The 236246-nt window shown below is 41.1% G+C and overlaps 2 protein-coding genes across 3 annotated transcripts; both read right to left on the reverse strand.

The window, feature by feature from the left end:
• Nucleotides 1-40514: 40514 nt before the first annotated feature.
• Nucleotides 40515-215216, reverse strand: MIPEP (mitochondrial intermediate peptidase). The gene is made up of 19 exons (XM_033105122.1): nucleotides 214902-215216; nucleotides 212103-212276; nucleotides 208017-208105; nucleotides 205200-205286; nucleotides 196065-196128; nucleotides 191844-192026; nucleotides 191155-191311; nucleotides 176726-176774; nucleotides 175187-175247; nucleotides 171323-171375; nucleotides 144779-144932; nucleotides 143043-143120; nucleotides 140791-140995; nucleotides 139484-139593; nucleotides 116095-116169; nucleotides 113030-113149; nucleotides 71064-71185; nucleotides 67883-67956; nucleotides 40515-40777 (listed from the first exon to the last, which is right to left on the reverse strand). Exons 1-19 carry the CDS (start codon nucleotides 215088-215090, stop codon nucleotides 40680-40682), a joined length of 2142 nt encoding a protein of 713 aa, XP_032961013.1. The 5' UTR covers nucleotides 215091-215216; the 3' UTR covers nucleotides 40515-40679.
• Nucleotides 215217-221182: 5966 nt separating this feature from the next.
• C1QTNF9 (C1q and TNF related 9) lies at nucleotides 221183-236029 on the reverse strand. 2 transcript variants are annotated; one of them, XM_033104622.1, is made up of 5 exons: nucleotides 235709-236029; nucleotides 233481-233575; nucleotides 228374-228561; nucleotides 223481-223543; nucleotides 221183-222107 (listed from the first exon to the last, which is right to left on the reverse strand). In XM_033104622.1, the coding sequence occupies exons 3-5, from the start codon at nucleotides 228537-228539 to the stop codon at nucleotides 221338-221340; spliced, it is 999 nt and encodes a 332-aa protein (XP_032960513.1). In that variant the 5' UTR covers nucleotides 228540-228561; nucleotides 233481-233575; nucleotides 235709-236029; the 3' UTR covers nucleotides 221183-221337. The 2 variants fall into 2 exon arrangements, with proteins under 2 accessions (XP_032960513.1, XP_032960514.1); XM_033104623.1 differs by lacking the exon at nucleotides 233481-233575.
• Between the last annotated feature and the right edge of the window lie 217 nt (nucleotides 236030-236246).

The following is a 236246-nucleotide window of genomic DNA, read 5'->3' on the forward strand; positions in this document are numbered from 1 at the left end:
TAGGCAAGGTGAACCTCTCTCCAGAAGCACAATCACCCCAGCAATTGAGAGGACATGGCCGCCTGTCCAGGGGGAGAGGCGGACACTCAGCCCCTGGCTTGGAAATAGCCTGACATTGTTCCCTACCATTAAGGTCATCTTGGTCCCGTCCTGATTTCAAGGGGAACAGTGTCAAACACGAGATATATGTTTAGGACTTGGCTGAACCACCTGCTCACATCAACTCAATATTCCGCCTGAGTCCTTGAGAAGACTGAAGGCAGGGGTGGCAATCCACCCACCGTCAGGGAGCCAGCCCACCACAGGCATCACACATCAATCATGATCTTTCTCATCGGAGCTGGGAGCTCAGACTGAGGGTCCTGCTGGACCGCGAGCTCCAAGCACCTCTGCCCCCATATCTGAGTTAGACTTTGGGGTAAAATGTATTTGTCCTCTTATTTCTAAATCTTAGCCAGTCACCTCCAACTGAGAGCTGAAATCTTGCCTGATCATTTTTTTCTCAGCCCCTTATCTTTATCTTTGAAACGCTGCTGCTTTGGCTGTGTGTTCCCCGCCTGACTGAGCAGCCTCCCCACAGGAAGTCTGTGGGGCAGGAAGACTGGCGTCTGGGTTGAGGCGAGCAGCCTGTGCCCCATGTATTTTCTGCTTCCTCTCCATGTGTCGCTTCTGCTCACAAGGAGTCCTCGTCTCCATGGCTGCACGCCACACCCCTGCAGTGACTGAAAGCTCCTGGCCACATCCAAGATCTTTGCAGATATTTTAACCACAAATAAGTGCACTGAGAGGTAAATGAACGGGCCAGCGAGAGGTGGAGCCCAAGCATAAAGCTGAGGGAGGAGTCACCCAGAGAACCCCAGAATCAGAATCCTGCTCTCACACTTGAGGGTGCCCACCACCCCATGTGCTCTCTAGAGGCCAAGAACTAACAAGGAGCAGCTGCTGCCATGGCGTGACGAGGGGGTTGCATCTCTTAGTAGAATGAACGTGTTAAAACTCATGTTGCTAAAACCTTCCTTTGGATCATGAGCGAGAAAGCGGGATTTACAGTGTTTTTTCAAATGCAAGATTTAGGACGTACGGGGTTAATGTAGGGAGGAAAGACGAGAATCAGGACTGTAGAAAGGAACGATTTCCTCCTTCAATTATTGCCTTCTCTTTCCCTTCCTGTCCCTCACCAAGTGACTGAAAATCCTGGTCTCCAGCTTTCCAGCAACACAAGTTCCAGCAAATGTGGAGGCTGCCACGTCGGTTGTCTGACAGCCACTGGATGCATTCACACAGCAGCACATGAAATGAAACCAGAATAGGGGCCCAAGGTTGCATTCAAGTCACGGCTGACTGTAGACTTTGTGTTTCCTTGAGGACTTGCAGATTTCATAAATTGGCCTGGGACTACCTGAGATTGTCTGTCCAACCTGAAGACAGAGGCAGCTTTGAAAAGGTCCTTCCCTGAAATGTAAGTTTGATGAGGAGGTTTTGGAAGGCCAGGTCCCAGTCGAGGCCTCCTCAGAGACTGTCTTCTCTCAGTTTATAAATCAGCCAGCGACCCACACTCTGTGGACTCTAGGTTACTCTCTGCGTGGATCCCTTGTGTAGGGAGCGTGGTGGTTAATTCTATGTGTCAACTGGCTGGTCATGGTACCCAGATATTTGGTCAAACGCCAGTCTGGATGTTACTGTGAAGGCATTTTTTAAAAAATGAGATTAACATTGAAATCAGTAGACTCTGAGTAAAGCAGGTGACCCTCCAGAACGTGGGCAGGCCTCATCTGATCAATTGGAGGCCTTAAGAGAAAAGACAGGTCCCCTGAGAAAGAGGGAACTCTGCCCTCGAATGGGCTACAGATTCAAGTTGCTGCGCCAGCTCTTCCCTGAGTCTCCAGCCTGCTAGTCAGCCCCTACAATCTCCTCAGCTAATTCCTTAAAATAAATGTACTTCTCCCCATTCCTCTCCCCCACATACACAGGTGTGCACACACGTGCATGCACACGCACACGCTATTGGTTCTGTTTCTCTGGGAAACACTAATGATACAAGGACTTATTGATCCGTCAATTCCCCAAGCTAAATAGACCCCGGTGATCAAAACCTGTGGAGTGGCAACAATAAGTGGCCCGTAGAATCTAAAGGGGCTCTTCAGAGCCCAAGCTGCATGACCCAGAAGTCATTGGCCTGTCGGTCTGAAATTACTGGACCGTCTCAGCTTCCTCGGGCACAGTTTCTTTGTGCTTCTTCCCCTTTCCTCCCTTCTAATAATTCAGAGGTCCCAACCCTCCACTTTTCTTTACTGTGTAGACTTTCCTTACCATCAAAGATGGAATCCTCGGGTAAGGGAAAGGCCTGGCTCTAGTTGGTTTTGATATGATGACTAGATATTAGTTCAGAGAGAAAAACAGAAAGAAAGCTATGGTTCCCTTCTGGAAGAAAGAATTGTTTGTCATTTGTTATTAGACCTGGAAAGCAGCCTGTAAGCATGATTTCGGTTGGCTGAGATCTAGAGAGCTTTAAATTAGTCTATCTTTTCAGCAGTCCAGGAAGTGGACTTTACTGTAAAGAGAGTGATGCATAGAAAGAGCCTGAGTGACTCAGAGACAGAATCAGAGAAAGAAGCTCTGTCGTCTAGAATTCCCAAGCATCATTTTCATGAGTCCAGTGGAAACTTGTGCCCCAAGACCCAAAGCAAAGTCCGTACAGGCATAACTTCTCCCTTCCCCAAAAGCGAACCTCACCTACATGATCTTAGAAATCAGTTCAGGGGGAGCAGTTTGTTTTCATTCTAAACACAAGTTCTGTCCTGCTCTCTAACATTGTGATTCGGGGATCCTACAAATGGGACCCCCGGGACATTTCTTTCATTGGCCTAAAGGCCCAGCATGCCATTTCACAAGCAAACCAAGTCAGTTGTCGATTTCCACACTTCTTCAAACAACTGGTAGAATTTGTTAGTGTAGACCAGGAGCCCAAATTTCAGAAAAATCATTCATTAGAAAGTACAGTAGAACTGCCACACAAGAAAACAAGCTCACGGCATTTCTCATTTTAAAACATATTTGAGTCATCTAGGTTGATCCACCCCTATACTCACAATCTATAGCTCGATGGGTATAAACATTGGTTTTTACCAAAATTTATTCCACTGAAGAAAGAATTGCCCCACCAAATATATACCAGCTTGGAGACAGCTCCAAGAGACACATTTCAAAGAAGTCTTAAGTAGCAGCAACATTGTCAGAGTAACAAATTGCCCAACAAAGGGACATCTTGGAAGGCAATATTTATCTGGATATTCAACGGTTGTTTGTTTAAAATAAATCTCGATACTTAACAATTAGATCTTGTACGCCAGACATTTCTGTCAGAAGTGATGCATATGGGGGGAGGGGGTGGTAGATGCGGGTAAAGGGGATCAAATATATGGTGATGGAAGGAGAACTGACTCTGGGTGGTGAACACACAATGTGATACATAGATGATGTAATACAGAATTGTACACCTGAAATCTATGTAATTTTACTAACAGTGGTCACCCCAATAAACTTTAATTTAAAAAAAAAAGAAGTGATGAATATTCTTAAAACCAGATTCTTCATTCGGGGATCTGCTGATAATATGGAAACTCAAAGAGATTAAATAACTAGACCTAAAGATAATAAATGGTAGAAAGTTGCAGAAAAATACCTAAAGCTCTGTCACAGAGCAGGTGCTCAGAAATTGAAAGATGTTATTTTTACTTTTACTGCCAGTATAAGGTGTGGAAAGAGTATGCAAGCAAATGGAGTCAAATCTGCCTGCTCATTGGGGGTGTGACTTTTGGGAGTGACTTCAGAGCTGCCCACAGTAATGTGGAAGGGGGAGAGGGGTGGCCGGCTGTGGTTTGGGGGCCTGGCTTCATTCTCCCCAGGAGGTATGTGTAGGGGTAGAGTAGAGTGGAAGGCAGACAGGGAATGCTTCCTTCCCTAGTCTGTGATGGTTTTCCACCACTGCTGAAGAAACCCCTCTCGGCCAACATGGGGATGACAGGCCCCCCAGGTGCTGAATTCAGCCGCACAGGCTGTGGGAGGACGTGGGTGAGGCTTCCCGGGGGATCTCCCAGTACTTGGCATCCAGTTGCCTTTGGGAAAACTGCAGGCACCAGATCAGCAGGTGTGAAGGAAGGAAGCAGCAAGAGTCATGGGAAGAGGCAGCAGAGGTGACAGCAGCCAGGAAATCGGGTGTTGGCCATGATCCACGTGCTCTGTGGGGAGCTGGGACTCCAGCAGTCACTCTGGAAAGCTCTCTGTACTCCCTCGGGGAGTGAAGACTGGCGTGGGAAAACCAGTTACCGGGAAAGCAGGCAGCTCCTGCCTCACCCTACGCTGAGCTCCGTCCATGCTGATATGCCACAGAAGTGTGTTTGCAAGGTCAGAACAGCCCCTGAAGAAAGGACCAAGGGGCAAAAGGACCAGACAGGACAATCTAAGAAAGAAAAACACAAACCCTCCTGCCCTGTCTGCCACCAAACTATCTCAGAAGAGGAAACTGGTCACCATGAGCAGGAACCAGCAGGCATGACAGAGGCAAAATCGCATCTCCAAGAACTTGCTGTCACAGAGCCATAGTCTGGAATAAATCTTGTCCTGTGATTAAAGAAATGAAGAAATATAAACTATGGGAAAGGAAACAAGCAGATTTGGACAATAAACTAACAGAACTTCTAAAAATGAAAAAGATCATTGAAATTTAAAACTCAAAAGAACTAAAAAGCGAAAGATACACAATTGAAAAGAAATATAGTGGATTAGGAACTGGATCTAAGGAAATGAGAGGGATGTACGATAGGAGCATAAAAACAAAATGAGAAAGTCTAACATATATCTAATAGGAGTTCCAAAAAGAAAGAATATAGAATATGAGGGAAAGAAAATACTCAGAAACCATTTTCCAGGACCCAGTGTATATATATATCTATAGTACCACACTTAGACCCAGGTGAGGAGGTGCCCTGCTTTGGATCCTGCACCTCAGGGACCCCCAGTGCTTTAGAGTGGCTTTCTTGACGTTTTCTGTGCCCTAATCCAAAGGTGAGGACAGGACAGGCTGCCAATGTGTAGACAAGGTACCCAGAGCCAGGGATGGTGTGGACCACGGTTCTATTTCTCCCCATCATGGCACTCTCTGACTCTCTAAGTGGCTTGTGGGGACAAATGCTCCAAAGGTCATTGAGTTTTGCCCCCTGGGTTATCCCAGGGTCCTGTGGCCAGCACTTGGCCTCAGGGAGTGGCCTGGTAAGTGGATCACTCCCATTGGACAAAGCAGTTTTTTCTTGGGATCATGTGTGAGTGAGCTGCCAAAATGATTCTGACTTGGGTGACTCATTTGATTTCTACAGACAGGACCCCACAAAAAGTATTTGCTCGGGGCCCATCCATTCTCTCATGTTTCAGTAGGAACAAATGTCGGTGAGTCAAACCATTAAATGACAGAGAGCATCTTTAAAGCCATCAGAGAGGAACAAGCTGCCCACGAAGGAATGACAGACAGCAGCCCTGGCCCAGAGCCCTCAACAACAATAGAGGTCAGAGGGCTTTGGGACAATATTTGCAAAACGCTGAAGGAAACTGTCAACCTCAAATTCTATATCCAGGTACTATTTCATTTAAAATCTGTATCCAGGTAAAATAAAGACATCTTCAGGCAAAAACAGAATTTACCATTCACAGAGCCTCCCTGAGTAACCAAAGGTTTTTATTCAAGAAAAAAAAAACACAAATTAAGCTGGATGGAAAGAAGAAGGTGAAAGAAGCAATGGTGAGCAAATAAAAAAATAGTAAAAATAGACATCTGGGCAAATCAATATGAATTTGCTGTATAAAATAACAGTGATTATTACGGCCGATAGAGGGTTTGAAAACAATGTGGAGGCTTGTTCTCCTGATTTTGGTGAGGTGTGTACACATGTTAAAATATATCAAATTTTACACTTTAAATATGTCAATATTATTCTTTTCAATTATACCTCAATAGAGCTGTTTAAATAAAGAAGGGAAAGTAGAACTAAAATTCGCAACAGTAATAACATGAATGACGAGAGAAGGAGATCAGAGTTAAATTTCTAAGGCCTTTATATTGTTCAGAAGAAGGTTAACGATATAGACACTAGACCTTGTTAAATCAAGCATGATTTAAAAAATTTAAGTGTAACCCCCTAAAAGAAATAGATTGCATAACTTCCAAACCACTAGAGGGGAATAAATGGAATATAGAAAACTGAAAAATCTTTTTCTTTTGAAAAACCCAGCAGGAAGGAGAGAAAAAGAAGAAGGATGGTAAATAAGAAGTATAAAAATAGCATTATTAGTATGTCAGTAATCACTAGAGTAAACGGTCTAAATGCAGCCTTCAAATGCAAAGACTGTCATATTAAATAAAAAATAAACTCCAGCTATGGATTTTGTATGTTTACAAGAGACTTATCTAAAACAAAAGAAGGAAAGAATGATTAAAGTGAACTGAAAGGAAAAAATATTCAGGCAGATACTGATCTAAAGAAAGCTGGGATAGGTACAGTAATGTAAGACCAAATGAACTTTAAGGCAAAATATATATATATATATTTCTTAGCGTTTTTAAAGAGGATCATTGTATAATCATAAAATACAACAGGAAATATGACAATGAATGAACCTAGTGGCAAAGGCTCAAATGTGTAAGTGGACAAATAAAACATTGACAAAATACATCATATGGACATAATTACTCTGTGAAATCAATTGATTGGCCCTCGCAGTGGGAGATTTTAACACATTTCTAACAATAAATCCAATGAAGCTCCAACAAAACAAAAACTGATAGTTTTTAGTTGAACTTGATAGTGCTGATTCTAAACTTTTTCTGGAAGGGCAAAGGTCAAGAGCATAGCCAAGACAAATAAAGTAGAGCACTTACCAGATGTCAAAATGCTGTAAAGAGAAAATAATTATGACAGTGCAGTCTGAGCACAATAGAAGCCAGTCACCAGTGCAGGAAAACTTGAGAGGTGACAGGTAGCACTGCAGGTCACAGGATCCTGGGCCAGTCGAGTATCTGCATGAAAATTTTAAATAAAGTTGGAGATCTACCTCATGCCCTGGACAAAAATAAATTCCATGTGCATTAAAAATTTAGATGTTCAGAACAAAACTTGAGACTTTTAGTAAAATCTTTTCAGCCTTGGGTGAGGAAAGATTTCTTTATGAGACACAAGAAACAAACTGCAAAGGAGAAGATGGGCAAATTTGACTACATTCAAATTTAAAACTTCTCTACCACAAATACAAATTAACAAGAAAAAAACACAGACAAGAAGATACTTGCAAAGTATATAACCAGTAAGGGGTTGGTATCCTGATTAATGAGAAAAAGAAAAAGTAGGTCCACAAGATGGTCGTCATATTTACTTCGCAAAAGAAAAAGGAATGGAGGTTGAGGTGGGACTAAGTAGAAAAAGAAATTTCTTTTTTAAAGACCTCTCAAGCAACTACAGGCCAAGCCTTCTTGGGAAGAGATGTTCTAATGTTTGTAGGGAAGAAAAGTTGTTTGGTTGGCTGGCTGGCTGGCTGGCTGGCTGGCTGGTTGGTTGGTTGGGTGGTTGGTTGGTTGGTTCTGGTTTTCATTTGCCTTTTATCGTGGCAGGAAAACCTGGGGAACGGTCAGAGAAATCCAGCTACTGACGCTTGTAAGCTTGGTTCCTGACCTGGTTCTCGTAGGGCCTGGGCAAGAATTCCCCTTTCGCCATCACGTGTGGGGTTCCCCTCCCACGGGGAACTGTTACCAGAGAGTAAGTCCTTCTAGGCACGATGTCCAGGTTCTTGGCATCTCGAACAAAGAATTGAACGAGACACAGAAATAAAGTGGTGAAAGAGTAATTTATTAGAAGAGATAGTACACTTCAAGGAAATAGGAACGGACCTGAGCAGTAATGGCTCAGGCGCCCACGGTGACATTAGTAGGAGCAAAAGAAGGGGCTCAAAGGCAAAAAGGTCCAGGGGCTCAAGGTGGAACAAAGGAAGAGGTTCAAAAGGCAAAAAGGCCCTTCCAAAGGGCCAAGGGCCCTGGGCTCAAAAAAGGGCCAGATGGGCGAGGACTTGGGGTTTTTATTCCTTTTTCTCTAGAATGGGCTGTTCCTTTCCGGGCGTGGGACCACTTGATTGACACCTGTGATTGACAAGAGGCTTGTTACCTCATCTTTTTAGACTGTGCATGTTCCTTCCCAGAATTCAGTCTGTTATAATATTAATGAATTTTCAGGCATATGTATGATATTATGATATATGTATGGTATAATGAGGCCCAGGGGAAATGAAGGCCGTTGTGGCCTTTACTGCGCAGGTGTGAGTGACTGGTTTAATCTAGTTGGGTATTTTGTACCCATTTGTTCCTCATAGGGGTAGATAATTACAGTGAATAGGGGAAGTTTTGGGCGGAGAGGGGTGGTCTTTTGGGTGGTCGCATTCTGTGGGTTATGCAAGAATGCAGAGACCCGATGCCTATCTCTAACTACCTGCCTTGTTTTCCCCTTGAGATACGTGATCCCCATAAAATTTTTATAGGAAGTTGAGGGACAGAAGGTCTGTTCTTCTGTATCTGCTTCCCGCTGGGCAGGGGTGTAGAGCTGTAGCTCCCTATTGGGGGGTTCACGGAACTCTCACCCTGTCTGATCTCAGATGAGAGGAAGGCGTCCTGAGATCTGCCTGGAAGACCCTGCTGGCTTCTCTGGTTGGGACCGGCAATCTTGCTGGGGTATCCTCTGTATCCCCAAGGCCCCTAGATGAGGACAAATAGATTTCAATTAATAAACCCATTAGCTCTCTAGAGCCTGTGGCCATTCAACCAGTCATTCAGGTGGCGTCAATTGTCCAGGAGCTGGGCCCAGAATGGGTTGGAGAAAACATTAGGCTTCAATGTTACAATCAACAACTATACTGGTCTGGGGGTCTGGGATGGCTTGGGGATACTGGGAAGTCACAGGCTTTTAGGTAGGTATCTGAGAGACATTCCGTGATTCAGACTAGGAGCAATCTTTAGTCTAGGATTCAGAAACTGATTAGAAGAGTAATCAAAGCCCGGGGCTAAGGAGCTAAGAAACTAGGGAAAACGAGACTTAAAATTTCTATAGTGAGGGAGCTCTCCCGTATCAGAACCAGACCCCTCTCCTGAAGATGTCAGAATGTGGAACAGCTGCTCAGAGATAGTGACCAGATGTGCCTTGGAAGGCCACTGCGTTGCCTGCAGGTGGCTTTTCTGAGTGACTTGTCACTCCAGACACCCTGTGTCAGGGCTGCTTGGCTTCAGGAAGGCCCCGAGCCTGGGGAAGCCCAGGGGATGCTATTACACTCAGCGCTGTGCTGCTGCTTTTCAGCAGGTAAACTGGGGTAATTAATCTGATAGCAGTCATCTTGGCGGGAGGTGGGGCGGGGAAGAATTTCTTCTTTGTTGTGGCTTCTTTGAGGGCCTTTGGCTCACATTCCTGTGAAGTCCCTCCAAGCAACAGGCTGTGTGTTCCACTCACCCTGCAATTCCGGATGCTGCTGGCTAAGGTTGAGATTTCTACCTGCAGCACATTCCATCTCAGACACTGCTGCATTTTGTCACCTGAACAAAGGGCCCTCAGAGCAGGCGCTGTGAGTGCTGGAAGCTGGACGGGGTGGAGGAGGCAGGAAGCAGGCCTGGGTACCCCGTAACCAAGCCTCACCATGGCACTCAGTGCGGGCAGAGGGCAATGGCTTCCAGATCGAGTCCAGGCCTGAGTGTTGACAAATGGCCTTGGCCTTTCCTAGGCCACACAGCTGTTTGATGGGCCTGGGCTCAGGCCTGGCTTCAAGGCTGTGTGACCCAGGAATCGCCCGTGGCCCTGTGCTCAGAAAAGGCCCGGGTCTGGTTTCCTGCTCTGCTCGCCACACCCTCTTGAAACACTTAGTCATTTTTTAAACAAGAGACCCCACATTTTCATCTTGACTTGGGCCCCCCCCCAGTGGGGTAGAAACTTTGGGGCTGAACTGTAGCATTTTCATTTGCTTGGCAAGATGAGGGGGCTGACCAGACAAGGGGAGACCGAAGGGAAGAGTATGGCGGAGGTGAAATGAGGGGGTGCTCTGCTGTGATGAGTTAAAAATGGCTTCCCCTTTGCCCCCCTCCTGCTGTGTATCTCACTTCACCGTGCCTGTTGTGTCTACTGGGACCCGGTGTCTGGAAAGGTGCAGACAGTTCTGTCCCTGGGACCTGAGCACCTTCCTGCCCAGGGGACAAAGAACAGACACCACTGCCTCTGGTGTCACTGTGTTCAAAGCATCTCAGATCACTGTAATCTGAAAATGAGAATGAACCCTCCTTTGGAATTCCTAATATAAGCTACTCAGAGAAAACCAGATGCCTTCCTAAGTACCTATAGCAAAAGCGTCCGGCTTTCAAAACGCCGCGTGATCCTCCAGAGATTAAGAACTGGATGGTGTTTGTAATGCTGAGGTCTGAGGGCCGGGTTATCTTGAGAAAGCCTAACTGGTGAGTCCATGTCCTCTGGTTGTGGGCTTATGATAACCTCTGTTTGGGGAGATTGGGCTCAGTCTCGACTTCCTGTGCTTCACAAAGGGCTCCTGATGGCCAGTGCAGGGGGGTGGGGGGAGCGGCGGTAGAAGGAAGGTGAGGAAATTGGGAGAACCTCCAAAGAGTGGTCAAGGCAACACTAGAATCCCACCTCTTTATCAGACCTTTCAATGCCTCAGCTGATTGTTCCTCAAACATAAAAATGTTGAAAAAGTAGCACGTTAGGGAAAGTATAGGACTTTGAAAGCTCTACGCCATTCTGTGAAAATCCCCTCAATTCTATCAGCCTCGGTCCATGTGGGGGTGGGGTGAGGCACTCTGCCTTGCCAACTTAGACCTACAGAGTACATCGAGAGCTGGAAAAGACCTTAGCTGTGATGAAGTCTGGAATAGAAACCTATCAATATGGGAAAAGTGAGCCCCCGAGAGGGAGAACAACTGATTGAGGATCACTTTTGTCATCACGTGACCATCGCCATAAACCACCAATGTAACCATCGATTCCTTAGTCTGTTTGAAGCACCTCATTTGCCACTTATCATGCCACAACCACGGCAGGTAGCAGGTGGGGGGCGGGGAGGGAAGGAGTAAGGAAGGGTCAGCGGTGCAGGGATTCAGCTCACATCGTCCCACAGAGGAGATCCCTTCCTGGAGTTACTCCCCATACGGTTGACTCTGCCTGTTTAAGGAGCGAGATGAGCTTCTGAGTGTGTGTGTGTGGGGGGGGGGGGGGAGTAGGGGGATAGGGGGGGTAGGGCGCGTGTCAACCACGTCCATGTAAAGCATTTTCAAAGTCTGAGATGTGATGTGTGGAGATCAAATGAGTTTCCAGGATCAAGAATACCTGTTGGAAACCTGCTCGTTTGCAATTTATACTATGCTCCTCACCCCAGATAATTCGAAAGATACCGAGATAAATGGTTAACGTAGAACAGAAGGAAAGAAGGTTATTGAGAACAATGTCCAAAGGGCTAGAATCAAAGCCATACGATGTTGACAGAGTCTAAATGTATTAAGAATATCATTTCACAAGGGTTGTACTTGAGCCCTTCTGTACCTAGAACAATCCCTGTTTTATTTTTAAAGATCAGGAAGGCAGTCTCCTTCCCCGCCCTCATACCCCCATGGGGTGCGAAAATCTTTGTCCCCACCCCATGCCTCAGGATTAACTATGGAGAAGCTTTATTTCCAATCTAAATGAACCCCTTTTTCTAGTACTAACCCATTTACATTGTGTAAAAGAAATGGCCAATAGAGCTCGTGTCTTTCCTTGGTATAATAATGCCTCAGCCACAAGAAGAACACAGCTCGGTCACTGCTTCGATTTCCCGGATAAGCAGTCCCAATTATTTTATGTTTGCATCCGAGATCATCTCTCTGAGTCCTTCCATCAACTTCTACAATGAGCCCTGGTTGGCAGGAGCAACTCAATCAGCACCACTCTGTGAGACAAAGGAGGAGGTGCTGTCGGCTCCACAGCGAAGAGAATTCTAGAAGACACTGCCTCCCTGTCGCGAAGTTTGGAGTGGGCGGCTGTCCGTTAACTGAAACTCAATACGAGTAAGCCTCCCACTCGGGGATGAGAATAGGATACAAATCAAAAGAGGCGATAATTAAGGGCAGTAAATAAAAGGAGGTCCAGTATGGAAAAAAATGCAAGGAAGACAAGAATCCCAAACACGGTTATTAATGGCAAGGAGATAAAGTCTTTGGAAAATACAAACACTGAACGAGACCTCAGGGGAATGAAAGAAGGCCAACAAATTATATGTGCGCTTGTAACCTGATACAGCCGAAGTGACCACACGAAACACAAGTAATTCTGAACTGCATAGTTGAGGGATCAAGTCATGGACCGAGGACCAGAGAGATTTCTCCCTGAGCTCCCAGAGACCACATCCAGGGCCTTCAGACGGTAGAGATATTTAGATGAGATGGAGGAAACTGGGAAGAAAGCAACCACAAAGGGCAAGGAGTGGGAGGCATTGGTTTTAGAGAAGAATACCCAGCAAAGCTAGTGCAAGTGGTGACTTAGGACAGTGAGGGCCAAGCGCCAGGGTTAACGTAGAACAGAAGGAAAGAAGATTATTGAGAATAATGTCCAAAGGGCTAGAATGAAGGAGGCCACCAGCTGGACATGCTGTCAGCTAACTGATGTGGTCACAGGGCACTAGGAGACAGCGTGGAACACCAGCAGGCCACGGTTCCATTGGCCAAAGTGGCTCTTCTAAGCATGGTGGAGGCCAGGTAGCCTTGCAAAGGTGATGGGGTCTGCACAGCAGCCATGGCAGTGGACCCCCTAAGTCTTGAGTGTGTTCAGTGGGAAAAGGACTGGGGTTTTTCTTCCAACCTTTGCAGACAGCCACTGCGGTGACACCATCAATGACCAAAGTTCTCAAAGACTGGGTTGCCCGTTCCCACCTTCACTCACCAAGACCCTGGCTTTTGTGAAAGGCGGCACGATGAAGGTTACTTCTCCCCGGTTGCCCTCCCACTACGCCTGATCTTTTCTATAATTTCCTGTGAGCTGTGTTTCTGCCCGTTTTCACAAAAAGCAAGAGAAGAGCTGAAAGCAGCGAAGACAGAGGAGACAACAGAAAGAGTGGAGGAGAGGGTGGGGAAGACCCTGGGGCGGGGGAATGGGGCGGCAGGAGGCCACAGTGGAGAGGCTCACGGGGCAGCCTGCGGTCCACACCCGCGGTCAGCAGCCTGGGGGCCTGAAAGGCTCGCACAGAAGAGCCAGTGGCCCTCCGCAGCTCCAAGGACACCAGACAGCAGGCTGCAGGCAGGTAACACCCCCCACGGGCCTGTGTTTGATTTCAGCTCCAGGCCAGCCGCATCAGCGGCATGACACCCATCAGTCTTTCAACTTTCTGCAAAGGCATATTGAGCCCCATAGGCTCAGCTCTGCACCGGACTCTCACAACATAGGAAGTAATGGTGTGAACCTCAGCAGGAATGCAAACTGGGGCGACGGAAATGGAAGTAGATGGGCACTGAGAACAGAGATTGGAAATGAGACCCCTGAGCCAGGGGCACAAAGGGGCTGCTGGGGCCGACGGGGAAGACGTTATGGAGGGAGTGATATGTGGACTCCTGAAACAGGGTCTGGCCAGACATGGGGAGAGGAAGGGCGAAGCGGAGAGGCAGCTCTGCAAAGGTGTGGAGTTTCATGTGGTGATGAAATGCACGGACATAGGATCCACTCACTCTGGATTTGAAGCTGTGGGACCTCGGGCAAACTATTTAACTTCTCTGTGCCTCAGTTTCCTCTGCTATAAAATAAGGATGAAAACAGTATTCGCCTCCCAGGGTGGTTCTGGAGATTATACGTGTTAATGTGCCCTTAGAACCCTGTCTGGCACAAAGAAAGTACTCATTAAATATGAGCAATAATCTTCTTCTGTCGTGTGTTCAGAGACCTTGGAGGACATCAGTGATATGACAGGGAGACAGCTAGCTCGGCACACAATGGCTGGGAGGACTGACCGGGAGGGCGAGGCAGGGACGGGCACGGCCGGGCAGGGACACAACCGTGGGGCTTTTGGAGAGTCCGATGAGAAATAGCTACCTCCTTCTTATTTTCTAGATTTTAAAAATATGTGCCTTTTTTTTTTATTATGCTTGAAATCATTTTCCAATTACATGACCTAAAAAACTAAAATTAAAATACTCTGGTATTTTTATATTGCATAATTCAAGAGCTGTAGGAAGCTATTGCTTAAACATGTATTTACTTGTGGCCAAAAGAACAAACACAAATCAAATGTCAGAGTTTAATTATTTGGCTCAAAAAATACATAATGCTAGGGCAGCGTATGGAGGGAAAACATGAGTTCTACAAAGATAGGTTACCAAAAATGGTAAAATTAGTAATCGAAGCAAAAATAGTTGACATTTTAATGCTTATGAAATCCTTCACCTGAATGAAAGGCTCCAGGGTCCAAGCATTGGTCAGGCTCGTGGCCGGGCAGGTAACGGGGAGACGGCACTGGGGGGCCTGGGACAGGAAGCTTGGGTCAGCAGAACCTGGTTCCTGCGTTGGGGTGGGGTCTCAGACAGACAATGAAGAAGATGCTGATTTAAAAATTGATTTATACTACATTCACCCGTGCGCCTTAAAAACACACATCCCTTCCCCCAAAGCTACATTTCTATAAGTGAAGGACGGAAAGGTGAAGCAGCTGTGTCCTCTGGGCCTCAGTGCAGGGGACACGGCTCTCTCCTCCGACTGACTCTTGCAGGAAGGGGCAGGAGAGCAGTTGGAATGGGGCCTGGGTCCGTCCACATGTCCCGGGAAGCAGGGCGGTCCATTCAGAGTCCCTCACTTTCCTCCCGTGCCCTGCCCGGGCCGTGAGCCCTGGGTGGGCCTGGCTGGCTCGCTGTCCCTCAGTCTCCAAGTGGCGAGACCCTCATCTCTTCATTCCGCTGACTAAGATTTGGGGGAAGGCCTGGAAGGGGTGGCCCCATCGGCTCAGGCATCAGTCATGGGCTGCAGCCTGGTTTCCTAAGCACTGCGAAGCTCAGCTCACAACCACGTATTGCTTGGCACTTAGCCGTTGTATTTTGGGCAGAGGCCTCCTTCCTGGGTAGCTGCCCAGACATGGCTGGGTCAAGCTGGACCCGGTAATACTGTGGCCGTGGCCATAAGAGCCTCTTAATACCCCCAGAGCCACTGAAGCACATGTAGGTCCCCGATCACAGCGGGTCCCTGCAGCACGGCAGTGTCTCTCCTCATCACCGAAGTGCTAAGGCTGGGGATGAGAGAGGGACACGGCGAATCCCGGAGAGCCAGCCTCCGCCGCCACACCCCGGGAGTCTGTCTCAGCAAGCAAATGCTTCCTGCACCAACCCAGGTAACAGTCCTGCTCGCGGATGACCTCGCCATCCGCTAGGCCTTCCTCAGCTTAGAAGCCACACCACAAGCACTCTATTGGGCAGGGACTACGATTAAGATGAATAAAGTGTTTTGAACAGGAGGTGAGGGATAGAATGGTCCGGGGTAAGGCGCGCTCTCACCACAGGCCCAGGACGACCTTTGCCCAAATCCTACAATGTCTCAGGTGGTTAATAAATAAGAAGCCGGACCCAGTCGGATGAATGCCCACTTGACCTCTTGCACGATTAACGTGACCTCCCTCGGGCCTCTGCCGTACCATGTGCCACACAGACTTCATAAAATTATACGCTCCTTTATCAGGGGACGCTTGGAAATTCTTGAGGCCTCTTAAAACGCTGAGGTTTGGAGAAGAGACTCCAGAAGGGCAGAGAGGTCGGAATGACTAATTATCAGGTCGGCCATTTCCAGGCAAAATGCTGGATGTCCTCACACCTTCAAGGTAGGATGACAGCTGAGAAGGATCCCCCTTTGATGGCAGCAGCTGAAATGCAAAGAGTTAAAAAAGAAAAAAAAGGCTCAAAGGTCAGGAAATTGGACACTTGATTTCAACAGCAGCGTTCCCTCTGCCCACACATTCCCACTAACCAGCCAGTGACAGGCTGAAAGCCTTGCCAGATGCCACTTGAAAGAGAGTGGTTTGCTCTGTGCTCACTAGAACTGCAAGTCTGCAAATCGAAAGCCTTTGATAAATATTTGACGATGCAACTCCGGCTTAGCTCTCCCTCCCTCCCAGCCTGCGTAAATGGACTTCCTGGGGTAGAAGGGGCACTCATCCCCACCCTGGCCTCCACGTGGGGTGGCTGGATCCCTGGCCAGAACCCCCTCCGCCCTCCATTCCATGAGACTGTAGAGGGCTGGGAGGCATTTGTCAGCACACACACACACACACACACACACCTGGTATGTTGAGCGCTTACCATGTGCCTCGCTCTGTGCTGGGAACTTATTGTAAGTTGGCCACCCGTCAACAGCGTTTTGCTGAAGGCCTGTTATGCCTGGTGCTATTCTAAGTGTGGCGGATACAGTGATAAATAAAACAGTGCTCTGCCATCAAGGGGCTTAGGTTGGAAGTGAGGGAGAGGTCACCAGTCATAAAATAAACAGACTAGACGATATTTAGTACAGACGAGGGCAATGAAGGAAACAATCCAGGGACCTATGAAAGAAATGACAATGTGTGGAGAATAATAGTGGTGACAGGTGGCAGGAGGCGCTGGGCTTGGAGCTGACACCGAATGTGAGGAGACAGTCACTTGAAGATCTGGGGACGCGTCTTTCAAGCAGGAGGTCAGGCAAGTAGAGGTGCTAAGACGGGTGTGGTTGGCGCCTCAGAACCGACCATGCGGGGGACAGAGATGGTGTCTGAAAGGCAGGTGCCCCCGTGGGGTCACGTGTTTGGGTTGGATTCTTCCCTCACTTTGGGTCCCCACGATGACGAGGCTTCACAGCGAATGTGAATGTTTACGTCCCATTTTATGGATGAAGGAGGTGGGTGGACAGACATGGGAAGGGAATCACTAAAGGCCACTGAGCTCACAGAGCAGAGCCAGACTGCAAACCCAGGTCTACCTGTCACAAAATCTGTGTTCTTGCCACTGTGTTGTACTCAAAAGCCCTAAGATGACGTTTACTCCTGATCAGACAAACATAGCACATGTTAGCCCCGTCGTGAGGTGATAGTGGCAGGAGCCTGGGTGAAACTGGAGTCACTGGTGTCTGCTGGGATTAAGTCAGCGAGTCGGCCAGGAGGACGGAAGTCCTTTGTTCAGTGCAAATATGGGAGGCGCAGTCATGTGCTGGTGGGTGTTTAACAACCAGTTCCTGGAGACGGAGCCCTGATTTTAGCGTTTGCCAATTTCTATGGTGTAAACAATCCCGTGGTGACCAGTCTCAGGTTACCAAGGTGATGCCAGTGAATACAGCACAGGGAAGAGGTGTGCATAACTGCCAGGAGCTGGTCGGTGCAGGCTGCAGCTTACCACTGGGACAGCAGGTGCCCCTGTCGGAGGCTGCATAGTGTAGCGGCCAAGAGCATAGATTCTAAAGCCAGACAGACTGGGTTCAAATCACAGCGTTGGTGTTTAACAGCTGTGTGATCTTCGACAAGTAACACAACCCCTCTGTGCTTCAGCTTATCCCCCCGTAAAATAAGAACAACAGGACCTACCTCAGGATTGTTAGGAGGATTAAGTAAGTTTCTATTTATAAAGTGTTTAGAAAACACTTACAATGTAGTAAGTGATACTTAAATGTTTTCCAAATAAAATATAGAAGAATGAGTTGCACAATGGTCTGAGTTCAGATTATGATATCCAAGGACCACTTCACAAAGTGCCTTATGTTATAAAGGCAACAGTATGTCAGACAATAGTAATTGTGAAAGGAAACCCTTTGTGGTTTTTGGTTTTTTGCTTTTAAAATACATTGTTGGCATTTAGAAACATTTAATGCTTTAAGATCGTCACCTATAGCCTTCAAAGGGTCAGGCTCATTTACACCTCAGGGCCTTTGCACATGCTGTTCCCCCTCTGCTCTTCCCGCACACATCTCATGGCTCTTCCACTGTGCTCTTTCATGTCACTTTCCCAGGGAGGCTGCCTCGGACAACCCAATTTTAAATTGCATACTTCCTCAGATTCCATATTCCCTTCCCTATTTTTCCCATAGTAGTTGTTACCTTTTAATCTATTACTTGTTAATTTTATTTTCTGTCATTCCCTACTAGGACGTGAATGCCAGGAGAACAGAGAGTTTTGACTGTTTTGTTCACTGCTGTATCTCTAGTGCCTAAAATGCACCAAAACGCACAGCAGGTGCTTAATAAGCATTTGTGACAAGAATAGAGGAATATGTCTCTTTGGGATCAGCTGAATCTCTCAGAGTTATTAACTTCATAACAACTATGCCAAATTGCCCTGAAGCTTCAGCTGTAACTTTTAGCAGTCTGGCTTTTAACTCAACTATCAGGTGGTTCAATAAGACTCATCAATAAGATTGCCATCATCTGATGTACCCGTTGCTTCAACCCAGATACTTCTCCCTCTGTGCGTAGTTCCTTCTTTGGTGTTTATTTTACAGACTTTTTTCATGTTTATCCCTCCAACTGGACCAGGATGTGAATTACTGAACACCAGGCACTGAGCAAATGGATTTTCTTTAATCCGTCAAGGTAGATATTAACAGCCTGGTTTTCCATGCAAAGACTCTAAATCCACGCAGGGTGGCACAGCTAGAAATGGCTGATCCCGGAATTTGCCTCGATCTGCCCACCTCTGAACCTGTTTCCTTTGCTGCGGCCTCTGAGTACGAATTCTAGCTTCTCATTTGCTTATTGGTTTTACTTTCTTTTCTTCCACAATAAAGTTGAGTTGATAAAGTCAATGTGGATTTCCTCCCAGAAATAACGCGTTTTAAGCATGTATATCAATAAGTTAGATAAATGTTACATTCTACGTTTCTCCCACTTTTCATAGACCTCCAGGTCTTTTTAAGTTTATCTATTTCTCTTGATGATTAGTTTACCTCTCTCTACCTGCCATTCGTCTAGTATTAATATGCAGAAAGCATTGTTCTAGGAACTAGGTGAACAGCAAAGTTCTCCGCATTTTTGTCTAAAGGTAGATGAAATTGCCCCGAACATTCAGTCGTTCAACAAACTTTTATCGAATGCTAGCCGTGAGCCAGACGTAGTAAATACGAGACACAAAAACATGATCCGTCATCCTCAGGAGAGCGTCCTATATAGCAGACGTGTGTGTACAGAATTTAATAGCATATTGTAAGAAATTCTTCAGATTCTCCAACTCAGCAAATTAGTAACAAATGGTAATTACTTACCACTTAGGTAACAGCTTTTCTGCAGCAGAGTCCGCAGGCAATCAGAGCCCCTGCTTCTGAGAAACCAGGAACACAACACACACACACACACACACACACACACACACACACACACAGACACACACACATTTGAGCAGCAATAGATCAGGTCAGGATTCCATTTAATCTATCAAATGAATGATGTGCACATTTCATTTCTTTGTACATACTCTTCCTAAGACATTCTTGAGACACTTACAGTGTCTGTAAACACTATGGTTATTATTATACCATCAGACATATGTAAGCTATGATGAACTCTCTCTTTCAGTAACAAGCATGATTAATGTATAATCCTATTAACTCATTCATGACTTCTAGGAAAGTCAGGCTCACTGTCTCTATGGTATGTTTCAGAATGCTTTTGTGAGATTATCGTAACATCACGCAATAGCTAAATTTAAAACCCATGACCTGACTGGAAAGTGTACCTGACTGCTCAGAGTTTTAGAGAAGTCTCCTCCTGAGGTCACTGTTCTGAGCGCATTGGGGTACCAACTGGATGCCATTAGCTAGTGAGCTATATAGATTGCCAGCTCTGCGTTGTGTGGGAAGTTGACCACGTGACCTCAAATACTCCAAACAATTCAAGAGTTCCTAAAATAAGGCTGGGTGGTCATTTTCTCCCTTATCCTCTCCCCAGAATGTCCAGGGGCCACTGTCATCACCACCACCATGCTTGGCGGCAAACGGCCCCGAGCCACTCCCTCTACAGACCTTTAATCACAAAAACCATCTCCTTTGTCCCTGACAAGCCAACAGGGCTTTGTTTAGTTTTGTTTTTTGTTTCTGTTTTGTTTTGTTTTGTTTGGAAGAGTTACCTAGAAACTAAAGTAAATTAAAAAGTGATCAAAATTGCCACGGGTGACAAATTACATACGAAGGAGGAAACACTATACCATAACGGGGTTAGCGTGGGGCTGAAATGATGCTTCCTGAGGATTTCGTGGCCTGAAATAGTCCTACCACGTTCAGCGCTGGTAGAACCTTCAATACTTTTCAGAAAATTTCAAGTCCAAGTTTTAGGTACGGAGGATTTTATAATCCCATTGGTTCCCTGGGAAATGACCTTGCCCTGTGCCCTTCACCCCCTGGCCCCCCACCCCCCGCGCCGCGGCCTGGGGCCTCCTCTCTCTGTCTCAAGTTTTTATAACCTGCTCTTCCCCATCATCCCGTCCCCTCCAATCTGACTGGTGTGTTCAACTCCCCGGTGGCTCATCACACAGGAAGAAGGTTCATCTTTCCTTCAGTGCTGTAATTATAGCCTTACAGTTCGTGATAGTTCAAGACACTTTACAATAACATCCACACATGTATTTGTCCCATCGTGAGAAAGGGATGAGCGTTTCCTCAAAGGAAGATTTCTGAAAGTGCTGGTTCAACACTGGTTTTATTTAAAATAAACATATGAAAGAATTGAATAATGATCTAGTCACAAGATCTAAAGTTTTTAATTAAGAGGTGAATAACATGAAAGCGAGATAATAGAAAGAGTAAATTCAATTTTTTAATAATGAATAATTTAGTCATCTTTTCATGACATCAGAAATAAATGGGAAATGGAGGGGAAAGGTATGTACTGTCCTAAAAAAATCAACCATTTGTTAACCTTTCTTCCCTTCTCCTTAAATGCAGAATCTAAGGAGCTGGCAAAGCAAGTTAAAGATACAAAAGAACAAACACTGTACGATTCCACTTATATGAGGGACCTAAAATACACAAATTCATAGGGACAGGAAGTAAAAGTGTGGGTGCCAGGGACTGGGGGAGGGGGAATGGGGAGTTAGTGTGTTATGGGGAAGGAGTTTTAGTTTGGGATGATGAAAAGTTCTGGAGATGGATGGTGGTGATGACCACACAACAATACACTTAAAAATGGTTAAAATGGTAAATTTTGTGTTAGGTATATTTGAACACAATTTTTAAACCATGAGTGAGGGCGGCCAGATGGCTCAGTTGGTTAGAGCGTGAGCTCTCAACAACAAGGTTGCTGGTTCGATTCCCACATGGGATGTGGGCTGCGTCCCCTGCAACTGAAGATTGAAAATGGCAACTGGACTTGGAGCTGAGCTGTGCCCTCCACAACGAGAGTGTAGGACAATGACTTGGAGCCGATGGGCCCTGGAGAAACACACTGTTCCCTAATATTCCCCAATAAAAATTAAAAAAACAAAAAACAAAAAACGCGAGTGAGAACATCGAATGCTCAGAACTCACAAGTGTCCTCTTCAAATGAACCATGTATTTTCGTCCTTTATGTCACGTCAATGTAGCAGACAAGTAAGACGTGCCAGATGCACCAGCTGCCGTGCTGGGCGAGGGAGGGGTAACGCAGGTTGCCAGGCCTGTGATGCTGAACCAAGTGTGTGAGCGTGTGACATTCGACCTCACAATTTGCCTTTAAAATGTTCTGTCTAGGAAACAACTTGAGAAAATCCTGACCATGTGCGTGTGTGGCTATTCTCGAATCGCATGGAGTGTGAGGTGCCCGGGGATCCCTGGCCACACTCAAGACCAGACCCCCACCAGAGCGCCTGGCCTGTGAGTGGGCCTCTGGCTGTGCCCTGACTTTGCGGGCAGCAGAGGGAGGCCTGCACCCCACACCACACAGACAGCGCTGCCCCGATGCCAAATGGTGTCTGTTTACAAATGTGTGGTTCACAAAAGGTCCTTTTTCCTTAGCTTTCATTTTTCTCCTATCCCACAACATTCATCTTAAAGTAAGGAGTATTTGGCAACTTGATTCCTTAAAAAAGTCTGACTCCCTAAAGAGGAGAATATTGTATTTAATTTCACTTCAAATCGCTTTGAGGGGACAAAAAAAGAAGGTTGGTGTATTTTCATTACGGGGTTACATTTGAATTGTCTAAAGACCTGTTACATAATAAATGGTTATGGTTAATACATTTGCTTGTGGAGTGCTGATTGTGTCTGTGGGAACCAACCAGTATCAGGAAAATCCACTCAGATTTGAAAACTCACCATTTTGTACACAGAGTGCTTTGAATTTTACTGATCATACAAAACCTCTCCCTTTTTTAAATGAAGTAGTAATTGAAATCAGAATGTTATCACTTTGGAAAAAAGAGTTCTTTCCAAATTCTCTGAGGCAGACACAATGGTAATATTCTTGGAAAGAGCACCTTATAAGTGAACATGTGGGGTGTGTGTGTGTGTGCAGGCGTGTGTGTGTACGTGTGTATGAGAGCGTGCATGCATGTGTGTGTATGTGTGTGTGTGTGTGTGTGTGTGAGTGTGTGTGTGTGTGGTGGGCAGTAACTGACTGAGCGTTTCCTGAACACTCAGGAAATGCAGGGCCGGACAGGTGACCGGCAGTACCTTCTGTGCCCTCTACGCAGGCTGTGCCGTTGTCCAAAGATAAAACGTAATTTTACCTGGAGGCCTTAAGATCCCATAAATTACAATATCCTGACAGTCTGCGCATCCCAGTTCTCCTGGGATTTCTGTTTCTCAGGCAAGAATCCTCTCCCTGCCTCTTCTGTTCATGGCATTGGGCGGTTATTCGCTCCCTCAGGAAGGTGCTAGTTGGTCTTTTGGGGAGGATGTGACCTGCCAGTAATAGGATTAGAAGCCACGGTGAACCACAGCCAAGGCACACAGCATTTCCTGAGGGGCCTACTTCCCCGTGGTAGCCAAGGCCTAGATGTCTTTGCTCCTCCCTTCCCCTGGCCATTCAGCGCGTGGGGGTGGCATAGGGCAGGCCACCTGGGAGGTCAGGCACTTCAGGGTCACCACAGGCTTCCTATGAGGACTCCTTCCTGGAGGCGCTGGGGTGCCGCTTGGCAAAGCCCAGAGCACAGCTCAGAGGGCTCTGCCTCCAACCCCTGCAGGGCAGACAGAAGCTTCTGCACCAGGACGATGACCTCAGGCTCCGTTTCTCCAGACTTTGGAATAGCTGAGTTGGAATAAATACTTGGGAAAACAGATTCTTCTTTAAACGGTTTCCAAGTAAGCTGAACTGACATTTAAGTACTTGTAAAAGAGCTTTCATCCACCCCCTTCCTTTTTCCAAAGCAGTGGAAAACATTCCTTAAATGAAATCTCAGGTGGAAGCCCAATTGTGTAAAGTCTGTCTCCTGTGGCTGTTATGCCCCCACAATGACTCCTAAGGGCCTCCTGGGAATCACAAGGCTCTGTCGGAGAAACACGGACGCTGGGAAATAAATTCCCAGGAACGGTCCCACACCAGCCGCTGTCCTTGTCCCCAAGCCATCTAGATGTGGACTCAGAGTCCACCAGAGGTTTTGGCCCTGTCGGGGGGAGGCAGGCAGGTGTCACGATCCCGCTGGGAATTTGAAGCTAATTCTGGACCCTCGAGCCAGGAAAACACACACACACACACACACACACACAATTCTCCATGTAAATGTAGGTGCTCCACGGACCCTTTGAAGCCCATCCCTACTGTTCTCTGGTCCCTGCAAACAGTTCTCTTTTAATGGAACAATTTTCATCTTAGATTGTAGGTGAGACACATCCGAAATCATTCCTTTGCTTTTGAGTAACCATGATGAGTCAGTCAGGTTCTTTTCTAAATGCTGGGGAATCAACAGTGGCCCAGACCGATACGCGCATTGCCACTGCTGAGCTTACGTTTCAGAGGGGGAAAGATGAAGGACAAATCGTCAAAGAAATCCGATGGTAATTTCGGAGGCTGATACATGAGTGGGAAGGCTAAGCCGGTGGTGCTGACGAAAATGTGTCTCAGGCAGAGGCAGGCAAGAGCTCTCCCAGGAGATGGCATTGGAGCTGAGACCTCAAGGGTGAGAACACCCCATGGAGAGCTGGGGGACAGGCCTGCCAGGCAGTGGAGACAGCAAGTGTGGATACAGGTGAGAAAGAGCTTGTGAAGGACAAGAAGCCGTGAGCGAGGAGAGAGCGAGAAGACACAGCTGGAGGGGGCTGTGTCTGGGACGCAGGGGGCAGGACCCGAGCACCCGCTCCCATGTACCCCACATGTTCCCACCCACCCTGCAGAGCTTGCCCCTGCAGCCTTACTATGCTTCGCTCCTCTCAGAAGACACCTCCCTTCTGCCTGGACAGGGGCTCATTCTGATCTTTCTCTCCGTGGGGTCGGGGCAGCAGCATCTTACTTCTCTGTGCATTTCCCACGGTGCCGCACACAGGGATTGGCAATTATTAGCTCCCAGAGGATTTGTTGAAAGAACGCAGCTGGTGTTCAGGTGGCCCAGGCCTTCGGCTGTGTTAGTGTTGGGATGATTTCTGACCAGCCTAAGGTCAGCCCCAGATGAATACAAAGCAAAGAGCTGTGTTTTCTGTGGGGGCCACCTGAAGGGCTCGCAGTTTAGTAGGTGATTTATTTACAGTTGTAGTGTACAAATGTTTTAAACATGTACTTGTGCCAGGTGGTGAATTTTATAAACCAAATTTATTAACTATGTAAACAATTAAATGTGTAAGTAAATAAATGTCTAGTGCTGTTTGTGGCAGAGACTCCCCACAGTGAGACATGAAATGTGGCCAGCACATTACACACACACACACACACACACACACACACACACACCGTGTTGCTATTGGAATGAGAACCCTGGTCAGATGGCACCAAGTGACATCAAACAGCTCAGTGAGTCCTTGTTCCAGAGACCACACCTGGTTAACTCTGGCTTTGCACCTTCTCCTTTCAGAGGGTGGGCGTCTGCTTAGCTGCTTTGATCTCCCATCGCTCTTCAGGCTGCTACTGTTCTTCCAAAGGGACAGATGTGTATTGGTTTCCTACCTTCTTTTCCTCAAGAACTTCCAGAAAGAAACAAAAGGGATTCTGAAACTCTGAGCCAAGCAGCTCCCGGAAAGAGGTGCGCCCAGAATCACAGACAAGGTGCCCCGGCTGGGTCTGGGCCTGCCTGCTGCTGCCAGGACGCCCATGGGCCACTGGAGCTGGATCCAAGACCTTTCCTAAGGTGTCTGTCTGAGGACAAAGGTGAGTCACAGGTGGGGAACCCGAATCAGACAAAGAGGGCAGGGAGGATGGCTGGGCACTCCCGTGCCCTTTTACTGGCCAGGGCGGGGTCTGGGAAGAGCTCACTGGACAAGACTCCACACAGGTCTGGGGGCACACCCTGAAGATCCTGAGAACTTCACCGTCACCCCCAGGGGTGCGGGACACAGGGTACGGAGAAGCATGTGACGGGCTGATGGGCCGACTACCAGGTGCTAGAAAGCCTGGTGGCTTGGGAGCCCTACGAGGTGGTCTTCTGGTCGGAAGTCCCAGGAATGCCAAAGCACTCTGTCAATCACCCCTCTTTTCTGCACCTCCAAAGGAGGCAGACACACACACAAAGATGGGAGGGAGAAGGGAGGCCCATTTCAGATTTATCTAACACCCACCCTCACCCCAGAGGCTAGAAGATGATTCTAGAAGGGTTACAATGTATTCGTTATCCACTACAGGCCAAGCAAGGTCCACATGGCTCTTGTTCAAAAGGTAGGGGCTATTGACTTCCATTTAATGATGAAGACAGATGATGAAGATATTTAGGCTCTTCTTGCCTCAGGCCCGGAACTATGAAGGAATTGTACTTGCCCAGAATTATCCTCTCTCAGCGTCACTATGATACCTCCAGGGTGGGAAAAGAAGATCGGTCTACAAAAGGGGAGAGACTAGGGACCATTTCAGGATTCTAAAGCCTAGGGAAACAGCTCAGTCCCTTGAAGCACAGTTTCTCTCCCACTTCTACCCCCTTATCCTCCAGGAAAACTCCATTAGGACTGCTCACAATTGAAATCACACTGAAGTAAAGGTCTTTTGTCCATGAAATTCACAAGGACCAGCATCCTTAGTCCAGAGTGGGTGTGTGTTAATGAAACATGTTCCCATATACTGCTAGTGGTAATGTACATTGATATAAACTTTCTAGAGGGAAATGTAGCCAAATGCATCAGATGCTTTAAACATGTTATATTATTCGGCCCCAAAATTCCACTTCTAGGACCTTATCTTAACGAAATTACCATATGTGTACACAAGGATTAATTACAAAGATACTTAAGTTCAATGTTGTTTGGAAACAACATAAATAAACGTACACTAGATGATTAGTTGAATAAATATAAGACCTTCATATGTTAGAGGGGAATGTCTCTTGCTTAGCCTCCAGTATTGTGAGCTTTTCCTCAATTTACCTGGCTTCTTTCCCACCCTTCCTCGTCCAGGCGTTGGGAGGTGATCAAAGGCCACGTGCTTGGAGAAGTTGACCTTCCTTCATTGCTCTCCATCAGGGCCCGTGGGAGGCCAGGACCTGGTGAGCTGTCGGCTTTAAGTTTTCCCTGAAGTGGGTTCTTGCAAGGTCTGAACTACCTGTGTGAGTCAGCAAGCCCAATTTGCCTCATCGTGAGCCACGCCTTCCAATTTGGCCTTAATTAGGAATAAGGGTGATATTTTGGTTCTCAACCTGCTGTCTTCTCTCTCCACTGATTTGGGCGAAAAAGGTCGGTGCTACTTATTGGTCTTTTCAAAGCCCCTCAAAAACATGCAACAGAATACTACGGTGCCTAAAAAACGGGTATAGAAAAAATACTTAACAATTAAAATGGTCACATTTTCAAGCAAAAACAGCAGGTTACAAACCAATTTGTAAAACGTAGGTGGGAAAACTGAGGGAACACCAATCAATATATTGTGGTATTTTTTTTCCTTACGTCTTCTGCATTCTCTAAGTAGTTTTACACGAATCTGTTTCGTTTTAAAAAATAAGAAAATCTCTAACAAATTACTCTGCTCAAGCATAGCCTGCCTGAAGCTTGAGGCAGGGTGTGACCTGGGGGACGTCGGGGTGGCCCTCCCCATCCGATGATCCCAAGGTTACACAAGTGAGCCTTTACTGCTCGTGACATCTCATGGAACCACCTGCACCCCCTTACATAACCGGAGGTGTGCCACCTCTTACACAACCGGAAGCAAGTGTGCTCGGTGAGTAAAGCTCTTGTGCGTAGTAGTGCGTAGGTTCCACAGATCTCTGCATCCTCGGAATCCTGCAACCTTATGACTCCAGCGCTCTCAGGCTGTCTGGTGCTGAATGTCTGTGTCTCACCCTCCCAGAGAGCAGCTGCAGCTGGTGCACCACGGCTTCTGGCCACACTGACACCTTGCACTTGGCCTCGCTCTGTCCTAAGAGCCACCACGTCATAACCCCTCTCCTGTCGTAGCGAGCATCTGCTTTCATCTGTCCAGGATCCCTTCTGCTACTAGACTCCAATGGAGACCTTTTCTTTCTGTGTAACTGCGCTCCTGCCAGCTCAGACCATGCACTTCCTTCCAGGTGGGGGGCCTGCTCCTGCCTCCAGGGTGGACACGTGACCCAGACCTCACCTGATCCTCACGCCCGTGACCGTGACCCGCACGGGAGAGCAGAGCGCAGAACCCCTCCAGATGCAGACGGTGACCCCTCCAGCATGAGACAGTGGCTCAGCGGTGAGCATGTGACCACGGCTGGTCCAATGAGAATCAATCCAGGGACTTGCCCGCGCCGTGCTCTAGAATTGGGTTTTCTCTCTCCATTGGGGTGGAAACTGTAGGAGTGAAGCCTGCTGCTGCTAATGACCATCTTTGGGGGCGGGGGGGGGGGGGTCGGGAGGAGAAGGGGTACAGGGGGGGTGGGTGCTGCCAGGGAGTGAAAACTACAGAACGGAGATAGCTCTTTCCGGAAAGAATAGCATTTGGAAGTTGATAATTACTTTTTATTAGCTTTTCGATCTTGGACAAATTTAAATTCTGTAAGCTTATCCTTGGTTAATAATGGTAATTATCATGAAATACTCAAGAGAGGATCAGATAAAGTAATGTACACGAAACACGATGTAAACTGTAAAAAGCCAGTTTCATTTAAGTTAACTGTTACTATAATGTCAGTAGAAGGAAAAACTGAAAAGAAAAAATTGAAAGCTGAGACCAGGAGACCAGTTTTTCCCCTCCAGCCGCCAGCATAGGGCCTGGTTCAGAGCAGGATACACAGTAGTAATTACTCTTTATGAAATACATGAATGTGAGGCAAAGATGATTCATTATAACTAATTCTCTGAAAATCATTTCGTGCAAGTCTGTTGTGATGTTGGTGGTTTCTGTGCGGACCATGGAAATGTGCTCCACTGATTAAAGCAAATCCACAGGGGGCTTATAGTGGACTGACAGCCCCAGGCGCTAACGCTGGGGGTTCACCGGTGCTTTTAAGCCGTTTTCCCTGGGTTCCTCTAGTCAGTGCCCCAACATGGTGAGTGCTGGACCATTTCTTTTTTTATATTTTTAACAGCTTAATTGAGGTATACGCCACAGAATTGAGGTATATACCACAGAATTCACTCATTTAAAGTACATAATTCAATGTTTTTTTAGTATATTCATGAGTTGTGCAAACATCACCATTATCTGACTCTACAACATTTTCATCATCCCGAATAGAACCCCATCCCATTAGCACTCACTCCGTTTCCTTCACACCCAGCCCTAGGCAACCACTAACCTATAATACTTTTAGTTTCTATAGATTTGCCTGTTCTGGACATTTCATATAATTGCAATCACACAATTTGTGGCTTTTTTCTTTCACTTAGCATAATGTTTTCAAGGTTCACCACATTATAGCATGTAACAATACTTTGTTTCTTTTTACTGCTGAATAATATTCCACTGTATATATAGATCACTTTTGTGGATCCACTTATTGATGAACTGTAGGCTGTTTTCACTTTTGGGTTATTATGAATAAAGTTTCTATGGACATTCATGCACAAATTTTGGGGTGGACATATATTCACATGTATTCATATAAATAATAAATTCAGTATATTCATCTTTCATTTCTCTTGGGCATATACCTAGGAGTGGAATTCCTGAGTCATGTGATAACTCTAAATCTAACTTTTTGAGTCACTACCATACTGTTTTCCAGAGCAGCTGCACCATGTTTCCATTCCTGTTAGCAATATGTGAACATTCCAGTGTCTCCACACCCTTGTCAATACTTGTTACTGTCTGTCTTTTGTATTCTAGTACCATTTGTTGAAAAGACTATTCTTTCCCTCATTGACTTGTCTTAGTACTCTTGTCAAAAATCAATTGACCACAAATGCAAAGCTTCATTTCTGGACTTTTAATTCTTTTCCATTGGTCTGTGTGTCTATCCGTATGCTGCTCTCTTAATAACTATAGCTCTGTAGTGAGTTTTGAAATTGGGAATTGTGAGTTCTCCAACACTGTCTGTTTGTTTGTTTGTTTGTTTCAAGATGGTTTTGGTTATTCAGAATCCCTTACATTTCCATATGAATGATGGATAATTTCTGTGAGATGCAGGATCCTTCTTAAAATGGGCAGTTTTGACACGGGGACTTCCCACTAGCCCGCCTGAAATTTTCCCAGAGCTGTAATGAGTTGAGACTTTTCTTGACAAATAATCCTTCCCCACCCCTCTCCTCTCACAGGTGTCACACCTGCATTAGTGTACCTGCCTACTTCCATTTATCCTTCACAGCCATTTCCCCCAATAAATCTCCTGCACTTCTAATCCTCTCTTGAAATCTGCTTCTCAAAGGACCTGAACTGACTCAGTTTCCTAAGCCAAGTCTGTTTAATATACTTGGAAATATGTGAGTCAACTAAGGAAGGGAAATTTCAACTTCTAGAAATACCCCTTCTTTTAAGAGATGGGGCCCAGAATCCTCTTGATAAAGAGAGTAAGCTGTCACAGCTCTGAATGTCCCAACCTGTAGCCCTTCTACAGTCAGAGTTGAAATGGCCTTGATCACCTATAACCATACGACATGATAATTTTTCCTTGTGGTTTAACCCAGTTTCAGTCTAGATTTTTTATTTTTCAACTACAGTTGAAATTATATTAGTTTCAGGTGTACAACATAGTGATTAAACATTTATATAACTTATGAAGTGATCACCCTAAGTCTAGTACCCAAGTTTGAGTCCAGATTTATCTTATTTGCAGCCACAAGCTGCAAACCCCTGGTGACAGTCTTTGTGTGACCATGAGACCTAGCAGTGTCCTTATAAGAAATCTACCATTTGCCTCAAGTTAATTCAAGTTTGCATTCTATCATTTGTGGACATGAGAGTAAACAAATAAAATGTTTGTGTTTCTAAAAATCTTGTAGGAAGAAGATAAATTGACACAGTCATTTGCATAGGAAGAGAAAAATGAATCTTCATTCTACCTTTCTCTACCTGACAATATTTCATCTATTTTTCATGTATTTCATTTACATTATTCAGATGTAAAAACTGAATAAAAAGTGGTTATATAGACATTCAAAGGAAAAGGGAGGGAAGTGAGAATTATAACAATTATTATGAACCAGATACTTTTTGGAAGTTCCAATTTCATAACAAAATGGAAATGTTTCATCAGTCAAGAAAGCATACAAAAACAGTTGCACTTCCAAGCAAACATCTTTTGAAGCCTGTCACCCACATAAGGAAAGAAAGTAAACATATCTACTAGAGTCAGCAAGAAAACTGTTATGGCAAAAGATCACTTAGCAAGAACTTGCTAACCATCAGTGAAGCTTTGAAGAAGATACAGGCAAAGACGTACCAGACACTTTCTTATTCATTGAATAAATAAAGATGAAAGGATACCCATCCTGGGTTCAGGTTGTTCATAGCATATTGGGAAGATAGATTTATTTTTTTAAATAGCTTTCTTGAGATTCACATGCCATCAAATTCACATACCATAAAATGTACTTATTTACAGTGCATAATTCAATGGTTTTAAATATGTTGCATTATTAATTTTTTAAAATTGTAGTAAAATATTTATAATTTTTTATATTGAGTCAAAACTAGACTGCCTCTACACCTTTAGGTCATTGAAGTTTTGCCCTCTGGGAACCTCTGATCCTTCTTCCCACATGGCAACTTAAAATGTCTGCAGGAAGCCATCATGTCTTCTTTTCTCCCAGCTCTGTCCAGTTCCTTTCATTATGCTTCACTTACTGTGGCTAATACATCTCCCATTTTTGACTCTCATCCTTGGATAGGATCGACTTTGTTAAAGTCTGTTTTAGTCAAGGTTCTCTAGAGGAACAGGACCAATAGGGAGTGTGTGTGTGGAGAGAGAGAGAGAGAGAGAGAGAGAGAGAGAGAGAGAGAGAGAGAGCTTGAGAGAGAGAGCTTGAGAGAGATCTTGATTGATTTTAAGGAATTGGCTCATTTGATTATGGAGGCTGGCAAGTCCAAAATTTGTAGGGTGGGCCAGCAGGCTGGGGAGGTAGGAGAATTCTGCTGGCAGAATTCTGTCTTGCTTGGGGGAGGTCAGTCTTTTGTTCTATTCAGGTCTTCCACTGACTGGACAAGGGTCGCCCACATTATGGAGGGCAATTTGCTTCACTCAAACTGACCGATTTCAGTGCTGATTTCATCGAAAAACACCCTCACAGAAACACCCAATATAGTGTTTGACTACATATCTGGGTACCATGGCCCATCCAAGTTGACACGTAAAATGAATGCTCATAATGTCTATCTTGAGAATGGGGTGCCTAGACGACAGCAAAGTAGGCACGTGACGATAAAGCTCTGGGCTTGGTGGGGGGTGTGGGTGCATCATTTGCACTTTTCACACCCATCTGCACCAGCCCCCTCTGCTGCTTTCACACGTGGACTGGCGGGGCTCTGTGCTCCTCAGAGCAGACGACCACAAGATCACCTGTACGTCACAGGCCATCCCATTGCCCATCCTCCCATTGGGCAGGTTTCTTGAAAGAATAATCTCTACTCATTGCTTCCATTTCCTCATCTGTTATGCCTTAACTATTTTTGTCTGGCTTCTCTCTCCACTCACCATTGCCTTAGTTCCCAAATTCCGTGGGCACCCCTGGACCTCTGCGGCACTAGACACTGTCTCTACCCCCCAACGGAAACCTTCCCTCCTTTGACCAACATGATCCACTTCCTGTTCCGTTCATTTCAATCATTGGTAATGGCTGTGTGTCAGGCACTGCTGGGTGCCGGGGACGCAGGAACGCCCAGACCTCATTCTCCTGGCTCTCTGTCTTCAGGCTCGTCCCTTTCGTGGATAGAAAAGCACAGTAATATGTACATTGCATAGGAACTCCATAAAATGTGCATTATCCATTCATTAAATTCTGAGCTGCCATAAAGTGCAAGACATAATGAAAGGGATCCATTGCAAAACAAGTGAGATATGGCCTTTCACCTGAGGGCATACGGGGTGATAAACATGTTCACAAATAAATACATTATAAAGTAGAAAGTGCCAGAGCTTTTAAAAAGATCTAATTATATGCTATGAGTCAAGATCAAAGGAAGGAAACCTACTTTTGGTCTCAGGCAAACGACATGTGAGCGGAACGCTGAAGTGAGCGCAGGATCTGGACATGAAGAGCAGAAGGCAGGCCATGCCAGGCAGAAGCAGCCACGGGGGAAAGGCACACCTGTGGGAGGTGAGGTGCAAGGTACACAGGACCCGCTGTGGGCAGCCGTTAGTGTCCTACTAACCAGTCTGGCAGTTTGTGTCAAATGTGCAAAAGGGACCCAGTGCAGGTTTTTTGGCAGTGACGTGACATGGTGAGCAACGTGCTTTAGAAGAGTCTAAAACAGTGATGGTACCAGTTCAGGTGGCAGGAAATGGGGCTGAGTCAGAGGGCTGCCTGGAGAGAGGAGAGGAGAGAACTGGACAGCCGGGCAGAGGGAGAATCATAGGGGACACGATGGATGTGGGAGAGGAAGTCAGGAGACTTACTTCCTGGTTCAGATTTTCGGTGACTGAGATGTGCGGCCTTTAACAGAAATAGGCCATTTAAAGCTACATGTGTTTGGGTGGTGATGGATTCAGGGAAGAGGGAAGAGTTTTTCATGTAAAAAGGCTGGATATCTAAACACCACCTCCTGTGTTCGTGTTCTGTTGGTGAATAAGGTACCACTGATGAGACACACTTCTGTGAGATTAGAAGATCAAGTGTGTTGAAAGCCATCTTCCCACCCCCTTGTGCCTGGTTTCTGCAGGCAAGCAACTGTGTGTGTGGGGGGGTGGGGGGGGTGGGGGGGGCGGAGTCGGTTAGCGTCAGCTTTCCCACATCCATGTTCTGTTCTAGGCACTGTGTCGGTGGCAGCAGCCTGTTTTGGCTTCCAGATCTCTAGATCTCATTCGTGGTTGTATCCTCACGAGGCAGAAGGGGCAAGGGATTGCTCTAGAACTTCTTGTATTAGGATTAGGACACCAATCCGATTCATGCAGGTTCCAATCTCACGACTGAATCCCCTGCCCACAGGACCTACCTCCTCATACCAGCACCTTGGGGGTTAGGATTTAACATCTGAATTTGGGGAGGACACAAACATTCCGACCGCAGCCCATGTTCTGGCTTTTTATTATTTTTTTTTTGTAATTTCCAAACAAAAAAGTAAAGGGACTTTGAGAACACACAGTGAGCCATAAGTCAGCCAATAAAGAGCCATCTGTGATACGGACCTGGCTTCTTTAATAAACAGTCTGCAGACAATGAGAGCACTATTAGAAACATGCCGTGCCGCACAGAGTTATTTACACTGCTTATCTCGCATCTTCCTAGCAGTCCTTTGTGCACATTTATGATCTTTGCTCTCAGTCCACGTGCTTTTTCTCCAGCGGTAACAAACGGTTAGCCCACGTCTTGCCTCTTCTAATGTGTGTGTGTGTCTCTCCATCTTTTCCGTCCAAGCGCCTATCGTCTTGTGAAGTAGGGAGCTGAGCTGAGTGCTTCAAAACTCATCGAATAACCAGCGGTGCCCTGCACGAGGTGGCTGTCCTTTAGATGGAGACTGAGCTCCTATTTATGTGCTTCATTTTCATCAAACTCTCTGAGGGTGCCTGTGTCGGAAAACTGCTCTGGTTCAACTCCCCCACCGCAGCTTCTGTGTGGTTGTGGCAGCCGTAGTACCCTGGCAGGCCGTCCTCCCGAGGGCCATCCCTTTCCTGAGCTAGGAATTCTAGAACGACTAGGCCTTCTTCTCCCCCGCGCCCCCCACTTTTGTTTTTGTAAAAATAAGAAATCTTTCTACTAGCTAGGCATAAGCAATTACAAGACGATATTTGAAAAGCAGCGTCGGAAGAAATCTAAACACAATTGGGTAGTAACTTCAATAATTTTTAATAAATTTAATAATTTTAATGAATCCACCTTAAACCCCTCCCCCCCACCCCGAGTTAAAAAGCTCACAGTGGAGCTCTTCAGAGCAGTTTGGCCTCGGCCCACGGGGAGGGACGTGATAGGCTTCGATCCTTTCTCAGGGAGGGTGCTTCCTGCCTCCCCACCACACTCGAGACCTCACTCCTGCTCCAAGCTCTTAGCCAACAGTCCCTTGTCCCCCGCGATTGGTAAGAAAGAGCCAAAATGACTTTGTTCTTGAGGACTCAACATAAAAAGCCACAAAAACAGTTTTCCCCAATGGCCATGACGTTGCTTCTGCGATGCTTCCTGCTGAATTCCGACCTGCACATCAGCATACGGCTTGTATTTCAGGATTAAAGATCCCGACTGCGCTCCCTCCCCGTGGGCAATGCCTTCTCTCCAACTGGCCATGTAAAATATACCGGACAAGAAACGAAGGACGACAGGTCAGAAGAGGTTTCCACACCAATTCTAATGCAGACGTACAGCTGGGCTTGGGACTACTTTCCTAGGGCTGGTTTGGTCCAGGTTTCCTGGGTGTTTCTTCGGTTCACCCTTCTTACAAATTCCAAAAAAAAAAACACCACTCCATATTCTGTCACAGGCCCTTTTGTGGGTTCTTCTTAAAGCAACGATGGGAACAAACAGATTTCCATAAATCCTCAGCATTGTGAATGATAACTATATCTGACAGAGTTTTAAGAAGTTCCAGGAGACTCGGGTTCCAACCCTCCGTCCCTTCCACGGTTCACAGCCGCCCGCGGGGTGTTTCCCGTAGCGGCTCCTCCTTTGAACATCCTGGACAACTTATTCCTTTCTGCCCAGATGACACTGGAGGCTTTTACTAATGTTCTGATACATCTCCGGCAACTGTCATTTGCAAAGGGAAGCAGCGATGACAGAGACATGCTCCCTTCCTTCCTGAGACAGATGTGTGACGAGGAAGTGGCGCGCGTGCAGCAGGGACGCTGAGTGCTAACTCCGCGGGTGGCGGTGCCAGGAGGACCACCGGGGTGTCTGCTTCAGAAGCTGGGGAACTTGGGGTGTGTAGTGGGCGGGTGCCTGTAAGGCACCATCACATGACTGAGAAGCATGAGATAGAGGAAGTTACTTGGGTCTTTAGGTAACACCCACATTCTGTAGGGTATGTCCAGATGGCTTAAGACCATCAGCCTGAGGCAACCCTGCTTACGTTAATGCCCCTCCACCCAGCACAAAAATGTATATAACCCATGATTGAGCTGCAATAAAGAGAGACTTGATCAGAACTCCTGTCTTGTCTCCGATCTTTGTGTCTCCCATTTTCCTCCCTTCTAGGTACTTCAGGGTCCCTCGTGTAGTGTCCCGCGGGTCGGGACAGGGGTGCACCCGTTACAGACTCAGGAGGATTGGGGACAGAAGGAGTTTGATTTTGGAGGATGAGTTTGCTGTGTCGCTAAGACTTACGAGCCACGTAGACAAACCCCTGGAAGTCTGGCTCCAGATGACGAGATGCCACTTGACATCCCATACGGCGTCTCGCTGTTTGGTGTTTGTACCACGCAAATGTGTAAAACATTCCGTTACTTTGGGGCCTCCCTGGGTCAAATGCATTTTACATGCATGCAGTAATATTTCTCTGTTTCCTGGGACTTTTATGTATCTAGCTACTTTTATATTCCTGAATCCTTTCCTATTTCATATTACAAAATGCCGAATTCTTGATTCAAATATGGGCAGGTTAGAGCCTCATGCTTTGCCAAGGTGATTACCACGGGCATTCTTTTGAGTTAATTTTCCAATTCACACCTGCCGACCGACCTACCATGGATTTCACGATTTTGCTTCAGGACTCATTTCTCCTGGACGCGTTCCCCAACTGGCAGGCATGAAGACGCACCATCCATATTTGATACCACACTACTGCATGTGCTCAAATCGGCTCTTATATCGGTCCCAAGTGTCACTCTAATGGGGACCATCTCACTCACCCCCAAATATTGCTGTGAGAAGAAACTGCTGGAAAGCACAAGCACAGTGTCTGTGGAGTGCAGTTAACCTCAGACCTAGGGAGTACCTTGGCCTAATGCACCTGGATTTAAGAAAGGCACCCGACGCGTTCCTTCATGATCTTTTTGTAGATGAGATAGAGAAATGTCCCTGGAGAACGGCTCACCCTTTGATCTCACTCCAAAGATGCAGACTGAGCGATATATCCACCTGTAGGACGGTCACTGATGGCCCACCACAGCCTGTGCCAAAGTCTTGCTTCCCCAGGCATTCCTTCCTAAAACCAAGTTTAGGCCATGATTTACATGAACACACAGGTGCCATCTTTACGTAAGCCCACCCCGCCACCACTCAGTTTGTTACCAAGTTCTGTCAGTGAGTGTTCCAGAATTTCTCTCTCTCCTCTCCATCCTCCTGTCCCAACCCTGCCCTCATGCGAGCCTGGGTCTTTCCTGGTCTGATATTGTAGCATCACACCGTATTTCACTTAATCTTCTATCTGTCCACGGGCACTGGCTTCCTCAAGTACACAGATGGTGTAGGACGTAAGTAAGGCCTGTGGCCTGTGTGGGTCATGGGACCCCTCAACTCTGTCAGTGTCTAATGTGTCCCTGAGAGCCTGCAGAAAATAAGGCTGGTCGTCTGAGACGTGCATGAAATGGAGGGCAGTGGGCAAGGAGCCAAAGGAGCCCGTTCTGGGCCTGCATCCACCAGGGACCAGCTCTGTGACCCTGGACGAGTCCCCAAGCCTGTCTGCCTCACGAGGGACACAGTTAGGATACTCCCTGCCTTGTTATCTCGTAGGTGGTAAACATCCCATGAGATAACTGTATGGCCACATTCTTTGTAAACGGGAATACACTAAATAAATGTCAGGCACTATTGTTACTAATATTTTATGTCAATAAAATATGTTGCCAAATCAGGCTAAACCTTGGGTATTAATGCTAAAAACAACCATGGTAACATTTATTTACTCATTATCCTCCAGTTCTATTTCTATTTGTGTTTTTTAGTGTTTACATATTCATAAGTACTTTAAATTGGATTTTTGGAAGCTGGTGGTGAATCCTAACTACAGCAGAGAATTTTTCCCAGAGGAATTTCTGTGTACTTATGGGTTTATTCCCATCATAAGGAAAAGCATTCATAATAAAATTATTTGCTATTATGATTTATCCAGCTGTTATTGTAAAAAGAGGCAGTGACCCCTCTGCATTCTTAGAAGTTCCTTAGAGATTTTCTTTGCTTTGATGCTTGGTCTAAATTACTAATTCTTTTAGCAATTTTTAAAGAAGAGTACAAAGAGGAGATGTTTCCAGAGCACTTGTATATCTGAGAATGCTATTTTGCATCTCAGCCTTTCCCTCCCAAAAGTTGTTTTTCATTGTCCTTTGGCTTTTAATGGTGTTGTGCAATCGCATTTTACAATTGCAGCGATTCTGGGATCATCGTAATTTTTGTTCCTTTACATGTGCGCCTGTTGTTTCTAGCTGAATGCTTTTAGCAGTGATTTTTCAGGATTGTGAAAAATGTCTTCCATAGATACTCCAAAAGAGGGCAGGTTCTATTGTCAAATATGTTTAGAAACACTGGGACATACAGGCAACGCCACGTGTGTTTTGCGATCAGAGGCCTGCTGATGTGCACAGTGAACCTTCAACGCTCATGTGGCATTTCCCCAGTGTATTTAATAAGGGACTCTTTGGAGCCCACAGAACACTGAGTAACATTTCCTGGGAACTGTTCTGCAAAGCCCAATTTGGGGTATGCTGGTTTATAATTTTTCTTATATTTACATTTAAACTCTCAAAAGAAAAGGCAGACTGTGTCTAGGTGAGGGTCTCTTTCCACTGTTTTGCTCTTTTGTTTTGATGTGGAATGCAGGATTTTCTTTTTTTTTTTCCTTTTTTAGAAAGTGTGGTAAAATATACATGACAAAACTTATCGTTTTCTCTATTTTTAAGTGTTCAGTGGCATCAAGTACAGTCACACTGTTGGGCAACCAACAAGGATTCCCTTTTAAATAGCACACTCCTTTTTTTCTTCTCATGTCAAGCAAGTTTTATTAAATTCGTTGCGTAGTATGCATTCACCCGAGCACCTCCAAGTGGTACCCGCTGTCCTGAGTGCTGGGAACACACGAGGACACAAGAATTGGGATTTTGTTACTACTTTTGTTTCCTGGTGCCTGCTTCCCCCTCAGGATGTTGAAGGTCTGCAGGGGGTGGTCCCCTCCTCCACTTCCGTGCTACCAGCCCCACCCACATGTCTCCTCTCAGTATCCTGACATGATTCCCAAGGCTGCCCTCGGTGGTTTTGCACTTTTCTGCTTTGATGATGTTTTAAATCATGGCACCGTATTTCAGTGTCTCTGCATTTCTTTCTTTCTTATGCTACCCATCTTCTTTGTTAGCTTGTCCTATTATTTTATTTCTGCTTGCTCTTTTTCTGTGGCTTTCTTAGATACTGTGTGTTCTCGGACCTCCCTAAGAATACCAGAGAGGGTTTCTACATGGGCTTTACTTCCTCTGCAAAATAATTTTCCAAGTTACGCTCTTCCACGTGGTCTTTCCCTTCCCTTTTCCGGAAGAATGCTTGTGCCTGGGCTCCGCATAGATTCTTCTCCTTACTCACCCTCAACTGCAAACGGACTGACAAAGACCCAGGGGCTTGTCACCGCCAGTACACCAGGGAGCTGGTTAAAGTACCGTTTGCGATTTACTTGTCATGGGCCTGCAGATTTGTATCAATTTCTCCCAGTCCATGGCTCAGCATAGAGCTAGCATTTGTGTAGTTCAAGTTTGCCAGGGAAGGTCTTTCCTTACCTTAGCTCAGATTCTGTGCATAAATGGGGTGGAGGACACAAACAGCTAAATGCCTCCGGGGCACTGGTCTCGGGGCCCTTCCTGTTGCCAGCATCACCCCAAGCCTTGCCCTCCCTGCCCCAGCTTTGCTTTGAGTACAGAGGAGGCACCACTGCCACACCTGCCCTACTTCCTGCCCCAGGATTCTCTGTGTTCACAAGTTACCTGTGTTCACACTGAGAAATTCAGTGAGAGGAGCTGGGAGAGGAATAGGGGCAGCACGGGGCAGCGTGGGTACCGCGGGGGTGGCATGCCAGCAGCTCTGCCTTCCGGTGGGTGCCCGCTCAGTGCGAGTGTGGGAGGCAATGACGGGTCAGCCCCTCGTGCACCCGGGGGACCCGACATGGGTGGGTCACTGACATTTCTCCATCTGGCCGCATCTGTTTCTGAGCTTGTAGAAGTTCCTCTAGGTTCTGTGAATAGGTTTCACATGTGCCCTAGCTTTGGGGATTCTTCATCTGGCCTTGTTGCATCATCACTAGTGGGAAGTAGCAAGAGGCTGCTAGCAGATGCAACTTTCAAGTCTATCATTAAATTCTTGACTTTGACGGTGGGAGAAACTCATTAAATCTTTTCTTCCCTATTATGAACGCACAGGGATACAGTCTGCCAATAATGGAAGGCAGATGGGTTCAGGACAGGACAGATATGGTTTAAATGCCAGTTTTTTTATTCGTCAGTTGCTGGCTCTTGGCACATCACTTATTAATTGTACTGCCCTTGTTTTTGGACATTCACAGTCAAGCCAGAGGAGTGTGAGTTCAAGTCTTGTCTGTTCTGAGTCCACCCAAATGCTGCCTAAACGCTGCAGTCAATGGCAGGTACTTCGGAAACCATACTTGGTTCCTTGGTCGCTGTAGCGGACTACCCCAAGTGCATTTTCAAAGCCTCGTATAGTGGTCGTAAGAAATGGTAATCATTCAAAAGAACTCTTTGTGTAATCTTTCTGAAGACAGCTTCAAACAAAAATTCAGCTTTTAATGAAGTGTCTAATTTAACTAATTAACGGTCAGCGGAAAGGGGGGGAAAGTTCAACAGGAGAGTGGCTGCACTGAGGAAATGCCCGGACCTTAAATTTAACAACTCTATGCTCTAGTTTTTACTAGCTCACTGAGTAGATTTCCATATGTTCAAAAATCTGCCAAACAGGCTAAAAGCCAGCTTCATTAAAACAAATTATTTATTCCAAGTTCCATCCGTTTGAGGTTTTTCAGAAGTTATTACAGAAGTGAACACTGAACTCAGAAATGAGTGTTCACAGCTGTGGCGTTTACAACAAAAGCTAATATCTACATGACCTCAGTTTGAAATATTCAAGGTGCTTCCATCACTCAGAATCCATGAGGAACGTTTCGAAGTCCAAATCCAAGTCGGAGACGAGGGCACTCACAAAGTCATCGATAGAAGGTCGCTTCTGAAGCATGCCTGCAAACAAGGCAAACGTTAGCCCACACATCCATCCCAGATATGAGAAGGGACAGAGACACACATTCCAGTCTCTGGAATAGGAGAACATCTGGCTTTCTGAAATAAGCTTGGCTCCATCACCTGACTCTGAGAACATGACAAAAAATATCCTGGGCAGTGTGTGGACATTTAGGATGTCAATATCTTTTTACTATCTAATCAAAACTTAGCATAGAGATTTAGGCCCAAATATATTTTCCAAGGGTTTTTGTTTTGCAGATACACTCTATACTAGGAGTAACGTTAGAAGAATTTTTTAATTATCTTTGAGTTGATTCAGAATTTAATATGTTTGATTACCAAGTCTTATATACTTTAAAAAGCAATCAAGTGTTGATTCTTTTGTAGCAATCTCCTATCAGAATCAAGTTATTGGCTTTCCCCCAATTTTCCTACCCTGGAGAACTCCTAGCTTTGCAACTTACTTATTGTACAATGCGGGAGTCACTTAAAATCTCCAGTACTCAAAACTTCTCATCTAACATACAAGGTTGCTATAAAGATGAAACAAGAAGATGTAGTGGAAAGCAATGAGGCACCGTGTCTAGCATATATTACTCATTTAATAAAAAGCTGAATTGATCTCCATTCTTCACTCCAAAGAAGCCAAAGATTCAAGCAGTAACCTTGCTGTCTCAAGCTATAGTCTTGGCAGATAATGTAACTCAAGGTTTAAATGGGGCTCTATAAACAGCATGAAATTGGGGGGATGGATCCCATAAAACTAATTCCAACACTGAGACATTAAAAGATTGCCGGAGCCCTCTATCATCCTCTAAATCTTTAATGTAATTCAATTAACATGTCTTGAGTATTTGCTGTGTGAAAAAGATCAGGCCAGGTCATGATCCGTGAAGGTCAAACAGGCAAAGTCACAACACGAGGCAAGAAGGATACAACCACAAAAGTGAACCATGTGTAACTGGATATCCAGATGGGGGAGCAAACTGACCTTGACCCTACCAAATACATAAAAAATAATTTGAGATGGGCACAGACCTAACTGTAAAAGCTAAAACTATGAAGTGTCAAAAGGAAGTATAGAATATCCTTGTGACTTTTAGGGATGACACTGAAAGTAAAAACCATAAAAAGTTGATATATTTTATCAGAATTAAAAACTTCTACTCTTTAAAAGAAACCATTACACAAATGAATGAAGAATGACAGAATGGAAGAAAATACTCAGCACTACCAGGACTGGTCTCCGGAATATATAAAGGACTCTTTCCACTCATCATCCAAGTATTTTAAAATTAAAAATGGACAGAAGATTTGAGCAGACCTTTCATATAAGAAGACAAAACATCATCATTATCCAGGAAAAGAAAACTAAAACCACAGTAAGACAGCATGACACACCCACCAGAACAGGTCAATGAGAAAGCCTGACACCACCACCTGTAGGCAGAGCTGTGGGCACCCTGAATTGTCATACATCAGTGCGAAAAGGATGAAATGACCCAGCTACTTTGGAAAAATGTCTAGCAGTTTCTTACAAAACTAATAAGCACAATGCTTACCCTGTAAACCAGCAATTTTCTCCTAGATATTTACCAAAGGAAATGAAAGCATGTCAACAAAGAAAAGGACTTTACATCCCCAAACTGGGAACAACACAAGTTTCCATCAACAGTATATGGATAAACACCTGTGGTATATTCACAAAACGAATGCCACTCAACAACAAAAGGAACCACCCACCTCCAATATAGGCAACAACATGGACGGACGGACCTCAAACACACTGCATTGAATGCCAGAAGCCTCACACAAGGGAGTACATACTGTTTGATTTCATTTATATGAAGTTCAGAAATGGACCAAATTAATCTATGGTGAAAAAAATCACAACAGTGGTTGCCTTTTGAGCGTGGAGACAGCAATCAACTGAGAAGGGACACACAAAAACTTCCTGGTTTGATGTAGTGTTCTGTATCTGGAAAGTGATTTGTTATAAAGGTGCAAACGTGTGTCAAAACTCATTAAATGGTACATTAAAGATGTGCGTATTTCACTGTATATAAATTTTCACTAAAAAAGAAAATAATGATTGAACTCTAGTTCATGCTATGCATGCAAAAGTGCCTAGGGGTAAAATGTACTGATGACTGTAACTTGATTTGAAAACATATGCATATTACATACAATATCTATGAGAGATTGAAGGGTGTGTGAAAGAATGGACAGCTGGATGCGTGATAAAGCAGATATAGCAAAATGTGAACTGTAGAATCTAAATGGCAAGTATATGAGTGTTTATTGTACGATTCATTCAACTTTTTTGAATGTTTGAAAATTTTCAACATATGCTGTCTGGACAAAAGAAAACTGTGGATGTTAAGAGCACATACAGTGCTGTTGGTGGGAGAACAGGATGAGAAGGTGAATTCCGATGGAGAGATTCAGCAGGCTTTGTGGGAGGTGGGGATTTGAGTAGAAACTTTAAAGATGGGAAAGATGTAAGTCCATATTAGGGCCCTTCACGTGGCGAGGAGGACCTGAGAAAGGCAGAAAGGTGGGAAATACAGAATGTATGTTGACCGTAAGTGGCCTCGTGGGGCTGGGGTAAGGGTGGGGGAGGCCCTGGGGGAGACATGATGTGACAGGACTGTGAGCCTTGGAACTAGTGACCAGGAATGGGAAGGGAAACAGCCGGAGAACAGGAGCAAAGCCAACAGCTCGTCACCTTTCACTGCTGGGCGGGGGGTTGGGGAGTGGGGCACCCCTGTGCAGGCATCCAGACTTCAGTCAGCAGTGAGAACACAGAGTTCAGGGGGGTGGGCCCAGGACCTGACACACGGACGTGGTCATTCCCACCAGGGAGAGTGACCGTGTGGGAAACAGCCCACGGACTGCTTTGTATGGTGGACATAAGACCAGTAGCTCCCAACACATACTTGTCAGCCACTAACTAGACCTGGAGTAGTTAAGGACAATATTGTAATATTTTCATCCCCGTTCAAGTTCAAATTCTAATAGCTCCATGCTCCATCTGAGCAACTATCTGAGAAATAAGGAGCAGCTACAGCAAGAGAACTTTGTCGCGATGTCTTTATTTGCAAAACTAAGGTTCAAAACACAGCTTTCGTTTTATAGTAAAATGATCTCCATGGATGAAAGAAGGCATCTCCTCTGGTCCAACTGTGTTAACTACAGAAATGCCATCTCTGCTGATGGCTAAACTCACACATTTCACATCGTATTTTCTAGATGGAGGTTATTACTTAGGTAGATGCAATGTGATGAATAAATCAGGTTTCAGGCATTTCCTATGTGTGAGGTTTCTTAATACAGAGAACAATTGTAGGGAAAACATTGAAACGTGGCTTTCAATCACGTGCTAATCTATTATTACAACATTTTATCCCTTTTAGTATGTGAAACCTTCTATAACTAAATGACTGGCTGTTTATAATTAAATGACTAGAACTGTCAGGAGGTAAAACCCACTTAATTCCGAGCAAACCTATTTAGCTAAGCATGGCCCTCCTGTCCCTTTGAAGTGGTTCATTTCAACTCAACAAACTGCCAAGGTAACTGTGACCTTGCTCTGTCCTTCTAGGCACACCAACGAGCACACCTCTTTCTCCAGTTCCCCATCTCAGAGAATGGCAACTGTGGCAACAACAAGAGAAAAACATACACTCATGGTATTTTGAGGTAAAATCTGGTCAGAGCTAAACGGTTTGGTAATTTTGTATGAGATGTGATTGCTAAAGATGAAGGTTCAAAAAGGAGGATGACAGGACCCGAAAGGATAATGAAAGTTACTGGGGCAAGAATTCACTTGGTATATTGTTATGGCATCCTTGCTTTAATTAGATTTAAATGTTTGGCAAGTGTCAACATGAACTAACTTCTGTACAGAATTAAAAGAAAAACACAATGTGTTAAGGTAGTTCCACAAATAAGAAAAATTGAAGTTAGCTTTTATATTATATATGTACAGTCAAAAAAATTCCAAGAACTCTTTGATTTTTTTTTTTTAAAAAGCTGACAAAAATGTCTCCTTTGTCTTCAAGTCTTAATCTTAAAAGGGTGATGACTAGACTTGCAATTTCTTAGGAGCCCCTGGGAAAAAGGTTGGAGCTGTTAAGTCCGTAAGTAGGTGGAGTTTACAAACATATTTCACTGTGGAAATCACCTAAATTAGGGAGGGGTATTTGGGTTGATTTTGCCAAAAGGACTGAAACAGACTGCAGTTTTACAACTCAAAAAAGAAAAGTGCTGACAGTAATGCAAGAAAGACAAAACTGCATTAGGAGTTCCTTACAAAGGAAAGGGGGCAGGTGAGTTTCATCTATCTGTCCTGCTCAGAAGGATAGAGAATATATAATGAGTAGTTGAAGAATGATGGTTTAATTTATTTCTCTCCTCATTCTACCTGAGAGGCAAATGGGCTAATAAAAGTTGGTACAAGCCAGGACATTTTCAACAACCGCTCTGCACAAACTAGCATGTTTCATAAACTTGAAGTACCAGGGCAATGATGAAAATAGGCCTGATGAAAATAAATGATGATATCAAAAGGATTCCAAGGCTGATTTTTGAGGCAGCACGGATTTCCAAATTGTACTGCATGCCATTCTCTCTAGTCACTGCTAACGTAGAGCTGGAAGTACCGTGAGCATAAAGACACCGGCACGGGGACCTGACGCGCAGACAGCCGGTCTAGAAAGTTCACACAAAGACTGCCATCGTCACAAACAACAAAGGGATAATGGCAGCCCTCTGTTGAGCATTTACTGAGCGCCAGGCACCGTGCTAAGAGCATTGACTCATCTGATCCTTCAAATGCACCTATGAGGAACCTATCTTAGAAAGAAGAAAATGGAGCAAGGAGAGGTCACGCAACCACAAAGTTTCTTTGTTGAACCCTGGCAGTCTGGTTCCAGAGCCCATGCTCTTAAGACATATTGCTTCATGCCCTGGAATGTTGTAAAATAATAACGTTCTTAGAAGGTCCATATTTAAACACCAGCATCCTGGATGTGACAAAAACCAAATGTGTGGAGAAATAGCAAAAAAAAAGAAAAAAAGGCTAACAACTTCCTGAAGCCACCCATGGCTACAAGGACCCAACTCATTAACTGTCCCTTACTGCCTTGAAGACAGAACCACCATGCCCACTGCTCCGGGGCAACGGGGTTTCTGTCCTGCGGAGCACACTTCGCAAGCAGTCGCAACTATGTAACTGCCTAACTGGACGTAAGTAAAGAGCAGAGAAGGTGGGAGCGGCCTCTGCTGAGAAGGCAGTAGGCTGGTTCTGGCAAATGGCTTTGCCCCGCGTGGCTGGGACAGGCACCGCTGTCATGACAAAAGCCCTTCCTCTCAGGGCACAATACTGGCCACGCTTGGTTGCTGCGGGAGTTCTTTATTAGGCATAACACTGGGAGAAAAAAGTGCCTAAGAGTTTTGCACTTAAGGATGTATCCTGGGCGGGTTCCAAGTATCTGTGGTAACCCTTTGCAAACAGAAGCCCTTATACGTTTAAGGGACTCCTAACTATGCATATTTCTATGCTTTCACCAAGAAAAAATTCTGTCAGCCCCAGGATGACTTCAGTACGTGTATAAAGCTGCAAGTTCACACCCTGCTATTTTGTAATATGTAATACAGAATCTAACTGGAGCATCGTTTAAATATCAACATGCTCCTGGCATGAGCTCTTTAACCCCTTGTGTGCCCATTTACATGTACAACTAATACAATTATTTGAAAACATGATCGGGAACTGGTTGGCAGTTTGATTATGCCTCTAAGCCAACCTGGCAAAGATGGAATCTCGTTCTGGCCCCCATTTCAGAGGTGAAATGGCCTCTGTATCATTTAATTTTTTTTTTTTTTAAGATTTTATTGGGGAAGGGGAACAGGACTTTATTGGGGAACAGTGTGTACTTCCAGGACTTTTTTCCAAGTCAAGTTGTTGTCCTTTCAATCTTAGTTGTGGAGGGCGCAGCTCAGCTCCAGGGCCAGTGGCTGTTGCTAGTTGCAGGGGACGCAGCCCACCATCCCCTAGGGAAGTCGAACCGCAACCTTGTGGTTTGAGAGGGCGCGCTCCAACCAACTGAGCCATCCGGGAGCTCAGCAGCAGCTCAGTTCAAGGTGCCGTGTTCAATCTTAGTTGCAGGGGGCAGAGCCCACCATCCCTTGTGGGAGTCGAGGAATCGAACTGGCAACCTTGTGGTTGAGAGCCCACTGGCCCATGTGGGGATCGAACCAGCAGCCTTCGGAGTCAGGAGCACGGAGCTCTAACCGCCTGAGCCACCGGGCCGGCCCTGTATCATTTAATTTTGAGAAGACACGGGATTATCGGGGTAATTAAAAACATTAGAATTATTCTAAGCCTTGGAAGAGTGGAATAGTTACATCTCCTATTGCTCAACACCAACCAAGGGCGCCCAGTCAAATAAAACTGTGGATGCGTTTGATTAAAGTTTAGTGAAAGCAGCGAGAAGTGAACTGAAGTAACTATTCATAGAGCTTTGTAAGTTTTTACATTCAGTCATTCATTCACTCACTCATTCATTCCATTTGTACCTGAGTACCTAATATAAGTATGGCAGGCAAAAAAATCACCTATGATTTATTAGGAAGATACTATGTATAAAAATCACTAAGAATCTGTCTTATAGAAATGTATGCTCTCGTGGTTCTAAAACCCTAGTTTTAAAACCCAACAACCTGGGATCACCTGAACCTGCCAGAAGTACACATTCTTGGTCCCCACCCCAGACCTAACGTGTCAGTAAATGGGGGTAGAGCCGGAGCCCTCCCAGTGCGTCTGATCCTCCCTGAGGTGTGGGAACCACTGCTCTGATGGACCCGGGAAAGTGTTTCACTTGGAAAGCGAGACCAAGTTACTCTCAACTGGCAACTATAACTTTAAAAATACTGAGCAAGAAAGATGTATTGATCTTCTGTTTAACTAAACTAAAAACATACTTCTTTTCTGAAACAAAAGTAGGATTTGTTTGGGACACTGTTCAAAGTTGTGACTCCCAAGCCCCAGAGGGATGACACCACTGGCTGGAAAAGCACCTAAAAGGATCGACTGTATCTGGCATAAAAACAGCCTTGAAGTCTTGGGGAGGAGGCGGCCAGAGAGGGAGCTGACAGAGCTGTGAGAGGACAGGGTGGGCCCGTGACTGCCGACTTGTGCGAGGAGTCTCCCAGGCGGGAGGCAAGCTTTGGCAGTTAGCAGCAGTATTTTTATTTTAAAAATGGAGCAGAGTCTAGTTTGGTTACTAGCACCCTCTGGGAAACAGTACTTTGTGTTTATCGATTATTGACTCTTCCGTGAGGAAAGCTCAGAAACACATCTCAGAAGCTTCTTTCACGCAGCCATTCCAGCTGTTCTGAGCTGGAGGCCTATAATCAAACCTCAGTGGAGAGGAGCCCAGCCCAGGAGAGCGCCTTCTCCAAGCAGGAGACCAGGAAGTCCGCATAGGCGCTGGCGCTCTGCGGGAATGTCCTCAGTTCCGCAAAAATGGGTCATTCTCGGGTGATTCCTAGCAGACGACGGGGCGGGAGGATGGATGGATGTGCTGAAGTACAGACTCCCCACAGAACTGGTGCATCCCCCCTGTAGGGGTTCTGATGTGGACGCCTGCCTGCTGCCAAGCTTCCCCAACACTATAGTAAGCAGGGCCATACCCACGCCTAACTCCATCTGAGACCGAGACTGCTCGTGCACTGATGTATAAGAACAGGTACGAGTACCCACGTGCCCAGCACCCTGTGCCAGACACACCGGGCACACAGCTCTGCGTGAGACATGATTTCTGTTCTCGAGAAGTTCATTATTTTGGGGGGGGGGGATGGAAAACCATGCAAATACTTGATTGTTTCTGTAGAATCCTGTAAGGCACAGAGATGGTACCCATAAGGTACAAAGGGAGCAAAGACTAAATGCTAGGGGAAGGGACCTCAGGGGACCTTGCTGTCATGTCAGGAGGCAGAGTCTGTGAGTGAGAAGTGCATGGAGCTGGTGAGCCCACAGACTGGGCGCTGCTTTCTGACCAGGGCCGGAGCCGTGAAAACAGACCTAAAGGAGAGACCAAGTGGCTACCACTTGTTTGCCACCCAGCGCCCATCCCCCTTCTGGTCAGAGGGTTGATTTTGCTTTAGGGTGGCAGTTCTCAACTAAGGGCAATTTTGCCCACCCTCCCTACTCCCCAGGGGACACGTGGCAATGTCTAAAGACATTTTTGGCTGTCACACGGGGGTGGGGGTGCTCCAGAGGCCAAGGAAGCTGCGGAACCCTCTCCCTTGTGCAGGTGCAAACCTCCCGAGGTGGGTGTGCACCCCTGCGGGTGTGCCAGTGAGTAGCCTGCTGGGGCAGCTCGCCAACGCGTCCAGGCCCTCGCCTTGCCTCGCCCAGCTGGGCCAGCCAGATGTGTTCTTCCAGCAGTTTGCATCTGGAGCAGAATGACAAACAGGTCTGAAGGTGACAGGGACTCATCCATCCTGCCACCAGCACCCTCAGGAATGCATCTGTCCCTCCTACGGAGAAAGGGCGCCGTTTTGATTTCTCCCTTTGTCTCTGTGGCCTCCTCCATCCTATTCCCCAGAGTTTCTTTTCTGGTTTGTAAGCCAGAGTTGGTTCTGCTCCTTGCAAGGAGATTCCCAGTTGAAAACAAGAGCAGTTCACATGTCACTTAAAAGGAGTTCCTGATGCCTGGGGATCACTGATCATTTTGTTTAAGGACCAGTGTTCTAGACTCAGGGTTTGGACAGAAGCAGGTATTTTTTTTCATTTAAATGACTATGTCTTCCCTCAGATTCATCATGTCCGGGTGATACACCAGCAAGCTTTCACGTCAGATTTCCCCATCCACGTTTCCTGGGGAAAGGGCAGTGTTTCGGTGCCTGGCAGCCCTGGCCAGGTGTGGCAGCAGGTGTGCGGTGAGGCCTGGTTAGGGGCTAGGTGGGATCGCCTCAGTCGTTTGTGGGTCCTGAAATGCGTTCTTTCCTGTGGAACCAGGGAAGCAAACACCCTTCTCTTTGTAGGTTTCAAAGGTGCAATGGAGGCACATGGATTGGGTGTGTGTCCAAGGCTCTCCAGGGGAGCTGAGGCCTGGGTGCTCCTGTTGGGGTCCAGGCAGATACAGTCCCGGCACCAGGACTGGCCGGGCGTTCAGAGCCCAGGAAGGCCAGGGACAAATAACTCATCGGCTCTCTTAAAATCAAAGCTCATGGCCAATCATACTCTTAACATTTCAGACACAGCCTGGGACTTGGTTTAAATTATGTCAGTCAGGTTTATATTTAAGGCCTACAGGTATCATGGATTTAGGGGACATCTCGTGGACCAAGAAGAACTTGGTCTCCAAAAAGGAAATGCCCTGGGGACCGGTGACCGGGACCACAGCCCGAGCTGTGACAACCTGCAAAGCGACCACCACGTGGTTGGATAAACAGCCTCGGGGCACCGTGCAAGCTGGATGGAGCATGATCTGGCTCAGCATCGCAGTTTATGACTTAAAATTTCAGTCTAATTTTCCTCGTCTGACCACACAAAAGTTTTCCTTTGAAAGGCTGTCAAGGAGGAATAGAGAGGAAAGATAAACCCCACCTCTTCTAAACACAACTTTAGATGCCGCTAAAGGCATGACACCCTGATGCTTAGACCAAGGTGTGGCGAGTGATGACCCTGAGTTACCCAACTGGGGAAGGGACCGCATCCCCGCCACTTAACTTCCTAACCCGCATTCCTCACAGAAGCAACCTGAGTAAAGTGTGAGTGCAGTGTAATGTTTGGACTCATAAAATCGGCATAATGTCATCTACTTTGCTAGATCATTATAACAATGAAATGGTGCATCTAACACGGAGAAACGGCTCCATAACTGGTAACAGTAACAATCAGATCCAAAGGTTTATGAAAAGCTACTTCCCAATTCAAGAGCTGAAGGATGAGGTTGACTTTTCTTTTTTTCACAAGTTGAATTCCAAAACATTGGTCTGTGATTCAGTGTGTAGGATATTAGCATCAAGCTCACACTCGCAATTATCCAGCTAATGAATCATTGCTTGCCTTACGTTTTCCCTACTTTTTGCCATCTGCTTTTTATGGGATAACCGTTTATCTACTAAAAGAAGGAAACAAAAGCTTAAAGCCAATCCATTTTCCTACCCGTTAGCAGCTGTGATAAAAGGTTTACCTAGAAGAGATCACTGGGATGGTGGGAAAGTTCTGGAACTGGGTGGTCGTGATGGTTACAGAAGATTGCGAATACACAAAATTGTGAATGTCACTGAACTGTACACTTTAAAAATGGTTAAAATGCTAAATTTTAGTTATATATAAAGTACGAGGTCTGATAATCAAGCAGCACTTTTTCTAGGATGAGTTCCCGAACTTAATTGTCCAACCTCGTACTTTGCCACAATTTTTAAAAAAGACCAGAAGTACTAAGACAGAGCGTCTGATTCTGATAGAGCCCAGATGTTCATCTGTCTATGCTACCCCCACCCTCTGCTACCAAACAACTGTAACTGGGACCCACCGAACAGCAGACTGTCTATACAGATTTGGGAATGCACGAAAAGGGGAGTCTGTATTCCCAACACCACTACCAATTCTGAAAATCCATCAGAATAGTTAATGGCTATTTTTTAAAGCTGAAATAATTACATGTGCCAAACTCAGCCCAGACTGACTAAGAATTAGAGTACAAAGGCTGGCCTGGCAGTTTGAAAAGTCTAAAGTGCATTTTATGAGATCAGAACTCTCATTCCAGATCCGTCTCTCCCAAGCCTAGGGCAACTGGATGGCTCACCTCCCCTGCTTTGAAGTTTTTCTCTCTACAAGGCTGTGGTTACCCACCCCTTTGGCTAAAGGTGGAGTCCCACTATCTGCAATCAGTTCCTGGGAAAAGGAGGATAGCAGCCAGAAAGTGAAATTCCTTTCCTCACTGAACTGAAAAAACTCTACTGTCCCTTAGGTGGGTTAGTATCTGCTGTTGTTCAAATTGGAGGTTCTATTTCTGGGGTTCCTGACTAGACTGAAGCAGAGCGTCCGAACTTCCTGCTGGATGAAGCTGGTCCAAGTGGAGCCCCACGTCTGAGCTCAGTTTACAAATTAGTTTATTTTAATTTCATAGCAGATTGGATAATTCCACTTACCATTACATTTCTGGGTTACAAAACATTTTGCCTTTTGAAGTTCACTGTCTTCCTTAAACAAACACACCCACACATTAAACACATCCACACCCTCTTAAAAATTCAGTGCATTTACAAAAGGGAGGTCTTAGCCTTGGGAACGCAGGTGCTCTCTTCCATTTATTTCTTCCAGAAAGCTCTCAGCTCTTTCAGAAGCTACGCTGAGTAAATATCCAAACAAGCCAAAGATTAGGGATTGTATTTGCTTGGCTATTATTCTGGGTTGCCATTTACCTCTATTATTGAAACTATGTCGTAATCCTAGAGCCACTAAATTCTAAGCCTGATTTCATGGCATGCTTTCCATGTTACACTGTGCAAGAAAAGGTTTTTGCCAATGAGTGTGTTGTAAAGTAAAAAATCTTGTTCTGCATCCAAGAGCTCTCATTCAACAAGTTGTATTTTGCTCTAAAACCGCTTTCATATACGTACAGCAACTGAGACCTGATCAATTCCAGTTCGCATGTGCCACGTTTCAGATCTGTCCCCATGATATATCGCTCTGTGAACTTAACAATACTTTCTTTGAGCATCAATGTATTCATGGCAAGGCAACTCAGTCACCAAAAATTATCAAAGAGTAAGGGGGGAAATGTAGGGGAAGATGCGTGCAACTATTTCCAAAGCAGAAGCTGCATGGAAAACCTCAAAAAGAAGTTTAAGAGATTACCCACAAGGCTACACAAGACGAGTTGGGGTGCCTGAATCTGAACCTAGTTCTACCACTTGCTACCGTGTGATCTTGTGTGTAAGTTACTTAAGCACCCCGTGGATTGTTGAGAGAATTCAATGAGGTGATACATGCAACTTGCTTCGTACAGGTCTCACACATCACAGGCTTCTAGCAGGAGTTATACAGCTACCGTTCTCATGGTTATTATTGCTACGACTGTCGCTCGCGCCTGCTCATTGAACTCTAGAAATAGGAAAGCAGTGGAGGTTAGTCTTACTGGCTAATATCCAACAAAATATTACTCATCTTAGGAAAATCGGTACACAAGGCTACTACAGCATTTTAATAGAATTCCTATCCTAACGTGGAAAAAGCGTGTGCATGAAAAAGGTAAAAATGAGGGTGGTGCTGAAATTTCAATTATTTTGAGTATGTGATTTAAGATTTTAAGAATTTTTTAAAGCTCTGCTTTGTTTAAACTGCTTTTAGGGAAAATGTTAAGTGGAATTTAGCTGTCCTCCTGACCCGGCAGCTTAATCAAACTAAACATACATTTAGTACTGTAAGAGAAGAGATTTAAAAACTAAACATGTGTTATTTGACATACCATAATTTATGTGATGGGGTAGAAAAAGAACTTGATAATGTTATTCAAATATTTGAGATATGCAAACGCTGAGATTAAGGAGGAATTACTCTATTGAAAAAAGCTTTAATGTAAAGATGAATTATTAGGTAAAAAAGAAAATTAGATTTAGGTATGATCATTCCTTAATCTAGTTTCATTATTGGCAAAGTTACATAATAGTCCAAAGGGAGAAGTTTCTTTTAGAGATAGCTGAAAAGATGCAAATAAACATGAGAAGATATCTTGTAAACGATCTTTCAGGAAATGATTCAGTTAAACCAAGAGAAATTTTCCTGTCTCTAAGCTCTGGCAACATTTCAAACATGAGTTAGAGTAAGCAAATGTCTTTAACTAAATTCAATTCTTCAACTAAAATCTGCTCCAGAGCTCTACTACTACCATTAGTATTTTACCTTTTATCAGTACAGTTTCTAAAGGTAACTTCATGAGCGTAACCCCAGCACTGGTCCTGCCAGAGACACCATTCCCGACTTCTCATTTCCTGGGCCCCTGAAGCGTGATGCCTCAGGGCGGCAAGCGAAGAATGTAGATCACAGACGAGCGGAAATGACATCTGCTTTTCTAACCTGTTTTTACCCCATTGCCAACAGCACACATTTGTAACCACATGTTAAGGACACCATCTGTAATAAGCATTTTTAAACATTTTCTGATTATTTTCATTAAGGAATCAAAAGAGCTGAAAGAATATTATCTACCTTCCTCTTAGAAAGCAGCAGATGTTGACATCATCTAAAAACGGAATCGTTGGTCTATTTCTCGGAAGGCGTCTACTACAAGACATTCATCTGGGGAAAGAGCTCTCACCTCAGATAAAGTCCAGCTCCAGAGGCGTTATCTCAGATGGCTAACCAGTGGAAGAGGGCTCTTCACATTTACACAGCAGGCGGAAAAGGACAGTTCACTACTGTTCAGAGCAAACATCAAAATGAGCACTACCCACCAAGAATCAACAGCAACAACAGGAGTCGGGCTGGGGCTGGGGTGCTGTGAGCCCGCAGGTGCAGTGGGCCCCAAAGGCCTTGGCGATGAGCGAGCGGCGTGGTCAGACCCCGACCACACCACGCAATAGCTGTGAAACCCTGCGGGATTATTCCCCTGCTCTGGGCCTCACTTTCCCTCTGTGTGAAATGGGACAACAACATCTAACAATGAGTGTATTGAGGCAGTGTCTGTGTCCTCATCTGGCACTCTTTCATTATGTCATTGTGCCTTGACCCTCCCTGCATAGCAAATCTCCTTCCAGATCATTTAGGCAGGAATAGGGTTTCCAGGCGGGAGTTCCCGCCTGTTCTCAGGAATTTTTTTCGCTTTCCCGTTCCCGAATCCCGAGATACAAACTGTTTTCTGTTCTCCACGATGAATTGTTTTCACAATGTGACGGCCGATACTACCAAACACCTGGGTTCAAGAAGCTGATTTTCCTGGATTTCCCGACCAACTTTTCTAGGGATTCAGGAACTGGAAAGCGAAAAAAATTCCCAAGAACGGGCAGGAATTCCTGCCTGGAAACCCTAGGCAGGAACTTCTGATTCCCAGGGTTTAACAAGAGGTGGGGTCCTTTACCTATGTCCTCCATCCAGCTGTTTCTCAGTCAGTACTCACTTGCCTGTGGACAGAAGCCACAACATTGCACCGAGATGAAAAGTGCCACACACACACACACACACACACACACACACACACCGTAGTACATGGTTGACAGGTTAAAAGTTAAAATTCTGTTTAAAAGTTACTTACCAGAAATTTTTAGCAAAAATTATGTTGGTTAAATTTAGTCATTGAAACACTGACAGTAAAAATCGGAAAAAAATTTCAAGGATAATAGAGCCTTCTGGGTTAAATTAGCAGACGAAAAGATCTATGGATTACTGGTAAAGACCTATGACTTCCTTTTATTGGTAAAAAGAGCTCAATAGGCTAGGTGGTTTCTACCACCCTACACTGTAAAAATTATACAAAATGCTCATCCGTTTCTAGTATGGGATAGTCAGTTATCTGCCTGATGTGTTGAGAAAATACCATAACCCACAGGAATTACTTATTCCTGGTGTTCCAAATCAATTTATTTAGAAAGTCAAAACACTGTCTCTCATTTCCTAAGGGCATTTCACTTGTAATACCCTCACATTTTTCTCTTCTATCTGTATTTTGAAATGCTGACTTTATATTTAGTTTTAGTTCTTTGCACCTCAAATTCTATTCCTCTATCTGTTTGGTTCAAAGTTTGACCTTTTCGTTTGTACCCATAAGCAAAGAACACGGGGTGGGTGCATCTGATGTTTATAGAACATCACCTGTCTCTAGGAACAGACTGGAAATATCCTGGTGATGGCATCTGGTGAAAGGGAAGATTCCAAGACCTGACGTCCATTAATATAATAGGTACGTACAGAGCCTACCTGACGGTCAGCATCCTGTCTTCTTTACTTAGGTTGGTACCCTTAGCACATCCCCTCCCTCAGTACTCACCCCCAGGCTGCCTCATCTGGCATCCAATTGCTGCAGAATACTAAGACGCTGGCTGGGGGAGGGGCAGCTGAAAGCCGGGAGCCAGCCTTCCCCGAGCCTGAGTCCTGGGGCAGACCACATTCCGCAGGTGGGCACCTTCCTGCAGCTCCCTCCCCGAGGATGCTGTATCTCACAGGATGCTACACCCCTCACATAAATGTAAGGTCTACACATTATTCTTATTTATTTACTTTCGTGTTCCCAAAGTGCCTGGTTAGCAGTAAGTAGTCAATTAATATTTGCTCAGCTTAAATGAATTGATGTTATCAACAACTAACATATATTTTTTAAATTCTGTCAGATTATTTACTAGTCACCAACATAAGGATATTAAAATAATGCATTTTAATGAAAGCTAACATTCTGGACAGCTATTTCAATCTTAGAAACTATGACGGTGACGCAGCTGAGAGCAAATGGACCCAGAAGCACACAGGGTGCCAGGGAGAGTGACGTGTCAGAGCAGGGTGGAAGCCGAGGCCGGCAGGGAAACTTGGCCACAGGCAGTTTTGCCTACAATGGTCCTGCTTTAACTAAGCCCCACGAGCTGACTTACCCTCTGTAATACTACTAATTGTCATACATCAAGTGGCAGAATTTATTTCTGACCTCCTACAGTAGCGAGAACATTTTCCACTTTCATGTTCGTTTCTTCAATAACTTTAGTAATTTACCAGATGGATTTGTTCTCGCATTCCATGGATTATAAAGCACACGAATGATCTATTTTTGTATGCCTTGTAGAACACTGGTTACGTCGAGTGTAATAAACGCATGTAGTTTTGAGAGGAAGCGCTCTACAGAGAACACAACACATCTGGACAGCCAAGTGGCTGGCGCTCGTTTAAGAGCCATGGCTTCCTTCTGCCTGCTGACGAAAGCTCTGATGCAAACGGGACAAGGCCATGAAGTGGGGGTCCTGACGTGGGTGTGGGGAGGAAGCGGACGTGGCAGGAGGATCAAGGCAAATCTGATGACCAGACAAGTGAGCAGAAGCGACGACAAGAAATCTGAGAAGAGCCAAGGTGCTGAACGAGCGGGTGACAGGACGCCTTTACAAAGTCTATCGTCTTTTACCTTATAAAAAAGCTTCACCAAAATATTTCGGCCCACAAAATACTGGAAATATTTATGTGATAGAAAAATTTGCAAAACAAGGTGAAAGAAAACCTGCCCCTTTTCTAATAAGCACCACTTTTTTATGGAACAAGAAATATTTGATCTTTTAAGTATATTTTGATATTTATGTGATCACTCATTTAACGAGTATTTATTGACTGCCTATGTACCGAGCCCTATTGGGGTCCTGGGGATACAGCAGTGAACTAACAGTTTCTGGCCTCTCATACAGCTTATACTTTCCTGGGGAACATAAACCATAAACCAGTAAATAAAATATTACATTATGTCAGGAAGTAAACATGTGCTATGAAGAAAAAAACAGTAAGGGGGGAGAGAGTGACAGAGAAGGCATCTCTGACAACAAGAGGGAAGAGATAGAGGATCTATATTTATAAACTTTGGAGCAACCCACCAGAATTCATCTGAATGATTTATTTCTAACAGCATAGTTTTGCTTACTAGTTTTAAATCATCTGATTTTTTAATATTTAATATGTTTGTGTGAGGGGGGTTCCTCATAAGCCACTTAGAAACGTAAACTGCACCCTGGGCTGTGCAGTCAGCAGTTGCGGTCACCACTTGTGTCTTGGAGCACGTCTGGCGTTCACTCACACAGACCCCACACACCTGGGGAGCAAGGTGCTGGCTGACTCAGGCAGAACCTGTCCTGTGTTGACACTTATCTCACTTAGTTAAGAAATAAAAAGCAGTGGGTGGCCAGTTAGCTCAGTTGGTTAGAGCGCGGTGCTAATAACACCAAGGTTGCCGGTTCGATCCCTGCATGGGCCACTGTGAGCTGCGCCCTCCTTAAAAAAAAAAAAAAGAAAGAAAGAAAAAGCAAAGAGACACATTTTAAAGAATAAGCTTAGGAATGACCGTAAAGCCCGTGTACACATCCTGTCCTCATTCAGGACTGGGCCTGCCAGCTTCGCCACTCAACGGCAATACTAAGGAGGGATTAACCAGTTTGCGGGATTAAATGTTAACTGCGTGTTTGAAAACTGAAAGTGGTAAGGACAGCTACTTTTTTGTGTGCTGTAAAACAGCGTACAATGTCTTTTCTGTTTAAGTTACTGTGTCTCCATTTCGACAATAGGGAAAATCAATCAAGTGAAGGGAACCAAAGTTTTGCCACCCTGAAGCTGCCTTGTTGGGATATTAATTTTAAGCTGTTTATTAAGAAACAAGATTCAGAAAGAACCTTGACACTCCTGCCCATGTCCTGCCCAAGAGATTCAGACAGAAAGGCCTGCTTGGGAAGGGAATCTTAGGGTGTTGGCCTTAGCAGCCCGATTTGAATTAAGCATAGTAAATAGGAAGGCTTCAGGCAGGGCCTGTTAGCTAGGTAACCCGTGTCCCATTGTTTCTGGGTTGCCCAGCAAGAATTTGCCTGCTGTGTGTTCTGCTTTTGTTCAACTACTGGTAAATCGTCATTTTCACTTCTGAAACCTCAGACCCAATTTCCGCCTTTTTCTCCTTTGTCAAAAATGTCATATATACCCAAGTTGCCTCACTGTCTTTGGAATATTCATGCTGAGGTGAATTCCCCAGGTGCACGTATTAAAAATTTGATTTTTTTTCCTTTTAATCTGTCTGTTAATTTGATTATTAGCTCAGCTAGAAGAACTTAGCAGGTGGGAGGAAAAGTAGTTTTCAGCTCCCACACCAGCTATTGCTGCACGTTAAATGTCAGCTGTTCTTTTGCTGATAGTTCTAGAGCTCCTAGACTGCCATGACGTTTGAATGGTACAAGTAACACCAACAGTATCGCAGCGCTAAGCACATGTGGTCTATTACATTAGTAATCAGGTTATTAAATAAATAAAAGCACCAAATGCTCATTACCTTAAGATGCTGTGTCAACAAGACATCAATCTTTAAAAGGAGACAGAATCGTTTGTGTCAACTTGCATAACTATGTCATCCCGCCGGGCAGAGTCGTCTAAAACCGGAATAAGTGTGCCAGGTGACAGAGTGGGTTTCCGGCATCAGAACTCCAGGAAGAAGGGTTTCCTAGAGCAGATTCTGCACAAGGCCCCCGCGTAATTCGGGAATTGAATTCCCTTGACCTGGGATCTCGGGGTGAATTCTGCACGGTGGCTGAACTGTTTTAGGATGATCGTCCTTGCTCCCACGTTTCTACCGTGTCCTTTCTAACATTAATACCTCAACTTCAGCTGGCCACTGCTCCCGCTGCTCTGACCGATGGGTCCCCATGGCTCTTGGTGGCTGGACCAGCATGACCACCTCGCCATCCGTGAAAGCAGGGAACTTGGGATTGTCCTCGACACCGCTCTCACTCACTCCCACCTGAATCAATTCCAGGACTGCTGCTCTTGCTTCGTCAATATTTCTTAAATCATAAAACCTCGTTGCGTCCCAACTGCCTACCCTCCCAGGCCCAGGCACCCTCTCACCAGGATTACTGCCAACAGCAAGGGGCCTATTCAAATGAGAACCTACCAGGGCCCTTCCTCAGCAGTCAGTGGGTGGCGTAAACCATAAACCGGACCTTGTCACTACCTGCCTTACAGACACTGTCAGTGCTTTCTCATGTCCTCAGAATAAATGCCACAAACCGTTGCCAGCGCCTACAAGGCTGTGCGGGGTCGGCTGCCCTTTCACCTCTCCAGCCTCGTTTCGTGCCACAGGAACCCTCCTCCTCCAATTTTACCCAGGTGCCTCTGTGTTCTCCCCACAGAAGTGACAGTGGCACCAGGAATGGCTGCCTGGAAGCAGGGAAATGTGGCAAATGGAGTTATGGTGCGGTGTGAACCATGAGTGGTGGTGTCATTACTGAAAACCTTACCAAAGAGGCTTTTTTGTCTTTATACCTTCAATTCTAAGGAAGGTTTATATTTGCTGGAAAACTGTGAGGATAGTACAGAGCTCCCATATGCTCCACACACAGTCAGCCCGTTTCCTCTATTATCTTACATCAGTAGGGCACATGTGTCACAACCAATTAACCAATATAGACACAGCATTACTAACTACAGTCACACTGTATTTAGATTTCCTTAGTTTTTAGCTAATGTCCCTTTTCTGTTCCAGGGTCCCAGGAACCCTTTTCTGTTCCAGGGCCACGATATCACACGGCATGTACTTGTCACGTCTCCTCAGGCTCCTCTAGGCTGTGTCAGGGTCCCAGGTTCCCTTGTCTTTGATGACCTTGACAGTTCTGACACGTACTGGTCAGGTTTCTGTACGATGCCGCTCACTTTGGGTTTGTCTGATGGTTTTCTCATGACTGGCCTGAGGTTATGGGTTTGGGAAGGAAGAACACAGAGGTGAAGTGCCCTTCTCATCACACTATTTCGGGGGCACCTATTATCAACGTGACCTGTCACTATCGATGTGGACCTTGAACACCTGGCTGAGGTTGTGTTTGTCAGCTTCTCCACTCTCAAATTACACTGCTTTTTCCCCCCTTTCCACACTGTCCTCTTTGGAAGGAAGTCACTCAGCGTGGCCCACACGTTAGGGGTGGGACTTACGCTCCATCTCCTTAAGGGACGAGTATCTACATAAATTATCTGAAAATCTTCTGCATGGGACATTTGTCTATTCTCCCCACTTATTTATTTATTCAATCATTTGTATCAGGATGGACTCGCAGATATGTATTTTCTACTTTGTGTTGCATTTCAATCCTGCTTTATTTATTTGGTTCCTCACACTGTTGCAGCTTTGGCTATGGCTATTGGGAACTCTTTTGTCAGTGGACGCCTGACTCCCTCTGCCACCCCTTCTCTCCCACCCCACCCCATTACTTTGTACGTTTCTGAGGACTATTTTCTTTTCTGGCACCTACAAGATGCTCCAGGCTCAGATGGCACACCCAGCCCTAGAATCAGCCATTTCTCCAAGGAGCTCTGGTTCCTTCTAATGGAGAACGGTGTGAAACCAAGACTTGGGTGCTAGGTATGCTGAATGCTATCAGGACCAAGGAGGTTTTTAAAGAGAAGGGTAGTTATCATCATAGATTGCAGTTATCTCCTCGGGGTCTGTCTGGGGAGGACCTTTTGGAATATAAACCACAATTATCTGGTTTGTTTCTTGAATAAAAATAATATGTAATAAGTTAGAAGAGATGATACAGAATGTAAGATAGGATAATTATGGCAAAACTGAATGTGTTTTGAAAACCAGAAAGTGCTGCAGAAATGTAGGTATTATGATTATAATCAGCGTAAGGTAAGGCCCTGAGGACTTCTAGGCTTTGATTCCAAGAGTCAGTCATTGTGGCAGCACAAACAAACTGAGGGAGTTTCACTGAGAATCTACTCATTTATCCACTCTTTTTTTATTTTTATTATTCTTATCTGATGTTGGATCTTTTTAAAAGCTGTCAACTTATTATTACCTTACATCTCTACTTGCATACTACTTTTGGCCACATAGACATAAAAATAAAGCTAAGAGTTTCTTTTCTGGAAAGGAGCACAGAAATAAAATTGTTTAATATTTGAAAATACCCTCTGGCATGCAAAAATCTTGAATGTTAACCTTTCCTTTCCCTCACAAAATTCTTTGTGCGAAGGTTGAAGGGTGAGAGCACAAGGAATGTTATAACCAGAGGCAGAAACATGAAACTTAACTGGGCACCATGCTCGTTCGGTTGTGGTGAGAATCTTTCTATCAGAACACCATGACTAAAAATGAACGACCATGACTAAAAATGACCATAAACTAAGTGGATAGCTTTGCCACAAAAGTCTAAAGGAGCTCATATGAAAACAGATTCAGGAAAATTTTACTGCGGATCAGTGTATGACAGACTGGCCTCTCCAGTGTCAAAGGGAATAGTTAGGATGTCACTTCAGACTCTGGGGTCATTAACGCCTCAAGGCTAATGTCACTTACATCTTCCACGTTCTAAAGACCTGCTCAATATCAAGTCAGAGTTTAAAGATCAATTCAGGAAGACATGGAAGGCGGGAGGACAGGCAGCAAAAAAAGAGAATAAACTCTGACATAGTTACATAATCTATAAGAATGGGTACTATAAGACCGATATGTTATAGGGGATTAAATGAGATAACATAGCAGAAAGCACCTGGCACATGGCAATCTTTCACTATGTTAGCTTTCTTTCTGGTTATTTAACAATAACTAAAATCTGAACCTAAAAACGCAGTAAGGATCATTTACTTAAGAATTTTAGATGATATACAAGTAAGATACCAAAAGTAGTCTACAGAGGAAGATACATAAGCTTGCATGAGTAATTTATGTTATTCACAAAGTGCTTAAATAATACAGCTTCAATCCCTAATAGCCATAGAATTCCACTCTTTTATTTGTTGTAGTAAGAAACATTTCTGCTTCCTTGCGGGTAGAAAATATTACTTCCTTGCTACTCACACACCTTACTGCATGTTCATCTTTCATAAAAAGCATACGTTTTATAAAATGGTTGTATTAGAAACTGAACTTTGGATCATGTTCACCATAGCACACTTGAAAAATATTCTAGTACATATTTTTTTAAATGGCAAAATGATGAAAATACCATATCACGGTTTCTTTTTTTTTTTTTTAACATTTAAAAAATTTATTTAAGAATTACTGCAATATTAAAATCTTTAAAATACACACTAATAACATTTTGGTTCATCTTGTTTTAGAATTCTCCACTTACTTTTATAATAATTTCATTTTAAAAAAGCACATTTTGTATCAAAATATGCATACTGTTCTATATTCTACAATTTGAACTTTACTTATGTTAAAGTATCTGTGGTGCATATATTTCTAGGGTAGAGTTTTTAATAATTGTGTACATCTCATTTTTATTTTAAATGTTTCTGTACATTAAAATTATGATACATTGTTTTATTTTTAATTTTATGCCGTTCCTTCCACTCTACTATTAGCTAGCAAGTATCTGGAATAGTAGTCTTTCAACAAATGTTTGCTGAAAAAAATTTATAATATATATGGAGTCATAGACTTTCAGGTTTGAAAATAATCTTAAGGGTGAGATGATATTGTAAATAACATGAATAATACAGTATTTATTCAAAAGTGGGTTTAGTCAATGACCAGAGCTTTGGCTCTTAAACTTGTACACTTAACCGGTAGACTATATTCTTTGAATTAACCATTTGGAAACTTTTATTTTTTTTTATTTTATTTTATTTTTTTTTTTATGTTTTAGAAGTGAATTCTATTTTTTTTAAATTTATTTTTAATTTATTGGGGTGACAATTGTTAGTAGAATTACATAGATTTCAGTTGTGCAATTCTGTATCACATCATCCATAAATCACACCGTGCGTTCACCACCCAGAGTCAGCTTCACGGTTTCTTTTCAGCCAAAACTTGAAGTTCTCTTGCTACTTAGAAATGTGATACTTAACACCAACCAAAAACACTGTGGGGGTGTGGAATGAACAGCAGAAAACTGAATACAGAGAACTCAACCTCACCCCAGGATTCTTGGTAATTAAGTAAGTTGGTTTCAGTCAGGTATTGCCATATTTTGTTTAGTGGGGGATTAAGTAACTGAATATTGTGCCTATAACATATATCTTTATACATGCAACGAATGTGTTTAAAACTAGATAAGGACATAATTTGAACCTGTAATTTTCTGACTTCCAACTGCATCTATTATGTCAATTATAACATGCACCCTGCAGAGATGGACTGAAAAAGGAGCTAAGGAGAAGCAGATTAGAAAGAAGTGTTTTGAAGTCAAATCACATTTTACCTTCTCCAGGGAGATTAAGTGACTTTCTAAAGTAAATTACAGATAGTAAGTAGCAGAGCTGGTAACTACAAATTAATTCTATTGTACCACGTGACCACTATTCTTCTCTGAGGAAGGATATACTTTTCTAACCACTATTTTTTTGTTTTCAAATGGTGTTATTTAGAGTGTTGAGAGGAAACAAATATACTCTTTAAGAAAAGTTTCTGTTGCTGCAACCAGGATTTTCCTGTGAAGCTCCCTTAGTATTCCAGAATTAAGGGTCAGCACAGAAACATGGTTGCCTGATAGAAGCCTCTCTTGGGTGGATGTGGAACAAACAACAGGGAGGAAGTGGTGGAATGCCGTTTTCTGGGACTTCCTTAGACTGGGTTCTGGCCACAAGCTGTCTATGGGGACTAGGGAAGACCAAGGGACTCAGAGCTAATGAAGACTCAGTCTGAAAACATTAAGTAACCTGAAAGTCCACCTGTGTAATATTTATTATTCAAAGATAAAAAGCATTACATATTTGATGCTTTGAATACATATCATTCAAAAGGGTAAATCAGTGCATAGGTATTCTGACTCTAAGAAATGGCTTGGAGTTAATTTGGAACTTAAGTCATACATAAGGAGGTTAATAGAGTTGTCATTTGGTCAGGGAGGTACAAAATTTGAAGGTAGGTACAGTCATCCCTCTGTACCCAAGGCAGGAGGTTGGTTCAGGAGCCCCCACAGATACCAAATGCTGAGGATGCTCAAGTCTTTAACCAGCCTTCTGTATCCATGGATACGGAACCAGCAGATACTCAAGGTCACCTATATATTCTATTTCTTTACCTTTTGCTACGTACCAGGTTTCCCCCAAAATAAGACTTAGCTGGACAATCAGCTCTAATGCGTCTTTTGGAGCAAAAATTAAAATAAGACCCAGTATTATATTATATATTATATCATATTATAAGAGCTGGTATTATAGTATTATATTATATTATATTATATTATACGTGGTCTTATATTATAGCAAAATAAGATCAGGTCTTATATTAATTTTTGCTCCAAAAGACGCATTAGAGCTGATTGTCCGGTTACATCTTATTTTCGGGGAAACATGGTAATGTAATTCTTTACATTTACCTAGTAAGCAGGTAAATAAAATATATACAGCATCTATTAAAAAAAATCACATTTTGGGGGTGGCCAGATGGCTCAGCTGGTTAGAGCGCGAGCTCTCAACAACAAGGTTGCCAGTTCAGTTCCCATATGGGATGGTGGGCTGCGCCCCCTGCAACTAAAGATTGGAAACAGCGACTGGACTTGGAGCTGAGCTACGCCCTCCACAATTAGATTGAAGCCCAACGACTTGGAGCTGATGGGCCCTGGAGAAACACACTGTTCCCCAATATTCCCCATAAAATTTTTTTAAAGAATCACATTTTCATAAAAGAATAGTATCAACTCGATTGTTTATGGGTTTCTAGTACAACTCTCAGTAATGTCACCAATCATTCCTCCTAGGGATACCCCGGTGATAAGGCTATGAGCCATCATCTATGACATTCCTGTATGGGGGACAGGCTGGCTGCATACGAAAAAATGAGAAGCACATCACAAAGCCAACCCCATAAAGGGACAACAGGCATGGCCTCTTCGCACGTCCCTCCTTCATCTCTGACATGTAACAAACCATGTGAACTAATGAGACACAACAGAACAACAGTCAGGAACATGTTCAAGCTTCAAAGCAGAACCGTTCTATTGTTGGTGTTAACTGAAATCTGAACACTTTATCATCTCTGGTTTGAACTGTGGTCTTGTTTCTCTCTCATGAGTGTGTGAATTTTAGTGTGGAAGATATTAAGTTTCTTAACACAGAAATGTTTCACACGAAGAACAGAATTTTTAGAGAGGTTTTTACGACATTCTTGGAAGTAGAATAGAAAAATATACCAGCCAAACACTGAAAAGGAATTGATTTTTTTTCTTTTGATGGAACCTCATGTAAGCTAATATTTATGTGCAGAGAGCATTTAGATCCTGGTCTCAAAAAGGATAAACAGGGCATAGCTACCATGGAAATGTACCTAACAAAAAGTCCTCATCTGTGAGAAATTCTCATGTGTGAGAAAGCAATCCGTGAAGCGTGTCTTCTGGTCACAACTCACAATGGGCTGTCTACACAGCACCCAAAACTACCAGCTAAAAAGTATACAATTTAAATTACGTGCTGCTTACTAGTATGAGCCAATTAATTTCACTTTTACATGAGTGCAAAACAGGCCCTTATCTCGGTGACCTGTTCCACAACCGTGTGAAGCAGCACAGACTGATAAAGAGGTCTCTGCTGTCAGAAGTCACAGGTTCAAATCCTGGGTCCTCTACCCACTGCCTCATGACTTGGGCCGGGAGCTGGCCTGTTTCATCATCTGTAAAATTGGGGTAATGATAACTCCTACCTCATAGGGTTGCTAGGAGATTAATCAATACACAAAAACCATGTAAAACAGTTACTGGATATAGCAGAGTTCAATAAGGGCCAATCAGGGTCAGCTGGAAAACTCAGGCGACATTAGCATGCTTTCTTTATCTCGAAAGGTCCACTCAGGGGCATAACCAGTGAGGGGAGACCAAAGTGTCACTGGCAGAGGACAGCTGGGCTGTGCTACGTAAAACTGTGGGCTCCCTGGACTGGCTGATTTGTTTTATGAACTTGCTCTGGCATGAGGCAGATGGAGCCTGGGTGAACGCACTTTCCTGGATAAGCCAATTGTAGGCAAGTCCCACAAGACCTGGGCTTTTGTCTAGGTTATAGCGGTACCTTGATTTTCGAATGTAACCCGTTCCAGAAGACCGTTCGAGTTCTAAAACGTTTGAAAACAGCCGACAGATAGGCCTTAGGATCTTGCACTCAGCAGAAGCCGCGTGACATGTTCGACTTCCGAGGCGTGTTCGAAAACCAAAGCATTTGCTTCCAGGTTTACGGCATTTGTAAACTGAAATGTTTGTCAATGGAGACATTCGAAAACCGAGGTACTGTATTTTTCACTGCTTCACCTTCAGCACTCCCACTATAGCCTGGCACATAATTAGCACTCAACAGACACCTGCTCTTCTAAATGAGTAACTGGAGGGCTGCTAAAAAGGGCAACAGGCATTGGGTTGAACAGATCTAGGCAAGAGAACATTTATGTCAGACCCTTATTATTAGGCCTCACTCAATTACTACATGGAAAACAATATTCCCCTAATACTGGAAGTTATTTCCTAAGTGCCATTTTAATCTGGCAGTCAGAGGGATCAACTGCAAATATAATTGTCATTTACTGAAAGTACCCAATAATATTCACATCTTTTGTGAAAGATTTATATTTGTGAAATATTTGTGAGAACATTTTATGAAAAATCAAAACTGTAAAAAGTCACTCACATTTACAACTAAATTTTCAGTGAAAATACTTAAATTTAAAAATTACCCCCCACAAATTATATAGGAAAACAAGCATGGCGATGCCTCATAGAGAAGAGTTAAGTTCTAATTTTTCAACACGTAAAAAATCCAACCCGATGCCTTGGGATCTCTAGCAAATGTGTCGTTAAGTATTCAGCGAAAGAAAGAAAGGAATAAGAAATAGATGAGTTTTTTTTCCCAGTAAAGAAATACATTGTAATCTATTAAAATCAAAAGGCAAATTTTCTGACAATTTGTGACAAATTTAAGACAAAGTTAACAACTTCCCGTATTAGTAACATTTTGAAAGCTAAAGCCTGAGATTTTATCCTGGCATCTAATAAATCACAGTAACTAAAACTTGTTATTTGGGATACAATGAAATAGAGGCTCAGAAAAAAGTACACCGCTGAAGCATCATCTCTTTAAAAGAAAAAAATGTACAGAGAAACTATGAAACAGCATTCATCATAGATGGGGCAAAAACGTAACTCAAAGTTCTGATACTCAAACGTATAAGTCATAGAATGACTTTAAAAAGCCACAGGACATTACCAGAGGGTACGGGGGAGACGGGCTCTAGAAGAAGGTAAAGGGGGTTTAACATATAGTGATGGAAGGAGAACTGACTCTGGGTGGTGAACACACAATGTGAGATATAGATAATGTATTACAGAATTGTACACCTGAAACCTATGTAACTTTACTAACAATTGTCGCCCCAGTGAATTTTAACTTAAAGAAATAAAGCAGCCACAGGACAGTTCCCCGCCCTCGCTTTGGCTTACCTTGCACCATGAGCATGGGCTCCCTGCCCCCACCGTGAGCCAGCATCTCTTGGCGGTAGCGCTCTCCGGTGGCCCTGGGGACACAGGACACTGTTACAGGCACCTGCACACACGGCCCACTTGGCCCCCACTCACACTTCTCTTGAGTTTCTCAAAAGAAGCCAGACTGATGTCATATTCAGAAAAACTGCCACTATGAGACAATGCGGCTCTTTATTTTTTGGCTTCTAAAAATCGAATTCTGATTTGGATTGAGTAAAACCAGGTGTGACATGTTTACTGTAAAAGGCTAACCATATTTTTAGCTGTTTTGTAGCAAGCAATCTGTTTTCGTGGAAAGGATTATTTAGTTCACTTATTAGACAATAAATAAAAGATTATATCCTATTCTCCATCATCTTTAGGATTCTTTTAAAGTGGGATTTGAAATTATTTATACCATCTTGACTTTCATAAAAGAACTTGAGGTGGCACCCAACAAAGAGAGAAAAATAACACTTCGAAATAATAAGGAAGAAAAAGAAAAGCTGGCAAGAGAGGGTTAATTCCAGCAGGAGACCTTGGCTGAGGATAACAGCTAAGGAACAGAAAACTGATGGAGTGTGCGGGTGGCGAGGGAGGGGACAGCTCGCTCCCATCTGCTGATGCCCTCTGTCAGCTGGATTCTATAAGGAACACTGTCTGCAACATGATGGAGGCAGATTTCGAAGAGTTTTTATAGGCAGAAATTCCCCAAGTTCATGGCACCTGGAGACAAGTTATACAGTGCTTCTCTTTCGTATTTTATGGAAAATGCAATTCCTTCAATGCAAATGACGACACACTAGGATGACATAAGTAAATGTTGATATTTTCATTCCATTATTTCTGTAACATCTTTATGTAGGTGATTGTGCAAACATGCTCACTAATCAGAATTTTTGATAGCGTTACTGTATCCAAAATACGCTCACATTGAACACTAATTGGGGTTACATCCTGAAGTAAGCTCTAAGGCAAAGTGCACCACGAAGCAGGAAACCTGGACAGAAGTCAGGGTCCTCTCAGGGGACAGGGGCGGCTGAGCGCACCACCAGACCCTGGCCTGAGGGGCATGGTATCCTCTCCCAACCACTGGCCTATGTGAAACCCCTGCCACAGGCCTCCGGCTCTATGCCAGCCTCACCTATCCTGCCTGGCGTACTGAGGTCGGCGTCCAGCCTGGTGGGTTTTCAAAAGTATCTTTTGACAAAGGTTAGAAATTTTCTAGTCTGATGAGTAGTTTTACTAGCTTACTTTTACAAAGTAATGTCTACAAAAGTGTGGCAATTACATGTCTAGGCAAGAATGCATAGATAAATAAGATGTAAATACTTGGAAATATACGTATTTAGTAGTATGTGGTTTTCTAGTGAAGTGTAGTTCCTTTAAACAAGATCATATTTTGTCTATTTTATAGAAATCTCCAGTAAAGAATTGTAATCCCCAAAATTGATTTATTGTAGTCAATTTGGGCTTTAGATTCTTTGAAAATAATAAAATCTGAAGAGCAGACCAAATGTCTGCAGTGTGCAAAAGGCTGAAGACAAAGTAACATGTGGGTACCAAGCTGTAAAACATTTAAAAATTCTATTACATCAGATTCACGTTTAAAAGATTTGGGAACCGAATGTGATTATTAACTTCTGAGAAAATCCCAACCTATGGCGAATTGTATAAAAGCTGAGGGGGTGGGGGAAGGAGAGAGGGAGACGGGATTAGCAGACCTTACGCCACCTTGTTAACTACGAAGCCTTGAACAAATCATTTATCCTCTCCGAACCTCAGTTTCCTCTTATAAAACACCCGCTCTGCCAAGGCTGCTGCGAATGTAAAATAACATGCCACAGGAACACTCTAGGGCCCGCTAGAAATTTAAGATGCCATTAATCTTAAACCACGTGAAAGCAGGCAAGATAACAGTCATCAGCCATGGCTGCCAGAGAGATATTTGGAGATGTATTTATTGGTGTGGTGAGGAGATAAAATGCTTTCAACGACTATCAGACCAGTCATAATTAGTGGTTTGCTTTCAAAGGAAGCTCCTTCTGAGGACAGGAGAAACCAGGACTGAACTCCTCCCCGCCCTTCCTGCTGTCAGAGGGAGGCCCAGTCAGGGAGGAGGGCGCTCCCCTGTGCTACCCCACCCAGCGGGAGCCTGGTGACTCCCGCCTGCCCCAGCCCCCACGTCCTGCCTGTTGTGGGGAAGGGGCGGGCATCCTGTCTCTCACTGAAATTACCTCGTGGGAGAATTCGAGGCTCGCCACATTCACTGACTAATCTGGTGAACTAGCTCCGGGAGAGGCCGTGGGCTCCGCACAGACACACAAGTCCCTGCAGCCTTCCACGAGGAGAGCTGCACAAGGTCCTATTACCTGATGACGGAGCCGTGGAGCTGGGCTGCTCAGGGGGACACCTGCCAGGCAGGGCAGCAGAGTGCCCTGTGGGGCAGGGACCACACTGTCCAAGTGCTGGTGGGGAAGCAGTTCCCCTCCCCAGACCCCCACTGTCTCCCACAGCCAAGGGAAGTGTGCCAGAGCCAGGCAGAGGGGGAACTTTCCAGAACAGACTGGATGCTAACGTGGACTACCACAGTTTTCAGTGGTGCTGCTCCCAGAAGAAGAAAGCAGTAAGTCCTGTGTTAGGCAGTAAGGAGGAAGTGAGGTGTTCCTTACGAGGGAAGCTTCAGGTGCTTGTACCAAACAGAAGGACACCTGTCAAAGTGACAGGAAGAACCGAGAGCTATAGGGTACTGCCACGGGAGAGGCTGGAAAACTAAGAAAACCCAAGGAGACGATGGACACAAAGCAGTCTGGGCCTATTTTGTACAAAAGCACAGAGCCCTCAGACAAAGGGTCCCTGTGGGTACAAGGGCAGGGCACCAGTCACCATCGGCCATCACTGCGGGTGGCAGCCACGCAGGGCTGCAGCGGGAGGTGGGAGTCAGGGCCCCGCTGTCCCTGGAGCAGGAGGACGGTTCCCGCAGGAAGGGCCTGACAGGGGTTTGGGTTGTGTGACGACTGCCTCATAGAACTCTGGTTTCCTACCAGGTTCAGGCTGTGCGCTGAGCGGCTGAGGTTCTCAGAGTCTGACTCGGGAGGCAGTGGCGTGGGAGGTTACTGAAGGTGAAGAAGGGAACATTTTGTGACAACACCCCCATTACCTGTTAAAAGGATCCTGTAGAAAACATTCCTTCCAAACCATAGAAGCTACTGCCCTGGACATCAGGTAAGAGTAGTATTTGGCACCATAGCCCACAAGGTGGCTGAATCGCAGCTGCCAGGCCTGTCAGAACAGAAGCACAGCACAGGAAAGAATTAAGTCTCTGTGTTTTCGATATTATGTATGAGAACACAAGAAATCTGCAACTGTTTTCCTTTAGATTTCACTCGAGAAGGCCATATCACTCATGATATTAATATTTTTTCACATCTTACATCCCGGACTGTGTCCCCTCAAAATCCCCATGTTGCAGCCCTCACCCCCAGCACCTCAGAATGTGACTGTTTGGAGAGGGGCCTTTAAAAGGGTGACCAAGTTGAAATGCAGTTGAGCCCTGATTCCCCTAATCCTTAGGAGGAAGCGGGGAGACCCCAGGGAGGGGCACACACAGGAAAGACCACGTGAGGACACAGCAAGGTGGCGGCTGTCTGCCAGCCAAGGAGAGAAGCCCTGAGGAAAGCAAACCTGACACCTGACTGTTTTGTACAAGTTTGGCACTGCTGGGATTCATTTCTGTGGCAGAAAGGTAGAGGACAGCCCAGACGCAGCGGCAGGAGTGACGACAGTGCAGCAGGACTGTCCCATCTATGCCAGACTGGTGGAAACACCTGGTCATTGGCACCAGAGGCAATTTCGGGCCTGGCGTCCATTCTCATTGAGGACGATGTAGTTATTCTAAGAAAGGCCACGTGAGTTTTCATGGAAGAATACTCTTCACTGGAAAATTCTTTTCGCATGAATACTGTTCTCTCTCTGTACCTAAAAGCTGAAAATGCTCAGATTCTGCTGGGTTAGGAGGAGGAGGGCATCCAAGTGCAAATGCACAAGCTCACCTAGCACGTGCATTTGCTACCACAAAAGATGGACTTGCAAAAAATGCCCTTAAAAGACATATTTCTGACTTCACAATTTTTACTTTTCTGAAACAAATCTGACATGCACTAATCCACCGTCTTCTAACGTATTCTTTATCCGACATTCACATTTTTAAAAAAATAAATTGAAGGCTCAAGTTTTTTAAATGAAGGTGACCATTATCTAATAAATCTTTTAACTCCTTGGAAAACAAAGTAGAATCCTGACCATAAATCTATAAACTAGATAAGCAAATTCTACCTAACTTATTAAGGAACATATGTTTAAAAAACCAACAAAACAAAAGAAACATAGATGGTTCCTGGGGCCTAGCGGTGCGGCCTAGTTCAGAACACACTCTAAGTCCTACCTCAGCACACAGCGAAGTCCCATGCTAGTTACTCTGTGAGTGTGTTCCACACTTTTCGACAAACATTTTGCCTGGACGAGGAAAAGGAGCTGTTCTAAGGGCAGGCATGCCAGAGCACTCAACTAACGCAGATCGCGAGGATACCAGGGCACGGATGAACGTTATGCTCCCCTTTCTTCCAAGGTGATATGATTGGAAGTCAGCTGGGCACCCTGAGAACGGTGACCTTGAGGGAAAGAGGTGTGCCCTTCCTCCTTGCAGTGCCCATGTGGGCCCATCTGTGAAGGTGTGACCCAGCGATAGGGAAGCGGCAGGCCGAGAGTGCGGTTGCTAACTCCACGGGTCCCCACAGTGCTGCGGGGTGCGCTCACATGGCTGCTACTTTGGGTCCCTTATGGTAACCAGACCTGGATCCTTCCTAAGTCGCCCAGGCACAGGTGCAACCACCATGTAGCACCACGAAAACAGGCAGACTGGTGGGGCTGAAGTGTTTGAAGCTCCACGGTGGCCCTGCCGTGGCTGAGACAATGTGACCACACATTCTCCCACCAACAAGTACCCTCGGGGGGGCAGTGGAGGGCATGGGAAGGTAGAGACAGGCCTAATACCCTGTTTGTATGCAAATGGGATTTAAATTGCAGGCGAATAGCCAAGGACCATCTATGGATCCAATTTTCTTATAACAAATTTTGAATAACTCGTTTTTTAGTCAAAGACTTGGGTCTTTTAGAATTCATTTCTAACCTATATATGGTCTGTATATTCTGTCTTATTCATAAAAGGGGGCTCTATGTCAGCTTTTGTGTTATGCTGGAATCTTAATGGACCACTGGTGATCTTTCTCATATAAAGCCGCTGGGATATGATGGTATCTTTTGTAATGGAATACGGCGGGAGCTTTAACGTGATACTCCACCGATACTGGGTCTCCGGCTATCAATGATGTAAGTCTCTCTCAGGGAGAAAGCCCCAAGATTGGTAGCACACAGTTAAGGGGCTCTGTCTTTGAAAGTTTTTCTTCTTGGGGATCTGCCAGAACAAGTTTGGCAGCCTTTGCAGTACAGAGCTGAGTTTAATTTTGTTTAGATTCGAGCTGAATACAGCTTTGTTTTGTCTTGAAAGCAGGCCTACTTCAATAGTGGCATTTGATTTGAGCTAAGAAATTTCTAGGTTCCTTAGTTTCATCAACGTGTAACTGAGTTCCCACATAAACACAGTCATAAAAATAAGACCTTTCAGAAGCGCAGAAAGAGACATCAGGATTTGTGTAATGCACAATTTCCTGAACCACCACGGCGTCTGCCTTACACCAAAATCCTGACCTGGATACAGATATCTTGGCACAACGCACACCTCGTTGGGTCTTGCTCTTTAATTACAGGTTTGAGTTCAGTACTACACCCCTTCCATACCTCAAGACATGCTAAATAAATTATAGCTACCTGACACCTTTCATCAGCCGTTTATAAATTTATGACACACTAAGACCTACAATTTCATTGCTATTTGACCACAAATGGCTGAATTCCTGCTAATTCAACTTGATATTAAGTCCTGGTTGTCATTTCACTCATCCATCAGGAAAAATGAAAGACAGAATTTCATTTTAAATTCTGGAGTTATTATAGTCTCTTCCTTTTAAATTGAAGTTTTCTTTTTCTTAATGGACATTTGTCAGATGGACAAACGTTTTCGCTCCTCCTTCATTGTGTAATGTGCGGATCTGATCTCAAAACCAAAGGATGCACTTTGGCAGTTTCTGTTCCATCCTGACTAGGAGGGGGGTTTCCCAATCCTAACATGATGCCAAGGCAGGCTATTAAAAACTCCCCTTGAGTTAGATCACCTCAGTGATCCCATACGAAAGACAAAAACACGGAGAAGACGAAGCAACATGGTAGGAACTCAACGGACACTACCTTGCTTTAGAAGTCAGAGGCGGGGCCCCTGACGGTTCTGATTTGCTACAGCCCTTTTCCAACCACACAATTTTCCTCCATCCAAATCGGAGACAGAGCCAGGAATGGAAAGGCAGCAAAGTAGCTGGTTACGTGCTACAATGTCCTCCCTTATCCACCAGGGATGTGTTCCAAGATGCTGAGATTTCTAAAACCAGGATAGTACTACCCCTATACAGTATATATTTCTTCCTATACATACACGCCTATGATAAAGCTTACTTTATAAATTAGGAACAGTACTAGATTAACAATAATGATAATCAAACAGAACAATTAAAACAATATACTGTAATAAAAGCTATACGAATGACTGTGGGGCTAGTATGAGGTAAATAGGATCACCTGAACACCAGTATAAGCACAGCAACACCTCACCAGTCGATCTGATAAGCAAGACGGCTACATAACTAATGGGCCGGGAGTGGGTACAAGAGTGGGTACACAGGACAAAGGGACAATTCACGTGCCAGAGGGGGCAGAGAGGACGGCACGAGATGTCATCATGCTCCCCAGAAGGGCACGCAATTTAAAACTTATGAATTGTTTATTTCTGGAATTTTCCATTTATTATTTTCAGAATGTAGTTGACCATGGGTAAACTGAAACTGCAGAAAGTGAAACCACGAATAAGCGGGACTACTGTGTCTATTTTAGTTTGGAACCTAGAAGAGGGACCAGTGCAGAATAAGCTACACGTTAAATGCTCAATGACTGGATGACCCTTTCTCTTAATCACACTCTCAAGTGTAGCACATCATTTCTTCATTTCTAGCTATATGTACATAAATGCATTTAGCTAAAATTTATTGTAAAACAATCTTATCAATGAAACATTGTAAACTGGGAGAACAGAAACGACACCACTGCTTCCTTGGTGTGCGTCATGCTGAACTGAAATTTCCTTTAAGAGCGTGGACCACGATGCTGTACGTGTGCCTCCACTCTGCACAAGAGGCATTCAACAGCTGTCTGCTGAGGGGACAGATGGACAGATGGGTGGGCCGGTGGACAGACACTAGAAGGTTCGTTCACAGCGATGTGCAATATTACCAACAGACTTTTGACTGAGATGGGGAAGCCAGGTATAACATCCATTTCACAGACAAGGGGCTACAACAGTGCCCAAAACAGCTTTTGGATATCGGGGTGATTACGAATACAAATTTTAATAAGAATTCTTTGATTACATTATTTGATAGGTGATATAAGAATTTGAGGCTACTTTTGGCAGCAGCTCTCCAGGTCTGGGATATGTACAGGGTCTGTGCAGTGCTTCCGAGGGTGTGACTTCAATCCCCTTCATGCTTCATAGAGTCTAAACAAAGATGGGCCAGCAATACCTACAAGTCCATAAAGGCTTATTGTTCAACGTGTGCCCGCTGTAGTTAGGACACCTACATGACAGCAAGAGAGGAGAGGAAGAAGCCAATGCCTGAGCCGGTCTGGGTGGACAGACCATGGTGACTCTTCACATTCTGCACACACGATGCTGTTGGCCTGTGGAGTGTCACCTCATGATACCAAGTCTTTATCCAAGTGTTGAACGAAGAACCACAGTGGAGACCAGAGGAGGGAGCCTCCTGTCTGCCCTCACTCTCTCTGAATGTGTGTTTACGATGTATGTATATATTTTCCATGAATTAATATAGACTAGTATTTCTAATTTGATAAAAGTCCCTATTGACATTTTACCAAAACCCATGCAACACCAGTGACAAATAAACGGAACACTCAATTTTGAATATGAAGTGATTTAACATGTAACACAACTATTGTGTTGCATACACGCTCAGGTGGTTCCCATGATCCTGTCTTCCCGTTCACGCCTGTGTGAAATCTCCTCCCCTTGAATGTGGACAGGGCCCGTGCCTTGCTTCTAACCAACAGAGTATGGCAAAGGTGATGGGACGCCACTCCCAGGGTTAGTTGAGGTATACAGAATGACTCCTTCTGGCTAGCGGACTCACTCTAGAAAACCTCCTTGTAGCCTAGGGAAGCCAGAAGCCATGTCGGGAAAGCCCAGCTGGCAGGGAACTGGGGGCACCCTGTAGAATCTGGGTGGAGGGATTTAAGACCTGGGCGTGGCCTCTGAGAGACGGGTGCCCTGTAGCTGACAGCCAGCAAAAAGTCAGGGCCCTCGGTCCCAGCTGCAAAGATATGAACTCTGCCAACCACTTGGGAGAAGCAGTCAAGCCCTCAGATGACTTGCTGCCCAGCTAACACCTCAACTGCAGCCTTGTGGGAACCCCAAGCATAAGATGCAGCTAGGTATCTCTGCCTTCTGACCCACTGAAACCACAAGGTGTGACTGCTTTAAGTCACTAAGTTTGTTACATAGCAACAGAAAACTGATACGAATATCTATTTCAAAAAATAAGAGTTGTGTTCAGAAATACTATTAAGAGAAATAAATCCCTGAAAATATGGGAGGGATAACTACAGTCATTACATGTATATCCTGTGTCTTCATGAAAATCTTTTGAGGAAGGTACTTTTATAAATATTTTATAAATACTGTAACACTGTATAGTTTACAAAGAGACTCAAAAGAGGGTCATTTGGTCAAGTCTACTGGCAGAGATTGTTAAGTGGCCCCTCCTCATTTCCTCTTCTTCCTCTTAGAAACAGAATCACATCTCCCCCTACTAAACCTGAGCAAGGCTTGTTTGTGGTCGTTCTGGAAGAGACTACATTTCCCAGGTTTTCTTCTTGAGGCTCAGCGTTGCTATGAAACTACATTTCCAAGCAGATGTGAGTGGAGGTAATGTGTACAACTGGGTCCCTCAAAAGAAAGCTGCTCGTCTTCCACATTCTCTTTCTGCTTTCCTGCTAGCCTTGAAAAACTGAAAACTGGAACCACCACCTTGGACTCAAAGATAAAAGCCGTATGTTCAGGAGCCACCAGCTCAACAGCCCCACCTGCTCACCTGTGCCTTGTTAGGCAAAAGGAAATGAACTTTATTTTAATAATTGTATTTTGGGAGTCTTTCTCACAGCAACTTAGCCTGCACTCCAACTGGCAATCACACAGGTCAGACACGTGGGGGACAGGATTCAGAGTCAGGTGTCTTTCTAAATTCAAAGCCCATGCTTTCTTGCTCCTTCATATTGCACATCTGAAAGTAGCTAATTATGTGACTTACTGCTTCCTACAAGTGTGAAAATTATAACCACTTTGATTTCAAATTCCTAACTCCCAAAACATACTCCTATGCCAGATTTGTATGTTTATATTTGATACCTGCCCTCTCTCTCTCTCTGAACGTGTGTTTATGATGTATGTATATATTTTCCATGAATTAATATAGACTAGTATTTCTAATTTGATAAAAGTCAAAAATTAAGTTGTAACTTAATTTTTATAGCTAAAAAAGAAAGTCCTTACACAAGTGATAATAACAGTAAGAATTATAATAAGATGTAAACAGTACTGGACCTGGGGGAGGCTTCTGGGACGAGGGGGTAGCCTATAGCTGACAGCTAGCAAGAAGATGGCTTTAGTATAATGATACTAATCCTAATTATAGTAATAAGAGTAAGTTAAAATGTTAATACTGCTCTCCAATATGTAAAAATATGTATCAGGCACAAATCCTTCTCTACATTACCATACAAATCTGAATAATCTCCAAAAGTGCCACTATGAGAATTTTATAGCATCCTAATGACAATTACAAAATATTTTCCGTGCTACCAGAATTATGGCCTATTTTAAGGACAGTGGACCAAGTTTTATAAGAAAAAAATCACTGCTAACAAACTGACTAAACCTCGTGAGGCAATTTATAGTACTATTAGCCATATTGTCAATGATGAACAAAATATTAAGTAGGAGTACATCTGTTTAGTATGACAACCTCAACTATCAATTTTATTTTGCACATGGATATTGAAAAATAAAGCTTTGAAACACGAAACAAAAAAATCCCTGGAAATATTGGATTGTGCCTATCAAATCTAGTCCATTAGCAGAGCAAAGATGTAACTGATTCAAATGGGAATGTGCTTATTAATAAAACATGGATAGGTAATATGAATCTAATTAAATGAGATAATAAATGAACAGCAGCAAGCATGGAACTGGAACCAAGACGTGCTGGCTATTATCTTCCTAATCAAAGTTCCTTAACACTGCTTTTCCCCTTGCCTGGAACATCGCAAGAGAAAAACGCAGATTCCTCTTCATTCTAAAAATAACCCATGGTCAAGTAATGAGGACTTTTAGAGAATATGATGACTTCTGTGGTCAGGAAAGCACCTCGGAGAGCGAGGAGAGCCCTTGCAGAAACAAGACACAATCAAGCAAGTCATGTTAATACATTCACCAAAAGAAGGAGGATATTAAAACAAGAGAAAACAATTAACAAAATGGCAGCAGTAACTCCATACCTATTAATAATCACTCTAAATGTAAATGGACTACACTTTCCAATCAAAAGACCCAATTATATGCTGCTGACAAAAGACTCACTTCAGCTTTAAGGACACGCAAAGGCTCAAAGTGAAGGGATAGAAAAAGATATTACCTGCAAATGGAAAACAAAAGGCAGCAGGGGAAGCTATACTTATATTAGACAAAATAAAATTTAAGCCAAAAATGATAAGACACAAAGAAGGTCGTTATATAATGATAAAGGAATCAATTCATCAAGAAGATATAATAGTCATAAATACAACCAACATAATATAAGCAACCAACATAGGAGCACCTAAATATATTAAGCAAATAACAACAGATCTGACGGATAAAATAGACAACCATAGAGTATTAGTAGGGAAATTGAATACCCCACATTCAACAATGGATAGATCATCCAGACAGAAAATCAACAGGGAAATGCTGGATTTGAACCATATTTTATACCAAATGGACCTAACAGGCATATACAGAACATTCCATCCTACAGAAGCAAAATATACATTCTTCTGAAGCATGCACAGAACATTCCCTGGCATAGATTATGTGATAGGTAACAAAAAGAACCTTAGCAAATTTTAAAAGGTTTAATACCAAGTATCTTTGCCGACCATGTGGCATAATACTAGATATAATAACAAATGGAAAGCTTGAAAATTCACAAATATTGGAAATTAAACATCATGTTCCTGAAAAACCAATGGGTCAAACAAGGTATCAGAAGGAAAATTGAAAATTATCTTAAACAAACAAAAATGGAAGCACAACATATCAAAACCTATGGGATGCTGCAAAAGCAGTTCTAAGAGAGAAGTTTATAGCCATAAACGCCTATATTTAAGAAAAATGAAAGATCACAAATAACTTTACACCCCAAAAAACTAGACAAAGAAGAATAAAGTAAACCTAAAGTTAGTATAAGGAAGGAAATGACAAAGGTCAGAGTGGAAATAATTGAAATAAAGCCTAAAAAGACAAGAAAAAAGATCAATGACTAAAGCAGCTGGTTTAGTCTTTTTTTAAAGACAAAAACAAAACAAAACACAATACACAAAATCGTACACAATACAGAAAAATTAACTCAAAAAGGATTATCGATTTGAAGAAAACATAGGAGGTGAGTTCCTTGACATCAGTCTTGTCATTACTTTTTTGGATTTGACACCAAAAGCAAAGGCAAAAAAAAAGCAAAAATAAATCAGTGGGACCACATCAAACTAAAAAGCTTCTGCATAGCAAAGGAAGACATCAAAAGAAAAGGCAACCCATGGAATGGGAAATATATTTGCAAACCACATATACAATAAGATGTAATTATTCAAAATATATAAGAATTCATACAACTCAATAACAAAAACACAATCCCATTTAAAAGTGGGCAACAGACCTGAAGAGACATTTTTCCAAAGACGATGTACAAATGGCCAACAGGTACATGAAAAGATGCTCAACATCACTAATCAGCAGGGAAATGCAAATCAAAACCACAATGAGATGTCACCTCACACCTTTTAGAATGACTATCACCAAAAAGACAAGAGATAACAAGTGTTGCTAAGGATTTGGAGAAAAGGAAACGCTTGTGCACTGTTGGTGAGAATGTAAATTGGTACAGCCACGATGGAAAAACAGTGTGGAGGTTCCCCAAGAACTTTAAAATAGAACCACTTTATGATCCAGCAATTCCACTTCTGGCATATACCCAAAGGAAATAAAAACATGATTTCAACATGATATCTACACCCCCATGTTCATCGCAGCATTCTTCACAACAGCCAAGGTATGGAAACACCTTAAGCGTCCATTAATGGATGAATGAATTAAAAAAAATTTTGTGCATATATATGTATATAGGTACATATATATATGATGCATATACATATTTATCTATTACCTACATCTCTATCTATAGATAGATACACCTATATCTATAGATATCTATATATACATATATAGAGATATATGGATTATTCAGCCTTAAAAATAAGGGAATCCTATCATTTGCAACAATGTGGATGAAACTGGAGGGCATTATGTTAAGTGAAAAAAGCCAAACAGAGGAAGACAAATACTGCATAGTATCACTTACACATGAAATCTAAAAAAAAAGTCAAACTCATAGAAGCCGAGAGAAAAGCGGGTGCCAGGGCCTGGGGGTGAGGGAAATGGGAGCCTGGTAAACGGGCACACACTTTCGTTGTAAGATGAGTAAGTCCTGAGGACCTGATGCACCGCCTGGTGACTGGCTGCTAACCCTGTACACTATACATTGTGCAACTGAAATTTTCTAAGATAGAAGAACTGAAATGGCCTCTCACACATACACAAAGGAGGTAAATGAGGTGACAGACGTGTTAATTAATGGAATGGGGAATCCTTTCACAACGTATATCAAATTATCACATTGTCCACTTTAAAAGATCTTACAGTTTTATTTGTTGATTACACCTCAACAAAGAGAAGAAAAAGAACACACACACATTAAGAAGCAAAAGAAAAGGGACACTGCTTCTGTGCTCATTATGACTGAGAGCAGTTCAACACAGGAGGGAGGTGTACGCGTACAGTAAGACAGACACGCAAGTAAACACGGACAGGATGTGACCGCGCTTTCTAGACGATGGGGTTTTCTGCTCATGCATAAAAGTGATGCAGAAGGGGCAGTGACCTCTCAAGGTGGCTACAAGTCCAAAAGTAGGTGCGTAACCCATGGGCTCCACACAGGTGTACAAGGAATGCAGGTGGCAGGGTGGAGAACAGACAAAATCCGTCAGTGCAGGTGGCCTCTTGAACTCGTACTTCATTCCTCCAGGGGCCTGGCTCAGAGTTCTCACCAGCCTCTCCAAGCCCCCTTGGAGCGGGCAGCCAGGGGCCCTGTCCTGTAAGGGAAAGTTGCCATACAAAAGGGGAAGGACAAACGGAACAATTGGATGTCCAGCAGGGCTTATCGACTTCCTGTATTAAACAGGCAGGGAAAAGCTGGGATTTTTCCCTTGGGCCCTTTGCCTGCTGGACATCATCTCCTGTCACTCTACTCCTCACTCTGCTTTTGTGCTGGTCAGAGAACACAACAGGCGAGCGACTGCTCCTGCTAGTCTTCTCTCTGCCTCAGACACTCTTCCCCCAGAGACACCTGTGTGGCCCGCTCCCTCACTTTCTTCACTTTCTTTTCAAATGGTATTACTGTCAAGGCCTTCTCTGAAGATAAGGAAGGGACACTGCCCTTCACTCAGTGTTAGCTGTGGGCACGCACAGAGGTCTTCCCACCTTCAGTTTTCCTACTGCTCCCTACTCCCCAGCAGCTGGCCCTGACATTCCACCTCTGTCCTCATGGCAGTAGGGACCCACTTGTCCCTTGGGTCCCTGCTCAACCTCGCCCACCGACAGAGGCCTGTGCTGGTGAGTTCCCACAACATGCCCTCTTGCTTGGTCAGGGCCTGCTTGCCCTGCCCGCTGGGTTGAGGAGCTCCCAAGGTTGGACTGGGTGCCCAGCGGCCCCCCCTGGCCTCCGCCCCCAACGTTCTCCCCTTTAACCTAATTGGTCAGCACCTGAAAAGAGCATGGTGGAATGGCTGGGGGAGGGTGCAATGATTTATGGAAGTGAGGGATGAAAACACACTTGTTTAATATTTTCCAAATATTATCCCCATCCCAAATGAGTTTTTACTGTGCCCTGAAGTCCTCAGAGAGAAAACTGGAGAGCCCCTTCTTCCTTCTCTGAACTCCCAGAGCCGTGCTACCTGCACAGGCAGCAAGGGGGCTACTTACAGACGTACACATTCCCTTCCTCTTCTCTTAGGGGCTGACACACAGGGGTTAAGCCTGTGGACTCAAAAAATGTCTATCTTTCCAAAATTCACTGAATGCATGCCGGGCACTGCTACAGAAGGGGAATTCACGGCCACACAGCCTTTTGGGGAGACAGGCACTCACAAAAGGGTCACCTGGCTGACGTGGCCAGTGCCCTGTGAGTCCGGCTCACCACTGACCACTGTGTGACCGGCACCAGACGGGAATGGCCTCCCTAAATCCTCATCCTGAGCGTGTGGCCGTGACCACACTCACCGCACAGAACTGCACTGGGGGATAAAAGAGAGGAAGGAAGGAAAAGTGTGCAGTGTGCTGGCGCTGGAGGATGGCTCTGTCAGCTACTCACAGCGCCTAGCTGGGATAGGCGATGGTAGCCGGGAAACTACCACAAACCGCTCTGTTATTCTGTGCCTAGCACAGTGTCCCCAGCTAATATTCACAAAGAGATACAAAGGGCAGAAAAGTGAGAATCCAACGACTGTACGTTAGACACAACTGATATCTGTGAGTCCAGATTCTCTTTCTGTCATTAACTGGTTCAATAATAGCTAACATTATAAAGATTTCAACAAATAGGTAAAAAATAACTGATCAATTTACTGACTACACGCACATACATACATGAATTTCTGAAGTGACAAAACAAAATTAAAATAGTTACTCTTATTAACGTCTCTCACAGAATTAGGCCAAGGTATGTTGGTGATACTGAAAACTGCATGACTCTGAGGCAGATTATTCTCTAATAGTCACATTATTTCATCTCTGAAATCTGGTATCTGCAGATAACACCTTCATTGAATGGGATCTTCCCTATTAACCCTTCCCTGATAACTTTAAATGATTTACACAACTTCATTGGTTTGAATAACTGCTACTTTCAAACTTATTTTCTAACTCTACGGCTAAAGATTCCTTCAGATCATATTAAAAAGAATATTTTATTAACTTTCATTTACGTTGCCTAAGATGTACAGAGAAGTTAGATGTGTGCAGTTAGGAGATATGTCTCACTAAGGGTTACGCTCCCAGTAAGACCAAACCAAGTTAATAAAGATGGTACAAAACACCTTCACCTCCAGGAATACATAATAACCACCCCCCTGCCCTCTATGTAATAGTGTGAAGGTGTTCCAGAAGTTTATTAAGTAATGGCATATTCTGAAGTGCAGCCCAGGGCTTGCGATAGTATGTCATCTGCAGGTCGTGTTACTACCTGTATTTTGGACAGGGTAACTGACAAAACTAAACTACGTGACTGATCTACTGAAATTACTAGGGCTGTCTGCTTTCTATCAACATGTCGTCAATCCTCCCTGATTATCTTGTCTGAAGAATTTCCAAAATTCCTGATGCAACAGCTTTTAGCAATTTCTCACAAAAAGAAACTGCGATAGTTACAGTTTGAAACATATGGAAAACCTGCATGATGCCAAACAGTACATATTCCTGCAATTCAAACAAAGTGTCAGATAAACGCAATCAACACCTTAGGTTAAAATCTGTAGTCACTATAAATATGAGGCACCTGAGTATTAATGTAACTTCCTATAAAAGTGGTGTCGACTTGCATCATTTTATACTGTCATAATAGTAAGACTTATATGTTGGTTTTCTTATTCTCACATCTCCTAAATTTGAAAGTTCAAGGTGTCATCTTCAAAAGGGTCATTCAGCCAGGAGTGATGGTTTGTTCAGGCTGAAATGAACGGATGGTCTTATACTTCCTTCTAACTCTGTAGGTTTCTAAGTTAGATACCAACAGCCAGAACACCCTTTGGAGGTAAGCTGATTTCTAACCTGTACAGCAACTCAGTTCCCTCCTTCAAGGGAAGCAGGAGAGCCCAGCAAGTGGGACCCCTCACAGCCCTTGCCTGCGCCAGGCATTTATGTCAGCATTCACGCTTTTTTAAAAAATCAGGTAAAATTCACACACCATGAAATGCACCCATTTAAAGTGTACAATTCAGTGACTTTTACATGCCTCACAGAGTCGTGCTGCTATCACCACTAATTCCAGACATTGTCATCATCTCCAAGAGAAATCTCTTCGTCATTAGCAGTCACTCGGCCTGCCCTCCTCTCCCCCAACCCCTGACAGTCACCAATCTACTTTCTGTCCCCAGGGATTTGTCTACTCTGGACACTCATTTAATGGAATAATACAATAGGTGGCCTCTTGTGTTTGCTTTCTTCTTAACAATGTCTTCAAGCATCATTCATGCTGTAGCATGTCAGTTTGATTTCTTCTTATGGCTAAATAACGTTCCATTGTATGCATCTATGACATTGTTTATCCATTCATCCAAATGCTGACTGAAGGACATTTGGGTTGTCTCTGTTTTTCGGCTATTATGAATAACGCTACTAACATTCACGTCCACCTTTCGGGATGGACAGTTCTATCGAGTATATATATATACCTAGGAGGGGAACTTCTGGCTCATTCAGGGACACTGTTGAACTTCTTGAGGAACTGCCCAACTCTTTTCCAAAGCTCTCACACCATTTTATGTTCCCACCAGAAGTGTATGAAGGTTACTTCTCCACCTCCTTGCCAATACTTGTTACTGTCCGTCTTTTTTGTTATAGTCATGCCAGTGGGAGTAAAGTGGTATCTCACGGTTTTGATTTGAATTTCCCTAAAGACTAATGATGTTGAGCATCTATCTTTTCCTGTGCTTACTGGCCATTTGGGTATCTTCTCTGGTGAAATGTCTACTCAAACCCTTTGCCCATTTCTAATTTGGGTTGTTTGTCTTTGTATTGTGGCATTGCAGGAATTCCTTATATATTCTGGAGAATAAGCCCTCATCAAATATCTATTCTCCATTCTGTGAGTTATTTCACGTTCCTGATCTTTGTGTTCTTTGTGGGGGGGGGTTACAATAAACGTTGGTGGCCTCCTACATCCTGATCCTGCACGATTTCTCTAACGCTGCACAGGAGTCTGGGCACTTGAAGAAGCAGTTACCCCCTCCGGACTTTATGGGAGACGTTCACTTGTGGGTGGGGGCACGCCTGTGCTCACTGCAGTCCCAGGTCTTGCCGGGCGCCAAGTGTGGGGGCCTGTGGTGGCACCAGGTCTGGGGGCACGTGATGTCTCTTGGGCTTAGACTGCTGGGGTCCACAGCACTTGACAACTGTGTGGTCCCTGGCAAGCACTGTGGGGGGTGTGCAGTGGCTGCCACGGCTGTTGGGGTCCTCAGTGGTGCCTCCAGGTCCAGCATGAGGGACCAGAGCAGGTGGAGCCGGTGGTGTACACACTTGGCTGTGGGACCAGCGTGCCTGTGTCTGGGCAGGAACCAGATGCAGACACACATGCAGTGGCGGCAGGCAGGGCAAACAGAAAGGGCCATGGCCACCTACGGGCTTCTTGGCAGCAGCTGTGGGGCCCTGGCTATGGGCATGCTGTCCCACTTGCTACAGGTGTCAGGCCGGCGGTGTGCCCGTGTCTGCATGGCGGTAGAGGTCAATCACGAGAATCTAGGCTGTCATCTTGAGCTCTGGCAGCCACAGAGCCCTGAGCTGGTGCAGTTCCCAGGCTCCAGTGGCAGAGGGAATGGGGAAGGGGACCCCACAGGGGCTTGGGTGGCTGCTGTCAGCAAACATGAATAGCTGTGGGGGAGGCAAACACGGGTGCAATCGGCAGCGGTCCGTGGCTGTGCTGGCCATTCATTTCTTCGGTGACAAAATGTGCTGGGTTTGTCTGCAGAGCAGGTCACTTTGACCCATGATCGCGCCCACTGCATGGCTGCTCTCAGTAGCCCCTACTTTTCTTCCTTGTTCCTAGCCGTGTCTGTACATCTCAGCTTTGCAAGTCTAGGTGGGATGACACCAAACTGGGCCTTCGTGTGGTGCCCTGAAAGGTTGAGGAAGCTAACCTTGCTCTTCCTTTCCAGGTGAGGTGAATTCTATTTAGTTGGGAAGTTCCCTCTTGGCACTGAGCAATGCCAGCTGGAGGGATGGCATGAGAAAGGCCAAATGAACCTGTCTTCCTTTTCTTCTTATACGGTTATTCTGCGGTGTTGTTGTCGTAGTTCCACTGTGGTGCTGAAGTTTCTTAAATGAACTCCAGGGCTCTCCCAGATCTGTTTTTGTTTGTGGACAGCTGTCTAATCATTGGTCTTTGGTGGAGGATGGAGACTGGGGTCTACTCTGTTGCCATTTTGGTGACTTCACTCTTGGAATTCCAGTCTTGATTACTGTAGCTTTGTAGTAAGTTTTGAAATTGGGAAGTGCGATCCCTTCAACTTTCTTCTTTTTTCAAGATTGTTTTGGCTATTCTGGATCCCTGGAATTTCCATATGAATTTTACAATCAGCTTGTCAATTTCTACAAAAAAGGCAGCTGAGATTTCGACAATGATTGTATTGAATCTGTAAGTCATTTTGGGGAGTACGGCCACCATAACAATAATAAGTCTTTTAATCCATAAACATGAGACAGCTTTCTATTTATTTAGGTCTCCTTTAATTTCTTTCAATGACATTTTTATAATTTTACTTCCCCCTTTCCAATCTGAATGACTTCTATTCTTTTTTCTTGCCTAACTGCTCTAGTTAAAACTTAATAGAAGAGAATAATATTTAATAGAAGTGGTGAAAGTGGTGTCTTATTCCTATCTTAGGGGAAAGCTTTCAGTCTTTCACCACTGAGTACGATGTCAGCCGTGGGTTTTTCCTAAATGCTGTTTATCAGGCTGAGGGTGAGCATGGACGCTGACTCCTTATCCTGTTACTTTCAATCAATCCTCAGGTCCTGACAGTTTATCTCAGTGTATGACTTGTGCCTTTTCCCCTTATGTACCTGCCAGCTCTCAGTTCCCAGGTTTTGGGGCTCATCATCTCCTGCCTAGACTGTAAGATCTTTAGGGCGTGATCTATGTGAGTATATATATTTTTGTGACCAGAAATGTTGCGTTTATTAAATAAGATCAAAATGCCACGGAAAAGAAAGAGCAGTTACTGGCAACAGAAATATAATTGTGAGAAGCAAAAACCAAAACTAAAACGAACCGAACCAAAAAACGGTGGGAAGAATAGGAAGAAGAAAAAAATCCAAGGCAGTGAACCCATAATGTGATCTATAGAGGATGTATTACAGAATGGTACACCTGAAACCTATGTAACTTTACTAACCACTGTTACCCCAATAAACTTTAATTAAAAAAAAAAGGAAATGTGATAAAAATTCAAGGCAATCTCCCAGCCTCTGTGCAGATGTGAAGGACGCTTTGCCATTGAATCCTCATCTCATGGAGGAAAGCCGCCAACAACAGCCCCTGCTGCCATACCAAGCTCCCTTCCATCCAGCAACCACAGAGTCAGCAATTCCCTGACCACCTTCTCTACTTCCCTCGTCCCTCTTTCCTTCCTCCCTACACTGGCTTAAGCTGGGGTAAAGTCTGAATTAGAAGCAAGCACAGATTAAATGCCATTTCTGATTCCAGGAGGCAAAATTAAACACTTCCCTGTCTACAGTGGGGTTCTCACATCACTGCACTGTCATGTTCACACCACCTTATCTGCGCACACACCTGTCTTTCCGAAAAGACGACGCCCATTCCGTGAATGAACACACATGAGGAGGGCAGGTGGTGCTGGGCTTTAATAGGAGCTATAGTTTTATTTCTACCTGATTTAGTTGTAAAACATGTCTATCTGAAAAAGGTTTTAGGGCTGATCTGGGAAAGAAGGGTAGAATAAGCAAAATCATGCGGCAAGAAAAGTTAACAAGATAAGTTCAGACTGTGGGGCCATTATCTACTAATGGTTTGTGAAGTCAATATAGTAGGTTGTGAGCAGCATTTAAAAAATAAAAACGGAGTGGAAAACAGGAACTATTAGTGTACACTGTATTTATATAGTTAGGGTAACTTTTAGGCAGAGGTACTTTTGTTTCAGTCTTACACAAACACACACATACACACACACACACACACACCCCAAATGTAAATACACATATTTGTGTAATACATCATAATGTAACACATTTCTTACTGTGGATTTGGTTGAAAATGCTTGAAAGTCACCGCATTAACAGTTCAAGGACACAGATAAGAAAATCAGTGCTACTATAAGAAAGAGGCAGCCAAGGATGTAACAGCAGATGAAAAAGCTTGAGATGGGTGATCTCATGGCATATTCTAGATTTCACCCGTCAGGCAAGTAGATTACGAAGAGATAAACAGCCTCTGTGGCTCTCTACATTTAGCACTTTAAAATATCTGTGTTTTTCTAACACTGCAATCAACAGAATGCTAGCTCTTGAATGACATTCGAGTCCGTACTGACTCTGCGTCTACCTGTCTTCATGATGCTCAAAAGGAGCTGTAAGTTGTAGATTTAACTTATGAACCAGTTTCAGGCTACCATTCTGAGATGGACCATCCTGGAAAATAAGAGACGGTACATTTCAGAAGTAATCAGAATGAGCAGGTACAGGCTGTACAAGTACTTCAGATTACTGAGTTAATAGTACTGCACCAATGTTCGCTTCCTGAATTCGACAAAGTTCTACGGTTATGAAGGATACTATAATAACATTGGGAAAGCTGGGTGAAGAGTGCATGAGAACTATTTTTGCACCTTATGAATAAACTATTTTAAAATAAGAGGTCATTAAAAATAATTAGGAACAAAGTGTTTTGTGGATTTCTAGGATCAGTGCCAATCGGCTAATGTGAGATCACTCCTCCACAGCGACTGTGCTTGTAACACACTCGCTCACTACTGAGACCAACCAACTTACAGCTAAATTCTTATTTCAAATAAGCCAGCTCAGCAGCATCTAGTGTTACCCTACTTTGTTTCAATACTGTGCTTCAATATAGCAAGCTGTGACCAGATATTATGCTACAAACTCTTTTTGTCGATTTCTTTATTCACTTTAAATTCAGTATAGGATTCGTTAAACATATTTTAGAGGATATACTAAGCTTTAAGAGGGAAAACGAGTTAGAAAAAGTGGTTATGAAGTAAATGTAAACTATCATTTGATTTATAGACCTCTATTGCTTTCATTTAGAGGACTTAGCACCATGAAAGGTTGTTTAGACTGTACTTGGGCTTAAGTGGAAAAAAGTTATTGGTGAAATTGTATAAATCATTTCAAATATTGTTTGATTTTAGCTTTTAAGTGTCTGCGTTTTTCTAAATGTTCTGAGAAAGCCGGGTTCACTTTTCACTCTCCATAAATCAGTAAGTATTTCAAAGCTTCCCTGAGACAGAGAAAAATATACACGTGTGAAAGAATGATTGCATCATCACAAAGTGAAGGCTCAGAAGAGAAAGTATTTTAAAGAAAGCAACTAACTGGGTGCTCCCTGTTATAATTATTAAATATATACAGTACAAAACAAAATGTGTAAAAGACACCAAGATAAACTATTCTAATATATTAATAACCACATATGGTCACAGAAAGAAGTTAGAAGGGCACAAATCCATCACAATGGTATTCAAGCAACTGGCTGTGCATTATTACGGGGACCCCTGGTGGCCTGGCAAATGGCTGTGCTTCAGAAGCACAGATCGCTCTCAAAAGTTACGGACAAATCAATGCTGAACACACAGAGAGATGCCCATCTATTTTAATGTAGTCATTTGTTTTTCCTGCTTTTACCCATCTTACATGCAACTGATGAAATTATATTCCCACACAGTTTTCATCATTTCAATTCCCCCTTTCAACAATCATTTATTACGCTGACAATAATAGTACTTACCATTTGTTTTATGTTTACTACGTGCCAGGCATTGGACTGAGTGCTTCTGACATACATATATTTCATTTACTCCTCACAATAACCCTATGGGTTGGATATCACCATCCTACAGACGAAGAACTGGTGCTTAAGGCCAATCTAGGTGATCTGAGTCTAGAGCTCTGCACTCTGCATCACTCCTGGATTTTCCCTCACGTATAGTTGGCCTCGTCCTCCTCAGGGGATCCATCTTCGTCCATGTTGTCCCTCCCCTGCACAGAACTTCAGCTTCCTACAACCTGTTTCCACACATAACTTTCTCACTCCTGTTTTTGTAATTTGAATACACAACTCTTTATCCTGGAATGTTCTCTTCTCTCAAAACACACATACTAGCCCTCTTTCAAATCATCGGTCAAACCAGAAACATTCTATTACAGCCATAAACAAAACAAGGATGATTAAAGTTCAAGCCACCAAACCAGTCAAAGATATATGGAAACACATAAATATTGGAAAGGGGCAGAAAAATATTATCTATATATGTTGTGAGATACACACACACACACACACACACACATATATATGTATATATGTATATATACACATACATATATATACATGCATGTGTATATATATGAAAAATATGTGTGTGTGTGTGTGTATATATATATACACACACATATATATATATATTTATATATGTACAATCCCTAAAATCTGGTGAATAAGTATCAAATATAGTAAGTGTTCACTAAGAATGCTAGCCAAGAGTTCAACAAACTAAATTACTTTCTATGTACCAATGACAATCAGCTAGAAAAAGGGGGAGGGATATATATCCCATTCACAACAGTAATAGTAATAATAACAATAATTTAATAATAACAATAGGAATCCATTTAAAAATATGTGTGAGGAACTTCTAAAAAATTCTAAACATTGATGGTATGATAGGAATAGATAGATAAATGGAACAGAGGAGCAAAACCATCTATATTAAAAAACAACCAACAAGCAACAAAAAAATTCCACAAATGATTATCCAGTCTGGGCAAAAACCCTTGTAATGGAAAACTTAGAAACAAATCTTATTCTATGTGAAAACTTACTATCGCACAAAGGAAAACTTTTCAAATCAGTGTGTGTGTGGGGGGGGATTAGGTTATTCAAAAACCAACCAGAAAATGAAAAATGGTTCTATATCTCACTCCAGATACCACCATGAACTTAAATAATGAAAGACTGAAAAGTAAAAAATGAAACCGTAAGAGTACTAGAAGAAAGTATGGGCAAACATTTAAATACTCTTAGGCTAAGAAGTTCTTTTGAACCATGACAGGAAACTGAAAGAGTCTGACAGATTTAACTAAAAACCACCACCACTACCACCAAGGAAACTAACAAAAATGAAACGTTTTGAATGTTAAAAAAATCATAAAAGATTAACATCCCTATAAAAATAAATAACAAAAAACATGGGAACATAACAACATAAACATGGGAAAAATAACAGAAGTAGGCAATTTGCCCCCTAGGCCCCCAAACAGATGGTAAAATACTACAGGGGAAGAATTGCAAGCAAAAGTAAGTTACCATTTTTGTGGACTATCAAATTGGCAAAAATTACAATCAAATAAAAAAATCAGGGTTGTCGAGGCAAAACTACTGGATTTTAACTTTGGCTTGTGTGTTGGAACGGTGCGTGGCTTTTGGCCCAAGCAGTCCCACTCTTTGTGGAGTGTTTTAAGAATAAAGTAGTCACATGCACAAAGACATAGGCATCCACAGGTGATCTGCAGTCCTCTTATAATATTGAAAAAAAGGTTCAGAACCTTGAACAAGAGTTGGAGCTTAGAGAACAGGGTTCTGGGAGGCTGGAAAAACACACCAGGGGTGAAGGGGAGGCCACAGCTGGGCGTGCAGATAAGTGTCCAGCACAGCGTCTGCTCTTCACACAGTACAGCACATCATGACTGATGGACAGCACTAAAGGCCCTCGGAAAATGTTTATGAACAAAAATAAAGAGCATACACTACATTTCATGGAGGACTAAATTTAATTCGAGTAAAACACATCTGAGACTTCACAATGATTTGGGAGAGTAAGGGACTCACATTACATACTCAGTTTCAAGTAAGTCCGTTCATTTCCAGTTATTAGTAAATGTGTAAATTTTATCCAGGCAAAGAACACACATTGTCTTTCTTTTCTGTTCTTCATCACAGCACTTTTGCAGTGCTCTGCAATGAAATACTGCTCAGTGTGGTGAAGAAACCTGGTTATCACTTTAAAAGCCATAGTTTTTAGGATGTTATCTTTTCCCAGGCCAGAGAGTTTGCATCCTCAACCTCCGAGATCACTTCAAGAACAGAGGGAAAGTATTGAGGCTCGAGAGGGGTGCATTTTATATCCAGAACTAAAGGCATGAAGAAAGGAATTTTTACTCTGAATCTAATTTACGCCTAGCCTGATCCTTCATCCCAGTTGGAGCTGCCCCGGTACAGAAAGGGCCTGTGTAACCCTTCAATGTCTCTTCAATGTTACATAGAGAATTGAATGCTCATGTCACTGAAAGCCAGCCGAAGGTGTGTGTGTGTGTGTGTGCACATGCTTACCTTTCTGATTTTACAAGGAATACATGCTCTTTATAGAAAAAGTGCAATATAATGAAAATATTGAAAGGAAAATGAAACTCAACCCTAATGCAGGATTATGTGATAAACATTAGTTAATATGTCAAAAGTTCTCTGCAGTCTGTTTTCAAAAGACAAAATCATAATATCTACAATTTTATTCCCGTGTTTCACTAACCTGATTTTAAGAATTCTTTGTAAACATTAACAGCTGTATATTATTTCATCGTATGAACTATTTTAGTCAGGATATGCTAAGTTACGATGCAATAACGCAAATCCTAAAATGTCAGCTTCAAACAGCACAGATCTGTTCCTTGAGCAGACGACGTGTCCCTCTCCTGTTGGCGGGCTTTCGTCAGTACTTAGGCAGGCATGCTTTTAGGGCCTCTGCCATGTGGGATATCGCTGGTTGCTGGGCCACGGGGAAATGTGGTCCATGGCACAGTGGCTCTGAAAGGCTGCAGCCTGGCAATGAGACACGTCACTTCTCCTCCACTGCTTTGGTCTAATCAAATCACATGGCTACAGCGATCTGCAAGGAGCAAGCAGGGCAGTGCCTGCATACCATGTGCCATGGACAGAAGTGGGATGTCGGTGAGCAGGCCTTAAGGACAACCATGCAGGGTGGGCATGCTACAGTTTGTTTAGCCGTTCCTTGAATGTTGGACTCTTTCCAATTTTTTTGTAAATGTGATTATCAAGTATAAAGCTTTATTTGGCTTTCTAGTTATTTCTTCAGAATAAATTCCTAAATGTTACATTACTGGCTTAAGAGGTGGATAAGCTCTTTGTGTTCCTGATCCCTTCTGCCAAACGAACTTATCCTCCTATGAACAAATATGAAAATATCTATCTCGGAGTATCAATATTGGCACTAGTCTGTTGTCTTTTTATAAAATATTTACTAACTTTATAAGTGAATCTGTCATTTTACTGTTATTCCATTTGCATGTTTTTATATTCTAGGAAAGTCATTGTGTGTGTATAAAATTTATATTTTCCTCTTTTGTGACTTGCCTTTTTATGTTCTTTGTCCACTTTCCTATGGGGAGTGTTGGAATTTTGTTGTTGTGATTGTTGTTTTGTTGTTTTTGTATAAGCTCTTTATGTAGCAACACTGTAATCTATTTGTTATAAAAGTTACAGCTTTTGAAAGTCAGTTTGCTTGTCTGTGAATTTTATTCATGTTTTCTGAGAAAAATTCACATCTACCACTGTTCTCATGGAATTTCTTCCATTTATTTTTAATTTACTATCTTTCTCTAAATGAAAAACAGATATTTGCAAATATACACCATTTTTAGTGGCACATTTCTTTCCATTTAAGTGTTTGCTCCATCTGGAGTTTATTTAATGACAGTAAATTAGTATAACAGAGAAAACTCCAGGCCAAAACTCTGGCAATGTGTATACTAATTCTGCCTGTGACATCCTAGGTAAATCACTTAATCTTCACTCTACTGGGTCCCTATAACACAACTCCAAAATTTGGAAAGCTTCTTAGCTTCACTGAATGGTACCAAAATTGAATGGGCAACCTAGCCTCTGCCATTAGCCAGAATATCAGGAACAAACAAGCAAACAGAAATATGGTACTTCTATTTTGCAAACTAACGTGAAAATATGTCTCATTTTCCATGTCCTTCTCTTCAACTCCCAGTTTCTCCAGTATGATCGGTTTTGAGCTTTCCTTATCCAACTGCCCGACGCTCTGAGTAAGAGCAACCCCCCACTGGCCTCTGTCTGCCCATGTCGCGTGGGAGGCCCACCCTCCCTGTGCCCACGGCTCAGTTTCACCACTGTTTATCCTGAGACCATCTGCCTTGTTTATATCAGGTACCACAGGAAGCTTTGGTTTCCCAGTCGCTCTGTGTATACCATTTTCTGCCCTCTTCTTTCTCCTTCCTATCTCTGAGTTTTCTGAAATTCAGTCATCAGCAAAGTCAGCTGTATTTTCATCTGCCTTCTTTAAATGTTCCCTACACTTCCTTGTCCTAACAGAAACCTGGGTCTCCAGTGAGAATCCTATTTCCCTTACAATCTTTTCAAACCCCTCATATAACTGGGCCTGTATGTGTGGGTATCTTCTCTGTTTTTCACTGCCTTTTTCCTTCTTGGGATACTCCAACTTCCATTTTCCTGACAGTGGCCCATGGTAAATTGTTACCCGCCACTGCTGAGGTCTGCAACTGGACCGTCAGTCATCCCACCCAGTCCCTTGACATTTTTTACTTCTGCTTCACTTTCACTCACCAAGGCTACTCCTCTTATAATTCTGAGGAAATCAGTGACCCCATAGCTAATCTTTCCAATACCCTGTGCGGTAGAAAGAATAATGCCCCCTCCCCCAAAGATGTCCCACCCTCATCCCAGAACCTGTGAATGTCACTTTACATGGCCAAAGGGACTTTGCAGATGAGATTAATTTAAAGTTCCTGAGATGAGGAGATGATTGGAGTATCTGGGTGGGCCTTATATGTAATCACAAGAGTCCTTTGAAGAGAGACACAAGGTCAAAGAGGCAAGACGGCAGTGTGCGAGGGAAGCAGAGACGGGAGTGATTCCCGGGAGCCACGGAACAGTCAGCCTCCAGAAGCTGGACGATGTGAGGAACGGGTTCTCCCCTACGGCCCCCAGGAGGAACAAGCCTTGCGAACACAGATTTTTAGCCCCTTAAGAATCAGCTTGGACTTCTGAGCTCCAGAACTGTAAAAGAACAAGTTTTTGTGCAGTTTTAAGTCACTACGTTGTAATAACTTATTCCAGCAACAACAGAAATACCCTTGGGGCCTCTCGATTCCTTGACCTTCTCTTCTTCAGTGACATTGTCCTTGGCCCTGACCCTCATGGTCACAGCCCAGACCTGCCGTCACTCTAACTGAAACCCCTCCCTAGCACTACTGTTAAGTACTCCTTTCCGCAGCCATCACTTCTTATCTTTTCTGCTCACTCTCTCTAGTTCCTTATCTCAAACTCCACTAGGCCCTGGAAATCCAGTGAACCTACAACTGGTCACCATGCTTCAGTTCCCTCGTGTGCTCACCGTTCTCTTTACCCAGTTCAATCCCAGATCAGTCATTATAATAGCTCTGCATACACCCTTAGGTCCACTGTCTCTTCGTGTCACTATACTCGGCAAAACCACAGCTGTGCTTAGAGCTCAGCACCTACCTGCACAGCTGCATGTGGCTGGGAAAGGCACACAACCACCCTGAGGGACGTCTCGCTGCGACCTCGCGGCGCTCACTGCAGTGCGCCCTCAATGCCGGCAGGCAGCACATCACGGGCCTGCCCCCCTGACTCGCCCACTCTCCAGGAGGACCACTTTGTGCAGGGTCCTCTTTCCTCCAATGCCAGCACCACTGCCCACTGTCACTTGCAGCTGGTGGCTGTGCCTCCTATGGCACTGACTAGCAACCCAAAGGAATCTGCACTGTCACATCTACCCAGCGCCTGTACCTTTGCTCATGGGCTCTGCAGATGATTGCCTGTGCTTCCGACAAAGGCGACACCCTCTGCAAGTATGAAAGCAGCCGTCCCCTCTCACCCACTCCAGCGAGTTTCTCACTGTTTGCCTATACTGATTTTTCAGTCTTAGTAGGTATTTCCCACTAGCTTATACCTGTTATTTCTCTCATTAAAAACCAAATGAAATCAATCAAACCAACCGACAAACAAAAAACGCCTCTCTTTACCCTGCACTTGTTCCAAGTTCAATTTTTCTCTTTCTTTCACAGGAAAACACCAGAGCTGCTAATACTCACTGTCTCCAATACCTTTCCCTCCATTTTCTCTTGAAACCCACTCCACTTAGCCCCTGGCCCACCTCGCCACTGAAACTGTTCTCATCCAGGGCACAGTGGCCTTTGTTGCTAAGCCCAACGGTTAACTTTCAGTCCTCAACTCCCGTGACCTAAAGGTACCATTTGGTACACGAATCACTCACGCCCCCTTAAAATACTCTTCAGTTGGTTTCCGGGATGTCGTACTCTCTTACTTTTTTTCCTCCCTCACTGGATTCTCTCTGTTATTCTCTTTTCTTGGTTCCTCCTTTTTCCTCATCCCTCCAAGTGATAGCCCACGGCTCATCTTGTAGACGTACCTTTTTCCATTTATACTCACCCTTAAGGGTGATCTCACCCACAGCCTCAGCTTTAGATACAATCTCTGTGTGGATAACTCCAAATTGGTATCTCCAGCACAGACAGCTCCTCTGAGCGTTGGATTTACATATCCCCCTGCCTATGTGATATTGTCTCTTATTCGTCTAATAGACATCTCAAAGCTTAGTATTTCTAAAACTGATCACCTAAGCACTGTCCAGGACCTACTCTTGCCATTGTCTTCTCCATCTTAATGGCAGCAGCATCCTTCTGGCTGCTCAAGCCAAAACCCTTGCCATCACTTTTGATTCTTCTCCCTCTCTTACGCTCCACACTCAATCTGTCAGTCCTCTGCTTGAAACTGTCAATCAAAAAAAAAAGTTTACGCTGTAATAAAGAATAAAACTCATTTATTTAAGCCAAGGATTGCAATCTGAGAGACACATATTCAAGGAGCAACCCAAACCACGCTCTGGAGAAAACGAAAAAGGCAGGGTTTATATAAGGTAAAAACCACAGGCTGGAACAAAAGAACCTTTTCCTATTGGCTACTTAATACGGTGTAATAGCTAGACCAAAAAGGATTAGTCAGATCAGGATGACGAAACTCCGAGGTAAGTGCTGGCATGGAAACAGGGCAAGTTCCAGGATGTACTTCTACAAGCACGAAAAGTCCAGACTTCATCCGGTGTGGACATGTCAGTGTGGCCTCCCTAGTCACCTTAGGGTCCCCTGACATTAGGACTCTGGTTTAGATATTTCAGTTCACAAAACCCTCTTATGGCTTTCTACTTCATCCATATTAGAGCCAAAATCCTTACACAAAGAGGACATTCAAGTGGCCTAGACACATAGGAAGAAATGCTCAGTATCATTAGTCATGAGGGAAGTGCAAATTAAAACCACGATGAGATAAGGCTCCCACCCCCAGAATGGCTGGACTTAAAAGGACTGACAATACTAAGTACTGGATGGGATGTGGAGCAAATGGTACTCCAAACCTTGCTGGCTGGTATGTACCTTAGGAGAACTACTTTGAAAAACTGTGCGGCAACAGCTACATTAAAACTAAACAGAAGCAGACTCTGTATCATTCCTGGGTAGACACTCAACAGAAATGAATGCTTACATCCACAAAAGACATATACAGAAACATTCATAGGTATTTCATTCATAATAACCTCAAACTGGAAATAACTCAAATGTCCAAGAATAATGGAATAGATAAAAAAAAAGTCATGGGACATTAAAAATGAAATACTTGTAAGTAATGAAAAAGAACAGATGAATGAAACATGCAACAGATGGATCGCACAGACATCATTTTGCATAAAGAAGCCAGACACAAAGAACACATGCCATTCCAGGGCACTTACATGAGGTGCAAAACAAGCAGAACTATTGGTGACCTTGTGAGGGAGGTGTACTGACCAAGAGAGGGTCTGCAGGGGCCTTCTCAGGTACTGGAAATGTTGTATGTCTTGATCTGGGTAGTGGTTACACAGGTGTATACATATATAAAACTTCATGGAGCTGTGTATTAGAATTTGTGTACTTTACGTAAGTTATGCCTCAATAAAAAGGTTAAAAAAGATCTTCTATAAATATTTTTGGGCACCTACAATGCATAAGTAACTGTGCGGGGCCCTGAAGAAATAACAAAGGAGTCAGAAATGGGCCTTGCTCTTAAGTGCATTTCACTCCCCTGGGGAAGACAGAAATTAATCAAACGCATCAAGAAATTATAAACTGGGATGACCGATACGACGGCAAAGATCCCAGTGCTGTGAGATGTATAAGAGAGGCACTGACCAGGTCTGAAGAAGCGACATTTCTAGAAAGTGAGGAGAAAAGTGTTCCAGGAAGAGGGAAACAAGTGGCAGAAAGGCGGTGCCAAAGGAGACAGGGTGTGTTCGGCTGGACGAAGCCAGAGTGACCTGACCACTCAGGAACTCGTGCGTGGTGAAGGCCTTGGCCTTTAGTCAGAGAGCAATGGAAGCCACCGAAGGGCTTTCAGGGGAGGCGTGCCGTTATCAAGGCTGTATTTAGAAAAGATCTCACTGACAGCTGTGTGGATCTGAGAGAGGGGATACCCATCACGGGAGAACTGTACTTGTCCAGTCTACAGTTAGCCCATCTGGGAGAAAAGGCAGGAAGAACAGCAAGGGAAGGGAGTTAGTGACAACTGCAGAGTTGATGGATCTTTACATTTAACAGAAGTAATTCTATCTTCTACTCAGTGTGTGAGAACCAAGTTACATAGGGCGCGTCTAAGGAAAGGGGCCAAAGGCCAGGAGGACAGGAGGAGGAGGGAGACTTTCTCCTGGAAACCGTCGTACACCTTCTGATTTTCAGTCACACACATATATTACTTAGAATACAATTAAAACATAAAATTAATATCACTCAACTGGCGGCTTCCTTATGTATCACTAAGGTTGTCCTTGGAGTCCCAAAGGCATAGAGGTAAACAGACGTTGGAACAAGCCCCTCTGGGCTCACAGTCACCGTGGGTGAGAACATGATGTACCTGAGAATCACCAGAGAAAAAGCTTCCTAAAATGTAAATGGCTTAAAATCTGAAAGATACATGTGTGTAATTTAAAATACAAAGTTTACCTGGTAAAGAAAGAACTTCTAATATCCCGGATTTTTATTTCATGATATCTAGCCTATGCGAATTTGCAGACAAAAAAGAAATAACACTATTCATGAAAACCAAGACAAAATTGAAAGTTGGTGACTTGGCTCAAAGGACAACATTATAAAAACAACCCGGGTAGTCTTATAATATCCTCATGTTTTAAATCAGTGAAATCTAGAGTTGCAGCTGTCCCACAAACTGAAACCATATAAATTTTTAGAAAATGAGTCAATCCTGAGATTAAAGTTTCAATTTATAACACTTCTGTGTTTTAGTTACAAAGTCATAAATAAATCTAGCATGACAGAGAAGGTAAATATTTTCTCAGTTGTTTATGCAGCCAAAGAGGAAAGGAATTTAACATGCAATTAACCACTTAGGTTTTTCTAGATGTGCACCATATGGTCGTTGTATTTAAGAAAAATAAAAAAAATATATTGTTTTGTTTAATCTAGCGTTTGCTTAGCAACATCAAACACTCCAAACGAGTGCAACCTGGACAGCACCGTCACCTCACAGGAGAGTTCTTTCCATTCCGACAAGAACTGGGGCTTAAGCATAAGAGGAAATGGAAGTTCTTCCCCAGGAAGAAAACAAAACAAAACAAAACATCACACTAAATAGAAGGAATGAAGACTGTTACCAAATAATTTAAGTTGATTCCCTGGAGAGAAAATGATGAATATTTTACTACCCTGAGGCTCTAGTTTTATTGCTTAATAGACAGATTTTTTTTTTTACAAGTTAAAAAATAGAAACCCTTATGCTATTCTTTAAACTGACATCTGAACAAGTGTGAGGTAAGAATAGCAAAGGTCCAAAGCAGACCTCAGATTTCTCTATAAAGACTCCCACGTGATCATGGTTTCTCTGACCAGCCTTACTTTAAAAATAACTAACTGAAAAAAATCTGATTGCCATTTTAATCTAGATGGTAGAAATCATTTAATAGATAAGTATTTCTTACCTTAGTGTTTTATATAATTATTCTAAAATTAAAGCTTTTTAAATAAAATCATCATCATTTGATGCTACATGAGGTCAATAAGCTTTGATACAATTTCTAGTAACAAGTGAACTACAATTGTGAAATCTATGAAAAGTTTTGAAATATACATATAAAATTAAAAATATGGAAACATAATATTTAATCTGCTTGACTGCACCAATGCCAGGTATCTACATGGATTTTCATATATATATATGATTTTCATAAATGTGTATATATGTATACATATATATGCATATACATATATGAAGTACACACACATACACACACACACACTCACACATATATATTCACATATATATTTTGAAGAAAGAAGTTCTCCAAAATTGACTATCAAGTAAACAGGAAAGAAAATAAACTATAGTAATAAATCAAGGTCATAATACCCAAACCGTGTGCAGCAATGCATTTTCTCATGGTGGGTGTTCTTGGTTATTTTTCTGCTTTTCGAGACCATTAAAACACAAAACAAAACTATATAGTAAAGTAAATATGGTAAGATCTCTCAAAACCCCTCTGCACTCTCCCATTATATTGATCTCATCCCCCCAGTCCCACCTTCTACACGGTTAAGAGGTCTGTTTGGAAGTTAATCTGGGATGAGCACAGTGTAAAAACAACTGGGTGTACCACTGGTTGCACTCCATCCCCCAACTGGGAAATTAGTGGTTACTTTCTTTTGCATATATAATCATGACAACAGCAATGTCAGCTTATAATCTGCTCTAAAAATTGAGCAATTTCAACATGAGAAGCCCTCAAATTACACGTAAATTGTATGCTAAAAGTTTATTTATTAGTCTGTTATTTTGGAACTCAGAACACGCATCCAAAAAAAAAAAAAAGTTCTATAAATGACGTTCCAAGCTACCATAGACTCAATGTAACCCTAAAATAACAGAGAAGAACAGAGCATTATACTATTGTAATTGGAGTAGTAGAAACAGAAAAGAAACATGTTTAAAATTCTATTTTCTGCTGGTACTTGAAAGAAAAGCTGTTCCAATTAGAAGACCTTCTCCGGCCTCAGTGTCTGATCCAGTGTGTGCCCGTTGCTTAAATATTCCTCCGGGTCGTCTCCTAGATTTCAGGCAATTCTCCCTGCTTACTGCTGTCCATGGCCATCGGAGTCTCTCTCCTGGGCTAATAACTCCCAAACCTGCACAGCACCAGCCTTGATCTGGTTCTGGGCTCCTGGCCATGGGTCCAACGGCTGCTCACAGACATCTCCACTTGGCTGTTCTCCTGTCACTTCAAACTAAACTTATCCATCTTTGCAGCCTTCACTCCATAAAGCAGCCACCCCTCCTGTCCCTCACTGAATGCCATCCCCACCCCACAGACAGCCCCCATCAAACCGTGGGGGTCGCTCCCCACTCCTTCTCCTTTGGCACCACCTCCCAATCGATCACACATCAAAACCGAGGTCCGGCTGACAGCCTGCCTGAGCCTCTGAACCACCCTTCTACTCTGTCTCGCCGTCTTTTTTTCTCTTGCCTAACCTCCAGTGTCTAGCCAGTGCTATGTCTCCACGAATGCCTGTTGATGCAGCGACCACATCAGCGAGGATGAGGAAGGACGTAGGAGCCTGACGAAAACATAAAGGGCACCTCGTCTCATGAATATTTCAGGAAAAACACTCCCTCTGGAAATTAAAATTTAGGGTCCCCACACATGTCCTTGTTTTAGCTGCAGTATGCACCCGAATGTCTCAATCTGATCGACTTTTATGTTCTGTCCATCTGCTCACAACTCAAAGCAATTCGAGGGGTTCAAGAATATTTTACTTAATAATGAAATGTTTCACAGCCAGCTGGAAATGATGATAATTATGTACACACGCCCCCAAACAAGCCATTTCTAATATAGGCTCCATAAGGGCAAGGATTTGGGTTTGTTTCATTCATTGCTACACATATCATCTAGGCAGTGTACAGTACACAGTAGGTACTTCATAAAATATGTATTATAAACATACTATATAACCTATCTAAAATAACTTACAAATGTTATCCAGAATATAAATAATACAATTGAACTAATATATACAAATATACGAATTGGGATTTGGAAATGGTTTTCTTTATACTAAATAACAGACTGCTCTTTGATATGTCTGAATAAATTTAGCACAATTTTCAGCTGTTTGTTCTAATAAGAGGGTGTGCTACAGACAGAAAATTACACTTAATGTGAAGTACATGTATCACTTGTGTATAATTAGAGATCATAGGAATAAGTCTGAATAGAAGTCTGTCTCCAGTAGCAGCAGCGTTTTTGAAATGATGCACCTTGAGCAGGTCGCAGCCAATCAGCGATGTGCCTCAATAAGCCTGCAGCACATACTCACCCCAAAGATGTACAGGTAAGCAGTGTGCGCAGGTTACCTAAATCCCCATCTCCCGACCTCAGGTAAACTGGAATAATCGGTGCACCACTTTTAATCGGCGTAACACTATGCTACTATACTATGAGCTTTACGCTGGATACAAAAAGGCAGCATAAATGTGGAGTGAATGCTGTTCACAAGAAACACGTCTTCCTTTCACATTCTTTGCTGGTGTTTGTTCTAACAAGAATAATGACCAGATATGAACACATCACTCAATCTCAGAAACTGCTTTCCTAAAATAATTCTTTCTAGTTTTAACAACTTTTATTCTATTAAGACAGTAAATTCTAAATTATGAAAGGACAAGAAAGACAATCTTCTCAGACATTACTGTGATATCTGTATGAAATAAAGACTTCCTTATTCTGTGCACATTCTTGTTCTCAGTTTGTCATGAGTAAAGGACAAAGAAGGTCTCACAGGCACCAAGATGTCGTCCCAGGACACCGCTACTCTGAGAACAGCTGTGAGAGAGCCATGGCGCTACCACCAAAAGTCATAAGGCTACAAAATTAGTGCAAAACACGGCACTCTATCAGTAGAGTCTGTCGTTCATGTTTTGAACTTGAGAAATACTCACTAGGACAGAAATGCAGGATCGTAAGGTTCTAACTGCAAGGTTTCATCCCAGACCTTCCCAGATACGACTATCTCTCAACCGCTTCAGAGGGGGGTGAGTAACAATGTAAAAATATAAACCCGGAATACTGTAAAAATAAAAATACAGCAGTTTCAAATCTCTGAATTCAAAATGAGGGGGAGATGCAATCACATGGGAATAAAATATTCTCAGGAGAAGAGATGGTCATTAATGTAAGAACATGTCACTCACTCTACTCTAAATAGAAGAGAAGTGGTAACAATAGAAGACTAGCCTGTTGGTGTAGGCTGTAAAATTGCCCTCTATTTACAATTGAGTAGAAGCTTTTGGTTTTCTACCATCAAACTACTGTTAGATGCTAGAAAAGTACATATTAAATGTGTCTATATATTATACAGAGTGATCTACCATTCACATAAATGTTAATAAATTGCTGGCATAATGAAGCTATTGATTCACTTGAAAAATAAGCATCCATCATTTCTTGTGGAATATTGATAGAGAGAGCCCTGTCCGATAGAAATATAATTGCAGAATAAGCACAGAGTTTTCCAAAATCTGCCCTACATATAGAGCTAGTGTCTGGATGAATACCTCCACGGTTAGTTAAGTTTGGAAACAGAACAGTAGAGACTCATAATTCATTAACACACTGCAAGTTCTGAGAAGACCTGTAGGAAAGAAGCCATTTAACATTTAAACTAGTATTTCTCAAACATAAATGATGGGACACTTTATCCCCAAGGTGAGTTATTAATGCTCTTAGAGAAATGCTAATACCTTTATAATCATCGTCTAAAAGTTTAGACCACATTATGTACATATAATTTGTACAGACCCTATAAACCTTATGAATACTCTGTGAGTTGTTTAAATTATATTTTCCTTTTCTCATTGTTTAGTTTGAGGGAATAAAATGACACATTTGAGAGAAAGAATTTCTGGAGGTAAGTTTACAGGAGGAAAACTGTCAGTCACTCTTTTGGCCCGCATGGGAAGACATGCTCAAGTCACCCTGTATTCCCAACACTCTTGCTGAAAGCCTTGCAGTCATCCTTGAGCCATACTTCTCACTCACTACCCCAGTCCACTACATGGTGTTACTGAGTGTCCCTTCTACATTCTCCTCAAGCCCATTTCAGTTTTTCCTTCTCCATGGCCACTAACCTAGTTCGAGCCACCATCAGCTTTTGCTCAGGAGCTGGAATAACTTTTCAACTGGTCTCCCTAAATCCATACTTTATCCCATACATCACAGTCAGAATATTAACCTTTTAACAGTGAGAAATATTTTCTACATATCAAAAATATATTTCTCTCAGCCATAAAAAAATTAAATCTTACCATTTGTGACAACATGGATGAACCTAGAATGTATTGTGCTAAGTGAAATAGTCAGAGAAAGACAAAACCATATAATCTCACTTATGTGTGGAATCCAAAGAACAAAATTAAAAAAAAAAACAAAAAACAGAGACAGACTCATAGATGCAGAGAACAAACTGATGGTTGACAGATGGGAGAGGAGTTGGGTGACAAAGGGAAAACGATTATAGGTACAAACTGGTAGTTACAAAATAGTCATGGGGATGTAAAGTACAGCATAGGGAATATAATCAATAATATGATAATAACTGTATAGTGCCAGGTGGGTACCAGACTAACTCGGGGGATCGCTTCATAAATGATATAAATGTCTAACCACTACACTGTACAACTGAAACTAATATAAAATAATATCAAATGCATATTAATATATGGATTTGATATTAAAAATAATATCAAATGCAGCAACTGGAAAAAAAGTAATGCATATGCATTTCGGAAAATGGAGAAAACATCTAGAAAAATGTAAAAAAAATGTTATCCATGTTTTAACCTTAGAGGTAACTGCAGTTGTTTTTCTATGTTTATGTGTTTTTTCTTTTTGTTATTACATAGTTGGTATCACATTGTTTATAAAATTTTATATATTGCCTTTCATTTATCATTGTATTAAAGACATTGTTACATATTAAAAAAAACAATATTTCTACTAAGATAGAAAGAATGACAAAATTATCAATCATATACCTACATTCTTACTTTAAGAAGTAAAATATTTCTAATACTTCTGTGATCCCATTCCTTATTCCAGTGGTAAGCACCATCTGAATTTTGTGCTTATTATTTCTTCATTTTTCTTTGTAGCTTTACTACATTATGTATATATCTATGATAATGTACTGCTTAGTTTTACATAATTTGGAATTTTATTATAAATGTAGATTTAATTCTTCTGAAACTTATATTTGCTACTTTACATTATGCCTGTTAAGTTTATCATCTGTGTTCTTAAATTTCTATTGCAGAACAGTATTCTAGATGATGAAAATGCCATAAGTTATGTACCCATTTTCCTGTTGACCATCACTTTGGTTCTTTCTAGAATCCCATCCTCTCCCTTTGTTGCCATTTACAAATAGTGCTGTTATAAACCTGCCTATTCTTAACATCTGGTACATAAGTGTAGGTTATGTCTAGGAACTGAATTGCTGGGTCACAAGTTATGTTCACCTACAGCATAATTGTTTTCCAAAGTGATCACACTAAACAGGCACTCCTACCCACATGTGAAGAGGACCTGTGACTCCACACCATGTCAACCCTGGGCACTGTCAATTGTTCTATTTTTGCCCAAATGGCGAGAGTAAACTCGTATCCTCAAGTGGCTTTTCTTAGCACTCCCTAATTAATACTGAGGCCATTTTGTAGGGCTTACTGCATGTCCTCTGCCCATTCAAAGCACTTGAAAAACATTCCAAGATGGTACATTTTATGGACTGTGTTTTTTTAATCACAATAATAAAGTAAACAAAAAATACATATCCTTTTTTTCAGTTACACGTATTGAAAATATCTACTTCCAGCCTGTAACTTTTCACTATTTTTTAAGATTTTTTTGTTTTGTTTGGATGAACACAAGATTTAGATTTTAATATAGTTGAATTTATTAGTCTTTTGTTTTATGGTTTATGTCTTTTGTATTGTATATATAAGACGGTTTGAGCAAGTCTAAAAAGGAACTATCAGAAAGACATGCTTTCACATTATCTCTAAAAATTTAGATCGTTACTTCTCACGTTATCAAACTATTTTTGCATGCAGTTTGAGACAGAGATCCACGTTTCATCTTTACCTTATGGATGATCAATGGCTCCAGCACCATTTTAAAAAAAAACAAAACAGTCCATTCTCCGTCCACAGATTTACAGCACTATTCAGCTTAGGTTCACGAGTCCGTAAGTGTGTGGAGACTGCTTTTGGGTTCTGGGTTCTGTTCCATCGTTCTATTTGTCCATTCCCACACCACTGTTACACTGTCATAATTTTTACAGGCTTGTTTGAACACTAATCCTGACTGGGCAAGTCCACCAAATTGCTGCTGTTCTTCAAAACTTCCATGGCTAGTCTTGGGCCATTGCTCTCCCATAAAAATCATACAATCAGCTTGTTAGGTTCAAGCAAACAAACGAAATTACATTACATTAAATGTATGGGTTAACTGGAGAAAAATTGATATATTAAATTTTCCTATCTATACATATGGTTCAGTTCTTCATTTATTTAAGATTTTGAAAATAATGATAATTCACTTTTTTTCAGATTCTTTTTTAGTAGATACCTCGTGTTTTCGTTGCCATAATGGTATCTTTAAAATTTTTTTCAGTTTGTCTCCGGTAAACACGAAAGCAATTTTTAAGTAATGATTATTTATCTAGAAAAGGTGCCAACCTCTCATGAATTTTAATAATTTACCTGTAGAAACTTTTGACTTTCTCAGGGAGCAACAAATCACCTGCAAATAATGACAGTTTTGTTTCTTCCTTTCCAATGCTTATATCTTGTTTTCCTTATCTCACTACCCTGATGAATGTTGCATTGAAGAAACCCAGTGAGTATCCTGGTCTTATTCTTAATTTTTATGGGAATAAAATTTCCATAGACTTAATGATGCATTGATGAATGAAGAAATGCAGAAGTGTCTAAGTAGGAAAAATAGAGTATTTGTGCAAATCTAAATAAACTCTCAGACATAAAAAAGAATGGCAAGCCATAAAAGAATGTCTTTCTTCTCTAAATGTAACCATGAGTCTTCTAAAGAACCCTTAAAACAGTTTACACAAAGAGCTAAATGGCTACTGACCATAAAGGGGGGATAATAGCAGTAAAGTGATAAATGCTTATATTATCTCAAAAGGAACTAGGACAAGGATCTGGACTTATTTAATGAAACCATCCTTTTTAATTGATTACTGATAGTTAATTCAGAACTTGGTTGCCACTGTTAACTCATCTTTGTATATTTAATTATTAACACAGACGAAACGTAGATGGTAAGGAAGTCTGACTTCTCTTCTAAAACAAGGCATGACTAAATCATTATGAGGCTAAAGAAAGGTAGGGGCAAGCAACTCAGCCAAGCTGAAGTTTTGCAGCATTAGGAAGCATCCCAGTTCCTCCTAATTTTGATTTTCCTGTGACTTCACTACTTACTGGTAGTGTTGTAACTACATGGAGTTTAAATCATAGTCACTTTATTTATTATTTGTTTATTTATATTCCCCATCCCCCACCCCCTCATCTTTGGCAACCATCAGCTTCTTCTTTACAGCTATGGGTCTGTTTCTGTTTTGTTTATTCATTTGCTTTGTTTTCTTAGATTGCACATATAAGTGAACTCATAAGTTTTTCTCTGTGTAATACCCTCACTTAGTGTAATACCCTCTAGAACCATCTATGCTGTCAAAAATGTCAAGATTTCAGTCTTTTTTATTGCTGAATATTCCATTGTATATATATATGACACCTCTGCTTTACCCATTCATCTATTGTTGGACACCTAGGTTGCTTCCCTATCTTGGCTATGACTAGCAATGCTGCAATGAACATAGGGGTGCATATATCTTTTTTAATTAGTGTCTTTATATTCTTTGGATAAATACCCAGAAGTGAAATTGCTGGATCATATGGCAGCTCTATTTTTAATTTTTTTGAATATTAAAAAATCATATTGTTTTCCATAGTGGCTGCACCAATTTACCATGCCACCAACAGTGTATGAAGGTTCTCTTTTCTCCACATCCACACCAGAACTTGTTATTTGTTGATTTATTGAAGATAGCCATTCTGACAGGAGTGAGGTGGAATCTCATTGTGGTTTTAATTTGCATTTCCCTGATGACGAGTGATGTTGAGTATTTTTTATATGTCTGTTGGCCATCTGTATGTCCTCTTCAGAGAAATGTCTATTCAGGTCCTCTGCCCATTTCTTAATTGGATTGCTTATTTTTTTGGTGTTAAGTTGTATGAGTTCCTTATATATTTTGGATATTAACTCCTTATTGGATGTATCATTTGCGAATATCTTCTCCCATTCAGTAGGTTGCCTTTTCGTTTTCTCAACAATTTCCTTTGCTGTGCAAAAACTTCTTAGTTTGATGTAGTCCCATTTGTTTATTTTTCCTTTTGTTACCTTTACCCAAGAAGTCACATCCAAAAAGATATTTCTAAGAGCAAGGTCAAAGAGTACTGCCTAAGTTTTCTTCTAAGAGTTTTATGGTTTCAGGTCTTACATTTAGGTCTTTAATGCATTTTGAGTTTATTTTGGCATATGGTGCAAGAAAGTGGTCCAACTTCATTTTTTTTTTTTTTTTTTTTATGTATCTGTCTAGTTTTCCCAACACCACTTATTGAAAATACTGTCTTTGGTCCATTGTATAGCTTTGCCTCCTTTCTAGTGAATTAATTGACCACATAAGTGAGGATTTATTTCTTAGCTCTCTATACTATAGCACTGATCTATTTTTATGTTTTTATGCCACTATTACACTAGTTGATTACTGTAGCTTTGTAGTGTAGTTTGAAATCAGAGAGCATGATACCTCCCACTCTGTTCTTTCTCAACATTTCTTTGGCTATTTCTTTGGTGGTTCCATATGAATTTTAGGATTAGCTGATCTAATTCTGAGACTGTCATTGATATTTTAATAGGGATTGCATTGAATGTGTATATTGCTTTAGGTAGTAAGGACATTTTAACAATATTAATCCTTCCAATCCATGAGCAAGGCATATCCTTCCATTTATTTGTATCATCTTCAGTTTCTTTTCTTCAACGTCTTATAGTTTTCACAGTACAGATCTTTCACCATTTTAGTTCAATTTATTCCTAGGTATTTTATGCTTTTTGAAGCAACTGTAAATGGGAGTCTTAATTTCTTAATTTCTCTTTCTAATTGTTCATTATTGGTGTCTAGAAACACAACAGATTTCTGTACATTGATTCTGTAACCTGCAACTTCAATGAAGTCTTTTATTAGTTCTAACAGATTTTTGGTGGAATCTTTAGGGTTATCTATATATAGTATCATGCCATCTTCAAATAATATGAGTTCTACTTCTTCCTCACTGATTTAGATGCCTTTTCGTTCTTGTCTAATTGCGTGGCTAGGATTTCCAATACTATGTTGATTAATAGTGGTGAGAGGGGGTATCCTTGTCTTGTTCCTGACCTTAGAGGAAAATCTTTCAGTTTTTCACCACTGAATATGACATTAGCTGTGGGTTTGTCACCCACAGCCTTAATTTGTTGACATTCATTCCTTCTACACCCACTCTGTTGAGAGTTTTTATCATAAAAGAATGTTGGATTTTGTAAAATGCTTTTTCTGCATCTACTGAGATGATCATATGGTTTTACCCTTATTTTCTTTATGTGCTGCATCTCATTCCTTGATTTACATATTTTGAACCATCCTTTCATCCCTGGGATGAATTCCACTTAGTCATGGTGTATAATCCTTTAAATATATCGTTAAATCAGATTTGCTAACATTTTGTTGAGAATTTTTGCATCTATGTTCATCAAGGATATTGGCCTGTAATTTGTTTGTTTTTTTTTTTTTGGTAATTTCTTTGTCTGGTTTTGGTACCAAGGTAATGCTGGTTTCATAGAATGAATTGAGAAGCATTTTTTTTCTCTTCACTTTTTTGAAATAGCTTAAGAAGGACAGGTATTAATTTTTCTTTGAATGTTTGGTAGGATTCACCTGTGAAGCCATCTGGTCCTGGACTTTTATTTGTTGAAGTCTAGTTCCTTTAGGTGTAGAGTTAGACTGTTTATTCAGGACGTTTCCTGTTTTTTGAGGGAGGCCTGGGAACTTCCCTCTTAGAATTACTTTTGCTGCATCACATAAATTTTGAAAAGTTGTGTTTTCATTTTTCATTTGTTTCAAGATAATTTTTTTTATTTCTTCTTTGATCCATTGTTATCTTTAGTAGCATGTTGTTTAGTTTCCATACTTGTATTTATCTTTTTTTCTGGTTTTATTCTTGTAGTTGATTTCTAGTTTCACGCCACCGTGGTTAGAAAAGATGTCAATAGGATTTCAATCTTCTTGAGTTTACTGAGACTTGTTTTGTGGCCTAATATGTGCCCTGTGCCAGAGAATGTTCTATGTGCATTTGAAATGTTCTGTAAACTAGAAAAGCTATTAAAATCTAGGCAATTGTTATTATGATTTATTCCACTGATGAATAGATTATTCTGATTACTACAAATTTTCACTAATACAGATAATCCAGAGCTGAATAGCATAAAGCATTAGAACAGTAAATTACATATAAGATCATAAATAGGTATGGAGTATGATTAGCACTATACATCTGGAGCATGTGCTTAAGCTCCTAAGACAATCATAAACTGCTGGTTAAGAGTATAGTGAAGATAACATACCCTGTTACTTCATGTGCCTGGTAAATATGAACTATTCCCATGCATGTCTGAGTCTTAGGAACTGAACATCTAGTGGACACATACTTGACTGATTAACTTAACCTCTTAGCACAAAATGTGCTGGTATCCAATATCGTAACAAAGGAAAGCACATTTGCTTGGCATTTTACAGTTTACAGAGCACTTTCAAACTAGCTCTCCTTTGGTTAGACTGGCTAAGTTAAAAGGATAAAAGCCTGGACCTACTGGTAACCACCACACCATCTAGTCAGGGCAGCGTGCTCGAGAACAAAACAAATTCAGAGAAAAGAGCTGAAAAATGGAAAGAGAAACATTTCTAACAATACTGTGTAAGAGCCAGCTAGATTCAACTTACCTGAAACCAGATATACGCCTGTACCTTTCAGTTATGAGACTCAATAAACTCCCTTTTTTGCTTAAGCCAATATAAGTTGGGTTTCTATCACTTGCAACTGAGAGAGTCCTGAGGAATATGAAGGAGTCAGTCACATTGCTAACTGCACCAGCCAGTATTCTTTTGACCACACTCAGCTTGCTTACAGGAACCTTGGAGCACCGAAAAAAGCTTGGCTTTAGAGGTTGGTTTTGAATCCCAACACAATCAGTTACTATCTACATGATCTTGGACAAGACATATAATGTGTATGAGCCGCAATATGAGCCCCAAATATGGGGGGATATTGTAGAATTTATAGGCTGTTTTGAGAGTTAAAGCTGAGATTTGTTTGCAAAGCAGTTAGAGTCTGGCACCTAGTATTCAATAAATGAGAACGATACTCCTGCCCTCTATCCTGACAGGACACTAAATAAGATAAGATATGCAAAACATCTATTATAAGTCCTGATACAAATAAGGTACTCAATAAGTATTCATTCTCTTTGCAATGAAAATGATTATGATTGATAATCACATTCATTTTATATTGCTAACCACTTTTCTCATCACAGAAAAAGGGGTGGCCGGATGGCTCAGTTGGTTAGAGCATGAGCGCTGAACAGCAGGGTTGCTGGTTCGATTCCCACATGGGCCAGTGAGCTGCGCCCTCCACAACTAGATTGAAGACAACGAGCTGCCATTGAGCTTCCGAAGGGGCGGTCGGATGGCTCAGATGGTTAGAGCGAGAGCTCTCAACAACAGGGTTGCCAGTTCAATTCCTGCATGGGATGGTGGGCTGCGCCCCCTGCAACCAAAGATTGAGAACAGCAACTGGACTTGGAGCTGAGCTGCGCCGTCCACAACTAGACTGAAGGACAACGACTTGGAGATGATGGGCCCTGGAGAAACACTCTGTTCCCCAATAAAAGTTAAAAAAAAAATAAAAGAAGAAGAATACTGACTAATGCCAATGATTTTTACCCCCACTTTCCGAGGAATCCAGAAAAACACTGCTGGTAGGAGGAAAATAAGCACATGTAAATGGACAGTTGGAGACATTATGTGAGCCAGGCAATTTCTAGCATTTGCCCCAGGTGAAACCACCATGTAAAGGTAAGGATTCCAAGTTCTGCAAGGGGGAAGGTGATCACAGCCTACTCACTGACGGGTACACTAGCAGAACCGTTCAATGGCACATAACAGGATCAAAATGCTAGACTCACAGTGTTTGGAACATATGGTAAGCCGTAAAATTTTTCCTGTGTTTCCTTGAGAATGTCTGTGGTTGACCTCCTGAGGGGATGCTTCCCATGGTAGATTTGATCCAAAGTGGCATAAAAGACCTAGACAGACGAAAACATCTATTTAGTTTGGGTAGTCCATCCTTGCATCTAAGATGTGGCTGACCAAAGATGTTATAAGTGTACCAGAATCATAGTTTTAAATCACAGTTAAAAACATTCACAAATATAGATGTATATGGCTTGAGATGTGCTTTGTTTAACATTTAAGACCATGTCAATGATGAAAAGGAAAGTTCTCAAACTTTCCCAATTAAAGATATTAAAAAATCTTGAGTCGTTGGGCTTATCATGGTGAACGTATCTTTAAATGTTGAATAATTATGGTATACTCCTGAAACTAACACTATATTTTATGATAGCTATGTTTTTAATAAAAATCTTAAGAAAAAAAGAATCGAACCTTATCTGTAATGTACTCTTTACACACAATGTAAAAAGTTAAATTTGTGGCTACAAAACTGGAATTTTGCCTCTCTCTCTATAGGCAGTAAATATAGTTGGAAATATGAAAAATAAAGTTATAACTTGTGACTCCCTCCCCCCATGACCTAACAAATCCTGCTTGATTTCTTCCTGGAATCCTGTATATCTTAAATGAGAGAAATGAAGGGGTCAGAATCCTAGTTTTGTAATGAGAGGTGAAAGAACATAGATAGGTGGGGTGAGGTGGAGAAAGGAATAGCAGTCTAGTATCTGGTGAGGACAGATGTTACAAAGAATTCTGGTGCAGCTGTTGGAGAGTCTGGAGCTAGGGCGAAGTCAGTCCCCACACCTGGTGTCAGGAGGTACAAAGGAAACAGCTGCCGCACAGAGGCCATTCCGGCTGAAGAAGGTGACCAGGAGAGAAGGATCATTCACCTCTGGATAGAAGGGACTGGCCATTGAAACATAAAAGCAGCAGAATAAAGCATTAGAAAAAGTTTGAACATGAAATCTGCTGCTTATAGAGTTCTAAACATGAATTTTGCATAAAATCTAAAGTAAAGATAAAGTGTTTTTTGACTTGAATATTAGCATTGTTTAGAGTTCACCTGGAGCCAGAAAGTAGAAAATGCTTTATTTTAAAGGAAAAATTCTGATGTGCAATTATGTTTCTGATATGCATCTTTCTGATTCAAAAATGGAATTTGTAGAGAATGTGCAGCTGTTGACTTGAAAGAAGTGAGGATTAGTTTGGATAAAAGAAAAAATTTAAATGACCTCTAGCTTCTGGCTTCATCTAGATATAGAATTATGGTTCTAAATTATAAAGTCAAGTTTAAACCTTCCCTAGAAAAATATAGACATTTCCTAAGTATAAATGTTGCTTTACTCTAACTGGTAATCTAAACATATAGCTAAATACAGCTCTCTCAATTCTATATTCTATAATGAGTAACAATACATAAAGATAATCAGAGGACTCAAAATTACTCATCCATGTTTTGTCTATATTCTAACAGAAAAAATTATTAGGAATTGAAACTCAGATTCTAACCTCAACTGAGGCTGTTTTCTTTGTCCCAATCTATAGACAAACAATAATTCAAGAGTTTCATTCTTTCAATTGTGCCTTTCACAAAAGAAAGGCATAAGCATGGAATGACTTCTTTAATTATAAAAACAGAGCAAAATAAATTAAACGTGCATGCATTTCACACTCATTTGCTGATAAACCAAACAATTCTAAAACGATGAGCCTATTTGCCCACCCAGGAAGTCATGCATGCCTGGCACCAAGATCCTTAGAGCCACAGAAAACGAAAAGCCTATTTTTAAAACAATGCACGACAAACAAAAATTCACAATTTTAAAAATACTGTTTATAACCGCTTAGAAATCTGAAATAGTTCCTTTCCACCCGTTTGTCTCCTCCGTACAAGGGGACTTTTGTATAATATGAAAGCTGGCAAAAGTGGCTCCTCTGGCCAGAGTTCCCCTTTCTCCCTCTCCCTCTGGACTCTTCTCTCCTCCCCTCTTCTCTGTCTTTCTCTTCCCCCCTTTCTTCCTCTTCCCTTCACTCCCTCTCTCTCAGGGAGTTTATTATTTTTAGAGGATGGGAGGAGTGGAAGCTTAGTTTTCCATTTTAAAAGAAAATCATTGGAACAATTGATCAAAAAGAAAGCCCTTTTAAGCTACACTTCCGCTAGAGTTATCAACAAATCAAAAGACTCTTGCCACATAATACTAATTTTTTCAAATAATTCTGAAATCCTTTTTTAATTACATTGATATGAAGAGACACTAAATAATGTAAATCAAATGTAAGTTCATGGTTTTGTCTATAGTAGGCATTTCTTCACTGAAATATGTATTTTAAGGTACAACAAAAACAAAGCTCATTCATTACTTTCTAGGGACTAAATTTTACAAAACTACAAAGCAATTAAAGACTGGCTAACTTTTAAATAGGTAACTGGATCATTATACAGTGACTATTTTGAGATGCCCGAGATGAAAGATGGATGTTTAGACTACGTTTATGTAACTCTCAAGATCTGATGAAGATTAAGAATTCCATAAACAATCTCAGTAATTACAAATAACATAAACATCTAGTATCATGTAGACCTGACATCCAGATGGATCACAAAATCTTTCTAGTCTCCATATGTACACCGGGAAAGTTGGTTTTGAATATTATAAGAAACTAACAGTCATTACTCTTTAAATTTCAATCTGAAAACCCAAATTTAAAAAAAGAAACAAAGTGAATAACAATATAAAGTTGGTTGCTGAAATGTATGATTTAGAAGTCATGTAACTTTTCCAAGCTTTGATTTTTCCAGACTGAAATTAGAAAATGTCCTTAACATCTGCTTCATAAGGACAGTGTGAGGATTGAATGAGTCAATTTTGGTCAAGTTCTTTGAACTCAGATGAAAGATGTTTTAGAAGCATAATTATTATAATAAATGTGTAGCATTGGCAAGAATTTAAAGTTATGTATTTATTTTGAAGAATTACTCTGGAAAACTTCAGAACAAAGGTACGTATGTACATACCTGAAGTTGCATATCAGCTGCGGCACAAATCTTTTTAGATTCACAAAGACGAGACACCATATTTTTGGGCATTGACTTGAAAAACAAAAATAATATATATGTGAGTAAATTGCTTAATAAGTCATTGTATGTTACTTATGAGGCAGAAAAGTTAAAAATAACATCAAATAAAAAATAATAGAATTTCATTGTGGTTTAAAATAACAACTTTGAAATATTTTAGTAGAAAAGGTAACAAAGGATGAAGACATTCCATTTAATTTCAAAAAGTAGAAATTGTCAAATAGGGGTTTGCACATGAAAATACAGGATTGTAGGGAACTAAGATGTTGGCATTATTCTTTAAAAATCTACTTAAAACTTTAGTAAAAGTTCATACTTTTTCTGTTCCTTGGTTACCAGTGAAAGCCCATTGGAGTGCTCTGTTGACCCTTACTTGTACATCATAAATGGCGGTAAGAATAAAAGATTAAAATGTCAAGAACTAAATAATTCATGGTGCCAGCCAGTGTTAGAGCTGAATTGGTACCTAACACATTACCTATGATAATGAATTGCATCCTTTTATTTTCCCATCTGAAAGAACTACAGAGCTTGGAGAGTCAGTGTAAGGTCCCTGCATGACATACGGCTTCCTTTCTGAGAACAAGCAGGCCTCATCCCATACCGTCACATCTTCTCTGAGAAACAAACTAATAATGGAGTTGAAGAAGTACTTCAGACCATCTTGGTCTGCTTTAAAATCATTAACACTGATATTTATTGAAGAAAACAACCACTTTATAGAACTCCAGTTATAATCTAATCTAACCTAAAAGTCCCTCTAAAGAGAAATACATTATATAAAGACCTATGGCAGGGTACTCAGCAGTAGTTACATAAATTAGCCACCAATGAATGATAGTGTGAGCTGTCCGCTGGAAGGGGAACTAAGCACTAATTATCCATCCATCCGTCCGTCCATCCATCCATCCATCATCTCCCTACAGCCTAGAACAATGCCTGGCACACAGCAGACAGTCAATAAATATCTGCAGAAGGAAGGAATACAAGAATGATCATTAAAAAATGACTCCTTAAGTGAAAGATTACAGTAGTACATGAGGAAGGCTCAGACAACAAAACTTTCTCAGACAACAAAGTCTTTTCTTTTTCCATTTGGCTAGAAGAAAAACAAAACTGGCAGAAAAGGCAATTTTAAGGAGTTTAAGACATGAACAGAAGGAAGTTGTATCATGTAAGTTCTGGTACGGTAAAGGGCCTGGGGTTCTGACCCCGGGGGCATCCATCTGTATAAAACAAAATTTCCTAAAACAGCATTTTAAAAAGGAAAGATTTAGTTAAGTCATACATGCCAACAGCTTGTATCAAAATCCCTGATGAAGAAACAGCATATGCAAAGGGCCGATGGCAAGACATGAAAGAAAGCAGGGTTCCAGCCAGGCTGGAAAGGCAGGCAGGAGGCGGGCCGTGAGAAGCCGAGAGGCCTAGCCAAGCAAGGAGGCTGGTCTGCAGCCTTGGACTCGACCTCTGTGGTCGGTGACTGGGGAGTTTTAAGCAAAGAAGTCACATGGTCAGATTTGTGTTTTAAAAAGACATTGAATAGGAAGAAGGAAGCAGTGGATTAGGAGGAAGCAGTTAGGAGGTTACAGTTAGTGGACCAGTGACACGTGTCATCAGTAACTTAAGTAACTGCCAGAGTGGTGGGGGCAGGGGCGGCATTCGAGAAGGCTGGAGCTGAGCAGGAGGTGAGACAGAGGCAGTGGACATACAGCAGTTAACTGTTTCCAGAAGGGTGAGTGATGAGTGCAGCGAGGGCAAAGGCAGTAGCTGCAGTGGGAAGGAGGACCGAGAAGTTTTTGTTTAAGGTTGGTAAATGCTTAAGCAGGCTTAAGAAATGCAGACGGTACTGATCCATAGAAGGGCCAAAAAGCGGAGGTGCAGAAAAGAAGAGAGACAATGAGGGCACAGGGTTCCTGAGAAGGCAGAAAGAGAAGCTGAGCAGATACAGGAGAGGAAGTTGTTGGGAGGGGGTTGGATTCAGAAGCTTAAGGTGCCAGAGCAAGTTGCGGGGAAGGCCCACGGAGAGTGACCCACTGAGAAGCGGAGCCCGTGATTCCCATGTGGCCTGGGGTCCGACAGAACTGAGCTGCCTCCCTGTGCAGACATGGGGGGAACGGAAGGTGGGTGAGGAGGAGCGTCAAGTCAGCAGTGGGAGAGGGAGGCAGCAGGAAGGCTAACTGCACGGTGGGTGCCCCTGAGACGTGGGGTTGGACAAACAAGCAGACAAGGCCCCAGGGGTGGTCGGGCATCTTTGAAAGGTTCACTAATTGTGCTCTGAAGACAATGATGTAGAAATGCCAAGTACTGGATCTAAGAGCCAAACCCAATACATCCTTTCATTCGGAAGTAGCTTGTTTATCTAGAGGTCAATACCTCAGAGATCCAAACCCACACAGGAAAGGCAAAAAACATTAAAGGGACAAACTTAATGAGGCTTAATCATTCCTTATCATGTTTACAATAAAACAAAAGTTGTAAAGAAAAACATGTAAAGTGTAAGAACAAGAAAAAATTGAGAACAGTACATCAAAAAATATGTATTGAAAAATAAACCCTAGTTACATAAAAAGTGAACATGGAGGAAATGAGCACTCCCGCTGGTGAAGGTTACATGGCACCTCTATTATTTTTTGCAACTTTCTGTGAATCTATACTTATTTTTCTTTTTTTTTTTATTAGTTTCGGGTGTACAAAGCAATGTAATAGACACTTACACCCCTCACAAAGTGATATACTTATTTCAAAATACAAAAATAAATTCCAAAAATACCTACCAAAATTATGTATTCAAGCCTACTCACTATACACACTGTACTGAATACAAAGGTTTACCAAAACTATGAGGAAACACAAATAGAGGGTAAATACAATCCTAATAGACTAGTTTAAAGGAAAGAATCATTAGTCCATCAAATCACAAATGAAATAATATTTGTATATTATGTGTAGTCTAAATAGAAAAACAGATATTCTTTTCCTTTTTTAATCTAGTTTGGTTGTTAGTCAACTGGCATTAATAAATGCAGTTCAGCTCTTGGAATGGAGTTAGATATTCATTCCCTTAGAAAGCACTTCCTCCTTTTTTTAAATTAAAAGACCAACAACAAAAAATAAAACAAAAACTTCCATACCATATAAACTGATTTTCTTTTTAAGTTATACATAATTAAATAAACAATATTTGAAAGGTTAAATCTTAAACATCAAATTAGAAAAATATTTCCTGGTGAAGATTTCCTTCTGTAAATATTATTTTACCAACCAGAGCCATGATAAGCAATATTGAAATAATTCAGTTTTTGCTGTCATTCCAAAATTAGTTATATCAACAGAGTAACATAGATGTTTCACAGTATTGTCTTTTAAAGTCAAGACTCTCACATCTGATATACTGAAGAAATAGAATGAATACATTCAAGCTGACAGGTGATGAGCAACTATACATAAAGGAAAGTGCATTTAAAACACCTGAACCCTCAAACAATATTATAACTATTTTCCATTATATTAAAATGAAACTTTACCAAAGTCCATGACATTAGAAATAATAACAACTCTTTCACCATATAATCAACTGCATGTTTTACCAGTTTCTACTTCAGTGTCCATAACTTCCAAGGTAGAAAATAACGCCCTTCCACTGATCCCCAATCTAGCACAATGACATGGAATTCTCACAGCTCTCCTTAGGATCTGGACACTGCCATATCTATTAAAGATTAAAAGGAATCCCACTAGCATACTTAGAATGCTGTAAGTCAAGAATGAATGTTAGACTCGCTGATTATGATAAAGAAGGACTACATAAGAAATGGAGCGACTGGAAACCTCTTTGGGCCTTCCAGCCGTTTCCAGCATCCGTAACTTCTGCCTGCTGAAGTGCCAGGTTCACATCATCCCATAAATCCAGAAATAACTATTCCTTCCAGGAACGCTTCTTAGACCCATTCGAGGAGAACTGAGAGCATGATCTGCCTTAAACCAACACCTGCTTGAATCTGAAACTCCCACTGTTATGTTACAATGGAGTGTAAGGGGAAAAGTTTAGGTTTTGGAACCAGACAAAACTAACATTGAGTCCTATGCCACTTACAGCAGAGTGGCATAATGTGGCAATTTACTGAACTTCTCTTAGCCACATTTTCCTCATTCGCAAAATGTCAAGATTATCTTTTCACAAAATCAGGTGAGAAGTGAACAAGATAACGTATTTAAAAAACATATTATGGCAGGTTTAACACAACAGTAGATGCTGAATGAATGGCAGAGAGTATTACAATTATCTGATACAGTAATCATTGACTGAGACAAGCTTTATTTACATTTTACTGTTTTCTCTACATATTCTGTGAATATGGTCTGTTTTAGATTTATAAATTCTTAGGAGACAAGAATTATAACTCAACAGTTCTCTTTCTGTAGAACCTAACAGGTTCTTAATAAGGAAATGTACTTTCATGGTTTCCTGTTTATATTTCTTTTCATTTATAAAATAGCCAAATATGCTTAATGAAACACATGTGCTTCTTCAAATTACCCAGACTGTTCGAGGGATACCTTTCCCAACATGGTGATTATTTTAAGGATTTTAGAAGACAATGAAATCAACTAAAGTGCTAGCAATCTATCTTCCATATTTCAGTATCTGCCACAAAATTTGGTCAGCAACTCACGTTTTGAAAATATTTTCCTCTCACTTGAAGTAGAATTGGTTATCAAACAATGAGTCAGTACTTCATCTGCGGGGTCCAATTCATAGTTAGAAAAGATTGGTACCAATTAGAAAATGTTACCCTTCTGATGATACTTTAATCAAACATATGGCATCCTATAGATGTTGATAGGTCAACTTTGATAGTTTCTGAACAGAAGTCTGCTGTGATTTCTCTCTATTCCTGTGTCTTTTTTTCTCTGACTGCTTTCTCTTTATTTTGGTTTCCAGTAGCTTGACTACAATGTATCTAGTTGTGTCCTTTTTGTTATTTATCCTGCTTGGGGTTCTCTAAACTTCTTGCATCTCTGGCTTGATTTTCATTATTTTGGCAAATTCTCAGCCATTATCCATTCTCAGCCATTAAAATATTTTTCCTGCTTTGTGATGTCTCTCTTCTCCTTTGTGGAACTCCATTTGCCTGTATGTTACACTATTTGATATTGTCTCAAAGTTCCTGGATGCTCTATTTTGTCCCACCCCACCCACTCTTTTGCCCCCCTTTGTATTTCAGTTTGGATAGTATCTACTAACCTATCTTAAGTTTACTGAGCTGTGAACTTAAGTTTCCTCAGCTGTGTCAAGTGTGCTGACAAGCCCCTCAAAGGAATTCTTCATATATTATAACATAACAATTGAGTGTTTCTCACAGGTTCCATCTCTCCTCCACATCTGTTCATACATGTTGCCCACATTTTCCATGACATCCTTTAACAGTTATTTAAACCCCTGCTTGATAGTTACTTTAAAGTTATTTTAGTTACTAGTTATTTTTAAGACTCTGGGTCTGAGTCTGTTGATTTATTTATCTTTGAGCAGGGTGGCAGGATTTTGTGCTGTTCCTGCAGCAGCAGCCAATCACCTGCCATAGCCCTACAACACTGAGAAGGGCTCTGTGCTGTCTCCCAGTCTGCTCCCATTATTTCTTCTGAGCACCCGGTGAAGGCCGATGGGACAGAGTCTACAGGTGAATGCAAACTCCCCCTTTGTCAGGGCCCTCAGCTATTCCAGACTGATAAGCCAGCCCACCCTTGGCCTCCAACAATTTGTTAAAATGTTATCTGATTTATCTTTACCCGTTTGTACGGCAGGCAGCCCTTTCACCCATGCTTTGCCACAAGTGAGTCAGTCTGTACCTCCTTGGATTCAAGTGACTTGATAGCCCTGAGACCTCAACTCTCTTATGAGCTCAAGAAAAGTTAGGATTTTTCTCTTTTTCCTGTAGTTAACTTGGGAGCAGCACTCCTTCCAGTGTTCCACATGCCCAACAGTTCAGACTTTTCATCAGTAATACCATTCAGGCTTTTAGCTTCCAAAGGGGAAAAAAAAAGGTGGGAAAGCTTTGTAAAGGGTGAAGAACTCCATTGTCAGAAATCAGACATCATTAAAGATTATTATGAAGAAACTTGCAATGCATCAGCATGTATGATAGACGGTTTACTTTAATGCTGTGAAACAGGCATCTATGAGTGTCAGTTAGTGGGTTGTAGGCAAATGACAGTTCACTCAACAAATATTTATTGACTGCCAATTATGTGACAGGCACAGTTGATATATCAGTGACCAAAATAGATAAAAATCTCAATTCTCAAGGAATTTATATTCTAGGAGACCTTTTTCCCTTTCTAAAAATACCATTGGAAAAGAAAGCATTTTTCATTATTTCAGTTCCTGTAGGCTTAAGGAATAAACAAACAGAGATTTAAAGCATCATCTCCTGTAGGCTGATCAAAAGGATCAAACTGTACTACTTACAATGCTGGTTATATATGCAATCTTTACTCATTTTAAATTCATCTGTGAGATTTTCTACATCTTATGTTTAAATAATAGCAGGTAGTCCACAAATAGTTAATAAGCATAATTCACATTCATATACTTCCAAAAGAAATGAAATGGTAAAATACATTATCTCAATGTATGCTAAAAGCACCAACCAATTACTCATCCATTCATTCAATAAATCATTAGTATAAGGTACCATTCTAGGTACCAGGGGAAGAAGAAAGACAAAACACCATCTCCTGCCCTCAAAAGAACTACAATTCTGACACCTGCTTCCCATGGGGAAGTTTGTGAGGCACGTTGTAGTTGTGTAGCTTCAGGTTTGCAGATGTGGTTTTAATTTATTTATGTTCCCCTCAAAATTCAATACTGCAGTTGAGTCATACTGCCACTTGATGGTAAAAGTAACCTTTTGCCAATTTTATTTTATTAATAGTCCAGTTTCTCCTAAAAAAGGATTAGTAGTGGCAATATAAATTGCAGTCAATATTAACATTCAATACCTGTATTTAGTATGTCATTAGTCTATAATTAATAGATGAGGATGTTGGGGATGGGGACATGAAAGTGGGGAAATGAAATGAGGTCAGACTTGAGGTTAGGCACATAAACATATGTGTCTGACGGTTTCATTCAATTGGCACAGTTGGGCCCTAATGTAACTCTAGCCAGAGAGGGAAACTCTATGATGAGCCTCATTCAAATTGCTGTGTGTACCTTAGATCCTTCGCACTCTTGCCTGAATTTCTTTGATAAAAATGCCTGCAATCTGTCTCTATAGAAGCCTGCTAGGCTTTGGAGTATGAAGTAGCCCTGGTTTGATGCTGGCTGACTCCTGCCTACTGAGTGGAGACCCTGAGTGAGACACAGCAACAAAAGCAGGTCGGGCCTGTCAGGGAGGCCCACTTGGCTTAGCTTTGTGAAGCATCCCACTGTGTGCATGGCACCCTACTAAGCAAAAACAAATCCTTCTTGATCTTGCTACCAGGAATGAGAAAGGAATGCATGTTGAAATTAATAATCCAAGGGAAAGTATCCCAAATACCACAAAAGAGGTACAGATAGAGCAATGGAGGAATTTAGAAGACAGCAACTATTTAAAGTGTCTGAAAGGCCATTACCCTAACAATAAGTTGTGCCTCTTGTATTATTGCAGTGGTGGCATTTCTATTTCAAAGATTCACTCTCGCTATAAAATGCAGAAACACATTTTGGGATCCCCCCCAATAAATAGGAAAATGGTGGAATTGTTATTTCTACAACTGGGACATAATATGCCAATAATTAACTATGGTGGCTTAATTTGACCTAATTTATTTTAATAATTCAATATAATATTTTCCACAATTATCTTTGCTTTTTATTTAAAAACAAATATGCTTGTGCTCATTTCTGGAGAATTACCATCTGGCTTTGTATGACGACAACATGACAATTCAGCCTGTCTAACAGTAAGTGCCAAGTTCCCTATAAATGTCCACGCCCTGACCTAAGTCTCAGAGTACAGCAGTAGGCTACACCCCCGAGGTTCTGCTCTGTATCGATTTATAGTTTTTAGTGATTCGTTCATCCTATAGCCAGTGATGCACCTGATGGTTTAAATTTAAATTTCTGGACTTTAAATTTACTGTGAGGTTCAGTCACCCCAAATAGACTGTGAGGTTCAGTCAGCCATCGTGGAACCAAAGGTCTCCATAAAGCACATTAGGGAGTGGACGCCCCCATCCTTCTCTGTGCACCCAAAGCACAGAGCTATGCTTGAGTACAATCCCAGCACTCATTCATTTTTTTAAAAACGTTAGAACATAATTATGGCCAAAGAGGGAAAACAAAAGACTATAAAATTGACCCTTTCTTCTGCTAAGAAGGTAAAGTCTGGTTTCCTGCTTAGAAAAACTATGAATAATAAGAACAATAATTACCCAACTATATGAAGCCCAAAGCAAGTAGAGGCCCCAGCATCAGCAGGATCTGGGCGCTTCTGGCAAATACGAGATCTTGGGCTGAATCCACATGCACCGAATCTGAATCTCCGTGTTAGCCAGACCCCAGGTGATTTTATGCACATTAAAGTTTGAGACGCTCTGACTTAGAAAAACACAACCATCACGACGACTTAAAAACAAAGGTGGGCAAAATGAAAGCACTCTAATTTTACAGGCAGGAGAACTATCCACAGGAAGGCAGTGACTTGTGAAAAAGGGAGGGCTGTGTCTGAGGACAGGCCGCTTGCATTGTCTATTCCCACTCATTTGCTTTCGGACAGCAGGCAAGCCTCTCGGCATCGTGTTTTCGCAATTGTAAAATGAGGATTGAAAACTGCCGCAAAAAAGTAACTCGTATGAAGCTTCAATACCGTGACAGTTATTCAATCAACTTGTGAAAAGTATTAACTAACTGGAAGAAACTCCAGTCCCTGCCTCTAAGACGTGTGCCTGTAAATGCTGTCACAGCGGGGGTGACCACACATGCAGGGGGGCCTGACAGTCTCAGGTTAGGACGGCTGTCTTGATGTGATTAATAACAGCACCCCCTTCCTTCTGAAAAGGGTTGTGGCTTGGACAATAGCTTATGTCATCGCCCTCCTCACAACTAACCTTCTAAAGGGCTTCCTATGAGGCTCAGCAAGGGAAGGAAGTTGTTGACTGTATTCTTGGGATAAACACAAGCTGCACTGTTTGCTGACCACACAAAGGAACAAAAATACTAAAATAATACTAGCTTTTCAATTATATTGAGAAAGCACAACATTTTTGGAAGATTTCAGAAATATCATCAAAAAATGCAAATGCTTTAGCAAACTTGGCATGACTTAGATTCTCTGAATGTTTCCCTATGAGCTTAATGTGTAGGAATGTAACCTCATAAATTTGCCAGATACTTTCTATCACTTTGCAATCTCACCAGTCTAATTTCAATAAAGTTTTGTTAAAACTTTTGGCATCAAATTCTTACACAGCCAAGTCATTCTGATAAAATCTCGTTTTATTTATGACCATTTAGAAAACGAATTATGGTAGAAGCTGCATAAATATTAAAAGTTAAGACAGTTTCTGGTACAAATCCTTGTTCTGGTAATAATTCAACTCTTCCTGAGTAAAGAACTCCTACCATCGCAATCCCTTGGGAACATGTTGGATCTAACGTTATAAACTGGCTGAGACATGGCCATCTAAACAGAAAAGGCTCAGAGGCAGAAAGCCAGGCCTAGAGCTGTCCAGGCTACAAGTCAGCTGTGCAGCTTGGTCCCATCCTACCCCACGCACTCATTCTCGGCACGTGTCTATCACAGGAAAACAACAGGGTCAGCATGTCTCTTCTACTCTGTTTTGCCAGTAAATAGTAATCCAGATGGCACATAATCAATAGTGATAAAAACGCTGTTTGGGGCCAAAGAGACAAAATCTCAGATCTAAATCCATAGGAAATAACATTATGTTTCACTTACTTGACTTCGAGTGTTGTTTTCTCACAAACGAAGATGATTTGAGATGAAAGAACCCTTAGAATTCTACAAACTCATCAACGGCTCAAAGAAACAGACAGAAGTTATTCTGAGTTTTACAGGGTTTAACACTGATCATTTTAATGTGTGAAAGAGGTCTAACTTGCATTTTTTTCTTTAAAAAATTCCAATAATCTCATGTTACAGTTTGCAAACATTATTAAACATGACCAACAAGAATTTTTGAGTAAGTATGGAAGTATTAATTTTTAATTTCTAAAATTGTAATTTTATATGAGAGCAGAGATGTCTCAGACAAGTTCAGTAACTGATCTGAGGTCACCTGAATGTGGAGCCGAAGCCAGACACGTCTCTGCCTCCTCGCTCAACGCTCTTGTCTAGACATAATTGAGAAGTATTAAAGCTGAAAGTAAGAAAAGTTTCAAAACAACTTAAACCTGCCACAACTAATCTAGTTCTAGTTGCACTATAATTTTTATCTCCAATCCTTATTCGTATCTCCTGAAGGAGAATGACAGGAGAAGATTTATTACACGTCTGTGTGCCTCCTTGGAAATAGATCTTAAGCAATGTTAGCCGCAGGCTGACTTTCACAAACTAAAGCTACAAACTAAATCTGATAATGACGCAGCACAGAACAGTTCTAAAATGAAAGCACTAGAATTTTACTGTTCTAAAAATAACACTTACAATGGAAATGGGTCTGTTATTTTGTGAGACATACAGTATAACAAGTATAAACCATTTCCTACCATGGCAAAGAATTTTTAACTAGCAAAAACCGAAAAAATAAAACACCTGGAATGTTGTAATATTGGTTTTAGCAACTCTGATAGAACTTTAAGGAAATTCTGATGTGAAATCAATAGATCTACTAATACATCACTCATAGAAACTAGTAGATCACCTCTCATGCTACTGTTATGTGATCTCTGGCAAATTACTTAACCTGTCTATTAATAACTTAGTTTCTATAAAGTGTGGATAACTATGCACTTACTTCATACATTCCTAGATAAAACTAAATCAGATAAAACATAAAATGATAAATGTTAATTTATAGTTTTATTATTTGAGAAATATTTTGTGAGAATGGTAACTAGAGCAACAAACATTTTAGTGTGGTGGCTAGTGGACAAAATTACACAAAAAGGTAGGTTTGCTCAAAAATATAATAACTATAATTGGTGATTAGTAATGTGGCTCGGGTTGCAAAATTATCAAAAAAACAGACTTTGAGACAAAGCATGGTGAAAATTAAGAGGATAACACGTTCATCAGGAAGATATAACTACTATATATGTTTATGCGTCTAATAAAATACTTTCAAAATATATAGAGCAAAAATGGATAGAATGATTTATAAGGCAGTGAACATACAGTCGACCCTTGAACATGGGGTTAGGGGCACCGACCCCTGCACAGTTGAAAATCCATGTATAACTTTTGACTCCGCAAAAACTTAACTAATAGCTTACTGTTGACTGAAAGTCCTACCAATAACATAAACATATTTTGTATGTTATATGTATTATATACTATATTCTTACAACAAACTAAGCTAGAGAAAAGAAAATATTATTAAGAAAATCATAAGGATGAGAAAATACATTTACAGTATTACACGTATTTATTGAAAACAATCTGGGTATAAATAAACCCACGTAGTTCAAACCCGTGTTGTTCAAGGGTCATCTGTACTTGACCATTATGATATCATCATAATGGATACACATCATTGTACATTTGTCCAGACTCATAGGACGTACACCACCAACAGTGAACTGTAGTGTAAACCAGGGACTGTGGGTGATTCTGATGTGCCACTGTAGATTCACCAGTCGTAACAAATGCACCACTCTGGGGGTGGGGGGTGTTGGCAATGGGGGAAGTTATGCATGTGTAGGGGCTAGGGCTATTATGGGAAATCTCTGTATCTTTTCAGTTGTTCTGTGAACCTAAAACTGCTCTAAAGAAGTTCTAATAATTTTACAAAATAGATAGGACTAAGGACCCAACATCCTGGAGGGAGAGCCCCACTTCTCAATTATTGCTAGGTCAAAAAATTTGGTTATATTTCAAAAATCTAAACTACACAATTAAAAGGTTGACTTAACAGGCTTATATGAACACTCAGAACCAACAATCACAAAATGGACAATGTACTCAAGCACAAACAGAACATTTCCAAAAAACTGATGACACACTAAACCATTAAATAAATATCACCAACATGCAGAAAATCAATACTGCTTAGACTAATTAGATATAATTATAAAAAGATAATTCCCCTACAAAGGTTTAAAAATTTTAAACTACACTTCTAACAACTCTTTGGTCAAAGAGGAAATTATAAGGGATATTAGCAACATTAGAAATATTTTGTATTAAAAACCATGGTATGCAGCCAAAGCACTGCATCACACAATTTAAAATTATAGCATGAAAATTTAAATGCGTATGTTAGACAGGACTGAAACTTAATTAGCTTAGAAACTGAGAAGAAAAAAATAAACAAACAAGGAGGAAGGAGAGAATAATAATAAAAACAGAAACTAATAAACTGAAACAAAATAGAGAGAATAAACAAAGTTAGCATTAGTTCTTTGAAAATACTATAAAGATAGACAAACTTCTGCCAAGATTAATAGAGAAAAAAAACGAGAGAATGGTATTAGGAACGAAAAGGACATAACTACACATTTAGCAGGATTTGAGGGATAAAAGAATGCCATAAATAACTTTATGCCAATAAACTTGAAAACTTGGATTAAGAGGGTAAATTTCTAGAAAATTATAACTTAGCAAAGCTTACTTAAGAAGAAAAGACAGTCCGAAAACTCCTATGACTATTAAAGAATCAGTCATTTAAAAAATCTTCCCACAGAGAAAATAATAGACCCTGAATGGTTTTATAGATGAATTCTGACATAGTTTCAAGCAACAGATTATTACAATTTTATAAAAATGCTTGTATGGAACAAAAAAAGGAGCATTCAACAACTCATTTTTTGAAAGGGTATATACTTAACACCAACACCAGCAAAGAACAAGAAGACAAAGAAAAATCACAAGCCAAACTCATAAACACAGATGCAAAATCCTCTATACACAAAATAGTAGCAAACTGAAGCCAGCACTGTATTTAAAAATGAGAAGTTAGAACCAAAGTTAATTTATTCTAGAATGCAAAGGTGGCTTAACATTTAACATTAACATTCACTACATTAAGAGATTAAAGGAAAAGAACAACCCAATCACCCGAAAAGATGCAGGAAAAAAACTGATAAAATACAATACCCATTGATTAAACAAAAACTTAGCAAACGAAAAATAGGAAGGAATTTCCTTTTCCTGATATCTCTACCATAACTACAACAAACATCTTTCTTTATGATAAAACATTAGAAACATTTCCTTTAAAAAACAGGATAAAGACAAATAATGCCCATGTTACAGCTCCTATTCAAAAACTGTACTGGAGATTCTAGTAGGTCGAGTAGGGCAAGAAAAAGAAATAAAAAGAATATATAAATTGAAAAGGAAAAATGAAACTGTCATTTACAGTAAAAATAACTGTCTGGTTATTTAAAAATAACTGTCATGTTAAAAATTCTATAGCCAAAGTTATTAGAACTAATAAGAACATTTATCAAGGTTGCTGAAAATAAGATCTATATATGAAGTAGGACAATTAAGTTCGCGAACTTATCCTAGAAAAAGCGCTGCATATTTGATTGCTGAATATTACTATGGTCACCTTCGACGTACTCCCCTTGGGAAGCTATGCATCAACACCAACGCCTATTCCACCCTTCAAAGCGATTTTGGAACTCTTTTTCTGGAATGGCCATCAGAGCTGTCATATTACCCTTGATGTCCTGAATGTCATCAAAATGTCTTCCTTTCAATATTTCCTTTATCGTCGGGTAAAGAAAGAAGTCATTGGGGGCCAGATCAGGTGAGTAGAGAGGATGTTCCAATACAGTTATTTGTTTACTAGCTAAAACCTCCCTTACAGACAGTAAGACAGCAGCTGTGTGAGCTGCTGCATTGTTGTGATGCAAGAGCCACGAATTGCTGGCGAAAAGTTCAGGTTGTCTAACTTTTTCACACAGCCTTTTCAGCACTTGCAAATAGTAAACTTGGTTAACTGTCCCGTTGGTACAAATCCATAATGAATAATCCCTCTGATATCAAAAAAGGTTAGCAACATCGGTGCAACAAGTTCGTGAACTTAATTGTCAGTCCTCGTACAAAAAAGGATAAATTGCACTTTGAAACATAAGCAACAAATAATTAGAAAATATAATTTTTAAAAATATACTATTTACAATATTATCCAAAAGGTAGGGCATTTAGAGCTAAGTCTAAGAAAAGTTGAGCAAGATCCTTAGGAGGAAAATTTTAAAACTTTATTAAAAGACTTTTTAAAAGACGTTACAAAATGAAGAGATACTGAAAATAAGACCTAGCGGGACAATCAGCTCTTATGCGTCTTTTGGACCAAAAATTAATACAAGACCCAGTCTTATTTTACTATAATATATTTTACTATAATATAAGGCCATGTCTTATATAATACCATATTACATTAATTTTTGCTCCAAAAGACGCATGAGAGCTGATGGTCCAGCTAGGTGTTATTTTTGGGGAAACAGGGTTTGTTATATTCATGGATTGAGAGAATCAATATTCAGAGATATCAATTCTCCCCATATTGATCTACAGATTTAATGTAATCCCAACCAAACTCTAATCAGAGCTTCTCAAACAAAACAAAACAAGCAAAAACAACCAGATATGTTGGTTCTAAAATGTATATGGAAGAACACAAAAGCTGAAGAATTGACAGGAAATTTTTGAAGAACAAATAAAGGAAAGCTTGGTAAAGCTACAGTAATAAAGACAGACGGTATTAGTATAATATCAGGACAGACAACTTAAACAACAAAATAAGAGAAATCCCATGTGAACAGATTATTGCATATCATGGGTACTTGGTATATGACAGATCACTGGAAAAAGAATAAATGGTGCTGGGACAATTAGTTACCCATTGGGAGGAAGGAAATTGGATTTCCACCTTAGACCAAACACGAAGAGAATTTCCAACCAGATTAAAGACCTAAACATAAAGAAAAAACATTAAAACTTTTAGAAGAAAACAGAAGAATATCTTTATGATATTCTTTATGATATGAATATCATTAGGGAAACAAAAGTAAATAAGATATAAAAAGCATTCACTATAAAGAAAAGACTGTTAAATTCAACAAAATGAAAATGAAGGACTTAAATCCATCAACAGAAAAACATAAAGAAAGCAAAAAGACAAGCCATAAACTGAAAGAAGACAAATGCCTAACAAAGGGTTATTATTCCAACATATCAAGAATGCTGAGAAATCAGTAAAAAAAAGATAAACCACCAAATAGGAAAATGAACATAAGACAAACAGGCATTTGACAGAAGAGAAAACAAAAACCAAACAATAAAAACGTAGGATATTCAACTTTAAAAGGAATCAGGGAATGCTGATGCCAATTAAGGCCACAGTAATGTTCCATGTCATAACCACAAAACTGGCAAAATTAAAACTTCTGACAATATCAAATGCTGATGGGAACCATTTCTGAAGAGAGTGCAAGAAAGTACAAATATTTTGGAAAACAACTTGGCATTTCCTCATAAATTTCGAGACGTGCATACCTTACAAACCCAGCAATTCCAGTCTTGTACATAAATGTAAGGTGAAAAGTATAACTATGTTCACAGCAGAATTGTGGGAATTAGCAAAACCCTGAAGCACCCACATGCACAGCGACAGGGGAATGAGGACATCAATGATGGACTATTACACTGAACTGAAAGTGAATGTACTGCGGCACAACGCACATCTGGGAATCTTAGGTACAGAATAATTGCAAAAAACAAATCACAGATTACTAAGAGTTCATACCATTTTGTAATACTCAAAAACGAAACTAAATACCACTTGGCCTAGGAATAAGTGATTTATGTGATAAAAATGATTTTAAAAAATTAATAAGAACTCAGGATTGTCCTTACCTCTGGAAAGAATATGGTAATGTTTTACTTTTTAAGTTGGATGGTGGTTCCACAGCTGTTCATTTACAAATACCCTTTTGCAACATTAAATGTTAAATTAAAAGTTTATTACTTTCAGAGGCATCTCCTTTTTAATCATCGATGAGAAGAATCTACTGAACTGAAATTAGCTTCATTAAAATTATAATTCCGCTCCACTGTCCTTAGTAATATTTTTTCTGGAATGACATAGAATACACTTTCTTCCTTTACATGGTATCCTTCAAACATTATACGACAGACTGAAGTTTCTTTTTTTCTTACACCATTCCTAATAAGAAGTGGTTTCCAATATGATACTAATTCAGCAGCCGCTCCTCAGAATGTTTTCTAGTTCAATGTCACTGCAAATGTGGCATCCCTCATTGAACAAAATACTTCCTATACATTGAAAAACATTGGGGTTGCCCTGTTCCATGCCATATGGGCATTGTGGGGAAAGGTGGGGGCAATGCAAGGTGTGTGTGGTAGGAGGAAGGAACAGTTGGAAATTATTAGTTGAAAAGGGCTTACATAGGCTGATACTGCTGGAGAAGTAGGAGGGTGTAATACTATGGGAGAATAAGAAACACACATTTGGTCTTCACCGCTGGTTCCGAGCTTCTAAACCCTTGGCATTTCCTGAGTGACAGGCATGTCTTTCTAGGAACTTCTTTTGTTCTTCATAGTAAGTCCCTTTCAACTACGCCCGAGTGTACGCTACAGAGGGGGCTCGTGGCAGATGGGGACTGGATGCCATGTGACTAGAAGGCTGACACTTTCAGCCCGATCTGTGACCTGACCTCCAGGGCGGGAAGAGTTTCTGGAGATCGATCGACTCAGTCATCACTGGACAATGATTTGACCAATTGCGCCCAGGTACGTAATGAAGCGTTCATAAACACTCTAAACAAGGAGGCAGGGAGAGCCTGTGGGGTGGTGGACACACGGACATGCTGGGAGGGTGGCACGTCCAGAGAGGGCTGGAAGCTCTCGCCTCTTCCTGAGTTGTAACCTTTATCATACACTGGTAACCCAGTAAGTAAACTGTTTTCCTGGGTTCTAAGAGCCATTATTTCAAACTATCAAACCTGAGTTGGGGGCGGGTCATGGGAGCCTTCAATTTATATCGGATGGCTGACAACCGGGACTTGCAAGTGGCCTCTGCAGTGGAGGACAGGAGGCGGTCTGGAGGAAGCGAGCCCTGACCCTGCGGGGTCTGCGCTGACTCGAGCACTTACTGTCAGAATTAAGACTGCAGGCCGCCTAGCTGGTGTCTGCCGAGAACTGGAGAATTGGTTGGTGTGGGAAAACCCCCACATGTTTGGTGTCAGAAGTGCTGAATGTCGAGGAAACAGCAGTTTTTCTTGTAGGTGGGTAATCAAGCCCCAGGTCTACAGGAGCTTGGCTAGTTCCATTCAGATACATGGAGTGACAGAGTCCTGAGAAAAATTCGGTGTGAAAGAGATGGGACAACTTTAGAAATGGAAAGTAGAAGTTATGAGATGTGCTCACATTTAGAAATCCACCTAAAACTTGTGAATAGATCAAAACTCTTGGGCAGAGACAAAGAGATCCTGCTTCCTCGGGGGATCAGTATTTGGGAGCAGTGAGAGAAGGAAGAGAAAAACTCTGGGCACTGCACATAATCTGAGTGAGGGAGAGCCTGGCTTCCACATGGAGCTGTGCAGGGGAGGGGGTCAAGGGTCAGGCATCTAGACTACGGAATGGAAGCACTTGACATTCCCATTTTTGGTGTAGGGGCTAAGACTATGTTATTTCCTTGAATCCAAGAACCCATTTTTCTTTAAATACCTGTGATTTTATAATACATGGGGAGAGGGGCACACTACGCCATTAAATATAAATAAGTATCTAACAAGAGTTATCAGTTTCAGAATTAGTAAAATATATATTTTTTAATTTGCATTATCTACTAAAATTAACTCAAAATGAATCAAAGATCTAAACATAAGACTCAAAACTATAATAAAACCTAGAAAAAAAACATATAGGAAAAGTTTTGTGACTTTGGCATTGATTTTGACTTTGGATTTGGCATTGATTTCTTGAATATGACAGCAAAAGCGCAGGCAACAATAGAAAAAAATAAGTAAATTTAACTACATCAAACTTAAGAACTTCTGTGTATCAAAGGACACCATCAACAGAGTAAAAAGGCAATTCACGGATGGGAGAAAATATTTTCAAATCATATATCTGATAAGGAATTAATATCAAGAATATGTAAAGAACTATAACTCAACAACCAAAAAAGAGACAACTCAATTAAAAACTGGTCAAAGGATTTCAACTGACATCTCTAAAGAAGAGGTATGGATAGTCAATAAGTTATAAAAAGATGCTTAATATCACTACTCATTAGGCAAACGAAAATCAAAACCACCATACGGTACCATCTCACACTCATTAGGATGACTACAATTTAAAAATCAGAAAATAACAAGTGTTGGCGAGGATGGAGAGAAATTGGAACCCATGTGCACAGGTGGGAATGTAAAATGATGTAGCCACTGTGGAGAACAGTACGGTGGTTCCTCAAAAAAATTAGGAGTAAAAAATTTAGGTATGATCCAGCTATCCTACTTCTGGGTATACGCAAAAGAATTGAAAGCAGGGACTCCATGTTTGTAGCAGCATTATTCACAATAGTCAAAATGTGGAAACAACCCAAGCATCTATCAATGGATGAGGGGAAAAACAAAATGTGGTGTGTACATACAATGGGATATTATTCAGCATTAAAAAGGAAATTCCGACACACGTTGTAACATGGATCAAACTTAAAAATCGGATGCTAAGTGAAATGGGCCAGTGACGAGGGCTAACACTGTATGACTGCACTTACACGAGGTACCCAGTACAGTCTAATTCACACAGACAGGAAGCAGAATGGTGGTTGCCAGGGGCTGGGGACAGGGGGGTGGGGGTTAGTGTTTAGTGGGTACATAACTTCAGTTTTGCAAGACGAAGAGTTCTTGGATAAATGGTGGTGATGTCAGCACTGTAAGGATGTACTTAATACTACTGAATTATATACTTAATAGGGGTTGAGATGGCCAATTTTATGCCTTGTGTATTTTACCACAACTACAAAGAAGTGGCACCATAGAATGTTTAAGGGAGGACAGGATCATGCTTCCAGAAGTGTGGGGGCGCCTCCAGATAACTGTGTGTGGAAAGGGGTGATAACAGGAAAAACTAAAATGGAATAAGCATTGCTATGAGAGTCCCTTAAAATAAAGGCAGGAGGCTATCAGGGAAGAGGGGCTTCAGTGTGTCTTGTGCCTCAGTGCTCAGAGCTGCTATGAAGTAGCTAACCTGCTGCTAACTCAGCTCAAGGCCGAGTCATAAACATCCCGGGACAAACACGGCTGTGTGGACACAAACGGACTTGACCTCCTTCCTCGTTTGCATATTAGAACGAGCCATTCCCTGTTAACCTAGCAATCTTTCGTTTGCACAAAAGAATTACACTTGCTTGTTTTTGCCTTTCTTTGTTCATTTTGGAGCACTTTGGGTTGCTAGCTGAATATGTGTCTCCCAGATTGCAACAGTTTTGCTCAAATAAATGTCTTTTGTTCTTTATTACAGCCCAAACCTCTTCATTGGTTAACAGGGTTAGGCTGAAGGCCGCAACCAATAGGCACAAAGAGACACAATAACCTTTGGTTTCTTAGACGCCACAGGTCCCCTCGTGCAGCCTAAGACTGGCTGAGATTTGTGGGGAAACTCCATCAGACTGTTGATTCACATTAAGTTTATTATGTCTAAAAACCTGGGAATTTTTTCACATGAACTGCTACCCAGTCTGTACTCCTACACGTGTGGTATTGATTTGAAGATTAATTTATAATAAATTCTGCTACAGCTTTGATGCTGTAGCTTGTCAAGGCAGTTCTGAATCTCAAATGAGCACCTCTGGTATTTGTTATCTCTGACAGCTGGATGATGCCTGCAAATCTGATAAGCATACTTCTAATTCCTCCACCACAGGAATTCATTGGCTACGCTATGCTCCAGCTCAGATAAAATACTTGTAGGTGTTAATAAGTCACCAATATATTATCCTTACTCTGAGAGCTCTCTGGAATATACCACACGATGGTTAAAAAAAAAAAAAATTGTTTCCTGATATGCAGCAGGATAGGAAATAAAACATAAAAATGCAACCGTTATTCTTCTTACGGACTTTAATGTAATTTATTTACAGACTTGGATTTTAGGGAATTAACTCCTAGTCCTTAGGCTAGGACTGCCCTTAAAATCAAAACATCAAGCCTTTTGGTATCTTAATTAGTGACAAGAAGAGGCAAGCCCCTTGTGAAACTCAAGGCATTTACACATCTCTTGCCTTCTGGCACTATTTCCATTCTCCAAGGAATCACAAAATTATTTTAAATTCTTTAGAGACTGTGTCTGCAAGTCCCATCAGCCCACTGGATGTGTCTTCTGAGTCTGGGACCTGAATTAATTCAAAGCAGATTACTGCTTTCTTCCTATCTTACCTGGTTGAAGGATATTTTCGGACTTACTGTTTTCTTGAAACTATCTTGTCCAAAACTGGTTCTTCTTACTGAAGAATTAAGTAACGGTATTAAATAGGCATTGTCCTTTTTAGGACACCACACCACCCTCCAAGCTCTAACCCTTCTTTGCTCTTCTGATTGCTCTGTAAATAGATTTCAAAAACTGGCCTTAGCGTTTGTGGTGACTTTCTGCACAAGTGTTAACTTTTTAAGTATTACTCTGAAAGGCTCACGGTACTCTCTTGCAGTCACCCTCACCTACGTGTGTCCTCCTCATAGCTTGTGGTGAGACCTCTTAAAAACCTGAGCTCTCAGACAGCTCCTTTCCTGATGACGCTGGTTTCTTTAGATGCCTCCTGCTTTTCTGTCATGGGCAATTTCTAATCTCCCTATGCTTCAACTGTCATCTCCTCACCTGTTACTCCCACACACCTGCAGTGTCCACCTGACTCTGAATTTCAGACTTATACTACTCACAACCTCATGGACAGCAATGATGATCATCAATATATCCAAAGACAGAACTGTCTCCCTCCCTTCCTCAGAGCGGGCCCTCCCCGAATTCTCTGTTCATGAAACCTCCATCTTGGACTTCCCCCACCTCTGTTGCCCCTGCTCTCCTTCCAATTAAGTTCCAGCTAGCTCTTGAATTCTGCTGCTTCCAGCCAACACTGCCAGTGCCTTAGTTCTGGCCCTCATTACTGCTTGACTACATGCTTGCAGGCCTTCATTTCAACCCCACTGAGGGCTGAGCAAGGCCACGATTTTATGGAATAGTATTCAAAGGTAGAATCCATGGAAGCTGTCAGCCGAAGGCTAAAGAGAAAATGGTCTGGGGAAAAGTTGTATGACAGCCAGTGGCCAGAGGGAGTAAATACAATTCCCAAGAGGAAGTGTGACAGCAAAGCCCAGTACAAACAGTGCAGAGAAAAATCTCTCCAGTCACAGAAGGTGGTCTAGCAAACGAGCTGCGATGAAAAGGTGTGTGAAGAATGCAGAGACTCGGAGCCAATTCTAGGAACAGGAACATTCCAGTGTCTTTTCTCTGTCTCTCCCTCCCTTCCTCCTTCTACTCTTGCCACACCCAGCATCTCACCAATGCCTCTCCCTTCTGGCTGGAATTACCTTGTCCTTGGCTCTGCCCTAGTTCCCTAAAGATTTAAGCCCACACTGAGCGCTGGGGTGTGGTCTCACTGATTTTTTGTCTGTTTCTCGGATGCTAAGAACAGTGCCTGGTACATAATAAAAACTCAACAAGTACTTCCTGACTGAAGGACCTATATACATGTATGTCCTTAGTGTTTCCTCAATAAATAATTTTTATGAGATGGATGAGGCCTGATAAAAGCTGACTGACACACTGCCGCCTTGACATATTTTTTCAAGTGCTAGTCCCCCAGCACTTCTGAGATGAAGCTTCTTCCGATGTCCTCAGCAGTTAGCTGGTCTCTCTCACAGTCCCATGTACTGTGCGTGTGGCTCTGCCCCAACACACCTCATGCTCTGCTCCCCCCGAGGACAGGCAGGGGAGCAAGTACAAAAGGAGGAATTTAATTAGGTCTTCCTAATCACCCCCAAATCCCCAAATGTGCCGCCATGGATGGAACATGCTATTATTTCAGAGTTATATGTTATTGGCTGAGTCGACAAAATTTCCAGAGCAATTCTTTGCAAGTTAACAGACAGGTAGCTGGATCATAAATATTTCAATTTTGTCATCCAATACCTGATAGATGAAGACTGACTCAGATTAGTTATCCAGAAACTCATCCGTTATTCTACAGTTGACAACAACGGTTAGAAAAAAACCAATTCAAAAAAAAAGAAAGGACCAAAACACGTTATGCAGCTGGGGACATAATCAGAAGAGTCACAAATAAAGGGGTTGGGCCATTCTTTTTCTGATTCCATTCATTCCTTTAATCACGGTAGGCATGATTCTAAAGGCTGAAGATGCAAAGATGAATATAATTTTACACCTGCCCTCAGGAAGGAAGCCTGGGGGGGAAACACCAGCTAATGTAACATTGTATAATCCAAGTTCTGAGAAAAGGGAAAGAAGATATTTTCTGAAGTATACGTGGACAGTAAATTGTATAAAGTTGATAGTTACGCTTAACTTACTATAATGCATCTCATTTTAATCCTAGTTTACAGAATTTTAAAACCTTTAAAATTACAAAGCACTATTTAAATCTAAACTTTGATATTAAGGAATTTTCAGACTGAGCATCATATAGACCCTAAGCATATTGAGGAAATATGGCAATGTGGTTCAGTTTTACGAAGCACCATAAAAATTCAGACCAAGAGAAAAAATATTCAGAATCATGAAGGAAGAGGAAAGAGAAATGGCTTTTTTGAAGCAAGACAGCCCTGAAGCCCTCTTCTACTAAAGAGCTAGTTTTCATCTCTGGAAAACAGGAATAAAGTACCTTCCTCAGGGGATGTCCATGAGGGCTAAACAGGATATTATTTGGCATATAATTAAGGGCAGTATTTGTCAACACGTGACTATATGCTATGACTATGATTCTGTAGACTAGCCCCTTACTCCCCGACCCCCAAAAAGAGAGGGAATCAGAAAAAAACCGGTAGGAGGCTTCTAGTACTGAGAGAGGGTGACAGGTCTGAAAAAAGTACCAAGTTCAACATGACCCAGCAGGTCATAAATGCCGACAACCACAACTCAAAGGATTGTATTACAATATTAGTTTTGCCTACCTGCCCCGTTTGATAATGTCTGGCAAACTGATTAACCACACGATAATCATTTGCAAAGTACTCCATCAGAATAGAAGGAACCTCAGCAAAATCAGTGGGGCACCTGGTCCCTAAAATTGGGGAAAAAGAAAAAAGGTTGGCACAAATCAAAGCAACATATTTATCTTACTTTTTTATGCATTCTTTTAAAATTTTTACTTGTACTTCTGATGAACTATGATAAGCTTTAATTCATTAAATCAGTATTTTATTTCTACAAAATTATTGCACATATTTGCAGAAAAGTTTATTATAATCCTATATATTTTCCCTATATATCAAAAGTAAAACAAAATATTTGCACAGCTGAATAAAACACCTTGTAAAGCAGTGGTTCACACCTTCTACAAACAAGCCTGTCTTTAGCTATACTGGACTATACATGAAACACAAATTAAAACATTCTGACATTTAATACAGCATTTGTGCTTAATTCACTGCACTCCACCACCAAATGCTTTTATCCTTCATTTGTTTTAAAAGTACTTTCTTTTATCCATTGATTGCATCTTATAACAAATTTAGTCCTCAAGTGCAGAAAAGCAGTATTTCAAACTCAAAATTACTTAAGGCAACAAATCATATAAGAAATTTTTACTGACATTTTATGATTCTGTTTAGCCCATCTTTTCAAATATCTTCTCCTCCACCCAAATACTGCATGTATAAAGTTAATTAATAATTAATAAATACTGAATGCAGACAATTTACCAGGTGGTCTAAAGCTGACCACACCTGACAGTGAGCTTAGGACTTAGACATGAGACAACTGAGAGCAAAGTCTATAGTATCACCAAATATGGCCAGAGAACAGAATGAAAACTATAATTTTTATAGAGAGGAAAGAATGAGAAAAATAAAAAGTACCTCATCACATTTTTCCAACATGCTTTAATATGTTTTCTAACTGCTTTCGGATAGGCAACATTCACTTACTAACTCTGTGGGAGATATTCATTCACATGCACATGTAGCCACACACTTACATTCCATATAAAACATATAAAATGCAAACTGGTACAAACCCCAAAGACAGACAACTGAGACTTACTCCTCGGTGAGAACTGTAGGCAAGGAAGGAAACAAAATAAGAGGACTGCGCTGCACTACAATCGGGAGGACGAGATGAGGCCAGCTGCGACAAATGACCACAGGGCAATATCAAATGATCCCAGACTTTCTAAATGAAAAGCTTTTTTTCCAATTGAAAATAAAATACAAGTCTTTAAAGAATTGCGTTAAATAAACGTCCCCTGTTCAGGACTCACCAGTGACGTGTTGGTAACGAGTACGTCCCAGCATAGAATGCATTGCATGTCCCATTTCATGGAAAAGATTTTCCATCATTCCAGGAGTTAATAAAGTTGGTGAATTCCTTGAGGAATGGGGAAGATTCAGCATAAGAACTACGACTGGGAGTTGATAGTTTCCATCTTCTTTTAACCTGCCTCCACGGATTGTAAAATGGCAATCCTTTGAGAATCAGAAAACATAACAGAAGAAAGTCTTAGGTAACCGAAAGGACAAAGTAGTCTTAATCAACATAAACTTATACCAAAATGTATGAGTTCAAATTTTAACTTAACTGTATTCTTATTCTACTTATTTTGTTATAGACATAAATTTTTCCCAACTTTTTATTTTGCTAATATTTTATTTTTTAAAAATACCAGTCATCCATTGAGCTTATGTTGATTAATTCATTCATTCACTTCAAAAATACATATTGACCTGATGTGGTAGAAACAGCATCATTACAGAGCTTAGATCCATGCCCTCGTGATGTTCACCAGCAAATGGAAGGGACAGACATAGAGCTGCTAAGGGAAGGGACCCTAATATTGACTGAACCCCTTCAATGCACTAGAAAACACTTTCCACACCAATTGTCTTTATCACTTGAAAGTGCTGAGATCTAAACTCTCATAAAGCAAGGGATCTGAAGTAACTCTTCTGTACCAGGCTGCGATTCACTTACATTTTATCACTTATTCTTCACAATAACACTGTGAGGCAGAAATCTCACCTTTCAGATAAGAAAACTGAAACTGTGTCTTGGAAATGTGAAGTCATACACCCAATGACCACAGGTAGGATTGCTGCATCTCGGATCAGAACCCTGGTGGACCCCTAGGAGCCAAAGCTCCGAATCACTGGCCTGGACTCGTCATCAGCCATTCAAGCAAAGAGGAAAGGGAACCCAGGACTCAGTGATCGATAACTAGACTCTGGTCCCACCTTCATCAGCTACTAGCCAGCCCATCTTGGAAACTGGTTTGCATCTACGAGCTTCCTCTCTACCTTGTCCAATCCCAGAGCAGTTGCCCAGATTTCACAAGCTCATGTCTGTTAAAATGCTTTGAAGTTGTGAATCACTATTCACATATAGGGTACCATTATTTCTGTTATAACTTATAACCTGAGCTCTTCACATTTTCCATCAAATTGCCTGAAGCTGTTGAAGATGGCTGACCTGCCAGTACACAGCTAACGTAAAGGAATTCACAGAAGAAGTAAAGTGGTGGTTGAGAACGTTTCCATACAGACATATAGTAGTCCCCCCTTATTCCCGGTTTCACTTTCCCTGGTTTCAGTTATCTGTGGTTAACCATAGTCTGAAAATGTTACGTGGAAAATTCCAAAAATACCCAATTCATAAGCTTTAAACTGCACGCTGTTCTGAGTAACACGATGAAATTGCACACTGTCCCGCTCTGTCCCTCCCAGAACGTGAATCATCCCTTTGTTCAGCGTCTCCATGCTGTATATGCCACCTGCCCATCAGTCACTTAGTAGCCACCTCAGTTATCAGATCCGTTATCAGACAGAGAGAGACAGACCACATGCACGTAAGTTTTATGACAGTATACTGTTATAATTGCTTCTATTTTCATTAGTTGTTGTTGTTATTAATCTCTTACAATGAATTAACCTTTATCATAGATATGTATGTATACGACAAAACATAGCATATATAGGGTTTGATACTATCTCTAGTTTCAGGCATCCACTGGGTTCTTGGAACGTATCTCCTGCAGATAAGGGGGGAACTGCTGTACCTTCTGTAATTTTAAATTAGGTTCATTATCAAGTATGGAAACTAGTTAAGAGGTGAGGCTCTAGTCAGAATGTCTGGGTTCAAATCCTAGCATTTCTAGCTGTGTGACTTTGGACAAGGAACTTAACCTTTCTGGCCTCAGTTTCCTCATAATGTTGGTGTCTAGTTCAAAACATTAACGTGAACATTCAAAGATGTGATGTGACATTGAAGGGATCATAAAATGTCAGCTATCATTATAACCATGACCCAGATAAAAGTGACATATACAGACTTATGTAATTATTTTCATAATATTTATTATTTTTAAATTCTACCCTAATTTCAAATTTATATATTTATTAACTATCATTAATGCCTTTTAACTATTGGGGAACTACAAACTTGAGATATAAAGTTCACACTAATATAAATTAACTGAGGATCATTTCTGGAGAGACCAGATTATAAATAAAGCATCACCTGATATGGTTTGTCTGCTCGCTGAAAAAAGTCACAATAAATGTACCCCAACAATCCTTCAGATTCATGAACCACAGCCTGGAAAAAAAAAAAAATTTTTTAATTTAGTGGTGACTGAGGCCATCAGAAACTCTACAAGTGCAAAAACATCCCTAACACAAGAATCTACATATAAATCATGCACAGCCACCATTATAGACATTTTGTTGCTTTCTACATCCCACATTATCTGGAAATACCTTCTATTTCCCCCTCATCTCTCAATGCTTTGATTTGGGAAATCTGTCCAGAGGAAACCCTCTTCATTAGGACCCTCCCCTCCCAACCCCCGTTCCCTACAACACCTCTACCAAACACAGCTCTTCAGACTTCACAAACCACCAAAAGGAGCTGGCAATAAGTGCTGGCTGGACAACGTAGCAGCAAAATTATTTCTCCTTCAAATCTTATAATGTAACGTTATATGTCCATACAAACTACAACCCTCAAACAGAGGACAAACAAAACGTAGCTTCTGGCTTCTGTTGAAGATCAGTAATATTCTTATTGCTGCCCTTCTCCAAAACTGGGCCTATGAGAGAGGCCTGGCACGGAGGAGAGAACTCAAGCACTCGTCTCCATCTTGCCTTCTTTCTCTTGTCACAACTCTCGAGGATTCTGCCAAAGAGAACCTCAATTGTATGCTTTAAAACGTCCTGCAAGCATATATTCATTAATTCAACAAGCATCTATTAAGCACCTACTTGGTGCCAGGAACTGTTCAAGGCTTTTGGGATACAGCAGTGAACCAAACGCACGCAGTACTGCCCAAGTGGGGCTCACGTCCTGCTCTGGGGAAACTTCTCTGCACTCTGCCCTTCTGTTCCTGTTACCCGTTTTTCTTGTCATTATATCTCTGCATCTTATCAATCTCTATCATTTCTGAAGTACACTATTTACAAAGAGATAGCTATTTAGGTAATTAAGGATGGCGACGAAAGCTGCTGCCATTCTATCCTTTCAGTAACACAGCCTCGCTGATCCCATCTCATGAAACACAGCCAAGAGACGGAGAGATCGTCTTTGTTTCTTGAAATACAGTGACAAGAGTCCAGTGTGGTAAACATATAAGCAAGATGTGAACACCATAACAACAACCTCTGTGAGAAACACATGGGTCAATAATTGCTCAGTCTTACCAGGAAAAAATAAAAATATTCACACCGCAAATAAAGTAGGCCCTAAGAGGAGACAGGTGGATTCCAGGCTTGAAATTATTATCAAAGAAATCAAATCAGAACACAGGATATAAATTAAAACCTGATGCAAATATAAGCTTCCACAAGATGGGAAGGAAAGAAACGGTGATCAATGCAATGGATTCTGGAATTAACGCAAAGGGATACTCAGCACGGCAGGAATATAAAAAGTAATGACAAATGCCCCTTTAACTACAATTTGTCAACATATGAAGATCCAACCTTCTAGCAAGTTCCTAAAAAATTTTTTTTTCAGAGAACTAACTTAGCTGTTACACGTTTACATCACTTTCAGGCATGAACTAGCTTTAGAGAACAATGTTTCTTTTATACAGTGTCGTAAATCAGAAGTGGTCATTTGGATTTTTCGTGAAGAAGGGAATAAGGTAAGACACACTCCATCAGGGAAAAGCTCACTCGAAGATGAAACTGCTATTAACGCAATTACCAAACCCAAGAGATAAAGTAACGAAACTTCCCAGGAACTGGGATGCTCACCAGTTTTCGAACATCTTCACACCACACCTCTCCTTTTTCAGGCTGCTCTGCGTACAATGAAATCCCGAACAGTTTGTTAAACAAAATATTCAGGCCTTCCATGCATGCTCCAAGGGAGAAAAATGGGCAATATAAACTGGGCTCAATGTTATACCTAAGAGGAAGAGAAGAGGTGCAAAAGCATTTTTGTTTAATTCAATTTCCCAAGGTAAATTCAGATAGCTTTTCATTTAAAATTTAGGATCGCAGTAACTTAAAAAGGATTGAAACATAACGGTGTATTTCTATCTTTTAAGGGAATTTCAGACTCAGTTTTCTTCAGAAGAAAAGCAGTCTAATTATTACCAGGAGTAAGAGTAACACTGGTAATTAAGGTCAACAGCCATTCCCTAATCTTCATTCTTCTCAAATCATTCAGTCTCTCACTAACTCTACTTAGTTGAGTTAGTTGACATTACACACAATTTTTATTTCATACATGTTTATGTACAAAAGCTGACCAGTTTGAGCTATAAGGGTAAAACTCACTTTATGAAATGTGCTATATTCTTTAAAAATTGTGACTTGTATCACATACATATTAAACAAACACAAATCCTGAGGCACACCAAGCGAACTTGACATTCACATCTGGTAAAATATTTCAAATGGAAAAATCTCTGTAATATAAACAATTAGATCTTAATTTATCTGTTTTTTCATTATATATCTTAAACGAAGGACAGCATACTGGCAAGGTTAATTATTCTTCATCCAAAAACAACTTTTTTATGTCCTATTCCAACATAAACCAAAGTACATCCAGAAGATGTGATGTAAATGTTCATTTATGAGTCATTAAGTCAGGCCAAACTTTATAACCACAGGCAGAATGAATGACTCTAGAATAATAGTAGGTACTTATTCTATTTCCACTTACTGGGATTAACAAAACACACATATAAAATATACACAAACTTATGCTTATTACTAAATGGGTGCTTGGATTTAGTGTGTGAGCATACACTGCACCACAAGTGAGATTTTGGCTATAGAAATCCACAAACTGACCACTGAGTTTCTGATCAACTTTTTAGAAAAACAGAATCTCAGTGCTGAGAGGGACGGGAGTGGCCCAGTGCCGTCCCTCACTGATTCATTCGCTCGTGCAGGCCACGGAGGACACGCCAGCCAGATGCTGCAGGTGAGGAACGGGAAGAGTCTGTCTAAGGAGCTCTGTGAAGGAGCAGAGAAGTGAACTGACTACACGTCTCCTGAGCCTACAACAGCGGGCACAGTAGGAGCTCAGTAGACACTGCTGAAGGAACCAGTGAAGGAGCACTGCCCAGTGGGACAGCAAGAGAGCATGATGACTTTACTCGTTGGGGTAGGAACAGGGAGGGGATCCCAGAAAGAAATTAAGAAGCAGGAGTTTGCTGGGTGGGGTGGGAATGAGGGATGAGTGAAGGGAGAAGGAAGAAGGAAATTCCAGGGAGAAGCAGCAGTGTGATGAGAGGAAGAAGGCATGAAATAGCCTGGTAACTTCTAGCAAGCAGGTGGTTAAATAGGAGCTTTCATGATGCCGGGGATAAATGGGAAAAGGGACGGAGAGAAGCCTGGACACAAGTGGTCAGGTCCAGACAACTGAGGACCTATGACACCAACCTAAGGAAGTGGGATTTTATATTGCAGACCCATGGTCTCTCAAGTTTGGGATTATGTACCCTTAGCAATAAAATAATTTTTGAGTATTCAATTTTAATATATGTATAAATTATATGCATGTGCTCTTGTTCTACATTTCAAAACAAGAAAGAAACATTTTTATGAAGTGAGATCAAGGGAAATAAATCTAAACAGAATTTCTAATAGTTTTATGTCCACATCCTCAGTGGGTTAGTTACAGATCAGGAGACGTGGGCGGTCACTTCTGTAGTCAAGAGAGAACAATCTGATGCTTTCCTGGATGCTGCGAGGTTGACAGCGTGGAGGGCGGGATGCGGGAGTGGTAGGACAGCGTGGTAAACTAAGCGTCTGAATGAGGGCAACAGCAGTGGGGTCAAGGATGAGGAGGCAGATTTGAATTTTTCTTTTAGATGAAAACGTTTCAGGACTGTATTAAGTGATTGGATTTGGACGGTGAGTGAGAAAGAACAGTCTAGAAGCAGGTTTCTGGCATAAGCAAATGGGTAGACAGAATCACAGAGGCATTTCAGCAAAGCAGTGAACACAAAACAAGGAAAAAAGGAGGAAGGGTGTGTTTGTGGGAGAAGAAAGAAGGGTGTGGTGCAATTATGGGATAAGGATGGAGGGCTCACAAAAAATAAATTCAGCCTGGAGACACTGATTTTGAGGTGCCCACAGGATGTCAGGCACTGAGGACAATGAGTCTGAAGAGACTGTCGTTCACGTGTGAGCTAAAGCTGTGGAAGGAGATGGTCCTCAGGGAAGGGTGACGTGGGGTGAGAGGAGGATCCTCGAACTCCCAAGACGAAGGGTGGAAAGGAAGACAGAAGAAAGGTTAGAGCTGTTAGAGAATCAAAAGAAAGGGATATCATGGAAAAAGGGGAGAAAATACAGTGTAAAAAAGGAAATACTCAACGTCTCTGGTTTCTGGTTTGGCATGGAAGGAGTCTGTGAGGCATTACTCCATCCTAGCAAGTGAAAAGCAGGACAAACTGAAAATCAGTGACTCTTTGTATATCCCACAGAGAATGGAGGTCACAGAACAAATCACTAAAACCAGAAAGGCAGGCAGGCGGATACAGATAATCACAACACACACGATTCCCCAGTATGGACAGTCTGAGAGTTAAAAACGCCAGGAGACCCAGTTTAAGGGGGGAGCCCCACCCCTTTATGAGTTTTACCTCAAGGAGCCGTACCAGGTTCTCACAGGTAAGATCAAGAAAAATTCCTCCCCCGTTTCCAGCAGGGGGAAGGAAAAAGCGGCCATTACGAAATACAACAGAACATCCTGTTATTCCTTTTTATTTTTATTATTAAATTTATTGGGGTGACATTGGTTAGTAAAATTACATAGGCTTCAAGTATACATTTCTATAATACATCATCTATATATCGCATTGTGTGCTCACCACCCAGAGTCAGTTCTCCTTCCATCACCGTATATGTGACCTCCTTTACCCTCTTTTACCACCCCCTCTCCCCTTACCCTCTTAGGCCTCTCCCCTAACCACTAGGCCTGCTCTCAAAAGAGACTATCTTAGCAGAGCCTAACCTACCTGGGGGAAGGAAAATATCTAAATGGAGACCCCTTTAGCTTTCCTGTCTCATCAAAGCAGGGGAGGGGAACTGAAAAGCACTTGTGAGTCATAGCCAAGGGCACAGACTCACTAACAGACTGAGAACTAATGACAGGACTTTAGAATGCATCCCTTCCCCGCATGTCACCACCACATCAATACGGCTCCTGCAAAATGACAGGGGGATACAACTGAAAGAACTGCTCAGCTCAGACCATATTTAAGTCTCCAGAGAAACCCAAAGACAACAGAGAAAAGGAAAGTTTGGATTCCAATAACACAGCTACTGCAAAAAGTAAACACAGCCTACCCCCAGCCAGATAAACACAGAACCTCACACTAAAGCCCTATTTATTTATCTCAGTTCCCTTTACCTAGTACATCATGTCCAGCTTTCAACAAGGAATTTCAAGTCACGCTAAAAGACAAAAACACAGTTTAAAAAGACAGAACAAACATCAAACCGGATTCGGATATGTCACAGATATTAGAATTATCAGATTGAGAATTTAAAACAACTATGATTAATATGCCACAGTCTCAAAAGGAATAATAGAAAATACACAAGAATACATGGTAATGTAAGCAAAGAGATAGAAACTGTAAAAAAAGAATCAAAAGGAAATGCAAGAAATCAAAAAAGATTGTAACAGAAATAAAGAGTGCCTTTGATGGGCCCATCAACAGACTAGATACAGCCAAGGAAACCATCAGTGAGCTTGAAGAATGCCAACAGAAAACTTCCAAAATTGAAATGCAAAGAGAAATCAGAATTAAAAACACAGAAGAAAACACCCAAAGAATTGTGGGACAATTACAAATGGTATAATGTACACATAATGGGAATACCAGAAGGAGAAGAAAAAGAGAAAGAAACAGAAAAAATGTTTTAAGTAATAGTGGCTGAAAGCTTTCCAAATTAAAGACAAACACCAAACCACAGATCCAGGAAGGTCAAAGAACACCAAGCAGGAAAACACATACACACATACACACACACACACTCTTAGGCATATCATATTTAAGCTGCAGAAATAAAAAAAACAAAGAAAAAGAAATCTTCAAAGAAGCCAGAGGGAAAAATATCACCTTACATATAGAGGAGAAAGGATAAGAATTACATCAGACTTTTCTTCAGAAACCATGCAAGCAAGAAGAGTGTGAAGTGAAATACTTAAAGTGTTGAAATTAAAAACCACAAACCTAGAATTCTGTATCCAACAAAATTATCCTTCAAAAGTGGAGAAATACTTTCTCAGACAAAAAAAAAAAAAAAAAAAAAACTGAGGAAATTTCTCACTGGTAGACCTGACTTGCAAGGAATATTAAAAGAAGTTCTTCAGGAAGAAAGAAAATGATTTATGTCAGAAACCTGGATCTATATAAAGAAAGGAAGAGTGTGAAAGAAGGAATAAATGAAGATATAAATTTTTTTCCTTATTTTTAAATAATTAACAGATAATAGCTTGTTCAAAATAATACCAATGTACTAGGTGATTATAGCTTACGGATAAGTGAAACACATAATAAAATATTATGAGACTGAAAAGAAGAACTGGGTAATTGCACTAACCATGAAGCAGTATACGACAGTAAACTTATATGAAAGTAAACTTAGATTATTTGTAAGTATATACTGCAAACTTTAGGGCAACTACTTTAAAAAGTTAAAAAAAAGAGAGACAAAAAACTGGAATCATATATAATACTCAATTAAAATCACAAAAAGCAGAAAAAGAGTAGGAGACAAAAAAAAGAAAACAAAGAATAAGAACAATGAATAGAAAAGAGTAACAAATATGGTAGATACTATCTAATTATGTCACTAATCACTTAAACATTAATAGTTTAAATATAACAATTAAAATACAGAGAACGTCAAAGTAGATTAAGAAAACAAGACTCAACAATATGCTGTCTTCAAAAAACTCATTTTAAATATAAACATATAGATTAAAAGTAAAGGGATGAAGAAGGATATACCATGCTGACACTAATCAAAAGAAACTTGGAGTAGCTTCATTAATTTCAGTCAAAGCAGACTTCAGAGCAAGGAAGGTACCAAGGAAAGGGGTGAAGAGGGGCATCACGTAATGATAAAGGGGTCAATTCTCCAGGACCAACAATCTTTAATGTTCATGCACCTAACAGCAGAGTGTCAAAATACATGAGGCAAAAATTGATAGAACTGCAAGGAAAAATACAGAGGGTGCCAGAAAATGTATACGTACTTTAAAAAAAGAAAAACCTATTAAAATTGTAACACTCAATATATACTGATAACAAAAGATGAATACAAGTCACATTTGACTTCTGCAATGACAAGAGGTGCTCAAAGTGGTTGCCATCAGCGTCCAGACACTTCTGATTATGGAAAACTACTGCTTGAGCTAGATAACATCTCTTAAAATGTGTATCCATCTTTTTGGCACCCTCAGTAGATGAATCCACTATTGTAGTTGGAGGCTTCGACATCTATCTATCAGAAATGGACCCATCCAGCAAGCCGAAAATGAGTAAGGACCCCGGTGAACTCCACAGCACCACCAATCGACTGGCTCTAACGGACATCTACAGACTGCTTCATCCAACAACACTGGCGTCCACCTTCTCACAGCACATGGAATATTCACTAAGACAGGCCACACACTAGAAAATAAAACACACCTTAACAAATGTCAAGGAATAGAGAACATACAATGTATGCTCTCTGACCAAAATGGGATTAATCTACATATCAATTACAGAAAGTAGCTGGAAAATCCCACCATATTTAGTTAGTAAGCAACACATTCTGAAATAACACATGGGTAAAAAGTCTCAAAGGAAATTTTAAGATATTTTGAATAAAATAAAAATATAACTTCTCCAAATTGTGGGATGCAGGGTAAGCAGTGTTTAGAGAGACATTTATAATAATTAATTCAATATATTAGAAAAGAAGAAAGAGCTAAAGTCAATAAGCTTCTAGCTTAGAAAGCTAGAAAAAGAACAAATGAAATCCAAAGTAATGAAAGTAAAAACAATGTTTTATAGAGCGGTAGTCAATAAAACTGAACACAGGAAATTAACAAAGAAAATCAATGAAGCCAAAAGTTGGTTCTTTGAAAATGTCAAGAAAATTTATAAACCTCTAGCCAAGTTAACTAAAAAAGAAAGAGCTAGAAGACAAATTACTAATATCAGAAATGAAAGAGGGGTATCACTACTGATCCTATGGACATTAAAAGAAAAATAAAAGAATATTATGACAACTCTACTCGTATGCTCACAGATTTAATAACCTGGATGAAATATATCAGTTCCTACAAAGACACACTCCACCATCTCACACAGGAAGAAAAGGATAATCTGAATAGACCTATATCGATTAAAGAAGTTGAAGCAATAATTAATTACCTTCCAAAACAGAAAGCACCAGGCCCAGATGGTTCCTATTATTCAAAGCTTGGTCAGAAGGCTCTTTGTGTTTGACTTTTAGGACAGTTGATATTCAAAAGTGAACAAGACACATTTTCTTGGGGGTGAGAAGAGGGACGGAATCAAGAACGCCCAGGCGACGATGCCTGTGCAGTGCAGTCACCCAGAGCAATCCCGGGCAACATCGTGGGCTTCAGACGTGGAGCCAAGATCATCTAAGGAAAAGAAGTAACCACAGGAGTCCAGAGGAACGGGTTGGGTCCAGAGAGCCAGATAGACTGGAGGAGCCGAGTTCCAGAAAGAGCTTCTGAGCAGCAGAGGCAAACCAGAAGAACTCAGAAGCAAAGGGCTGTGGGCAGCAGTGTCATCATAATCTCCCGCAGAAGCAGCTTCTCGCTCTGCCCAGCGCACCTGAGGGCTCTTCCTGGACGGGACTTTGGGTAGGAAGAAAGTGCCTTTTTCTAGGATGTGGGATAGCTTTACTATGGTGGTGATGTGTACTCTTAAAATGATAGAATGGGGAAAAGAGTTTCTATACCTAGAAAGATGAAAGAGTCCTAATGACGAGCACCAGGTTGAAATGGGAAGGCTCCAGTCTGAAACATGACTCTACCACTTACTGCATGATCCTGAGCAAATTATTCCCTTCACTACACTTCAGTGTGATCACCTAAGAACATAGGGATACTGTTGCAAGGTTCAATGAGGTAATAAAGTTCTTAGAAGAGAGCAAATAGTGAGTACTCAATATGTATTAGTGATGCTGATGGAGGAGGGAGGAGAGATAGGGAAAGAGGAGGAGGAGCTCAGTGGCACCCTCTGCACATTGTCCATTGATTGCAGAACCCCATCTTCCTCATGGGAAACCCTTTCTAGGTGGTTTGTACAGCACCGACCACTTAGATAACCCCACCCCAGTTGCAGCCACATGGATGCAACCTTAGCCTGGCCAATCTGAGGAGTCCGATACCCCTGACAGCAAATGTTTCTAAACTATACCCCTAGATATCTCAGTTATGTGAGTCAATCAATGGTCTCTTCTGCTTAAGTTAGCTTGAACTGCGTTTCTATCAATGATAACCAAAATGGCCTAATACATGAGCCACCATTTTAAATTAATGGCTTTAAAAATGACCCAGTTTTTAGGCTATATAGCCCAGATTTTTCACATTAGAATGAGCGTCCTAAGGACTGTGGATAATTAGAAAGTAACTTTTGTGGGGTTGGCAACCTTGTCTCACCAGCACTCAAAGCATACTTGTTTGGGTAAATAAAATAATATTAAAACAGAACCCAGTTTTGTGAAAAATAAATAGTTCACTTATCTGTTACGATATTGAATCAGGCCAAACTGACCTTAAAGAATAAAAGCAAAAAAAAAAAAAAAAAAAAAAAATCAAAAGGTCAAGTTCAAATCAGACAGAACATGAATAAATAAAAATAACAACTACACAGCACTCTAGCTAGACAATTCAATTTAAAAAGACAATTCACTTTTTTACTGACAGACAATAGAAACCAATACAAAAATAAAAGAATAGAGGATTCTGGGGAAGATAGTAGAGTAGGAAGCATCAGGAATCTGTCTTTCCACCTAGACAACAATTACACTGGTAGAATATGCCTGATGTAACTACTTTGGAATTCTGGGTTGAAGGCAACTTCCAGGGGAAGGCTTGGAGGGTGGGTCAATTGTGGTCAATTTCAGCTCTTAGCACAGTAGCAGCTACCCACCCCCACACTCAGTCACATAGCAGGCAGATGTGTACATGTTCCTGGAGCAGCTTACACACAGCTTGTGGAACTACAGTAGGCAAAAAGGACTCTGTTCCCCAACTATTGGGGATCTGTGCTCTGACTGCTGACTGTTGCTTCTGATCTCAGAGGTGCAAACAAAGAAGCAAGCCACTATTGTTGCACCTCCCTGCACTACTTCAAGTTCCTCCCACCTCTGGCTCAAGTAAGTTCCAGGAAATTTATAGGACCAGCACCCTTTTTTACCTCCTTCATTTTTCATTTTTCCCCTTTCAGGAGCCAGACATTAAAAGACTAGGACATTGAAAACCAACTGCATATATGAAGTAAAGCAGAAAGTGACCATGCATGCCCAAGGAAAGGCTCAGAAAAGATACAAAAGGACATTAAGTTTACACCTCAGGTTGATCTGCAGCATAGACACAACCTACACCAATTAAAAACAATAAACCAAAACAATAACAATTTTTAAAAAAGCAAACCCTAGGGAGAATCTCATTTCCATAGTTACCATATAATTAGATTCAAATGTCCAGTGTTCAACAAATAAATCACAAAGATATACAAAGAAACAGGAAAATATGGCCCTTTCTAAAGGAAAAAAACTAAGTTAACAGAATCTGATCCTAAAATAGATTTAATGGCACATATATTACACAAAGACTTTAAAACAACAGGTTAAAAGTGCTCAAAGAACTAAAGATGAAGAGAAAGTAAAAAAAAAAAAAAAGACGAGAAAACGAAATGAAAATATCACTAAAGAGATAGAAAACCTAAAAAGAAACAAACAAACAAAAAAATTTTGGAGCTGAAAAGTACAATAATTGAAATAAAAAATTCACTAGAGAGTTTTAAAGGAAGACAAAAGAATCCATGAACTTGAAGATAAGAAAATAGAAATTATAGAAGCTAAGGAACAGGCAGGGGGTCGGGGAAGACAGAACAATGTGAACAGAGCCTAGATACCTATCGGACACCACTAAAAGGACCAACATACGTATCATGGGAGTCCCAGAAGGAGAAGAAACAGAGAAAGTTCAGCGAGAATATTTGAAGAAATAATGGCTGAAAACTTCCCAAATTTTAGAAAAGACATAAATTTAAACATCCAAGAAGCTCAGCAAACTCCAACAACAATGAATCAAAGAGATCCACAACAAAGACACATTCTAATCAAACCTTCAGAAGCCAAAGACTAAGGGCAAATCTTGAAAGCAGCAGGAGAGAAGTGAATCAACGCATACAAAGGATCCTCAATAAGATTTTCTGTATATTTTTCATCAGAAATTTTAGAGGCCAGAAACAGGGGGCCTATATAATCAAAGTGCTATAAGAAAAAAAAAATTATCAACTAAGAATCCTACATCTGACAAAAGTGCCCTTTAAAACTGAAGGAGAAATCTAGATATTGCCAAATAAACAAAAGCTGAGGGAGCTTAGACTGGCCCTGCAAGAAATGCCCAAGGGAGTCCTGCAAGGTGAACTGAAAAAACACTAAACTGGCACTCAAAACTGTATGTAGAAATAAAGATCTCAATAACGGTAAATACATGGACAATTACTAAAGCTTGTATTATTGTAACAATGGTTTGTAACTATACTTTTTATTTTCTACATGATTGAAGACATTAACACATTTAAAGGAAAAAAAAACAATTATTAATGAAAAACCTCATATTACTGTAACTTTGGTTTGTAAGCCCAAATCTTGTTTTCTAGATAATTTAGGAAACTAATGCAGTTGTAAAAATTAGTAGCTTGTTTTGAGGTACACAATGTACAAAGATGTAATTTTGTGACATCGACAACTAAAAGGAGTGGGGATAGAGCTATATAGGAGCAGAGTGCTTGTATGTTATTGAACTTAAGCTGCTATGAATTAAAATTAGAATGTTATAATTTTAGGATGGTAAATGTAATCCCTGTGGCAACTACAAAGAAAATAGCTACGGAACATACACAGAAGGAAATTAAGAAGAAATTTAAACATTTCACTACAAAAAAATTAACTAAACACAAAGAAGACAGGGATGTAGGAAATGAGGAAATAAAAAGCTATAAGCAATAAAGAAAAAAATAGCAGTGACAGAAGTAAGTTCCTCCTTATCAATAATCACATTAAATGTAAATGGATTAAACTCACCATTCAGAAGACAGAGATTGGCAGAAGAATAAAAACACATGATTCAACTATACACTGTCTACAAAAGACTCACCTGAGATCCAAAGATACAAGCAGGTTGAAAATGAAAGGGTGGAAAATATATTCCATGCAAATAGCAACCAAAAAAAAGCAGGAGTGGCTATACTAATATATGAAAAAATAGACTTTAAATCAAGAGACAAAGAAGAACATATGTTAATAAAAGGTTTAATACCGCAAATAGACATAATAAGAACGTTTACGCAATGACAGGCTATCAAAATATATGAAGCAGACAGATATGAAAGGGTAAATAAAGAGTTCTACAGGGGAGTGGGGGGTGGGGGGGAGGGTGAGGGGATTGGAGGGCAGTCGGTGACCACAGGATGGCCACGGGGTTTGAAAATTAATCTGGGGAACGTAATTTGGTGGTTACCAGAGCGTAAGGGGGTTGGGGGGTGGGGGATGAGGGTGAGGGGGATCAAATGTACGGTGATGGAAGGGGAACTGACTCTGGGTGGTGAATACACAGTGTGATTTATGGATGATGTGATTCAGAATTGCACAACTGAAATCTATGTAATTCTACTAACAATTGTCACCCCAATAAATTAAAAAATAAAAAAAAAAATAAAAAAAGATAAAAAAAAAAAATAAAAAAAAAAAAAAGAGTTCTACAATAATAGTTGGAGCTTCAATATCCCACTCATAATCATGGATAAAACAACCATACAGAAGATAAACAAGGAAATAGAGGACATAAACAGCATAATCAACCAATTAGATCTAATAGCAACACTCCACCCAGCAATAGCATACACATTCTTCTCAAGTGCACATGGGACATTTTTCAGCACAGATCATATGTTAGGCCACAAATTAAGTCTCAATAAATTTAAAAACATAGATATCATATAATGTTATCTTCTCAAAGTTGTAACAGGATGATGTAAGAAATCAATAACATGAAAATAACTGGAAAATCACAATACTGTATAACTTATACAACACACTTGTAAACAAACAATGGATCAAAGAAGAAATCACAAGGGAAATTAGAAAATACTTAGAAATGAATGAAGATGAAAATATAACATACCAAAACTTATGAGATGTAGTGCAAGTGTTGCTAAGGAAGAATTTTATAGCTATAAATGCTTACATTAAAAAAAAAAATAGATAGGGATGGCGGGTTAGCTCAGTTGGTTAGAGCGCAGTGCTCTTAACAACAAGGTTGCCAGTTCTATCCCCACATGGGCCACTGTGAGCTGCACCCTCCACAACTGAACTGAAATAACTATTTGACTTGGAGCTGATGGGTCCTGGAAAACCACACTCAAAATAAATGAAAGTTAAAAAAAAAAAAAAGGTCTCAAGTCAACAACCAAACTTTACAACTTAAGGAACAAGGAAAAAAATTAAACCCAAAGCTAGCAAATGGAAGGAAATAATGAAGATTAGAGCAGAGATAAATGAAATAGAGACCAGAAAAACAATAAAGCAAATCAATGAAACCAAAAATTGGTTCTTTGAAAAGATCAACACTGAAAAACCTTTAGCTAGATGGACTAAGAAAAGAGAGAAGATTCAAATTACTAAAATCAGAAATGAAAGTGGGGACACTACTGATTCTACAGAAATCAAACAAAAAAATTTTGAGATTACTATGAACAATTGTATACCAAAAAAATTGGATAACCTAGATGAAATGGACAAATTCCTAGAAACATAAAACTTACCAAGACTAAATCACAAAGAAATAGACAATGTGACTAGACCTATAAAGAGTAAGAAGATTGAATCATTAATCAAAAATCTACCAATATGATGGCTTCACTGATGAATTCTACCAAACATAAAGAAAAACTAATACTAATCCTTCTCAAACTTTTCTAAAAAATTGAAAAGGAGGGAACATTTCCTAACTCATTCTATGAGGGCATCATAACCCTGATACCAAAGCCAGACAAAGACACTATAAGAAAACTGCAGACTACTAACCCTTATGAACATTGATGCAAAAAAACTCAATAAAATTCCTAGAAAACAGAATTCAACAGCACAATTAATTTCAACAAGAGTGCCAAAACTATTCCATGGGGAAAGGACATTCTTTTCAAAGAATGATGCAGGGAAAACTGGATAGCCACATACAAAAGAATGAAGTTGGACTCTTACCTAATACCATATACAAAAACTAAGTCAAAATGGACTCAAGACCTAAATGTAAGACCTGAAACAATAAAACTCTTAGAAGAAAATACAGAACAAAAGCTTCATGGTGTTGGATTTGAGAGTAATTTCTAGGATATGACACCAAAGGCACAGGCAACAAAAGAAAAAAAATAGGACCTCATGAAAGTTTTAAAATTTTGTACACTAAGAGACACTATCCACAGAGTAAAAAGGCAACTCATAGAATGTGAAAAAAATATTTGCAAACCATGTAGCTGATAAGGAATTAATATCCAGAATATGTGAGAACTACTAAACCTCAACAACAACAACAAAAAACAAACAACCCAATTCAAAAATGGGCAAAGGACTTGAATAAACATTTCTCCAAAGATATAAGGAATGGCCAATTAGCACATGAAAAAATGCTCAATATCACTAATCATTAGGGAAATGCAAATCAAAACTACAATGAGATAACATACCATTAGGATGTCTACTGTCAAAAACACAGAAAACAAGTGTTAGTGAGGATGTGGAGAAATTGGAACCCTTGTGCACTATCGGTAGGCATGTAAAAAGGTGCGGCTACCATAGAAAACGGTGTGGTGGCTCCTCAAAAAAATAAAAATAGAACTACCTTATGATCTAGCAATTCCACTTCTGGGTATATGCCCAAAAGAGTTCAAAGGGGGGTCTCAAAGAGATATTTACACACCCATAATCAAAGTAACTTGGGTTGCTTCTGTGTTTTAGCTGTTGTGAATATTGCTACTTTGATTATGGGAGTATAAATATCTCTTTGAGACCCCCCTTTGAACTCTTTTGGGCTTATACCCAGAAGTGGAATTGCTAGATCATTAGGTAGTTCTATTTTTATTGCCTAGATAAGCAAAATGTGGTGTGTGTGTGTGTGTGTGTGTAAACACACACACACACACACACACACTGAAATAATATTCAGTCTTAAAAAGGAAGGAATTCTGGAATATGCTACAACATGGATAATGAACCTTGAGGACATTATGCTAAGTGAAATAAGCCAGTCATAAAAAGACAAATACTACATAATTCCACTCGCATGAGGTATCCAGAGTAGTCAAAATCATAAAAACAAAACGTACAATGGTGGTTTCCAGGGGCAGGAGGGAGGGGAAAATAGAGTCAGTGTTTAATAGGTATAGAGTCTAGATTTACAAGATGAAAAGAGTTGGAGGATGGCTGGTGGTGACGGCAGCACGACAATGTGAATGGATTTAATACCACTGAACGGTACATGTAAAAATGATTAAGATGGTCAATTTTGATAGGTCTATTTTCGCTCACTAAAATGAACCTTTATATCTTAAACTTAAACCCTCTTAGATTATAATAGACATGTAACTTATTTGACTATTTTTGTAGACAAGAAACATAATAAAGCTAACATAGCCTATCTATAATCTAAAAATATTTACTGACTCACCTAATGCCCATGACACCCATATGTGGTAATCAGGCAAAATCCAGGGAGACAATTTAGCTTGGAGGGAAAAAACTGTAAGTATAGAACATAAGCTTATATAAGACTTTCCATATGACTTTAACTCCGTATATATTAAATAAAATTATGAATGTTAAAAGGTAAATGCTATCAATTTGAAATGATTAAGAAAAAATGTATTATAAAGTAACATAAAATCCTTGTGTTTTGGGGGTTTTTTTTGGTTTGTTTTGCTTTAAAAACTCAAATAATATCCCCTGGCTCACTATTTCCACCATCAGAGGTAACTACAATTAACCATTTTTTCTGTACCCTGATTCTACTTGTGTGAAAAGATTTACATGTGTATTATATATAATATATGTACGTATATATATGGAAAATGCCTGTAAGCATATACAGAAATGCATAAATATATGTATACACATATACAGAGGGTGCCAAAAAAAATGTATACATGTTTATTTTTTAAATTATAGGTTATTGGGGTGACAGTTGTTAGTAAAGTTACATAGGTTTCAGGTGTACAATTCTGTAACACATCATCTATGTATCACATTGTGTGTTCACCACCCAGAGTCAGTTCTCCTTCCATCACCATATATTTGATCCCTTTTACCCTCATCTACCACTCCCCTCCCCCCTTACCCTCTGGTAACCACCAAACTATTGTCTATGTCTATGAGGGTTTGTTTTTTGTTTTTCAGTTTAAGCTCTCCTATTTTCAAGCATTTTTTTTTCCTTTTTTTTTCTCCTTAGTTTCAGGTGTACAAAACAATGCAATAGTTAGACATTTCACCTCCCGCAAAGTGATGACCCCCCTCCCCCAATCTATTGTCCCTCTGACATCGTACATATCTATTACAATTCCACTGACTCTATTCCCATGCTGAACTCCATATCCCGTGAGTATATATATATATTAAATTATAGTTGACATACAATATCATGTCTATGAGGTTTTGTTTCATTTATTTGTCTTGTTCCTTTGTTGTTTTCAGTTTTATATACCACATATCAGTGAAATCATATGGTTCTCGACTTTTTCTGTCTGACTTATTTCGCTTAGCATAATAATCTCAAGATCCATCCATGTTGTCGCGAATGGCCTTATTTCATCTTATGTCAGAATAGTGTTCCATTGTGTATATATACACCACAACTTCTTTATCCATTCATCTGTCGAAGGACATTTTGGTTGTTTCCATGTCTTGGCCACTGTAAATAAAGCTGCAATAAACATTGGAGCACATGTCTTTATGGATAAATGTTTTCAGATTTTGGGGGTAGATACCCAGAAGAGGGATTGCTGGGTCATATGGGAATTCTATTCTTAATTTTTGAGGAACCTCCATGCTGCCTTCCGTAGCGGCTGCACCAGTCTGCATTCCCACCAACAATGTATGAGCGTTCCTTTTTCTCCACAGCCTCTCCAACACTTGTTACTATTTGTCCTGTTGATGATAGCCATTCTAACTGGTACGTATACACATTTTAAGAAAGGAAAAAACTGGATTAAAGTTAATACTCAATATATACCAATAACAAAAGATGAATACAAATCATGTGTATACATTTTTTTGGCACCCCCATTATATACACATATGTATACATAGATATTATATGTGTAATGTTATATATATATACATATATACATACATACATATATATGTTATATACACACATATATATAAAACATATATATGTATATATAAAATGTATCTTTACACAAATAGAATCATACCATTCATACTGTAGTGCAATTTCCTTTTATTAACAAAATTATTATTTGAAATACTGTCTATTTGGGTACATAAAACTCCTTCCCATTCTGTCTCATGAAAGTAGTCATCTACGACAAGCATCTCCATAACTTCTTAAGGGATCTCCTACCCTGGTGTGTGCGGGCAGAAAAGGCAAGGATGGTCAGAGCCTGCAACCTTTAGTGGGAGTATCCTACAGTGACATTGTTTGGAACTGCCTGCACATGGTGATAATAAAAGGTCAGGTTTTTATTGATTTGAACTTCTCTCCAAAAGCACCCAGAGCTAACTAACCTCCCTGCACTGGTCGGCTCTGCCCCTACTAAGTCAGCTTGCTGTTTACCTCCCCTACAAACAATGCTGCAGGGAACACCCTTGTCACATGGCAGAGCCTATCTGTAGGGTCAATGACACCGTTGCAAAGAGCGTGACATTTTAAATTGTTAAATAGGTATTACCAAATCCTCTCCCCCTGCAAAAACAAACAAACAAACAAAAACTGTAATAATTTTTATTCCTATCAACTGGGTATGAAAGTGCCTAGTGTCCTTGCTCTTACCAATGCAATTCTGTTCTATTTTTTTAATGCTTCCTTTCCCTTCTTTCTTTGCCTATGTGGGCTGCATTTGCTTTTTCTTTCTGGTAATTTGGAGCGTTAACAGTCTGTTTTAGTCCCTCTGGTGGTTATCTCTATCACCTTCTGAAATACTTAACCCTCTCGTTACTGATTTATCAACCTTAGATAATAGCTATCGACTCCCACTCTGACACCATCCCATTTTCTACTTCACCCTCCTGATCTGTTCCACTGCTATATACAGATGTAGGTGTGTTGATGGTCTTTTTGTCAATTTCACTAGGTGCTTAGAAGGAGCACAGAGCTGAAGGCCTTTATTGTGTCACCATTTACTGGATATCCTGTGAAGGCACACAACATGGGAATAGCAGCCATTAGTAGCTGGAAAGAGGAGAGAAATGAAGGAATGCTATGCTTTAGAAAGACTATTCTGGCAGTGGTAAACAGGACACAGTCTAGAATGCAAAGATTCGTTATCATAACAAGATTCAATATTGTAAATATGTTCATTTCCCCTAAATTTCATCTACAAAATGAAAACTTATCCCTAAGTTCCAATGATGACAGCAGCAACTACCATTCAGTGAGTGCTCACTATGACACTGGGTTAAGCCTTTTATATGTATCTCATTTGATAGCAAAAACAACCCTACAAGGCAATAGTGTCACCCCAAGTTACCAATAAGAAAACAAAGTTTTACATGAAGATAAGCAATCTCCCCAAAGTTACAAGTAGTAAGTATTAGGTTGGTGCAAAAGTCATTGTGGTTTTTGCAATTATTTTTAACCTTTTAAACTGCAATTACTTTTGCAACAACCTAATAGAAGAGCTGAGGTTATCTTTTTAACTGGATGATAATACCGTTTCCCTGAAAATAAGACCTAGCAGGACAATCAGCTCTAATGTGTCTTTTGGAGCAAAAATTAATAAAAGACCCGGCCTTATATGAGACCAGGTCTTATACTGTAGAAAAATAAGGTCAGGTCTTACATTAATTTTTTGCTCCAAAAGACACATTAGAGCTGATTGTCTGGCTAGGTCTTACTTTCGGGGAAACACAGTATTTGCTTAGGGCTTTATAATTTGCAAAGCAAATTATAGAATCTTTCATGTTCCTTATATAATTGGATGTTCCTTATATAACATCAAGAATCTTTCATGTTCCTTATATAATTCTGTGAGAAAAGTGGAACAAGGATTATTACTTAATTTTATTTGAGGAAACTGAGGCTCAAAGAGGTTCGTTACAGTGCAGTCAAGGAGAAAGAGCCCTGTGTTTGAAGTGAAAATCCTGGCTCTCTCTTATTGCTTCGGTGCTTTGAACAAGTTACTTGGCCTGCTGGGGCCTCAATTTCCTCACCAGGAAAATGGGGATCATACTTCCCAGGCTCCATTCGTGATCAGATAAATGCATACAAAGAATCTGGCATGGTGACTGGAGAAAAGCGGGCAGTCCATAAATTACAGCGACACTCTGGCAAGAAGCGTGAGTCCACACAGTAAACATTCCAGATCATCTACTATGTGTCTGATCATTGCTCCATGCAGAAAGAGTAAGACGTAACCTTAAAGAGCGGGTAACCCAAATGATAAGGGGCATAAGACACAACCCTAAAACATAGGTAATCCAAGGGACAAGGGGTGTAAGACGTCACCATAAAGAACGGGTAACCCAAGTGATAAGGGCAGAAGAGCAGTGCCCAAAGGGTGGGAACAAAGGTGAGGCTGTGGTTAATTCCCCTGCCAGAAGGGAGAGGATGAGAATGTAAGGATCAGGGAGAACTACAAAGAGGAGGGGCTATCTGAGGTGGACTTTGAAAGATGAGTTCCCTGGAGAAGGCGGGAGGACATTCTAGAAGATTCTAGATGAGCAGCAGCAAAGGCTCAGGGCATCGAAGCCAATATGGCATAAAAGCTCAATCAAACAAAGATCACCTTGTACCTTACTCAGCCACCTCAAAAGCAAGAAAGAGATCACACACACCTGCGTGCCCCTCCACGCCCTCGGTGACTCTGAGAAGTAATGCCCTTCCCGAAGAACAGCCAGAATGGGAAAAGGTCCAGGGAGGCTGCAAGAGGTTCAAAAAGCTGGAAGGTATTGCCAGGCCCTGAGCCCTGGTCTGAGGCGCCCTGAGGAACAGTCCTGCATGACGCACCTGTCAGGAGGCAGCAGCCAGCCCCACCCTGCCGGCCCCCTGCCTTGTATACTCAGCTTATATCTTCAACACAGTGTGAAATAATACACAGGACATTTCAGCAGTCACAGGTCACTGAGCTCCACTGCCAACGACCACCCAACCACAGCTCAGGACGCAGCTGCTCCCCCTGCCCCCGCAGAGCTAAAACACAAGGACGACCTTCACAGGCTGAGCTCCCATGCAAAAGCCGGGTCTGCAGCCACAGCACCAGACTCTTGAAAGGTTGCCGTGAATACCTGCCTGCAGCTCCTTTCTCCATAACTTTTTTATCTGCATAGATACTACATGTAAGAACTTTCCCTCTGTCATCTAGAGAACCCAAAACAATAGAAAAGTACTACAGGCAACATGTAAACCTTAAAGTATATCAGAGCCACAGCCCAACATAAACATAGTCACATTTAAGTATATTTTGAGGATTTACATTCATTGTTATCCTTTTCATTGCCTCAAACTCTTTTAAAGTTTTACAACAGTTTTACTACATATTTTTTGTAAATACGTTCTACTGATTTGAATCCAGAAGAATCCTTTGGGTACTCTTTCTCAGAAAGAAATAGGAAGAAAATTACTGTTATCCACCATCATTGCTAAATGAAGTTTAATAAATGCTCTGCTTTGTTCTGGTTAAAAATATGCTACAAAATTTCAAAGAACTAAATATATTATAATCAACGTGGTAAAATGACATAAATTAGGTTTTTTCTTATTAAGAACAACAGAATTTAGCAATATCTCAAAATCCTCATCAGGAATACTAATTATTATTGAAATAAGTACAGAAACAGTCAATGAAAGATTTTCAAATGAAGAATTCTTCATTTGTTGTAATTTGAGGGTTTTTTTTTTAAATCAATGTATCTGTGTATTTATGAAGCACACTTGATGAGTCAGAGTTCTATTTCAACCTCAGATGCACCTGGGATGAAGGTAAAGAAAGAACTTGGACACTACTTCCAAAAATCTTGGCACTGAACTTAGTGAAAATATAACACAATTAAGTAGTCAACGAATGCCGGTTGAAACTGCAGATAAACATAGGCTTCAGTCTCACCCCAGTGTATTCAGTAAGTTAAAGCAAGTGTGAGAGAGAACATTTGCCCCAAATGGCAAATGCTTCCAGGCTCGAGGCAGAATGCAGACAGCCTGCCAGAGGACATGTGTGGGCTCGGGAAAACGCAGACGTGAAAAAAGCAGTATATGACAACACTGTCAGAGAAACTATTTTTAACTTTATCAAAATAAAATGAGATAGAATGTTTTTGGCATCAGGAATAATTATCTAAGCATGACTTTAATGTGATAGTTGGATGGCCTTTTGAAATATTTAGTCTTGAAAGCCCAAGGGAGAGCTACTGTTTTGTCTGGTTAAATAAAGGTAGGGGAGCAATAAAGGAACTGAATGATTCTAGAAACCTGTTTACCTTTCAGGTAATTACATTGTCCTGAAAATAAAGAAGATCTGTTTTCTCTCCGGTTTGTAAAGAATCAGCCATTGCCAGTTTGGTTCCATCTGGACCTCTGCAAGAAAATGCTCTACCCAAACTTTCTGGTAATCAGGGAGTGACTTGCCTAATGGTACAGATCAGCTACACAGTTCACTGAAAATTATGATTAACATAAATCAAAACTAAAGTTAACAGAGTACAATTTCATCATCATTCTAAAAAAGTAGGAAAGTGAACCAGCAGGCCTGACCTTATGGAGAAAAGATACAATTACACTGATATGGCATTATGGTGACAGAACCCTATCACAGAGGCTCGAGCCAAATCTTAGGGTAGCAGTGAGACCTCTACTTGTAGCCTCTCATTCAGTCTTTGATTATATCAATACGTGAGATTTAATAGCCATATCTGAAACACAACAGTAAGACAGAATAAACAAAAATAATGAGGAGGGAGGAGCAAGGGGAAAGGTCTAACATCCAGCTTACAGAAATTATGAGAATAAAGGAACCAGCAAAATGACAACAAAAGAAAGCAACCAGATAAATCCCCAGAAGCTTGGAAATTCTGTAGAACAAATAGCCGGGTCTCTTCAACAAGTTGAAAAAATAAAAAAGGTGGCAATTTGGGTATGGGCATGAGGTATACGGAAAGGCTCAGGTGACAGAAACAACAAATGAAATGTGTAGGCCTTGTTCAGACTCTGGTTCCAACAAGCCAACTGGGAAAAACAAGATTTGATACTATCAAGGAAATATGAATATAGACTGGGTATTAGATGATCCAACACACAGCTACGTACTTCATTACGCAATAACAGTACTGAATTTATGTAAGAAAATATCCATAATTTTTAGAGATACATAATAAATATGTAAGAGTGAGATGACATGAGATCTAAGATGTACTTTAAGATATTTTAGTAATAAGAAGGAAGAAAAAAGGAAAAAAGGGAAAGGAAAAAGATGAAGGAAATATGGTAAAATCTTGGTAATTGTTCAATCTGGGGGATGAATATGCGGATTACTTACATTTATTCTTTCTATCTCTGTCTATTTTGAAAGTTTTCATAATAAAGGTTAATTTTTTTTTAAATGAAAGCACCCTGCTCACTACTCATATACTAATAAATAAAGTATACGAGTACAATTTCACATAGCAAACCGAAGGCTTTATGCTCTTGAAATGCCACCATACCATTCTTCTGTGAGAGTCCAATGTTTCCTAAGTAGTTTAAAACACAAAACATTCCTATTTCGTTACATGAATGCTCTTGAGATTTTGAGTATATACCTTAGCAAGGAACAGACAACACTGAATTCTACTTGCCAATGATAGCTTTACACAGGAGCACCAAAATAAATAATGATTCACTGAAACTCATTATTGGCAGAAAAGAAATAAAGTCCTCAAGCATTAAAAACAAAAGCCACATGCTGAAAGGATACACAACTTTAAAATGGTTACCTCGATGGGCAGGGGCAGAGAGAACTGCTATGAACAGGGACAGGGTGAGATCAAATGTCTCAATATGAATACTTTCTAACCTGGTTTTGATTTTTTGAACCATGTGAATGTACGGCCTACTAAAAAATAAAATTTAATTTTAAATAAAATCATTTCAATATACTTTTATAATTTAAAGAATTACTTTTAGTCTTCCATGAAGAATCTACCACTAAAACTTGAAAAAGAAAAAAATTAGCTGCTCTATAAGATTTACTACCATCAGTCATTTACGCAACTATTTTCAAGGATCAGCCTTTGGCACATTAATTTCTTGTCTGACTTGTCTTACTTCTAATAGGTTCTTTCTTTTCTTTAGGCAGACATTTAAGAAACTTGAAATAAATCTGAAATATTTATCATAAAAGAAAAAAAAAAGTCCCTGGGGTTAACTTGAAGAAAACCTCAAATCAAGGAAAGCCCCTTCTACTTTTGATTTCATGTCAAACCACACAATTAAGTGTTTACTTGAAAGTGGAGGAATTTAACAAGGATTTAGAAATCTTCACAGTGTTCCACTCTTCTAATCTCAAACCCAAACTATTTTCCCTTTCTTTTCTCATCCATTACCTGTGCTTCTCGGCCTACTTATGTCAATCAAGATTACTGAAACCTTAAAGCAAACTCAATCATTTGCCTTTTAAGCAACTTAAAACAGATGTTTAAAACACCCAATTCTTACAATCCCATCTGAAGCTTTTCTGCATCCCTTTTTCTGGTTCTTTTACTGAGCTAATAGCAAAATAAAAGAACGTGTATTGAAACTTTAATTAAATACACTAAATCCCCTGGTGGATATTATGTAGGTTACACTGTGTTCCTGGAATAGTTGATGATTTCTCACTCAAAGAACCAACAAGACTGGTAGAAACCTCTATCAACCAATGCACATTACAAAGACCTCCAAAGGGTCACACTGCTTTCAACAAAGCTGAGCGATGAAAAATGTCCTTCACTAAAATACGATATTCTCTTTACAAAAATATGTCACTAGATTTGCTTTGAATAAGAATTTCCAATTACTGGTTTAGGCACAGGCTTGAACAATGGTTATCAACTGTGAAGCCCAAGAAGGAATAAACCTGCTAAAAAGGACTCCTTGTGGTTAACTCGGCCCAAATTCATAATCAGAGTCTAGCAGCCATTGTTTACTGGGGTCCTCTCATGCACACTGCATATTAGGGGAAAAGCACAAACTGAGCTGCAAAACCTCCTGTACTTCATTCCTGCTGTCTGAGCCAAAACTTACAAAGGAGTTCCTGGAATACTATTCTGACCAATGGGCTAAGACCTGCCCCATGTGCAGCTATATCTTCATTTGCATCTTTACCGACCAATCAGAGTGACTCCATACTGATCAATCAAGATGCATGATTCCAACCAATCAGGATAGTGCTATTTGATTCCTCATCTGGATTCCTCATTTGCATAAAAAATGGGCTAATCAGGGATTAGGACAGGTACTTTATATAATCCCGACCTCCCCCTAGTCTCGAGGGAGCACACTTTCAGTGTCCTCCAGAGGCTGTGTTTCCCAGGTTTGCAAACTGTTCACCTCAGTAAAGATTCTTTTACTGCAACCCAGATTGGGGACTGCTGTAGGCATTGGATTGTGGCAGCAACCTTTTCTTGGCACACCAATATGTATTTACTGAGAGCCCAGACTGTATATTCCACATTAAACTGCAAACAGACAAACTTTATTCTTAAGAGCTTTAAGATATGACTGAAAAAACACATTTAATAAAATAACACAAAGAACACATAATTAGAAGGTCAACTGTGTAGCACATAGGCTGCGAGCATGGTGGAAGCAGGAGCTGCACAGAATAGTGCAGACCTGGAGGCATCGTGCACACTTGGCAAAATTTCATAGGTAAAGACAGAAAAGAAGGCAAAGGGAACCTGACTGGCCACCAGACACAGGCTCTTCTGAGACAGAAAGGGACCTGGCTGGGGGTCAGAGAGTTTAGTGTGGCTTAGGTAAATTGTGGAGGAAGAGGAGTGGTGGGAGAGAACCAGTAGGGCAGGCTATACCCAACAAATAACTGGGTGTGTATGTATTTATTGTTAAAGAAGAGTGGGTTGTGATGCTAGCAGATCCTAGAAGGCCTTGAATGACAACTCCAATTTTCTTTTGAAGGCAGTAGTGATCCCACAACCTTGAAAAGGGAAGGGACCAGAAGTGAGTTGCCCTGCCAGCCAGTTGCAGGGTACCTCCACTCCGGACACAGTGATGCTGGAAAACACTGGCAAGATGGACTTCCCTGACTCAGTACCCTTTATCTATCATCAAAATCTTTTCTGATGAGCATTCTACCACTAATCTGATAACATTTTAGATGAGTGTTTTCTTACAGAAGCTTTAAGGGAGAACTGATCCCTCCTTCAAAAGATTTTTGAGAACGCTTAAAAAAAGCATCTCTTAGAGTGGACCATTCTCTAATAGAATGTCCACAGATGGCCAATTCCATATAATAATGTTATTTTAGTACTAATAACACAAACATTATTTCATTTAATCCTGACCTATAAGTTAGGGACTACAGTAACCCCATTTTATAGATAACTTTGCCAAGAGACGTGGAGGATAAGTAACTTTCCACAGATCGTGTATAGCTCATTTAGTGGTAGAGCCAGGACTTGCCCAGGTCCCTCCAGCTTCAGGGAACATGCTCCTGGCCCCACTGCCCCGTTGCCTCACAGGCTGCCATTCTTTCCAGTGGCTGATGTGGACCGTAAGACCCCATCTCTGTGGCTGGTGTACAGGGGTGAGAACTCTCAACTTATTTGGGGGCTCAGGTATGTCTAAGTACTGACACCACAGTCAGTCAGCCACATAATGACTTTTAAATGTTGTATTTCTGGTAGAAATGCAGAAGAGGGGGTCACCATCCTTTATTCAATAGCTTTTAAGATCACAATCAAACTTTTGAGGGATCGCATACCCCTAATTAATACATATACTTTCAATTCCAATTGATGAGATCTTTCCAAATACTCAAATATTCATATGTAACTTCCACAGAACCACCATTTGGGCAGGCTCTACTGACAGAGTACAGTTAAATGACAAAAATCTCACTTACATTTAAGGCTAAGCCTTTAATTAAAACAATAAGGGGTATGGGGACACGATATGGATGAAGAAATACCACATAAAAATCACAGTAGCAAAAAACTAGAAAGAAATACATCTAACATATTACTTTCCAATGTCAAAAATCAAAGAAAATACTTTATATACATATGGAAAGCATTAATAAAAAAATTTAGTATTCCTTTATGCTACATCTTAACAGGTCAATCAACCAAGCCAAATCTTTCTCTGAAAGAGCTTTAAAACAGAAATTATATTTTTATGCAACGATAGGGAGCAGGGTCTGCAGTTTTGCAGCCATAAAACACATTTGTGAAACAATATCTTATGTTAAGCTATAATATATTCTAAGTACTCACTTTGATTTTATCATAATTAAATTATAACAGATTTTAAATAACAGTTTATGTGCTTTCAGAGAGAAGATGACTGATGCTGAATTTGGGATACATGTATTAAAAATAGTAGCTGATAAAGTATCATTATCTGCTTATGAGACAATTATGCTTTGTAAGTAAGATTGGTTTGGGGAACAGAGATGTAATGGAGAAGCCAAAGAGGGGGGAAATAAATAAAAATTAAGTGGGTAAGCTTTTCAACACTATTAAAGTACCTCCTCCTGCTGGTACAGAAAAGAACAAATAAGGTTATTGCTTTCTGTTTTATGACAAATGCCAAAAAAAATCATTAAAATAAACAGTCTAATTTTAGTGAGGTACTTACTACTTGATGCTTGAATAATACATAGTAACAAAAAGGCTTTAAGGTTTAATACCAATCAAATAAATATATTATCATGATATACGCCAACATGCCTTAATGAAGTAAAAGGCATAAAACTTTTGTTTTCTTCCACTACTTAAATCGATCTTAAACTCTCTTAAACTGCATAAAATGAACTATAAGAGAAAAATGTTAACGACTGGTTGGAGGGTAAGATTAAGATTTTTTTTAATTCCTATTGTGCATATAAAGTTGCTTGGGACATCAACATAACCAAGGTGGTCACTGTGAACAGGCCTCCACATTTCTTGGGTTTACGTATAAAAAGAAAAGTGACGTATAAAAGAAAAGTGACAGAAAGAGAGAATTTTTAGGGGAGAAAAAAATTTACTAATTTGCCACAATATAATTACACAGGCGAATGTAGAAGCCAGAGGAGTAGTTCGATCAACTTAAGTTTCCTAAGTCTTGATTTCATTAATATCCTTCCAGATGTGCCAATAACGTGCTGACAATATGTTGAAATAAAAATGAGGAAACGTAAGAAAATCACACAGCGCCATGCCAAGTACTGCGTTATTTCTTCATTACCCTCGACCAGAAATGAGATACAACAAGGGTTCTAGCGAAGTCCCAGACCTCAACGTGTTCAGTCTAGTAAGAGAACCTGGAAGGCACACACAGGAAGAGGCAGAGAGGGGCCGGACGCTAGACACCACGGGGAGACAGGTAAGAGTTTTAGACAGGAAATGACAAAAGCCACAGAATAGGCTGGTGGGGGAGGGGTCGAGCACTGTACTGTGACTGAGAGCATAGCTTTGTGATCCAGATTTTAAAATACGTGGGCAGATGCTGACCAAGCCGGCACAGGGCCTGAATTTGAGAAGGTAGGTTGGTACGTGAGCAACTGAGTCAGGAGAGTAGTTGCATAATTAACGTGCAAAGTGCTCAATAAATATTGTTGTCTTTCTTTCTGCTCATACATAAGTATCTTTCAAAAAACTTACCGCTCTGCACGAATCACACCACTGTAGTAAGGGGGATCCCAAGGCATTAATTCCTACAATGGAAAAATTCACTGTTACGAAAGCTATTGACTATTTCACAATTTTTATCAATAATTTAGCTATCTTTTAAAATGTAAACCTATTATTATATCAGCAAAGTTTTATAAAAACCCCAAAAATTCATGACTTGGCAGGAAATATTTCCCTCTTTATTTTGACTTCTCTGTAATCAATGACTAGAAAGGTATAGTAAATATGGCATAATCTCAGAATTTGGGGAAAAGGTAAACAAATATGATCCTGAAATGTAAACTGATAAAAGTCAACATTAATAGATTAAATTAGCCATGCTGAAATTTCCCCCAAAATGTAGCCCATGTATGAATCTATAAAACACACTGCAAGTAAGATTAGGGTACTAAAGGTAAGATTAGGATTCTTTCTAAATCTAAGAAAGAAGCTTAGGGTGGATCCCAAAACCAAAAGCAACAATTTAAAATGTAACTAAAATAGAATTAACTCTAGTCTTGGCAAAGAAAATATGTCACAAAGAAATATTGTAATAATAGCTGTTTTTGACAACTGGTACAAAATGCTAAAAGAAAGGAATGCTTGAAAACCTGAAGGATCACCCTCCCCACAAACTGTCCAGGTGACAGAAAGAGTGGTTAAGACACCAGGCTGCGAAGTCAGACTGCCTGGGTTCAAGTCTTCGATCCACACTAGTTGGACGACTTAGAAAGGTTACTGCTGCCCATGGATGCTTTCCCGTTTTCCTTCCCTGTGACCTGGTGTCGCCCCACCTCCTGCTGCTCTCCCCCTCCCTCGCTGCACTCTGGCCACACGGGCTGTCTCATTGTTCCTCGACCACACTGGGCATGCTCCTGCCTCAGGCCTCTGTACTTGCTGTTCCTTCTGCTTCGACTGCTCTTCCCTGTGCCGTCTCCATGGCGTGCTCCCTCACTTCTTCCAAGTCTCTGCTCCAGGGTCCTCTTACTGACCACTCCATGTAAAATAGCAACCTCCATACCCTTTTCTCTGCATTATTTTTTCTAGAGCCCTTCTCACCACATAATACAGCATATATTTATTTTTTTTCCATGTGTTTACTCTGTTTTCTTCCCCTGGAATGCAAGCTTCATGAGGGCAGGGACTTTGTTTGCATTTGTTCCTACTATATCCTGGTGGCGCTCTGAACACTGCCTGATACTCAGTAGTCACCCAATGGTTATTTACTGAATGAATCAACAGCACGTCCCAAACAGGATTGCTTAATGCACTTAAACTATTAAATAGGACACCTGGCATTGATAAGCACTCGTAAATGTTGGCTTCTATCCTTATTGCCACCGTCCTTCAAAATTTCAGTTTAGGCATTATCTTCTTGAAATTTCAGTTTGGACATTATTCCATGGCCATATTTCTACACCAATGTAAGATACGTGTAGGTTTATTTTCTTTCTCCCCATGAGTTCCTGAAGGTCAGGGACAGCATGCCTGGGACTCTAGCCCAAGTGTTCAGTTCCTGGCACAGATTGCCTCCCACAGATGATCATTTACTATCTGCCAGATGCCAGACAGCGTGCAGGCTTTAATGATACAAAAACAAATCAGACGTGATCCTTGCACCAAGAAGCCAATGATGGTCCAGGCAGTAGAAAGACAAGTGACTCAGCAACCATGGAGCATTGAAACAAACGGTACATCCTGTCTGTGAAGTTGTACCATGTGAAACAGAGCCCAGGAGAAGGGTATTTAAATCACGGCAGAAGGTCAGGAAATGTTTCAAGGAGACAAAGACTAACTTGAGTTTTGAAGAACCGAGCACTTAATCCAGACGAGAAAGGGGAAAGTCATTCCTGGGTGCTTGTGAATTATTGAAAGCTATTTGCCATAGTTGCTGGCACATAAATCAGTTAGAATTATAAAATAAAAGAAAGGAAAGCAATGGAAACAAAGCTAACGTAAATGAAAAAGCATATGAACATCACACAGGTATCAGGAGGGAGCAAAGGACACTCACTAACTTGGCCAATAGGGGCAGCAGAAGATAAGGCTAGAAAAGCAGGTAAGAGGCAAAATCATGAAGGGCTTGGCAGGAAAAACCAAGAAACAGGAAGGTAAATCCGAGAGTTACAGGAAGTGACTGAAAATTTTTAAATAAGAGAGTCACACGATCATATCTGCTATTCAGAAAAATCCCTCTGGTGGTAATTCATTCATTCATTCATTCACTTGTTCATATTTCAAATAAGTGCTGAGTACCTATTCTGTGTCTAACACCCAGCTGGGCACATTGCCAGGCAGTGAGAATCCAGGATGGTTTTGAGGGGAGCCAGAACAAAAGGTGAGAAAACCATTTGGCAACTACCGTAATCTGGGTGAGAAGCAATAACGACCTCAACCAAGGTTGTAGCAATGAGCATGGAGGGGAGGGAGCGCGGAGATCTGGGAAAGGAGAATCCATGGACTTGACCACTGATTATAAGGGGCGAGGGGTGCAGAGAAATCACCTGGAGGGCTTGATGAAACAGACTCGAGATTCAGAGGGCCTCATTTGGTGCTAGAGAATTTGTATTTCTAACAAGTTGCCTGTTGATGCTACTGCTTCTGGTCCAGACAACACACTTTGAGAACCACTGGTCGAGAGTAAGCCCAGGTTCTGGCTCAGGTAACGGTGAACGGAGAGGTACGTACCACTCACCAAAACGGGGACTTTGTGAGGAGAGAGGCCATTTCACAAATGCCTGCCGAATAACCTGCATCAACAGCCATATAAAAATGTCTAGGGAGGATAGTTCAAGCCACAGTAGCTTTCAGTGAACTAGCTTTGGCAACACATTCTTTTTTCTCTTTCTATATTTATCAAAGTAAATTCTGACCATTATCTAGTTTCCTAAGCAGACTTGCCTACCAAGCCAAAGAACTGACATGCTACTCTAGAAATGATCAATCCATTTCTTAGTGGTTGAACCTGGGAAGAAGGGCATAGACCACCCCAGCAATCCTGTGGCACCCTCAGACCACATGGGAACCAATGTCCTAATACTGGGAATCCCATCACTCTCCAGGGCACCCAATCACTTGGCCAGCATTCGGGCCATTAGGACACATCCGTCTGTCCTGTAAGATCATGCAGTCGTTTGATCTTGTGTTTGAAAATAACACTTAAGTATTCTGAGGATGGGGATACTCTGTCAGTCATATCAACCTATTTAATTGAGTTCCATAAATCAGCAAACCAATGAGTAAACTGCAATCTTAACACTGACGGTTAAAACTGTCAACTGCTAGATCAAGCCTACAGTGAGGCTCCTTAAATAAAGGCTGCTTCAAACAGAAGCCAACTTTCCACAGAATGGAAGCAGCCTTTGTATAAGTATATATTAATACATCATGTGTGTATAAATGTGTATGAGTATAAATGTGAATATACGTGTGTGTGCGCACGTGTGCATGCACACATATGCGTATATATTATGTCAACTAATCAACAAAAATATACTGGATTTCCTGGAAACATCAGCCTCAGACATCTGGATCCAATATCTCTTTTTTTTTTAATTAAAGTGTATTGGGGTGACAATTGTTAGTAAAGTTACATAGATTTCAGGTGTACAATTCTGTATTACATCATCTATAAATCTCATTGTGTGTTCACCACCCAGAGTCAGTTCTCCTTCCATCACCATATATTTGATTGGGTCCAATATCTCAATGCCTTTATTCATTAAAACCAATGATCAGAAACAAGAAAACATACACTTTCAGCATATCACTAGAAAGTTCTAGAGTCAAAAGATAATGACCTTAGCTGATAGACTGTTTATATTAAAATAAAAACATTCCAACATAGTCACTTACAAAATTTTGAGGATTTAGTTTCATTTTCATCCCTCGTATCATCTCAAAATCTTTTATCGTTCTGTAAAACAGATTTGTTACTAATTATTAGGGCAAAATGTTTATCATTATAAAAGAACTAGTTTGCGTACGTCACTTCCTAACATTCATGATAAAACTAGAAGTAATTTGTAGTACAAATATAAACGAGTATTAACCTCAATTTTACATGTGTTAGAAGAGAGAGCAATATATACATCAGTAAATGACTGCAATTTCTACCTTAAAAAGCATGTTGGCAGACATGTGTCTTGAAAGTACTAAAGCTTGGAAAAATTAGCAATGTTATAGGAACATACAAATTATTAATCTGCAAACTTTAAATCACTATTTTTTGTTATACCTTAAAAAGGTAAGAAACTAACAAATTATTTTCTATAAAAAAATTAACACAGATTATATAATATTAAAGATTACTATTCACAATTTTTCCCTTACAGAAAAATACTATCTGGGCAATAATCAAATGCAGGCTTAATGTCTGTGGAATGTGAAGTTTCTGTTAGAATTAACTCTATATGTGACTGTAAAAATATGAAGATGTTAGCTCAAAATATAATCTAACCTACACACAAGTGGAGAGAGAATACTAAAATTAACCAACAAACCAAAGTAGAATAAATTCTCACATAACTGCATAATTAACGCTTCCACTTCATTATATCAAAGCCACAGTGGTACACTGGATTAAAAGAAAAGTTTAGGATTTATAAATATAATCCAAATTAGAGAGGATTGGGTTCTAAGGCATGAGTTTATAATAGAAAATGGAAATTTGAGCTAAAATTTAACACGTTGGTGTAGTTAGAGAGGCAAATGAAATTTTAGACAGCCTTATAAGAAAGAAATGCAGGAACATGACCTTCTTTTACAGAGCACAACATGCCCCTTCCTGGAATCCTAGGTATCTGATGCCTATTGGGCATTGCCCTTCACAAAAGCACTAGAAGAGCGCTGGTGAAGGACGAGTGACATGATCAAAGAGACAGGGCAGTGGGGAGGAGGGTAAGCAAGAATAGAACAAAGGGATACTCAGCAGAAAGTAAAACACTCAGCTTGAAATTACAAACGGTGAATCAGAGCATTCTTAAAATACACAAAATCAAAACACAGATCAATTTGCCACATCCGTGGGCTGCCAATATTTAGGCCAAAAGACGAAAAACACTATTTCCTGAACTTGACATAAAATTGATGGTACAAGCTGAAATACATAGTTTCAAAAAGGTTCGGAAAACTTTTAAATCACACATCAATGATGGCTCCTAAAGACAAATAACTATACAGAGGGGACAGCCTAAGTTAAGACTGTCACTTTAGGAAGACAACTATGTGCGTTCACAGTACACCTCATAGTTCACTTAATCTTTTGCTGAAGAGTCCACAGATCCTACCCGATATTCCCACACTAATATTCTTAACAGGTCCTTTCCTAATTTTTTATAAATCAAATCTTAAAAAAAAAAGACATATATTCTAAAGAGTAGAATAAAAACTAACCTTTCCGAAAGTTTGTGAGATAGTTTCTCAAGGAACTCCATGACAGTCTCTAAAAATGAGATCCAAAAGAAAATACCTTTAACTATGTAAAATAAAAGGAACATACTTGTTAAAATTATAATGTGATGATCATAATTATACACTACAATACCCTTAAAGTGATGATTTTCAAAGGAAGCAAGGTTACTAACAAATACTAGGCATATAATAAATATTTCCAGGTGATGATAATCTCTTTATCAGAAAACCAAATTAAATTGACACAGGAATAATCCAAAGCCTTAGATTACACCCCAAAACGAAAAGAGTTAATGGGAGGCTAAAGAAAAAAATTGAAAATTTCAAATGTATAAGAAAAAAAGTATCTTAGACATGTCTAATTTTTCTGAGTTTTAAAGAGATAGTTAGGGCTCTGATTGATAAAATCAATACAATTTACAAGCATGATTCACTGAAAATTAGATTTTAAAAATCAATGTTTTTCAGGGTAACTATTTTTATTTTTATATACAACTGCAGGATATTCTATTCAGAACCAATACCAAAAGAATACATAGCAAAATTAGGACATTAAAACTTTAAGCTCTGTTAGAATTTTTTAAAGTTCTTCAGCTATAAATCTTAGTATTTTACAAACCCATAAAGGACATACTGTACTGTGTAATCATCATTATTCCCCATGATAGGAAAGTTTTCATGTGTATTTTTGAATTTAGCACTTTCTGCCATTGACTTATGTGTACTGAGCTCATATGTATTTTAGAGTTTGCCACAAACATTGTTTTTATATGTTCCAGATGATCTTTTATATGGTTTTAAGTTTCTTGCCCTCTTCAATTGAGGTTATCTCCTTTCTAAGTAAAATAAAAGGCTAAGAAAAGAATGGAGGTTAACTGAAACCAAGAAGCCATGGGGTTTCTTGTCGCTGTCACTACTAAGCACAAGCCTCGTACAAAGTAATCCTAAGAACTCTATCCTAAATAGATGGTATTAGGAATTTTAGGTGAAAAAAACATTTTTAGTTTAAAATGAAACTTCATTTCAGGATATCATACCAGTTACCAAAGAGAACTGTTTTCAAATAAATATCTGTGTATGCTTATTTCTAAATAACTATTTTTTAATAACTTTCACCCATTCTGTTTTTCTAGCTATCTTACAAACGAAAAATTTACCTCAATTAATCTTACTGGAAAATTGTCACATTAAAAAGAATGATTTTGAAACCCCCCAAAATAAATAAATGCCTCACTGGAAAATTATTTTCTAATTCAGCTGTCACATGAATGCCCACCTTAACCTTTGTTTACCCCCTTTCTACCCTCCTCCTCCTCTCTGGTGAAAGCTCACCGTTCCTCCACTGTCTGTTCTCAAGTTTCACTTCCTTCTTGAAACCTTCAACAGCTACATAAGTGTCAAACAGACAAACTTCCGGAACTCCTAAAATCCTATGGCATTGTTTTGTCTACTCATTTGACACTGAAAAGACACCAACCTGGAGTATTATTTACCTTTATATATACATATCTGAGCTCCCCAACTAAATTTTAAATCATTCAAGGATATAGATCACATCGTGTGTGACCATGTGCACAATCATTTAATTCCAAACACGTCGTGTAACCACACTAATCTCTTAGTAAGCAATGGTGATTTTCTGATGATATCTGGCATTTACTGCTGCTGGTCTGGTACCCTCCAGTCCATGTCACTCAAGCCAATGGTCAAGTCCCAACCTTCTTCAGCTTTGACTTGCCCTCAGCATCTCAGTCGGCTGATCACTCTTCTCCTTAAGACTCTACTTTCAAGATGCTTTCGATCAATATGGCAGAGTAGGTAAACTGCACATGCCTCCTCCAACAACCACATCAAATTACAACTAAACTAGAGAACAACCATTATTGAGAACTGCCAGAAGTCCTATAACTCAGGACATACAGAATAAGCCATGTGGAGACTGGTAGGAGGGGCGGAGACGCTGATCAGGCTGGTTCTACACCCACGTGTGGAAGTTAAAAATCATAAGGAATATCTCAGCTTATGAGATACTCAGCTTATGTGGCGGTCCCTCCTTAGGAACAAAGTGTCCCACTCCACACCAGGATCCCTAGCCCAGGGTTCCAGTGCTGTGAAGAGAAGTCCCCATAACTTCTGGCTGTGAAAACCAGCAGAGATTGTGGCTGAGACAGAGGGTGGCTGCAGTCACAGGTGTTCCTCTTACAGGGCCCACACACAGACTTACTCACTGATGGACTCATTCACTCTGAGCTCCAGTGCTGGGGCAGCAGCTCGAAAGGCACCAGGGACATAAGGGAAGGAAATGAATTGTCTGGCTTCAGGGCAAGAGCTGGAGGGGCAGCTTCCTCCCAGACAGAAGTACTGGAAGAAGCCATTGTCCTTTATCGAGCCCTCCCCTGACCCAGGCTCCCATATCTGAGTCTCCACCAACCTGGTTAACACCTTTTGCCCCACACTGGTGATTCCAAGACCCCACCCACCCAACTTGCCAGACCCAAGCTGCTTATAGTGGCTTTCCCATACAAATGACCTGTCTTGGCTCATGCTACAAATTTTCCTAAACTCTCTCAAATGTTCACAAACCCCAAACAAGCAGCATCTGGCCTCAGCACGCCCCATACCTCTTGCTAAGCAGCCCCAAGCCCAGAACTAGTGGCCGCTGGCCTCAGTTTGCAGCTTAGCCACTCCCAGGTACCGCCAAGCCCACCACAAGTGGCCACCACCTGTAGATTACTTTGCAGCTCATACCAAGTGGCCCCAAGCAGGGCACAGGCAGTGGCTGACCTTGGCCTGGACCAGAGGCCATCCCAAGAGGCCCCAGAACCAACACACCCGGTGGCCAGCTTCAGACCACACCAAAGCACCAACCAACCACCTTCAGAAATGACATACCCAAAGGGCAAACTAGGCAGGCACCAGAGCCTCACTAAAGCGAATCCTGATCCATAGCATCAGCCCCTGCACAACAGTACTCACAGCCAGTCAGCCTGTCAATCCCACCCACTGACATGCCAAAAGCAATCAAGGCTCAACTACAACAGGAGGGCAGAGACAACCCATACAAGAGACACACCTGGAGCACCCAGCTCTGGTGACCAGGGAGTCTGAACCACTGGGCCCCACATGACACCTACTACATAACGCCATTCCACCAAGACCAGGAGACATTCTTAGCTCTCCCTAATAAACAGAGATAAACAGAGGCAGCCAACGTGAGGAGATAAACATGTCCCAAATGAAAAACAAAAAGAAAAACAGAACAAAACTCCAGAAGAAGAACTAAACAAAATGGAGACAAGCAATCTACCAGACTCAGAGTTCCAAACACTAGTTATAAGGATGCCCAATGATCTCAGCAAGAACTTCAACGAAGACGTAGGAAACATAAAAATGGAGATAAAAACCATAAAAAAAAATCAGAAATAAAGAATACAATAACTGAAGTGAAGAATACATTAGAGGAAATGAACAGTAGATTAGATACAGCGGATCAAATCAGCAATTTAGAAGATAGCAGAAAACACCCAATCAGAACATCAAAAAAATTTTTAAATTATTTTAAATGAAGATATTTTAAGGGTCCTCTGAGAAAACATCAAGTGTACCAACATTCGCATCAGGGGTGACCAAGAGGAGAAGAGAGAGAGCAAGGAATTGAAACATTATTTAAAGAAATAATGACAGAAAACTTCCCTAACCTGGTGAAGAAAATAGACACAGAAGCCCAAGAAGCACAAACAATCCCAGGTAAGATGAACCCAAAGAGGTCTTCACCAAGACATATCACAATTAAAATGTCAAAGATTAAGACAAAGAGAGAATCTTAAAAGCAGCAAGAGAAAAGCAGTTAGTTACCTACATGGGAGCTCCTATAAGACTTCCAGCTGATTTCTCAACAGAAACTTTGCAGGCCAGAAGGGATTGGCAGGAAATATTCAAAGTGATGAAAAGCAAGGACCTATAACCAAGATTATTCTACCCAGCAAAGCTATCATTTAGAATCGAAGGACAGATAAAGAGCTTCCCAGACAAGAAAAAGCTAAAGGAGTTCATCACCACCAAAGTAGTACAAGAAATGTTAATTTCTAAAGAAGAAAAAAAAAATCAAAAATACGAATAAAATGTCAATAACTACAAATCTATCAACAATTACTTTAAATGTAAATGGATTAAATGCTCCAATCAAGACACAGAGTGGCTGAATGGATAAGAAAGCAAGACCCTTACATAGGCTGCCTACAAGAGACTCACTTCAGATCAGAAAACACACACAGACTGAAAGTAAAGGAAAAAGTAAATGGAAAAAGATATTCCATGAAAATGAAAATGAAAAAAAAACCTGGGGTAGCAATACTTACACCAGACAAAACAGACTCTAAAACAAAGTTTGTATAACAAGAGACAAAGAAGGACCCAGTAATACCACCTCTGGGTACTTATCTGAAGAAACCCAAAACACTAATTCAAAAAGACATATGCATCATATGTTCATTGCAGCATTATTTACAATAGCCAAGATATGGAAGCAACCTAAGTGTCCATCAATATATGGATGGATAACAAAGAGGTGGTACATATATATAATGGAATATTACTCAGCCATAAAAAAGAATGAAATCTTGCCATCTGCAACAACATGAGTGGACCTAGTGAGTACTGTGCTGAGTGAAATAAGTCAGACAGAGAAAGGCAAATATCGTATGATTTCAATTATATGTGGAATCTAAAAAACAAAACAAACTTGTAGATACAGAGAACATTTTAATGGTTGCCAGATGGGAAGGGGGTTGGAGGGATGGGTGAAAAAGGGGAAGGGATTAAGAAGTACAAATTGGTAGTTACAAAATAGTCATGGGGATATAAAGTACAGCATAGAGAACATAGTCAATAATATTGTAATAATTATGTATGGTGTCAGGTGGGTACTAGATTTATAGGGGTAATCACTCTGTAAGTTATGTAAATGTCTAATCACTATATCGTACACCTGAAATTAATATAATGCTGTATGTCAACCGTAACTGAAAAATAAAAAACTATTTTAAAAATTAATTAATTTGTTTAAATAGACACTGCTTTCGTGTGGCTTCCCGGACCACACACTCTGTTCACTTTCCCCCTCTCTGACTGCTCTTTATTGGTGGCCTTTACTGGTATCTCCTCATATTTCTGACTTCTTAAGCTTGGAGGGCCCCAGAGCTCAGTCCATGTACATATGTTCTTTAAGTGCAGTCACTCCCTTGGCTGCACTCATGAGAGTCATGAGACTCTCATACAGTCTCATGACCTTAAATAAAGCCCCAAATTTATATCTCCAGCTCAGAACACTTTCCTTAGTTCCATAATTGTATATCTAACTGTCTACTCAATGTTGCCACTTGAACACCAACTGGCATCTCACACTTAATTTGAACCAAACCAAGTGCCTGGTCCTTCCAATCTTAGTTAACAGTAACTTACTCTGTCTTTCCAGTTGCTCAGGTCAAAAACCTTGGCTCTCCTTTCAACCTGCTATATATCCAGAATCTGACCACATCTTACCACCTCCACTGCCATCACCACTTAGATCAAGCTGCCACCCTTGTCATCATGACTGCTGCAAAACAGTTTTTAAATGGTCTCTCTTCTATCCTTGCCTCTCTGCAGTCTATCTCGACATCAGCAGTACATGACACGCCATTAAAATTTAAGTGACATCACCTCACTTCTGTGCTCAAAAGTCCTCCAATAACTTCCCACCTCACTCGAGGGAAAGCCCTACTTAATACAGCCCTTTGTTATGCCTGCTTTCACCTTCGACTACTCTCCCCCTCGCTCACTCCACTTTAGCCACTCTGCCCTCTGTGCTTTTCCTCAAACATGTCAGGCACTCTTCTGCCTCAAGACCTTTCCACTTGCTGTGCCTCTACCTGGAACCTTCTTCCCCTAGACAACCACAGGCTCATTCCGCATCTCCTTCAAGTCTACGCTCACACGTCCCGTTCTCGGCGAACCCTTCCCTGACAACTCTGTTTAAAATTGCAACACCACCCCTATACGCTCACATTCCTTATGCATACATAACATATCCTCTCCTTATTTTTTTCTGTTTTTATCCATCTTCCTTACAAGAATATAAAATGCACAAGAGCAGGAATTTGTTTTACACACTGATTTCTAGTGCCTAGAATACTATCTGACATATAGTAAGTAGTCGGCGAATATCTGTTGAACCAATTAATTAAGATAGAGAATGTAGATGATGTAACATGAGGTACTAGGTCTCAAGCACTCTATAGAAGTCCACGTATTTGGAATATGGCTTTGGATTTCAACTCTACCACTTTGTAGCAACATAACCTAACCTTGGATTCCTTATCTGTGAAATGAATACAAGTATCTACCTCGTAAGGCTACAGAGTAAATGAAATAACAGCCTAGAATAAGCACTGAATAACATTATAACCATACACACACACACACACACACACACACACACACACACACACACACACATATATGGTTAATATATATACATATATATACATATATATATAATCATATAAAATAATCATGTATTGTTTTAACAATCTGGTGACAACAGCAACTAAACAAAAACATACATGATAATATAATATCTATTTTGGAGCTAAATTATACGAAACAAATTATGTTTTAAATGTTCAGGGACAAGTGAGTCCAAGGGAAGTTAAAAAGTTTAATAGGCTTCAAGAAAGAGACAGGTTTTGAGCTGAGCACTGAAAACCTTGGACAGTATTTTAACAGACTGGGAAGTGGGAGCTGTTCCCATACAGGAAACATGAGCTAAAGAATGAGTGTGACATTCTATGGCTTAACAGAGATCCTTGACAGATCAAGAAAAATAAATGGCCTTTACAAAAAAGTGAGAAACCAGATAGGGTGGATTTATGAAAACTTTGGAGAAGATATGACCTTACTAGAGAAAGAAGGGATAAACAGAAAGAATAAAGACAAGACGGAATTCAAGATGTGATCGTCCTCCCACAGAGTTCACTTCCAGCGTCCCTTCCCGCCATGAATGGCATGTCCATCCAGATGCACAACCAGAAACCAAGGGGATCCATCACACTGTCTCCTCCACCCTCTCAACCCATCACCAGGTCTTGTAAACTCAACCTCCAAAGCATACCTTAAATCAGAGCCGCCATCACAACCACCTTTATCCTGACTCAGAGTCTCAATTATAGTTGTAATTTAATAAATGCCTTTGAAAAAACTTACTATATAAATTTATATTATTATTGTTGTACAACATTTTCTTTTATACATTGTAAATCATAAAGAACTCAACAGATGACAAGGCAAGTTTATCACAAACCCAGGGAAAGATGCTTTTCTACTCACATAGCACAAACCTTCTCAAGGAGCACACCTCTCTGAAAAGGACATTTATAGGACTACGTATTTCTGTATGACTTAGACTACATTTAAACTTGACTTCAGCAGAAACATTGATCTTTCATCCTCTCTCACACTAATTCTAACCATTTGGATAGACTGAGCAGAGAAACTAGTTGAGTTCAAATGAAAATAACTTAAATTGGAATCAATGAAAATGTAAGTATGATTTACTCTTAGCATGAACATGAAATAAAATACCTTGGATGGACAGAATAGATTCCAAATTATTAGCCCTATTTAAAAACTGTTCTATCTGAAGATGTAGAAAATTCTCAATAAACGGGTCTCTGAGTATATTGAGAACACTAATTTATAGCAACTTAAAATCAGAAGTTCAAGTTTCTGGTCCAAGATGGTGGCACAGGAAGACCCTGAACTCACCTCCTCCCAGAAACACATCAAATTTACACCTATAGACAGAGCAATTCCCCCTGAAGAACTAAGTACTGACTGAACAGCTTCTGCACAACAAACAAGAGACACCACATAGAGAAGGGTAGGAGAGATAAGAGACATGGTACCATGGGAACCCCACCCCCAAGCAACAACCTCCAACAGGGAGGGATCACTGAGAGTCCAAAACACTGGTTACAGGATGCTCACCAGCCCTGGGTACAGCAGAAAAACTGGTTTAAAAGTCACCTAGACTGTACGAGAAAAAAATCCATGTACTAAGTCTACCGTCTCTGGCAAATTGGAGGGTAACTGTGGGAACTCTCTCGCTGTCGGAGGAAGTGGAGAACACCATTTAGGGACCCCTCTCCCCGTTGGCTGCATGGGCAAAAGCACGATCCAGATATACTAGCCAGCCTACCTAGACCGTCAGAGTACACACCAGGCCCCCAGTCCACACCAGCTCTGAGGCTTGCACCCTGGAGTCCCCTCGGCTCTGTGCCCACTCCAACTATTGCTCCAGCCTCTGCAGGTTACCCCAGACTTCCCACAGATCACACCCACTTCAGCTACAGCTCCAGGCCTCAATGAGCTTGCCCCCAAGGCTACCCTTGGCCTGAGCCAATTCTAACTACAACTCCCAATGGCCTCTCAGTGTGGCTTGTCCCCCAAATCCCCACAACTTGCACCGCCCTAGCTATAGCTCTGGGCCCAGGTGTGGCTTGCTCCTGGGACACCCCATGCCTGAGCCCACTCCAACTACAGCTCTAACCAGCTTGCTAAGGGGGCGCCTGGGTAGGGCTTGGCCCTCGGGACTCCCTGCAGCCTACGCCTACTCCAGCTCCAACTGGCCTACCAAGAAACCAGACACATCCACAGAGGGTAAGTTCCTATAGACGCCACTCCTTCATGATGGGGAGAGGTTGCTGTTTCACCTAAGTCATAGAAATAAACAAAGAGAGACAGCTAAAATTAGGAAACAAAGAAATATGTTCCAAATGAAAGAACAGGACGAAACCCCAGAAAAAGAACTAAGCAAAATGGAGATAAGCAATCTACCAGAAAAGAGTCCAAAACACTGGTTACAGGATGCTCAATGAACTCAGGAAAAGAAAGATGAACTCAGTGAGACCTTCAAAAAAGAGATGAAAAATATTAAAAAGAACTGAAGAACACAACAACTGAAATGAAAAATACACTACAGGGAATCAATAGCAGATTAGTTGATGCAGAAGAATGAGTCAGCAAGCTGGTAGACAAGCTACTAGAAATCACACAATTGGAGAGTAAAAAGAATTTTAAAAACTAAGGATAGTTTAAGGGGCCTCTGGAACAACATCAAGCATACCAACATTTGAATCATAAAGGGGTTCCAGAAGGAGAAGAGAGAAAGAAGTGGTCTCTCTTATTTGTTGTGCAAAGCTTCCCCAACCTGGTGAAGAAAACAGACATCCAAGTCCAGGAAGCCCAGAGAATCCCAAACAAGGTGATCCCAAAGTGGCCCATACCATGACACATCATAATTAAAATGCCAAAAGTTAAAAATAAAAAGAGAATCTTAAAATCAGCAAGAAAAAAGCTAGTTACCTACAAGTGATCCCCCTTAAGACCACTGACTGATTTATCAGCAGAAATTTTGCAAGCCGAAATTGAATGAAATGATACATTCAAATTGATGAAAGGAGAAATCTACAATCAAGAATACTCTAACCAGCAAGATTATCAATCAGAATACAGGAGTTTCCCAGACAAGCAAAAGCTAAAGTTCATCACAAATAAACCAGCTTTACAAGAAATGTTAAAGGGACTTCTTTAAGTGGAAAAGAAAAGACCAAACAAAAAACAAAAAAGAAAATATTGAAAAGAAAAAATGTCACTGATAAAGACAAACATTTAGTAAACAAATGTAGTGGGTCAACCAATTATAAAGCTGGTATGGAGGTGAAAAGACAAAAGTAGTAACACATGTATAACTACACTAATGAATTAAGGGGTACACACATAAACACACAAAAGATGAAAAATATGATATCAAAAACATAAATGAGGTAGGGGTAAAAAATGTAGTGGTTTTACAATGGATTCAAACTTAAGGGACCATCAACTTAAAACAGACTGCTATAAACATAGCAGCTATATATGAATCTTATCATAACCACAAACCAAAAAAACCTATAATAGATACACAAAGAAAAAATAACCCAAACAAATCACCACAGAAAGTCATCAATGTATACAAAAAGAAGAAACAGAATAACTACAACAACAACCAGAAAATTAATAAAATGGCAACAAGTACATACCTATCCATAATTACTTTAAATGTCAAGGGACTAAATGCTCCAGTCAAAAGCTAGTGGGTAGGCTGAATGGATTAAAAAAAGAAAGAAAGAAAAGAAAAACACCCATGCATGAGCTGCTCACAAGAGACTCACTTCAGATCAAAAGACTGACACAGACTCAAAGTGAAGACATGGAAAAAGATACTTCATGCAAACAGAAATGAAAAAAAAGCTAAGGAAGCAATACTTATATCAGATACAGTAGACTTTAAAACAAAGGCTTTAACAAGAGACAAACAAGGGCATTACATAATGATAAAGGGACCAATCCAACAAGATCAATAACATTTGTAACATCTAGGCAACCAAAGCACCTAAATAGATAAAGCAAATATTAACAGGCATAAAGGCAAAGATCAACAGTGTTACAACAATAGTAGGGGTCCTATAATATCCCACTTGAATAAACAGATAGGTCATCTAGACAGAATACCAACAAGGAAACAGTGGCCTCAAACAACACATTATATCAATGGCAGTAATAGATATTTCCAGAACATTCCACCCAAACTTAGCAGAATATACATTCTTTTCAAGTACACATGGAACATTTTCCAGGATATGCCACATGTTAGGCCACAAAACAAGTCTCAGTAAATTTCAGAAGATTGAAATCATATCAAGCATATTCTCCGATCACAATGGTCTGAAACAAAAAATCAATTACAAGAAGAAAACTGGAAAACACCCAAACACATGGTGGCTAAACAACATGCAACTAAGCAATCAATGGGTTAATTTGGAGACAAATGAAAATGAAACACAATCTTTGGGACACAGGAAAAGCAGTTCTAAGAGGGAAATTCATAGTGATACAGGCCTACCACAACAAACAAGAAGAAAAATTTCAAATAAACAATCTAAACTTACACCTAAAGGAACTGGAAAAAGGACAAAGCCCAAAGTGAGTAGAAAGAAGGAAATAATAAAGATCAAAGCAGGAATACATAAAATAGACTAGAAAAAAAAAGTCAATACAACTAAGAGCTGGTTCTTTGAAAAAGATTAAAAAAAAAAAAAAAAAAAAACCAAGATAAACTTTAGCCAGACTTTATCAAGAAAAAAAGAGAGGGCCCAAATTAATAAAATCAAAATGAAAGAGAAGTGACAATGGACACCACAGAAATACAAAGGGTTGTAAGAGAATTCTATGAACAATTATCTGCCAACAAATGAGACAACCTAGAAGAAACGCATAAATTCATAGAAATATATAATCTGCCAAGACTGAATCAGGAAGAAACAGAAAATCTGAGCACAGCAATTACGATAAATGAAATAGAATCAGTAATCCAAAATCTCCCAACAAACAAAGATGGATTCACAGGTGAATTCTTCAAACATTCAAAGAATGAATGCTTATCCTTCTTCAACTATTTCAAAACACTGAAGAGAAGGGAAGGCTTCCAAATTCATTCAAGGCCAGCATTACCCTTATATCAAAACCAGACAAAGATATTACCAAACAAGAAAATTACAGGCCAACATCCCCAATGAACATAGACACAAAAATCCTTAACAAAATATTACCAAACCAAATTCTGCAATACATTAAAAATATCATATGCCATGATCAAGTGGGACTTATTCCTGGGATGCAAGGATGGTTCAATATCCACAATTCAATTAATGTGATACACCACATAAACAAAATGAAGGATAAGTTGTATGATCATTTCAACAGATGAAGAAAAAACATTCAAAAAAAATTCAACATATATGTATGATAAAAACTATCAACAAAGGAGGTACAGAAGGAAAATACCTCAACAAATTAAGGCTATAGATGACAAACTCACACTTAAAATCATACTCAATGATGAAATGCTGAACGCTTTTACTCTAAGGTCAGGAACAAGACAAGGATGCCCACTCTCACCACTCTTATTCAACATAACTCTTGGAAGTCCTATCCACAACAATGAGACAAGAAGAACTAAAAGATATGCAAATTGGAAAGGAAGAAGTAAAACTGTCACTATTTGTAGATGACATTATACTAGATCAGGGGTGTTCAAACTGCGGCCCGTGGGCCAACTGTGGCCCACAATCCATTGTTAATTGGCCCGCAGCAAATTCCAAAAATATATTTAGTTTACTTAAATTAACCAGGTGAGGCAATACATACTTCACCTAGAGTGAATGGCCCGGCTGTTTGTGTATTTTACCGCACATGACCCTTGGTAAACAACGTTGAAAAAAGTTTGGACACCCTTGTACTAGATATAGAAAACCCTAAAGATTCCACCCAAATAAACTATTTGAAATAATGAATGAATTCAGTAAAGCTGCAGAATACAAAATTATTATTCAGAAATCTGCTGTTTCTCTACACAAATAATGAACTAGCAGAAAGAGAAATTAAGAAAACAATCCCATTTACAGTTGCATCAAAAAATAAAATACCTAGGAATAAATTTAACCAAGAGATAAAAGACCTGTCCTCTAAAAACTATAAGACACTGATGAAAGAAATTGAAGACACAATAAACAGAAGCATATACTGTGCTCAAGGATTGGAAGTATTAATATTGTTAAAAGGTCCATACTATCCAAAGCAATCCACAGATTCAATGCAATCCCTATCAAAATACCTATGGCATTCTTCACAGAACTAGAATGAATAATCCTACAATTTATGTGGAACCACAAAGACCCCAAATAGCCACAGCAATCTTGAGAAAGAACAAAGTTGGAGGGATCACACTACCTGCTATTAAACTATACTACAAGGCTATCGTAATCAAAACAGCATGGTACTGGCATAAAAACAGACACATAGATCAATGATAAACCTATGCCTTTATGGTTAATTAATCAACAACAATAGCGGGAAGGATAAATAATGCAGTAAAGACAGTCTCTGCAATAAGTGGTGTTGGGGAAACTAGACAGAACATGCAAGATAAGAAACTACACCACTTTCTTACACCATATACAAAAATAAACTCAAAATGAATTAAAAAATTTAATGTAATACTTGAAACCATAAACCTACTAGAAGAAAACATAGGCAATAAACTCTTTGACATGAGTCTTAAGAATCTTTTTAAATATGTCTCCTTGGGCAAAGTCAACAAAAGCAAAAATAAACAAATCAAACAAATCAAACTAAAAAGCTTTTGCAAAGTGAAGGAAACCATTAAGAAGATAAAAAGGCAACCTACTGAATGGGAGAAGATATTTGCAAATGATACATCCGATAAGGGGCTAACATCTAAAATATATAAAGAACTCATACACCTCAACATCAAAAAAACAAACAATTCAATTAAAAAAATGGGTAGAGGACCTGAACAGACACTTCTCCGAAGGAGACGGCCAATAACATGAAAAGATGCTCAAGGTCACTAATTATTAGGGAAATGCAAATTACCACCACAATGACGTATCACCTCACACCTGTCAGAATGGCTATCATCAAAAAGACAACAAATCACTAATGTTGGCGAGGATGTAGAGAAAAGGGAACCCTCGTTCACTGTTGGTGGGATTGCAAATTGGTGCAGCCACTATGAAAAACAATATGGGCATTCCTCAAAAAATTAAAAATATAACTACTGTATGACCCAGCAATTCCACTTCTGGGTGTATATCTGAAGAAAACGAAAACAATAATTCGAAAAATATATGCATCCCTATGTTCACAGCAACATCGTTTATAATAGCCAAGATATGAAAGCAACTTAGGTGCCCATTGGTAGATGGATAAAAAAAATGTTGTTCATATATACAATGGAATATTACTCAGTGGTAAAAAAGAATAAAATCTTGCCATTTGCTACAACACGGATGGACCTAGACATTATTACGTTAACTGAAATAAGTTGGACAGAGAAAGACAAATACTGTGTGATTTCACTTACATGAAGAATCAAAAATCAAAACTAAACAAACAAAATGAAACAAACTCATAGAGAACAAACTGATCTCTATGATCAGTTGTGAGAAGAAGAGGGTGGGACAAAAATGCATAAGTGGATTAAGAAGTACAAACACCCAGTTATAAAATAAGTCACGGCGATGTAATGTACAGCATAGGGAATAGTTAATAATATTGTAATAACTGTATGTGGTCACAGGTGGTTACTTGACTTACTGTGGTAATCACTTTGTAAGGTATATAAACGTTGAATCACTATGTTGTACAACTGAAGCTCATATAATATGGTATATTAACTACAATTAAAAATAAAGTTTTTTTTAAATTTTAAGTCATAAGTCCAGATACATAAAAATCCTATTTGGGCTTACCTGGATTTTTAGCTATTGTTCCTTGAAGAGCTCTGTGGGAATAAGTAGAATACCCTACTAACTTTGCCAGAAGATCTCTGCTGCTGAGCAATTCTTCTAAACATCTCAATTGACCAGCATTGGGATAAAGAAAAACTTTATAAGCAGCTTCTCGTACCTATATTTAAACAGCAAATGATAAGACATATAAATACCATGACTTGAACTCTTATGCAATAATAATATAGACTAACTGAACCCACTTTATTCTTCAGGTGATCATTGCTATAAAAAATACGGTTTGTACAAGGTGAATAAAGCTTTTAGATTCATAAACTAGCATGAACTTCAATAACATACTTGACTGGAGTTCTCTGTTATGGAGTATGGCAGACAAAACTGTACCCAATGTGCACCCTTAACCAGGTGAAGTGAAGACTACAGACATTAAAAATCCAAGCAGTCTAGAATGTCAATCATTGATGTTATTTACCATACTTTAAAAATGAGTTCTTTGTAAGAAACGAATAATTAAACTATTTCATCATTCAAAGCATTTATGGAATTAACAATCCCAAAGTTAAAATTTCAGGACTTAGTAACACCAAAGTATTTTTCATGTTATGATTATATTATGACTGAGTTTTGGGTTAAAACAGTAGCTGCACACAGCTGGGACCTCAACTCTAAAGAGAATGGAGGACACATACCAAGTCATCGGGGGCTTCTGCATGCAGACCGTCAATTATTACATGATCTCCAGCAAGTACAAAGTTCTGGTGAATGTGTTCTGGTAAGAGATGCTTCTCAATCTTGGTGGGAAAGTTGGCTCCCATAAGAAATGTACTACTCAAATCCAAGATTTTAACATTCAGGTCCACTGCTCTTTTACGCTACATGTGGTGGGGGAGTAAAAGTATTTAAAAAGTAAAATTATTTAAAAGTATTTAAAGCAATATTTCACAACTAATTTAACAGATAATCTATAAAGATGGCAAGTCAACATTAGTATTTGAATTATAAGCTAATAAGATATTAAATACATTAAATGAAATGAATATCGTTTATGTCCCAAATGTATAACATAAGTAATATATTAATTCTATTTTGATAGACATTAAATATCCAGACAAAAGATTATACTTATGGTTGTACACTGTTTCTATGCTTTAAGACTTGCAAGTTTAGATTATAGAACTAACCTCCGAAAGTAACATCAGGAACCACAGACTCTTCCCGTCTCCCAAAAGACGTCTTGTTAAGTGACTCAGAGAACAGTGAATATAGTTGAATCTAGTCAATACAATGCTTAAAAGTATTTTTAGACTAAAAAATTAAGTATTTGAAGGGCAGGTGAGGAAACATCAGATAAAAAGATTAGACTGAAAGGGTAGAGGGAAAGGAATTAATACAGAGCTGGAGAATATCAGAAGGGAGAACGCACTTTAAAAGTTCTGATTTTGCTTATACTTGAGCATCTAGAAAACACAACAGTAGAGTGGTGGGACGAACTAGACTGGAGCCTGTCAGGTAGGTCCACGTCTTCCCGCTCTGTGCCTGGCTCTCAGATAGCCACTGATGAGGATATGGATGGTGCTGGCACACCTGTGAGGGTTTTACCTTGCAGTCACAATTCTAGGACACACAATGTCCTGAGAAAACATGTATACCATATTTCCCCGACAATAACCCTGGCCAGACAATCAGCTGGAATGTGTCTTTTGTAGCAAAAATTAATATAAGACCTGGTATTATATTATATTATACATGGTCTTATAGTAGAATAAGACCAAGTCTTATAGTAAAGACCCAGTCTTTACTTATTTTATGTAAGATCCGGTAAAATAAGTATAATAGTAAAATAAGACCAGGTCTTATATTGATTTTTGCTCCAAAAGACACATTAGAGCTGATTGTCCGGTTAGGTCTTATTTTCCGGGAAACACAGTAATCAAAGAGGTGCCACCAATGTTTCAGATGAAACATAAACTACCGTCCAGGTCTACTGGAGGACGAAGGATGAATTTTCAGTTATTTTTTACATGAAAACTACACAGGCATCAGGACCTGGGCTTTTGATGGGCTTCAGGTGAAATCATATGCAAGTCTTTCTAGGAAAGAAGTCAATAGCTAGCTATTAACAGATTTTAAACTATACTATGACCCTAAAAAATGATTAAGCAGCACTAATGTTTTTAAAAAAGAGATATAAAAGGTGCAGGTGTACACTTGACAAGATACTAAAAAATGAAGTATACATTAAGAACCAAAAATTTTCAATATAGAAAATTCAAACTTCATGGGAAAAATAAGTTTTCAGATATTCCAACATCTTTGTAGTCCAGATTTCTTTGCCTATTGTTTCTGATATGGCTATTTAGCACCACCTAATGGTAACTAGTGGGATAACAAAAAACAGTGAAATATTAATAAATGGAAATTATACCATGGTTCCAAAATCTTCCCCCAAAGCCTTACTAAAAAAAGTCAAAATATTAATTATTTCAAACAATTTATCACCTGTTAAAACTCCTCAAAAAATAAAAACTAGGTTTATTTCCTGACTTCACCCGGTTAGGCATTTCATCACCCTGAGATGATTAAGTGTACAGTACTCTGAACTCTAAGAAGTCTATAATATTGTTATTTATTAGATGATTGCTAAAAAAAATACATCCATTAATTTTAAACTTTTAAATTATAGTCAATGAGACCTTTAAAATTAAATAAGAAAAAAACTGGAAAGAATATAGAAAGAATATATGCCTGTACAGCTGGTAGATTATGTTGGTGAGTTTATTTCAAGATCTCTCTTTTAAAAAGTGTAACATGTCTTCCTTTTATCGTGTCCTGGAGAAGTGCCTTTAGGAACAGACACAGAAGTTATAAGAGAGGACTTTAGCAGCTTTACTTCACTTGTATCTTTAATGTTTGTGGGTTCCCAGGGAGTTACTTGCTAGGTAGGGCAGCTATTCTTATAAAAACACACAATAAAAGCAGCAAGGTCAATGCTGGTGAAACTGACCTTTACATACTACTTTGTAGTAAAGTGTCAAAAACATCTTTCATGAGGATTACATGTAATAATAAAATTTTTCATCTACATTCTCTACTAGCAACCTTCTTCCTGAAGATATCAAACTTAATTAGTATTAGCGGACATTATTGTGATTTATTATATTCATTCAATATTTTATTGAGTCCAAAACTTGTATGCATTAAAAACATGACCTACACTCTTTGTCCTTGAGAAGTCTATAATTTTAGATCAGCGATGCAATAATAATAACTTCAATAAAAGGCAGTTAAAGAGAATTGCATATGCATGAAGTAAATAAAGTATGAGTGCAGGTTAACACAGAATTCCACCTCAAAGATTGATAAAGCTTTGCAGACACCGTGGCCTGAAGCTGAAGCCTTCACGGGAATTTCAGGCAGGCAAACCTGGTGAGAAGACCTGTAGGCAGGGCTAGCGGAACAGGCTCTAAAATCCGTTTGGCATATGTAATAGCCTGCTCCACCTACTAGCTCTGGGACATGGTATAAATCACACAACCTCTAGGTGCCTCAGTTTCTTCATCTATAAAACAGAAATAATAGCACTAGCCTCAAAATTGTTACGAAGATCTGATGAGAAATATATGCAAATGCCTTAAATAGCAAACGCTTAAACACTGTTAATTATGGGTGTCAGGAAGACAAAGGACTTTAGGACAGCCCAGGTATTTGGTGATAAGGATCAAGGAGAGTTGTTTTGGGGATGCAGACAGATGCAGGAGAAACTCTAAAGCAATAATCCAAGGACCTGGTTACTGATTAAGATATTAGAATACTGGGAATAGACAAAATGTAAACTGACTCTAAACTTTTACTTGAGTGGCTCAGAGAACAGTGGTATCATTGGTACAAAGAAGTTTTAATGACAACTGGCTCGGAGAGGGGAAAATGTCTGCATTGTAGGCAACATGAATTTACAGGATCGCCTATCAGTCTCATGGATGCTGGGAAGGCCTGTCCAGCCTCAGGCTGAGGCCGAGTCATGGGCTGAGCTCTAAAGGCCACATAAACACATCAATGTCTGAGCGGCCCCCCGCGCTGCCCAAACCCTGCACCAATCCCAGTGACATTATTCTATGTGGTGTATGTCCCCAAGACCTGGCCCTCTACTTTTCAAGACACTCTAATATACTAATCTCTATTATTAGTTAAGTGGCTTTATACTATACTTATTAGGAAAAACATTCTTAAAAAAGCATAACCATAATAGTCTAGACTATAGACAAGGAGGGGAGATACTGGGGAACAGGCAGGTTCACCCCCATTCTTCCAACCTGGAGCTTCATACTAAATCGAGGCACTCAGTTTCTTAGGATGTCGTGTTCTAGAAAGAGTAGCAGCCAGGGCTAGAAGTCCTGGGAACCACAGACGGGAACTTGACCAAATCACTTTGTCTTCTTTCCATGTCTCTAAAATGAGGGGTCTAGACAATGTATAAGGCCCCTCTCACCCCAGCTTAAGCGCTGTATAAACCATGCCTACTGCTTCCAGAACAAAACTGTGTGGATCTGTCAGAAACACGTGTGATATGAATAAATACACTTATGTAAAGGTCTTAGTGACACTCGTGTGCTTCTATCTCCAGACCTTAATCTTCCGTGGTGTCAGCTTTCCTACTCACTCATCCTAATCCCATGATATCTAGAGCATCCCAATGTCTCAAGTCATTTCTAAATTCTGAATTATCGTGGGTGACAGGCCAACTTCCAGAGAGTGTAACATTCAAATACAATCTACCGAAGAATTTCGTTAACATAAATGACCTAAGTGGTTTCATAATATGCAAATTCAAAGCATACACAAGGACTGTAGCAACAAAGATACCAAAGAAATATTAATAAAACAAGAGGAGCTAAAAAACAGAAAAGTCTTACCTTTTCTTTGTCTAGGTGGATTCCACTGATTTCAAAATCAAACATAAATAGTTCGGCCACTCGCCTATAAATAAAATGAACCCCAAGTTATAACATGTAATAATAGTTATTAACAGGAGGTGGCCGGTTAGCTCAGTTGGTTAGAGCGCAGTGCTCTTAACAAGGTTGCCGGTTCGATCCCCACATGGGCCACTGTGAGCTGCACCCTCCACAACTAGATTGAAACAACTACTTGACGTGGAGCTGATAGGTCCTGGAAAAACACACTTAAATAAATACCAGTTTTAATGTAATAATAATAATAATATAATAATAATAATAATGTTATTAACAAAAAAAAATTTTTTACCAAATCGGGCTTTTTCAACCTGACAAAAAGCCACATTTTTACACACACGTACATACACAATTTGTTTGAAATGAGGAGAGTTAACATCTTAAAGTCAGGCAAACCATCTAGCTGAGTGGGTTTTTCCGCTCTCCTTTGGACAATCAGGTATCACTTACAACATGCTAACTGTACAATAAGCCTTAAACTGAACCAAAGGAATGATGATTATTTTAATGAGGCCAAATTTATCTAATGCTTTTTTTCTAAAGGAGGTGGACATCTTTTCAACTGTCCAGCTATCTTTCCTTCAAAAAATATTTACTGCATACTGCATGCAACACACCAAATTAGTACCTGTGGGACATACACATGCTGCTTAATCGCAACCAGGTAAGCCTATATACGTCTAGCTATAATAAATTTTATACTTTGCATGTGCATTTAACAGAACTATACTCTAAGCTGCTTGTGGGTAAAGACCTTCCTTACATATGCTCCACATGTCATGGTCCCATAGCGGATAAATACTTTGGGGTTTTTGTTTTGTTTTGCTTTTTTATTGTCATCATTCCTTGAATAATTATTTTTTGAAGGAATGAATGAGTGAACACAAGGTAAAGGAAATAATAAATTTCTTCACAGGGATACAAATAAAGTGTTTGGGGAGTTCAAAGAGAGATCGTCAAGAATACGCTTTGATTATTAGTTTCAGGTGCACAAAACAAAGTAATACTTAGACGTTTATCATTTATATCCCTCACACTCTGTCAACCCTCCTCCCCCCATCCACTATCCCTCTGACATCGCACAGAGCCATTACATTTCCACTGTCTCTATTCCTAATGCTGTACTCCACTTCTTATAATAAATAAATAAATAAACAGGAAAAAAAATACTTTCTGTGCAGTGAAAGTTATAGATCCCTTTTTTCTTCTTTATATTTTCCTCTATTTCAAATTATCTACAATGAGTATTACTTATATAATCAGAAAACAACTTTTTATTAAATAGATAAAATGACATGTTAAAAAAAAGAATACACTTTGATGTGTCATTGGTATTTAAAACATCACCTGTTATTCCTGCTTCACTATTAAACACCAGGCTTTTCATCAGCTTCAACCCACCCTTCTCTTCCCCTTGTGCTTGAGACTTGAGAGGGAAGATTCCTATTTCAAGAATTAGTACTAGTATGCTTTGTAGAGATCAACATTTTTCAATCACCATAAAATACAGTTGCCAATTTAACAACAGGCCCTAATTTTCCTAACCTTTCCTTAATGTAACAATTTCATCAGAATGTCAAGTATTAGCAACAACAACAACAACAACAAAACAATGGAAGAGAAAGTATTCTGGATAACATCTGAAGTAAGGGATAACTTTTCATGAAATTTTCTCCTATAATACTTTATATAATACTTAGCAGTACATTTTCACATTGGCATTATAAGCTAATGAATGTCATTTATTTCCCCATTAGGTACCAGAGAAATAAAAAATAATGAATTCATAAGATATATGAAATGAAAGAAAATATGTGTCCATTGGAAATAAGACATTATCATGCTGTGCCACAAAAGCATGAGCTGGGACACACAGCTCTGCAAATACATTGAAGGAAAAAAAACACATGGTACCTGATCTCCAGGAGATAACAGACTAATATCACCCTGAAACATGACTGACAAATATTGGGAGATCAGGAAACAAAAGTATGAGGTCTGACAATTAAGTTCGCGAATTTTGTTGCAATGATGTTACTAACCTTGTGCTGATATCAGAGGGATTATTCTTTATGGATCTGTACCAAGTGGACAAACAGTTAACTAAGTTTACTATTTAGAAGTGCTGAAAAGGCCATGTGAAAAAGTTAGACAACCTGAACTTTTCACCAACTATTCATGGCTCTTGCATCATGACAATGCACCAGCTCACACGTCACTGTCTGTGAGGGAGTTTTTGGCCAGTAAACTAATAACTGTACTGGAACACTCTCCCTACTCACCTGATCTGGTCCCCAATGATTTCTTTCTTTACCAGAAGACAAAGTAAATATTGAAAGGATTTTTATATTTATATTTTGATGACATTCAAGACATCAAGGGTAATACAACAACTGCTCTGATGGCCATTCCAGAAAAAGAGTTCCAGAATTGCTTTGAAGGGTGGACTAGGCACTGGCGTCGGTGTGTAGCTTCCCAAGGGGAGTATTTCGAAGGTGACCGTAGTGATATTCAGCAATGAGGTATGCAGCACTTTTTCTAGGATGAGTTCGCGACCTTAATTGTCAGGCCTTCATATAGGCTACTGTCACCCTTGCCCTGACATACTGCAACCACGCTTAACAGGCTACCTTGCCTCCTGTTCTCCATTCCTGCAAGATCTTTCTCAAGGTCAGAAGTCCTCTGCCTGAATAACCTGGCACCTGATGAAACACCCTGTCCCCTGCGGTGAGATCTCTGAATGTTGTCCTCTACCTCCAACTAAATTAGGGGCCTCTGCTATGGGCTCCAATAGCATTCATGAGTTCCACTTAAAAAACTTAATTAAAAAAATATTTGATGGGTGAACACAGAATTTTTTAAAAGGTTGTGTTGCAGCCACACGATGGAAAACCATGCAGTGGGAGGCCTTCATCGTGCTGAGCTATAAATGCTTTATATGCGTGTTTAAGTACAAGGAACAAAAAGGGAACAAAAAAATAGCTTTAACCAATGTTTAAATAAGTCAATATATGTACTGCAAAACATGAAAAACAATTACAATTCGCTTTTCATGTAGGAGCGTATTCCTTTATTCTTACAGTACAAACCTGTGAAAGCCACCATGATAATTACTTATTTCAACTCCATCCAAATCCCAATAATTAAAAGCATAAAACAGTTTATACTTGGACAATTTTTCAAAGGCCTTCCATATGAGATTTTCAGTTTTTCTTCCAACTATTAGCAGCTACTTAGAATATTAAACTCTTTGATGCTGTGCCGGAAGCTGACTTTCTTGGCTAATGAGAATTGTTTTCTTTCTTTTTAATCCTGCTGCATGCTTGGAACCAATTTCAAGTGTAACACCTCTTTCTGCTAATATTTTTTTTTTGAACAACTTTTTTTCTTTTTTTCTAGAATTACATTATACATCAGGTATTTGATCTGCTCTTCTGGCTTTCCTTGACTTTTCATAATGGTCATATTTATTTTCCTGATTATTGTGCCAATATACCTTGAATGAACAGAATTAAAGTTTGAAAATTCTGAAAACTCAATAGAACACATTAATAATTTAGTAATTTACCTTATTTCTTAAAGTGCTTCTTCCCTCGAGCCCAAAACTGTCCCCATTTTCTCTGCCTCATATTGATGTACCTTCTAAAAAGTCAACCTAAAAAACATACCACTCACTTTTCTAGCAAAGGCAGTTTCTGCTTGTTTTAATAAGAAAAAAGATAGCACGGGATGATAAATTGGGGATGGGAGATTATTATATAAGTTTATTGTATGATATAACTTTATGTATAACAGCTATACTGTAGAAAAGTATGAAAAAATTAAAATCACTAATCCCACCAAAGATAATCACTATGAAAATTCTTGTATTTCCTTCCAATCTATTTCTTTTTCGTTTTTTCTGTTTTGTTTTGTTTTTAAGGCTCTGAAGAACATGTTTAATAAATCAGTTTAGAGAAATCAGCACAGTGCCCAGCATGTAGTAGGTACTTGAAAATGTTTGCTGAGTTTCTGAATGGACACAAGGGACACTACATTGGCTCCCTCACTCGAAACATCCTTTGCCCCCAGGTGCCATGCCAGGTAGGCTGGGGATGGGGTGCGGTGGGGGGACACCGAACAGGACCCCCATCCTGAGAAGCACAGGCTGAGGCAGCATCTTTGGTCTCATGAAGATTCTGCCTTGGTGGCATCTAACTTGTGGTGGTCACCAATAAGAATAAAGACCTTCCCCTGGCTTCTGTCCAATCCACTGTCACTGGCTTATAATGCTACACTACTTATCTAGAATAACTGCGCCCTGACTACAAAGATTTCTGTATCATGCTTTTCATTGAAAAATTATATCACACAGAATATTTCTCTGTATCGTTATTCTTCAGAAACATGGTTTTTCATGTTTGTATTGTGTTTTGTCATGTTTCTATTGACTAAAAATGTTTTCATTTTTCCCCCTCCTGTACACCATGATAAAAATCCTTGTTTCATAAACTCTTTATACTTGTTTGCTTCCTTAGGATAAATTTCAAGAAATTAAAATGACCAAAAGGTACCATACTTCCCCGAAAATAAGACCAGGTCTTATATTAATTTTTGCTCCAAAAGACACATTAGGGCTTATTTTCAGGGGATGTCTTAAAATTTTTTTCATGTACAGCAATCTACATTTATTCATTTATTCATGTACAAAAATCTATATTTATTCAAATACAGTCATGTCATCTTCTTCTGGAACATCGTCATAACTCTCCAAACCCTGAATTCCGGCTTGAATTTCTTGTGACTCCATTTCCTGTAGAACCACTGGAGAGTTGGTATTTAGAAAAGTCGGTGCCATCAACAAAGGACTTAAATGCAAGTGTACGTTTAATAACTTCAGTATCTTCCAGCTTGAACAGTGCTGTCGATCTTAGAGACAGTTCATGTCGCTGAAGGAAGCCATCCAGCCAGTGTTGTGATACTTTGAATTCTTCTGGGGATATTTCTAACTGTGGGGCCATTGCAAGGCCAAATGCTTGAGTATCACCCCTGCGCACAACCAAAGCCTTTGCTCTCCTGTCAGCAATCCATCCACAGGTGATGTCTTCCAGCTCAGGAAATAATGGTTGCCGACCTGATCCACACTTGCGCTTTTTAGCATTTCCCTCGTCCACCTGTTGACTGAGGTTATCGTACTCTGCTCGCCATTTTCAGACCATTCGGAGATCCAACTTCTCTTTGCAGAAAGCCATAAGATTCTTGGCCCGGGAGTTCTCCACGATTCCTTTCTTGCACTCGACGGAATAGCTCTTTCTTTTTGCACTGATCTTGTATGGGGGTCAAAATACGTATTATTCCCTTTAAATCTACCATTAAATCAAGTGTTAATTGAAGACTTACGAGACAGGAGTGGCAACAAAAGCAACGAAAAATTGTAGGCACCAAAATTCAGAAAACATTTCTTTATTTCACGCAAGTGCATTAAGTACATCCGTTACAACACACGACGTATTGAATTATGAAGATTCGTATTAGACACAACCACATCCGTTTGCTATCAAGTGCACATGTTATTCGTGTGTTGTGTCTGTACTCCGATTGGTCATTCGGCAATAAGTCTCGAGTTCATCTGTTTACATAGGCGTTTACCTCTCGTCCAAAGGCGCCCGCTTGGGTACTTATAAATACTTAATTATAATTTACATTATCATTTATTTTAAGTATTAATGTCAATATTATTTATTTATATTTAATTATATATTATTATTTTTTAATTCAATACATCCGTCGTGTGTTGTAACGGACGTACTAAATGCATCCGTATGGCTGACGATCTTAACTGGTGCTTATTTTGGGCGTACGGCTTATATTACGAGCATTCTGAAAAATCATGCTAGGGCTTATTTTCCGATTAGGTCTTATTTTCAGGGAAATACGGTATGAACTTTGGTATATATTAGTAAATTGTCCTCCATAAGATTTATCAATTTATACTTAACTAGAAAGAATTCATTATCCCAAACCATTAAGACATGATTCCTATTATCAACTGATGGACTCTTTGCTTTACTCTACCTTCTTTCAATGGTGGTACCTCCCAATTATTAAATGACGACTATGTGCCAGATACTGACAAAGCGTTTTACATTAATTATTTCATTTAAACCTCATAACAACTCTATGAAGTACTTTTTATTCTCTTCTTAGAAGAGAAAACTAAGGCTTGGAGGCCACATCTCCAGCCATTACTGCCCACTTATTACCTGTGTTACACTTATTACATACAGTTAAAAGTTTAATGGCCACCTGTTGCTATCCCTGATTTTGTGAAATAAAGAGCTTCACAAAAAGAATCCTTTACCCATTTTTTTCTGTATGAGGGTTCCACTTTCTTTTTTTTTTTTTTTTTAAGTAATTTGCACGGCCTCTTCGCATAGTAAATACATTAACCTTTTATCATGTAACATTTATCGAGTAACATTTGTCCCTTTGTGTTTTCTGACTTTGAATGTGGAAGGGTTTGGGCATAGCAAAAGTTTGCGGTTTTTATATAACCAAATCAATCTTTCCTTTTGTGGTCTGACTTTGGTGTCATGAGAAGAAAGACATGCCATATTCCAAGATTATCAATAATTTTATGATTTCTTTTTTAAAAATCCTGGAATCTTTAATTAATCTACTTTTTTCCCAAACTAGTTATCCATTGGCCTACCATCATTTATTGAAAACCAAGTCTTTCCCTGATATAAAATGACACTTGTATCACATACTAAATGCAGTTTGATATACATTTGTGCTTGTGTCTGAAATGTCTCTATTCTTTCATTAATCTAATTGACTATTCTGGCATAAATGCTTAAAATACTCTTTTAAACACAGTGTTTTTACAATGTCTTACTATCTGACACAAGTCCCTTTTTAGTACTTTTCTTTACCAGATTTCCCCTGCCTATCCTGGCATATTTATTGTCTATGACTTCAAAATCATTTTAAGTAACAACAAAGAAATATTCTTTAGATACGCATTGGATAGTGTTAAACTTACAGACCAGTAGAGAACACTATTGAGCTTTCTTCCTTCTTATGTAAGAGTACAGTATGCTTCTCCACTTAAAAATCATCTTTCATGCTTTCCGGGGTGTGTGTGTGTGTGTTTGTGTGTGTGTGTGTGTGTGTTGAGGTTCTGTAACCCGCCTTCCCGAGTTTATCCCAAGGTGCATTACAGTTTTTGTCGCTCTTGTGAATGAGACTTTCCCTCTATTGTATTTTCTGGAGAACGTGCTTACGTTCTTGGCATACAGGAAAGCTCTTGATGGTTTTGGAAAACCCCAGGTAAAACAGGTTTCTTTATGGCGGGGCTTCTCAGAGACACTAATGTACTAAAATTCTCCAAGAGGGGAAAATACAACATGTCCGATTTCCAAACTTACTCACCAACGGTGCCCACTGGGAATACTTTCGAATATCTCATAGAACTAGTATTTCAGGGAATGCAACTAAGAAGATGATGATGATCTACTCAACTTAAATCATTTCTTCTATATATTAACTTGTCATAGCAAGGTATTTTATTAAATCTGTAATTCTCCGTTTAGCCATTGCCTTACACTTTACCATACACAAGGTTCCTTCTGGGTGCTGGTCAACACCCTTGATGATGTACAAATGCTATGCTGTTTCAATAATTATTACTTCAAATTCTTGTTTCCTACCATTTTCACAATACCTTTCCTTTCTAGAACAGTGATAGTCTACCCAGTTTATTTTGCCCAATGCATTTATCATTTTGTTATTGGAATTTTTAGTAACAGCTAGAAATGTGGCGTGTATCCTATTAGCACAAATCCTTTGTATCTAAAAGGGTCTGCTAGTCCACTATAATTGCCATACATTAAATATGGAAGTCAATCTTTATTGAAGGCAGATGATGAATAACCTGTTGTTATTCAAAGGCAGTACCAGCCGAGTATAAATCTGGCATACCATTTACAAGCATACCACTTTTATTTGTTTTGCTAATAATGAAGGTAATGTAATGCTCAAGCCAAAAATTACAATAAAGACAAACTGTTGTGATGGTACAGCTCGCGTTACTAGTATCCTGAGAGTCAGGATCGAGGAAGTGCAGTGAGACCAAACAGACACGTGCACACGGGCAGTCAGGTGAAAACCACCCCTCAAGGCAGCCTCTCTGTGCTACTCGTACAGCATGGCGCTCACAGCCAGGCTAACACAAGTTCCCATCATCAACCGATCCCCGAAGAACCAGCCTTCACTTGGGGTCACCAGTCACATGTGAAAGGAGAGAAAGGAGAGAAGGAAGCAGGAGAAGAGAGAATCAAGGAGTCAAAGGAAGAAAAGTGTCCCATAAATAAAAAAGCAGATAAACAAGTAAAAACAGGTAAGAAAAAAAATGTTAATCTCTGTGTTATGACACAAATAATATCTAGGTGGGTTAATGACTTATTTTATACATAAATACATTTGAGTAAAAAAAAATGATATCCAAAGAAAGTCCTAGATCAAGTATTTTTATGTATTGACTTAGAAATTAGGCCTTTTCAATTCAGATTAACACATGTAATCTACTGAACCAAAGCAAATCATTTCAAGGATCTTGACACCCACCCTGTAAATAAAATCAATTTGCTGATATTTTCTGGTGGCATCCATTATGGAACTTCAAACATGAAGCTAAGCGTAATTATCAACTGTTTATAGGTAATCATTCACTGGGTACACACCTACTAGAGTCCGTAACAGTTGCGGGTGCAAAGGATGCAGCGTGAACAAAACCAGATCCCTGCCTTCAAGGAGCTTCCAGGCTAGTGAGACAGATGGTAAACCAACGAACAAACACATAAGATAATGTTGCCAAGTGATTAGGTCTAAGAAGATCATAGCTAAGAGTGTGACTTGGTACAAATACCTTGGAGGAGACACCATTTGAGTGGAGTCCTAAGGAAAGTGCAGGAGTCATGCAGACATACCTGTGCAGAAACACCCAGACACAGGGGGCTGTGGGTACAGTCACCCAGAGGGAGTCTTCCAATCTCACCTCTACAGTCACAATCACAATGAATGCAAAGAAATGAGTACCTGGTTTCTGGATCAAGGGAATCCACCAGTTTTTTATCAGCCAGTAATTTTTGCAAACTTTGATATAACTCCACATCTGTGTTCAACCTAGAAAAATTACAAATGAAAATGAAATGATTTTCTAATAACTTCTTTTTGACTTTACATCAAGACAACGATGTCAAATTCTAGCAAACACATGCCCAGAGCCAAAGGATTGAGGTTTTGTTTTGTTTCTTCATTTGGACTAAGAACAGCACACTTAGTGTACTGGCAGGCAGCGTGTTGGGCAAAGTGTCAAAGTACTAACTGTTCTGGAAGGTACAAGGATAAACTGAAAGCCAGTCAGCAGCTGGAGCCAGAAGAGCAGACAGGAAAGAGAAGAAAGGAGGAATGTGGTAACTGATGATTTAGATGACCCCACTGCCATTGAGAACCGGTCCCAGTTAGCAATAGGCCAACAGCCATTTGTTTTGGAGTCAGGAAAGGAGAGAGAATGGGCGGGAGGATGAACAAACACAAAGGTTCTGTAGTCCGGAACTGAGTACCCTAGAACCTGGGCTCCCTCCCGGGGCAGCACGGCAGGCCCACACTGTGCGCTGCGCACATACTGTGAGGAGAGCTCACGGTCAGAGGCTCCAGAGCCATACGCTCGGCTGCAGCACAGGCCCTACTCAGCTCTGTGGCCTTGGACGAGTTCCTGGAACCCCTCCGCTTGTTCGGCCTTAGATCGGCCTAAGGGCTCAGGGAGATGATGTGTGTGCAGCACACTCCCCGTAATGAACCCCAGCTATTGTGAGGTGGCCAGCCCCCACCTGACTACTGCTCTCAGCCCAACCCCACGGGACCATCTCAGGGCCTGAGTCCTTCTTCCCAGGATGCCAAGATGCCCTGGTGCTCTCAGGGCTAAACGGTGAGCTGGTTCTAGACATGATCTCCCTGGCTGCTATATCCTCAGGGAAGGTCCCGGTTGTAAAAACCATCCTTCGCGTCCTATTCAGAGACTCAAGGATGATCAGGTTCTCCAGTCAGTTCACAATCGAAATCCTGCAGTTTTATATAAATCGAAGGATTTCTGTTGCCCTCGTTCTCATGGGCCACCCTGAACACCACGGGAACTGAGGCACTCACTGCCAATCACAAAATATTGGAAAGGAAGGGCAGGCATACCACCTCCACTCCTGCGCCAGGCATCATGGCAGGAAACGGGGAGAAAATCAGAGTGGCTGTCCACCTCCCCCAGACCTGCTCACCTCTACAGCTACTCCACATCACAAGGGCAGTTTAGAGGAAGCCTGCATCGTACCCTCTTTAGGAGTCTGAGCAAATCTCCCACATTATGTGTTATGTTGTAAGATCCTCAGATAAAGTCTATCCTTTAGTCTATACCTGGCATTAATTCTAAACAAACACACCTAATTATAGGCTGATTTTCCACCATAGGAAAATAAGTCAATTTTATACATGCATCTAAAATCACCCTATTTTTTACAGATCAACTGAAGCAGCTAGTTAAGATATGACTCAGTGAGACCAAAGGAGAAAATGAGTCACAGTGCTCAGTGAGAAGGAAAGCAAGAGCTGTTTCCTGACTTTACTTCCGCTTCCTGGGCAGGCCTCAGGGCAGCAGCGGAAGAACAAGACAAAGGCTCTCCAAGGTGAGGTGAAGACTCTGGGCAGTCACTTGTGACAACGCTTGACTACCAATTACGGTTCCCTGTTGTCCTTCCAGACAATTAAGAGCCCCCGGTCGGTTAGACCAGACGGTACCTAAATCCAGGAACCCTACAGCATCCAGGACGCCTCAGACAGGTGACGCTGCAGCTCTCATTTCTTGGAGCCTTTCCCCAGGCAATACCGTTTCCCCCAAGAAGTCCCCAATTTCAGCCCCTTCATCGGCTCAGTGTCTGGAATTTGCAGGGACCAGATTTACCCCATTCAACCATTTGATTCTCAAGGGCGGTAACAAAAATCACACGCCATTGTCCCAGAGAGCAAATGACACTCAGTGGGGGAAGGGCAGCGGCAGCACATCCTGAAGCTGCCTCCAGGAAGCCTTGTGGAACTGCAGAAGCCACCTCCCCACTCCTGCCATCCCACCCTCTACCTCCTCCTACAGCTTCTGGGTTCTGAGTCTTCTCATGCTGCCTGGTCCTGTTTTTCAGTCGTAAATTCATGCCAGGCGAGCCGGCGCTCTCACCAGCTTTGGATACTCTGTGGCATGGCATCACCTAAGTGCTTTTGAATAAGGCACTGCCCGCCTCCACGCTATTTTAACCAACACCTTGGAGCTCGCAGAAATGGCTTAAAGTATTTCAATTTACCTCAAAATCACTTTAACTCACTTCATCACAGCCTCAGCCCTCCCAGACAGTTTTATGGTCTCCCCAGACACCCCCTAATCCCAGTTCCACAGGGACTGCCAGGCTTTTTGCCTTTGGTCCACAGCCATCAACACAACAGCCATTTAATCACACGATAATCTAGAAACTCCAACTTGCCACTGACATACTTAAAATCCCGGATTTAATGTAAACAATGATAATAAGGATACTGGAGGTTTGCTCTGTGCCTGACTCCCTGTAAGCACTTCATTTATTCCAGACAAGGAAAACTAAGTGACAGAACAAATAACGAGCCTGAGTCACGCTGTGCTGGGAAGTGGGGAGCAGCAGCCTGCCCCGGGCCCCCTCTGTTGCCCACCACCCTGGGGAGTGGTGCGGTTAACACCATCCCCACCCGGCCGCACAGGAACAAGCCCTACGAACAAGTTTCCCACAGCACAAATCCACGAGACCACATCACCCAACACTGTCACAGAGGGGGAACTAAACATACTTTTCGACCATGGTGCCAATACTTCTACAGGCTTCTTCTGCCGCCTCTCTGAATGCCGGCTCAGGGTGAGCAATTTTCACAAAATCAGCCTAATAGAGAGGAAAGACAAAACCAAAAGGGAATTTGATGGAAAGCTTTATTCCAGGATCTGAGGGTGAAATGAAAACCTGTGTTTTAAAATATGCCATTTGGCTTGACCTATGCGTTTCCATTACTGAAATTTTCCTAACTACTAGGGTGAAGCAGCTTCTTTCTGAACATTATTCTGTTATTCCTTGGAACCAAGTTTATTTCATTCCAAAGAAAATACTTTCAGTAACTTTATTTCAGAAAAGTCTTTCTCCCTCAAATATAAATGCGTACCAAGTAAATTCTTCCGAACTCTAGAGTTCAAAAAAGCAGACTCTTGTTCAAATATTCTAAAACTTTCTAACTAAAATTGTCTGCAGTATGTGGTCCTCATGTGTTAACCTGACTTCAGAGGACAACTCTTAAAGGCCTTTTTTTTTTTTAAGTCGACACAGTATAGTATTAAGACTGATACAACTACATTCTAGTCTTTGTGCAGAAAACAGACACATTCCCTCTTTATAGCCCTTCCAGTAAGTACCGTGTTTCCCCAAAAATAAGACCTAGCTGGACAATCAGTTCTAATGCATCTTTGGGAGCAAAAATTAGTATAAGACATGGTCTTATACCATATTACGTTATGTAAGATTCAGTCTTATAGTAAAATAAGACCTGGTATAAGGTTACATTATATATTATATTTATTAATTATATTATATTATATATTTATTATATTGTATTATACATTATATTATGCCAGGTCTTATAGTATAATAAGACCGGGTCTTATATTAATTTTTGCTCCAAAAGACACATTAGAGCTGATTGTCCAGCTAGGTCTTATTTTCAGGGAAACAGTGTATGAATTCCTCATCCCAGCCTAAAGGACACACAACTGCCATTGCTGAAGAGGCTGCTACACTGACCTGAGAATTGAACTGAGCTAGATGCTTTTTAATGAAACCAGATTTTACTTTTCATGTTAATAGCAGTCCATTGCAAAACAAAAATACTGGGAAACTACAAAATACTACATTCTTTCTGCATTCTCCAAGACAACATGTGTGACTATAACATGAAATAAAATGACCACAGGTAATATTTCCTGATTTTATTATCAAATACTTTTTAATGAAAAACATGTAAATCCATAATTTTATACATTTGATGTAAGAATAACATTAATTACATGAGCTCTGTAAAATGAGCTCTGTAAAATTTACAACATATTGTATAAATTACCAGTCTACATGTTGCAGCATTTACAAGCAATATTAAAAGTTAAAACACTAGTATACATTTTAAAACTCATTTGTAATAGTGATGAGGAAAACAATACTGTTACATAGCAACTATATTAAAAAAGAAAAACGAAGTGACCACTTGGTGGAAAATATAGTTTATAAAACCACTAACTTATAATGGTATTTTAATCTTACTGCCAGGTAAAAAATCTTAAAAATTCAAAACGGAAGAAGGTTCTTTGAATTTTTTTACCCAAAGATTTACATACGTAAATCACATTCATTTTTTAATGAGGTATTATACTTCATAAATATAAAAAACTTCAAAAATAGGACAAGCTATGGAACAGATAAGTGAAAAAATTTTAGTGAAGAGCAAAATCAAAAAAGCGGAAAAAAAATCTTAGAACACTGCTTAATTAAGATGGATGCTAAGACAACAAATAAAATAGTGAGTTCTGGGATTTCTGACCGCAAAAGCCAACACTTGATTACACATAGTGAAAGTCACTGACAAACATTTTCCTTTTCAGATGCTAGTGACAGGCAGAGAAGGTGCAAAACCTGCTTAGGGGTAGATGTCTCCCATATCTCCTCCATCGTTTAAAGCACTAGCACATACGTACTGGAGCAACAGAACCAAGTAAAACTGAGACCTGACTACAATAAGTACACAACACATCTCACCTCACTCTGGGGAAAAACCTTTTAAGATGCTTGATTAACTTCCTTAAAACCAGAAAGCTTATAGTGACTGTATGATCATGTGAAAAGTATTACTGCTCAAATCAGGTGTACGGGAGAAAGGAAACTTTCTGAAAAATGAAAAACAAACATGGGGAGGTGTCAGAGTGGGTGAAAAAAGTCAACATCAAAAGATATATGATTCCATATATCTGACATTTTAGAAAAGACAAACTACAGGGTGGAGAACAGGTAGGTTAGTGGTTGCCAGAGGTAAGAGGTGAGGGGCAGATGTAATAATAAAGGGAGACTTTTTTAGGAGTGATGGAAAATTTATGTATCCTGATTCGGTGGTGGCTACATGAAAAATGAGTTAAAATTCATAAAACTGTACTATCCCCCATCTAGAGAAGTCAATTTTACTGTATGGTAATTTTAAAAATAAGTACTTTTTTAAAAGATGGGGAGGCTAACTAACCTCCCAACCTCTCCAGCTAAGGTTTCATCTGACCTGAGCAGCCAGCCAGCCCCAGGAGGACAGGTAAGAACAGAACTCTGCAGGCAGACTGCCTAAACGCAGCCCAGCTCCACCACTGACAGGCCGGCTGACCTTGGCCACGTCACTTAACCTCTTAGTGCTTTACTTTCCTCACCTGAAAACCAGACATGCTGAGAAGGTTACATCAATTAATCCAGGTAAAGCGCTTACCAGGACCCGGTGTCTAGTAAAATCTAAAAAAAAGTTAACTCTACAATGCTCCCTGAGGTCACAGACTGGGTCTGTTATTCATGACCACATTCCCAGTGCCCAGAACAGTGCCTGGCACCTGGTGGAGGCTCAGTGTTGAATGAATATGAAGAGCCATATACAGTCCAATACCAGATATGAGGTCGGAAAATTAAGTTCGCGAAGTCATCCTAGAAAAAGTGCTCCATACCTCATTGCTGAATATCACTTTGGTCACCTTCAAAGTACTCCCTTTGGGAAGCTATGCGCCAACACCAGCGCCTAGTCCACCCTTCAAAGCAATTTTGGAACTCTTTTTCTGGAATGGCCATCAAAGCGGTCGTTGTATTACCCTTGATGCCCTGAATGTCATCAAAATGTCTTCCTTTCAATATTTCCTTTATCTTCGGGTAAAGAAAGAAGTCATTGGGGGCCAGATCAGGTGAGTAGGGAGGGTGTTCCAATACAATTATTTGTTTACTGGCTAAAAACTCCCTCACAGACAATGCCGTGTAAGCTGGTGCATTGTCGTGATGCAAGAGCCATGCATTGTTGACGAAAAGTGCATGTTGTCTAACTTTTTCACGTGGCCTTTTCAGCACTTCCAAATAGCAAACTTGGTTAACTGTTTGTCCACTTGGTACAAATTCATAATGAATAATCCCTCTGATAGCAAAAAAAGGTTAGCAACATCATTGAAACAAGTTTGCAAACTTAATTGTCAGACCTCGTAGACAGCATCATGGTGATCACCATTTGGGATTACGGGCACCACTATAAGCGCCTTCACTGACGTGACTAATGCAGATGCGACTCTTTTGCACTGACAGAAAATCCTGCCTTCTCTCTCAGCAATGGGTTTCTCAGCTTGTGAAGAAACCCAGACATACTCCTATTTCAACTTCAAAATGTGAAGGGAAAAAAGTCTTTAACATAATCAGTTTGATGTCAAAACCTTACTTTTAATTAGAAAAGGCATTCCTGAAAAAGTTTGTAAAAACTGGTTTTTCATAAGATTAATTTTATTGTAAATAGATAAATTTCTATTCGAATTCTGGTAGTTTTCATAAATGAAGAATCTTTGTCCTAAGAAGAAGCTGTGCCATATGAGTAATCATTCTTTTATTACATATTACACATATATTCTGTTAACTGTACATATTAAAGTACAAGTTCTAAACAGCAGCTTTTCCTACACATTTTCCCCATTCTTAATGACATACTGCACTAAAACAAATTACACCCAACAACTGTCAAACAGTTCAGATGTTCTTCACCTTATAGTCCAATAGTAAACCTAATAAACTTTAAACTTTACTAGCTTGGCAGAGAGGGAGTTTTAAGGCTTACACCAAGTCTTACCAAGTCTGCCACCCTGCACAAAGCATCAGAGAGCTCGTCAAAGATGAGCACGGTCTGCGGCCCCGGCGGCGTGGACCGCGCACGCGCAACCAGCTCCTCCGTCTTTCTCAAGGCGTTTTCTTGGGCAACACGAAATCCTTCGGGGGCTTGAAGCTCAGGAACTCCAAAAAGACCCTGAAATCCAAAGAATATTTCCAATGTATTACTAAAAACATGACTGGTATAGTGTATAATTACTTCCTAAATAAAAATGTTGGCTTTTGTTGGTTTATCATGATACCCGGGATCACAGATGATCACTTTCACATTCTCCAAGTTTTAAGAGAGTAATTGTTCTTCAATTTTTAATTATTTTCTAATAAACAAAAATAAAATGATATGAGTTCAAAATCCAGCTGTCACTACTACAGAACCTAATTCATAAAGTGCTTACAAGGATTAAGTGAGATAATACATGTTAAAATACATTTTAACAGTGCTTGACACACAGAAAGCACTGAATAGGTGTTCGCTATAGTCATTACTAGCTGTGTAACCCTGGCCGGGTTCTCTCCTCCTAGGCCTAATTTTTTTCATCAGGCACAATGGGGATGACAATACATCTCACAGCACGCAGGCAGGTACAAGGTTAGAAAATATATGTAATAAAGTCCGTAGGACACTGGCACCAAGTGAGGTCCAGTACACAGTACCCATTATTCCACAACTATAAATTAGGGACGACAAGTTGTTTATCGAACATAGATATTTTAGAAATATTTAATGAACATGTTAAACCAAGTCATAGGCTGAAACTGGCAGCAAATTTTATACACTCCAAAAGCATTTCAATATCTTGATAAAGACAAAATCACTAATCTAATGGGAAGGACCATCTTCTCGAACCAGCTCAGTCACACTTGTTCTAGCACTCAGGAAGGCAGAAGAAAAAAACACCACATTTACTATGCATCGCCTGCATGCCAAGAAGTGTACTATGCACTTTTTACAGGTCTCATTTAAACCACACAATCTCTGAGCAGGAACTACTAGTCTCCTCTTACAGATAAGGAAACACATTTTAAAAGTTAAAAAAAAAAGGTTGAGGTTACTAATTCGTAGTGGGAAAATCAGAACTTGAAGGGGCTCCGTACACCTCTAAAGCCCACACTTTCTCCATGCTTCTGTATTGCAATTTATCTATTTGAAAAAGTCTTCTCTCCTAAGACGTTGAGCTCCTGGTGGCAGAAACCTGCCATTCATCATTTTAACCAGTTCCCCAACATAGTGCCTGATATATGGGAAACTGGAATGAAACAAATTAATGAAGCAGATAATGAACTCTGTAAATTAGCTTTGCAGATGCTTAACATGTCAATTTTGGGAAATACCAGGAGGTAAAACTTTTAAGCCTGATAAGGCCTATTGTTTCTGCAAGAAGGGAAGTTAACCTCTCTTCAACATTATACTAAGAAGCTGAAGAAAAAATACAGTTGGGGGCAGAGAAAATCAGAACCAAAAATAAAGTTGATCTTTACAATGATTTAAGCACAGACTATTTCCACTTCCCACCCAGTACACCTCCACATGCTACGCTTGGAAATTCTAAATCTCAAACCACAAGTTATGGCAGTACTAAAAAACTAAATAAACCTTTTTTTTCGGGGGGGGAGGGGGCGTCAAAAATTAATTCACATATTTGAAAATCTGATTTCAGTACCTAAAATCAAGATGTACAAAAGAAAAATAAAGTTAAAATTAGTTCTATTTCATCCACCCAAAACCATGTTTACTCTTCCCATCTCTCTGCTCAATACTTACAGGTAGTTCTCCTCCCTACATCAATTATGTTAATACCAACATTTTTTGCCTGTATGGAAGCTGGTGTGGCAAATTTCATAGAAAAAAATTTTTAAATAGACAAAACTAAAAACAGATATAATAGGAACACACCCACACCATTACGTTTACTGCAACTATATCCTAGACTCTTCTTTACATGAAAGTTAATGGTGTAACGAAGAAATAAAAAAGGCAAAAATAAAAGTGAAAACCTTTAAAAAAAAATGGACAAAATCCACAAATGCAAACTAGAACAAGGAGCAGGTAAGTCCCTTTCAAGCTTGCCTTCCTTTCACCTTTCAGTCATTCCATAAATATTGACTGTCCACTGACTACCAGATACCATGCTGGGCAGTGTGGATATAGAAATGAATAGGAACCAAAGGATTCAGTCAGTAACTGCCGGGGGAAGAATTAATCGTGACCAAGTCCATCACTCTATAGGAAATTTAGACTCTCCTCAACAGTTCTGTGTTCAAAAAGCCCAAAGGTTTCAAAAACACTGATGGAATTTCGGGGATCGATGTAATTACTAATGCAGGATTGAAAGCGAGCGTGTCCTTGCAAACAAGACAACTTGACGCCTGTGAATTCACAGGGGTAGGCCTTTTCCGCGCACGTGTAGGGCTGCACTTCGGCGGGGGAGGGGCTGAGTGTGCGAAGAGGGTGGGACCCCGCCGGCGGAATTCACCGCCAAGGGGAATTATTTTAAGTTCACGTGGAGCAAAGGGCTCATGCAGAGACAGGTCCTGAGACCCACACTTTGGTGAGGGGACCACTAAAGGCCGCCCCACCCCTTTAGCCCGGCCCCTCAAAGAGACGACGGGCAGTCACCAAGAACGCAAACGAACCCTAATGCACAACGTAGGTTCGCTGCGCGGCCCTTGCCAGACCCAGACGAACTGGCCCGGATCCCCGCTGGCCGCGCTCAGCCGGCGGCCGCTTCCTCTCAGGGGAGCCCCCGCCTGGGCAGCTCACCCGGCGCTCGCCGAATAGGTCCAGGCGGCGGCCCTGGGGCTTCACATTGAAGGCGGCGCCCACCGGAGACCAGCTGGTGCTGACCCCTCGGGCCCGGAGCGCCCCTGCGAGGCTGCCCAAGCCCGCTCGCCCGGGCCGCAGAGCCGCTGCCGGGGCTCCAAGGCTGCTCAACCTTCTGGCGCACAGCATCGTGTCCCCAGGGCAGCCCTTTCCCCAGTCGCGTGCTCCTGAACCCCGTCAGCGGAGAGGACGCGCGCCGCGTTTCCAAGGAAGCGGACCACGCCGCGTCACGTGATGCCCGCGCTTCCGGGTCGGGGCGTGAGGACGTGTGCACGTCGGTGTCCCCAGGGCAAGAGTGTCATCCCGCCCTCTTCCCGGAGGCCGCTGCGGTCTTGCGCCCCCGTGTGCCAGGAGTGAGGAACCGCCAGGGTTTACCCTTCCTCCACGTGACTCCAGCCAGGGGGCCAAGGTTCCCTGCAGGATGAAATCTTCCGAGCCTGCTAGGCCTAAGGGTCTTCGCCATCACACGAGACTCCTGACATGCGATGACTCACTTGGCCTCCACTCGAAAAGCTGGTTGAATATATGGTGCGATTCAGAGCTGTGGTTGTGTGGAACCGAGTAAACCTTCATCAATTTTTCACTTGGAAAATTATAATAATCGGGCTAGCCCGGTGGCTCAGGTGTTTGGAGCGCCATGCTCCTAACACTGAGGTCGCCAGTTCGATTCCCACATGGGCCAGTGAGCTGCGCCCTCTACAGCTAAGATTGTGACCAGTGGCTCTCCCTGGAGCTGGGCTGCCATAAGCAGCCAGTGGTTGGAATGAGCTGCCTGGGCTGCTGTGTGCTCCTGCAGGCTGCCCTGTGTTGCCATGTGCGGCCAGTGGCCAGCGTGAGCGGCCGGCAGCCAGCGAGCTGCCATGAGCTGCCGTGAGTGGCCTATCAACTACCAGCGACGAGCAATGAGCTGCCTGGGTTTGGGGAGAGGGGAGAGCTCACGGCTCATCATCCTAGCACGGGCCAGGGAGCTGTGTCCTACACAACTAGACTGAGAGACAACAGCTTGAACCGGAGCGGGGGGAGAGGCAGAAGAAGGGGAAAAAGAAAATTATAATAATCTGCAATGTAAATTGGAAGAGGGAGGATTTCGCCAAACTTCAATCAACAAGACGGGAATGAAAAGATTTGGGGGCAGGAGAGGCGTTAGGAAATTGTGATTTGGGGCTCAGGGTGGGGAGTGTGGAATGGTGCTGCTAGGACAAGGGTGAGGGGCTCTTGGTGACAGCCTCAGCCCCCTCAAAACTAATTGGAAATCACACCACAGTTGGAGTGGGGGCCAGGTTCTTGACGCAGAGGCTGTACCTTGCCAAACGTAAAAACATCCTCGTCTGCAGAAAGGCAATTGTACTAGGTGCCTCATGTATCTTCCAGGAGTGCGCAGACATTAAGTGAAAGGGTTTTCTTAACAATAAGGTGTTTTTATTTTGAGAAGTTTCTGCGGTTGCAGAGACAGAAACCAACTGTTGGAAAAGGGACTGAAAGACAGTGAGCTTCCTCTCTCTCTTTCTCTCTCTTCCTCCCTCCCCCCCATATTTTTCCTGGCTGTCTCCAGACACCTGCCACTTCTTGATCTCTCAGGATGGGGCTAAGGAATTAAAATCAACATGAAACTGGCCCCTTGAGAATTGACCTTTCTGTAGAAGTGAAGCCAGGTAACTAGTGGTGAGGAAGAAGACCACCTGGGAAAGCAAGGAGGGAGCGCCTGCTGTGCCGCCTTCTGCCAGCTCCTCAGAATGTCGCCTCTCCACCTCAGCTTTATGCAGGAACTGGATTCCCAGTGATTCCAATAAATCTGTCTGACTGCAGAGGGTGTTGAGGGTTGTGGTCTTTGGTGAACAAATGAAGGCAAAATTCATTTGCCCAGGATACCAGAGGTATGACTTGTGTAAAGGAACAAGAACCCATTTGATCCTTTTTTATTCCATGGCAAACTACAGCTACATTTTCTTTAATGTGCTTTATTTAGAGCTTTACCTCACCTGAATGTTTTGGGCTTAGGGGAACAACATTGCCTGCTGAGTTTCAGCATTCCTAAGAACCTTCTCCAAAGATCCAAGGAGCCAGAAGCAAAGACCAAGCCTATAGATAGCTTCTAAATGTCCCCCCGGCCCAGCCCCCAAAATTTAGTTGTTAATGGAGTTAGTTTTCAATTTAGCCTGGTAGAGAGGAAAAGCTGAAGTGACAACGATAATGAAAATGATGATAAATAATTAAAATTTAGTTCAGACAATACCATCGTGTACCTATACAATTCTTTACAACTTAACTATAAATTCTGTCTCATTGTGTATATATGGTAAGTTGTGATTTCCTTTTCTACTTTTCTTAATCAAAGATTTAATGTTATTTAAAATCCCCAAATTCCTAACTCCATGTTGATGAATACCACATTATTTGTAACTGGTTGGTTCTTAGAGGACTCATGTTTCCTGGTGGCAGCAACCCCACATTGCAGACCTAACACCTGTGTAGCAGGCCCTTACAAAGATGTCAAATGTGTCACGTAAAAGAGAAAATTCATCAATATATTTGACAAAAATATTTTTTGTCATTTTATCATTTTTTTTAAATGAGTTTCAAATCTAAAGGCCTTTCTTTTATATAAAGGTACCTAACCATTTATAATGCAAACATTTAAGCCTAAAAACACCCTCAATGGATGATGTCTGTGCTAAGCTGACAAGGTGTCTTGTGCCTCCGAGTGCTTGTTATAGTTAGACATTTTAAAATTGTGGTCCAGATTTACAGACAACCAATGAGAAATAATCCCAAATGGCAGATTTAGAACCCCTGACCTCCCACCCCGGTCGATGTTACTTCTTTGAAGATCTTTAAAACATGTTTTACATCTCATATTCTGTATTTGTCCTACAAAAATTATTTTATAAAAACTTGTATTCTCTGTCCTGGTCATAAATTATACTTTTTTTCTTTATGCTTATTTCAGCCTATAAACTTGTGCTCTTAACTAGAAGGAAGTCAGCACTTGTTTTCCCCTGTTGGATCCAAAACAAAATTAAACTTTACATGGGGAAAAACAGCTTGGGTTATTACAAATCAAAAAAAGCCAAAAAATAGAACATTCTGGCTAAATAAGTAAGTAAAATGAGCAGACATTCCGTAGCTGGGCAGAAGTAGAGCAGGAAGCAAGCTCCAGACCTGGAGTGTAAAATTTAAGGAGGCACTCACTATTGGGTCATGTGCATGCAATGTCAGCACCTGAGAGTAAGTACCTCCTTAAATTTTGCCCCCTAGGTGCCTCACCTGCTTCACCATAGTCCTGGCTCTTGTTATAGAAGAAATATACCGAGGATGCCAAAAAAATGTGTACACATTTTGAAAAACGAAAACTGTATTAAAATGTAATACTCGATATATACCGATAACAGAAGATGAATACAAGTCACGTTTGACTTCTGCAATTACAAGAGGTGCTCAAAGTGGTTCCCATCAGTGTCCAGACACTTCTCATTATGACGAACTACTGCTTGAGCAACGTTGACCGAAATGTCCACTTGTACACATTTTTTTGGCACCCTTGGTATAGTATTAAGGAAGGCCAATAAAATACCTATAAATAGAAATTATTTCTGTATATTTCTAAAAACTTTCCCATTATGGGAAAGTACTTTTCAATATTTTATTGACATCTGTGCTGCCCGCTCATAATTCATAAAAGTCCCACTTCTCCAAAAATGAGGATATCACCATAACCACATTGACTGGTTGGAGTATGGATAGGATAGAGTATGGATAGATTCTTTTAGGAGAAAGTGGTAGTAACAGCAACAAACAAAACAAAACAAAACAAAAACATGCATCCCAAATTCAAGTGGCGTATCCTGTCAAAGAACACATGTCAGGCTGCGGTTCGGAAAATGCTGTAGCTTGAATATGCACTGAGCTTGCATCCTTTTTCTTTTTTATTAGTTGCTCTCTACTAATAGAAAAATTCGAGTTAACTTCTAAGAATTGAAACCGTACAAAACTGTTAAGTTCAACCACAATTGCACAATAGGAGACTGGGGCACAGAAAGGCTAAATAAGGCACCCAATTCAAATTCCTTTGTCATGGCTGGAACAACAACCCATATATCTCGGTTCTGTCTTGGGCTTGTTCCACCATAATCATGCTGCCCCTCTCCTTGGACCACAAATCACTTAAAATTCCTTTAGGAGACAGTGGTGGTAACAGCAACAAAAACAAAACAAAACAAAACAAAAACCTGCATCCAGCTGGTTTAAGCAAACAGAATTTGTTGGCTCACACAACAAAATAGCCCAGGGCTATTGTGCCTTCAGGAGCAGCTGGATTTAGGGCTGTAAACAATGTCGTCAGGACTGGGTTCTCTCCAGATGTTTGGAGAGATGAGCTCTATAGATTAGCAAAATGGCTGCCAGCTGAAGTGTTAACTTCAGCTGAAAAAGATCTTGCCTTTTTTTTTTGAAGGGGTCTTCTAAAGTGTTAGGTGGCATCATCTCATTGGCTCTGACGGGATTAAGTGCCGTCTTGCCAATCTTCACCATGGCCAGAAGGAGGCGCTGTTTTGACTAGCCTCACCGGAGTCCCACGTCCACCGCCAGGGTAGCCTTCATCTGAAAGGCAGGCCTGAGAGTGGACATCAGGATACTCTCATCAGAACAAAGGGAAGTGGGTGGCCATCTGTCTGAACAAGAAATGTCGGCTGAAGGCCTGCAGGGCCAGGTTCCCTTTCACTCCACTATCTTAGTAAATTCATCCCGGTTGTCCACTTCAAACGATAAATCTTTTTGGCGTCTCTGTCCAGTGTCTAGTAACCTTTGTTTCTTGTGGAGCTCATGTAAAATTTTAGAAGTTAAATAGTGAAAAATGTCCAGTGGGGTTTGCCCTGCTGGGTTTCAGACTTGTTTGGCACCCATGATCCCTTTTTTCCTTCCTACTTCTCCCTTTTGGAAAGAGAACGTCTATACTGTGCCTGTGTCACCATTGTTTTTGGAAGCTCGTAACTTGCTGTCTGGTTTCACAAAACCACAGATAAAGAATTTTGCCCCAGGATGATTCAGTCACACAATAGACTCCCCTATAACTGACTTAAATGATATAGATTATGCGATTTGGGACTTTTGAGTTGATGATGTTTAGATGAGATTTTTGAATTTAGAGTTGATGCTGAAATTGTTAAGATGTTTGTGGATGTGGGATGGGGTGAATGCATTTTGTATGCGGGAAGCATTTGCAATTGGGGGAATCAGGAAGCAAACTGTTATGGGTTGAATTGTAGCTCCCAAAAAGATACATTGAAGTCCTAACCCTTGGTATCCATGAATGGGACCTTTTTTGGAAATAGGGTCTTCTCAGATATTATCAGGTTAAGATGATGTCCTACTTAGGCCCACTGTAATCCAATATAATTGGTGTCCTTAGAAGAAGAGGGGGATTTGTACACAGACAGAGGGAAGACGGCCATGTGAAGTCAGAGGGAAACCTTGCAGTGATGCTGCTGCAAGCCGAGGAATGTCTGGGACTACTAGACGCTGGAAGCAGCAGGGAAGGGTCCTCCCCCAGAGGCTTTGGAGGGAACCTGACCCTGCCAACACCTTGACTTCTAGTCTCCAGAATTGTGAGAATAAATTTCTTTTGTTTTTGTGGTACTTTGTTATGGAAATCCTAGGAAATAAACATAGATTCAAGTTTGGCAAATGGTTTAACTAGACAACTGTTTGTTTGTTGAATGGAATTGCAATTAAAACCTAGATTAGAATATGAGTAAAGGATCAAATATATGGTGATGGAAGGAGAACTGACTCTGGGTGGTGAACCCACAATGGGATTTATAGATGATGTACTACAGAATTGTACACCTGAAATCTATGTAATTTTACTAACAATTGTCACCCCAGTAAATTAAAACAAAAAAAAGAATATGAGTGAAGCATTCTGCCACTTTCTGGGGTGTCTCCTTGTCACCAGCTTAAAACCCTTAATAGTCACTAACTGGAAAACAAAAACACAAACAAAAACATTTTCCATTTCTTTCTCCCTAATGTCCTCAGAAATACATCTGAAAGACAAATCATTACATGGCTCCTTCGAGCATTAAATGATATCAAAACACTCTTCCCACAAGAAATGCACATGCAAAGGATTTTTCAGATAATGGGAATGATGAAAATATTAAATAAAGTAGGAGTATAACAAATAATGCAAGTGTTTAAAAGTTTATTCTTAGACAATAAGTTACATAGAATCGGTTTTAGGAATAACGTCCTTATTTTCACCTTTTTTATGATTATTACAATAATGAGAGTAATTAATACAGAAAAAAATCATCTAATCATGTCTTTCCCAAGCTAATCAGCTGGATGGTGAGGCAGACTTATTAACGCTTCTCCATCATTAGCTGCTGAACAGAAGGAAGCCTGTGAAAGTTGTGTCATCATCCTCATCCGCAAACAAGCCATTAAACCTCTCCCCTCCCGTCACCTGCATCCACACCTCGTCCCCAAGCTTCAGGGGCAATACGATGCCACCGGAGGCCTGGTCCTCAGAGCTCATGTAACCGTCCTTGGTGTGCAGTATTTTTACCCCATTTTTAACCAAAGATACCTGCACATTCCTGGAGAACACAGTGATATGGTAGGTGAAGTAATAGACCCCGGCAACGTGGCAGGTGAATTTCCCCGTGGCCACGTCGTAATGGTTGAATTCGTTATACAAGATCCTGTCAAATCGAATGGGCACATCTGAGGAAGGAAACTTGCTCAGCACAGTGAGACCCACAGTGAAGGCACTTTTGGGCAAGACTGGAGTCTCACCAATTTTCCCTTTTTCTCCCCGATCTCCTTTCCAGCCTCTCATTCCCCGGACTCCTGGCTCACCCTGGGGCCCCAAGGGCCCAGCATCTCCCTTGGGACCAGGCTTTCCAATGGGGCCCATGGGGCCAGTTAAACCAGTTGGGCCCAAAGATCCCATGCTGCCCTTCAGCCCTTGTGGACCACTGGGACCCACATCACCTTTATCCCCCTTTGGCCCCTGAGGGCCAGTCTCTCCCTGGAGCCCTTTCTCCCCCATGGGGCCAACAAATCCCTTTGGGCCGTGTTTCCCCGGTGGCCCTCTTGAGCCTTGATTGCCTTTGATGCCTTTTGCTTCAACTTTTCCATCAGCGCCTAAGTGGAGAAAGAGAACAAAGGAGAGATGATGTGTGAACCACTACCTTGTGAAAAACAACTTTGGTTTTCTATTATGAAACATACAAATGCGAGAAGCAGTGCCCAGATTCAGGATGTGCTCAGGGCTTGAAAATTCCTGTGTGTGTGCACACATGCCAAACACCTTTGACTTCTGTCTACTAGTGTTGGGGCTCACATTAAAAATGATAACTCTTTACCATCTACGTCTACTACTATTTGACGACTAAACAATGCCGATCCTTGAGGGAACACATCTTTGGAATAGGGCACAATGGCAAAGGGCAGATTAACTCAGGCTCCTTTCAGTAGACTGACACTCAATTATGTGACACCTCCCAAAAAGCACCGCACGGGAGCGAACACAAAATAAAGTCTTCCGTGCGGCATTCATTGCTCCCTACTGTCCGGCCCAGTCTGTCCATCGTGCCAACTCTATGTCACTGTTCGTCATTCTGCATATCTGCTCAGTGCTTCCCCATTTCCCCCGCGTTGACTGGACGGCAGGGGTTATGAGCACGGACTCCGCACTTAAACAGCAGGATTCAATCCCCTTTCCACCACTTACGCACAGTGGGACGTGACGCAAGCTGACTAGACACCGACACCTCTGTTTCCTCCTCCACAATATTGGGATAACAATATGACTTCACTTATAGGCTGTTGTATTAAGTGAGTCAATACATGAAAAGCACTTAGAACAACCAAGCATGAAATGAACATTATGAGTTTGCCGTTAGAGCCATTGTCTCTCCTCATTGGTCACAACTGCCAAGAGTCTTCCCTACCCTTCAGGGCCCTTGAAATTCAAGGGTTGCCTTCTCCATGGAGTGCTGCCAGATGCATGGAGTCAAAATTCAGTGTCGTTCCTCAAAGCTCATGCACTAGCTCAGACTTCAGGAAATGATGGCCCACGGGCCAAATCCAGCCTCCTGTCTGTTTCTGTCTGGCCCACAAGCTAAGAATGGTTTACATTTTTAAGAGGTCACACATAATATTCCTCAATACATGACAATTATATAAAATTCAGATTTACGTTTTTACCAAGAGATTCCCCAGAACACAGCCCCACTTATTTCTGTGCATCTATGGCTGCTTTTTGTTACAATGGCAGAGTTGAGTAACTGTGTGGCCTGCAAAGCTGAAAATATTTTCTATCTGGCCCTTTACAGAAAAAAATTGCTGACCTCTGCACTGAATCATGAGCTTCTGGAGATCAAGAACTGTGTTTCCTTTATCATCACTGGCCCGCTCCAAGTGCAGGACTTGTACTTGGGAAGCGATTCATAATGATTGCTAAGACATTGAAAGTTTCAGTGTTAGAGCATGGAAAATGCAACACAGTTTCTGACCTTGTTCTCCTTTCTCTCCATTCATGCCATCCTTCCCTGGGCCACCAGGGTGTCCTGGTTCTCCTAGGTGGGAAAGAAGAAAACAGACAAGAGTTGAAATCCCGATTTCCCTAGACATGGGTCTCAATCAGTGATGTAGGCTGGAGAGTCTTGGGAGTGGCCCCAGGCCTGACACACACACTCTCCCCACAGAAGGGCAGGTGGAGAGTGGCAGATGTGAGCGAGCAGCAAGGGTGCCGAGCTCTGTAAAAGAAGTGAATTATGAAGTGAGTGGGGCGGGCTTCCCAAGCACCCAGCTCCTAGAAGGCAGGACAAGAAGGCATAGATGATCACCATTGCGTTTTCTCATGTGCGGAGAGCTCAGGACGTGACTGGACTTTGGAGGCGCTGCGTGGTTTTCTCACTTCTGCTCCTTTCTATCACTCTTGTGGACAGCAGTGTGGAAGTTTTACTAGCTTATTATGAAAACACAGATGACTGTGATTACACGACATGATTTGGGATGGAAAGGAGCGTTCTGGAAGGATCTCCCTATAGCCTTAGGGTGGTGGTAAATGTCACTGATCAAGTTGGCATGGCAGACCCCACTGGGAATGTGCAGTGAGTAGGGTTTTGCCGACCACACGAGTCCTGATGCTCAGAACACGCTGCCCTGAGCGCCAACTTCATGTTGAAAGTCAGCAGGACCGAAGTGACTCCAGCCATGGCAGTAGAAGAGCTCGCTGTGACATGGATGGCTCCACACTTTGGCTTCCCCCATAGCAGCAGACACCCCATGGGGCTTCGGCCCCACGGACCCAGCTGTGGGGTGACGGGGCAGGCTGGGCCAGTTTCCAGGTCCTAACAGAGGGCTTACACGGGAAGATTTATATCAGTGATGTCTGGTCTCCTGGGACTCCAAGCAGGCCCTGGGTTCTGGGGAGTCTCTGAGCAGCCGTTGTCCCTACAGGTGCCTCCTCCTTTGCCTTCCCTTTTCACTAGTGTCCTCATTGGCCCTTTGGGAGTATATGTCTTCTTCCCCTTCTTTCTTTTTGGTTTCCCTGCTTAATTATCAATTCTTCCATTCTCTAGAACACTGGCCTCCTAGCTTTCATGATCATGCACCTTCAAGTAACAAAGAATGAATATGTACTCTAATCAATGTACATTTATGTATTTATAAAGTACGTACAGATGATGTTCTAAAAATGTGTTCCTTATAAAACGTACACACAAATACATTTGAAGAGGGTAAGATAAAGATGAAGTTAATTTTTAGTGTGAGAAGTATGATTGACTACACCTCTAGGAAACATGCACATATGATATATATATATAAACAATGCACAAAACATATACATATATATACATATTTTGAAGAAGTATGGAAAACTCAAAAGAATGGGTACCATTGAGGAAGAAGGAGAGAGATTCAATAGGAGAGAAGTAGAGAAATTTGTTGTTGGATATATGCGTTTGAGCATTTGTCTTTATTTTTTATCAGTCTATGTATCTATCATCACCGTTTGTGTATATATAATATTTTAAAATAAAAAAAAATTTTAAAGTGAAACCCCATGTTTGGAAATAAAACACGCACACCCACTCCTGAGTCAGAGAGTGGGTGAGCACCCGAGTCCCACTAGGCCCTTGCCGCACCAGGCTCCGTTGGCCGGAAGTGCTGAGCTGCAGAACTGGCACCTTGGGACTGGAGCACAGGCTGCTCAGAAGCTTTTAAAGAAAGATAGAATGTGACCCTGGGAGTTGGAGGTCATGACAGATGCCCGACTTCCCGCTACAAGAGTCTAAATAAGAAGCCCACTGAAGCTGCCTAAATGGCAGAGCAAAGAGCACAGTGGCGTGGGGCACTGCTCCCGGATCCTGCAGGGCACAGGTGCTGAGTTCTGTGCAGGCTAGGGGGTGCCTCCAGAGGAGCCAGGTTTGAGATGTTTTAGAAGGGCCTGCCCAAGAAAACTGCTGCTGAGACAAGGGGACCCTGGCAGCAAGAGGGTGCGAGAAAAAAATGGGGGCATTCAGACGCAGTGAGGTAATGAGTATACTGCCCATCAAGGAACGGGGCACAGGGGGTCCACAAAGAACCCCCAAAATAATCTCACAAGAGAAAAGCCAGCATTGGGTTATCTTCTTCAGAGGACACCAATGCCAGATTTTAATAGCCCCAACTAAGTAATACCTTTTTGCACCTCTTCTCCCTGCCCAGTCCCATCTCTGAAATTAAAAGTGGTCCTTGCACTGAGGTCCTGGCACTGGAAGTGGAAGGTGGAGGAATCATGAAGACACAGGTGTAGCCTGAGCATGTATGTGTGTGTGCTTGCGTGTACACACACACACACACACACACACACACACACACACACAATGGTCCCAATAGGAGAGTAGAAGAAAGAATTTCATTAAGAGTGAGGTTTTTTGGGGTGGCTGGTTAGCTCAGTTGGTTAGAGCGCGAGCTTTTAACAATAAGGTTGCTGGTTCTATTCCCACGTGGGCCACTGTGAGCTGCACCCTCCACAACGAGATTGAAACAACTACTTGACTTGGAGCTGCTGGGTCCTAAAAAAACACACTTTAAAAAAAAAAAAAAAAGACTGCGGTTTTGCCATGAACTTAGACTGGGCTTTTTACAACTCAGATATGAGACAGGTCTACTGCCTGAAAGTGGTGTAGACTTACTGGAGATGTAATCCAGTAGGGGAGCCCACAGAGTAGATTTGCAGGGTGACAGTCAAAGAGAAATGACCTTGCTTCCTGGTGAAACTCCCCTCCTCCAGCCCACCCCATAAATATGCTAGACGACCCAATGCCATGAGCGTGGAAACAGCAACACCTAGACTTCCATTCATCTCTACAGCAGACTTCCTGTAGGAAGTAATTTGTCCTAATACTTGCTTTTCCAAATCTTAACAAGGCTTCTTAAAAATCTGTATTCCAACAGCATTTGCTGGCAAAGCATTAATGGTAGTCCATCCTGGAATTGCCTTCTGAGTATTATTTTTCAATTATTTTTTTATAGAGCCAGCGGGATATCTAATCTTCTGATACGATTAATAAATATCAAAAGAGGCTTCTAAACGCTTATCATTAAGCTTGATGAAGTTTTTCTACTACTTAATAATATATTGCTGAGGAAAAAAAATGACAGTGGTTTGTGTTCACATTTCACACAGTCCTGAAATATCTTACTAATTGGGGTGCTTCTTTCTATTAATAACTGCTATCTCATGGTACAATTTAGAGTTAGGAAGAGTTTCACTTTAACGAATGTAGATTCATATGCTCAAAGTCTTAATAACTTCTAGGTTTTTGACAGACTTCTTGTCAGATCTGATTTCATTATTGTATTTTTTCCTAATAAAGTACTGTTGAAGAGTTTACACTGAGACTAGAAATGTCAGCCCTGCTATTTTCACATGAGTCTTCAATGCTTGTATTATCAAGTTCACCTTCAATCTTAGTCTCTTTGCAGGACTATTTTAGGCACACATCTGTTTGTGATAGTTCAATAGCATAATTTGAAAATCCCTTGGCCTGGGCACACGTCTCTGCAATATACGACAGCACACTGAAAGTGTGAGTGTGCAATCAATGACCGTGTGAGAGCTTGAACAAACCTGTTCACACTGGGGACTCCCGCTCTTCCCACAGGACACATGTCAGGCCTCCAATGACACATGTCCATCTGCAAAGGGACAAAGGGAGGTCACCCATACCAATGCACCTACAGGCATCCCTCAGAGACATGGCAGATTCGCTTCCAGACCAATGCGAGAAAGCGAGTATCACAAAAAAGCAAGTTGTCATCTTTTTTCTGGTGGAGGGTCTTGCATTCAATTTAGAAAACACGCAACATCTGTGAAGCGCAATAAAGTCAGTTATGTCTGTATTAAATATTTTTAAACTCTGTTATTTTCTTCACCTAAATTTATCTTTTAAAATATCAGCAGAGGGGTGACCTGATGGCTCTGTTGGTTAGAGCACAGGCTCTTAACAACAAGGTTGCCGGTTCAATTCCCACATGGGACGGTGGGCTGCGCCCCTTGCCACTAAAGATTGAAAACGGCGACTGGACTTGGAGCTGAGCTGCACCCTCCACAACTAGATTGAAGGACAATGACTTGGAGCTGATGGGCCCTGGAGAACCACACTGTTCCCCAATATTCCCTAATAATAAAAAAAATATCAGTAGAAGTCTTGATGTTTTCTTCCTGCACTCAGATACATCATTCTGCTTACAGTCAGACCAGGGCTCAAGAACCCCGTTAAAAAATTGAGCCTATCGGCTGGTGTTTGAAAATTACTCCCATATCCGGTCTTTTGCAAGCCTCCTTTCCTTGGGCTGGATTCTGTCCTCAAATCCTCGAACCCGAGGGCAGGTCCAACATATGGCATAGATCCCCAAGGAGCAATTGTAAGGCTTCAGGTTATCGTCCATTTTCATATTCTGTCACTCCGGGTCACCTGCCTTAACAGCATGGCGACCTGTTAATGCTCACCTGCACTGAAGCTGGTGCTCTGTGCCAAACACTTAGTAATCGGGTCTCTCCAGAGGCCACATGTACCAAAGATCCATCAAAGCTGCCGCCTGAGGCAGGAAGATCTATGACATGATATACACCTGAAGGTGGCCCTGTAGTAGCAGAAATGATGGCTAACAACAGTAGATGAGAATATCTGAGGACAGAGGTCCTGTCGGTCTTGTCCTGTGCTGTACCCTGGCTTCTGGCCCACAACATGGCATAAGTGTTTGCTGAGTGATGGGTGGATGGTGAAGGAGGGATGAGTGGGTAGGTGATAACCATACAGGTGATGAATGAATGAATGAATGAATGAATGAATGAGGTAAAAGGATGGAGAAATACATGGAAGGGCAGCTGAAGGTCACCAGGTAGTGAGTACCTGCTTCCCCTTTGTCACCCTTTGCTCCATCTCGTCCATCTCTTCCGGGCAAACCATTGTGACCGGGATTCCCAGGGACACCAGGGTGCCCTTGCCTGCACGTGTCCTGTGAGTTCACGCTCCCTATACAGACTCCAGTGACAGTCAGGAGCCACCAGATCCTCATGGTTCAGATGACAAGAGCTGAACTGAAAGAGAAAAACACAGACCAAAAGGGGAAACCTTTGTCTCCAAGGCCACTGACACAGGCTCTGTTCTTTACAGAGGGAAATGGACCCATCCCGGGTGAGAGCTGGGCAGAATGGTCAGGGTGGGTCACGGTAGAAGCTGGCAGCAGACCAGGCTGCTCACCATCAGAAGGACATTGTCCTTGGAAGGGACATGCGATTGGGACCACTTTTAATGGTAAGCAATCAAGGAGAAAGCCTAGTGCCAAGTCAGGATACTTCCATCTACCATTTCACTTCGAGCAAACCACTTTTTTCCCAGGGCTGCTGTATAAACCAGATTTGATCACCATGTGCACAAAAGCACATTATATATTGTAAAGCAAACGTAGAATTAGCATTTGATCCAGCAATCCCTCTTCTGGGTACATACGCGGAAGAACTGAAAACAGGGCCTCAAAGAGGTACTTGTGCACCCATGTTCGTAGCAGCATTACTCCCAGTAGCCCAAAGGTGGAAGCAGCCCACATGCCCGTTGACACGTGAGTGGATACACAAAATGTGGCATTTCCATACTATGAAATATTATTCAGCCCTAAAAAGGAAGGAAATTCCCACACATGCTACAACCTGGATAAACCTTGAAGACATTGTGCTCCACGAAGTTAGCCAGGCACAAAAGCGCAAATAGGTTACGATTCCACTAATACAAGGTACTTAGAGGAATCAAATTCATAGAGACAGAGAGTAGACTGGTGGGTGCCAGGGCCTGGGGAGAGGGAATGTGGAGTTTGTCTTTAACGGGGACAGGGTTTCACTTTGGAAAAATGAAAAAGTTCTAGAGATGTCTGTACAACCGTGCGGATGCACTCAATGCCGCGACCTGTACACCTACAGGTGACTAAAATGGTCAATTTTGTTGTGTGTATCTTACCGCAATAAAATATTAAATTTAAAGCATTCCAAGCAGTCCTACTATGATCAGATATATTTTTTGAGTTAAGGCTTTGTTCTCCTGGGGGGCTGCTGTGAACAGGGCCTCCGTGCACACCCCCCAAAGGGCACACAATCTGCGAAGTCCCCTTTCAAGTCCCCCCTTCAAGTTAGTGATTTGCTTTCCAACCTCGTCAGGAGCCAAGACAACGCGGGTGGGTGAGGTGGGGGCTGAGACCTGAAGGAGAGGAGTTGATCAGGTGACGTGTTCTAGGCGAGACCCTGGCGTGGTGTGAACACTCAGCGTGTATAGGGCTCCCCTGACCAGGTCAAATCTCCTCATGGAGACACAGCACCCCGTCCCGCTCCTTCACAGCACCGTGGTGTGCGGAGTGGTTTACACTTGTTTGTGTGAGTGTACAGCTGAAAATCTGGCTTCCCTTCTGACTGTGCTTTCTTCCTGATTGGATTCCCAGGACCCAATACGAAGCCTGCAACAGCAGGATGAACAAATATGCGTTCAGTGGAATGAATACATCGTGGTAGATACCTTAGGATTTAAAAACACAACGACATAAGCTAGTGCAACGGGTCACAGGCCAGAGCCCCTGCTGAAGGCAGTGGAAGTCTGCACAGCCCTTAGGGAAGTTCAAGAGAAAAGACGTTTGTGTCTAAGACCCAGTAACCTCGTCCCCGAAGTTCATCTCAGTAACCCAAAGTTTGTGTGCCAACGGCATTCACCTGGGCATTACCTAGAATAGTGAAAAGGTGTGTACTATGTCATGTGTGACAATAGTGGTTTAGTAAGTGGAATATTACGTAACCACCGAAATCACTATAAAGGAAGGTCAGGTAGAACAATGGAAAAGACGTATGTTGTGTTGAATTTTTAAAAAATAGACTAAAATACCAGGCACATTGAGAATGGACCTGTGTAATTATATATGCACAGTGGCAAAAATTGGAAGCAAATGGATCCAACTGAACACAGCTGCTTTGGAATGGTGGATTATGGGAGGTCTTCCGTTTTAAAAAATGCTTTTTTACAGTGTCTATAAAAATATTCCTAGATATATATATCCCGGGGGTGCCAAAAAAAATGTGTACACATGACTTGTATTTATCTTTTGTTATCGGTACCTATAGAGTATTACAATTTTAACATAGTTTTTTCCTTTCTTAAAATGTGTATACATTTTTTGGGTACTCTCTGTATATTTTAAAACCAGACTCTCATCTAAAGGATTATAGCGCCATCTTATGGAAGCCTCTAAATGTCACAGGGCTTGAAGCAAATAAGAGTATTTCTGGAAAAGGAAATACAGATGTTTCCCTTTGAAGGCACAAACGCCATTTCAGGAAACTGAGCTGAGTTTTCTTAGAGCCAAGTTCCATAAATAACCTACACCAGGCTCTTTTGTTTTAACTCAAAAGTGACTGGTAGTAGTCATATCTGAATTACACAAACCAACCTCTGTTAAAAGGTCTATATTTTTTCCTTTTTAATTTTTTCAAAACGTTACAGGTATTCCAATAATAAAATGCTTACAAGATCATAAAGGTGTCACACTGCGATAAACCCCATTTTATTCTCCAGCTATAAAAGAGTTAAAATAAAAGCAAACACTTCTTCTTTTCTAACTCTTTCACCAGTTTTGCATGCTTGATGTAGGCAGAGATTGTAGCTAGCTTGCTTATTTGTCATGCCTCGCGTGTAGACAACCTTTAACAATTGATTTTGAATAATTGAATATACTTGGCACCCAAATAAGCAGTGAAATAAGTTGTAGCACTTTCTCTAAGAAAATTTGGAACAGGGACGTGAGGGTTTGCACAAGGAATGCAGAATTTGTATTACAGTGTTACTGTAAAAAATAAAAAAATATATATTACATTTGTGCTTCTCACAAAGCCGTGGGTTGGATTCAGGTTCATGAGTTGAACACATTCACACACTGGACTTTTAACTCCTATGTCTGGTGTCTCTCCAAAACGCATTATAGCTAGGACCCCCATCTCTCTCCCATCTTCCCCATCCTCCCTCCCCTTCTCTTCTCATCTGAATCACTGCGACTCCTACCCGTCTGTTCTTTAAACTGCACATAGATTAACGGTCACTTATCAGGCGCCAAACAAGTTTATAGCTTTTTGGAGACGGTGACTGCATCTTCCCACTCTTTTATTTTCAGTACATCCCAGTCATGTATGCGTTGAATGATTGAATGTATAAATGAATGACAAAGGGAGGGAGGGAAGGAGGGAAGGAGAGAAGGAGAGAAAGGAGAAAGGGAGGGGGAGAGAGAGAGAGAGAGAGAGGAATGGTTGGTTATCCTGGTTCCAGCTGTGTGCAGAGCATGACTTGGGGAGGTGACTCGGTATTAAACCTAATCTTTGCCAGTGCTTTCAGTGAGGATTGCTAGTTTCTCCAACCCCCCTTCTCACCTTCCATAGTAATAGAAATTTTAGCTGGCATATGGCTGCCCACAATAGACTATAGTTCCCAGCCTCCCCTGCAGCCCAGATATTTCATGAAACTAGATTTTGGCCAGTGGGAAGTGAGCAAAAGGGACATTGCAACTTGTGGGCCTTATAGGGGAGGGGTGTAACCTCCCTTGCCCCTTCTTCCTTCCTGTGGCTGGAGTGTGCATGGGTAGGTGAGCCATCTTGGACTCCTTGAAGGAGGGCAACATTTTGAGGATAGAAAAATCCTGGTGTCTGATGACTCCACAGACCAGACTTGACCTACCAGCCCATCTTTGACATGAGAGAGAAATCGATTATTAACTTGCCGAAGCAACGATTATTTGGGTCTCTCTTAACCCCAGTTAAGCCTACATCTTGACTCATGCAAGGTTTCTGCTATGGACAGTGTGGGCACTCATCCAAAATGAGGAAGGTTTGTGGACTTCTGCCATCAACCCAATAGCAAGAGGACTCATTGGGTGCGCAACCTGTCAGGTGACCTATTAAAAACCAACTGACACCCCTACCTGGGACAGATAGATACAATCAATGTGAATGCATAGAGGAGAGATGCAATCCTTCTGCTGAACGCTGAGTTCATGGGGTTAGAGACCCTGGGAAGCTGCTGTGATCTCTTACACCTGACATACAGACGTGATTAGGGACAAAGGAACACAGACCGCATAAGACCTTGGAGTTACTGTTTGTTAGTCCCAAGTAAAATACATTTTCAGTTAGTGAATGTCTTTTTCTGGGTTGTTTCTCCTTTGCTTGACCTATATTTCTCCACTACTGAATTTCTTGATAAAAGGAATTCCATGCCTCTCCTGGTTAATTTTCCCCAAGGACATGATGTCCCTAATTCATGGCCAAAGTTAAGGATTTCTGCTCTTCGAGATTCTTACTCCCCCAAATATGTGAGATTTAATAAAGACCTGTCAGAACCCCGCTGAGCAATCTTTACTGGGTCTCCAAACCTCTGAGCCTCTGCTTTCTTGTGCAAGGGATGAAGTATTAATAAACCCCCAAACCTCCTTTCCGGATTTGACAGTCTAAGAATCTAAAAATTTCTAAACTGCCTTCATTAAATACACTTTTTTCCATGTGCTCTATACATTATACACTTTTAATATTTCTTCTTCAACATATGCTGAGGGGCTTTTTAAAAAAACTACTGTGTAAATTCGTATAGCCATAAATGTAAAAATATACACATAAAAATTTGTGTAAAATAATCTAGGAGCTTCTCTAGAAAGATCTCCTTATTTTACGGTTGTTCTATGTTGTCATGCCTCTTCCCAGCCAGTGTGCTGAGTTCTGGCAGAAGAATTTCAAAATCTGCTTTTTACCTTCTGTTTAGTCTCTTCCTCAAAAATGAATTTTGGAAACCCGGTTACTCCTATCCTACCAAAAACTCTGCAGACATCTACCCACTTTACAAATAACTGTGCAGGATTGTCACACACTGACAATAAAAAAAAAACTGTTTTAGGACTGGGATGCCTTAAATCGAATTTAAAGAAATTGTTTCCTCATGCACTTACCTGACTGACCCCCAGGGCTGCAGGCTGCAACCAGGACTCCAGGGCAAACTAGATAAAATCAGCCTTCCTGACATACAATTCCTTGGTGGATATATCTGCAAAACAGCAGGAAGGGGCGGAACAGAGCGAGGCACAAAATGTCTTGGAAGAACTTCAAAAACTGCAGCACCACTAGGTCAGGTAGCATCTCCCACCAGCACCACTTACTTTAGAAACCTTAGCTCCTTTCCTCTCACCTCACCCCCATACTCTTTAACCAAGTGAGAGAAAGCCAAGTACATTTCCAAGTGGAGTCTCCAGGAAGGAATCCCCACAGCAGATGGCAGGTTGCTTTCTTTAAAGTGATGTCTGTGCCTTCTCTGCGGACCTGGGGTCAATGTGGGTCAAGACACAAACCTGAAGACAGCCATCCAGGCCCCATTCAGATGCCACCCCATTAGAGCTGATACCATTTAGCCAGAGCTTTCCAAGTTCTGTGTAATTCCTTTACTTTTAGGCATTTGTGCGCGTAAGGATTCAGTACCCATTGCCCGCCCACCCCCTCCTCTACTCTCTCTCTCACGCACCTGCCTGCCTACTGGCCACTGAGAAAAATACGGTGCAAGATCTTTTTCAATGCCATGTAATTTGATTCTTCACTTTTCCAGGTCAGTGTCCACTAACGTTGACCTCTAACTTAAAAATGGCATCAAGAGGACAAATGTACCCAGCAGTTTCTCAGAGGTGATGAAAGCAGATTGTGTGTGTGCATGTGAGTGTGTGTGTGTGTGTGTGTGGCAGGGGATCCCACTTAAACGGAGGTAACACCACTCCTACTATCAGCATGCCTCAGTTTCCTCACAGCAGGCAGAACAAACAGGAAATGAGGTCACTAAATTAAGCGGTTTGTCCTCCACCACGCCAAAGCCTGCCCTCTTGATCCCTAAATCCACCGAGATACCTTTATTCCTTTCTCAGTGGGGACATCAGCAGGCTTTGCCCTGCTGACTATTCCTCCCTGCTCTGCTGCCTCCGCCGTCTCCCCCCGACCCCACTTCTCCATCCCAGGCTTCCTCCATCTTTCTCTGCCTGTGCATTTTTCAGGGTGCTCCTCCCGCTGCCTGGCTCCGCTCCCCTTCCATGGTTTAACTCCACCATTGGTGGTGCCTTGTCCCATCTCTACTGCCAGCACTGACCTTCTGGGCATCATGTTGCTCTTTCCACTACCCACCGGACAGACCGACCATCATGAACCCAAACACAGAACACCTGCCCCCACCCCTGGCACGCTGTATTTTCTGGGGCTGTTTGTCACATTAGCACCCACCGGTCACCCTGAGGAAGAATTTCACACCCAGCCTCGTCTCCTTTCCCACCATCTCTTGGCTGGATCCTGTCTCCTAAATCATCTCCCTGCCTCGGGTTTCAAATCCACCCGTCCCTCTGCCATGGGAGCGGGCGCCTAAGCAAATGTGGCCACAGCATGCCTTGCCTGACTTTGCCCACAAAATGGAATCCAGCATGTCACCATGGCCTGCAGGTCCTCTGCAGCTCAGCTTCCACCCTTTTGGTCTCACAACCTACATCACACTCCAGCGCCAAGACAGGCCCTGCTACACAGGGTCACCCCTCTGAGACAGGATAGCTAGCATGTCCCTAGGTAGACAGGGAGGTCCCTGGTGGAATAAAGAAAAGACAGTCATATCCTAAAACTCCAGGTTTTGAAATCACTCCTTCGCTCCACGACATAATATAACAAGGCCTTGAGGTTAATCATAAAATTCCTCCTGGCCTGACAAACAGAGCAGACCTGATAGATCAGAGTGGGTTACTTTGCTAATTCCTTTAGGATGGGCAAGCAGAACAAACCCGGTAGACAAATTTCATTAGAAGGTGCCAGTTCCCTTCTTCAAACAGCTCCCCTTCCCCAAACAGGCAACGGGGAGGCATAAAAGTAGGAGCTTTTGCCTCAGTCACGGGGCACCTCCATTCGGGACCCCCTCCTTCTTGGGAGCTCTGACTCTTTGCTTTCAAACTATTCTCTTTTTAATACTCTTTGCCTCTCCTGGGTCTGTGTTTCCACTCTTCGGTCTCACGAGACACGATCCCGGCCCACACCCAGACACTGCCGGCAGATCCAACATCATCTACATCATTTGGGGAGTCACAGGAAAAATATTCCTCCATCACCTCCAGGATCCCGCTTGGGCCTGGCCTCCTGGGGGCTGCCTTCCTGCTCTGATACTCACCAAGGAAGGGATGCCATCCCCTGAAGTCCTTTCAAAACTTGTACACACTCCTACTGTTGCACAGTTCACGCTGAATTTTACTTGTTCATGTGTCTCCCCTCTTCCAATAAGAAGCTCCTTGGGCGGATCCACGTATTTCGCTGTCTCTCCAGGGCCTATGGTGGGTGGCTCAGAGAGTTCGGTCATCCCCACAGCTCTTCTAGAAGAAATGGCCACCGCCCTCCATTTTTCACCCCTTCCTACATATGGTACCAGCTTGAGTCCCTCGGAGAGCCACTCTGAGAGGCAGACGTTGGCTCCTGATGCTTTCACCCCTCCACCTCTAAGCTAACCCCCTCTTTCAATCCAAGGAAGGGGAACCAGTTTGGGAAGTAGGTGGATGTTACGCGTAGACAAAAAAAAAAAAAGTGGAGACTAGCTGCCTGGCAACTTTATAGGAATCTTTTTCTGATTACAGTCACAGCAAACAATGGGCTATTTACTTAGCTTCTCCTGAGCTGTTAATTAAAGGAGGAAATTGTTATCGACCCCACCCCAA

The sequence above is a fragment of the Rhinolophus ferrumequinum genome, chromosome 4 (genome assembly GCF_004115265.2).
Source record: "Rhinolophus ferrumequinum isolate MPI-CBG mRhiFer1 chromosome 4, mRhiFer1_v1.p, whole genome shotgun sequence".
In the NCBI taxonomy this organism is placed as follows: Eukaryota; Metazoa; Chordata; class Mammalia; order Chiroptera; family Rhinolophidae; genus Rhinolophus; species Rhinolophus ferrumequinum.

Excerpts from the sequence above, each read along its gene's own strand:
- MIPEP (XM_033105122.1), bottom strand. The coding sequence starts at position 215,090 with ATGCTGTGCGCCAGAAGGTTGAGCAGCCTTGGAGCCCCGGCAGCGGCT. Across the intron at positions 205,287-208,016 it reads ATTGGCACCATGGTCGAAAA|GTTGAACACAGATGTGGAGT; the intron begins GTATGTTTAGTT and ends TAATTTTTCTAG. Across the intron at positions 176,775-191,154 it reads AACAATAGCTAAAAATCCAG|AGACTGTCATGGAGTTCCTT; the intron begins GTAAGCCCAAAT and ends TCTCATTTTTAG.
- C1QTNF9 (XM_033104623.1), bottom strand. The coding sequence starts at position 228,539 with ATGAGGATCTGGTGGCTCCTGACTGTCACTGGAGTCTGTATAGGGAGC. Across the intron at positions 223,544-228,373 it reads GGGTGACAAAGGGGAAGCAG|GAGAACCAGGACACCCTGGT; the intron begins GTACTCACTACC and ends TTTCCCACCTAG. Across the intron at positions 222,108-223,480 it reads TGGAGAGAAAGGAGAACAAG|GCGCTGATGGAAAAGTTGAA; the intron begins GTCAGAAACTGT and ends TTCTCCACTTAG.